This window comes from Punica granatum, chromosome 8, assembly GCF_007655135.1.
Source record: "Punica granatum isolate Tunisia-2019 chromosome 8, ASM765513v2, whole genome shotgun sequence".
NCBI lineage: Eukaryota > Viridiplantae > Streptophyta > Magnoliopsida > Myrtales > Lythraceae > Punica > Punica granatum.
Window position 1 is genome coordinate 25,937,002 of NC_045134.1, and position 244,388 is coordinate 26,181,389.

The 244,388-nt window shown below is 39.1% G+C and overlaps 35 protein-coding genes, 2 long non-coding RNA genes, 1 other non-coding gene and 2 pseudogenes across 59 annotated transcripts; 21 read left to right on the top strand and 19 right to left on the bottom strand.

Annotated features, from left to right (window-relative positions):
* Nucleotides 1-1,602: 1,602 nt before the first annotated feature.
* Nucleotides 1,603-4,979, top strand: LOC116188474 (squamosa promoter-binding-like protein 6). 3 transcript variants are annotated; one of them, XM_031517857.1, is made up of 5 exons: nucleotides 1,603-1,794; nucleotides 1,973-2,928; nucleotides 3,060-3,193; nucleotides 3,625-4,399; nucleotides 4,614-4,979. In XM_031517857.1, exons 2-4 carry the CDS (start codon nucleotides 2,243-2,245, stop codon nucleotides 4,386-4,388), a joined length of 1,584 nt encoding a protein of 527 aa, XP_031373717.1. In that variant the 5' UTR covers nucleotides 1,603-1,794; nucleotides 1,973-2,242; the 3' UTR covers nucleotides 4,389-4,399; nucleotides 4,614-4,979. The 3 variants fall into 3 exon arrangements, with proteins under 3 accessions (XP_031373717.1, XP_031373716.1, XP_031373718.1); XM_031517856.1 differs by having other exon boundaries at nucleotides 1,976-2,928; XM_031517858.1 differs by having other exon boundaries at nucleotides 2,054-2,928.
* A 1,942-nt stretch (nucleotides 4,980-6,921) lies between these two features.
* On the bottom strand, nucleotides 6,922-9,496 carry LOC116188924 (UDP-arabinopyranose mutase 1). Its single transcript, XM_031518376.1, has 4 exons — nucleotides 9,085-9,496; nucleotides 8,311-8,561; nucleotides 8,045-8,213; nucleotides 6,922-7,553 (listed from the first exon to the last, which is right to left on the bottom strand). Exons 1-4 carry the CDS (start codon nucleotides 9,412-9,414, stop codon nucleotides 7,218-7,220), a joined length of 1,086 nt encoding a protein of 361 aa, XP_031374236.1. The 5' UTR covers nucleotides 9,415-9,496; the 3' UTR covers nucleotides 6,922-7,217.
* A 5,751-nt stretch (nucleotides 9,497-15,247) lies between these two features.
* Nucleotides 15,248-22,479, top strand: LOC116187595 (annotated as a pseudogene).
* Nucleotides 22,480-25,889: 3,410 nt separating this feature from the next.
* LOC116188895 (COBRA-like protein 5) lies at nucleotides 25,890-26,598 on the top strand. The gene is made up of 2 exons (XM_031518352.1): nucleotides 25,890-26,151; nucleotides 26,324-26,598. The coding sequence occupies exons 1-2, from the start codon at nucleotides 25,890-25,892 to the stop codon at nucleotides 26,596-26,598; spliced, it is 537 nt and encodes a 178-aa protein (XP_031374212.1).
* Nucleotides 26,599-27,531: 933 nt separating this feature from the next.
* On the top strand, nucleotides 27,532-29,436 carry LOC116187593 (COBRA-like protein 4). The gene is made up of 6 exons (XM_031516399.1): nucleotides 27,532-27,659; nucleotides 27,764-27,843; nucleotides 27,961-28,417; nucleotides 28,529-28,676; nucleotides 28,781-29,058; nucleotides 29,150-29,436. The coding sequence occupies exons 1-6, from the start codon at nucleotides 27,554-27,556 to the stop codon at nucleotides 29,431-29,433; spliced, it is 1,353 nt and encodes a 450-aa protein (XP_031372259.1). The 5' UTR covers nucleotides 27,532-27,553; the 3' UTR covers nucleotides 29,434-29,436.
* Nucleotides 29,437-29,705: 269 nt separating this feature from the next.
* LOC116187594 (protein COBRA-like) lies at nucleotides 29,706-32,753 on the bottom strand. Its single transcript, XM_031516400.1, has 6 exons — nucleotides 32,529-32,753; nucleotides 32,000-32,079; nucleotides 31,084-31,540; nucleotides 30,720-30,879; nucleotides 30,360-30,631; nucleotides 29,706-30,222 (listed from the first exon to the last, which is right to left on the bottom strand). The coding sequence occupies exons 1-6, from the start codon at nucleotides 32,605-32,607 to the stop codon at nucleotides 29,930-29,932; spliced, it is 1,341 nt and encodes a 446-aa protein (XP_031372260.1). The 5' UTR covers nucleotides 32,608-32,753; the 3' UTR covers nucleotides 29,706-29,929.
* Nucleotides 32,754-35,087: 2,334 nt separating this feature from the next.
* LOC116187937 (cleavage stimulation factor subunit 50) lies at nucleotides 35,088-39,457 on the top strand. The gene is made up of 14 exons (XM_031516971.1): nucleotides 35,088-35,401; nucleotides 35,519-35,602; nucleotides 35,693-35,793; nucleotides 36,303-36,375; nucleotides 36,477-36,560; nucleotides 36,641-36,727; nucleotides 37,383-37,453; nucleotides 37,643-37,694; nucleotides 37,807-37,864; nucleotides 38,088-38,188; nucleotides 38,258-38,412; nucleotides 38,660-38,768; nucleotides 38,883-38,939; nucleotides 39,029-39,457. Exons 1-14 carry the CDS (start codon nucleotides 35,291-35,293, stop codon nucleotides 39,182-39,184), a joined length of 1,299 nt encoding a protein of 432 aa, XP_031372831.1. The 5' UTR covers nucleotides 35,088-35,290; the 3' UTR covers nucleotides 39,185-39,457.
* A 72-nt stretch (nucleotides 39,458-39,529) lies between these two features.
* On the bottom strand, nucleotides 39,530-41,330 carry LOC116187936 (pentatricopeptide repeat-containing protein PNM1, mitochondrial). Its single transcript, XM_031516970.1, has one exon. The coding sequence runs from the start codon at nucleotides 41,266-41,268 to the stop codon at nucleotides 39,712-39,714; it is 1,557 nt and encodes a 518-aa protein (XP_031372830.1). The 5' UTR covers nucleotides 41,269-41,330; the 3' UTR covers nucleotides 39,530-39,711.
* An 8,981-nt stretch (nucleotides 41,331-50,311) lies between these two features.
* On the bottom strand, nucleotides 50,312-53,235 carry LOC116187065 (cytochrome P450 78A5-like). The gene is made up of 2 exons (XM_031515651.1): nucleotides 52,146-53,235; nucleotides 50,312-51,278 (listed from the first exon to the last, which is right to left on the bottom strand). The coding sequence occupies exons 1-2, from the start codon at nucleotides 53,121-53,123 to the stop codon at nucleotides 50,673-50,675; spliced, it is 1,584 nt and encodes a 527-aa protein (XP_031371511.1). The 5' UTR covers nucleotides 53,124-53,235; the 3' UTR covers nucleotides 50,312-50,672.
* A 10,656-nt stretch (nucleotides 53,236-63,891) lies between these two features.
* LOC116187573 (ABC transporter B family member 25-like) lies at nucleotides 63,892-68,599 on the top strand. 2 transcript variants are annotated; one of them, XM_031516355.1, is made up of 17 exons: nucleotides 63,893-64,141; nucleotides 64,466-64,537; nucleotides 64,643-64,678; nucleotides 64,780-64,854; nucleotides 64,951-65,075; nucleotides 65,198-65,297; nucleotides 65,411-65,582; nucleotides 65,670-65,788; nucleotides 65,992-66,102; nucleotides 66,192-66,336; nucleotides 66,475-66,607; nucleotides 66,798-66,873; nucleotides 66,992-67,057; nucleotides 67,157-67,264; nucleotides 67,349-67,456; nucleotides 67,699-67,896; nucleotides 67,985-68,599. In XM_031516355.1, exons 1-17 carry the CDS (start codon nucleotides 64,097-64,099, stop codon nucleotides 68,186-68,188), a joined length of 1,893 nt encoding a protein of 630 aa, XP_031372215.1. In that variant the 5' UTR covers nucleotides 63,893-64,096; the 3' UTR covers nucleotides 68,189-68,599. The 2 variants fall into 2 exon arrangements, with proteins under 2 accessions (XP_031372216.1, XP_031372215.1); XM_031516356.1 differs by lacking the exon at nucleotides 67,349-67,456 and having other exon boundaries at nucleotides 63,892-64,141.
* A 566-nt stretch (nucleotides 68,600-69,165) lies between these two features.
* On the top strand, nucleotides 69,166-73,308 carry LOC116187572 (protein LONGIFOLIA 2-like). Its single transcript, XM_031516354.1, has 5 exons — nucleotides 69,166-70,090; nucleotides 70,461-70,504; nucleotides 70,585-72,012; nucleotides 72,218-72,365; nucleotides 72,456-73,308. Exons 1-5 carry the CDS (start codon nucleotides 69,955-69,957, stop codon nucleotides 73,178-73,180), a joined length of 2,481 nt encoding a protein of 826 aa, XP_031372214.1. The 5' UTR covers nucleotides 69,166-69,954; the 3' UTR covers nucleotides 73,181-73,308.
* Nucleotides 73,309-73,473: 165 nt separating this feature from the next.
* Nucleotides 73,474-73,545, top strand: TRNAT-CGU. The gene has a single exon. It is a non-coding gene; the product is annotated as a tRNA-Thr (tRNA).
* Nucleotides 73,546-75,588: 2,043 nt separating this feature from the next.
* On the bottom strand, nucleotides 75,589-77,610 carry LOC116187206 (transcription factor TCP17). Its single transcript, XM_031515836.1, has 2 exons — nucleotides 77,307-77,610; nucleotides 75,589-76,937 (listed from the first exon to the last, which is right to left on the bottom strand). The coding sequence occupies exon 2, from the start codon at nucleotides 76,889-76,891 to the stop codon at nucleotides 75,857-75,859; it is 1,035 nt and encodes a 344-aa protein (XP_031371696.1). The 5' UTR covers nucleotides 76,892-76,937; nucleotides 77,307-77,610; the 3' UTR covers nucleotides 75,589-75,856.
* A 4,352-nt stretch (nucleotides 77,611-81,962) lies between these two features.
* On the bottom strand, nucleotides 81,963-84,258 carry LOC116189516. Its single transcript, XM_031519202.1, has 2 exons — nucleotides 83,802-84,258; nucleotides 81,963-82,270 (listed from the first exon to the last, which is right to left on the bottom strand). The coding sequence occupies exon 1, from the start codon at nucleotides 84,183-84,185 to the stop codon at nucleotides 83,802-83,804; it is 384 nt and encodes a 127-aa protein (XP_031375062.1). The 5' UTR covers nucleotides 84,186-84,258; the 3' UTR covers nucleotides 81,963-82,270.
* A 5,094-nt stretch (nucleotides 84,259-89,352) lies between these two features.
* On the top strand, nucleotides 89,353-93,660 carry LOC116187663 (phosphomannomutase-like). 2 transcript variants are annotated; one of them, XM_031516537.1, is made up of 12 exons: nucleotides 89,353-89,526; nucleotides 91,030-91,116; nucleotides 91,284-91,328; nucleotides 91,463-91,529; nucleotides 91,616-91,692; nucleotides 92,006-92,041; nucleotides 92,186-92,241; nucleotides 92,325-92,424; nucleotides 92,553-92,648; nucleotides 92,757-92,846; nucleotides 93,021-93,072; nucleotides 93,352-93,660. In XM_031516537.1, exons 2-12 carry the CDS (start codon nucleotides 91,048-91,050, stop codon nucleotides 93,408-93,410), a joined length of 747 nt encoding a protein of 248 aa, XP_031372397.1. In that variant the 5' UTR covers nucleotides 89,353-89,526; nucleotides 91,030-91,047; the 3' UTR covers nucleotides 93,411-93,660. The 2 variants fall into 2 exon arrangements, with proteins under 2 accessions (XP_031372397.1, XP_031372398.1); XM_031516538.1 differs by having other exon boundaries at nucleotides 91,036-91,116.
* Nucleotides 93,661-95,038: 1,378 nt separating this feature from the next.
* LOC116187664 (phosphomannomutase-like) lies at nucleotides 95,039-97,842 on the bottom strand. 2 transcript variants are annotated; one of them, XM_031516540.1, is made up of 5 exons: nucleotides 96,740-97,842; nucleotides 96,534-96,620; nucleotides 96,321-96,365; nucleotides 96,008-96,043; nucleotides 95,039-95,857 (listed from the first exon to the last, which is right to left on the bottom strand). In XM_031516540.1, exons 2-5 carry the CDS (start codon nucleotides 96,600-96,602, stop codon nucleotides 95,738-95,740), a joined length of 270 nt encoding a protein of 89 aa, XP_031372400.1. In that variant the 5' UTR covers nucleotides 96,603-96,620; nucleotides 96,740-97,842; the 3' UTR covers nucleotides 95,039-95,737. The 2 variants fall into 2 exon arrangements, with proteins under 2 accessions (XP_031372400.1, XP_031372399.1); XM_031516539.1 differs by lacking the exon at nucleotides 96,740-97,842 and having other exon boundaries at nucleotides 96,534-96,725.
* Nucleotides 97,843-99,107: 1,265 nt separating this feature from the next.
* Nucleotides 99,108-103,790, top strand: LOC116187662 (nuclear transport factor 2). 5 transcript variants are annotated; one of them, XM_031516531.1, is made up of 9 exons: nucleotides 99,108-99,263; nucleotides 100,446-100,631; nucleotides 101,367-101,673; nucleotides 101,750-101,955; nucleotides 102,037-102,205; nucleotides 102,425-102,546; nucleotides 102,637-102,699; nucleotides 102,868-102,931; nucleotides 103,030-103,790. In XM_031516531.1, the coding sequence occupies exons 2-9, from the start codon at nucleotides 100,446-100,448 to the stop codon at nucleotides 103,281-103,283; spliced, it is 1,371 nt and encodes a 456-aa protein (XP_031372391.1). In that variant the 5' UTR covers nucleotides 99,108-99,263; the 3' UTR covers nucleotides 103,284-103,790. The 5 variants fall into 5 exon arrangements, with proteins under 5 accessions (XP_031372391.1, XP_031372395.1, XP_031372394.1 ...); XM_031516535.1 differs by having other exon boundaries at nucleotides 102,640-102,699; XM_031516534.1 differs by having other exon boundaries at nucleotides 101,370-101,673.
* A 695-nt stretch (nucleotides 103,791-104,485) lies between these two features.
* On the top strand, nucleotides 104,486-107,665 carry LOC116188017 (glycine-rich RNA-binding protein 3, mitochondrial-like). 2 transcript variants are annotated; one of them, XM_031517117.1, is made up of 5 exons: nucleotides 104,486-104,638; nucleotides 105,691-105,835; nucleotides 105,925-105,993; nucleotides 106,254-106,360; nucleotides 106,793-107,665. In XM_031517117.1, exons 2-5 carry the CDS (start codon nucleotides 105,700-105,702, stop codon nucleotides 107,294-107,296), a joined length of 816 nt encoding a protein of 271 aa, XP_031372977.1. In that variant the 5' UTR covers nucleotides 104,486-104,638; nucleotides 105,691-105,699; the 3' UTR covers nucleotides 107,297-107,665. The 2 variants fall into 2 exon arrangements, with proteins under 2 accessions (XP_031372977.1, XP_031372978.1); XM_031517118.1 differs by having other exon boundaries at nucleotides 104,546-104,638; nucleotides 105,673-105,835.
* A 171-nt stretch (nucleotides 107,666-107,836) lies between these two features.
* Nucleotides 107,837-111,562, bottom strand: LOC116188016 (phosphoserine phosphatase, chloroplastic). 2 transcript variants are annotated; one of them, XM_031517115.1, is made up of 9 exons: nucleotides 111,407-111,562; nucleotides 111,172-111,284; nucleotides 110,749-110,979; nucleotides 110,349-110,481; nucleotides 110,145-110,252; nucleotides 109,136-109,229; nucleotides 108,684-108,833; nucleotides 108,548-108,601; nucleotides 107,837-108,253 (listed from the first exon to the last, which is right to left on the bottom strand). In XM_031517115.1, the coding sequence occupies exons 3-9, from the start codon at nucleotides 110,969-110,971 to the stop codon at nucleotides 108,128-108,130; spliced, it is 888 nt and encodes a 295-aa protein (XP_031372975.1). In that variant the 5' UTR covers nucleotides 110,972-110,979; nucleotides 111,172-111,284; nucleotides 111,407-111,562; the 3' UTR covers nucleotides 107,837-108,127. The 2 variants fall into 2 exon arrangements, with proteins under 2 accessions (XP_031372975.1, XP_031372976.1); XM_031517116.1 differs by lacking the exon at nucleotides 111,172-111,284 and having other exon boundaries at nucleotides 111,407-111,538.
* A 336-nt stretch (nucleotides 111,563-111,898) lies between these two features.
* LOC116189115 (histone deacetylase 5) lies at nucleotides 111,899-116,742 on the bottom strand. Of its 2 annotated transcripts, none has more exons than XM_031518650.1 (14): nucleotides 116,398-116,742; nucleotides 115,771-115,972; nucleotides 115,535-115,681; nucleotides 115,304-115,416; nucleotides 114,991-115,202; nucleotides 114,805-114,869; nucleotides 114,504-114,674; nucleotides 114,314-114,397; nucleotides 113,716-113,845; nucleotides 113,522-113,634; nucleotides 113,101-113,294; nucleotides 112,884-113,010; nucleotides 112,438-112,502; nucleotides 111,899-112,331 (listed from the first exon to the last, which is right to left on the bottom strand). In XM_031518650.1, the coding sequence occupies exons 1-14, from the start codon at nucleotides 116,571-116,573 to the stop codon at nucleotides 112,166-112,168; spliced, it is 1,965 nt and encodes a 654-aa protein (XP_031374510.1). In that variant the 5' UTR covers nucleotides 116,574-116,742; the 3' UTR covers nucleotides 111,899-112,165. The 2 variants fall into 2 exon arrangements, with proteins under 2 accessions (XP_031374510.1, XP_031374509.1); XM_031518649.1 differs by having other exon boundaries at nucleotides 113,716-113,848.
* A 547-nt stretch (nucleotides 116,743-117,289) lies between these two features.
* On the bottom strand, nucleotides 117,290-119,820 carry LOC116188428 (PLASMODESMATA CALLOSE-BINDING PROTEIN 3-like). Its single transcript, XM_031517783.1, has 4 exons — nucleotides 119,648-119,820; nucleotides 119,323-119,565; nucleotides 118,748-118,781; nucleotides 117,290-117,775 (listed from the first exon to the last, which is right to left on the bottom strand). The coding sequence occupies exons 1-4, from the start codon at nucleotides 119,706-119,708 to the stop codon at nucleotides 117,556-117,558; spliced, it is 558 nt and encodes a 185-aa protein (XP_031373643.1). The 5' UTR covers nucleotides 119,709-119,820; the 3' UTR covers nucleotides 117,290-117,555.
* A 283-nt stretch (nucleotides 119,821-120,103) lies between these two features.
* LOC116188427 (protein CANDIDATE G-PROTEIN COUPLED RECEPTOR 2-like) lies at nucleotides 120,104-122,623 on the bottom strand. Its single transcript, XM_031517782.1, has 6 exons — nucleotides 122,095-122,623; nucleotides 121,325-121,516; nucleotides 120,862-121,021; nucleotides 120,680-120,782; nucleotides 120,486-120,567; nucleotides 120,104-120,371 (listed from the first exon to the last, which is right to left on the bottom strand). The coding sequence occupies exons 1-6, from the start codon at nucleotides 122,371-122,373 to the stop codon at nucleotides 120,294-120,296; spliced, it is 894 nt and encodes a 297-aa protein (XP_031373642.1). The 5' UTR covers nucleotides 122,374-122,623; the 3' UTR covers nucleotides 120,104-120,293.
* Nucleotides 122,624-123,276: 653 nt separating this feature from the next.
* On the bottom strand, nucleotides 123,277-127,483 carry LOC116188022 (chaperone protein ClpB1). Its single transcript, XM_031517123.1, has 7 exons — nucleotides 127,261-127,483; nucleotides 125,613-126,793; nucleotides 125,331-125,512; nucleotides 124,604-125,226; nucleotides 124,233-124,512; nucleotides 123,939-124,136; nucleotides 123,277-123,844 (listed from the first exon to the last, which is right to left on the bottom strand). Exons 2-7 carry the CDS (start codon nucleotides 126,760-126,762, stop codon nucleotides 123,548-123,550), a joined length of 2,730 nt encoding a protein of 909 aa, XP_031372983.1. The 5' UTR covers nucleotides 126,763-126,793; nucleotides 127,261-127,483; the 3' UTR covers nucleotides 123,277-123,547.
* Nucleotides 127,484-129,181: 1,698 nt separating this feature from the next.
* Nucleotides 129,182-135,048, bottom strand: LOC116188352 (protein LEO1 homolog). Its single transcript, XM_031517645.1, has 11 exons — nucleotides 134,796-135,048; nucleotides 134,028-134,398; nucleotides 133,513-133,648; nucleotides 133,212-133,394; nucleotides 132,827-133,003; nucleotides 131,578-131,709; nucleotides 131,024-131,203; nucleotides 130,814-130,945; nucleotides 130,455-130,559; nucleotides 130,119-130,367; nucleotides 129,182-129,581 (listed from the first exon to the last, which is right to left on the bottom strand). The coding sequence occupies exons 1-11, from the start codon at nucleotides 134,916-134,918 to the stop codon at nucleotides 129,447-129,449; spliced, it is 1,923 nt and encodes a 640-aa protein (XP_031373505.1). The 5' UTR covers nucleotides 134,919-135,048; the 3' UTR covers nucleotides 129,182-129,446.
* A 3,803-nt stretch (nucleotides 135,049-138,851) lies between these two features.
* On the top strand, nucleotides 138,852-141,378 carry LOC116189293. The gene is made up of 8 exons (XM_031518894.1): nucleotides 138,852-139,194; nucleotides 139,268-139,352; nucleotides 139,640-139,681; nucleotides 139,891-140,059; nucleotides 140,292-140,344; nucleotides 140,427-140,648; nucleotides 140,786-140,832; nucleotides 140,958-141,378. Exons 1-8 carry the CDS (start codon nucleotides 138,902-138,904, stop codon nucleotides 141,010-141,012), a joined length of 966 nt encoding a protein of 321 aa, XP_031374754.1. The 5' UTR covers nucleotides 138,852-138,901; the 3' UTR covers nucleotides 141,013-141,378.
* Nucleotides 141,379-141,595: 217 nt separating this feature from the next.
* LOC116189292 lies at nucleotides 141,596-150,670 on the bottom strand. 3 transcript variants are annotated; one of them, XM_031518892.1, is made up of 9 exons: nucleotides 150,504-150,670; nucleotides 148,037-148,421; nucleotides 146,882-147,798; nucleotides 145,359-146,788; nucleotides 143,356-145,083; nucleotides 143,110-143,158; nucleotides 142,782-143,029; nucleotides 142,550-142,657; nucleotides 141,596-142,358 (listed from the first exon to the last, which is right to left on the bottom strand). In XM_031518892.1, exons 2-9 carry the CDS (start codon nucleotides 148,227-148,229, stop codon nucleotides 142,127-142,129), a joined length of 4,905 nt encoding a protein of 1,634 aa, XP_031374752.1. In that variant the 5' UTR covers nucleotides 148,230-148,421; nucleotides 150,504-150,670; the 3' UTR covers nucleotides 141,596-142,126. The 3 variants fall into 3 exon arrangements, with proteins under 3 accessions (XP_031374752.1, XP_031374751.1, XP_031374753.1); XM_031518891.1 differs by having other exon boundaries at nucleotides 145,359-147,798; XM_031518893.1 differs by lacking the exon at nucleotides 148,037-148,421 and having other exon boundaries at nucleotides 145,359-147,798.
* A 14,105-nt stretch (nucleotides 150,671-164,775) lies between these two features.
* LOC116186988 (protein Asterix) lies at nucleotides 164,776-166,603 on the top strand. Its single transcript, XM_031515552.1, has 3 exons — nucleotides 164,776-164,994; nucleotides 165,112-165,212; nucleotides 166,305-166,603. Exons 1-3 carry the CDS (start codon nucleotides 164,851-164,853, stop codon nucleotides 166,366-166,368), a joined length of 309 nt encoding a protein of 102 aa, XP_031371412.1. The 5' UTR covers nucleotides 164,776-164,850; the 3' UTR covers nucleotides 166,369-166,603.
* Nucleotides 166,604-167,256: 653 nt separating this feature from the next.
* Nucleotides 167,257-167,963, bottom strand: LOC116189107. The gene is made up of 2 exons (XR_004152318.1): nucleotides 167,628-167,963; nucleotides 167,257-167,556 (listed from the first exon to the last, which is right to left on the bottom strand). It is a non-coding gene; the product is annotated as an uncharacterized LOC116189107 (long non-coding RNA).
* Nucleotides 167,964-168,152: 189 nt separating this feature from the next.
* Nucleotides 168,153-170,000, top strand: LOC116189106 (40S ribosomal protein S19-3). Its single transcript, XM_031518639.1, has 4 exons — nucleotides 168,153-168,335; nucleotides 169,120-169,210; nucleotides 169,298-169,481; nucleotides 169,657-170,000. Exons 1-4 carry the CDS (start codon nucleotides 168,252-168,254, stop codon nucleotides 169,727-169,729), a joined length of 432 nt encoding a protein of 143 aa, XP_031374499.1. The 5' UTR covers nucleotides 168,153-168,251; the 3' UTR covers nucleotides 169,730-170,000.
* Nucleotides 170,001-172,823: 2,823 nt separating this feature from the next.
* Nucleotides 172,824-176,443, top strand: LOC116187099 (UDP-glucose 6-dehydrogenase 3-like). 4 transcript variants are annotated; one of them, XM_031515697.1, is made up of 3 exons: nucleotides 174,054-174,252; nucleotides 174,344-174,410; nucleotides 174,663-176,443. In XM_031515697.1, the coding sequence occupies exon 3, from the start codon at nucleotides 174,687-174,689 to the stop codon at nucleotides 176,127-176,129; it is 1,443 nt and encodes a 480-aa protein (XP_031371557.1). In that variant the 5' UTR covers nucleotides 174,054-174,252; nucleotides 174,344-174,410; nucleotides 174,663-174,686; the 3' UTR covers nucleotides 176,130-176,443. The 4 variants fall into 4 exon arrangements, with proteins under 4 accessions (XP_031371556.1, XP_031371559.1, XP_031371557.1 ...); XM_031515696.1 differs by lacking the exons at nucleotides 174,054-174,252; nucleotides 174,344-174,410 and adding an exon at nucleotides 172,824-172,965; XM_031515699.1 differs by lacking the exons at nucleotides 174,054-174,252; nucleotides 174,344-174,410 and adding an exon at nucleotides 172,993-174,022.
* Nucleotides 176,444-176,928: 485 nt separating this feature from the next.
* Nucleotides 176,929-189,572, bottom strand: LOC116187098 (pre-mRNA-splicing factor ATP-dependent RNA helicase DEAH1). The gene is made up of 29 exons (XM_031515695.1): nucleotides 189,300-189,572; nucleotides 188,884-189,196; nucleotides 188,494-188,603; nucleotides 188,243-188,373; nucleotides 187,889-188,107; nucleotides 187,738-187,809; nucleotides 187,383-187,469; nucleotides 186,486-186,519; nucleotides 186,324-186,378; nucleotides 185,656-185,715; nucleotides 185,447-185,518; nucleotides 184,690-184,753; nucleotides 183,718-183,797; nucleotides 183,538-183,605; nucleotides 183,393-183,450; nucleotides 183,188-183,245; nucleotides 183,039-183,104; nucleotides 182,824-182,892; nucleotides 182,490-182,579; nucleotides 181,894-181,980; nucleotides 181,296-181,411; nucleotides 181,148-181,214; nucleotides 179,848-180,888; nucleotides 179,548-179,610; nucleotides 178,952-179,075; nucleotides 178,719-178,819; nucleotides 177,894-177,956; nucleotides 177,700-177,772; nucleotides 176,929-177,305 (listed from the first exon to the last, which is right to left on the bottom strand). Exons 3-29 carry the CDS (start codon nucleotides 188,591-188,593, stop codon nucleotides 177,271-177,273), a joined length of 3,153 nt encoding a protein of 1,050 aa, XP_031371555.1. The 5' UTR covers nucleotides 188,594-188,603; nucleotides 188,884-189,196; nucleotides 189,300-189,572; the 3' UTR covers nucleotides 176,929-177,270.
* Nucleotides 189,573-193,577: 4,005 nt separating this feature from the next.
* Nucleotides 193,578-198,111, top strand: LOC116187682 (plant intracellular Ras-group-related LRR protein 7). The gene is made up of 10 exons (XM_031516573.1): nucleotides 193,578-193,937; nucleotides 194,578-194,647; nucleotides 194,748-194,794; nucleotides 194,953-195,061; nucleotides 195,219-195,304; nucleotides 196,007-196,097; nucleotides 196,491-196,576; nucleotides 197,239-197,325; nucleotides 197,424-197,569; nucleotides 197,847-198,111. The coding sequence occupies exons 1-9, from the start codon at nucleotides 193,839-193,841 to the stop codon at nucleotides 197,532-197,534; spliced, it is 786 nt and encodes a 261-aa protein (XP_031372433.1). The 5' UTR covers nucleotides 193,578-193,838; the 3' UTR covers nucleotides 197,535-197,569; nucleotides 197,847-198,111.
* Nucleotides 198,112-198,385: 274 nt separating this feature from the next.
* Nucleotides 198,386-201,943, top strand: LOC116187681. Of its 2 annotated transcripts, none has more exons than XM_031516571.1 (3): nucleotides 198,386-199,136; nucleotides 199,760-199,911; nucleotides 200,112-201,943. In XM_031516571.1, exons 2-3 carry the CDS (start codon nucleotides 199,767-199,769, stop codon nucleotides 201,434-201,436), a joined length of 1,470 nt encoding a protein of 489 aa, XP_031372431.1. In that variant the 5' UTR covers nucleotides 198,386-199,136; nucleotides 199,760-199,766; the 3' UTR covers nucleotides 201,437-201,943. The 2 variants fall into 2 exon arrangements, with proteins under 2 accessions (XP_031372431.1, XP_031372432.1); XM_031516572.1 differs by having other exon boundaries at nucleotides 198,386-198,615.
* A 1,747-nt stretch (nucleotides 201,944-203,690) lies between these two features.
* On the bottom strand, nucleotides 203,691-206,115 carry LOC116189052. Its single transcript, XR_004152305.1, has 3 exons — nucleotides 206,005-206,115; nucleotides 205,720-205,884; nucleotides 203,691-205,632 (listed from the first exon to the last, which is right to left on the bottom strand). It is a non-coding gene; the product is annotated as an uncharacterized LOC116189052 (long non-coding RNA).
* Nucleotides 206,116-208,719: 2,604 nt separating this feature from the next.
* LOC116215941 (zinc finger protein ZAT4-like) lies at nucleotides 208,720-210,789 on the top strand. Its single transcript, XM_031551769.1, has 2 exons — nucleotides 208,720-208,879; nucleotides 209,059-210,789. Exon 2 carries the CDS (start codon nucleotides 209,068-209,070, stop codon nucleotides 210,586-210,588), a length of 1,521 nt encoding a protein of 506 aa, XP_031407629.1. The 5' UTR covers nucleotides 208,720-208,879; nucleotides 209,059-209,067; the 3' UTR covers nucleotides 210,589-210,789.
* A 2,581-nt stretch (nucleotides 210,790-213,370) lies between these two features.
* Nucleotides 213,371-215,656, top strand: LOC116188234 (SNAP25 homologous protein SNAP33-like). Of its 2 annotated transcripts, XM_031517450.1 has the most exons (7): nucleotides 213,371-213,516; nucleotides 213,640-213,699; nucleotides 214,050-214,591; nucleotides 214,729-214,822; nucleotides 214,964-215,091; nucleotides 215,204-215,301; nucleotides 215,408-215,656. In XM_031517450.1, the coding sequence occupies exons 3-7, from the start codon at nucleotides 214,103-214,105 to the stop codon at nucleotides 215,505-215,507; spliced, it is 909 nt and encodes a 302-aa protein (XP_031373310.1). In that variant the 5' UTR covers nucleotides 213,371-213,516; nucleotides 213,640-213,699; nucleotides 214,050-214,102; the 3' UTR covers nucleotides 215,508-215,656. The 2 variants fall into 2 exon arrangements, with proteins under 2 accessions (XP_031373310.1, XP_031373311.1); XM_031517451.1 differs by lacking the exons at nucleotides 213,371-213,516; nucleotides 213,640-213,699 and adding an exon at nucleotides 213,762-213,888.
* LOC116188233 (heparanase-like protein 1) lies at nucleotides 215,626-219,516 on the bottom strand. 3 transcript variants are annotated; one of them, XM_031517449.1, is made up of 11 exons: nucleotides 219,330-219,516; nucleotides 218,862-218,900; nucleotides 218,486-218,741; nucleotides 218,345-218,381; nucleotides 218,083-218,266; nucleotides 217,754-217,902; nucleotides 217,426-217,659; nucleotides 217,152-217,341; nucleotides 216,946-217,071; nucleotides 216,753-216,852; nucleotides 215,626-216,172 (listed from the first exon to the last, which is right to left on the bottom strand). In XM_031517449.1, exons 3-11 carry the CDS (start codon nucleotides 218,687-218,689, stop codon nucleotides 215,780-215,782), a joined length of 1,617 nt encoding a protein of 538 aa, XP_031373309.1. In that variant the 5' UTR covers nucleotides 218,690-218,741; nucleotides 218,862-218,900; nucleotides 219,330-219,516; the 3' UTR covers nucleotides 215,626-215,779. The 3 variants fall into 3 exon arrangements, with proteins under 3 accessions (XP_031373309.1, XP_031373307.1, XP_031373308.1); XM_031517447.1 differs by having other exon boundaries at nucleotides 218,862-218,944; XM_031517448.1 differs by lacking the exon at nucleotides 219,330-219,516 and adding an exon at nucleotides 219,084-219,294 and having other exon boundaries at nucleotides 218,862-218,944.
* Nucleotides 219,517-222,569: 3,053 nt separating this feature from the next.
* Nucleotides 222,570-225,744, top strand: LOC116187405 (transcription factor PIF7-like). Its single transcript, XM_031516071.1, has 6 exons — nucleotides 222,570-222,947; nucleotides 223,382-223,958; nucleotides 224,441-224,530; nucleotides 224,639-224,704; nucleotides 224,844-225,263; nucleotides 225,383-225,744. Exons 1-6 carry the CDS (start codon nucleotides 222,676-222,678, stop codon nucleotides 225,482-225,484), a joined length of 1,527 nt encoding a protein of 508 aa, XP_031371931.1. The 5' UTR covers nucleotides 222,570-222,675; the 3' UTR covers nucleotides 225,485-225,744.
* Nucleotides 225,745-226,384: 640 nt separating this feature from the next.
* Nucleotides 226,385-227,267, bottom strand: LOC116188920 (dCTP pyrophosphatase 1-like). Its single transcript, XM_031518370.1, has 2 exons — nucleotides 227,092-227,267; nucleotides 226,385-226,931 (listed from the first exon to the last, which is right to left on the bottom strand). The coding sequence occupies exons 1-2, from the start codon at nucleotides 227,227-227,229 to the stop codon at nucleotides 226,707-226,709; spliced, it is 363 nt and encodes a 120-aa protein (XP_031374230.1). The 5' UTR covers nucleotides 227,230-227,267; the 3' UTR covers nucleotides 226,385-226,706.
* Nucleotides 227,268-235,333: 8,066 nt separating this feature from the next.
* LOC116187283 lies at nucleotides 235,334-236,590 on the top strand (annotated as a pseudogene).
* Nucleotides 236,591-244,388: the final 7,798 nt, after the last annotated feature.

The window sequence follows — 244,388 nt, forward strand, 5'->3', positions numbered from 1 at the left end:
TGTCTAAACTTTCGATTTATATATTTTGCAGGGACAGAAGACATTATGGAAAAAATGATTGGTTGACCAGCAGCCCCAGTAATTTTCATTTATTAAAAAAAGACTATAATACCTATACGTGTATCGGTCAAGAATAATTATCACTCGAATTTTAATTTTTGAAGTGTTTTTAGCGGATTTTAAGTTCTTATGCTGCAGAGAAATTGACCCGTTTGATTTCCGAATTCGATTTTAAGATTTTAACTCTAATTTTAACTTTACTCACTACACAACAAAAGTCAACAATATAATTATTATTTTTTATTTTTCTTCAATTTTTTAACCATTTAATTTAATTTTTAATAATAAATTCTTTCAACTATTCATTATTTTTTTTATAATTCACAATACAATCATTACTTTTTTTCAACTATTCATTACTTTTTCTCACTTTTTCTCATAATTCAAAATTACAATCGGTACAAATTAATTAAAATCAAAATTTAACTCAATTCAATTCTAAAATCAAACACACTATACGTAACTGTAGTGTGATAATTGCACAATACCTCGTGATTTATATATAATATATAAAAATAAATATATTAACTTAAGTGGACTGTTACACCGACAAATTTCAATCGGACTAAAAATGAGTCTGAGGAAAACGTGAGAAGTGGGGCCCAATCTCCACGCCATTGATGAACTTGTCAAAAGATGGGTAAGCTCCTGCCAATTAAAACCAAACCGGCCCAACTGGCAAAACCCAGCGCGTGGGCCTCACCTGACAAAGGATTGAGACTTATGCCCCCAAAAATGAGGAGGGTGATCCTAATTATCAGATATACGTGACATATGGTTATTAGTTTCATGTCCAACGGATGAGAAGATGTGGTCTATGACACGAAGAGCAAATGAATTCAGCTTACGCATTCATGAACCGAAAATAACAGTGATTGATTCTGTACACGAAGAGATCGAAAGGCGTGGAAGGGGGAAGTTGAGGCTGAATGAATATTTGTGGGGCCTGTCTTCTTGATCCCAACATAATTGAGCCTCTCCTGACATACCTTTGTGCATTACCACCCACCCCATATACATTATACATCAAGTACGAAATCGATAGAAATTCATCAATTATTTAATGAGTTCAAAGGTCCATCGAAATTTGAACTTACGTTGTCAAGTACGATAAAGACACATGAATCCTTGATGGAAAGATGACACGTTGTTTCATCCATTTATTATCGAGATAATTTGAATGAAAAACTTTTGATTTCATTAAAAATTATGAAAAATAATATATGTCACGAGTTCTTATGCAGTTGGCAAATTGTGTTTCATGTGTTGATGCACTTGTCGCGCACACCACCTTGGCGACCACCACGCATAGGGCTTCAAGCTCATCGGGTACTGAAAACATGTAACTGGAATCTGCCCAACAGGCAAGTTGAGATTATCTGGTTAAGGACTTCTTGGGTTGATGTCTCATAAAAAAGAAAGTTCGAAATTGTACTTCAAAAAAAAAAGTTATGGTTAATAAAATAATAATAATAATAATAATAATATATCTTTCTTTTTAATTTCTGGAAATAACAAAACAGGGTGTGGAGATGGTGAGGAAAAGGAGTTAAACCTCCATCCATGAGTTTCTGTGTTTCTCTGCCCCTCCGTTTAGTCTCCCTCCCTCCCTCCCTCTACAAGTATAGCTTTCAAAGAACTGAACTCTTCTATGGAGTTTGGAGCCATTAATGTGCATGGTCCTCCTCCTCCTCAGCCCCATCATTCTTTTCCTCTACTAGCACCACTCCACTGGTAAAGCTCTCTCTCTCTCTCTCTCTCTCTCTCTCTCTCTCTCTAGGAAATGGGCAGAAAAGTCGGTCCTTTTGTGAAGCCAATAAGTGCCCTTTTCACTTGCTTATCTGCACTGCCCACTTTGGCCTCTATTTTGCCTTTCCTTAGTGGCCTTTACTTCAGTGATGTTCTTCTTTAGCAGATAGGGCACTTGAATGCTTCTTGATTGGTAATGGTGGGCTGAGGTTACTGATTCTGCTCTCTCCTGCTGCTACTTTAGTTGATTCGGGTTCCGAGTTTTCTCTTCCGGGAGCGGACAATTCGCCGGTTCTTTTCGGATAGAGAGGAAATTCGAGGACTTTGTGATTGCTCTGGTTTGCCCCTAAGAAGATGGGATAGTTCCATTTGAGTTGAGGAGGGTGCTTTTAAGAAATTTGATTCCCATATTGCGACTGTGTGTTAGTTTTCGATGGAATCTTCTTGGATTTATGTCTCAGAAGGGAAGGGATTCGGGTCGAACAGTGAATCCATATCGCCTCCGGATTCGCTTTCGAGGAGCAGGAACCCGTTCCCCAATGGGGAACTGGTAAAGACTCCTTCCTGTTTTGGGAATCACATTCTGATCTCCGGAGGTCAGCCGCCAGCTGACATGGGTCAACGTTGTTTCGGGCCAGAACTGGGGATTCAGCAGATGATCGCGAAACAGTTGCCCTCTGATTCGGGATCCGATGTTCTAACTGGTAGATTTGGCGGCGGGAGAGATATGACCCCGATCATGGCTTCCCTGAATGCCTTCTCTGAGGAAGACGACTCCACCTCGAAGTTCTCCAGTTCTGTGGTGGACTCCAACAGCCGAGACTCATCCCTCATTGATCTGAAACTGGAGAGATTCAACGATATTAGGGATCACCACAGCTCAAAGTTCTCACGAAGAGGACCGGTCCTTTCTTATCCCGAATCTTCGGCTCCTTCCAAGAGAGGTCGAGCAGGAGGGATAAGTTCTCAGACAGCTTATTGCCAAGTTTACGGGTGTAACAAGGACCTCAGCTCATCAAAGGACTACCACAAGCGGCATAAAGTCTGTGAGGCCCACTCGAAGACTGCTAAGGTGATCGTGAACGGCATCGAGCAGAGATTTTGCCAGCAATGCAGTAGGTTTGTATAGATTCCTTCTGTCGTCGACTTCGGATTCATGAATTGATTTGTATCCTTACAGTGATTGAATTTATTTTTAGCAGAAATAAATAAGGCCTCTGGTGGTTTTTATGATTGTATGCGTCTTGCAGATTTCATTTGCTTGCGGAGTTTGATGATGGAAAGAGAAGCTGCCGAAAACGTCTCGCAGGCCACAACGAACGTCGCCGGAAGCCTCAAGTTGGTGCTCATTCTGGTAGAAGCGGAAGATTGCTCCAACCTTTCGGTGAGCCCCTTATCTCTTTCTTTAGTTCTCTCATGTCCGCCGAATAATATTCCATAGGATAAAGTCATCTGTGGTCGAATTTTGTGCACGACACTGTTTGTTGACATTTTAAATTACTACTCTACAGTTATCAGAATACAACCCGAATCACAGCATCAGTCGTTGAAAATGAGAGTGCTTTTCTAATTCTTCTCGCTAGTATTTAATCTTTGGGTGCCAGATTCAGACCGTCGTGTTTTCTGCAGAAGCGTTTATTTTGTATATGTTTGCCTCCTATTATTCCGTTCAGCATTTCGAGATTTTGCTTATTAGTTCTCTTTAACTGGGAAATTTCTATTGCCCTTTGAATTCTACATCTCCAGTTTATTCATGCTTTTGATTCAAGTTATGTCTGTTTATCATGCTGACATGCTTTGAGTTCATATTTGCAGGCAATAGGTTCCAAGGGAATGCCTTTGCACCAACCTCCTTTATATGCCAGGACATTTTGCCCAATGGAACCAACTTGAATCCCGAGAAATATAGCACCCATGACTTATACGGGCGAATCAAACTCGAGGACAGAGCAGATTATGGTGGCCCTTTAACAGCCATTCCTCTCCCAAGCAGGCATCTACATTCTAAATCCCCCATTTCACCTTACACTAATTTGGAAAAACAGTTCCCTTTTGCCCACGAAACTGGAGTCAGCTCTTCCACATCAACGGGAATCTTCAGCGGGCAAATCTCTGCCTCGCGATCCTTCTTTCAAGACTCTACATTGGGGAGTGAGGACTTCTCGGCTTTCAACTCAGCATCAGCCCTTCAGGGATTCTCAGAATCGGGTTGTGCTCTCTCTCTTCTGTCATCCCCATCTCAAAATTCTTCTTCCTACAGCTTGAACCAGGTTTCGAATAAGATCATGAGTGAGGTACCGAATAAGCTGCGTACTTCCTCGGCGATAAGTTCTGGAGAAGGAAACCAAACAAGTCCGATTCTAATCTCGGGTTGTGCTGATACAGTTAATTTTGAGATTTCTGAAGGGATTCTTCGAGCACCGGAGGTTTTACACGAGAAAGGCAAACTTTCCTGTGATGATGGTCCTACAATTAGTCTGAGTCAGTTATCTTCTCAGCTCCATCGTGTAGAGCATCAGAGACGGTCCATGAAGGTGAAGCGGGAAGATGATCCTTTCTTTTGTACTAGGCTCACTTGAAGCTTTAAACGGTAATGTACAAAATCATATTGAGAATTTGTTTCCCGATATCTGTTTTCACCTTTTCAAGGTAAAACACGTAGATTGGACTTTAAGAACATTATCAAGTAGAACATGAAAACTTAATTTTGTACTTTCCATGCTTGAAAACTGAAACTCGAAGTATTGTTGATTGATAGAGCTTCCGGTCATAGACATTGAACTTCATCCTTCTTATATTTCCAGGGAAGCAAAGCATCCGATCACAGGGAACTGGAGAGATGTTTTCCGGTAGATTGGTGTGGAATAGAATAAACCGAAGTGACTGGACTTTTTCAACTGCCTGATTCTAAATTTTTTGTATTTAATCCTGTGAATTGAGTTAGGGGCTCTCTAACCTCTTTCAGAGCAGATTTAAAGGTCTGAACTTTGGATTCCTAACGGTTATTCAGTTGTATATCAGTTCTCAGTAGCTCCATAGATCTGCCCGATTTATGTCGGAAAATTCCGCACTATCAGGTTCAGGTCAGTTCTCGGGTACTAATTTCTCCTCTGCAACTCACATTACTGATAATCAACTGGGAAATGGCTATAATCCAAAGTTCTCTTTCACGAACGCACAGCAGATACATCTTATCTCGACCGGAGAGCAGAAACTATGAAATGATGATCTTTTCTGCCTTTTTAATTTCTGGCGCAAGTTTATGTGGTCTGAGCATCAACGTGGTAGTTGGTTTCCTGAATTTATTATACATAGGAGCACATGAAGTTTCTTCGAGTGGCATGACCTGAATCAAGAACATAGGATTAATGTCCTAATTTTCTGCAATAAATTATTTAGCTTCTAGTTTTCTGCTTACTCCACCTTAATGGTCCAAAGTGTGTAACATGGATCGTGTGATTCACTACTTAATCAAAAAAATCGTGGGATTCACGTGTAGTTCAAAGGAGCTCTATATATCTCCTGCTCTGCTCATATTTAGTCTCTGCGTAAAACTTATTGATAGATATCCATCCCGATGTTTAGGAATATTGCATTTTCAGAATTCCACTGCAAAAATTCCAGAACTCGGGGTAGTCTCCCTTCGTGCTCAGCCTCAAGCTTTTCCATTGCGGAATTAATTTATAAGAGCAAGCGATAGACAGAGAGCAGGCGACGGCATTCCGATTTATCACGTAATCCCGATTGCTGCTTGCGTTCCCGGTTATGGATCTTGGATCTTTTTTTTATGCCAAAGTTGGATACGGAGAAGTTGCCAGTGACTGTCAGAATTGTGTGGCGAGAGGAGACTGCACATGGGGCATCCACATGAAAACACTGCAAAGAGAAGATGGGAAGAATCGAATAAGCCAGGCAAGCATTTTCCTAGAATGTCTTGGAAAATGTCTGTTTGGATATATACTCGCATAGGAATGAATGGACGGAGGCCCGACTACATAAAACTTTATATATTATTATTCTTCGATTCTCTACCCCGTTTGATTTCCTAATTCGATTTTAAGTTTTTAACTCTAACTTTAACTCTACTCACTATATAACAAAAGTTAACAACACAATTATTACTATTTTATTTTTCTTGAATTTTTTAACCATTCAATTCAATTTTTAATAATAAATTCTCTCAACTATTCGTCACTTTTTCCATAATAATACAATCATTACTTTTTTTCAACTATTCATCACTTTTTTAATTTTTCTCATAATTTAACATCACAATCATTACAAACCAATTAAAATCAAAACTCAACTCTAAAATCAAACACACTAATCTATAAAAATTCATTCCCCATCCCCCCCCCCCCCCTTCTGAAACTTCACTCCCTTTTGCCTTCCTTTATTCAAAATCTGCGTCCGTCCTTCGACACATATATACACACACGCGCATATATATGCGCGCATGTGTAAAGAGAGAGGCATCTGTTTTCCAGAGATTCATATATGAACTTCAAAAGGAGTTCTTGATGCTTTTTTTTTAGCTGAATAAGGTCTATCATTAATTAGAATTAGCGTATGCAAAAATACATAGGTTCGGGTACCCTGAAAAATACATAAAGAGGCAAAATTTGAACTTAAGCCAAGATGGCCTAGGTCATGAGCTAGGATATTATCCGACCTTAGAATCCAACTATATATCCAATTCGAAAAGCGATTAAGAGTAGATCTAATATCCGACACAAAACTCCTAATCTCCCACGGTGAACAGTGTGAGTGCAAAATGGCATCTCCAGCAAATGGCATCTCCAGCATCAAGGAGTTCTTGATGCTGGAGAAGAAGATTGAATGCAAATATTGTCCCATAATGAGATATTATTCTTAAGAAAATAGACTCGTGATTACTTGTACGAGCTGTTGATTCAATAGCCGATGGGTTGGTTACTTGAGAGCCCCAAACGGGGCAATCCTCCATGCCGATTGCGAATAAATCTACAGAAACACGAGCTCTTTCGGAGTTCAAAATCAAGAAACATTGAATGTTGTGTGTCTGCGCATTTTACCTCCCAACAGTGGGACAGGATTTGGCCCTTCTGCAATCGAGATCGACCAGGGAACATCTTGTCAATCCTTTCTCAAATAAATAGATAGCTGAATCACAATCAATCCTATTTGAATCTAGTTCGGTACAAAATCACCAGCCTCTTTATTGGTCTAGCCTCACATAATTAGATAAACATATATCGGAAAAGAATCATAACAGTAATAATAAACTTTCAAACCTGCTGAGTAAATTACTCCGGCACTCGGTGGAGTAGCTAAAGGATCAGCGAAATCAATAGTAAAGATACAATAGCTTTAAGGCTCAAACACTGTTTCAAAGCAATGATAGCCGAATGATCTGGAAAATGAATTCCCTACTTTGCAGCTCCATTGTGCACAGTTGCTGAGGATGAAGGGTTGAGCTCGTCCCAAGCTTCAATCCAAGTGACCATGGCATCGGCAAGCTTGTTGAAGTAGTCATCCACCTTCCCGAGCTTAGCTTTGACTTGCTTCGAGATCTCGATGTAGCATTGCTGGACACTCGTGCAGTCCTTGGGAAGGGACACGGACTGGAAGAAAGGGATGAGCTCTTCTTGCCAGAAGATGCCCTTGTACTCCTTCCTGAGGTTCACAAACGGGTTGCTGGCCTTGCTGTGCCAGATGTAGGGGAGCCCAGTTTTCACCCCCAAACCTAAGTGGTCGCAGATAACCTAGGAAAAAATCCCACGGTGAAGACCAGCTACGATAAATATACCCACATTAAAGCATGAATTAGAAGATGCGGGGCATGAATTAGAAGGTGCGGGGCATGAAACTCTTGGGATTTGAACAGCCAGGGGATATAGGTGCCTTTTTACTATGCAACTTCTACAAAAATTAAACCATACAAAGAGAAATATGTGAGGCCCATATCAGATCCAATAAAACATGTACAGTTATATTTTTCAATGAGATTTTTGCTCGACTTGTCCTACAAATGATCCTTTTAGACCAGGTCAATCACAATAATTGAGCTTTACGACTCACTCGATCAAAAGTGTGATTGACATGATCAATCATTTTAGTGACAGGGTCAGGTCAATGGTGAGAACTTTTCCTTTTTGAAAATGTGGGGTCTTACTAACATTTTCTTGAAAATTATATTTTAACAGGGAAAAGATCCATAGGTATTTCTCATATTTTCAAAATCCTTGTATGTTACCTTGGTGCACCACCCAGCCCACATATCATCGTAGCGCCCTATGGGTTGACCATCACCCATGAGGCCAAAGTACATGGCGGGTCCAATCAACTCCCGGTTGAAAGCCAGATTCATCCCACACATGGGGAAGAGGGTTCCTTTCGGGATGGTTAACACAGCATCCACATACCTGGATTCATTGAGAGGGAGACATTCACAGGGTCAATTCGACAAAAGCCATTTTCACTGATATTCTCTTTGACAAAGAGATCAATATTATCTGGTACCTAGTATTTCTCTCAAGAGGCTTGACGAGCTGAGTGGGAGCATCGTAATCGGGAATGTTGAGCCAGAGGCCATGGGAAACAGCAGTTGGAGCACCCCCGCGGAGGCTGAAGGGGTACCCCCGAACAAAGTCAGTTCCCTCTCTGTATGGATCATAAAGGGTGTTGAAGAAGTATGGACTCGAAGGGCTCAGGAGGTTCTTGATGTGCTGCTGCAGAGCATTTATTTCCTTCCCGCTCGGGTCCTTAGCAACCTGTTCGCTTCAAGAAGTTAGATCTACTCTAAACTAGCCCTTTCAAAGTTTAACCTGAACTCATAGATGGGACCCCCAGATCGACACGGCATACAAGCTGGAAGGCAATCAAATTCCGGGATCAAATTGGTTCATATCAACATCAATGCAGTAATCTGTTATGCCTCGACATGCAAGAACAGGGTCAATGTTGGCGCATTACATAATTAAATGGCCAGAAATCATTTCCTAATCCTATATATCCAAATCAAAGCAGTATCTTTTACGAAAGAGACTGAAAATCGAAGCTAATAAGCAAGTCAAACCGAACAGAATTCAATCTCGTCGAGGATTTCCCGATGCACTTTCACCGATCAAATCAATGAGCAAAATTTCAACTTTAACTGAACAACTCACCGAACAAGCAGGAGATAACTCTATCAATTCATGATCAAATTTGAGTTATTCGACTGGATATGGAAACAAGACCGACATAGAACCGAGGATCGAGCCATCGGGGAATCCCATGGGAAATACTACTTACGAAGCAATCGTCGTCGATGGTGTAGATGTACTTCTTCTTGGAGACCATGTAGCCGAAGCAGCGGCAGGCGGAGTCCTTGAAGGAGATGCAGGAGGCCTTGGGGCCGAGGATGCGGTTGATGTCGTTGCGGTTGTAGAGCTCGTAGTCGAAACCCTCGGGGACATTGATGGTCTTGGTGGGGTCGCCGTCCTGGATGATGATGAGGTGGTAGGGCTGGAAGAAGGGCCGCCACTGCTCGAGAAAGTCAAGGTTCCTGATCGTTGGGATCACGATGTCCAGCTCGTCCTTCAGCACCGGCGTCGCCGGAACGGAGGAGCTCGGGTTCGCCATCGTCGTTGAGTTGAGAGCGGAGCGCCGATGAGATTTGAGAGACAGAAAGAGAGAGTAGAGGGAGAGAAGCTGTGAGGGGTTTGTCGGTCAAAGGTCAAGTATTTGAACGGGAGGGAGGCTGAAGGGAGCCAATACTTCTATGAACCGGGTGCATGAAGGCCCAAGTATTACATGGGTGTGCGCATTCATACACCCGGTGCATGCGGTCGCGAAAGGTGTGGAAGGAGGTCCAGCTAAGAGACCTGCCGTAATTGGGTCTTACTGTCGCCCACGTTTGAAGTATTCCCATTAAGATTTTCATTTAAATTATTTTTTTGGGTGATGTAATATTCTTTTATTAAATATAAGCAGATAGATATTTTTTTCCCTAAAAAGGGATGTATACATTTAATAATAGAAGAGCATATAATAATTAAAAATTACATAATTGATTGGCATATTCGATATCATTGATATTATGCTCTTCCAAATCCACATGATTCAAGTCTCCACGTCGTTCTTCGTCGATCTAGTGAAGGCATCAGTCAATTTTAGTTCAATCGATCTTTACAAATTTCTCTAGTGCATTAATGGTGAAGAAAGGGGCCATGCGCCGCACTCCTTGCTGGCTCGGGACGAAGGATGCACATCTCGTCGTAACAACATGACCAAATGAAGGCAAGGACATCCATAATAAGCCGAAAATTTGATTTCTCGTATGTAACGCGGGTGCAACCTATCAGAATTGATTTGCCTTTTTTTTTTAAAATAGAAATTGAGCGATTGCTTGGGAAAGATTTGGGTTCAATTAGAGATTTGGTCACGTGGATTAAAGCCTAACGTAACTCTCAATTTCCGACCAAAAATAAGAAAGAAGCGAAAGAGCAAGTCAACGCTAGAAATGGGAAAGAAAACAACCAATAAAGACAAAGTCCGGAGACGCGTGGCGGAACACCATTGGCTGTCTTGACAAAGAGAGAGTTTATTCTCCTCTTCCGTGGGAAATTGCGTCATTAGTACAAAATGTTTTGAAAAGTTGCAAGATTGGTATAAAAAGTTTTTCTCTGCACAAGAGGTATAAAAAGTTTGAAAAACATAGCAAAATAGTACATTTCATCAATTTTGACTTAATATCGTTAGTCTCTGTTTACGTGGCAGATGACATGGACAAATTTGAACTCGATGACGAGTGGTGGGAAAAATCACGACGTGACAGTGGAAGGGGTCTAGAGCTGTAACAATGCGATAGAAAATGTTTTGGATAGTGTAACTTGTTAATACAAAAAGTTTTGACAGTGTAACTTGTTAGTACAACGGTGTGCAACAAATTACTATTGTTACAGGGTTTTTACATAGAGTTTGAGGAAGAATTATTGTGCCAAACTAAAGCTGTGTGAATGTGCTTCAAATGGATTAAAATTGGATTTGAAAATGTGAGAGTTTGAGGGATAATTGGGCGATGAGGTTGCGACAATAATAATTAATAAGATTAAAATGAGCACACAAAGTTGAACAACAAATGGTTAACAACATTTATAAAATCCTTCTACACAGTTGTTATTGATTTCATTTGTTAGAAAGTCTTTCCCCGGCATCGGCCAGAAGAGATGGATTAGCCCCCTTCCAGCATTGACTTCTTAGTCGAGTCGTTTTCTTTTCTGCTTTGCGTGATTTGTCTATTGATGCCATTGTTCTTTTCCAAGATCCCTGACCAGCTGGTGCTGCTGTTTTGCTAGCTGCCGCACTTTCATCCGGAGTAGCGGCTGCTCATATGAGTCAGGAAGAATCCGATTTAATTGCCTTGACAAGGCTATTGTGGTCGAACACAAAGTTAGCTGGAAGTGCCTTTTCTGCTGGTTCCGAGGTGCCCGCTCGAGCTGGAAGAGGGTGAGGATCCATCTTGGGAAGGATCATGATACGTTCGCCTCTCCTAACGTGCCAAACAATGTCTATGAAATTGCCCTTAGATTGCTGAAGTCCTGAGGCTGATATAGAGGAGCACATTGAGTTCAGCGCTTACAATTTGGTGAAGTCACTGTACGAGCACGTGGCAAGTGAAAACTTTGGTTTCATGCTTTTGTCATATAAATAATTCTGCCTTGCTCTCATGTGTTGTGTGTTTTTCCCTTCTCATTATTATTGTTTTCCATATCTGCAGAAACAGGAAGTTGGAAGTCGCAGTCTCCAAGCTTAAGAGAGGAGGGGACGTCGAACAAGTCATTGGCGCTCTGCAGAAGCTGCTAAAGGTGGAATTGCCTCCGAAGCCTGATATGTTCAAATGCCCTGCTGGGAATCCGATTGTCGAGCCGGAGTGAAGCGACCTATCTGTGATTTCTTTTAAGTGTCTTGTTTACTGTCCAAATTTGGTTCACTGTTTTTTGATGCTCCTGAGCAGATTTAACTTGGTATGGTACTGGGATTCCTCAGTGACTTTCCTCAAGTGTCTTGAAATATTGAATGTTCCTATTTCTCTGTGGTTAAAAGAAACAAAGTGGAAAGCACCTGCTTTGCTTTTTGGATTCAATACATACTGTTTCTCCTTTCTCTCATGCATTTGAGCTTCCTTTTCCTAAGATGTCACATCTCTCTAATCATGGAAATTATGATGAAACAAGACAAAACTGCCTACATGCGTGAAGGGAGGCTAAAGGTAGAAATTATCCATGTTTTTGTCTTACATTGTATGAGTTGCTTGGTTCTTAAGTGACCAACAATTCTGATATATTTTACCTTCCTCAGCAAAGTCCCTTAGATTTGGTTCTTTCCAAAATGCAAATGTCTATGAAGGAGTAGTCTATTTGATTAAATGTCAAAAGACATCACTGAGGAAAAAAATGGATTTGCTCAAACAAAATGAAGAAGGGATTCGCTTATGTATTTTTGCCCCACCGCGTGAATGCTTTCATGATATTTTCTTCTGAATAATTAGAATATCGGTTCACTTCCTCGCCGAGGTAATGTCTGGGTGATGAAGCTGCGCAACTTTCAGACGCACAGGATTTGCTCTTTGATAGTTTTGCTAGCTGAATATGCTGACTGATTGAACTTGTCCAGCATGTATCTCTCTCTCTCTCTCTCTCTATATATATATATATATATCATCTATTTATCTTCTTTGGATGTACATTAATATGTATGTACGATGTTGTTGCTATTAGTTTTCTTCTTGAAGGATGCTACTTTGAGATGCTTGGCATGCCTGCTGCTGTCTTTCTGGACAAGATATGAGTCCCAGATAACACTTTCCAACATAAGTTTTGTTAATCGAGCTAGGAGGTTGTCTAGTAATTTGGCACTCTGTCCTCTAGTCCCTGGCTCTCCTTGGCTTTTCTGGTTGGTTTTCCCATTTGGCAAGAGCTCTCCCGGTGCTTTAGGACATAGATTCCTCGGCTTAGCAAGCTGCTTGTTCTCATGACACCGAATATCGATTGCAATTATTACTGTAAATATGGCTGTGTATGTTTTTGGAACGAATTTTGTTCTATTTTGTTGGTGCCGGCTGCTAAATATTCCCAGGAATTCTAGCCGTCGAGTCAATACATGACAAATTGTTCAGAACAGTGATGTTGTCACCGACTATGATTAACTAATAGTTCTAGTACAGTTGATATGGTAGGGGCCCAATCAAAATATGGTTTTTGGGGATGGAATTTGTGGCGTCAACCTATAGGATTTATTGTTTTTCTAATTTTTTTCCCTGGCAGAATGTGACAGATTACCTTTATGATTTACTAGAAGCAGGAGCAAAATAAGTCATGTCTAAACAGAAGTTTCTCCAATAATGGCTTGGTCGATGATTAGTAAGTTTTACAACTCTCTCATAACGTTTAGACAGATTAAAGAGCAAAATAAGTAGATAATTTCGCTGTAACCGGGATGGTTCTTTTTATTAATCCAGGGGCCTGGGATTCAAAATGGAGAAAAAACTGGTGCCCTTACTTCCTGATTACTTGATAGGTTCATTATGTCATCCTACCAATACCGTATGGGATTCTGAGCTAGAACACATCTTAATCGCTTTCCGGTCCCAATGATCACTTATTTTCCTTCTCAGATTTTATATGACGAGAAGGTCATTGATAATAAGGTTTGCCCATTTTGTAGTCCCGTGCTTCTCATGTGATGAGTTATCTGGATAACCAAGTGTTAATATTTCATGTGGATTAATTTGTTCATTGAGTGAAGATGTTGGCGCAGAGCATTGGCACAAGGAATAAACTTGCTCGTGCACTTGCCAGGCAGTGGTTTGGTGCACCCCAGATGATGGTATTGGGATATATCTATCGGTTCTCATTTCTGTAGTTTAAGAGATGTTAGATAATACCATGTTCTGGAATCATAAGTTTAGTGCAGTTTTCTCCAGCAGAGAAAGCATGTCAAGATTTTGCTGGAGTTGTGCGATGTGCTTATTTGTGTGACGTGGCAGAACGATTGTTGGATGGGCTTGCTGTTTCTCTGATGGATTCATATGTCAAGAAACATCTGGGAAATAATGAGGCACGGTACCGGAGCAGAATTAAAGTTTGTGTTCATTTGGATCAACATAAGCAGCATGTGCATCTTTAGCAGAATTAAAATAATTTGTTAAGGAGAACCTCTGTAGCGTTGAAGTTCAATCTGGTGCTTGTGAGTTAGTAAATTATATTATTTTTGTTCCGAATTTAAGGGCCACTTGGATGGTCTCTCTGTCCTGGTTAGCTTCCTAATGAGTTGCATAGACTACAAAGATCTTGTAAATTTCAGAGTACGATGTGCTATTGATTTCCTTTACATATTTCTCTTTTTCCAAACGTCCTTTTCTGATGAGCGCGACACCCATTATGCTTATTTTTTGTTCAGGTATACTGGGAATTTCATGGATTCATGTATGTGTAATAATGATTATTTGGTCTTTAGTTGTTCTTCTAGCCTCATTATTGACCTTACATATTGAAATTCTAGCTTTCTTGAATGGAATAATGAACCATCAAGACGTTTTAGTTTGACATCGGTTTGCCTATCACAGGCAAATTGTGCTGTCTGCAAAGCAGATGATAGTGATGCTACTGCCTTCTGAGTACAAAAGAGGTCATTCTTATTCCACTGCTCTCATTGTCTAGATATTATCTATACCTACATTAACAACAGAGCTGGGACTGCCTCGCCAAACCACCACCCCACTAAAAAGACACCCCCGGCCTCCCTATCTTGCTTTTGTTCTTTTGCATTGCCGATACATTTAATAGAAACAAAGTAAATTGGTAATTGCCGCATGAAATCTTTGTGACACCGTAATTTATGAATATTTCATTAAATTCATGGGAATCTTTCTATAGCAAAATGTAGATGCATATTCCATGTCTGCTTGCTCGCCCTATTTTGTGAAGCATCCAATTTTCTAGCCAAGACTGTTTTGATTACTGTGAGGGTATCGATCCATGTTTGTATGGTGGAGTATTTCCAATGCTGCTGTATTATAGATGCAAGTATTGACCTAGGAACTGTCAAAAAGAACTTGAGTTGCTATACATCCTGGTCGGGCTTACTCGTACTCATCCCACACATCTCCAATTTCTCTAAGCACAACTTTTGTAACTGCCAAAGTGTTACTAGAGGGGGAGTAAGAGAGTGACCTCATAGGAGCCCTACAGTATGGAAACAAGTTATCTTACTATTTTCCTAGGGTTATTTATTATCTTATTGGTAGCATGTTACGACCATGTTGCATAAATTGTACCATAAGTCACCCAAATAGAAAGAAAGTGAAATGCTCCTTTAGGTGGTGACTTTTATACTCAAGATATAATATATTCAATAAAATAGTCACTTGTTTGCGATATCAATGCAACCCTCTTATTTGGATGTGTGTATCGCCCCTCCAAATGGAGTGTCCTGAAAAATCATCTTGGCTTTTGTAACCATCTTGTTTGCAGGTCCCTGCATATGGAGGTTTTTCCATGACAGCTATGTTGCTGAAAATAGTAATTGAAGCAGACGAGCACATGACTACTACAGATAAGGAATTTTAAACAATGCCTGAGGCCTAAACTTCTGATTAAGACCTTGTTGATAATGCGCAGTTCCGCTGCTTGGCCAGAGAGGTCAGAAATCTTGAGCACCCATTCCTCAAGGAGTTCTTCCCTTGGTGGGTAGGATCTTGTGGGTGTCCAGTAGTTAGGTATGATTTCCGTGAAGAAAACATATTACTCAGTTCCTTCCTGCATCTTGAAACCTCTCCAAATTCTCTCTAGACTGTTTCATTCTATCCTTATGTTATTGGGCCTTTTTTCTTGAAGGATGGGTTTTCCTATAACAAGAGGAGGAACATGATATGGCTGTCATCAGGGGTTGCACAGCTAGACCAAAAGTAGATGCTCCATTAATGCTTATGTCGATTCTGAAACACAAAAAACTGGTATTGGACGGCCTGGGATAATGAGTATTAGAGTGAATGAGCTGGATGGTATGTATGACCATCCAGTTCTTCCAATGGCTGGGGAGATATGGCAGCTATTGGAAATATAGTGCCATTCAAAGCTTTGCCGCTAGAAGATTCCACAAGCCCAAAAAAGGTTTCAAAAGCTGATGGATCTGATGATAATGGAGATGTAGCACCTGATGCCGCCCCAGGTTCATCTTGAATCCATAAGATCTGTTGCTGATTTTAATCAACCCTCTTAAAAAAAAAATTTGCTTTGACCTTATGAATTCCATTTCTTTATGCAGTTCAGAATCTCCGTTGCTATGGTTTGGGGCTGATCCAGAGATGGGCTATCTAGCAGAAATTCATTCAAATCAACCTGTTCAGATGTGAGCAAGATACTATTGCCTTTTCAGACTTCCTTTATTTATTTTTAATTTTAATTTTAGGGTAATCTTTAGGTGATTGGTTTTTCTTTTACCAGCTATACTTAGACGTCATTTTTCTGTCATAAAGTAAAAAGAAAAACCCAAGAAATTGGCCTGAAGATGAGGTCCACACTGGTTGCCTTGTTTTTGCTTTATTTTTTGAAGTCACAAAAATGTCTTCCAATACATAACAGGGGCCTCATAGTTAGGGATTGTTCTGCTGTCCATCTTTTTTGTTTTATTCACAGTTTTTCTATAAGCCATGTTCTTAATTGTATGTTATCGGTGTGTTTTGTCAGATTAATCACTTGGAGAAAGATAAGGATGTTGTTGCCCAAGCACAGGCTAGTGCGGTGTTGGAACAGTTGCCACATATTTCATTTTCAGTCGGAAATGCTCTTAATAATTTCCTCCGTGACTCAATGATCAGCCATTTTGCTAATTTTGTCGTAATACTCTCTATTTGATGCGTTTTTTATAGGACTAGTTTTGTTCATGAAGGCCTTCTGGGGAAGTTCGAATTGAGGCAGCGTTTGCTTTAGCACGTACAGCATCTGAGGTAACGTTGATCTAGTTCTTATTATTTCTGTTTATATTGGCAAGTGCTCGGAGTGACAGGTGCAATATTTTTTGCTCAAATTATCCGTAGTTTAATTCTTCCTGGCTCAGTTATAGCAGAGTTTATTTCTTCCTCTGCAACTTGGTGTTGTCTGTTTTTAATGTCATTTAGTTGTTCCACATGTATGATCCTCAATGTCCATAGGCTACACATGGATTGACTGCTTTTGTTCTTCCCTCACATCTTGTGGCTTTCTCTAATAACTAGTTTTGTATGTATAGTATGAGAAATATTTTTTGCTGAATGATCATATAAGGAAATTAATGTGATGGATTCCCCCTAATAGTATTCGGATTCTGGCCCCTTGTTCTATGCTTTTGCTCTTTGTTCCAGCATATCTGTCGCTTTATTGCAAAATATTTAGAATTGTCAATCTCCCCTCAGAATTTTGCTCTGCAAAATGGTTTTGGTTTGTATTCTGAAATTAATTACTCGCCTTCTTACTTTATCTTGGACGACGGTAATGGTTATCTTGTCTTATGGTGATAGTATGGACGTCATGTCATGTTTTAGGAAAATGATTGGACTGGGCTGCTCCTTTTGATAAAATTTTACAAAGGTCGTAGGTTTGATGCCACCATTGGGCTTCCCAAGTGAGTTCTTCAACTTAAAACTGTTCTATTCTGATGCTTATTGACGAGGTCTTTTCAATGCCAGGCCAAATGACTTCCGTGATATTCCGGAGTACTTTGCTCTTGAGGTAATGCATAGAGGTAGGCTGTATAGTAAGTTATTGCGATGCAACTTTCTGTTGACATTCTTTTCAGTCCATTATAGCTGTTTGAACAGCTATGCCGAAAAAGTGAACGGAAGTTATATCTTTTCTAAAGCTAATTTCATAAAGTTTGTTTCATAGGATGGCAAGGGCTTTTATGCTGCATACTCTTCCCTTACACTAGTTAGATTGAATGACATACTTTACTATAAATAGCTTTAGGCTATTTCCCCGTGCTGTTGCCATGGTGAGAGCTGCCAATTGTAGTTCAGGTAGAATCCACTTCAGAAATCTGTAATTGGTTGCTTGTTCTCTTTTTCTTCTCCTCTTTTCCCCTTTTCACCCTTTCTCTTTAGTTCTCTTTTTGAGACTAACTAATGTCCATTATTTGATTCTCTTGTGATCCTCTTGATGCACAACAGTACAATGATAATAACAACAATATATACTCCGATGTGTTCTGGCTTGCGGCGCTGATTGAATCTATTGGCGAACTTGAATTTGGTCAACTGGTTTGTTCTTGAGTTACTTTATACTACATGATACACAAAAATAATTCGTTTTGATATTCCTAAGTATCTGAATTATCTGTCATTGGTTAAGTCGAACTCCCCTATAGGCACCTCGTTTTTATTGGTGCTTTCTTCTTGATCTCTCATCGCAGTGGCATATACTTCCATTTGAGTCTCGAGTAGACTTCCAGAATAGTGGTTTCTGAGTAGTAGGTCTGATACTCCGACAACTGCCATCCCATGAGCAGTGACGCCATGATGTTACTGTTACTTCACAAGAATTTTGTTGTTATAAAATCTGTGTCTATGCGTCTTTGTTCTCTAATACATGCAGAAATATTACTTCTTTTCAGAATTTTTTGACAACTGATGTTCCTTTGTTGTCATGGCAGAGTATCTTGCTCCTCTCATCTCTTCTCAAGCGCATTGCTCAGCTCCTGCAATTTGATAGGTGATTTAATGAGTATTAAGTTAATTTCTTGTACTCAAAATGGACAACCTGTGCAGGTTGATGCCAAGCTACAATGGGATTTAGACAATAAGTTGCATCAGGACATTGTCTCAGATGGCTCTGAAGGTCTCAGAATTCATACCCCTTGTAAATTTCTGTTGATCTGTCTTATATAATGTAGAATTCTCTTGGAAGTCCTTATGAATAATCTAATGTTGTTCTGTGAGCACGATCGCGCAGTTGACCTTATTAAACCTTTTAGAGACCTGAAGACAGTTTGGCAGATCCGAGTTGAAGCAAGCAGAGCTCTCCCAGATCTTGAGTTTTAGTACAGGGGCCTAGATGCTGCATTATCATTATTTATCGGGTATTTGGAGGAAGAGCCATCCTTTTGAGCTGACACGTAGCTCAGTAGGCTAACCATTTTAGTAGGCTTTGTTAAGCTATGGTTTGCATTAATTCTTCAGGCTTATATTCCTGTTCATGGTGGCAGATCAAGTCAAATTGGGAATGCATGCTATGAGATTATGTCAGATGAGAGGGTCGTCCGATTCTGATTATGATATCAACAGTTTGAATCTTGTTGCTCTGCTTCATCTGTTCGAGGGTCGTGTGACCTTTAACAATGTGTTTCTTCATCACTATCTGTTCTGCATCTTACAGATCTTCGCGGGAAAGTAGGTGCATGAAGTAGCTCCTTATGTAAGGTCTTTTCTCAAGTCTGAGTCAACACTCAGAACTTGAGAATTTATTTTGGCTATCAGTTCTCTTTTGTTGTTCATGATTGCAAATTGTTGGTATAGTTACTTCCAAGGGTTAAGTGCAAATGGATAGGACGAGTATAAGCTTTGTGGCTAGTCGAGTCATGGGTGCGGATCCTTTCTTGGAGCTCCCTCCAAAGGAAGAACCAAATCTCTCAGCCTTGGCCATCCCAGAAACTGCCTGGGAACCCGATACTGTTTCGAGCAGCCATGAGCAGCAAAGAGAAAGCCTCCTGTAAAGGTCAAAGTGAAATGATCAACTTCGTCCAGCAGAGTCGGCGCTGATAATCAGATGGTCAAGAAATCTCAGGGAGGAGGGATCAACGAGCCGGATCATGGGGCTAGCAGCTCAGTTTCAGTGGATGCACCACACAAGAAAATCACTCAACTGTGAGCATGAGCAACGATCAGGTTAACCTCGAAGAAGTGAACTCGTGTCATGACCATAGTTCCAGAGTGACTGTTAGAATAGTGAGTGCGAAAGTTGCTGGTGAGGGTGAAGACCTCAGGAAGGGACTTCAATGCACTGTGGATTCAAGTAAGGTTTCGCATTAATCACAGCTTCACGAGCCTTCATCACAAGATCTTGGACAGCAGTATGAACTTAGCCCCAGAAACAGTTAATTCCAATTTTCCAGCAATCTCAGCCGTTGCAAATCATGACAACCCCTCAGTTGCTGGAGCAGAGTCCCGCCATCACTGGAAGGAGAAGGATGAGAAGAAAAAGAAGAAAGACAAGGACGAAAAGCGGAAGCGGGATGATCCTGAACATTTGAAACATAAGCGTTTGAAGAAGGAGAAGAAATAGAAGGGAAAAGGAGATGGCGAAGCTGTTGAATGAGGAGAAAAAGGCGTCCGTGATGGAATTCCCGAGTAGAATTTCTGGGGAGGATAGAGCTAAGCAACGCATGGTTAAGTAACTGCTCAGAAGAAAACAAATGAAGTGGGCAATTCGAATGTAGTTCTCACGAAGGTTGATTCCTGCCCGGAGGGATCGGAACCTGCTAGTGCTGCTACAAAGATTCTGATTAAGATAAGGAACAGGCCACTGAGCAAATCCTGGCAATATTTTGAGACTTTGTGACATTTCGGGTTTTGCTCCATGCTTGAGTTACTACAGGCAGCTACGAGTTGAAAGTACTTCAAGTTAGTACATTGTGTTCCATCGTGTCTCCTAGTCTCCTGTCCTGTCAATAATTCTTCATAATGAGCCTGTGCTCAACACGGGAATCTTTTTCTCCCCCCATTTTCCCTTATTTAGGTGTGGAGTTTGCAGGCTTTGAGGTTATCGGAGCCCACTGAAACAGAATTTGGGGAAAGCTTATTTGTAGAGTGGCTGTTCCTGGTAGCTCTGTAAACGGGATTTGGGGAAAGCTTATTTGTAGAATGGCTGTTCCTGGTAGCTCATACATGAAGCCCAACAGGTGCATTCCAAATTTTCCAAGGCCATTGTATCCTCCCCTTATCTTGGAGATGCTAAGGTATGCTCGACACTTATCCCTGTGCAAACAGCAAATGTTAAATTTCTATTCATTTAGATAAGCGATGGATGGTTAGAAAATATCGAACAAAACGGAAGTAGCTCACAGTAACTATCCATGGCTTGATTGATTTTTGGTTTTGATGCAGGAAAAGCTTAGAATTGTCCTCCTCTTTGCAAGTATTGGGAAAAAGGATATGACATATCTTTTCCATTATCTTCTATCGACCCTTTAGATCAGATGGTTCTCGTAATCTCGAAGTTTCGCTTGCTATTAGACTGCAACATTTGAAACTCTTCGGATGTGTTTGCCCCCATTCAATTACTCCAAGACAATGGGCTCTATTTCAGCCCACGGAAGACTGTTAAGTAGACAGATTAATCACATCATCGCCTTCCAAAGTTTATTTGATAGAACATAGAACCATAGGTAATTTTCAGAATCAATATAAGCTTGCTTTTCTCCAAGATTTTCTTTGCAAATTGATTACTGTATGTGATTCCTCTTCTTCTAACTGCTCGAGTGATATAAGTCTTTCTGTAACTCCTAATATTGCAGCTCAAGCTATGCCATTAGACAGGTCTTCTACATGGGAAACTCATAGTAAAAACTTTCGAGATGATCTGTCCACTTGTCTTCCCTAGGATTGGGCATTGCAATGATGTCATCTTGAGGGAATGCCGTTAGAATCATGTTTTATCATATCTTGTGGTTCCACTTTGCTTTCTGTAGAATTCTTTCACTGAAGTTTACTCTGTTCTCCCATCCTCTTGTGAATAACTTCTCCATGCGAAATGGCTTTCATTGAGTGCTCTTGTTGGTATCTTAAACGAATACATGATAAATAATCTGCTCTCTCCATCTAACCAGCCTTAAGTCTCAGAGCCGCAGTCACAATGGACAGGCACGTGAGAGATTCATGGATATACTGCTGCTGGGAGAACCGATTCATTTCATGGTCTTGGAGGCTCAATGCTACACGGGCAAGATTCTTCTTCTTCAAGCAATGCTGCTGTAAGTTCAAGCAACCCAAGAGGCTTCCCAGAAACGGGAAGTAGCCAGTGGCTTCAGAACAGTCAAAACTTTTAATTTCTGGAGGCAGGTTAGATTCTTCAGCAAACTCTAGAAGAAGTGACGGTCGGCTCTAAGATGTTGGAGTCCCCTGGCGATAGTGACGTGCATGAGCAGCAGAATTCCAGTAAGAGGGAGAACTCAAGTGGTAGTTTTCCATCAAATGTATCTCGCCATGCCTCACTTGGTCTTTGTACGAGAAAATGCTTGTATGTATGGCAGTTATTTTCTCATAGTTTGCATGGTAGCAAGGAGAATTCATCTGGTCAGAGCTGTGCAAAAAACCTGCTGGAGTTCCAAAGTTTCAATACCATCCGATGGGTGATCTCGATGTCGGTGTGGATAGTTCACATGGAACTGAATGTGGTGCTTCTCCACAGGCTTCAATCCAGCAAGTTTTTAAAACAAGTTTTTCTCCAGTTGGTGGATCCGGCGGTAGCCTCTCTACGGAAAAAAAAGTGCTCAACCAAGGTAGCTACATATGGTTGATTATTTCACTGTTACTACGTTACACCATGATACCATGTGGGTTTTTCTTTTATATGCAACTATAATTCATTAACTTTTTTTGTCATTCTTGTATTTATATGTTGGGGATTAAAATTATGGAGTTCACTTTTTCCTCTGAGCTAACTACTCGCCATCTTTTTGTGTCTATCCTTTTAATTACCTTTTCCTTTCCCTTAATTTCTCCTGATCTCCATACCGTGCTTAAGTAAACATATAATCTTTTTTTATTATTATTTTACCAATTTTTGCAGTCAAAATATGCTTCACAAGCTGGATCAATCAAAGGAGCTAAAGCGGGAAGCTGCATCCCTCTTTAGCTCCTCTGATCGAAATGATGCTAATGAAGCCGAAACTTCCAATGGATCAGTCTGCTTGTTTGCTGTCTGATAATTTCAAACTCAGAGAGTTGTTGTTGTAAGCAGGTTATGTTTCTTTTTGGTTTTGATTTAGGGAGCTGGTGTAAGTAGTGTGTTATGTTCGGTCTTGAACCTCTGTAAGTTTTGATTTACAGCATTCACCCCAGAAAAAAACTTCCAACGGATCTGTTGGTCGATTCCTCCAGCGGAACCAGTCTCCCGTTTCTCCGGGTTTCGAACTTCAGCTGGCTCCTCCACTCCATCCCAACGATTACAAAATCAAAGATCGTGCTGTACTTTCTCAGAGCTCCTCATGGACTCCCGGTTCTTCTCGCATTTCGTCGAGATCAATACTGGAGTGGGTCATATGCCATTTGGTTCTACTCCCTCGAATCGGTCCTTGTCTTCTCGGAAGGAAAAATATGAAGGGGTAAACAAACAACTTTTTTTTTTTTTTCACCTGAGTAAACATCAAGCAATAATTTTACTTGGTCTTGTCAACGACCAAACATAAGCTTCAAAACACGTTAAAAAGAGATTAAAATATATGTATTGTCAGAATAATTCGTAATTTGTGATACATCGAGTAAAATCCTCCTTTTTTTTTCACCCTAAAAGAATCCTTTTGTTTTTACTTGAAATTGTTATGTAATTCTGGTAAGATCATAACATCATCTTGAGATCAGGAGATGCACTCATCATCGTACCGACCTCGCTAAGATTATGTTTTCCTTGAAAAATGACAGTCAGAGGCTTTTTGAAAGAGTGGACTTCTAGATTTAGTAGTTTTATGATGCGATCAAGAAATTGACGTTTCCGCTCCCAAAAAATTGCGTTGTCATGTATGAGTGGATGATGGAGAATTGCCAACGTACATTTTTGTCAGCTCTTTTTCTTTGGTTATACGGAAAATTCTTAGGTTCAGCGGTTGAATATTTGGTCACAGTTCTCCGTACGAAATATTTTCGTACTTGGATAATAATGTTTCGTATAAGGATAATAATATTTTGCATAAAAAAATTAGTCAATTGCATGTACGAATCAGTCGATTGATATTCTGTATGAAATATTTTCATACTTAGAGAATAACGTTTCGTACAAGGAGAATGACATTTCGTACATGGCACCTACTGAATATTTAGCTGCTGGATCCAAGAATTGCCAAGGTTATATATATAGAAGGCTGCGGCCTGGAATTACATTAAAAAGTCGAACTAAAGGACGGGTATGAAAATCCCAATGATATTGTCAAGGAGGAGCGAGCGGATGTCAATTGGAGCAAGGCAGTGAAACTGAGGGCCAAGGGGAGGTGCAGAGACCAATTAACAGGCCGTCTGTTCAGAGCAAGCGTTGCCCTCACGGAATGAGCGACGCACAAGGGAAGAGACCAATCTTAGTTGCGAAGGACACCTCCCGCCCCTGCCAGACTCGGGTTAATTACCATGTGAGTCCTCATCTGTGCTAACTCATAAACAACAGTAAAACAAGAATGAATTTGTATGTCCAGTATCACCCAATTTTCGAATGAAACTCCTCGACATTGGCACCCTCGTTCTACTATAATACGAAGCAAACCGACCCCTTTCACCATGACCCGAGCGGTTGTATAGGGTTTTGCCAAACAGCTGATCGGAATATTGATATGATGATGCCATTTGGTAGTTATATATCTGGTCCAGTCATTGCTGTCTATTACTCACCATGAAAGATATGTTTAATATTCCGGAGAATATTAAGCGTGAAGCGGTTTGGTATGTAATCAAAATCGTTTTTAATATGTATTTCGACTATTGGAGAAAGTCTTGCTGGCGAGGCGACCTCATGCTAAGCAAATTGATCATGTTCCACCCAGGGGCCAAAAGAATCTAGCGACAGAATCTTAATTAGACGAAGCGCAGTTAAATGGTAAACTTTACTCTATAAAGCATTCAGAAAACTTACTGATTCCATCACACTGCGATCGCAAACGTACTTGTCCTATCGATCATATCAAAACTCCAATGGACCTCGGTAACTGCAAACATGCAATGGCTTCGGGTATTTCTGTAGTTCTTTTCATGGCTGCAACAGCTCCTGCAGGTGAGAATGAGAGATTAAAGAATATTGCCGTTTCCTGCAAAATGAGATTTTGAGTCAAGGAAATACTATTCTCTGTGGTGCCGTTGTGATTCTGTTGGTTCCGTATGATTTGTTCAATCCGTATGGAAGCATCAACATCAATTGGGATGTCATGTCATGGACCCCGGATGGCTATGTGGTAAGAGCATACATTCCATGATCTTGTAGCCTTGTCCGGTTTTCTGTTTTCATTTCTAGAGTGTCACGAAAAAATACCGGGGCAAACCCAGTTGGAACTTCCTTCACAAAACATTTTCATAACAATGTTGCCTGAACGGACTTCGTGCTGGCAAATTAACATGAAGTTCATTCTGAATAACCTCCAAGCTTTCCGGCACATCCCAAGCCCCCGATGGACCCTGGGCTGGACATGGGCCAGCAACGAAGTGATCTGGTCCGCGCTGGGCGCCCAAGCAAAGGACCAAAGCGACTGCTCCAAGCTTGAAGGGAACATCCCCCACGGCTGCAACAGAACTCTGCAGATGGTTGATTTGCTTCCCGATGTCCCCAAAAATATGCAGTTCCCAGGCTGCCGTAAAGGCGGCGTGCTTCTGTCTTAGGGACAGGATCCTGGGGTGACGGCCTCAAGCTTCTAGATCAGCGTCAGACTTTCAGGAAGGTCGAATGTTACTGTCAAGCTTCCCAAGGGCTTTTATTTGCTCGGGCCCGGAAAGGGATACACTTGCAGCGAACCAGAGCTTGGGACATCCTCGGTCTTTTACTCGCCCGATGGGCGTCGGAAAACTCGAGCAATGAGTAAGTGAAGTTTAACTGCCAGGTCGGTCCAGTTTTCAAATCTTTGTGGTCTAACATTGTGTGTGTTATTGAAGTGACATGGGCCGTGACTTGCCTTTACTCGCAACTGCTTGCTTCAAAGAACCCGAGATGATGTCTTCCTTTTCATCTTTCTATAGCTCTATGATCACTCGGTTCCTGTCTTGTGCCTGTGGCTGCGAAAATGACAGTAGCTTCATCGGGCTAATTCATAATCCATTATAAAAGAAGTCCAAAAAGAAATCAATTTCTTGTTTTACCTGAATCCTGAGCTGGAAATTCAGGAGCTACGGTAAGATCATGAGCGTGGTGGCCTCGCAGCCTCCGATCAATGGCAATGGCCCGACATTGCAGTGCACGCAGCAGAGGTGCCCGATACAAGTCCACTGGCATTTCAAGGCTAACTATAAGGAGTACTGGAGAGTAAAGATTACTATCACTAACTTCAATTATGGGATGAACTATACTCACTGGACTCTCGTTGCTCAGCACTCGAATCTCGCTATCATCAGCCGAGTCTATAACTTTGAGTACGAGCCACTCAACACGTATGGTTCAATAAGTAAGATAATAGTCATAGCTTGAGACTTACAACCCTACCTCATTTTCTGTTCTGCTATTACCTTAATATTGTCGAATAGATTATCAAGTAAAACGAAAAGGGAAAAAATCGGGATAGTCGACTTGAATGGTCAGGCTTGATCTGAGTTCTGGGATTTTTTTGTATTTTGCAGCCGACACGGGCATGTTCTATGGGATAAAGTACCATAACATGATGTTAAATGAGGCAGTACCTGAGGGAATTGTGCAGCCGGAGATGATTCTTAGGAAGGATAAGAACACATTCACCTTAGCACAAGGCTGGCCATTTCCTCGGAAAATCTACTTCAATGGCGATGAATGCACAATGCCGTCCCCTGATGTCTATCCGTCCCTCCCAAACTCAGCTTCGGGAAAGAGATTGTTATCCCTGGGATTAGCTCTCTTCCTCCCAACTTTGTGGAATTAGCCCAGTGTTTCGAATCTATGTTAAATATCATACAGAAGTATGAACTAATTATTTTGTCCGTGGTATCGAGGCAAGGAAAAATTGTGTCAATATAGAGCAGCGAAAGTTATCGTAAACAATTGGAAACAACATTATAAGGTAAAATTCGTTCGAATACCCTGCAAGTGAAATGTCTACATATCGTAATAAAGTCTTGTTAACTATTGATTTACGTTCTATCCATTAGCTGTCTAATGATCAGATCAAGATTCGATTAGTTCTGTTGAAAGTTGAGATGATTATGTCAGACAAATAGGACTCGTCTCACCACATCGTTTAGCTCTTCAATCTGAGATCACTTGTAGCGCATACAGATAAGGAAAGCCCACTTTTCCCTAGCTATAGTGTTCCGTATCGGGAAAAAGAAAACCGAAAATCAGTGAACAAATAGCCCACTTGCTTTCCGAGAAGAGACATTCTCCTGAACAGCTGAACCAGTTCATAGCTGTTGTAAAAGGGTGGGTTTCGGCTCATACAACGTCACTCGACTATTGAAGTTAGGCACTTCGACCTACTGGGATGCCGTTTCCTTAAAAGTTCTGCTGCACAGAGTGATTATCCAAACCCAACTGGCCACCAGACCCAGAAGATTTAAACCCGACAAATTTATGCAATCCATAATTACGACGATTTTCATAAACAGTCGGATCCATTCAATCCTGGCCTTGCCCGGTTTGATTCTGATACTGTGCTGCAGATTCTCGATCTTTTTCTTGTTTTGAGATGCAGAAACCGAAAGAAAGGTACTGAGAAGTGCTGTGATTCTGTGAATGAGAGGTGAGAAGAAGACATCAGATGATTTACCTAAAAGTAAGTAGTTGAGACATCCCCATGCACTCATTTTCAATGGAAGCCTAACACATCCCCTTTTTAAGACATTTCGCTCATCTCTCGACTTAGCCAGTGATGTCCGGAAATGGAATCGAATCCCGACCACCCCGTTCTTAGAGTCCGCTTCCTGGAAATGAAACTCAAGTTCCTTCTCCTGGTTTTCATATTCTCCATCATGATCTCTCATGCAGGTAAACTGGTAAAGTGCTTCATCACTAGGCTCTGGCCTTTTTCTACAACACAGTTATCGAACTGATTCCGGCTTTCTTCTGTTACGTTTTTCGTAAAATTCTAGCTGCATTCGACCCACTGGATCCAAACGGGAATATAACGATCAGATGGGATATCATGTCCTGGACTTCTGACGGTTATGTGGTTTGTATTTCAGTATCGCCATTTTCTTCTTTCGCAACAATAAGAGTATCGCCATTTTCTTCTTTTGCAACAATAAATTAAAGGAACGTATATCTGATCAATAATCGGGAAAATCAGGCTACCATCACGATGAACAACTTTCAAATGTACCGGCAAATACCGAATCCCGGCTGGACTTTGGGGTGGAACTGGGCGAAGAAGGAAGTGATATGGAACATGGTGGGAGCTCAGACTACAGAACAAGGGGACTGTTCGAAGTTCAAAGCCAACGTGCCTCACTGCTGTAAGAGAAACCCGAAAGTCGTGGACCTGCTCCCCGGAGTTCCATACAACCTGCAGTACACAAACTGCTGCAAGGGCGGAGTCTTGGCCGCGTGGGCTCAGGATCCCACCACCTCCATCTCAGCCTTCCAGGTGATCGTCGGGCAAGCAGGCACCTCCAACAAGACCGTGAAGCTGCCAAAAAACTTTACCTTGATGGGCCCCGGGCCAGGATACACTTGTGGGCCCCCAAGGATCGTGCCCTCCTCAGCCTTCCTCTCGCCCGATCGCAGGCGCAGGACCCAAGCTCTCAGTATGTTGTTCTGTGTCCTTCCCATTTTTCTCTCACCCAACCATGGCCCTTCGAGGTCACTGGACCTTCAGATAAGCTGCAGAGTCCCTTAACACATATCTTTGGCTGCAGTGACGTGGAACGTTACATGCACTTACTCTCAGTTCATGGCCTCGAAGAACCCGAGCTGCTGCGTATCATTATCCTCCTTCTACAGCGATATCATCACTCCGTGCCCAACTTGTGCTTGTGGGTGCCAAACCCAAAAGGACTGCATCATGTAAGTCTACTAAACTGATAATTTCTCGAAATCCTCACCTGCTTGTACCTTTTCCATATGATACAATGCCGAAGACTATAATGAAGTTTCCCGGCCTCTTTCAGGAGCGACTCGAAGCTACTGCAGGAGGAGGGAATAAACACACCGAGGAAGGACAACCTCCCATTGCTTCAGTGCACCCACCACATGTGTCCCGTTCGGGTCCACTGGCACGTGAAGGTCAACTACAAGGAATACTGGCGAGTGAAGATCTCCATAACTAATTTCAACTATCGACTAAACTACAGCCAGTGGATACTCGTAGCCCAGCATCCTAACCTCAACAATGTGACAACTGTATTCAGCTTCAACTACAAGCCCCTCGTTCCGTACGACTCTATAAGTGAGTAAAACAAACATGACAATTGGAATTTTTAAAGTATTGACTCAGGAAAAAAAATCCTTCCTAAAAACATGCTCGACTTTTAATGCAGATGACACAGGGATGTTCTATGGGACGAAGTACTACAACGACCTGTTGATGGAGGCAGGCCCATTCGGGAACGTTCAGTCGGAGCTGCTACTTCAGAAGACAAAGGAGACATTCACGCTGAAGCAAGGATGGGCATTCCCTCGAAAAGTTTACTTCAATGGAGATGAGTGCATGCTTCCTCCGCCTGACTCTTACCCTTTTCTACCAAACTCGGCTCAACTCATTTTGGTGAAGTTCTCAACACTTGTAGCAATTTTGCTTCCCGTAATGCTGTCGATTCAATGATATTCTAAGGAAATGAAACTAAATGTTCGACTTCATTACGACATTGTAAATGCATGATTTGCTGAACAAAATTCAGTCAAATAAAGCACGTATAGATATCATTATTATTTCTTGAAATTCAATAGTACAACAAACCTAGTAACATCTCCTGCTGTGGAAAGTGGATAATCTACAAGCAATTCCCTCCCCCCCCCCCCCCCCCCCCTTCCTTCCCCCTTCGTAGCGCACATCAACAGACGTATAATTAAACCGACTGACAAGCCTGAACAAAATGGAGTAATAATTCTACAGCAAAATCTAACTGAACAAATAAATTAACTAAGACATTCGAAAGCAAACTCAATAAGCTGTAAATGCACCTGAAAATCTTGTACCTTCCGAATCCTGATGTAGCAGAGATCAACACGTCCGAACCAAAGCTGTGACATGAAATTAGCCCTTGGAGTGTTCCAGTAGATCGAGCATACCTTCGGATTTAGCCCGAGTAAAAATACCCTCATATGTGAAGAAATAGCAGCAGAATAGAAGCCAACATTGGTGTGAAGTGGATTAGTTTAGCGACATTAAGCTGAGGACTGGAGTTGGGCAGCCATGGGTAGGCATCAGGAGGTGGCATCACACAGTTGTCGCCGTTGAAGTAAATCCTTCGGGGGAAGGCCCATCCTTTCTCGAATGTGAAAGTTGACTTGTCCTTTTGGAACAGTAGCTCTGACTGCACATTCCCGAAGGGCCCTGCCTCTGAGAGAAAGTCATTGTAGAACTTGACTCCCCACAGCATAGCAGTATCATCTGTAAAAGTACCACAGAAATTAAAAATGTCAAGATATGGATAGATTTTATCGATAGCTTAAACTTCACAAACAGTTGCCAAGACGTGATAATAATTTAAAGGAATATATATTGAGAAGGTATGCCAGTGCACTTACTTAAGCCAGCATAAGGAGTGAGCGACTTGTAATTGAAGCTGAAAAGTTTTGTGAGATTATCGAAGTTTGGGTGCTGGACCACTAGATTCCACTGTGAGTAATTCATTCGGTAATTGAAGTTCGTGATCGTGATCTTCACTCGCCAGTACTCTTTGTAGTTGAGTTTGACATGCCAATGTACTCGAATGGGGCACATGTGGCTTGTGCATTGTACAAGAGGTTGATTACCAGGTGCCCCCGAGACAACCGACTGCAGGTGTGGTGTGTTTGGACTGTCAAAGGAAAATAGTTTTTAGAAAACATAAAACCAAGAGAAATAGATCATTTTTAAGTACCAAAGTTGAAAACTAGGAAACCCACTCGATGCAGCTTCCTGGGTCTGTTGCATTGTTCTTACACCCACAGGTGCAAGTCGGGCAATTCACGATAGTGTCATTGTAGAAAGAGGAGAGAGAGACGCAACAACTAGGAGTCTTCTGAGCCAAGAACTGTGAGTATGTGCACGTAACGTTCCAAGTCACTGCAAAAACATAGGCGGAAGTTATTAAATAGTAAAATATATTACGCCAACTTCCTCTGATATTCTTAGAACTTTCAGATCAGTTAGCAAGCGGTTCTATATCACAGAAGTATTGAAGAAACTGAGAGTAGTCTCCTCTGTTAAAAAATTATATCATGTACGAGTATAACACTGTCACCCGATGAGCTAGTGCAGGTAACTTACTCAAAGCTTGAGTCACTCTCCTCTTATCAGCAGAGACATACTTTGTGGGCTTCACGATCTTCGCAGGCCCGCAAGTGTATCCGGGTCCGGGTGCCTTGAGGGTGAAGTTCTTGGGTAGCCTCACGGTCTTGTTGCTCGTTCCTGCAGCTCCCACGCTGACCTGGAATGAACTCGCGGCATTTGCCGGGTCCTGGGCCCAGGAGCTGATGACCCCACCTTTGCAGCAGTTGGCAATCTGCTGATTGTAAGGGGTCCCAGGGAGTAAGTCCACGACAGTCGGGTCCTTCTTGCAGCAGTGCGGGGTGTTGCCTTTGTACCTCGAGCAGTCACCTTGCTCCGTGGTTTGGCCTCCCATCATAGTCCATATCACCTCCTTCTTCGCCCAGGTCCAGCCTAGGGTCCACCCAGGGGCTTGTATGTGTCGGTATTGCTGGAAGTTGAACATAGTCACAACAGCCTGCCCAGCCCAACGGGGGGGAAAACAATAAATCAACATAGGAAATTAATGAAGCAGAGCATTGCAAAATCGCACCGGCTGTCTCCCAGTTGTCTCATTTTTTTATCTAAGACGCAATATTTGCAAATATAATCTCGATTTTACTTTATAATCCATTTTCCCAGTCACATAAGGAAGACTAATTTAAGCAAAAAAAAAATATATATATATATATATAGAGGACTACAGAAACACTTGGAGCTGAATCTATACAGTGGGTAAGGACCAGAACCAAACTCTCTGCAGTTTATAATCGACTTTTCATAGTTCTTGACAATCTTCCACAGTAAACTTCAGCATTGAAAATGAAAGTTTAACTTTTTAATCAGCTTATTGTTAATAACAGAAATCGGCTTATTATTAAATACTAGAAATCCTAATCGCTCACTTATCACCCGAAAGGAGGTCAGATTTGCATACCACATAGCCATCGGGAGTCCAGCTTATCACATCCCACTTGATTGTGACATTCCCGTTGGGATCGAGCGCATCGTACGCTTCTGCAAGATCAACAACCAAACAAGAATAGCGATTCATTATCGAAAGCCAGAGCTTAGCAGCCACAGTTCCAAATCTAAGCATATACTAATAAAGCAATGCAGAAAAGATCAAGAATTTGCAGCAAAACAGACATCCATCGACCCAAATCTCGAATCTCAATGAATCTCGAGTGCAAACAAGAGAAGTACTTCCAAGGAGAGAAGTTATATGCAATCAAGGATAAATAGCAAAATTAGGCACCAATCACTTCGATGCTCGAAATTAAGTTGCTAGATGCAGAAGTCATGGTTTAGGGAGATGGTACGAAGTGAGGCAGCTACTTGAAGCTGCGACCTTGGAGGTCAATTCAGCTCAGCAGTGAGCAAACAGGTCAAGCCAACAAGCAGAACTTTTATGAAACATAAGCTTCAGAGCTCAGCAATGGTGAAAGAGCAAGTGGGTCACTTACCTATGGATGTGAAAGTGGAGCAGGAAAGCAAGAACAGGAGCAACAAGGTGAGGCCACTGAGCTTAGAGAGAGACTCCATGGTTCCCCTCGATGCAGACTTCGACCTCAATCCAGATCTGCACCAGCTGATGCCCAGAAAGAGGGAGAGGCAGAGGCCTAGAGAGAGAGAGAGAGAGAGAGAGAGGGACAATTGTTTCACATGGGCAACTGATGAGCTTTGTTAGTGAGAACAGACTGGGCATATAAAAGTAAGTTTCCGCTGTAAGTCACAGGCTCAAGGGGAAAAAGAAAGAGATGAAAGACAGAACAAACACTCATAATAAAGTATTAAGATTACAGTCTGTCTGCTATTTGTTTACTGCCTTGTACAAGCATACCCTTTACTCGAGTCTTCCATACATTACCTATCAAAAAAAAAAAAAGTCTTCCATGCACTCAAAAGGCACACAAAATTCCATCTCTTTGATTCACAGATCGATCAAGTTCATCTCTTTTCTCATTTCCTTGCTCCGATATTTCATCCCATGTCGGTGCGAATCGATCATGACAAGCTCGTGTCTCGCACGTCCGCTTCCCGCGTTCAAATTACTTCAAGCTAATTATCATCTCGAGAGCTCGAAAAGCTGTTAACTTTGCTTGTTTATTGATATAGTTTGCTAATCTTGGCCAAAGCACAATGCCAAGTGATGATTGCGACAAATGCTGCATAAAAGCAGCATCCAAAATCGGAAGTTTGGAGTTAAAAAACAGTGCAAGGGAGGATGAAAAAGTGGGGCCCACTTGGTGGCAAAGACTGTCGGTGGGGGTGTGAGATTTTCTTTGGAGAAGGGGAGCTGTGAGGCTGTGAGGCTGTGAGCTGGGAAACGACAGGGACGTGCGGGGGCTTCTCTTTCGAAGACTTTAGCTTTTTGTCCGTGTCTTGTTTGGGTCCCCTAACCACCGCTTATATAATATTAATTATGTCATTTGCCAAATAATTTGATGATTCTTTCTTGGGTGTCTTTGATTTCATAACCAATTGAAATTGGGATTATGTAATCCGGTCGGTGTACTGAATTGATGGTCGTTTAATTTCACGAATGGTACGTATACTTACTGTAGATTTTTCGTCAATTATAACCTGAAAGTGGGAAAAAATTATTCGGTCATAGTGTCCCTTCTCTTTTGATAACAATCATGCTCGAAGTATTATATGGTCTAGAGCTTATTCTATTTGGACAATTCCAATAAAATCAACAACAATCACATATAAAAAATGAAGATCTAACAACTACGAAACACCCAATTAATGATATTCTTATTCTCGAGTCAAACAATATAGCCATGCACATCACATGTATGGTATCAGAGCAGGTTAAGTTTTCGCACGCCCGTGTGAAGACTCGTACCATGTCAGGCCCTAGTGTGGAACTCGTGGTCGGTAAAATCCGAGTCCGAAAATGGAAGTCTGGCTCATAGTTGGTTTGACCCCCATCGCCCAAGTGTGGAAGAGGAAACACACCTTGAGATAGTTAAAGCCGGAGTCTGAAAAAGAAGAGAGCCCGACTCAAAGTAAGTGTTCACATAGCAAGTGCAGGTAAAGGGCGAGAAAGGCCACACAGTGCCACGTGAAGGCGGTTGTTGAAATAGGTTGTCTCGCGTGGAAAAATTAAAGAGAAATACACGGGGTTTATAAGAAATTGGGTACCACAACTAACTAATTTGAGCTTTTCGATTGGACATGGACCCACTCACTTATAGACTCAAGTGGAAATTCTAAAGTAAGTATTGAGTAATATTTTTTTTTAAAAAAGAACTCGAATTTTAGATGTACAGACATTTGTCAAGAAGAGTATGTTAATTGCTTGCACATAGTAGATCAAGATTATAATATCTCTAGATGAGTTCAATAAATATTTGAATCACACTGAATTAACCGTTTTCACAATAAGATTAGAAATTTGCGGTGAAATTCCTAAACCTATTGGAAGAGCAATCGAGTTAAGGATCCATAACAAGAGGAAGTTTAAATTTCAATATCACTATCCCAATATTGATATGATTGTTTGCTTTTATATTTTGGGCTACTCACAATTTCCTAATCTAATCCACCAGACGCATAATTGTGTGAGAGAAGACAGACAATGAAGTGCAATAGAGTAGTTTTCCTTTGCCTTTTGAAGGACACATTGATTGCGATGTTTAGCCTTCCTATGCGCGTCACCGATTCTCATGAACGGGTCAATGCGATCGATTAACGCTAAGAGAAAAGCCTTACTATAAGTAATGCCAATGTCTGTTGACCCGTAAATTTCGGGAAAACTTTTTCCGTTCACAAGGTCCGAGTTCCGAGTGTGAATAATTATCCGAGCATGATTAGAACCTTTATGCCACAGAATCAGTATGGAGCTGTCCAAGTAAATCCTGCAATTGCACAAATTCCCCCTTTCCTTTCCAAAACAGTAGGGGAAAAAAATGAAGTTGATTGTTTTTGCTAAAATGCCCATGATTTATTTATATTTATGCTCGTTCCCCAAAAAGGACAGTTTAATCAATTTGTATATAACGGAAAGAAATGGCGGCAGTTGTAGGAATGAACTTGAAACAGTATCCTTGAATTTGGGGTTTAGGGTTTTAGAATTGGGCCGGACATCTCTCGCGCAATCAATTCGGGAACTTGATCGGAAGGCTTCCCTCGTGAACTTCAGCTCAATTCCCAAATTTCAAAATCGGATTTTGGAATAGGGTTTCTCAGACATTGCTGTTTCGGATTGTTGGGGTCGATGAAAATGGAGAGCAGTGGAAGCTTGGAGCAGATACTGCAGGACGCCAAGCTCCATAGGCAGGTCAACTCCCTTATCGTCGCTCATCTCCGGGAGAATAATTTCACTCAGGCAAGCACGTAGCTCCTGTCGGGTCATTTACGGCCTCTGGTGAAATTTTGGATGGGTCTCTATAATGCTTGTGATCGTCAGAAAGGATCTCTTTTAACGTAAGCCTCTTCTGTACAGGCGGCAAGTGTAGTTGCTTCGGCGACAATGACGCCGTTGAATGTCGAGGACCCTGCAAATAGGCTCCTTGAGCTGGTCGCCAAGGTTGGTAGTTGTAGTCGGAGGTTTTTTCCATTTCTTTGTCCGAATTGCTGTCTGTGAAGGGAGGGAATTTCTGTTCTAAGGTGATTACAGGGTCTTGCAGCTGAAAAGGACGAAACTTTGAGAGGCTTCTCTGGGGCCTTCGATCTGGGAGGGCCCATTCCAGGTTCTCGCGGTGCTGGAGCTGATTTCAGGTCCCTGCTTTTGTCACTTAAATTGCATTCGTCGGTTCTTACATTTAGTTGTCGACCGCGGCTCTGTTGGTATAACTTGAAGATGTTGCTGTAATATTTTCCTTGACTCATTGTCATTTCACCTGTTCTTCGAGATAAGAAGGACCTCGAATTGTGAATTGTTCAGCTGTCCAGGACCTTAACAGTAGCAGTTGACCGTCACCAAATGCATTCTCTGTCATTTATCATCATAGCTAACCTAGTAACTGTATGATGTGGTCTGATATCTGTTAAAAGTGCTAAGCGGTAGTTTTTGAATCAACGGTAATTCAAACATTTTAACATGCAAGTTATGTGTGTCCATTTGAACCCAAATAAAATCAAAAGCTTACTGTTGTTCCCTTCTTATTCTGCATCAGTCCAGGCTCAGCCATAGAATGATAGGATATGATATGCCTAAGGTGGCAGATTTAAAATACTATCTGTTTGAAGAGAGAAGTTACACCAAATTTACCTTGTCATCATGCCAGTTCCATTCAAGACAGGAAAGGCTTGTCGAAGAGTTTCCCCAAGCATGAAACCCAGCATCTTTCAGAGCACAAGGTACTCACGACACTGTCTGGTGGGAAGATACTATTTGAAATGGCTTCTTTTCAATGGTTAGTTACAGGATGAATGATTGTTTAATTATTTTGATGTTCTAGAATGTTGCTAGATGTGCAAGGTTCAGCTCAGATGGACGGTTTTTTGCAACTGGAAGTTCAGATACCTCTATCAAGCTCTTTGAGGTGTGGGATCTTCATGTGCCATCACTACTTTGTCAAGTGCATTCCCCATTTATCTCACAGGGCTGCATTTTCTTTCCCAGGTGTCAAAAATAAAGCAAATGATGTTGCCTGATTCACGGGATGGTCCCACACGAACTGTTATACGGACATTTTATGATCATACTCAAGTAAATTAACTTTCCTCGTAGATTCATTTAAAGACAGTGGATTGTATATGTGTTAACATCAGTTTATGATGCTAGAATTTTCTGTCTCAGTAGAATCTCTTATGTGAGTTTATTTACTGGATTTTTCATGAATTTACTATCAATTTTGTGCTAGTTTTACACTTATTAATCAGAGTTCTAGATGGAAAAGTGTCATGACTCTGTCTTCTATTGATATCCTTGTGTGATCACTTTTCACCAGAATAAATTAAAATTAATTGCTCTGGAGACTGCGTGAAACAAGCAGAAAGAACTGCTTGAAGATAATGGACTGATATATGATGGATGGTTAAACCTTACAGAAATAGTCACCTATAGTCCTGAAGGGGGGGAGAGAGGGAGAGGGGGAGAGACAGAGAGAGAGAGAGAGAGATTTAATCAATTTCCTGGTAGACAATTATACTCTAAAACATTCTCAGAGAAATCTATCGTAAAGTAAATATTAAAAGCTTTATTAAACTTTCACATGTGCTCTGTAGTTGTTCATTATCATCACATGCAAAGACTTGTAGAACCCATTTAATTTATGTTATCTTTTTTCAACTTATATTTTGAAGACAACATGATATGGATCCTGCTAATCCTTACTTCGTTTTTCCCCTCAAAATGACTGAAGCCAATAAATGACTTGGATTTCCACCCTCAGAACAATGTTCTCATATCAGGGGCAAAGGATTGTACAATAAAGTAAGTATTTTCTTTAGTGTGAGTGTGCAGTCTTTCGATGAATTTCTTTAATAATGATTGCTGCATATTGCATCCGATGGCCATCAATTATCTTCTCTAGTCCTGCTAACCATTGCTTAGAATTACCTTCTTTGGGTACATGAATTATTGAAATCTGGTTTACTTGTGTGACGGGCTTCATTTTTTCAGGTTCTTTGATTTGTCCAAAGCTACAGCTAAGAAAGCTTTTAAGGTCATCCAGGTGTGTACTCTCTGATTTATGATCGCTGATACAAGAGTGGATGAATGGAAGAGTGCCCTGCAATTAGTATTATATGGCAACTTCAATTAATTGTTTATTTTTCATGAACCAGGATACTCACAACGTACGCTCTGTATCATTTCATCCTTCCGGGGATTTTGTTTTAGCCGGTAAAAATTTCTCTTAGCTTTGTACTTTGTGTATTCAGTTCAAAAATTTATAGTTGATGCCATTGAATTGAATGAGTTTATTTTGTGTGCAATATAATTTATCTCCTCTTTGAGAAAGATCTACATTTCTTGTATCCTAGACAGAGCAAAAAGTTTCACGTACTGTGCTAAGATTGCCTTCAGATGTTGCAATTAAGGAGTGGTTGATTAAAACAATTTGCAGGAACTGATCATCCAATTCCACATTTGTACGACGTCAATACCTTCCAGTGTTATCTATCTGCAAACATCCCGGAGTTTGGGGTTAATTCAGCTATTAATCAGGCATGACCACTCATTAACTTCTTTCTTTCTGAGTTCTGATGGTTTGCTGACACTATGCGGGCTGTGCAGGTGAGATATTCATCTACTGGTGGAATGTATGTTACAGCATCCAAGGACGGTGCTATTCGGTTATGGGATGGGGTATCGGCTAATTGTGTACGTACAATAACTGCAGCACACGAGGCAGCGGAAGTGACCAGTGCCGCCTTCACCAAGGATCATAGGTACTGCTCAACAAACTGGCCTTTATTTTGTGAAGATGTGTTTCTTCTCATATGCCCCACTGAGCCGTAGAATAGTCAAGTCTTGTTTTCATCAGAATCCTTTATTCAATGACAAACCAGTTCAAAATTCTAGAATTGCAAGAGCAATTGAATTGACCTGAATTAATTTGGGAATCCGGGGCTAGATTTGCTGGTGTTAGTATGCCTGTCTTGCTCTGCAACATTACTAGAGTGTCTTATTTTCTAGGTTTATCTTGTCTTGTGGGAAGGATTCCACTGTGAAGCTCTGGGAAGTTGGTTCCGGAAGATTAGCCAGACAATATGTTGGGGCTACGCACACGCAACTGCGGTGCCAAGTATGTCTTAACTCATTTCCTTTTTTTCTTATCCTCTCTTACGGTCTTACTATGTTTGTGCTCCTTGATTTCTATGACTTATCCAGTATAATTTGAGAAATATCCCCACTGCAGGCTATCTTCAATGACACGGAAGAATTTGTATTATCAATTAATGAACCGAACAATGAGGTGGTTTTTAGTTTCTGATACAATTTTCTGAAGTGTTATTCCTCTTTTCGCTGCTCGAGTGTAGTGTAATAAAATGCGGTTCATTTCAGATTGTGATTTGGGATGCTCTGACGGCTGAAAGAGTGGCAAGATGGCCGTCCAATCACAACGGGCCGCCTAGGTGGATTGAGCACTCACCGATAGAAGCAGCCTTTGTTTCCTGTGGGACCGATCGGTCAGTCCGATTTTGGAAAGAAACTGTTTGAGGGCGAGGCTTATCAGGTTCCTTAATATATACCTGTTCCTTAACTGGGATGCTTCTAGGGATGATCTTCAATCAAGTTCAGCTCGTTATTGGCATTGAAGAAGCAACATCTACCAAGGAGTCAATAGTCAAGTTTGAGGATATGATCAATTCGGCTTTTCTTTCTTCTTGTAGTAATGCCTGAGATTGTAGTTTTCGATGTTTTCCGTGAACATGCTAAGATTGTTCTTATTCCTTTGCAGTCATAATAAACTAAACGATGATCTTCTCTCTACTTTGAAGTAAATACAGCAAGATTGAATGTGCTCGCCGGAACCGATAATCATATTCTGTTCACAGATTGTAGTCGAGTTCCAATCGGATGCATTCTCTGCAAAGATATACAGACCTCGCACGAAACAACAGAACAATCATCTCAGAAACTGTTATTCATCAAAATTCAGATGAAAATGAAACCTTTCTAGTCTGAAAAGCAGTAGAACAACAATGTCTTGCCCTATCCTATTGAGGGAAATCAGTATGCATTCCTCATCCTCTCATTGTCTTCTTCGGTTTCTTCACGAAACTCAGTCGAATCTTCGCAAGGCGTCTCCTTTTCCTCGCAGTCTTTTCGGGCAGAGTCTCCCGCTTCTTCCCCTTCTTCTCAGCCTTTGGCTTCTTAATGTATCTCGGCTCTACCTTGTACATCTTGGGAGTCACGGGCACTCCTCTCCTAAGAGCTTCATTAAACAGTACATTGGCCTTATCTGCCCGATTATGCGAGCAGAGTTTGCCCATCAACAGATCGTAAGTCTTAACTCCTGGCTCACATCCATCAGCTTTCATCTTTTCAAACACGCTCACCGCATGATCTACCCTCTCGATCCCGCACAAGATCTTCAAGAACCCGTAATACTCCTTCCTGTCAATCGAGTACCCCGCAGACTTCATTCGATCAATCATCTCATCCCCTTCCCCGACTCTTGCCGCCTGATACAAGCTCCTGGTCAGTAAAAGATAAGTCTCCTCGTTCGGGTGACATCCCCACTCTCCCATCCTAGAGAACAACTTCATTGCATCCTCGGTTTTCCTAATCTTGCACAAGTTCCTAATCAACACATTGAAAGTCTCCACATTTCTCGGGACTCCGTAATAGTCCATATCCACGAGGATTTTCTCGGCCTCAGACTCCATCCGAAATGGGTCCTTCTTCCGGCAGAGCTTACAGACACAATCGAGGATCGCATTATAAGGCATCGGGCCGATCTCAAACCCTCCCCTATACATCTCCGCAGCCAATCTATTAGCCTCATCAAGCTTCCCATCAACACACCACCCTTTAATCAACAAGTCGCAAACATACTCGTCGGGAAAAAACTCATTCGCCAGATTCTTCACCATCTTCTCGGCATAATTCGCATACCCATTCTCGCACAGCTTCTCGACTACCAACTTCATCGACTCTTTATCACGTTTAAACCCGTAATCCCTCTCCATCCTCTCGAAAAACCCGACCGCCTGAACTGGCCGGCCTGCCCGGACAAGCCGGTCGATGGCACAATTTAGGGTCTTGAGGCCGGCAATGCCCTTGGCATTGGACAACAAGTCATGGGTCGCCTTGAAATCCTTGCGCCGGCCGAAGTAATCGACGAAGTACGACGCCGTTTCGTCGGTGTGGGCGAAGTTGGGGTTCTGGGCCAGCCAGTCGTAGAACCCTAGCACCGTCCGGCCAGCCTCCGGGGAGAGATTAAGCGCGGAGAGGACCAGGGGAGGGGTCGGAGTAAGGTGAGAGAAGTTGAGAGCAAGGCGCCGAGAGACTGACAGGGGGTCCGCGTCGGGGCTCTCGAGGAGCTCGGCTGAGAGGGCGTGAGCTACATCGTCCTCCGGCAGCTGCTCACCGGAGGTGGTTGCGGTGGATAAGAAGCTCCGAGGCAGATAGAGAGCTGGTAAAGGAAGGAATTTAGGGAAGTGGGTGGGGGAAAATGTGGGAAATGCAGGGTTCGACTGAAGAAGACGATGGGATTGAGCACTAGAAGAGTAGGCATAACAGTAGGAGAAATGGCGGAGCAGGAGCTTCTTCAGCTGCCCAGGTCTTGAAGCCGCCATCGTCGAAGAGCTTAGCCTCGGGGAGAAACGGTGTCTCCCAACTAAAGACTCTCCTCAGAGGAGGAGGAGAAGGGAGAAGAAAACCTAGTGGGCCTCATGGCTAGGCTTAGCCCATTTAAGAATTGGGTCAAGGCCCATTTGAACAATGGAGTCCACTTCATCGTGAGACCAGCTAATTGATAATTACTGCTCCGTCCCTGAACTATGACTTTTTAACAATTTGGTCCATTAACTATTACGTGGAATTTACATTTTGGTCCACCTTTTTGTGGTGAAATATATCTTTAGTTAAGTTGCAACAAAGAAAAAAAAAGAAAAAAAGAATCCCTGTTCATTTCCTATTAAGCTAATTAATTTATATGGATCACATACCATAACATATAGGATGAGATAATGCCGCATATGGTCACTTACCTTGTATAAATTGCGTCCCGTATAACCTTGAGCAAGCTCAAATTTATAGAATAGATTATTGCTATAATTATTTAAGATGTTTATTATATACTTGTTTAACTTTTTGATCAGTCAAGAAGTGAATAAAAGGAAATGAGAGAATTGATCAGAGTTAAAAAAATTTAAAAAAAAAATACTTAATTTCACTATAAAGTAAACATGACGCTCATAATATTTGGTGTCTTTTTTTTTTCAAATAAAAATAAATATGTTATCAATATTCATTTTTCCCAAGAAATGAACCGTGGTTGAAATTTTACGCACTTATGTATTTTGCCATTATTTTTTTGATATTTATAGAGTTCGTATGGCAAATTAATCCATCTATTCATAAGAGGTCGAAAATCTAGCACATTTGGCCCCAAAAATATTTGAATAATAAAAAAAAATTACCTGACAATTGGTAGATTTATCAGGGAGATGATTCACATGAGGACACTTCGGCTTACCAAAGAGAGAAGTCCAAGGAGATATCATTGCATCATGACGTAAAAGTAGAAAACAAAACGAGGAAAAAAAAAATATAGAGACCCTTTCAAACAAGATTCACATTGGGACTTAATTCTTATTTATGAGGTAAAAACCTAGAGAGACAATAGTCGCCCAAAAAAAGAGAGAGAGAGAGAATTGGTTCCGGCGCAGCGCATATTTCCTTTGCCTATAAGCGCACATTCGGGCAAAAGGAGTATGTTTCATGCCGAAACCAATTGTCTGATTCTCCAAAAGACAATTGTTGCATATAGCGTCGTCAAGTTGATGAGTTTCATGTTACGAATGTATGATTCGGGAATTCACTTGTCAAATCTAGAAAGTTGCCTTGTACATTTACTCTAATCTCAAATTGCATTTTGAGTTTCTGCTCCAACAATTATCTTTCTGCAAATTTTGTAATTCTATAAGCATTATTAAGAGTTAAATTTGGGAAGTCACGGTTTGGTTCGGTACGTCTTATGCGATTTCGCTAGCTTTTAATCCGATCCAGTAAGTTGAGTCTAAAGTATATGCGAATTGGCCCAGTCGATGCCCAAAAGAATGCCGGCCCAGTCAGAGCCCATGATCAAGTCTAAAGAACGGGCCGGATTTGGCCCAGTCAAAGCCCATAATCAAGTCTGGTCAACACACATACTCAGTGGGCGTATCCAAAACGGGGACCTGCAGGGTCTGTTTCCGCATATGAAAAAGATAAATACAACAATCTCAGAAACGTAAAATTCATGTATCCATAAAAATCTGAATTCTGAAATCCATGTTGTTGAGATTCGAATAATATTCTTTACGACAACGAATAGAGCCCGATATTTTGAGCATTTGTTTCGTCGGCCTTGGAAAGTTAATTTGCAATTGGGATTAAACAGAGCCGATGTTGGAGCAAGAACCGTGTTTCGCACAAGTACGGTTTCTGTCAATTGCTCTTGTCGATTTCGTTTTGCTTCTTTCACGCAACACCCTCCAACTTTCCCCGTCTCAAGTCTTTACTAGCAAGTGAAACCGCGAAGCATATCTGATTTCGAACATGTACTGGCTTTGGTAATGAGCAAACATGAGGTCAACTCGGATAGTAATTGAAGAGCGTTGAGAAAAGTAGATTGCAAACTCAATGGGTTTACATGTTTGGTAATTACTTGGTGTAATTCACGTATTTAGTAGACAAATTGAAGTTTTAATATATATATATATGTGTGTGTGTATCTAAATAGTTAATTGTGTTTGATGGAAGATTATAGGCGGTGTTGCATTGAAGGGGCACGAGCGGTTATGTGTGCCAATGATCATTTGACCAACGCATTGCATTGTTTACGGTTAATACTTGACCGGAAGTTAAATTAATTAATTAAAAAGTTTTTTCGTGAGATACGATTTAAACAAAAGACACGACTTTTCTTCCCGACAGTACCCATTAAAAACAAATAAATAAAGGCTCTGGTGCCCAAATTCAATTGATCAATTTATTGATAACAATTCCAGAATGTTGAGTGAAAAAATTAGAGTGTTCTATGAATTTGCTAATAGTAGAACACACAAAGATTTCGTTGTATTCTCAAAGAGATTTGCTAAAATCCTTTAGTAATTTTGTGTGATGGCAAATAACTCTTTTCAGAAAGCGTTAACACGTGCCTCAAATCAATTATTCAACATCGAAAATCGTGTTTGTCATCTTTTCGACTTCGAGTTCAAGATCAACATCTTCTTCTTCGACCGTATCCGAAATTCGTGTTTTCTAAATCCGTTCGGTCCGTCCTCGTCTCCGAACCATCCTGATCCGCCCCAAGTATAAATCCCCAATACAGAGTAATCTTAGGGGGCGTTTGGTTTCAGAGTTAAAATAACTTTGATTTTGATTTTGATTTTAATCGTGGAAAAAGACAAATGAGATAGTATTATAAATTTGATTTGGAAAACGTGTGTTTTTGTTGTGTAGTGGGTAGAGTTAAAATCAAAATCATAATTTTAAAATCTGATCATGAAACCAAACAGGCCCTTAATATCTCAGTATGAGCTGCGGGGAGTACTTCTCGTGAAAGCATTGATTCAACATACGCAGATGGTCTACTTGGAGATGGTGGAGAAAGACGGAAAATAAGAATCAGTCGGGATGTGAAAGATACGATATTTTCATGCAGGGACGTCCTGCCAAATAAAAAGTAAAAGATATAACTCTTGGCTCTCTGCGTGTTTCACAGTTCCATCATTAAAGGTAACAAAAAAGTTTGCGTCGAATGTCATCATCCAACTTGACATAATTGAGTTGTACGTAATGCATGCTTATCCCTTCTTCTCCTCCTTTTGTTTTCGACGAAGGAAAAACCCGGAAAAAAAAAAAAGAATTAACAAGTGAGTTTCTTATAGGCCAAAACATCAAGTTGGGGGAGGATTCCCCAGTCCAATTATATAAGCGTTAAACCTCACCAAGTTGATGGCTTTTGGCCGAGGAATAGCATCATGTATACATCAAATGTTTTATATCGTTTCCTATGATAACGAGCATGAAGAAGGAGACATTATTGTAGAATCGCAAAGAGAAAGGAACCATGCTTTTCCTTTTGGGCTCTCTACCTATCATGATGTACATGAGTACACCCCGACCTCTTTATTCCCCTCTCATTATTATTTACGATCGATATAATGAAGAGAACCCTCGATCAACAAAGGTGAAACTTTAAAATACCGGGGCCGTTTTGCCGATATATTATTTTATCCACGGTGATCGTTAATAAGGGGCTAGCCTCTCCTGATTGTTTAACAACTCGATCTCTCTATTGCTAATTTTCTCTGAACTACTTAATCAATCTTTTAGAATCGAAGAGAGTAGAGAATACGATGATCGATGGAAACATATGGAGAGAGAACAAAATCTTTAGATAACAACGTGCGGAGTGTAAAGAGAGAGAATGTTTTCTTTTGTTGTGTCATACATCATATGCATAGATATTCAGTCTTTTTTTTTTAACGTGTTTAATTATATAAATGCCACAGAATCAATTAAATGCGTATAATTTTGTATCGTACTTATGCTTCCTATCTCTGCCAGCGTTCCTTTAGCTTAGCTAGGTTTTTCCTTTGATTTTGCCCTAGCTAGGATTCAAAGCTTCATGAGGGAGCTGCACGCCCACTTTGTTCATTTTTAACTTAGATATGCAAATCATGGGCATGGCGGCCTATATGCTGATTATATAGATCGTATTATATATGCTCACTCTTGCAGCATAAGAAAGCATATGCATACAAATACAGACATCTATATGTATATAGATTCGGGGGCATCTGAATAATAGATGTATGTGTAATTGCTTTTCTGGACCATATTGAGGTCGCTTTCATAGAATCACACAGCTATACGGGCACCTGTTAAGAGAAATTAAGGCTTTAATTGATTGCGATATATACTTGATAGCGCCATACATATGCATAATTTTATCGAACCTTTACATTATTAAAATCTAAAAGCCAAAAACTTTGGATCCTCATCCTTGTACGACCCATGTCATTGTCACACAACAGATGTTAAATCCATTCGAAGATAATAATGTGAATGTAACGAATATAATCTAACTAAATTTCTCGACCGATGATTTTCTAGTGCACAAGGGCATAGTACTGCATACCCAATATATAACCTTGGGTGCAACTCTGAGCTCTAGTTTATTAATTATTTGATCAATTAAATGCGGGATTGCAAAATCAAGTTCTCACGGTAAGGTCAAATATCCTTTTGAGCTGAAAATTCATTTAATTATTTATACATAGGTACGATGTACCAGTGGTAAAATTAAAATATTTAAGGAACAATTAACGTAGTTTTTCAACTCACCTTTTCTTCCAAGTGTTTGACTGCTGATTATTTTTTTGCTAATTAATTTGACTGCCGATTATTATATATTCTTCATCGAAATTACATTCTACACCATTTATTTAAGTACTTTTCTTAATGAAATCAAGAGATGTACTCAATTTTTTAAGAAATATCATTTTATGATGAGGAATATACATATTATTAAAATTTCCATTGACTTGTACAGATCTTGACCCATCTGCAATTAAAAGCTCAAATTGATAAATGATGCTACCAAAGTCTCGTACAAATCCATGGATATTCATTCATTTGTCCAATGTAAGATTAACATCCTCAACACCCGCTTTCACGTGCAACGTGTGGTCTATTTTTGCATACACGTTGTCACGTGCCCTTACCCGCCCTCAATAACTGACATCGAGCCGGGCTCATCTTCCGTGCTCGGGCGATGGGAGACTAACACGAAGCGCTCTTTTGGCTGCTCTCGAGTATATTGGACTTGACGTGGTGTGGGTGCAATTGCCAAAGGCGCGTGGGAGAACTTGGGTGTTGACACTATATTAAATTTTCATTGGATTTATACGGACTTGGGTTCATTTCCACTTAAAAGCTCAAACTGATAAATGTTGGTATCCAAGTCTCATATAAACTCATGGAAATTTAATATAATATCAAAACAGGTTACGCTTCTACGTACCCATTTGGGCTCGCACTACGCCAACCCAATATCGAGAGCAGCCAAAAGAGCGCCCCGTGTTTGTTTCCTCTCGCCCGAATACTGAAGATGAGCCCGGTTTAAGGTCAGTTATTGAGGGCGGGTATTTAAGGACATATGATAACGTGTAGGTAGAAATAGACCACACGTTACACGTGAAGGCGGGCGTTGGAAATTATAATCCCACATAGAAAAAAAATGAAAAAATAACCATGAGTTTGTATGAAACTTGGATACCAACATTTATCAGTTTGAGCTTTTAAGTTGATATAAACCTAGATTCGTATAATTCTAATGGAAATTCAACACTTATAAATGCCACTGAGAGCTCTTCGTGAATTTCGATGCTAATAATTTTTGCAAATTCCGTGAGCTGATAATGTAATTTGTCAAATGCGCATGGTATCGGATCAAACAAATCTTTTCCTTACCAAAGATGTAATTCAGAAGACAACGTGGGGACAGTAGAATAAGTAATGTTTATTGCAGCAGATATGTGAATAGTTGGTCAAAACGACAAGGGCTAGCTAGCCAGTTGCACTGAGACGACACAAATTCCCTTTGCAACCCGCCCAGCATCCCCTAAGATCGCCTTTGAACATATTATCTCTCTATCTCTCGAGTTTTCTTACCTTTTATTTCGATTGATTTATTGGTTAATTGGTATGGCATTTGTCTTATCCTTTCTTTTTTTAATTTCCCGATTTGTTACTATTTACTTTTTCTTTTTTATTGTAGATCTAATTGCTTTTCAAGAATTCCCGATTCTAACTTGAGAATAAACGATAGAAAGAATTATATATTAATTTACCAGATCGGCATCGATACAATTTTGAAGAATATGATGAAGTTTGAGAACAGTCCATGGAGATCAGGAATTTTCAGATCATGGCCATGTCTAGTGATGTCGAGAATCGATCTCCCCCTAACTTAATTTGACCCTAAAATCAATTTTGATCTATTGATTGGTTCAAAAGTTCGCATTCCTTTCTTTTCTCGATTTTTAATTATTTAATCTTTTGCTGTAGATCTATGCTGGTTGAAATGAAGATCTATGCTTTTAATTTCAGGAATGATCGTTTTCACTATAGAAATAGAATAAGCAAAATATAGTGCAAACAAGAGTTACTTTTTTTTCTGAATAGTTACTTATTTTATTAATTTGACTCATTTGAGTATGAGCTACACAGAGAAAGATTTACTAAAATGTTGTAGATCTTTTTTTTTTAAGATGATTAAGTAATCAACATGAGTTAATTCAATTAGTTCGGCGCGCATTTCCTCTTAAATAAGGTTTTGAGTTCAAGTTTTATAAATAAAATAATTTCAAGATCTAAAAATTTTCATTAACTTGAACTGTTCCAACATACCTCGAAAAGTTTTTGCATGTGTTTGTTAAGAGAGTTACTTCACATATCAGGGAACGGAACGGACGTAAGTTAGAGGACAAGAGTATGGGTGGGGAGAAGTTATTAGAGTGTGTTTGGATTCGCAATAATTTTCAACTCAACTCAACTCCACTTATCTTCAATTCAATATCACAATCATTACTTTTTTTTTATTTTTAAAATATTTTTAATCATTCAATTCAATTTTTAATATTAAATTCTCTCAACTATTCATTACTTTTTCACAATTCAACAACACAATCATTACTTAATCATTATTTTCTCTCAATTATTTATTATTTTTTCACACTTTTTCTCATAATTCAACAATACAATCATTACAAACCAATTAAAATCAAAACTCAACTCAACTCAACTCTCAATCCAAACACACCCGTGATTTTACTTTATCACGTTAACGTGAGGAATCACTAATCAAAATGCATGAAATTAAAAAATCGGTGCTAATTATACGAATAATTACCATAATTATTTTTTCTTAAATAATTTTTATTGATTATTCCTCAGCACGTCATTTAAAGTAAGATCATTTAAATTTTTGCCGTAGGTGGGAATCCAAAGATAAAGCCTCCCAAAACAACTTGCATTGTGATATAGATCTGAGATGGGAATAGGTGTGTTCTAATAATAATATTTGGATATTCAAAAATTCCAAAATGCATCTTTTTCTTTTTATAGGGCGATCAAAAAGTAGAGAAGCTTTTTCACAAAGCGGATAAATATATTCTTATGGGTTGGATTTGCATCACTAAAAAAGAGGTACCCCGTATCATTGTTCTGGTCCTGGGTTCTTATTCCTTAATCATATAAAAGTGTATAAATTATATAATTGGTGGGTAATGGGTAATAATTTGAAATTTTGGAATAACTATTATATGATTAAAATAAAGCCCTTGATTAAGGAATTTCTTTATTTTCGTTCACATGATCAATGGCTACTCTATATGGGTTAAAAAGATTATTGACGAGCGCAAAGAATAATAAAAGAGGGAATAGGAAAAGAGAGTGATGTTTAATTTTTGCACAAACAAACATTCCTTTCATAAGTTGATTTTTATCGGATGAGATTGTCCTTCAGTTCGATCGGAAGGGCAGCGCAGCGCAACAAACTTCGAATCGATTCACTCGATAAAATCAAAATCTCCATTTGTGCGTTCTGTTTTCCGGTCGATGGATTGAAATTAAGAATCACCGTAATGTTACATAATTTCATATTTATAATGGCACTTATTTAGATAAATTTGTTTCAATCTAAAAAGGATTTAGAACAGTTAGTGTACATTTTCACCTGAAAATTAACGTATGTCACATCGATTTTCAATTTCAATCTAGAAGGAAGTGTAATATAGGAAGGAGAGTTGATGTAATGATGCAAGTCGACGACTCCGAGTTATGAGATATTGATTCGATCCAGATTTTAATTCTCGTTTATTTAGTTTTCGCTATACTTGTAGCCAGAAAGAAAGAAATGCAAATTGACAATTATCTTCACACAAAATCAAGACTTATAATTTGATAGTTGCCAACCAAAATTCCTATATTCCCGTAGTTTTTAGTCATTTTATCAAAATCATGAACTTTTTTTTAACTGAAAATGAAACTCAATTTCAAGCATAACATTTTTTTTACCAATTGCAGGCAGCAAACTGATTCAAAGTGACAATTATCTTCGCACAAAATCAAAAGACTTATAATTTGATAGTCGCCAACCAAAATTTTTATATTCCTGTAACTTTTAGAATGTATTTGATTTTAGAATAAAATTGAGTTGAATTTTAATTTTAATTAATTTGTAATGATTATATTATTGAATTAAGAAAAAAAATGTGAAAAAATAATGAATAATTGAGAGAAAATAATAATTAAGAAATAATTGTATTATTAAATTATAAAAATAATAATTAATAATTAATAAAATTTAATATTAAAAATTAAATTAAATAATTTAATTTTTTTTAAAAAATAATAATTTATTATTGAATTAAAAATAAGTGAAATTGAATAAAATTGAACATTCTTTAAAAACCAAACATACCCTAAGCCATTTTATCAAAACTCACGAACATTTTTTTTTTACTGAAAATGAAACTCAATTTCAAGCATAACATTTTTGTTTTACCAATTGAAGGTGGCAAACTGATTCAAAGCCATAATACATATAGACGGCAGAGACTGTGTACATATTGCTAGATATAGTTTCCATTCCATGCATGCAGATATACATATCTAACTATAGAAGTGGAACATACTAAGACAGACAGACAGACAAAAATAAAAACATAAACCCCAGAAAAAAAAAAACATTCCTTTCCTAAACCAGGACGACACAGACACCTTCCCCATCCTATTCTTTTTTTTTTCCTAAGAAAAACAAACAAAAAACATATGAAAATTACCAATATTACTTTTTTTTTTGGCCCATCCTTCGGCAGAAGGAGAGTTGGCTTATTTGACCTCCCCATATGGAATTAACAAAATCATGGAGCAGATCGTCCCCGTACGTAAGCCCACCATCATCAACAGCTTCATCATCGGGTTAGCCCTCCCTAGGAATGGCTTTACAGACCAGAGACCTCTTCATCTCCATGGAGAGCTTCAGTATCTCAGTCAAATCCACACCACACTCCTCACTCGGGACCCACTTGAAGTTCTGGAGCAACTGTGCAAGCCACAGCTCAACGGTAGCCAGCCCCATGGCCTTCCCAGGGCAAACCCTCCTGCCGGAACCGAACGGGGCCAGCCTCAGGTCAGAGCCCATGATGGGGACGTCCTCCTCGACGAACCGCTCCGGTTTGAACTCATCCGGGTCAGACCAGACGCTTCCGTCATGAGTTATGGCCCACATGTTCACCATTGCGGTGGTCCCTGCAGGGATGAAGTGCTGCCCTACAGAAGTGTCGTGGATAGCAAGCCTGGCCCATGATAAGAGGGGGCCGGGTGGGTGGATTCTTAGAGTCTCCTTGACGATTGCGCGGAGGTAGGGTAGGTTCGGGAGGTCCGAGTCAGACACGGACTGACCCGGTCCAACGACAGCATCGATTTCGTGTTGGGCTTTGGCTTGGATGTCCGGGTGAAGAGTCATTCTTGCAAGAATCCACTCCAGTAGGATGGCCACTGTATCAGTCCCCCTAAAGATCATTTCCTGATACCCGAAACAAAATTCGAATGAAGTTCAGATCATCATTAACAAGTCAATACAATGGGATCATCGGGTTACTATCACCAAGTCATGCATCTTCACATATTTATGGCAGGTAAGGCTTCAGGACATACATGTCCACCAAAAGAATAATCTAGCACCATAAAAGGCAATGGCACAAAGGGAAAGATTATTCAGATTCTTGATATCTTTGGACAAATGAAAAAAGGTGGAAAATTTATAATGCAACCCTAACAACTTCTTAGCATCTATCCATCTGTTGCACATATTGTCATTCTCATAGAAAATGACACGAATAAAGCGATTTAAAACACAGAAAAGGAACTCCATCAACAAAAGCATTGACAACGTAGGAATTGCGTCAAATCAGACATATATGACACTCCAAAATGCTATACTAGCCCACAAGTGCCACTCCACCATTCGGTACGGTTTCATGTAGCTATAATCAAGAAAGCGTCCAAGGTCCGATTTTCTCGCTAGTGTGACTTTCCATACCCGCATATTTCCTGGGCCTTACTTAGTACGTTTCTAAATGTAGCTAGTCCATCCCATGTCACAAACTTGGACTTCCATTAATCAGATTGCAAATCACGAAAAGGACACTCTTTTATTAATCAGTGCAGAATTCTAAGAGACCCCATCATTTCAAGAAAACAGGAATTCCACTGCCCCCAAGCAATTATAACTTACGCGCACGGTGACACATCAGGTCATATGTGGAAAACTGGAAACCGTTTTCTAATAAGACAACGGAGAACATATATTTCAAATGGCAACATTAACTAATGAGTCAAGTGTTCGGTTACGAGAAAACGAACCAGCACTAAAGGCAAATGGAGAACTTACCCACAATACAGCGACCAAGTCAGAGTCTGAGAGCCGGTTCTCCTTCTCCAGATCGAGCAGCACGTCGACGAAGTCCCCGGACCCATCGTCACCTCCATGGCCGCCGTCTGCTCCTCCGTTCGCGGCCCTCTTCGCTCTATGCTCCTCGATGACATTACCCACGAATGCATTGACCCTCTCGACCAGCTTCCTGCACCTCCTCCTCACTCCCTGCAGATCGAACCACCCGAGGATTGGGAAGTGGTCACTCCAGTTGAATACCCCGAGCAGGTCGTACCCTTCCCTCACTAAGGACTTGAGCTCCACCGATACAATATCGTTTCCGTGGAAGTCGTAGCACCTCCCGAAAACGCTCTTCATGACATTGTTCAGCGACCCGAAATGCAAGACGCGGCGAATCTCAACGGCGCCGTGAAGGGACATCGAGGATTCGATCTCGCTAACCATTTTCAGGCCTATCTCCTGACGGAAGGGTCCCGAGGCGGCTATCCTCCGGGGGCTGAAGAGATGGGTGGCCGAGATGCGCCGGAGGTTGCGCCAGTACTCCCCGTACGGAGCGAACCCCATGGCGCGGTGGAATAGCAGCTCGTAGGCGGACTCCTTCAAGGGGCGGTCGGCGAAGGCGGAGCTGCTGAGCATTTCCTTGGCTGTCTCGGGGTCGCTGGCTATGACGTAGCGGGTGAAACCGACCGAGAAGGCCATCAGCTTCTTCGCGTTGGACGCCGCAGCGAGGCGGGAGAGGACTCGATGCGTCAGGGGCCCGAGGAAGGCGGCCACGATACCCACGACAGGGAGGCCGGAGGGGCCGGGAATGTGGCGGCGTTGGGGCCTCGAGAGGGCCCAAGCGAGGCCCCCGGGTACATAGAATAGAGTGAAGACTGCAGCAGAGATGAGGGCGAAGGCAAAAAGCTGGAAGCTGAGGACGGGAGAGGACGTGGCCGGGATGATGAAGAGGGGGTGGAGCTCCAACGACGACATGGCGGCGGTTCACGGTGGAGGTGAAGAGGGACAAGACGGCTCAGTTGGTTGCAGAGTATGGAGAGTGGAGAGTGGTGAAGTTGTACGTTGTTTGTTGTGAGGGAGAAGAAGGGTGGGAGAACCGTTATATATAAGCACGGCATTGCTAAGGAAATATTGAGCGAGGAATATATAATCATTTGTTTGTGTAAATCTTTATCTCCTAATCAAAATGTTTGACTATATAACACCCTCTTTTTTATTTTACACGTACCATTAGATGAAAAAATCTTTTATATAACAGTAATACCATATGAAAAATACCGCGAATCAATACAGATTTGTGATTTTGACTCTTAGTATATAAAAAAAAAAGAAAAAAAACTATGATTGATAAAAAATAAATTTATTATTTGTAATAATAATATTTTTTATGTGTTTTCTGATATTTTTTATGTGATACTACAGTCATATAGAAAACTTTCATATGGAGTTTTACATGACTTGCATTCTCACTCAATATTTGATAGGGAGTGGGGGCCTTAAACGCTGCGTTTTGCACTTCCAGGCAGGTGGGTTGAAATGAGATCTAATGACAGATTTGCCCTTGTCCCTTCGGCTCTTCTTAAATTAATTAATTGATTAAATAATAATTAATTATTACTTAATTGTCCATGCGAGCATGGACCATATCGCGGCCAAAAAAAAGCATGGATATATCATCAACTCATATCCATATATATAGGCTGCAATTATTATTGGGGATGATTGGAATGGTCATGAGGAAATCATAAGTCCAATACATTTCTCTGTTAAAATAATCAATCCATGTATGGAAAATGAAAATGATACAGCGCTGCACAAAACCTTTAACTTTGAATCAAGAAGTTTTTTATTAGATAATTATCATCAGGGTTTTCGTGTCCTCTCTTTCATGTCTTAAAACTCATTTAGCCTCCCATAATCATTTATAATCGACAATCTAAAGACAGGCAATTGATGTCCACAACGTAACCTTCGTGGAAGTAGATGCATCTCGTTTTTGTGGATGGGTACGTAATCGTGGTTACTACACAAGGTGCAGACGTTACGGGCGAGCGAATGCTTATAAGACCTACAACTAAATCCGTTGCTTTCAGTGCAAGTATCTTGCATGCGAGTCCTGCAATTACAATTTACAATAGAAAATGGACATGATAGGTGAAGTATGAGTCTAATCATTTGTATATTCGTATGTAATTTTCTAATTACTGGTAGTAAATGAAGCAAAAAAGCAAAGAAACCCCAACTGATGAGTCATGAGATCACTTAGATGACATGAGGATCGTCATGACATGTGCATATAGTTTACGTACTCCGGTACTCGTCTGTCCAACAGGACAAAATATATATATTCCCTTGGATTGATCTCATGTGTTAAAAACGTAACTAATGCATGTTTTTTCTCGACAAACACGACCAAGAATCAGATCATGTTCACCTTTTGAAAAATAAAAGATTAATAAGTCGTCTTTTTTGGATTCTCCTCTGGCACGATGATAAAGCTACGATTATAAATTATATCGACGTCAAAGTGCCACAGAAGAGATAAAACATACGTTATATCACTAGTAAAGATAGTTTTATATATATCGATCACAAAAGAGAACTATAACGTTGTATCAAACACAGGGTTTATGCATGTGAAATCAGATCATTTTAACTAAGGTCATGTTTGATATACCGTAATAGAATGTAATGGAAAACAAATAAATAAAATGGATTTTACAATATGAAATATGATTTTATTAAGAGAAAATTAATCTTTTTTAGTTGAATTTGAAAATGTGATTGAATATAATTAAAAAGGATGAACCTATTTATAAAGATTTTAATTTATGCATATATTTAGATATATGAACTTCAAAAAAAAAACTGATTGAAATGATGAAATGATAATTACGTAAGTTTTTTGAAGGAGATATAATTTCATTAAGTTTGTCAAAAAATATCATAAATATAATGTTCTTTCAATTCATAGAGGAGACGGCATTAAAAGAATTGAAGGAAATGATGAAATATCAATTTCATTTTATTCCCATCGATTCTAGTGTACTAAACGTGACTTAGATGCATACATTTTTGTCTTGTTAATTATACTTGCTCGGAAAATGAAAATGCGGACACAATTGAAAGGTGACCAAGAGGTGAAAAGGGAAAATATTAGTTTGGGGTTGGATTATGATGGTGCATGGACTGACTGTGTAAATAATGCAATAATAATATGTCCACCGAAGAAAAAAAAACAATAATATTTGAAACTCGTCCTTCCGTTTTATTCTTCTCGGGTCCTGACATGGCCCGACCCGACTCAGTAACGCCGTCCAAGAAGTTGGAATGTAACGCCAACGGGGCTTCCGAGTTTCTTGGCGATCGTTACCCCACCAGACAGCCGTATCTTTTTCCATTTCCATTAACCAAAGGACTGTACGGCTCCGGCTTCTCTCTTCCTGTCTGAGCATCAGTCCACAAGGATTATGATGAGAGAGAGAGAGAGAACTATCTATTTGTGTCATTGAAGCATCGGGTTTACTTGTAGGAGCTGAAAAAAGATATTTTTCGAAAAACGTAATATAAGTACAGTAACGCACGTTCCTATTTAAAAATTAAAATCAACAGTTTTTCGATTCGATTTTTTATTAGATAGATTTTATCATGTCGTTGTCTACTGGATTTATGCATTTTGTGATAATAAAAAGTAAAAATACATTTATATTATCATATATACAAAAGACAGCGTTCTTTCATTTTACTTTTTCTTTTCCAAATTTGTCATACTTAATATTCTTCTGTTAATAAGAGTCATAAATTTATGATTAAAATGATAAATTCTCACAAAAACTATGTGCAGCTCTCTTCCACTCAATCTCACGTTTCGTAATTTTTCTCTCATCTATCTTCTGTTTACTCTCTCATTTGCTTTGGATGTTAATATAACGACTATGTACCCAAAAGAAGGAAAAAAAAAACCAAAGAGCAACTTATTTATTAATTTTTACATATTTAATGATAATTTATTCTTTTACTACATTTTAAGCAAAATTGTATACTTCAGGTAAAACAAGCGCCTTTTACATTTTTCAAATTGTCGATTTCATGTATGATCTAAATAATTTAATTATAGTAATATTTATATTAATGATTAATTTAAAAAACCCAACTTTATTAGTTTTCCAAAATATAGTAAAAGTGAAAGGTTTTAGAAATTGAAAAATATATCTTTTGAATTGTTTGTTTTGTACTCAGTTGTGTATTTTCCATTACGTTTTCTGTTTTCTCCATTAAATTTTCTGTTTTCCATCATTTCTCCATTAGTTTGCCATTAGCTTAAAAAAACAACAATAGAATAAAATAAATACATACTAAATCATGGAGGGAGAAGGGGAGAGACAGCGGGGCGCGTCACTGACGGCGCCGCAGCTACTTGGGCATAGGTGACCGGCGTCCCGAACAGCGCTTGCATTTTCTCCTCTCTCATTCTCTTACACTTTGTATGAATGAATTTTTAAATTCTCCGTATTACTCTAAATTAATGAAATTAAAAAATAGAAATTATGATGAATTATAATAGAATTCGTTATCCCTCATTAACCCTCTTCCTCTTAAAAATTTCAAAATCCAAATATGAATTATTAATACCCCTTCATAACACACCCTATCATAACCTTCCATAATCATCCGTCCAAACAAGGTGGTAAGTCAAATCCTCATGTTTTGGTGTGGTGGTGCATCTTTGGCAACCCCATCTCCGTCCATGACTTCCCTCTGCAATATAATTTTTCAGATTCTATTTTTGTTTTAGTTTTCTCGAATTTATGCTTCCTAAATTTACTTTTCATTTTTTCAAACTTAAAAATTGCTTTCTAACAAAACAATTAACGAAAGCAAGACTATTTTGAAAGTGCATGTTTTAATTTCTGATAAATTTAGCTCTTAATTATATGTAAGAAAAAGTGAAGTATTCGTTCTTTTAAAAAATTAATATTTTTTTAATGGTTTCGTCGATAGAGTGGGGGAACACCTCTAGTATATATCTATAAATTATTATAAAAGAAGAAGTGCCTTTTTGTGTAAACTTGAATTTCCCATAAAATCATTAGGGAAATATTTATAATTAATAATAACCGGTAATAAGCTGTGGCTGTATATATATATATATATATATATACACAGACAATTATAAAGGATTTTTTTGTGTGTAAATCTGAATTACTCATAAAATATTTATGGTTAATATCAATATTAATAATAACCATTATATTATAACTATAAAGATAAATGTGTATGAAAAATTACCCCTATTTTTTTCTCATATAATCACAGTTTTTCTTCCATCCCTAATTCTTTCTTGATTATCCTTTTTTGTTTTCTTTATAGTTTAAATTTTATACTTTTTTTTAAGAAAGCAAACGTAATGTGGTGACACGCACTTTTATCTGTCAATTAAGAGGTTGTAGTTCATATAGTAGTTATTAATCTTTATATTTCATTGTACAAGATCTATGAGCCTCCTTTTATACAGACAAAAAAATTATACTTTTTTTGCAATAATATATCTAATAATGAACTTTTATTAAAAAATTGTCAAGACATAAAATCTCTCCAACCTAAAATATTCGATTTTATCTAAAAGTAAATTTTATTTTATTTTAACAATATATGCTTATTTTATTTTTAATATATTTTTCAATTACACGTTTTTAATATATTTTAAAATTTTTCATTTATAACATGGATACGTTCGTAGAATATAAAATAATAAATAAAAATGTAAATGTCTTCTTTCAGTGTACACCTCGATATTAAAAAAAATTAATTAATATTAACTTAATTCAGTTAAGTCGAATAAAATTTTTTTGTCGGCTGGGATATTTTTCAGTTTTTGGATTGTAATAAATATATATGCATAGAAGATTTGGCGTGGTCTCGGCTGAGTCACTTTCGGAACTGCAAAAGCAAAAGAGAGAGCCGGCATACCCCGGAAGATGAGCGGCGCGTCAGAGCAGAGAGATCTTTTCTCCTTCCTCCCCCACCACACCCCACCCCCTCTTCCCCTATTCTCCTCTCTTCACTTCTCCCCCTCACTTTGACTGATGGACATAGACATTGAGACTGAATAAAATAAAATAAAGGAGAAACCGAAGAAAAATGCCTCTCTTTTTTTTTTTCGATATGAATATTGATATTTAAAAATTTAATAGGTCTCAATTAATTTAATAGAGCTAGATCGATTCACTAAACGATAAAATTCTCCCACCGTGTACTATATTTAGTGGTTGCATATAGCATTATTTTTACAATGTAACCATTTTTCGTAGATATTAATTTTCCAAAAGTTACCTATCAAAAGTAAAATCCCAAACTTTCTTTTATTTTTAGGGATAATAACGTCATATAACTTAACGTTTGAATAAATTCTTAGTTCTACCTCAAACTTGATTTTTTCTCTGAGATATCCCAACGTTGACGTGTTGGTTTCACATCTAGCCCGACGCTAACTTTCCGTCCAAAATTGACGGAATTGCACACGTAAGAACTAGTAATTCAAAAAGAACTAGTAAGACGCCTACCCAAAAAAAAAGAAGAAGAAGAAAAGAACTAGTAAGATTTCGTGCATTGCAATTTGATCGATGTTATTTTATGAGCAACGAGATAGGATTATCGAGAAATTTGTCGGAGAAGATCAGTAAAATTCGTGTATTATAATTTGATCGATGTTATTTCACGAGCAACCGAGATAGGATGATAGCGAAATTTGTCGGGAGGGGAAGACCCGGGGATGGTGTGGATGTGGACCGTATCAAATATATATCTATCAGGTGGGGGGCTGCTGCCTCGCTGGGGTAGCATTAGATTCGCCCAGAGGGGGGCGGGTTGGGGTGGGGGGACCCGCCTGAGAGTGTCGTTCGCAGGGTGTTGTGTGTTATCAGTGGGATTCTTCAGTGATTCTTCATCATCATCTCTCCATAGCTTAGCCACAGTCCCAGCCAGTCAGCACTGCACGTATATAGTAGGACTAGGACTAGTCCGTAGTTCCGTAGGTCGGGATCATAGGAGCGCTTAGACTACTAGGGTGTATAGCTGTTCCCATTTCTCCTGGCGGCTTCTTCGTTCTTGTGATGGGCCCTTCCGTCGCTTTCGTACTTGTCTCTGTGTAGTGTCTACCCAAATGTCACTCCAAAGATCCACCAAAGATTCATTTCCAAAATAAAACAGGCGTCTGCAAATATTTTACTGTAGCAAACATCCATAGTTTCAAACAGTTTTTTATTTCTTTTAAATAAAATTTTAAATTCGAATTTGATGAATGAAAAAGTTTATACTGCTTTTGGTTTATAAATGATTTTTTTTTTTCACCATTTGACTTTGTATGAATTATTTTTTTTGTTGTAAAAAAAGGATTATATAAATGGGGCCTATTATTTGACTTGATATGAGTTATTTTGCTTTATTGTTGATAGAATTAAGTAATAGTGTGATTTTAAAATCACACTAATAAAGCAAACAAAGCATGGATATCACGATAACAAATAAAAAAAAACCTTAGGTGTTGCTTGAAGTGCTTCTTCGATCATCATTTCGGGGGATTCTTCGATTCGATCAAAAATAACGTAGCGCAATAGCGCACACTTTCGCTTAATAATCGATATATTTTGGGTTCATTATATGGCAATCTTTGAAATTTTATTAATTATTATGATTTTTATTTCGTTGATTCGTACGTTTATGGATGGTTCATGACCCTGCTCGATGGATCAATGTAGCGTCCATGATCCAAATGGATGACAAGTGACTATGATTATTGGCCCTCATACCAATCGAAAACGATTAATATGTTCCCGATTTATCTTTATAAGTCGACATTTAAGGGATCACGAACCTTAAAGTGGTCAATGAGTTTCCAATATAAGGACCAACATAAATTTTCCCTCGTGAAAAAACTGTGAAATCATAAAAATATCTTGTTTCTGAACAAGAATATGATATTTTTTCAGTTACATTATTCTCATGAGAGTTCTTCATACACGAAGGACCGAGGACATTACATGTTTCTTAAAGCAGCACAAGCAGATTAAGTTAGCTTTCGCCGTTAGTGTTAACAAGAGGAAAGACCCACATATATGCGTGGGTTAGAGCTATTGAAATGACAAAATCGCTTACCACTATTAGGAGCATGAGATATACAATATAATATAATTGGAATGACTGATATGGAACTCTGCCTAATATGCAGTCTAACGTAAAAAATTTATATGCTTATTTAATAGCTAATGAAACATTAATTTTAAATTGGGGCATCAATTGTACATAAATACACAATCGTAAATCAATAGTATAAAAAAACTTATACGTATTCCACAATATTTCCCCGATCAAATAATTATTTGGAATAAATAAGAACATCAATAATCACTTTACATTCATCTAAATATAACACACTCAAAAAATAAAAATAAAAAAAATTATCAACAAAAAATGGAAAACTCCATTACCTTCAACTAACAAAATAATGATAACAAATTTGATCTCATCATCTTAAAATTATGCAGAATCTAGCTACTTCCAGGTCCTCTTTGTCTTAGGTAGAAAAGCCGAAGCAATCTGACAATAATATATCCCCAATTATGAAAATTCAAAGAGAACATTTCTTCAATCCCAATGGGTTTGGCCTAGTGGTTAAAGGTGCGCCTAACTTGCACCCGATCCCGGATTCGAATCCCTTTGGGGCCACCGGAGCGCTTTTGGTGTGATTACCCGCTCCGTGCGTCGCCGGGGGTTCACAGAGCCATGGGGATTAGTCGGGCGAAGCCTGGACACCCCAGGTTAGCAAAAAAAAACAAAGAGAATATTTCTTCATCATTAATAAAAGAGATACACATATTGGATTTTCAAGCATTCTTGAGTATGAGATTTTGGGACTTCCGATGGTTATAAAATTTTGGACTTTCATGTAAGTTAGGAGCTTTTAAAATTTCACTAGTTAGTAACATTTCGACTTTTGTAAGTTAACGGACTTTTCGGATTTTATCAATGATGTGGAACACCATAATGTTGTGCCATTTGTTGAAATTTCTTTGGTTGAGATTTGAAGACTCACTCAATTAGAACCTAGACTCATCCTACATTGCATCGTACGATGCTTCGCTCCAACTTTTATATATATATATATATAGATAAGAACTCAAACATAGAGCTTTGTGATTGTGGACTACTCACAGTTTTGACTATTGTAGTTGTGGGCCTGTGAGGCTGTTGGTGCTCAGGAACCATCTCCCGTTGAGGAGAAAAGAGAATGTTTTTCATGTTGAGTATGATGGATGGAAATTGTAATCTTGTATAGGGCAGAATCGAAGAATTCCATGGATTCTGGGAAATGGCCAACGATTGGGCCCTCGATGTGAGCCCAGTTGTACGAGACCCAAATTTAGCTGCTTGGATTGAAGTCATGATAATAATCTTGGACTATGCGTTCACGGTCCAACATGATATGGTCCAGCTAGGGCCCATATTCAAATTCGTCTCCCCCCCTTTTTTTTTTTTTGCTTTTCGTTTCTAAAATTGAGAAGTTCATGTAGGCTTTTATGTAATGTAGTGCATGCTGATGCATTAATCAGTTGATGATCTCATTTGCACGGTGGTGTTAGTCATTATGCTCGTATCATTCCATCTCCCATTCGAGTCTAAGGCCTTCTACTTTTATTGTCTAAATTTTATTTTTTAATATAGTTTTTATTGTAAAAATAATGTTAGTGTTTTCGAGGGAAAAAAAAGAAACAAAACGCGTAAAGCTCCTAGTATAATTAAAAAGAAAAGGAAGTGATGGACTTAGGATGAAATCGAAAAGCGTCTGAATCTGCGCACTGAAACTTGAAGTGGAAGTCGAGATTAGTCGAGATTCGAACTCAACTGAGCACTAATGTCGGACTTGGTACAATTTGAAGTGGCTGCAGCCAGCCAGATTGCTCCTTGTGACAGAGGAGATAAGATTGTATGGAGTGCCCACTCCAAAGGCAGCTTTACGGTTGCTAGCCCTTGGAAATTTTATCTGGGAAAAGGTTGCTTGGCCTAATGGTTCGGCATGGCACAATTAAGTTCCTTTGGGCTACTCCTCTATCTATCCCAAGACACTGTTTTATCACTGGCTTTGCCATTGCCATCAGGGGTAAGAAGATTGCCCACAAAGTGGAAGAAAGACATAAGTATTACTCGTGTTCTATGTGGAGGGGATGAGGAGCAAAGGGATCATCTTTTTCTTTCACTGTTCTTTTCCTGCAGGTATTTGGGCAAAAATCCTGCAGATGAATGGAGAAAACAGATTATGCAGAGATTGGAATAGTAAGCTTGAGTGGGCAACAAAAAAAAAAAAAAAGAATAAAGGAAAGTCTGTCAAGTGTGCCATAGCTAGACTCTGGTCATGGCATGCTTACATCTATAACATTCCGCGAGGTTAGGAACGAAAGCATTTTTTGTGGCATTGTCCCTTCGGAAGGAAAAATGTATTGGCTTCTCTTAAGCAAGCAGTGAAGTGCAGAATCATAGGAGTTGCTGAGCTGAAGATGTTTGCCTGCTTCTTGAACTCTCCCGTTCTCTCTCTGTATATGGCGGCCTGGGAGCTTGGCTTTAAGCTCACATATATTTGATCCTTTTTTTTTTTTTTGCTGGGTAGATATATTTGATCCTATATGCTCTGCTCGAATGACATCCGATATGGACATCGGTTTTTAGTGGCCTATCCCGATATGGACATCGGTTTTTAGTTAATAAAGAGCACGATTATGGAGAAAAAAAAAACTTGAATTTTCTCTAATTGAAAATTGGATGAGAGGATGAAAGCAGAAAACCAGTAAAAATAGAGGATAAAAAATAAAATAAAAAAATCTAAGGTACAAGACGAAAACTAATTAAAAAGAAAAAGGTGAAGGACCAAAATAAAATAATATATAAAAGTATAAGATGCAAAAGAAAAGAAAAAGATCAAAATAGAAAAGCAAGTAAAATTAATGGGTCCAATTAATGTATACTTTTCGTTTAAAAGAAAACTATTCACAACTAGTACGTAATATTGCTGAGATATATGATCTTTCAATACTTGTGCCGATGACACATTTAGTAAATTGCTTCATCGTGAACATCCCGTTTAGCAGCATGGAAAATTACGACGAGCACTTCTACTAGGATCTCAACCGTATCGAGTTGAGAGTATGTTAGCGAAAGTTGTCACTTATCTAATGAATGACCACAAAGCACTAAATAGCGAACTAGCGAATCCAGTACTTGTGGTGTTTATGGACCGTGGCCATATTACGACCACATATGACAAGGCCATTCGCAATGCCCTCGTGAACCGTCGACATACCGGGAGGATTTCCCATGGCTAGTGGCCTACATATTTTATGTGTGTTCCATGCAGTGATTGGGTCGGCTAAATATGTTTATCAAATGAATGATTAATATGATAAACATTTGATAAATTAATATAAAGTTATCAAGAGAGGGAAATAGGATAATAGTACACCTCTAACTTGGTGATCAAGATGTTTCAGTTTCGATACTCAGTGGGACTAATCGTGCTCCTTTATTAAATATTTAAGATTTATATTTTAATGTAGTATGGCATGAGTCACTATTGTAACCGGAAAAAAAAAATAAAAAATAAAGTTAATAAGAGAGTGGGGGGGGGGGCTAAGCTGATGTATGTGGTGACGTCCATACCTAAGGAAACAGACGAGAAGCGGCCTGAAAGATCACAGTCACGATGAAGATGACGAGGCATGCGTGTCTCCTCGCTCGGGGAGTCAATGTCAATCAAACCTTCATGACCAAGAACTCGGGAAACTCGTATATATGCACGACCTAGCAGCGACCTCTAAATACAGAAGCTTCTGCTCATCTATCAGTGGCTGAATATCTTGCCCATCCATTTGGAGCCGAACCCAGAAACGAGCACTTCCGGGATGCATGGTTTTGGGGGCGAGAGAGTCCCTCTGCTGCACCGAGGAGTAAGTGATTCTTTCAGAGCACCGATGAGATAGCACAAGTGGGTTTTGCCCAGGTTTCCGTTTTCTGCATTGTGTGGTGCTGTGTTGGTGGGATTTTTGCCTCTGGTTCTTGAGTGACGTTAAGGTTGTGTTTCATGGCAGTGTTTGTTCTTGGTAGCACTCCGATTGCCTATTGGAAGATTAGGAGATGAGTTTGATTTGCTGTTTTTGAGCTTTTTAATAGCAAAAGATTCATGGCCTGCTATGAGTGTTAGTCATGTTTGTTGAAAACGGCACGTTTGATCTGCTATTACAAGTCGAGTTGTTTTTCGGAATGCTTTATAGGGAGGGAGAAAGAGGGATGATACATTGGTTAATGGCCATGCCACGGACTTGGAACTCGGAGATGCGGTGCCAGTAAGAACATATCCATTCTTATTTCCTGTTATATAATCTTGAAGCCTTCGGCCATAATGATTTGATATTTTAATCCATTATTCTTTATTCATGTCGAAAATTTAGGCTGCAAATGTGGGATTTGGCCGAGTATTCTCACTGGTAATCAATACTCTTTTCCCCTTCCTTTTTGTTTCCCTGGGTTGCACTGGTATTCTGTTTTTACGGGCTAATGTATTTGCAAACTTTTACCTCTTTCACAGGCAAAGCCCGACGCGGGGAAATTGGTCATTGCTACAATCGCACTCTTGATTGCGTCCACATCGAGCATATTGATTGTAAGCACATAACTTAGTCTTTCTCATGAAGTATTCTCCCTTGTGTTATGATATAAAAAGTGGTTGCTGACAAAGAAGTTTGATGCTGCGAAATAGCCAAAGTTTGGTGGGAAGATTATTGACATTGTGTCGAGGGATATTAGCACACCAGCACAGAGAGCTGAAGCACTCCAAGCAGTCAACAGAACCATTCTTCAGATTTTTTTGATTGTTGTGGTTGGGTAAGTGTATATTCAGTAAATCTCAAAGTTTCTCCTTGTATTGGTTTACCTTTGGTCCTTCAGTGTTGAGATACCCTCTGAAGTTTGTGAACAAAGCAATCTTTTTATTGGCAACATTCCAGTTCTGTCTGCACCGCAGTTCGAGCATGGTTGTTTTCTTCTGCCAGTGAGAGAGTTGTTGCTCGGTTGAGAAAGAACTTATTCAGCCACCTTATCAATCAGGTATTATTTGCTCTTTACATGCTTTGTTAAAACGTCTTTTTTATACATTTGAAAGCGATTTTGGTACACTTTTCCTGCATCTCTAATTCTCACGTGTTGTATTTACTTTACAGGAAATAGCCTTCTTTGATGTCACAAGAACAGGGGAGCTGTTAAGCAGGCTATCTGAAGATACACAAATCATTAAGAATGCTGCAACTACGAATCTATCTGAGGCCCTGCGAAACCTATCAACCGCGTTTATTGGCCTAGGCTTTATGTTTGCTACGTCATGGAAATTGACACGTAATCTCTTGCTTGAGTACATCCATTTTATTAGGTGTAGTATACTCTGGACTTCCTAATTGTTGCATGTCTGCTTCATCATTCCAGTGTTAGCTCTCGTTGTTGTGCCTGCTATCTCAGTTGCGGTTCGTCAGTTTGGCCGCTTTCTCCGAGAACTCTCCCACAAGACCCAAGCAGCTGCTGCTGTTGCTGCTTCAATTGCTGAGGTATTATTCCAAATGTTATCAAAGGACTGGATAGACCAGCTAGACTGCAAACTGACCACTTGACCATGTTCATGATCCGGCTATTACTATAATCCCAAATCACATAAAATGGTCCATTTGCCCTGGAAATATGTCCGAACTGGGATGCTCTCTCTGTTAATCAGACAGTTGTTGATATTTTATATTGTCAATATTCAATTCAGGAAACATTTGGTGCAATTCGGACTGTAAGATCTTTCGCACAAGAAGGATACGAGATATCTCGCTACTCTGAGAAAGTCGAGGAGACACTTAAGCTCGGAATCAAACAGGCTGTGAGTCTTCCCTTTTCCCACTCATAACTAATTTCCTCACCTTCTTTCCAGTTCCGTCTCTCAAAGAGGCTTCCGCTGTCCCGCTGCAGAAAGTTGTTGGAATATTCTTTGGGGGTATAAATGCTGCATCTACTCTATCAGTGATTGCGGTAGTAATATACGGCGCAAATCTCACTATTATGGGCTCTATGACTCCCGGAGCTCTCACGTCCTTCATTCTCTACAGCCTTACAGGTCACTTATAGTCAGCATGACATTATAATGTTACTGTATCATCTAATTTTCTTCATATTCTGCATAATCTGGTTCTTTGACATTAGATATACCTGCTTAATGTTCATGAAATCTTGTCGCCTTATTTATGCATGGCAGTGGGATCTTCCGTGTCGGGACTCTCAGGCTTGTACACCGTAGCAATGAAAGCTGCAGGTGCTAGCAGACGGGTGTTTCAGCTTCTGGATCGAACTTCATCCATGCCTAAATCAGGCAATAAGTGCCCTCTAGGGTTAGTCCATAATTCCATCCCTATCTTTAACTGTTTTGTGTCTGTTATGTCATATTTGTGATAAAATCTGTCCAAAGCTGGACAATTACCTAAAAGAAACTCAATTTCATCTTCATTTCTTTGAACCGATACCCAACGTGGCCTTTAGATTTCACTCTTCTGTCTAATTCGTGTGGCTTGTATTCTGCAGTGATCAAGATGGAGAGGTGGAATTAGATGATGTTTGGTTTGCGTATCCTTCCCGTCCCAACCATATGGTCCTCAAGGTGAATCACGACTTCCTTGTCTTTCTAAATAAATACGTCGTTTGGTTTTCCAGAATGATTCTTTCTAAACACTCTATGTTCGTTTTAAAGAAATGAAGAATGTGTCTACATATTTCAGGGGATAACACTGAAGCTGCAGCCCGGGTCAAAGGTTGCTCTTGTTGGTCCCAGTGGCGGCGGGAAAGTAATTCCTCTCCCTTTGATGTTCGCTCCACTCTCGATACGTAAAGCTTCCCGGAGTTATTAATTAATAACTTTCTCACTTCATATATTTGCTGTGTAGACTACGATTGCGAACTTGATCGAACGGTTTTATGACCCAATCAAGGGAAAGATTCTGATCAACGGGGTACCTCTCGGAGACATATCGCATGAACATCTCCACAAGAAGGTAAAATTATATTCAATTAAGTATTTCCATCGCACAAATTTGTGTTTTTTACTGAAAATGATGACCGACCCGAATTAAATGCAGATCAGTATAGTGAGCCAAGAGCCCGTGCTTTTCAATTGTTCCATAGAAGAGAACATAGCCTATGGTTTCGACGGCAAAGTCAGCATTGAACATATAGAAAATGCAGCTGTAAGATGAGAAATCTTCCTTGTTAAATTATGTGCCGGCATGTTTCAGTTGAGCTCGTTCCTTTTCAACTCGATTTTAGCATGTCCGGAGTCCAATCGAATCATTCTTGATAAATGCAGACCATATAGAGCCTCCCCCCCCCCCCACCCAGCGTTTCGCGAGTGGGTTTCCTGCTTTTCCATTTTTTCTTTTTCTGAATATTCTTAAGAGGTCTGAATTGTGTTGTCGCCTTGACTTTGCAGAAAATGGCTAATGCCCACGAATTCATATCAAATTTCCCCGAGAAGTACCAAACTCATGTTGGGGAACGAGGAGTGAGACTCTCGGGAGGTCAGAAGCAGAGGGTAGCAATTGCCAGAGCCCTACTAATGAACCCGAAGATCCTCTTGTTAGATGAAGCCACAAGTGCTCTAGATGCTGAGAGTGAATACCTCGTGCAGGTGACCAAAACTTCGGAAATGTGCATTCTATTACTTTTTTTTTAAATTTCGACATCACTTGATTTGGGCTATGGTCATGAAATGACAGGATGCAATGGACTCTCTGATGAAAGGGAGGACGGTCTTAGTGATAGCCCACAGGCTTTCGACTGTGAAGAGTGCAGATGTCGTCGCCGTGGTCTCTGATGGGCAGATTGTTGAGAGTGGGTCTCACGAAGATCTTCTCCGTAGAGACGGCGTATACACAGCACTCGTCAGGAGGCAACTTCAAGGAGCCAAGACCGATGTGTAGGTCAGGATCACTGGTTTCAAAAGTGAGACCTGATATTGAACTGAGCAAGCTGTAACTTCACAAACTCAACAAACTGTCCGACTGATGCAGCCGAGTGAGGTTTGACTGATGCAGCCGAGTTAGGTTCATTATAACATGTCACTGCGAGTACAAGCTTTAATAGATTCAAAGTACGGGGTCGATAAGGAGTCGGCTCATCAAAAACATATATAAGATTGTTGCAATATGTTGGGTCCACTTGTGTAACTAACAACAGTGGACACTCCCTGTGGACAGGTATGGAAAGCTCAATGATTGTTTAGGTCAATAATTAATCAAGTGTGATAGTTAGGGTTTAATGAGCTTTATTCAATAATGGTCAGTGATTAATCAATTATAGACTCGGCATGTGTCCTATCAATTCTCGAAAAAGACTACTCATCGGATAAATTTTGTACGTCGTGGACAAGATGCACTAATCTGATGATAGAACATCCAACCAGAAAAGATTCCCGTCCTATGTGAGTCGATAGCTGCAATTGCATCATCCCAATTCAATTATTTTATCAGTCTACCGAACCAGTAGTTTTGAGTCCAATGAAATACGAACTAATAATATCGACTTCAATTGACACGGACAATGACCACCCCGCGATTTAATACGAAACCTACCAGCACTGACGACCATAAACGCTGTCGATGCCAGCTTCCTCCAAAGAATCCTCAAGAATTGAAGATCCTGCAGGAAATATGCCGTTATCGTTAATTAGTTATTGCAGTGAGCAATTAAAATGAACCTTTCACTGACGTCTTCAACGGCTACTGTCGACCAAACGGAAGCTCTTCCTGCTGCAAAAACACCCTGTTTCTTTTCCCCATCCTTTTACATAAAAAGAGAAGCCTTTCACTCATCAAAAATTGTCGTTTCTCTGGGATATTAATATATATCGATTTGCTTCTTTTTCGGTGAGCCTACGAGCTGTACTTAATATATCTATTAGAACTAATCATTACTCGAAATCTGCACTGCAGATAAATTTCATCGATACGAAGCGTAATTTGTCAGCTGCACGACATCTCGGCAACTGACAGTTGAGACATTGGAGTGCTTCCAAAATCCTTGCATTTGACCCCCTTTTATTGCTGACAATCTCTCTCTCTCTCTCTCTCTCACGGATGTTTGTTTGAGAAAGATGCTGTCTGGGACGTGTTGTCTGAAGTACGCGTGACCCAAAAGCCAAAGGGCACCTCTCTTCCTCCCCCTCTGTCTCTGGGCTACATTCCTTCTCTCCTAATTATCTCTGCATGTTGTTCTGCAGGAAATCCTTACGAACATCTCCTCTGTGTCTGTTCTATAGGTAGAAACTGACTTGGTTTTCGGGAGCAGAGCACAGGAATATTAATGTCATAATCCTATCCCATCCCAACCTCCTAGTTTCCCGTGATTTGTAGGTAAAGTTTGGGTTTTTTTGGGGAAACATCCGCAAATTCCATGAAGGGTACTTCTGTCTGGCAACGATTGAGCTTTTCCTGTTTGGAAATTGCCCATTTGGGATTTGCAAGATTGCTGTATTTTGAGCTACATTTTGCCTAAAAATGGGAATGAACGATGGAGGAGATGATTGCAGATTGGAGAGAGGAGAGCGGAAGAGAGCAGAAGATTGAATTAATTATGGAAACTGTGTGTTACTATTTTTGCATTTACTATGTTTAGTCAGTATCCAGATTCAAGAGAATCAGATATAAAATCTCTCCAGCTCACTTAGTTGGAAGAAGCTGGAGTGAAGATGTCTGCGAAACTGCTGCATTCCCTTGTGGACGATAACCCGCAAACGGGGTGCTCGGCTGGGATGTATCGCCAGCTCTTCGATCTCCAGCACTTGGTCACGGGAGGCCGGATTGCCCCGAAGAGGCTTCCTCCTGGTAACTTCGATTCTATTGTGCTAGCCACAACTTTCTGAATGCAAATGAGTACTTTTCACGGCACCAGAACCAGGAGTTAGATATGCGTGTATATCCCGATGGAGGGAGTGGAAGCTTTTACTTTCTTCGGAAAACGCTCTGCAGATGGTCTAATGGTTGCGATTTTATGTCTATGTTCATTAACAAGTGCTGGTTGGATGTTGTTGGTTCTTTTCTGATAATTCTCTTTGATGCTATTTTCACTGTATCCTCAACCAAAGTTGGGGCCTGATCATCAGTTGAATTGATTTCTCTATGTTCATCGTAACAATCTTTCCCTCCATTGCTAGATCGGTAAACTTCTCATAACTAATATTCTGTCTCTTCACAGTTTACTCCGACTTCACCGGCGGTAACCATCAACATACCCTCAACGTGCGCACCTAGATTCTACTCTTCTCTTGCTCACTTGCTCACTTGCTCACTCTCACCTAATCTTACTCCCAATGCTGCAGGGATCATATGCTCAGTGTGTGAACGACAAACGAAGACTTTTTATGGAACCATCAATAGCCTCTTGTCCATCAGCTCGCTCATCTTCCGCGTTCTCTCTTGAGTTGGCTCAAATGAATCAGGCCGAGGTGTCTTCACCAGACCGAATCATATTCCCTGAATCATCCTCAAGGAACCCCTTGAAAAGCCAATCAGGTGCTCATTTGCAGGACGTGCATGAAGATTCAACGAGAGACTCTTTGAGGTCTTCTTGGCAAGAACAACCTATCAATGGCCCTGCTGATCTGAAGGAATCACTGAGAGTACTTGCCAAACTCCGAGAAACGCCTCGGCACTTTGATGAAGACAGTGAAGATTGGAGGTCGTCTTACGGATCAGCATGTCTTGCTCCTTGGCTTTCCTTTGATGGAGAAGAGTCGGGTAGATTATCATTCGGATCGCGAGAGACCATCACGAAACCGAAAGATCTCCCTAGAATTTCTCTTGACAGCAGGGAATGTGCGGTTCTAGGTTCCAGCTCTTGCTTAAAACAAAGTCCAAATTCGAAAGATTTGCTGGAGAACATTCAGAAGTCGAAGGGCCAAGTCAAGGATGTAGAACAATCAAGCGGATCTCAGAAGAGGCATGCGAGTGTGGTGGCCAAGCTCATGGGCTTGGAAGCATTCCCTGATTCTGTTCGACCGATCGGAACTTCTGACTCCGCAAGGAGGCCGAAATCAGGAGGCCAGTCACCGAGTTGGAAAATTCAGGATTCAGCTACAAACAACATATCATGTTCGAGGCTTCCGATAGAACTGGTGCCTTTGAAACAGCAGAAGGGTGGAAATGGCGAATCTCCAAATTCATCGGGCTCTAAGCCCGTAGAAGTCCCAAATAGACAGTCAGAATCTCTTCATTCTGTTTACGGTGAGATCGAGAGAAGGTTGAAAGTTTTTGAATTTAAATGTACACAGTCGGAAAAGGATCTTGGGGCTGTTAAACAGATATTAGAAGCAATACGAAGGAAGGGGCTTTTGGAGACTCAGAGAGGAGAAGAATGCCCTACGGATTCTGAAAGTCGAGAGGGATACCAGGGGAAATACATGAGGCCTAAGCTGAATCTGGAGTTGGCAAAAAGTTGTGGGCCAAAGAATAGCCACATGTTTTCTAGTGCAGAGCAGGAATCCGATTATCCGAGGAACATTGAGTCGACTATTCTGATAATGAAACCAGCTAAACTTGTTGAAAGAGATGGTGCTGGTGTTAGAACTCTCAATTCAAGAGTCATGCAAAATGGTGGGATAGCAAAAGATCAGTCTCGTGTGGATAGTAGCAATGATTCTCCGGCAAGGCAATCCCACGAAGGAAAAAGCACATTGGGTGGAAAAGTTGGATCAAACTTGCCCAACAACTCTTCTAGTTTGGGCAGCGATACTATCAGAGAGTCAAAGGTACGAACCGGGATCAACTACCAGGGGCTATCTTTGAAGCCTTCCAAGCACCCAAACAAGGGCTCCGTGCAAACCATAGGCTTCTTCCATTTCTTCTCCTTATGAAAATAAATGCAAATTTTTTTAGCACATCTGTAAGACTCTTGATGATTTGTTCGAATATTCTAATTGAATTTTCTTTTTCTTTTTCTTTTTTATGCAAAAGGCTCGAAGGTTCAGTGAAGATGGATTGCTTTTGGAGGAAGCCATTCCAGTTTTGGCACACAAGTCTAGTCCTGTCTCAGTCCTTGATGTTTCTGAGTCCACGGATGATTCATCATCTCCTGTGAAAAAGACTCTAAATTCTCTTGGAGGTAAGCTACATTTTGTAAATGACAGCACCTGCTCCTGGCAAAGAATTACAATCTACGGAATCTGAGTCGGGTTGCTAATTTATGCTGCAGAACATTGCGACAGGGATAATGAAAACAAACACGAAGCCGACAGCCTTCTTGAGATTAGCCGCAAGAAACTGCAGAATGTCAGGGACTTAATTCAGAAGCTTGAAAGACTATGCTCGACTAATGATGAAGAGAGCACAGATTATGTTGCCCAGCTGTGCGAGTGCGAGAATCCAAATCCCGACCAGAAGTACATCTGCAAGATACTCGTATCCTCGGGCATCCTACTTCGAGACCTCGGCTCTGGACTCTCCACATTTCAACTCCACCCTTCAGGCAATCCATTTGACCCCAACTTGTTCCTCGTTCTGGAGAGGAGGAAAAACAAAAACAGTGGGGCCATGGAAGAGGATACATCCCGCCGGAGGATAATATTCGACTCCGTGAATGAGATCCTCGGGAGGAAAGTCACTGGTTCGGGAATTGTCTGGCACAAGCTGGTGGAAGAGACCTTGACTGCACAGAAGCTTCTCAAAGAGTTGTGTCACGAGATAGAACTGCTAGAGGCGAACACGAAGAAACCAAGGAATGACGATCCCGAAAGCAGGGGCGATGGCTGCTTGAGAAGCATCCTGTGGGAGGATGTGATGCGAGGCGAGGACAAGTGGACATGTTTCTGCAGGGAGACATATGATCTGGTCACGGACTTGGAGGACGTGATCTTCCAAGAGCTTATTGATGAGATCGGGATCACCAGGAAAGCCGGTCCAAGGACAAATTCGAGCTAGCAGGGATCGAAATAACATCTGTATATTCTTGTGCAGTTGTGTGCCATATGGGGTCGTGTTTCATAATACCGTCAATTCTGCTATTCGAACGATAATAATTTTATATCGAGAAGTTGGAATTTGAGCTATGGAATTGAAATATCATATCATATCATCGTTAACAGTTCCTAAAAGATAAAAAGGATCTACTCATTCCTTTAGTTGGACCTTACAGTTGCTAATGACATAATCACAATATCCAAATCAGTTACTGTCTTGTCTAAAACTTTTACATTGGACGATCTAACATCGAAGCCTCCGTAGCATAGTGGTAGTGCGTTCGCTTCGTAAGCGAAAGGTCGCGAGTTCGATCCTCGCCGGGGGCTTGCCATTCTCATTTTTTTCCCCTTTTATTTTCTTCCTCTTCTTTTTCCCTTTATATAGAAAAAAAAAATAAAAATGCTATAGACTATATGACATTATTTCAAACCTCCTTTGTTTTTTTCTTCTCTTTCCTTATCTTTGCAATAATCTCATTATCACCGTCGACACATTACCAAAACAAATTAATAAATAAAGTGAGTCAAAGAGAGAAAAGGGTAGGAATTTATATTTCTTACTTTCACATGGAAGACTTAAAAGCATATATTCATGGGATTATTGATCCACAAAGACCGAAGTATGAATTATTGTTAACGATGAACAAGAGTTAATTAACAGTTAATCCCAACTAATGAATTAAAACGTAGACGAAATATGTCATATGGTTAAAAATTTTATTGAACATTGCAAATGAATACGAAACTTACTAGCTAGCTATATATATGTCTCCGGCGCAATGACCATGTAGAGTAGCTGGTTTCTGTTGTACCGGTAGCAGTGTCTATGGATACATAGAAAAGTTACCGAAAGTATATATTCTACAAGCTATTAAACTAATCCTTCCAGCTGGAACGCCAGGCGGTTACTATAATTCTCGAGTTATCGAATTCAAAACCTACCTGGCTAGTTTACATCTTCTCTGGAAGCAGGAGATCCTATATATTAGTCCTCTCATGCATGAAGGCTGATCAGTCTGATCGATTAACGCGGGCTGTGTATGGATCGTAATCTCATATAAGAGCGCTTTTTCGTTGTACCACAGCTCCCCAGAAGGTTCGCCCGTCTTTGCGCATAACTAAAGAGATAAAAAGGAATATTGGTAGGCAAAAAGCAACTGGAGCAAGAGCACGCTTGGTATAGCTAAGCATGGTGCACGAACAGTAGGAATATCCATATATATGGTCTCCATGGCTTGCCTCATCGGTTATCATCACACATGCAAACAGATGTCCCTCTGTATATACGTATACACACACACACACACACACACATATATAAGTATCTACATTATATTATATTGATTTTTTTTCCCTCTTTTGGCCTTACTGCTTGCTGCAAATGCATGCATGCCCTTCTACTCTTTAGGACCACCAAAAAATTAATGGCAGCCTTTTCACTTTGATGCCCTCTTTTTTCTTCTCTTCTCTTCTCTTACTTTAACCCACCCCCCAACTTTCTTGGATCAAGTGAACACTTGCACTTTGGACGATGAAGTGTGTGTGTGCGCCTCAGTGCACAACTGATACATCCTCATCATCATTGTTAACAATTATTCATTCTCTCCTCAATATATCTTCTTCTTTCTGCTTTCTTCTTTCCGATTCTTTTCCTTTTCCTGTCTTATATATAGGTGTCTTCATTCCAGCTTATCTACTTATGGATATTTGACGATTCAATTCATAGACCGGTTTGGGACCATTGAATTATAGTAAAAGAGATATATATACGTTCATGGGCGCACTTTGTGAACTGGATCGGAGAACTATTCCCGTTTACTCATGTCAACTGAAGCAAATGAAGAGTTCTCTGACGACAAAGATGAGCTAGTAGAAGCCATTGGATTTGAACCAACATTGAACTACACACATATATAGATATATCATGTTTTATCTTATGGATGAACGAGCAAAACAAGAAAAATTATAATATATATATATATATATATATATATCTCCTTTCCTTGTAACTCTATTACCAAACTCAAGACATTAATGATATATAGAAATGAATTGCAACCGAATATTGATTATTTCTGCTTGCATATTTGCATAAGTTTTGCACATCATCAGTGGTTAAGCATGTACACGACGCATGCCGATTCATTGAGGACGCTCGGAGATTTTATACAAGGTGCCAAGACTAAAGCGCATGATATGTAATGATATTTTAACCAACACGATGTGTATATCATTTTGTGCTATGTGGAACTTAACTACCAAACGAGTATATACACACAAGATCATAAGGCTTATAGAGGGCATATATACAAAGGAAAATCGAATAAAGTTTCCCGCACTGATCAATATATATAAATTGTAAGAGAGTCATAACTTTAATTTCACTCATATATGTTTGGCAATAAACAGAAAACCTAGTAATTGTACTTGGCATACATATATCAATATCACTTACGATAAACTAATATCGCAGTCTGATTTGGTAATTAAAACTGTAAACCATATATCAAAGGACTGGTGTCTCAAGGCACGAATCACTTACCCAAGTAATACATCACTAACGCAATATGAATTGATACATTTGCTTCTAGCTAGAACTTGATACTTTGAAGCTTCAAGAGGCATCCAACCAAAGCTATCATATGCTTGGTGGGTTTTCGGTCTTATTTTCCTGGCAGAGAAACTTGACATACTCGCCCAAGATCGGTCTTGTTGATGATCCGAATAGATGAAGAGGCGGCATGGAACCTGAGCTGAACAATTGGAAGTTACTCTCAGCTACTAGAGGATTGGTCGGGGCATTATTATATGGAGGAAAAATAATCGGCGTCGATGTCGTGAAGTATGAAGGATTATGATGATGAATGTTCGAAGAGAGAGACAGCGAAGAAGCAATGTTACTGCTGCCATCACCGGTGAAGTGGTTTTGATGATCACTTTGCCGCATGAACCCGAGTTGGGTCCCTAGTTGATGAGATAAGGATATGGTGTGTGAAGAGAGACTGGGAAGTGGAAGGAAATTGAGCCGAGCTGGAATGTTTGGTTCGTCAAACTTAGCCTTCTCAAGATGAAATTCCCGACTCTCGACCTCCTTACCTTTTGCCCTCATTACATCGTTCACGTCCCAGTACTTTGATCTAGATGCCATGTCTTCACCTTCCAAGTTATCGTTGATGTTGATATTGTTTTTGCTGGAGAATAGCGGATTAATCAACCCGTGCTTCAACAATGTAGAAGTAGAACTACCAGCATCGAAGAAGGGAGCGAGAGATGACCGGGAGGCACCCAAAAGGTCGGGAGAGACTAAAGGGAATCCACCAAACCCGGGCGGCATCTGAAGAGGAGGGAGCTTGTCAATCTCGTGCTTGGTAGCATCAATCAACCAGTCTATTACCTTGCTGGGTTGACTGACTCCAAGCTTATCTTGCAGATCGTACAGCTGAACAGCTGTGGGTACCGAGAGTCTGATCCTACGATCCCTCAGGCCTCGTACGGTGCAAACCTTGCTGTGCCTGTCTTTGCCTCCGAGGGCACGTGAGACACGGACAATTCTTGGGTTCCTAAATGCTGACCACCGTCTTGAACTGGACGGCACCAGGGAGAGCCGATCCGGGTGTTGATCTCTCTCTTCCTTGGCCCAAAAATCACACTTTTCTCTTGAACTTGCATTCATACTCCTCTTATCGTCATTCCGAGCTAAACATCTTGCAAGAAATCAACTGATAACACAAAGGCAAGAATATTAATTGCTAGGGTTAGTAACTGAAGCAATGAGTGGCTCTATCTTCCTCTAAGTTGATCCCAGAAGTACAGAATTTCCATGGATGTGTCATTGTCCATTAATCATAACATAATAACACAAAACTGCAATTACTACTGAATTATTGTATCTCCTGAAAGTTGAAAGCTACAACATCGTAAGCTTAATCATCAATTGCTAGGTTTAATAGCTAAATCTTTCTCCGAGAAACGAAAAGAGAGGGTTTGGTGAAAACAACTTCGACAAATTCCTGGCGAATTCAAGATATCGATCAACATCACCAACTAAACAGTAGATACCATCTAAAGAGAGTTTAGTTCTCTCATACCTTCTTCTCTTGGCACCCAAAAGCACGAACACACGAACTTCAAACGGCCACCAGAAGCATGATCTCGGGCAGAATTATAAGTTCAGAAACTGGTAATCGATCTCTCTTGGTGGCTGAACAACTTAAGCCGTACAGTGTGTCAATCAGCAAATGCCTCGATCCAACAAAAGATAAGACTAAGAGCCTACCAAGTAGCTAGAACGCAAAAGGAATATCTATGTTTCTCCTCTTCTTTGGAGGGATTCAGTAATGCAAGAGGGCTGTTAATTTGGGGATGAAGATGATAGATAATGTGAAAGAAAGATGCTGGAATTTAAAAATACCCCCATGTTGCTTGGGTGTGATAGGGAAAGGAAAGGGAGGAAAAAAAAAAGAAAAAAGAAAAAAAAGGATACGGTAAGGGTTCGATCACGTGGGTTGTGACACGTCGGCCGAATTAAATCATACAGTAAATTTTCAAAAGTAGTACTGTCGGTCAGTATAATTACCCAAATAAAATCCCCCAAAATGCATATGAAAAGAAGTATGATCCATCCGTAAATAGTAAATTTTAAAAACTGTACTGACAATTAATATTGTTATAAAAATGTAACTTTAAAAAACTCAATATATTGGAAGTAGATAAACCCTTCTTTCCATGATCGTTGTCCGATAAAACCATTCATCATATGTAGTTGAGCAAATCTATAACCTAAAATACATGAGTATTATCTCTTAAGTTAAGTTGAACTGGCCGAGGACATGACATACGCCCTAGACAAGTCTCTATCAATCGCTTGACCATCACATCTTTGCATGACATATTTTGGACTCGTTATCTCCAAACCATATAGTTGAAGGACCAGTTGCCGATGAACTCCTCATTCTAGATCGCAAATTCTCTGTTCGTTGGAGCAATTTAGTTCTGCAAATGAGAGCTCCAATATTTCCCCAGCTTCATTGACTTCATTAGACTTAAATAAGAGCTTTTACAGATGGTTTCATATGTACTTGAAGCATTTATGTCTTTCAAGTACATGCCCTAGCTAGCTAGCTAGGCTGACTGAAGTGGAAACCCTAAAAATCTACAGAATGTACGTTGAAGAAGAAGAAGAAGTAAGAAGTTGTTCTGTTGGAACCAATTCATATATATATATATATATATATATATATATGTATGTATATTTATATTTATATGCATGTATAAGATCTGCTAGCCAGTAGCCAGGACATATATAGAACTGTAGCTCCAAATGTCATATGTAGCTAATTGAATCTTTTAGATGATTTAGGGCCATCGATATTTAGAAATGGAAATCTTGAAGGGAAAGAACAAAAAAGGGGGTTCTTTAAAGCAATCTGATCACTTGCAGAAGAGAAAAAGAGAGACAGGAGGACCATTGAGTATGTAATGCGGCAGTGAGATTTTTTTTTTTTTTTGGCATAGAGCTGAGTAACTGATCATTATCATAATTTTCTATTTATTGCTTTTATTTATTGGACTGGGATCGATCCTCGAAGAAGTATACCCAGCGTCCATCATATGTGACGACTCCAATGCCGATTTTTAAAGTCCTGTCGATACAGTTTGGCTTCATTAGTTGTGGGGTTGGGATATATTACATAGAGAGGAACGTTAATGTCAACGACCTCGTCCTACAACCCTTTTCATGGTCCGGGCCGAATGACCTTCTCGAAGGATAGTTTGTAGCTAGTTGTTATCTACATAGAAATTAACCGATTCAAGAAGCAGATGGATCCATTGGAGTGTCATTTACGAATGCAAGATCAGCTAGCATTCATGATAATCATGACATGGGAGAGATTCCAGTTCCCTTTGGGAAGCAATAATTTTGTTGGGTAGGGGGGGGGGGGGGGGGGGGGGGGGGCGCAGAGAGAGTGACGGAAAATGAAATGTTAGAGGGTGCAAAAATGTAAAGTTTGATGGTCGATTATGAAGGGAAGTATATCTACAGCAATTGAATTGATTGGCCAGTACATATATATATATATGCATGTATAAAGCTTCGCATAAATATAAATATAAATATTAACGTCGTAAAAGAGAACAGGCATTGACATGGGATGGAACAGGTGCAGGTTCCGAAGTTGTTTGCCGATCCAAGAAGCATCCAATGATTCTCTCTGTTATCTATGGATGGCTTTGTCTTTTGCCTCTTGAACTCCAAGTCTGTTACCATGCCCACAAAATGATCGACACGGTCCCCAACCACACCCAAGTATATATATATATATCTATATAAAGAGGAGGTGTAATGGATCCAGTCTGATGACCTCGGAATATCCGGATTGCTGAATGGAATTTTCTCAATTTTTTGGTTTTTCTTTTTCAAACAAGTTTTAAATTTTTTAAAATATATAGATGTAGATTCGTGAACCGATCATTATTTTCTCAATTATTTTAGCTTTTTTTGTAAAAGATTTTTTCGATTTTATTTTGAAATATATAAATATAAATTTGTGAAATCCATCATTATTCTCGATTTTTTAGCTTTTCTTAAACGAATTTTTCAATTTTTATTTTTTTAAAAGCTTTAAAAACATATAAATATATATTTGTGAGATTGTCGTTATTTTCTTGATGTTTTAAAAACACATAGATATAAATCTAGACTTATGGGAACATTCATTACTTTCTCGATCTTTAATTTTATAAATTACAAATATTTTTTGAAAAGATCTCGATAAAAAAAATCACATAAGATTATATTTACTTCTCAAAAAACAAATCAAATTATATATTCTTTTTATAGATATGGATATGATGTGCTATACGTGTATGTGGATTCTTTAATTTTTCGTACCCACATGACCTTATTTTGATACGTCTACCATTAGACATGAAAAGTGAGTTCTTTAACTTTTTACTTTTGTAACATGTAAACTTCTATAAAATTTTTGGATTAATTTTCCAATTTATGTATGTAGTTAACTTAAGACATGATGTATTACCACGATGTAACGTGGCTGAAATTTTTTATGCATAATCTCCTTTCAAATTGGCAGACATTAGTTTTTTAAAAAAAAAATCACCGCTTTTATTTGTAATGTACTATTTTTTTGTTATCTTATTCGTAAAATAATAATAATATTATTAATCTTATATATAATAGTAATATAGTATATAGTTATTGATTTTAAATTATCATTTTAACAACGTATAGCAATATTTAATTTTATATAATAAAAAATAAAAAAATAAAAGAATCACGTTCTATTCGGGCTCCGTCACTAGTAATATATATATATATAACAAGAAATCACATAAAGTGTAAAAAAGAAAAAAAGAACCTATAATGAAATTAAATGAAAAATGAAAAGACGAAATATAGCATAAGCCGATACATTGTGCTGTCAGTGAATGGATTTAATCTATACGATAATAATTACTATAGGGATAGGGATTTGAAAGCCATTCGGAATAATTTGAGGCCACTGATCAGAGAGAGAGTAAGCCAACGTCCGAGCGAGAAATAATCCCAGCTAATTGATTGCGGATGCGGCACAGTCTCATCGATAAAAATAAAAATGAACAGATTAAGGCTGTTTCTGTCAATCTTGATCCGGACAATGAATGCACGCTGCACTGCAGCTTGAATAATGCAAAATTACATAGCCAACAATTTATTTTACCAGAAGATCCGCACAAAATTGTTAGAAATTGACTCCGAATTACTGTGAAATGATACCTTTTACCGGATACGTGCTGCTCGGTGATATTACTAAGTTCTTAGATAATCTTACTGCGCCGCACAGCATGAAATATCTGTTAAGACAAAACTTCAGCTCGTTGCAGGATGTTATCGGGAGCATTTTACCGTGTGATAATGGAGAATGAGCAGAAGGGATTTGGTGAGGCGATTCCGTTTCGGGTTCCGGGTTTCGGGTTTAGGCTGTTAGGGGCTGGGACCCCTCGATTTAGTGTTATCGGAAGGGGAAAAAAAGAGGAAGAGAATCACTATCTGTTTTTTTCACCTACTTAACAGAGCCACAGTGCAGAGAGGCAGCGCCTTTTAAATCTGTCCTCTGGCTCCTCCTCTCTTCTTCCTTCAACCCCACAAAGGATAATAGAGCTGTCATTGGAACTTCCCTATCAAAAGCAGGCCCCAAAGACTGATAACACAATTAAATGTCGCCTCAGAGAGAGTGAAAGAAGAAGCAAAAGACGAACTTTGAAGTTCCCTTTTGAGTCAGAGCAACTCACGGTTTGCTTCGGCAAACTACTACAGCCATGGTGTCCCTCTCAGTCCCAGACAGTCACTCTGTTCAGTAATATGAAGACTCAGAAATTAAACAATCACAGGGTGACTCGCAGTTCTCTTCTGGTAATGGCAGCAAACTTCAAGTCTTCGTTTTGGGTTCCTCACCCTGCCTCGTTAACCGTATCTATAGTCACATGCAAAACCGGGTTTGTGAAGAACAGTTTCGTTTTGAATATGCCATGGCCCACAAGTTCAACACTAGAATGGTTGGAGCAGTGATTAACCTGATACTACCGTGATATGAGAGACTTGGACCTCTCTCATTTACATTGGACCAGTGCTTCTCGTGATATTTACAGAAACTGCATAAGGCCATCGGGTAAGAAAAGGCAGTAAGGAGAGATGTACAGCAACCTAAATTCTCGCTGGTTCCATCAGAGGTAATAGTAGGAAATGTTAAAAGTGAAATGCCCTTTTTGTTTCCATAAATAGGTTTAGGGGAGAAAAAACTTGTTAAGGGGTCTGAAGAACTCCGGAGGTTTCAGTCACCAAACTGCAAAATGCATTTGGAATTTGTACAAACAAGATACAGAAGGAAGTAAAAGAAGCAGCAGTACATCAGAAGTGCCATCAGCTACCATTATTGACAGTGAACAGAACTCAATTGCCCGGAAGAATTGCGGATCTTAAATTGGGAAGCAACATAAAACAGGACTGGAGGAGGATTCTTGGATCAAGCTACGTTGGCACGGCTCGCCAAACCTGTTAAGGAGCAAAACTTTCAATAAAATTTCTGAACTTGAACGAATTCACTCAAGTAAATAGTACTTAATACTCAGAGAGTGCTTCCCCACTTGAGGGGGCTGCTTCAATGTAAAAGGACTAGGCAAGCGACAGAAAAGTTAACTAACTTTGCAGAAATTGCAGAGCTTGACAAGACCTCAGGGTCAATAATCTCAAGCATAAAGTAGATTACATTGCATACTAACTTAGTACTCCGGTAGCTGAGAAATGCTCTAGGGACTAATTTCATTAGCCAACTAAGAACCAACCAGCTAGTGTAGATTCTTAGCTATAATTCCGACAATACTGTACCGACCAAAATTCATGTATTACTAACATACAAAGTCCACAAAAGGTAAACGCAGACAACTGATAAGATGCCTCGAAACTTCTTAAGCCATCAGCTACAGCAACCACCGGAGAGGTGTGTTTTTGACGCTTTGTTTTGTTGGACGGATTTGGACAGGGAGTGTTACTCTACGTGTAGAGAATTCCTTTTCAAGTGGTATGGAGATAGAGGGAAATGGAAGTAATGCAGCTGTGCATGGTTCAAGCCAACTATTCAATCCTCGAACTTTGAATGGAGAGGGTAAACTTGCTCTGACCCATATAGATAAAGAGACCATTTTGCAACTATGCACTATAATGACGTAAATCCAAACAAATTATAAGGGGAAGGTAGCATTCAGGCAACATATTATTTGATGCAGCCAAAGAGGGACAATATACTGCAATTTCATATGCAATTACACTTTCAGCTATCTCAGAATTTAGATTTGCTGTCACCCGAACCACAGACGATGTTAAAAAGGAACAGCTACGTGATGTCTCTGAACCAGACACAGCGTACTATTGTTCCCTTAAGGTGAGGCAGAGAAGCTTTGGGGGGTAGGGAGGGGAAAGACAGTATATCCTTCTAATGTCTATGAGATCAAACATGTGGCGTTCGAATAAAGAGTCTGGTGCCTGGCCAAAGGCAATAAATCTACAATATGGTTCTAATATGTTACTCGCATTTATCACTCGATACGAAGAAGGGCTTGGTACATTATTGCGGCAATACTCTTTCAGCCATGAAAATGGAACCCAAAAGCAATGATTTTTACTGCTAAGCAGGTGAGCTAATGCTCCAACAAGAAGAAGGATTAAGTACCTTACTTTAAATAGAAGGCAAAATGGCAGAAATTTGGGAAATTTAGGCTCGATGAATGAACAGTCAAGCCCAGACAATTGACATCTAACTCGAATAGGTCTATGCATTTATTGATGACCGAAAAATTACACCTCTGCTATGCCCAAGTTTGCAGACTTAATCTGATCAAATCGCAGCATTTCAATTGACAAACCGATTCCTGAAGGTTCGATAAAGATCATCACGGCTAAACCACATAAGGTAATTGACTTCTACTTCCGGTTTCCGATCAGAATGCTAACAGTCACATGGCAAATAGACGAGCAGATAAGCATCCAATTTTCAGCTCAAGAGAGAGGGGAAGATGGCGAATGGGACCTATTTCTGGTAGCCGCCGCCAATGGCATTGTCGTCCTCCTCGACCTTGTCGGTCAAGTAAACCCTAGGGAACTCATCGACGGAGAAGCAGGTCTTCTCCTTCATCATCTTCTCGACGTCGGCCTTCTTCAGCACGGTCCTGCTGATCGGCGGGCGGTTGCGGCGCTGGTCGCGGGTGAAGTACTTGATATCGTACACGGTCTCGGGGTTGGATGTCGGCACGATGGCCTTGAGCGGGAACGTAGCGGGGCTGGGGATCCGGTACTCCGTCGCCTTGGGCACTGATGGCAGGTACTCCGGCGAGGTCTGGGGGCCGGTGAACTCCCATGGCTTCTTCAGGTAGCGCTTCAGGAATTGCGACAACGAGGAACCGGATTTCGCCATTGCCGATGGGCAAAGAGAGAAGGAGGGCGGGGAGGCAAGCTTCAGAGTTTGCTGGAGATGGTGACGAGGAACTACGGAAGGAGACTGTCGTTTTGGAACCAACCTTCTGTTCTGGGCCGAAAGGCCGTTTGGCGGGGGAAACGGGGTTGGGCTGATGGGCCAACATGTCCATCTCCTTGACTGGGCCTACAGAAGCGTCAGTCTCGGCCCAATTATCTTCCTCTTGAGATCAAGAGGTTTGACGTCCGATTCTTATAAGGGGGCTTTCCATATCTATTTACTAGTCTTAGAACCTGTACATTACACGAGATAATATATCAATCTGAAAAGAAATTATAATTAAAAATCAAAAGAAAAATTCCTTTGAGAATTAAAAGTGAAAAAATAATAAAATAAACAATCCTATCATTTAGCGGTTTACAAATTTATTTTTTTAGAGCTTGCGTATATGTGTAGTTTTTCGAGAGATGAAACTCGCATCACTAATTTTGAGAAAGAATATGATAAAAAAAGAGAAAAAATTATAGAAAAATCAAAAAATCAAAACATAAATTTAATCAACTCACTTACATATGGGGATAACATACGTTTCGAGAGCTCACGTCTAGTTGTAGACGTATTGTTTGAAAACTGAATAAATGTGTATGATAATTTTTATTTATAATTATCATATCGAATTTAGATAAAATATAATCAGATTTGTTTTCCTTTTTTGGTGAACAAATCTAATTTATTTTTTGAACAAAAATACAACTCATATAACTATAAAATATTATCTAATCTATATTTTAAAAATAGATATCTATAAAGCATATAATTTATATATACTTTTTCTTACTATATATGCTGAAGGTTATCCACGCAACCATATATTGATATTTTTATATTGTGTATAAATATATATACTAATATATACATACTTTCATGTTAATATTGATGTGATGAAACATTAATTTTTATTTTCAAAAATTCAAGATTATTAGATAATATCTATACATATAATAAAATCTTCTCATTTATTTCAAATACATATTGTTATATAAATTATAAAATTAAAGAAATCAAGAAATCAGATTTTATGATGAGATATCTTTAAAAATATTATCTTATTAAAAAAATCTAAAATATAAATAATGAATAAAAACCTAAAAATTCCTTTTAGAAAATATATACTAATATATACATATTTTGATGTTAATATTGATGCTATAGATTTTTAAAATTAATAATATCTATACATATAATAAAATCTACTCATCTTTTACAAATACATTATGTTATATAGATAATAAAAATTAATCAAGAAATTGAATTTTATGATTATCAATCAAGTTACTGTGCAACCCACCTATTTCAGTTGATGAAACGACAAGAAAGTTACAAGTGTCTCGACCAGAAAAGCAATATGATTTCACATATGCTATGTTATGCCATGATACGTGTCATCTAAGAAATGACTATTTAAGATTTTCTCGATGTGTGAAGCAGTTGGCAATGTTTTTCCTCAAATAATGGCGTCATTTATGAAATATAAATTGAAATGTTTGTTCGAAATTAAACATGAACCAAAATTTGTATATAATAAATTGTTAAAAAAGTTCTTTTTAAATGTTGATTTTCTTTTCTTTGTTCATATCTATTTATATTATATAAAAACTGAAGCACGAAACATGAAAGCTCCATTTACTAACTCTCGACTCGTAGTTGATGGTAGGGGGAATTGTGGGAGCTCCAACTGCTAACCCTTAGCTCGTGATTAAGTGTCTTCTTGATTACTCATATAGTTAATTTCTTCAAAAAGGAATTCGTATATTTGAATATTTCAATTTTAATACAATCAAAAAAAGTAATTTTATATTAAAAATTCCAATAAATATTAAAAGTTTTATACAAAAATCTATTTGTAATATATAAAAGCTGAAGCACGAAGCATGAGAGCTTCATTCAGTAGTCATCAACTCATGGTTGAGCGTAGTGCAAATTGTGAGAGCTCCAATCGCGAACCTTGGACTTGCGGTTATGTGTGTTCTCAATTACTCAGATAATTATTCAAAAAGGAATTCATATATTTGAATATTTAAATTTTAATAAAATCAAAACAATTAATTTTATATTAAAACAGTCCAATATATATTAAAATTTATATATAAAAAATTCAAATAAATATCAAAAGTTTTTAATATAATTCAATCTCGAGAAATTAAATAATTATCCACATATATATATATCAAATAATTACATTTAATTAATTTCTCTAATCACCCGCGCAACACGCGGGGCTGCACCTACTACCTAGTTCCATCTTGTTTCAAATAAAAATATATTTATTTAACTATCTATATATAATATATAATGTTAGGATGAAGAGCCCAGAATAAACGCCGTTCCTTTATTTGGTTGAATGGCATCACCTCGATTTCGTGAAATGACCAAATTCTCAGCTCAATATTAGTCGATTCTCTATTGGCCACATGACATTAATGGTAGCATAAACTTCTATTAATCTCTATCATTCTCAATGGGTAAAAACATTTTTTTTTTTGGAAGTGACACGTGATCTTTAGTTCATCTCCATCTCATGGATCAATACGAAATGATAAATATTGTATTTCATTAGTTCAAAATGGAGAAGAAGGGGATGGATTGCCGCAGCCTCATGTCCAAGAAAATGTTGAGAATTACAAAATTTCACATGGAAAAGATGAAAGAATATACATGGGTTTATATGAGATTTGAGTACCACCACTTATCAGCTTGAGATTTTAAGTGAAAATGGACTCAAACTTGTATAAACCCAATGAAAATTTAATATGGTATCAAAGCGAATTACGCTTCTACGTATCCACGTGGGCTCACATTATGTCGACCCAATATCGAGAGTAGTCAAAGAGAGCGCCTCATGTTAGTTCCCCTCGTCCGAGCACGGAAGATGAGCCCGACTCTAGGTCAGTTGTTGAGGGCGGATGTTTAAAGGCACGTGACAACATATAGATAAAAATAGACCACGCGTTGCATGTCCACTTATCAGCTTGAGCTTTTATGTAAAAATAGATTCAAATCTGTATAAACCCAATGAAAATTTAATAGAAAGAACCTGGGATTTCATTCCTCTCTCATTCTCTCCACCTCTCTCTAACTGTTTGACCTTAATCCCGTCGACCTTCAAGAATGAAAAGCTCCATCAACCTAATCTTGCCCGTACAGTTCCGTCAGCTTCCTTTCACTCCCAGTCGTCGACTCACCTTTTCTTTTTTTTATTTTTTTACCCAAGTTAATGATCTACTCACCCTCTCCTACTTCCTCTTTCGGTGTTTTCCAGCATGAATACATTTCCGGACAGAGAAAAAGAAGCAGAACACGGTGATTCCGATGCTAATCTACGTAGTCATTGTGCGGGGCTTCGTCACGTCCTGGATCGCCGTGACTTGGTCCGTCAATAATTTCAAAGGATCGGTTCTTCGTGACCACGTGAGTTGCTTGCTTGAACATTATTACTTTTTTAGTTCTTATTTGATGATTGGGAGTCGATGAAATAGCTGCAGGTAGGCTGATTGCAGTGTTACGTCAATACGTTGAGATCTAAATTAACTTAGTAGGTTTGATTACTGGCCCAAAAATCAATCAGCATCGAGGAATCGATCATGGAGTGGAATGGACTATTTTTATGGGAGTATGTAAGAAATTCCTTCCAAGTTATGTTGAGGAGAGTGAGAAGGTCCAGCGAAATGTCGTTGTAGGAATTCCATTTGAGACATTGCTTGTGTGCATTAATAAAAGATCATTGCGCTACTATTTTTCTTTTTTGTTGGATTCAGTGTGTTACTATGTTCTACTGTAACCCCATGATTTACTTTCTTAAATAGTTCATAAGGAAATTAATGTCGTGTACATATATTTCTTTGGTTACTTTTATATTCTTATCATCGATATTGAGAGATCCTCAAATCTTTTGATCGTCCTTATACAATAATTTATTAGTTGTTCCATGTAATTTGATTATTTGGGGATGGCTTAGCCTTTTGGGACGGCTATGAGTTATTGGTTCTCTCATGGGGGTGATGGTAATACTGATGATGATTTTGTTTATAAGTGATTTGGGTTGCTCGGACGGTTTTTTCCTGATCAAAAGGAGCAAATATTCAGTGAGTATGCTCAACCATTTGACTGTATAAAACTCATTTATAATGTTACAAAGTAAAAAATTATCATTACGATTGATTCACATATTTTCACTTATAACTATTGAGATAGATTGTTATTCATTCAAATGAATTCCATCGATATTTTGCCGATGGAAAGGGATCTTAAAAGATATCTCTTTTCTAAACTTGGTTTTTCTTTTTTTCTTTTTTTGTTCTTTGCTGAATTTTTATAATTGGTTCAGCACGCATGTCTGGTGTCTGGTGTGGTCAATAAGCGAGTTTCTTTTATCCCTCTTTTGCATATTCTCCGATTTTCCTTCAATGTAAGTGCTTAATCTTTTCCATCTCACAACTAGCAAGCCGATTATGACCTTGATTTTGTATAAAAAATTTCCTTGAATTTTGCAGGATGACAGCCATTATTTAGCAGGGGGAACCTATACGAATCTAAAGCGTGCGGAACGTGCCCGAGCGACTGTTAATATAATTCCTACTAAATGGATTTCCAAAATGGAAAACATATTGCAAGAGAAAGGACACGACGGCAACCCCTGATCATGAAGACCTTAGGATCGATGATTTATCTGCAAGGTAACGCCTTCCTCTCTTATTTAACTTCACTTGCGTCATTTACTTAAATTATACTCTACTTTACTCAATTTATCTTCAATTCAACAACACAATTATTACTTTTTTTTCTTTTTCTTTAATTTTTTAACCATTTAATTCAATCTTTACTATTAAATTCTTTCGACTATTCATTACTTTTTTCACAATTTAACAATACAATCATTATTTTCTCTCAACTATTCATTACATTTTTACACTTTTTCTCATAATTCAATAATACAATCATTATAAACTAATTAAAATTAAAACTGAACTACTGAACTCTAAAATCAAATCCAATGTAAGTGCATGGGCAGATGAGGACCGAGAGCGGCTGTACAAGCTTTTATCACTATTGAAGGATAAAAATTTATTTAGCATAATGGTAGTAATAACAATAATAACTCTATTTGAAAAAAGAAAAAAAAAATAGAGGCTTCCTTCGGTGCAGATGGCTCAGTCCTTCGTTCCTTTCAGCCACCACACCGCACTCTCTCTGTCTCTCTCTCTCTCTCTCTGTGCCTCCAAAAGCTGAGGAGGAAGTACAGACCTATCCCTCTCTACGACCTCAGATCACCGGCCGGCGACAGGTACCATTTCGTCTCCTCCGATCTCCTCTTCCCCCTTCTGATCTCCGCCATTTCCCGGCGAGCAGCGGTGGCAGAGATCTCTGATTAGCACAGAGATTCGGTGATCGAGTTCAGCATCCCCATCCCTGAGCTTCTGCTAGCTCGCGGTGTGATCTGGGGGGTCTTGATATTGGGTTTTGTGTTCGTTTAGCTTGGTCTCAAGTTCAGAACTTCTCTTCTGAGCTGCATGTGGCTCTGCTGTTTCGGCAAATATTGCTTTTGTCCGAAGCTCCGTTGCCTCCATGCTCTAGCTCAGCTCACCGAAGCACGTTTCTTTGCCATGGGTCAGTTGCATTGCTGTTGATTTAGGATTTAGGAGCTGCTCTGTAGTCGGACGGCATTCGTTTTTTTTATCTTCGCTCGAGCTGCAATGATGCTTCTTGGGTCTGTAATGTTGTTGTTTAAGACTGTCAGTTACCTCTAGTAGCTTACCTCTCAATCGTTTGATGTATTTTCAAACTTAAAGTTCATAAATTTCCACTTAAATCTTGATGGTAGTGATGGAATGTGTTCTGCGACAGTGTTATTCCGATTAACTGATAATGCATGACTGCTCCATGAAAAATTGCAGCTTTTCTTTTTCTTGCATTAACTGGCCAGCGACTGTCACTTATTATCAGGTTTAACTTGGCTTTTAGCGGCTTCTTGCTTACCCCCTTCCTTCCCATACTCTAAATTATATATATACATTTTTTTTTTTGGGTGTGAGGATAAATAAGCTAGCTCTGCTATTTATGTCAGCTTTCTATTATATACATGGGAGTTGCCATTATCAAAGCTCCAATGAGTAGTCTCTGCATCTTCAGTGAGTTCTAGGAACTAGGAATCTCATTCCATCCTATTCATTGTCCAGTCCCATTGATCCGTATCCAAAATTTGCCTTTCCTTTTGAAGTAAGTCACTCATTTCTTCTGTGAAAGCTCGATAGTCCTATACTGCTGCGTGGAATTGGATGATATGACCTGATACTGTCCTGTTTGAGTTCCTCCGTTGATTTTGCTGCTGAAACTGAAAATGGGTCTACCAGCTTACGCAATTTTAACGGCCGAAATTGGGAATTTTGCCTTTGATTTGAATTGTTTGTGTTAACTCCGGACTTTGAATTTATGCTCAATGTAACTTGAGTTCTTATTGGGCTTAGCTCTCGATTATCTTATAATCATATTAATCTATAGTATATAAGTAAGATTTGATTTTGAAATCCATGTGGGGAGCCTGGAGGATGACTAGCTTACTACTTGATTTTGTCATTAAAACTTTCTTGGGAAGATTAACTCTCTCTTTGATAGGCTAGCCAGCTTTATTTTGTTTGTATATGGTGTATATTTTCTTTCGAAAACTTCGGATTGTAACCCATTCTAAAGTTTACTGCAGTTTGGATAAATTTAAACTATATTCTTAAGAACGTTATGTTGGACCTTAGATGTTGGAACATCTGAATCTTTGCTATTTCTTCATGCCCAGCAACAGAAGTACACAACAATGGCTCCGAGAAAGCCTGGTTTGGTCGCTCTGTTTGATGTTGATGGAACTCTCACTGCTCCTCGAAAGGTATTGAATATCTCCTCTCATTTACCTAACTGCAGGGTTTGCATTTCCAATCTTTCTTTTGCAGCCTCAAAAGATGAGCTTGCTGACTTTTGTCATAACATTATAGTGTTGTGTTGCACAGTGGGTCTTCCAATTGGTTTTTGATTTAGTGCTATTTTGGTCTCTAGGTGGCTACTCCTCTGATGTTAGAGTTGATGAAGGAACTCCGAAAGGTGGGTTCTTACTGATCTAACGAGTAACTTACTTTGTTTGACCATTTTCTCTTCCAGTCGTGTTCTCCCACCTTCAACCCCCAGGAAAGAAGATTTTGGGTTTCTGCTGTAAAAACTGCATAGTCTGGTTATAGGTTGTTACAGTCGGAGTTGTGGGAGGATCAGACCTTTCTAAGATATCCGAGCAACTTGGGAGGACAGGTTAGCTTCTGTTGCTTTCATCTCTATTTGTATGGAAGTGCACTTAAGGCTACTAGTTATCTTAAATGCTCTGTGGACTTGTGCAGTTACTGATGACTATGACTATGTATTTTCTGAGAATGGCCTTGTGGCACATAAAGATGGCAAGCTGATTGGCATGCAGGTAAATAGCTTTCGGCCCAATAATGGTAAAGATGACGCATCCATTTTATTTTCTTTCAGCAACGTCTGGCCAAACAGCTCGCTAAATTGCCGTGAATATTTTTTTGTAGGCATCCTCTTGGTAGTCACTTTTGATTGATGATTCTGTTTCTTATAAGTTAATTAATGAAATTTTATCTCACCACTAAGAAAAGAAGGCTTGCTGAATGCTGTTTTGAATGTTTTAACAGGGGTAGAGTTTTCAATGGCCTTGTATGTGTTGGGAGTGTTTCTCCAGCCCGCCTGATTAAATTTTATGTTTTTGTAAATTCCAGAGCTTGAAGTTGTTTCTCGGAGAGGAAAAACTGAAGGTAAGGGCTGTCATATTCTTGCTAGTCTTGTTTTACCGGGAATAACTCATGTGGTGAAGCCAATTGCTTCCAATAGGATCATCCTAGTTTATGCTTAGCTCTTAGCACAATTTTTTTTCTAATGGAATGTTCTTAAATTTTCAGGAATTTATTAATTTTACGCTTCACTACATTGCTGATCTGGACATTCCGATAAAAAGGTTGGCAGCACCCACGCCTTTGAATTAGTTGTTCGGTCGATTTTTATGTTTCCATGGCCTTTAACTCTGAAAATATTCCTTAGGGGAACATTCATAGAGTTCAGAAACGGGATGTTGAATGTATCTCCAATTGGGCGAAACTGCAGCCAGGTTGAAAGAGATGAATTCGAAAAATATGACAAGGTACAATCTTTGATACTATTTGTATACTTCTGCCAAACCGGTCCCATTTGAAAACCAAATTGGCATATCGAGTACAGCTCAAGATCTATCATCATGAACTTATGAGGTTGTTTTTTGCAATTTCTCAGGTTCACAATATACGCCCCAAAATGGTATCAGTCCTACGTGAGAAATTTGCGCATCTTAACTTGACATTCTCGATAGGAGGCCAGATAAGTTTTGATGTAAGTGATGTCTCTTCACCTAGACAAACTGTTTCTTCACTAAGCGAGCAACAAGGCAAATGATTGTTACCTGGCTGGTCTGTGAATGATGTCTACAATCTACATCAGGTATTTCCTCAAGGTTGGGATAAGACATATTGCTTGAGGTACCTTGATGAGTTCCCAGAAATCCACTTCTTTGGTGATAAAACTTACAAGGTCTGCTTCCCATTAATGCTCTGGGTCGATATTTTTTTTGATGTCTGTCACCTTCTTTTCGAGTATAGTCCGATGTCCTTCCCTATAGAAAGTTATGAAAGCTTTTCGAGTATAGTCCGATGTCCTTTCATACTCGTGCATCTAACAGAGACCTCCATTCTCTGGTTTGGACAGGGTGGAAACGACTATGAGATTTTCGAATCTGAGAGGACTACAGGTCATACAGGTAATATCTCTAACCTTACTCAAACCTTTTTTATATTGGCACTTTCTTGTACTCCATGCCAGTCATTCTCCACAAATTCTGGCCAAAGAGACGAGGAACTTCCTTTAATAAGGCAACAGGCCAAAAAGATCGTGGATGGATTCATGATACTGAGTAGCATAGACTTTTATGATTTTGACAAAAATGGATACTTACTGTATGAATCAATGGCTTAAAGTCTTGGTAGATGAATCGTCCTTATTTGTCACCATCATAAGTGGTTACTTTCTATTGTCGCAGTGACTAGTCCAGAAGATACAGTCGAGATGTGCAAGGCTCTCTTCATGTCTGGAGCTTAAAATGGACTACCGGATTAGCTTTTGTTTTCTGCCTGCATTCATTTGTAATTTATCCATTCGAGAATGATCGCTCTAAGTAATTTGTACCATTGTGTCAGTGGAATCTCAGTTCCTTGCCTCAGAAAAAACCTTGTGGTTCACTTGACAGTTACTGAGATGGTTTGCTTTACATTCCAAAATCTTACATATATAACCTTTTTGTAAGGTTTCCAAGCATAAACGCATATTCACAAGGTTTATATCGTGATAATACGTCAAGGTCTGTATCGTAATAACATGTCTCCTGAGGTTTGCAGCCAAAATGCATCGGTTTTCGGACTTCCAAGGGGAAATACCAACAGATATAGATATGTTTGTTCAGACAAGGGAAATTCAGTGCAAGCGTGTGTGAAGCCCGCGCTGTGAGTGAGACTGAGAAGAACTGATCTATTTACATCTGTTTGCCATAATTGCCATCTCATTGCATTGCATAAGGAGTTTAAAAGGGGTCATCTGTCTCCTTTTTAGCTCAAGTTCCATCCTTTTTGACGTAAGACGAGAGGGGCAAAATCTACCATAATTAACGAACAGCAATGCATCTTCCAGGAGCGTTAGTAATGCTAAATGGAAAATGACACAAATCTTTTCCTCATTAGCAGCAGGAAAGAATCCATACATGTGTATTATTCTTCTTCTTACAGCATCTCTTTATGAAGAACTAACCCGTTGGTGTGGGTATATCTGGGGGAAGAGAATGTTTGTCAGTTGTATCGGCTTCAGAAATCTTCCATCTTACAAAAGAATGGCCTTTACGGCAGAAAAGGTAAGGGCAGGGAAAGCTCTTCTGTTAGATGGCAGCATCGATGAGTCGAGCCAAACCTCAATTCTATACTAGTTCCCAATTTTCAACATCGGTGGAGGGTAGATGCAGGCGCCGCCTCCTTTCTAGATTGATCGGCAGCTCTCTTCTTCTTTATTTCAGGGTAAAATCTGCTGCACATATGGATGCAACCCGATGATCCGATGGGAAAGTTCAGCAAAGGCGGGGCATCCAACGACCAGCATATCCACACCGTGTTCGTGACCGGAATGAGGTAATTCGCTACAATGCAAACTTTAGGACAACTGGTTTCTTGAAGTCAGGGCCCACAGTTACGAAGTGTCCAAGCTCATAATAACAGGCAAAAAAAGGAAAGAGGGATAATCCCATCAAGTTATAAATTATTTTTTTTGATCTTTCCGCGATGAGGTCCGGTAAAAAAAGGATAGTATATTTTAGGCAAGTAGGATCATCCAATAATAATGGTTTCAATTTTTTCAAATGAACGATTCGAAGACCTATTGATTCTAACAACTGATTGCAGAGTTGATCATTCGAACCTTTCGGAATCCCGTTGTTCGAGGAACTCTGCTTGTAAGTACCGAATTTCAACTGCTATTTTATGGAGGCCATTGTGCTTGGGAATTTATTACTCGATTAACGTTCCGGACCAAACTGATTCTTGAGGCAACTGATTGTGCAGATGCATAGAGAAAAGTGGAAATCAAGGGCTAGAGGCTACGGAGTACTTAAGATCATTTGTCTGCAGAAGCATAAGAGCTGCATGTACGAGAATGCATGACGAGTGACTGCCATTATTAAGGGCTACCATCAGACTGCAGATATGAAATTGTAAAAGGTTTTGTCTAATTTCTGAAAAACTGGGGGAGAGAAATTCATGAAAAGCAAAAAAGTATGTGCAAATATTCAGTGATCTGTCCTCGAATGAACAACTATTCAGATTTTTTTGTCAAGGGAACATCTGTACGCATCATATTGCATAAGGAATATGCCTAACATCAGCATGAAAATGCTCAAAAAAGCAATCCTTGTTATCCGATCTGCAAAAACTACCTCAGCCATATAAAGAAGCAAGTAATGCCTATGAGTTTCTTTTCAACGGAAAAGACTCGATATAAAGATGTCGTTTCAATATTTTCTAATCAAATCCGGCGATTGGATTGACAAAAGTTGTATAAGATTTATGATCGTGGCTATCCTAATAATGCCCAATACATAGTGCGGTTCGAATAGATAGAGCTGACGTTCAACTACCAGGTATTGTAAGCTTCACGCTTAGACAGCATTCTCATATATGATCTGCATCGTTCTTGGAAAATGAACTTGTAAAGCTAAATTTACCATATCTGCGAATAAAAAGAAATCTCCAGCACCTTTTAAAAAGGTTCCTCGTCATATTTTTCAAATTCATCTCTTTCTTCCTGGCTGCAGTCTCGCCTAATTGGGGATACATTCAACATCCCGTTTCTGAACTCTATGAATGTTCTCCTGAGGAATATTTTCAGAGTTAAAAGGCCATGGAAACATAAAAATCGACCGAACAACTAATTCGAAGGCGTGGGTGCTGCCAACCCTTTATCGGAATGTCCAAATTGGCAATGTAGCGAAGCGTAAGATTAATAAACCACTGAAAATTAAGAACTTCCCGTTAGAAAACAAATTGTGCTAAGAGCTAAGCATGAACAAGGATGATCCTATAGGAAGCTATTGGCTTCACCACCCTTGGCATGAGTTATTCCTGGTAAAACAAGACTGGCAAGAAGATGACTGCTCTTACCTTCAGTTTTTCCTCTCCCAGAAACAACTTCAAGCTCTGGAATTTACGAAAACAGAAAAAGTAATCAGTTGCGCCAGAGAAACACCCCCAACACATACAAGGCCATCGAAAACTTCTTTGACCTTCCGGCACTGGGCAGGCATCAGCCCCTATACATGGTCTTACGGCTTTGCGGAGGCCTGTGTTTTTGATAAACAGTCGGCCGGGCCTTCCCTTACTTTATAATTTATAATTAATTTCATTTTTCTTTATTAAGCGAATTTGAAGTGGAGGAATTTCAAGGATATTTAGAGTTAGATCAGCAAGAACCCACCTTTCGGAGTTCCTTCATGAACTCTAACATCAGAGGAGTAGCCACCTAGAGACCAAGATAACACTAAATCAAAAACCAATTGGAAGGCCTGCTTCAAGTGCAGCACAACACTGTGATGACATGACAAAGGTAAGCAAGCTGGTCCTTTGATGCCGCAAAAGAAAGATTGGACATGCGAGCACTTAAAAGTAAATGAGAGAAGATACTTCATACCTTTCGAGGAGCAGTGAAAGTTCCATCAACATCAAACATAGCGATCGAATCGGGCTTTCTCGGAGCCATTGCTGTGTACTCCTGTTGCTGTCAATGAAGAAATAGCAAAGATTATGATGTTTCAACATCTAAGGTTCAAAATAATATTCTTAAGAATGTTGTTTAAATTAATCCAAACTGCAGTAAACTTTAGAATAGGTTACAACCTGAAATTTAAAAAAGAAGAAGAAGCATATATTAACAAAGATATGAACGTAAAGCTGGCTAGCCTATCAAAGAGAGAGTTAGGGTGTGTTTGGCTGTGGAGCTCTTTTGGTTTTGGCCCCTTCCACTGCAAAAAAAAAAAAGAAGCTTTTTGGGAAAAATTGAAAATGACATTGAAATTTCTTTCATTTTGCTAGACATTTCCAGAAAAATATGATTTTTTTTAAAGCTGAGAAATGGAAAAAGTCAGCTAATAAATCATCTTGCCACCAAACAAGACCTTAATCTTCCCATGAAAGTCTTAATTACAAAATCAAGTAGCAAGCTAGTCATCCTTCAGGCTCCACACATGGAATTCAAAATCAAATCTTACTTATATGTTATATATTAATATGATTATAAAATAATTAAGGGCTAAGCCCAATAAGAACTCAAGTTACATTGAGCATAAATTCAAAGTCCGGAATCAACGCAAACAATTCAAATCAAAGGCAAAATTTCCAATTTCGGCTCCATTTTCAGTTTCAGCAGCAAAATCAGCAGAGTGACTCAAACGGGACGGAGTCGGGCATATCATCCAATTCCACGCAGCAGCATAAGACTATCGAGCTTGGACAGAAGAAATGAGCGAGTTATTTCAAAAGGAAAGGCAAATTTTGGATTCGGATCAATGGGACACGACAATGGATAGAGGACCTTCGACAATGGCAGCTCCCCTGTATATAATAGACAACTAGTATAAATAGTTGAGCTCACTTATTCATCTCCCACACCAAAAAAAAAAAAAGAAAAAAGAAGAGTTCCAAGGATAATAGCTGATCATTAGTAGCGAGTTTGGCTGTCGGATTGAGTGCCTGAACCGACGCGGTTGTCATAATCTATTCGGAATTCTATCTTCGTTGTCGCAATGTTCTTATCTCGTTACAGCATATCTGCGTATGTATGGTTTGACAGGAAGCATAAGGCCAGAATACGAATGGCGAGCTGAGCCGTGTACAAGCTGCTAGGCGCTTCAACCTGATACCAATTCGTTTCAGTCCAATTCATGCCGAATCTTCCTTCGAAGAAACGCAAACGGAATGAGATGGATGAGCAGCGAGATAGCATTCCCTCGTACAAAATCCAGGAATGACTTTGTCACCTTATGGACAAAGATCTTTTTTTTAAAAAAATTCTTGATTTTTTTATTAATTTGCTATCTTTTCCCTAAATAGGAAAAAAGATAACAATGGTCTTAAAAGCATGACATTTTTTGAACTAGAGCTCTATAAGTTTAAGTTTGCAAAAAACAGTCCTAAAACGTTTTGAAAAGTGGCGAATTTGGTCTATTTCGTAACCGACCGTTGATGGACATTGACGTGGACATAACATTGCCAAAATGGTTATAACTGGCTTCCAATCTGACACGCGCGGACCAACTATCACACGACACGTCAGATAATTCTTAAAGATTTATAACATAACATAATAAATGTAGAAAAATATTTAAATAGAATAAAATTAACTAAAATCAAATTAAAATTTTAAAAATGTATAAAATTTTAAAAATAAAAATATTTCAAAATAAATAAAATTTTAAAATATTTTTTAAAAAAATCAGAAAAAGAAAAAATAATTTGGAATTTTATAAAATAAGAAAAAAAATTAAAAAACAAATACAAAAAAACTAAAAATGGAAAAATAATTTGGCATTTTTTTTTTAAAAGGGAGACCTAGCCCTGACCTATCGGGGATGGGTTGTTACAAGGGGAAAGTCCGGATGGGAGAGCCCTTCCGGTCTCCTCTCTCTCCTAACGAGGTCGACAGGGGCTCTAGTGCCTTCGGCAACCTTGCTAGGAGGAAGAGGTGGCTGAAAGGGCTCTCTCGACTCGGACCTCCCCCACCCCCCGTTTCTCTGTTTTCCCGACCCCTTGTTTCTCTATTTGAACAGAGAAACATGGGTGTAGGGAGGTTCGATTTGGGGGCTGGGTTCCCCATTTCGGCCTCCCATCTCTCCCGATGAGGTTGCCACTGTTGTCGGGAGGGGGATGGTAGAAAGGGGGAGCCCAGACCCCGATCTAGATCCCCATTTCTGTTTTCATCTTTTAATTTTAATTTTATTTGTTTGTTTTTAATATTCTATTTGTTAAATATCGCCAAGTAATAATTTTAATGGCATAATGTCTATGCCAGCGTTCGTTAATGATCAGTTACAGAATGAATCAAATCTATCGCTTTTTTAAACGTTTTATGACTGCTTTTTTATAAATTTAAACTTATAGGATTAGTTCAAAAAATAGCAAATTTTTAGGATCATTGCTATCTTTTTTTTTTAATAAAAATTTAGTTAATAATTCTATTAAAAGAGAGAAAAAAAAGGTTTCCTTAAGTGTAAAAAAAGTTAAATTGCTCAGTCCTCCGTTCCCTTTAGACACCACACCACACCATCTGCTGTTCGACTCTCTCTCTCTCTCTGTTCCTCCAAAAGCGAAGGAGAAAGTACAGATCTATCCCTCTCTCCGACCTCAGATCACCGACCGGCGACAGGTACCATTTCGTCTCCTCCGATCTCCTCTCCCCCCCTTATCCGCCTGCCTCTTCAGCATCCCCCCGATCTCCGCCATTTAACGGGGAGCGGCGGCAGAGATCTCTGATTAATGCAGAGATTCCGTGATCGAGCTCAGCATCCCCGTCCCCAAACTTCTGCCAGCTCGCTCGAGCTTGCGGTGTGATCTGGGGTTAGGTCTTGTTGATCTAGGGTTTTGTCTTCGTTTAGCTTGGTGTCAAGTCCAGCACTTCTCTTCTGAGCTGCCTGTGGTTGTGCTGTTTCGGCAAATACTGCTTTTGTCCGAAGCTCCGTTGACTCCATGCTCGAGCGTAGCTCACCGAAGCGCGTTTCTTTGTCATGGATTTGTCTTTTTCGGTCTGTCAGTTGCGTTGCTGTTGATTTAGGATTTAGGAGCTGCTCTATAGTCGGAAGGCATTCGTTTTTTTATCTTCATTTGAGCTGCAATGATGCTTCTTGGGTCTGTAATGTTGCTGTTTAAGATTTTCGGTTACCTCTAGTAGCTTACCTCTCAACCGTTTGATGTATTTTCAAACTTAAAGTTCAAAAATTTCCACTTAAATCCTGGTGGTCGTGATGGAATGTGTTCTGCGACACTGTTACTGTTATTCCAATTAACTGATAATGCATGACTGCTGCATGAAAAATCGCAGCTTTGCTTTTTCTTGCATTAATTGGCTTTATTACCATCTGGACATGTCTCGTGTTGCCAGCAACTGTCACTTATTATGAGGTTTAACTTGGCTTTTAGCTGCTTGTTGCTTACCCGCTTCCTTCCCATACTCTTTTTTTTCCCGGTAGCAATGAAATGTGTTTCTGCTGTAGTATATTCGCGTGTATAATATTGATTCAACTGTTATGCATGACACTGACAATGTGACTGACACGGTAAGTATGTTGTTTGACTAGCTTTTGTTTGTGCCGTTATTACTAATTCTTAAGTATGCTGTCTCAATGACTTCCTGAGGTTGATTTCTCATCGGAGCAATTAGGTTGAGTAAAATGAGAAACTACGACCCTTTTATTTGAATTTTAAATTTTCGTGAGCTTGAAGTTGCTGGCCCCTTATTTGCTATCAAGAAATGGTGGCACTCTTATTTCACAATGATTGTTACATTTAGAATGCTGCTTATTGACATGTTACTTTGTCGTGTCTACTCTAGATGGCAATGCAGGAGGCAGGTACGACTTCTGCTCCTACTGCTCGAGTTGTTGGCAATGCCTTTGTGGAGCAGTATTACCACATACTTCACCAGTCCCCAGGACTGGTGCACAGATTTTACCAAGATTCAAGTTTGCTAAGTCGACCAGATGCTGGTGGTGAAATGACTACCGTGACTACAACGCAAGTAAGTTTATCAGTGCTGCCAGGACCTCTTTATATTACCAAGACTTGCTACATTGGGTTCAAGTTTTATTCTCCTTTAAAATGTTTTATGAGCTTGATAATTTGATTAAATCGAGCTGGTTCTGCATGTATCAAGTATCTCTATTGACAGCCTTCATGGATATTAGCTTGTGAATTGGTTGTTGTTGTGTTGGTGTGAAGTCATAGTAACTAACGCCCATTACTATTCTGGAATCCTCAAGACTGAAAGTATTCGGCGCATTAACTCTTGCTGACCTTTTGATATTCCGAATTACCAATACTACTCTGTGGCTACTTAGGGTAGAGAATGACGCTGCACGAACTATTTGAATTTCATCCAAGTTACTTTTTCTCATTCTCCGTATTCTAATATGGTTGTGGACCGTTAGCACAATTACGATTAAACTTGCTTTGGTGAATGTAGAAAAAGCGGGGGAAAAGATATTCAGAGGAAACTCAAGTATGTCAATTGTCAAGCATCATACTTTTACTCCAAGTGGCCACATAGTAGTGGTACACTAGACTTGGAGAAATATGGAATATCTGTAAACAAATAGCCGATTTTCCATGACTAGATCTTTTTAGTACATGCTCCAATCACTTTGGGTCTGATTATTTTTCCAGTGAGCATTTACACTAAACACTGATTTCAGATTTCTGCTGGATTACACTTCAGAAAAATTGACTGATAGAATGCATTCTCAATGCGGTGAAGCAGGCAATTAATGAAAAGATACTATCCTTGAACTACGAAGATTTCACAGCAGAGATAAAAACTGCTGATGCTCAGGAGTCTCATGGGAGAGGAGTGATTGTTCTGGTAACTGGTTGCTTAACTGGGAAGGATGGTGTGAGAAGGAATTTCACTCAGACGTTCTTTCTAGCTCCTCAAGAAAAAGGATACTTCGTTCTGAATGATGTTTTTAGGTATCTTGGGGAGAATGAATCAGAACCCATCAACCCCATCCCATCTAATGGTATCAGTGACAGTATACCGGCACCTGCCTCGACTCCTGAACCAGGTAGGCAGCTGTCATGTTCTGTGTATTGTCTTCTACATGCCTCCCGTTCAATGTTGTATCTCTCTTTCATGTTCAGAGCCCCCGACTGCACCTGATCAACCAGCAGTGGAACCAGCAACATCCTTTGAGGAGGAAGATCTTAGTAATGGTCCTGAAATTTGTGATCTTACTGGAAATGAAGAATCTGTTGTTGAAGACGAGGCTGTAGAACCCCAAACCCTTTCTCTTGACACAGCACCTGCAAATGAGGAGGATGCTCCTAAAAAGTCTTACGCATCGATAGTGAGTTACTGCTTATAGTTCTTATGTTGTGCCTTGCGAGTGGTGATGCTTTTTTGCTTATTTAACTTGTGAAGTATACAGTTGAAGGTAATGCAAGGAAATGTTGTGCCTCATAAAGTTCATGCACCATCTAGCACAGCGAAGGCTTCTCCCACAAAGGATACCCCACAATTACTTGCAAAGCCTCCTGCTCCTGCGCCATCAGGCCCTAGCATTGATGTTGTTCCAGAGAGCAGCACTGCTCCAGAAGGTACTTAGATGACTTGATTTTAAGCTCTGAAAATTTAGGCATTTTAAAGGTTTTTTTTGCTCACATAAACGCTTGTCTTACAACCCAAAGCAACTAAGTAGATAACAGGTCAAGCTTATCCTTCGAGATGGGAGAGATAAGATCTGATTTGCTTAATGGCTATGCTATATTTTTCTCTTTAGATCTTCTTCTCTGAGTTGCAGCTCGTAATATCTGCAGGTGAAGGTCATTCCATATATGTAAAGAACTTGCCTTATGATGCAACTTTTGAACTACTTGAAGAAGTGTTCAAGAAATTTGGACCCATCAAGGCCGAAGGCATTCAAGTTAGGAGCACCAAGGTCTTGTTCGTGGTCAATTGGGCTAATCCTTCTCAATAGTGCATTTTCAGTCGATTATTTACAGTCATTCTTTCTTTTGGTGTTGAACAGCAGGGGTCGTGTTTTGGTTTTGTTGAGTTTGAAAATCAGGGTTCCATGCAGAGTGCACTAGAGGTATATCCCAACCCGAAAGCAAATTCTTTTCTTCTTGTTATTACAGTTGTGCTCTTTGCAGTTTATGTTTTGCCATATGAGTTCCCTGATAGTACTTTCACTTCTGGCTCACATTTGTTTATGTATTACGGTCTCTTTGCTAATTGTTGGCCTAATGCAAAATCTTAGGCATCGCCGATACTGATTGGGGATCGTCTAGCATTGGTCGAAGAGAAGAGAGCCAACAACCGAGGTGATGAAATTTTGTGATTGTCCATATTACTCTTTAAGTAAATAATTACCCATTTCGAAGGATAGAAGCTCAAGTTTGACAAGTTCTTCGTTGCACAGTTATGAGCAGTGGAAGAGGGAGGTTTTCTTCTGGAAGAGGTGGGTTCAGGAATGAGAACTTCAGGGGCCGTGGAGGTTTTGGTGGAGGTCGGGGCTATGGGAGAAGTGAATTCAGAAGTCACGGCGAATTTTCGGCTCGTCCTAGGGCCCCTATGGGACGAGGCGGAGAAGGTTATCAACGAGGAGCCTATCAGAATGGGAGCGGAAGAGGCGGACGTGGTGGAGGCGGGAACCGTGGGCCCATTCCCGCCTAAACGGATAAACTATAGCAGAAGATTAGTAGCAGGCAAGCAATTTTGATAGTGTAGAGGTTTTCTCCGCATAAACGCATCTCTTCGCGGGGTATAAGCATGCCTTATTTCGGTCACCAGTTCTTTTTGTCATAAAGCATGCTTAACGTGAAAAAGATAAAAAAAAAATGCGATACCTGTTCCATTTATTTAGTCTCTTCACCCCTTTCTGTTATAGGGAATGCGGGTAGCACGAACAGGCACCATCTTTGGTTTCCTCTGCCCCATTCTGTTAACTTATCAGTCTTTTATTTTAGATTGGAGAGGGTGGTTCATTTTCTCATAATGTTTCCGGTAACACGGTGAATGTACTGCTTCATTTTTTATTTTTTTTTTCCCGATGACATTGTCGTGAAGAGGTGTAGTACTTTAGTTTCCGTGGTTGATGATTTGATTGTGTATGTGCCCTGACTAATTGAGAATTGTGACTTATTGGTTTTATTATGGGAAATCGGCATTTCTGGCTCCTGACAGGTTCCGTCATTCTCTTGCATTGAGTCATATGTTAGCACAAGCCTTGGCAGGATCTTACGGAGAAAATAGCATTGTTCTACCATGGAACCGGACGATGCAGTATCAGATCGTGTATAAAGATTGGACGATCATGTCGAACTGTCCGTTCCCCTTCTCGACCAAATGCTCGAGCATAAATGGAACTCAAGAAATAATCCAGGAGATTTTTACTATCCACATAGATCTAACCTGGGAAATTTGTACTATCCAGTTAGATCTATTGTTCGATGAACCCTGTGGTCATCGCCATAAAAATTCGATCATGCAGTCAAAGAGCATCGATCTATAAGGAGTATATAAAAGGGCTTAACATGAGAGCGAGGAGAATCTCGTCACATGTTCAAAAAATCTTGTGGTTAAGTCTGAACCTACACACATGAAAAAGATTAGTCGCGCCAATAAGCCGAGATATCTCATTGTTTAATTTCGCTAATGAATAAACTGAGATATGTCGTGGCTTAATCGGTAAAAATAAATAAATAAATAATTCAGTAGGGACTGAGTCCGAGATTAGGTCGGACTTCGAAGGGTAAGACTGTCAATTGATCCCGAGGAGGAGGCGGAGGGCGAGATATTTCCGGTGTCTCTCCCATGGGGCCCACATATCGATCCAGCGGCTCTAAGAGTACAGTCAATCAATCCAACGGCCGAAACTCGGTCCTATATAAGCGCTCTGCCCTAGCTGGTTAATTTTCCTCAATAAATATAAAAACCTCGACTCTCATTTTGATCTCGCCTTAAACCCCTTCCTCCTCTGTGCGCATCGGGAACGAAAGTCTCTCCGCTAGGGTTTAAGCTCAGAGAAGGTAGCCTCCTTCACTCTCTCTCTCTCTCTCGCTGCCATGGCGATTTCGGTTCGAGATCGTCAGCTCTTTCGCTGTTCCCGTTGATTTCTTGTCCTCAGTTCTTGCTTCTCTGATTCCTGCTGCGTGTGCTTGAGCTCTGACGAATTTAGAGTGCTTGCTAGCTGATGAGTTGTTTTCTCGCGTTTATCGATGCGATGTCATTCGTGACGAAGCGATTCATCTGATTCGCTTTCGTTCAGCTATGAAATGGATACTGAATCCCTGGCTTGTTGAGTTTTTCTGAATTTTTGAGAGTGGATGATGAACCTCCGAGATAGGCAGAGGTTATTAGGTAGTCTCCTTGATTAAGATTGCCTGCTCTTTCGTTCTTCCCGTGTATTTCTTCCTTCTCATTTCATGCTTCACTGTGACTCTGCTGTGTTTTGACCTCTAATGCGTTTTGTGCTTTATAACTGAATCTTTTTCTCATGCTGATTGATGCAAATTGTGCTGAAGCGATCATGGTGCTATGCTTAGTAACTGAAACTCAGAGATAGATCGAGGTTATGATGTCAAGCTTTAGCTCTAGGAGCTGCTCGCATGCAATATTCGTTTGATCGGAGCTTGAGGTGTGGTTGAAGGAATTAAAACGTTTATAGATCTTTTGAGCATGTAATGTATAATACCTTTCATCTTGAGGTTTAGTCACACGTTTAAAGAATCTAGAAAGTGAAGCTACCTACTCCTGTGGAAAGAAACTTGGAGAAATGGGAATTGAGGTTAATGAAGGAACCCATGAATAATGACTAATACTGCTAGGAGAGTGCAAATGGAGATGGCAGATTAATTGTTGCCACCAAATTAGTCCACAGTATGTGATTTTGTTTTCTCTTTGGTCTTCTTTTAAATTGTTAGTCCTAATTTGATTGAACATAGTCTCTCATAAATGGGGGTGTTTGTTCTTCCTGTTACTTTTATCTTTTGAACTGATACGTATATGGAGATTGCCATCTCATGATATATTTGCAGTATAGAAAATTGACTGAAGCATATAGTTGCTCTGCTGTTTGTAGGTGGTGAAGATGGCTTTCTTCAGTAAAGTTGGTAATATACTTAAGCAGACTGCGAGCAGGCAGAGTACTGTGGAAATTTCTGCATCCAAACCATTCATCTTTCAAGTGATAAGATGCATGTCATCTTCCAAACTTTTTGTTGGAGGTACATCCCACATCTCATATCAACTTGCAGTTCTGACACCTCTTTTGACATTTAAACCCAATGCTGATTTTCTCATTTTTGTACTGTAGGGCTCTCTTATGGCACAGATCAGCAGGGCTTGACAGAAGCTTTTTCCAAATATGGTGAAGTTGTTGAAGGTAAGAAGGGAAGGAAGCAAGTTGAGCACATTTTTTGAGCTTTCTGTCCTTCTGTTGTGATTTTGTATCTAAATAATTAGATAATATAATTAGTGTTTTATGCTTGTTCTTGGGTTGTTAAATTGGGGGTAACTCTTCTACTTTTTTTTTTTGTATTTATTATTATTATTATTATTGATAAGTGATTATTTTTTGTATTATTATTTTCTAATGTGTTGTTGAATTTTCAATATAACGCTGGTTTATGTTGCTTGGTACAGCAAGAGTTATCAGTGACCGTGAAACTGGTAGATCCAGGGGATTTGGGTTTATCACCTACACCTCCAGTGAGGAAGCCTCGAGTGCGATTCAAGCTTTGGATGGCCAGGTAATGCCGAGTTGGTCTGGGAGAACAACCCATATGACTCTTCATTTAGTAGGATAATATCTTTAAAAGTATTTTTCCCCTCTACAATACTAGACCAAGATTGCATGCTTTGATAGGAAAACATGTCTACAGAAGTGTAATTTGTCACCTTATTTTGGTTTATTCAAGAGAGCGGAAATTGCTGCGTGATGGTTCCTGCCTTTTAAGTTTCTTGTTGTGCTAATTCACAGGGCTGAGATGTTCTGTCTAGGACTTGCATATTCTTGTTGCATTACAATCCTGGGAACATAGTTTTGATCTGCTGCTCCTCTGTTACTAGCATTTGCCTAGTTGATGTAAACAATGTGCTAATATTTCCCAACTTGAGATCTATTCAGAAGTTTCACATTACAGAATAGTTTTAAGCTGATGAAGCTTCCTTTTTCCCATCAGGACCTTCATGGTCGACGGATAAGGGTGAACTATGCCACTGATAGGCAACCAAGGTTTGGTGGACAAGGTTTTGGCTATGGTGGCAATTATGGCCCTCCTGGGGGAGGTTATGATGGTGGTAACATGGGTTATGGTGGAGGTGGCTTTGGTGCTGGTGGAGGAGGTTACAACAGCCCTGCTGGAGGAGACAGTTATGGCAGTGGTGGGAGTTCTGGCGGGAACTACGGTGGAAGCAGCAATTATGGAGCCGGAGCTTTTGAAAGCGGGAGTGGTGGAGCCTATGGTAGTGGTGTTGGGAACTTTGGCGTCTCCGGTGGAGGTGGTGGCAGTGACAGCTTTCCGGGTGTTGGAGATGGTGCAAATGATGGGTTTGGGGTTGGTAGTGGTGCTGGAGCAGGCAACGACTTGGGAGAGGCTGCTCCTGGAGGATTTTCACAGGACAATTCTGTGGAAGGGAATTTCCGGGATGATGATGAGGATGGTGACTTTGCCAAAAGGGCCTAAATAATAAAACCCCAAATCCAGGTTGCCTGTATATGGTAACCTCTTGATGATCGATGGCTTTCCAGATACCATAGCGTGGTCGGGGCAATGTCCTCCTCTTCTGTCTCTCTCGAACTCTCCTTGAACTCTCGTGAACTCTCTTATTCGTGCAGGATTTTTTGTTCTGATCATGATGCTCTTTCTTAGATTTATTTTGGGTCTCATAGAGAATGAAGCAGCTCATCATAATGTGTGACTACCGGTGCGAAGTGCTTATGATTTTATCTCTGCGAAGCGTTTATGACTTCATCTTCCCCTTTTTCTCTCTGCTTTTCGTTCTTCCGCGGTCGTCTGTAAAGACATTCTAGAATATTTATTAGTTGCTTCAAATTGAGCGGGAGCAAGCAAGCATTGTTCTCGGGCCTTTTTTCTGGATTGGTTTTTCAATAAAATCAGTTAGATTAGTTTAAGGACTAATTAATATAAATATTCGTCGGAGAACTGGTGTCGCAAGGAGAGAACTGCAACAGCCTCGTATTCAGATTATGGGCCGAATAGATATTGGCACCAGATATCCATTAAAAGGCACGGCCGCAGAGTTCAATAGCTTCCAAAATTGTGAAGCATAATTATATGCGAGTCAAACTAAAACAAGTAAACATGAAAAGGCAATTACATGCACACGAGACGAGTTTTGCTCTTATTGTAAATTCTAAATAATAATTAATCCAGGAAAAATAAAAGCTTAGCCCACAAAGGGAGGGAAAGGGAACCTTAAGAGCAGGAGAAACAATGGGAGCTTGAGCTAATGGGGCCAAATGAGGAGAAACGAGGGGGGAAAAAATAGAGACGTCATTCTAAGGAATTTATCAAATCTTTAAAATTAAAAACCAGCCAATCGGCTTTCGCTGCAACACCATCTCGGAGTTGGACACCGGCATAGCAAATGAACAGGTCTGCACCTCCTGGGCGACGAGCCTACAAAGGAAAAACATTCTTTCAAATTAGTTGTTTTCTTCATCAAAAAGAACGGCCCAATTAAGCAAATAAGCATCTTGCTAATTTTTTGGCAGTCAGAGTAGTGGGTTCGAAGGAATTGGTCACAAGACATTAGATAAAAGCCAGTAATCCATCCCCAAAATGCAGATAGCGAAATGCATGATGACGGGACCACAACAAACTAAAATTACCACAAGATGTTTAGTGTTCACCTAAAAGGAGATTTTTAGCTCACAAAGAGAAGAAATAGAAGCTTTGAATCGCTTTGCTCACCTCCAGATCGGTTGCACCATCCCCAATCATGACCAGTTTCTCGTATCCTCGCGCCTGTCAATACATGAGTTTCAAACTTCCAAGACAGCACTTAATTGCATTGTACAAAGCATCAGACGAACTGAAGAAAAAAGACCTTTCTTATTTGCTCTACTGCAGCAGCTTTACCACCACTCCGAGAAGTTGGTTCATTGGTGTCGAATCCAAGAAACTCCCCAGAATTTCCAAATAACAGCTGATTGGCAAATATGTTTTGACGCGGAATCCCCAGGATTGATGCGACAGGCTACAAAGAGAAGTTCCATAATTTCATGATAAACTAGATTTTCTATAATAAAATGTTTGCTTCAGAACCATAGATATATGTACACGCCACTTCTACATCCTAACATTCCCTATAGTTTTTCTATCCTTATATTCTATGATATCCATGACATAAACTCCAAGTTAATTGGGAGTGTGCATATTACTTTTTGTTATCTTCTTTCTTTATACTGTAATTCCACTTAAATGTGTCGCCAAACATGTGTGTGTGTGTGTGTGAGAGAGAGAGAGAGAGAGAGAGAGAGGATCATCAGTGGTCCATACATTGATCATTTGGCGAAATCCTCCAGAGATCAGATACACGTCAGTTTTATTCACTTTCAACTTTGTGATCAACTCATCAATCCCAGGAGAAATCCTACAAATAAACAAAGCCAAGCATTGAGATGTAGCACAGGCTAGTAGAGAACAATCATTTAATGGGAGCCAATATAAAAGAATTAAGAAATACATGAAATCTTCCAAGTCCTAATACCAGTACATCTAGTAAATAGTAACATAAGAATCTTCAATGGTTCATTAAACAGGACTCGATGATGATATATGATGACGGTAACTACAAAGATATTTGCAATCAAAACCTTTTCAAAAAATTTTCTCATTTTCCAAAATTTCAAGATGTCACAGATGAATTACATGTCAGGTTGAACATTTCGTTCCTTTCTATGTGAATCACTGTTGGTGTATTAAAAGAAGTCATCATGCAAGTTTGGTGCACATGTCGGTGTAAAACTGCCCTTTTAATATATTATGGATCAAGAAATTGCGTCCCTCATGTTCAAACTAAAGCTACATGTTGCACAATATTCCTTAATTGGACCCAGTGAAACATATGCAAACGTCACCACACAAATACTAAAAGCTAGAGTAGTTGGCAATGCTGATCGATTGATTAACACAAAGACAAGCTCCTAATGAAACAATACTAATATTTCATGGTTCAGTTGTGGTCCTGATAGTAATGTAAACCTCGGCATGGTTAAGAACGATGACCAATCAACAATGTTATGCTAAACAACAGAATTACAGAAAAAGGTTACGAATACTCAACACACTAATTGTTGAATCAGGCAGATTACAAGAACTAAAAACGTTGGGCACGAACCGATGTTTTATTTCAATTTTGACATAAATTAATTCGTTTTCGTTTAACATACACAGTTAACAAAGCAGACTAACTATGAAAGCCTCTTAAGAGCCCCAGTAGATGTGAAACAAAATGAACCGGAGCAAAAATATCAAATGCTCTTTCACATCAACTTAGTCTGCATACCTCGGTGGCCTCTTCTCGAGAAAATCTTGAACCTGGAATGAGGAGGGACAGAACAATGATAACCTTGCAGCCAGGGCTTCCTCGAAAGGGACAGAACCGCCCATTGCTCTAGCATATTAGACAAACAGTCAAATATAGATACTCATGATGCAAGGAAAGTGTGAATTGCCAGAGACAACGGGGTGTGATATTATAATGAACTACCTAACTGTCCATTCCGCAACAGCCTTTCCGGCCCCACAAAACTCCGCGAGTTCATCAATGCCCTCATCGACACAGACAGTGCTATCGACGTCGAAGCATACGGCATCGGCATTTTTCCATACATCAAGTGCCTCTACAAATTTAACAAAGCAACAATCAAGCGATGTAATAAAATGCCATAAATTTAATAAACATATGCAAGATTTCATAAGTTTTCTTTGCTAATGAATCCGAATTCATCATGAAAGCAGCTGTGTGTAACAGACTAGTTTTGATGAAAACCGGGAAATTACAAACTCTACATAAGTATAAAGAATGTTTAAAAGAAGTTATGGCCATTGCACTACCAAAAAGAAATATAACTTGATTCTCTTTCCTGGTGTTATGGACGATACAGTACCTTTGGATGGCACTGTGTTATCAAAGCGACCCGATGTTTCAGTCTGCATGGGCTGTACCGAGACAGATACTGAATTGAATGGCTTCGAGCTGCTAATCATCCCGACCCGATTTCTTTGCGAGTTATTTGTCAATTTCAATGTATATGCAGGAAGAGAAGGGGGACGATGCTGCTTCCAGTGAGTTCGGATAGGTCTGATCCGTAAACTAATCAAGGCTTCCATCTGACCACCTGAATCCAACAGAAATAACCCAAAAAAAGGAGGAAAAAAAAAAAGATAAAATCACGATGCAGTTTCTAACATCCTTGGAAATTGCTCCCCAATCAGCAGATACACAATCAAGAGCACTGATTCAAAATGCACGGGGAGGGAAACCGAAATCAGTTTTCCTCCAGGTTCGGAGAACGCACACCGAGACTAACCTCGACGAAGCTCAGAGCGCGAAGATACGGTGGTTGGCAGAGGAGCGAAGCTCGTACAGGACTCTGTGCGTCCTCTCAGATATGTAAACTCATCAATGCTTCCACCGGACTACCTGAATCCAACAAAATTAACAGAATTGCTCCGAGAGCAGCCCATCGAGAATCAAAATCATCGCGCATGAAATCAGACGTCGAACTCGCCTCCCGATTCGGAAAATGCAAAACCAGAACTGACCTCGACGAAGCTCAGAGCGCGAAGATTCGAAGCCGGTACGGACTCTCTGTGCGCCCTCTCAGATCTCTGAGTCGCTCATTTGGTGAATCAGAGCCAAGTGCGGTGGTTGGTGGGAAGACAAAAGTAAGGGAAGTTGCGGGAAAGAGAAAATATCTGTGGTTTTTATACTTTTCCTTTGCGCCCCTAACTTTACCGTTTCATCCATTTTCATCCCTCAAGTTCTCCATAGAGCCATCTACCCACAGCATTCTGCATTTAGTTAGTTTGCACCCTAGACTTTACATCATGCTCGCTTTGTTCCCGCTTTATTTTATATATATATATATATATGTATATGTATTGACAGAAATCTCTACCAATACAGTTGAGGCTTATAATTAGTACGTGAATGATTTGCGGGCTTTGCCTTTGGGACAGTTCGACCAAAAGATTCTAACTTCAAGTTCGATGCAGTTATTTTGACGAGATAGATTTCTCGTTATGCCACTCATGGAAACATAATAGGTATAGACTCGACTTAATTCCTGACCCATTAAACGGGTCCTTGTATTTACATGACACCCCGTGAAAGTCATCAACATGTTCCCAAAGGGTCATAGGTCAATAAGACAAATAATATATGTACATCTCTCATTTGGTCCCATAGCCATAAATCATAGAAATTTCACTATATATGGATCACCCAGAAAGCGAAGCGCCAATATGCTCACCCTCCCTTAAGAGACTTTTCGCATGTTTATAAGCAGCAGCAATGAATGATCATAACGATTTCGAAGCAGCTTCATCTATGTAAGCCTTGGCTTCCTCTTCCGAGAAGAGCCCGCCTTCAACCAAGCCCCTCACCAACGTGTTGGTGTATTCTCTGCTCGGTGCGCGTAATGGGAACTTCCCGCTCTTGAAGCCTTCAACATCTGAGAGCGTGCAGCTAAAAACAACGTAGGCAAGAGGAAATTAAGGAATGAGTTTAGTAGCATTAACTCGAGGGAGTAATCCATACTTCAACTAACAAAAGCATGGAGGCTCAAACTTACGTCATAGTCAGCACGGGAATACCGTGCACCTTCCCCAAGTAAAGGACATTCCGGTAACAACCGCTCTGCAAGTTAGTTAATCAGCTTACACCATCAGAGAGAAGATCAGATTGAATGATACTATTCCCCTCGTAGTTAGTAACAGAACTCTTTCATGGGCCATATAATCAGATAAGGTAGTAACCGGACACAATCAAGTCACGCAAATCATTAACTTCATAATTCTTGCATTGCGTTCCCTTTCCATCCACTCGTACCAAAAGGGCAATTGGGAAAGCTTTTTATGCGACGTGTTTTGCCAGTTTTCATTCTCGGAAGTTTCCAAAGATCACCTTCTCTCAAGCTGGAAGCTTTTTCCGCATTGTCTTGTTACATAATTGCAAATTTTATCAACATATATTCTATCTTTGTCTTTCTCAAATCAAGTGAATATGAGAAGCACTTACCTTGACAGCTTCCAAAGTGATGGATCCTTTCTCTTGGACAGAGCTCAAACCCGTTAGATCTAACAAAGGGAAATCCATGGAGCCAGTGATATTTTCCTGGTGCAAAACATCATTGAACTGCTCAAACCTGGCCAAAGGCAAAATGATGACATCAAGGAAAATTATAGACGAGAAAATTTAATATCCAGAGAAAATAAGGCACAAGCAAAAGACACACGTAATTCTATATAGGCACAAGTAGGTTTCATCCTGATGATTGGATTTGGGATGAATGAAAGCAACCCCTCCCGGGCCCCACATTTTTGTGGATTCGCGACCAAAGAACAGTTGATGAGCATAGGTCTTCCACAGGATTTCTTTCGGAGGGCTTTTGTCCATTGAACCTGAGCATTCCTTTTGCATGCCTTCCATCTGAACAGAATGCATTAACCTCCATTACTAAACAACTCATGCACTACTAAGAAAGTTGACTGCAATCCTAAAATAATTAAGATAAATGCAATAGCTTCTGCTATATATTTTACTTTCGTCTTGAAAGCTATGGAACATCGAGCTTAAATGGCAAAGTTGTCAAGTCAGCAGATCCTCAAATTTAGGAGAGTATTGATTAATCCTAAGGGGACTATCGTACTACGCACCTGTCCACCTTCAATGTAACAGAGAAATCTTGGTTTCCACATATTTGATCCGAAGGAGGCATACCAGATATCAACTTTTGAAAAATCCGATCTCCATGAGGAAGAAGTTTGCACTGCATTTGATATGGAGACGTTATTAAAGAAAAAGGAAGAGAACAGAAATCTGTTAACATGCTAGTGATTTTCTTGTTTACCATTATCGCTGTCATTAACTTTCAGGGCTGAGAGGGGTTGTATAATATCCTGGAGAACTTCCGGAAATCGGTCCAATAAAATTTGTGCAACCTCTTCATCCTCACCCTCCGAATCAGAAGAAATAACAATCTGCTAAAAGCCAGAAAAAGGCAAAACTATTTTTAGACGGGGAATAAATATGAGGTATAAAACTAGTATAAAATTATTAGAAAATATAAAAAAGTGGTTGAAAGAGCCAAATCTAACGTTTATAATTAGAAATTTTATGTAAATTAATTGGACAAGGTTTCTGTTATCAATCACAATTACACAGCAAAACCACAATTATCATGCAATCAGGTAGCCTAAATTATCATGAAATAACATTGAGCTACTTTACATGCACCTACCATTCTTTAAGGATTAACACCATCTTAACAAATAATGAGCCAGGAACCCAATAATTCAAGTCCAAAGTGAAAATAAGGAGCATATTTTATAATGAATGTATGAACAAAATCTTCTACAACGAAAAAACAGCATAGGTCAGCTAAGCAACAAATGCAAGAACTGTAGAACATGACTACTGCTTCGCAGTACCCAAAAAAAAAAACTCACTGGCAGAGGAGTTATCTGACTCATTAATTTTGTTGGCAATTCCTCTGAGAGCGTTGGCCAAAAAGATTTTAACTTGCGGCGAACCTGAGACAGAGTTTGTGTTTCTTCTATTAGTAAAATGTACATATTTCACTTTCTAATGAGACCAAAATGGGACATCAAAAAAGTCAGAAACAAATCCTTTTCTTACCGCTTGTATAACTCGCCATGTAGACTCAAATGGATAGGCTTCTGTGGAACCTGGAGTTACTTTGTCATCAAGCAGAACTTCCATGCATGCAAGGGCTGAATTTGCAATTGATGCGAGATTGTATCCCCCTTCCAACGCTAGCACAACCTTCCCCTTGGCAAAATCCATCAGCTGAAATAAAAAGGAGGTGAAAAAAGCATTTGTAGCAATTTAGTATGTCAGTACTGTATATAAATAGTATTGGTTAAAAAAAAAAAAACTATTGCAGATATACACGTAGGCTAGAAACAAAGAATAGAACCTTTTTCAACATCACAGAGTATCCATAAGGGGTAACTCGACAGCCCCCTAGTGGATCACCCATAGCTGCTCAAGAATTAATAAATCAAGCTAGTAAAGACCATACCCAAGAAAAACGAAAAAGCACTACAAAACTGAAATTGAAAATACAGTAATTCATGTAAGAATTGCAAATAACTCCACAAACCTGCATCAAATCCAGCAGAAACCATAATCATATCAGGATTGAACTCCCTAGCAACGGGCATCAACATATGGTCCCAAACAGCAAGATAGTCGGCATCACCACACCGACCATTCTCCCAAGGGACATTTATATTGTATCCAGCACCAGGGCCTTCTCCAATCATGGTATAATCACCCTCATCATTGGCAGGGTAGAAACTCCCAAATTCATGCCTAAGATAATGAAAATGGAACCGTAAGAAATTCTAGTAAAAAAATTCGTTATACAATTAACTCTTAATTTAAAAATTCAGAATCAACACACAATTGAGTACCTATGGACCGAGAAGAACAGAACACGAGGGTCTTTCCAGAACATCTTCTGAGTGCCATTACCATGGTGAATGTCCCAATCGACAATTAAAATTTTCTTGACACCAAGTTCAGACTAATACATAGAAAACAAGGAATATGACATAAGGAGATGGCATACTAATAGGAGAAATGTGGCCAAATTTAAACCTGCATATGAGATAATTACAAAAATAAACCGTCACTACACCCACTCTTTCATTTAGAATGTAATTTGTTGCTATAGCCACATTGTTGTAGAGACAAAAGCCCATTGCTTCATCTCGTTCGGCATGATGCCCTGGAGGCCTAACAATGGCAAAAGCAGAACTCAATTCTCCTTTGGCAACTCGTTCAGCAACCTGTTTAGAGATATCTCTCGTTCGATGTCAAACAATCATCAGTATAAACGCAAATTGAAAATCCCATCTGATTGGTGAAGGATACTCACGTCTATGACGGAACCAGCAGCAAGATAAGCGGCTTCCGATGAGCCTTCATTCAGGTATATTGAATTCAACCTCGCAGCGATCCTTTTCCTTCGTGAGTCGTACTGTTTGGAACTCACGTTCCTGATCAAATTAACGTGATCTTTGCCATGAACCGGGAGGATATATTTATCTTCTGCTTCTTTGGCACTGAAAACCACACACCTAAAAAGCGAAAGAAATTGAGAGCATTAGATATGGAAAATAGATGTCAGCCAGCACATTCGTGACTAAATTAAAAATAACTAGCCTCGACACGAAGAATAGGGTCTGTACTAATCAAAGTGAAATTCCGAAGATCGAACCTGACTATGAGATATGTAAATGAAGCTACTGCACTAAAAATTTAACCATCGACGCAGGTTCCATTTCTAAAAACTAAAATTAAATAAAACTAGCGATGAACTTTACAAATCCTGTAGGAGATCGCTGGAGCTTATTTAGAAGCTTTACCATCACAGTATCATTCAATCTCATTCAAGAACGCGATTATCCAATTTAATTCAAGGACGAATTTGTCAGTTACGGAAGCTGCTGTTCATATCCAATTTAACTGAGGCTGAAGTACACCGATATATTACCCGTCTTACCTTTGAGCAATTCCGGCAGAGTGGAGCTTGTTCCATATGACTCTGATGCGGTTGGGGTTCTCGGGGTGAGGTTCTTCGTCAGGCGTGCGGTGCTTGCACATCCTCTCATCGTATACCAACCCGACTCTCTTCCCAATTTTGCTGTTCCCGCGGCCGCTCGCAACTTCCGTCGCCATCGCTCAGCTCGCCCACACTCTCTCTCTCTCTCTCTCGTTGACCTTGACTCTTCGCTCGGTGAGGGAAGAGAGAGTGACGCAGACGAATGCAGGGATCGAACAGGAAAACTTCGGAGCAGAGATCAAATTGCCGGGAGGTGGGAAGATGGAAGATGAACAGTTCCGATATTTATGTATGTATACATGAACGTATATATATAAGCAGATTAGCCAATGAGAATTCGACACGTACATTGGCAATTGGATATTTTCCTTTCGAAAGGCTGCTTATGGCGACATTTTTCGCCTTTCGCTCTATTTCGAATTGAAAACTGAGAGCCCGCCAATAGAGAAAAGCGGGTGAGATGGTGAGGCCCAATGGGCCGAATCATATAATTTGGGCTGGCCCATATTTTTCAACGCTTGGGCCCATGTAAGTGTGGAGGAGAGCATCGTTCTTCTCGGTCGCGAATATGTCGAAACGGCACTACCTACTCCTTGGACTAAGCCGACCACGATGTCCGTTGTCGAGGATACTGCGAATCCGCAGAAAAAGGCCCTACATGGCATACTTGCCGACTACATCTGACCGAACTTAATTAAACCGATTATATGTTACTGGAGCAATGTGTAGCAAGAGCACTTTTCTATTAACGTGATTATACTTTCATCCCGGGGAAAATCTATCGTATTTGATGCAGTGACGTTGGAATTATGCAGCTAGTTCCGAACTCTGGCTAGCATGACAAGCTTGTCGCAGGCCAAGCATATCTTACTATTCATAGTATAGAAACGTACAGCACGAGTCATTGTCATGACACGGGTGGATAAACATACATGTACGAGGGGGAGCAAAATTACTGGCAAACAAGAGCATCAGGACTGGTCTTCTGAACCAAATCATTCTGGAATGGTATTTGCATTGTTCAGAGTGAATAGGTGCAGATTGATTCAGTCGGAGATGGATCTGATATAATAAGGTTTGACAACGCTTTTAGCAGATTTAGCCCCGCAACAACAGCGAGAGGGATAGGATAGAGGACCAGATATATCCTGCTGGCCTGAACCCACCGTGATTGGGATAAGCGTTGATGTCGGGAGATGCAATGGTGTAAGGACCTGCAGTGGTGTTGGTGGGGGGCATGGTGGTCGATGGTGGAGAGGTGGTGGCCGGAGGGGTTTTTGCCGCCGGAGTCGGGGTTCCAGAAGTTGTTCCTGCAGAGCTAAAACCACCAAAGGAAAAAAAAAAAAAAAAAAGAGCAGATGAGAGGCAAATAAGAGAGTTTCAAAGATGCCATGGCATGATATCACACGAGAGTTTCAATCTATGCTTGCTACAGTAAAGGCCCTCCCAGCTTAAGTTGACATATATCGAACTTCCTCCCATTCTGAATTCCGATCTGTCACCCGAGCAAAATATGCATGAAACTGATGAGTGATGACTAACCAGAGACTTCCCAAGGGCCCAACTTTGTTAAGAGCAGGTTCATATCTCAAAACCATGAGTTGTTTAAGTCTTTTTATGTCACTGAAACATGACTACCCTACCAAGGACCTCTTTAACCCAAATGTAAAACACTTTATCGTCGCTTTATACGACTTATACAGCATCCAGAGATTGTCGTTTTGGGACCCACAGGCTCATGATTAGCCTTAGCCACAATGTGTTATGGATGTAGACAAGTGGGAATCCGAGAGGTTTATGGATTGCTATAAAGCTCGACAAAGGGACTATAGGGATCGGTGAAAGGCTCGCACGAGTTAAAAGACAGGCCAAGAAAAGAGAGTAAGGGGTGGACAGTGAAAGGGCATTAAGCCTCAATAATTGCAGCATCTTTTCTTGAAGTTCAAAGAAGAAAACAGAAGGTCCTTTGATTAGAGTCAGGTCAGTAATAATAGACAGATGATTCAAGAGACCACTGTCATCGTTATCCTGTTTGGAGAATCGGATTAAAAAGGAAGAAAAAAGAGAGACAGATCACTCGCATACTTCCAAAACGGGAACTTTCTCAGCAAAAGGGTAATGGCAACATACGGTGGTAAGTCTATTGCTGATGCAGTAAGCAAATACTGTGCGAATTCTGCGTACAAATGAGAGGTCTTGCAATTTCCAACCGACAAATACGGTGATATGTTTCAATACCAAGCAAAGGTTTACTGTACCGACAAGTGAATATGAACAATCGGTGACGTACCTGGCACTAGAAGGGAATTTGCAGCCAGAGAAGCCTGCAGATGTCCGAGAAAAGAGAAATCCGTGAATATTCTTTGCAATCTACTTGTGAAAGACACATGCATACTAGCCCGGACTTTGAGCTGGATGACTCGATCTGCTATTCGAATTAATGGATAGCTTCCATAACAGTGGGTCTAGTGGAAGGCCCAGATTTAATTCAACTCAGTGGAACGGCTCTCAAATCATTTTGCTTAATGAAAAATTACACCAAATGGATTGATCTATTAATCTAGACCATCAACAACTTCGTGATCCAGTGAAAGCTCCCCTCGGCAGCCACTGGCCTCTCCATTGGTCAAGTTACTGATTGATACTTGGGAGGTCGGCTAAAATAATGTACTAGTTATCGCACTTTCAAATCACGGTGAGGGGTCCGTGACGGGACCCGTGATTCTATGTGGCTGTCTTCCCTACTAGCCAAGATTTAATAGCGGATATCTAATGAACCAGGATCAGTCTAATATGGACCTCCACAACCTCTGTTGTTGAACAGAAAATGACCCGACTCCAAGCAAAGGTGGCAGTTCTGCTTACTTGGGTCAGAAGAGGTGCACTTGGCAGTGCCGGTGAAGTCGCAGGTGCCCTGAGCCTGGCGCTTGCGCTGGAAGTAGCTGTTGACGGCGTAGGAGCAGTGGGACCTCACTGTGTTGGGCTGGAAGCAGGGTCCCTTCTGGTGGATAGGGACACAGTCAGCTCCAGCCCCGCACGCATAGTCTAGAGTCTTTTGCAGCATTGAATCCGGCAATCCCTCCCTGCATGAACACCAAGTTCCAGCACCTACACACACACACATTTCATGCAAAATATGTATAGCAGTAATGTATTATTCGAAACACTACATATATATCTCAGTGCTTACTGGAATGATGGGCTGTGGAGGCTAAGGAGAAGATGAGCACTAAAACTTCAATGAAAGACATTTCAGTGAAGAACAGTGAAGAGAGAGGAAGGGAGAAAAACTAAAATGGGAGAATGAGTGATCATGACAGGTTCTTGCGGTGTGCCTTTGATGGAGATATCACTGTGGGCTTACTTGATGCGATGTGGGGTCTGTTGTCCCACGCATTACGAAAAATTTCCCGAGTGCATCTTTAATATAAGATGAACAGAGTCAATCACAACCAAAATTTTATGCGAAACTATGCATGTAACACGTTTACGGCAGGATCTGACCATATGAATCCCATCTGCAAACTCCCTCGTTTTCAATGGTCCGACTCTTTCAGGCATTATTGCTTTAAACTCTTTGTTGAACTTGAACCACGTAGTTCAACAGCTTCTTTCAGTTCAAACGGTGAGACTAGAAACACAGAGATGCAACAGCTTGCAATTTGATTCAATTATACGGTCCAAAAGAATGTCCCAACATGAGCAATGAAACCGAGGCATTTTATACTCTTCTCTAACATTTGTATGTTACAGTTGAATTTACAATTATTACATCTCAAGCTGACGACGTTGGGCATTTTGAAAGTATGTACAGTGAACAACAGCTTAAAGTCGAACTAATCCCAGTCTGCATCGAAGAACCCAGCATCTCTCATCTCGGAATAGTATTCATTATCGCGAAGAAAATCTTCCTCCTGCAACCATAAAAAAAGACCCAGACTCTTGGTCACGTCGAGGAAGAAATAAGCATCAGTGTCATCACATTCAATGCAATATCGACAGTCTTAGCGAAAGAGAATGATGATCACCTTGAAGAAATCTGCGAGAAAAGTCACATAAAGAAATGGAAGGTAGAGAGAGTGATAGCAGATGATTATGATATTGTACAACCTGCACGGAAGCATGAAGAGAGTAACAAATCAAGCACTTGTACAAGTGATGCTCCAAACATTTACCATCGTTGTATTTGTTCTAGAAAAATAAAAAGGATATTTGACATTACAAGACGCCAAAACTTGCTCCAAACCCAGCAAATAAACAAGCCAGAAGTGCCACCAAATTGACGATAAACATCACAGTAATATACTTGTAGAATGCCGGTCTAGCTGCAGAAAAAGGGAAGAATTCACATTAGTTTAGTTCATGCAGAATTAGCGACAGACACAAAGTCTGAGATGAACTCACGAGGCAATTCTTCTCTCCATTTTGAGAACCGCACAAACAGTATGAAGGCATAGACTGCAGTCAACACTACTTTGTGGATGCTCCACAAGGACCACTTCACACGATGAGTGGTTCCGACATCAGTGAACAACGGTGTCCCAAACCCGAAGACATATATAGCCTGAAAAGAATCAGATAAAGAAAGGCCTAGATGATTACACCCGGGAATAGAAACACACATATTCATAATAGTAGCACCAAGCTTTGTACTCAGAACTGCTTGCATCTAATGTGTAATATTATCCATATATCTGAACTACAACCCAGAGGACAAGTTGGCTTTTATGACTAAAAACATTTCTTCTTTTCACTAGCCACCAATTACCAAAATGAATGACCTCATGCATCGGTCCCTATCACCATACTTCCACAAATAGTTAAAAACAAAACCATAGCAGAGCCTCTTGGATAAAATGTGAATGACCTTAAGAAGCACATCAGTGCCAACGATCATCCCTGTGACAAGAAAAGTTCGGGATAAAGCTTCTAATCCATTGATGTAATTCCCTTGCAGTATAAAGGCTACCAAGCTTATCTCCAAATATAAAAGTCCAGATGTAGTGAACAACGACAGGAGATTCCAAGCGGTCTCCCTACTAGGGGAACACTGCATTGCCTGTTAAGTCAAGAGCAAAATCTCATGTTAAGCACGAGTCAAGTACTTTTCAGTACCCTTCAAACACTGAACAAAATAGTCAAGGCACAAGCAAAAGACTTGCTGTAAACTTATCACTTCTACCGTAAAAACCAATAATGAAGGCTCGGAAATGAAACCTAAACTGTTTCTTCAGCATCCTATAGGGCCTTGTAGGCCCAAAGACAGATATAGAATGGTATAAAGTCCCCGTGTTATATTGAGCACTGTTCAGTTAATCAGTTCCATTCGATTCAAACCACTATTTATAACAGAAGAAACAATGATCTTCACCCTGCTCTTCCAAGTCCATTTCCAGTTCTTTTATAAACAACCCACATTAGACAAAATCGACTCTTGAGCAGTCCCACGACAGAAACTGCTATCTTTCTTCTTCCTTTCATCTCCCAGGATGAAATAGGCAGCCAAATTCTGACAGAACCAAATCTACCGCGTAACGTATAACTAAAAACCCAGAGCATGATCGATTATTATCGAAAAGGGGGCACATTTACACATGAAAACCGGGAGAGGATCATTAAGAGAGGGGGGTTTCGAACCTGGAACAAGCACCAGGCGAGGTTGAGCAGACTGACAACCCAGAGAATGGCGTAATACGAGATCATCACGTAAGACCTCCCATTGCAAAGCTTCTTGAGGTTCTTCCTCGCGTGGAAGGCCAAGAACAGGACGAACAGAACAGAGGGCACCACCAGGAACGCGTCGTAGAAGAACCCGTGGCAGACGGAGGACGAACCGGAGTCCTGGACCTCGGGAAGTGAAGGGGCAGGCAGCGGAACGGAAGAGGTGGCGTTGTCGGGAAGAATCGACGGCGGCATGTTCTTCAGCAAAACCCTAATTGATTCCGACGAAAGAGCTACCGACCGGGCATCATCGGATCATCAACCAATCTCCGAAATGGAAGAACACAAACGGGAGTTGGTCTCTGAGAATCGACACAGATTTTGGGAGGGAGGGGAGCAGTGGAGTTGGGGTCTTTGCCTTTGCTTGATTACCACTGAGAGAATGAAGAGATATCGTACCTTTCCTTGTGAATCTGTCCATGCGGATTTAGCTCCCAATCCATGGAGTTGCAGAAAACCGACCCGCGCAATACGACGCCGCATTGGCGCGTCCCATACGGGCCTTTAAAATATATATATAAATAGATTGTAATAAGAAATGAAAAAAAAAATAATTATGTTATTAAATTATGATAAAAAGGTAAAAAAAATTAATGAATAATTAAGAGTATTTAATACTAAAATTTTAAATTTTAAAATTTAAAAATAAATAAAAGTAATAGTTATTTTGTTGAATTAAAAATAAATAGAATTAAAGTATAATAATGTTTAGAAAATTACTCATTTATCCAATAAAGCCTAAATTTCTCAACGGTTGACAAATTTCGCGAGAACATTGCTTTTTTATTTTTCACTATTATTATTATTTGTTCTTTTTTTTAATAATATCGAAAGTGCTCAGCCTTGGTCGGATTAATCCTAAAATCTATATGTTCAGAATCGACCGTCCAGTTCGAAGTCTCCACTTTTGGGCATGTATTAGTCAAAAGCAGAGTTGTACTGACTGAGCACTGCTAAGTGCTATGCAAACTCAATTCATACGCGACTCAATTATCTGTGTTCGGTTACTGTGAACAGATCAACAGATCTTGTTCATGGTAAAATTCTCGTCTTGAGCATCATGATATAAAACGAAATTATCCAGCCTCTGGTACAGTATTCGAAAACCGGGCTTCTGATGTGGAGTCTTAGGAAGAATTTTCAATCCGAACTCATAACTCGGTCGAGTTACGTATTATGTATGGACGGGGCATAACACATTTAGCAGGGTACGTGACATCTTAACAAGACGAACCGAAAGAACAACTTCACAAGCAAAATACAACTTCAAGCAAGATTAACACAGGAACACTATACGCCACCATCAGCCCTCCTCACATGGCCTTCTCATCTTTCTTACTGTAGGGCACCGACCCCGACCCCTGCAGATTTAGTCGCACATCTCTTCGTCTTCGTCTACCTCCTCGATCTTCATCTTCTTCACGGCCTGGGCTGCATCACTCCTCGGCCCGTTTGGGAGCTCGATCAGTATGTCAGACTTCTGTCCCGTGGCTGCATTCACCAGCCCGCCATTCTTCTCGATGCGGTACACCAAGTCGTTTCCGCTGGTCGCCGCGTCTATATACACAGTCGAGTTCTCGTCGATTTCCTCCCTAATGAGCAGCCTCGATAGCTCAGTCACCACCTTCTTCTCGAGCCACCTCCTGATTGGCCTCGCCCCATACACCTGGAAAAAGCAAAAACAATTCCACTTTTAACACTCCAAACATCCGTGCGAGGCTACAGACGCTAGAGCAGTTACTGGAAGGAGGGGTACTTACCGGATCATAGCTCTCCGCCAAGACACAGTCCAAGGCAGCATCAGTAACTGCCAGAGCAACACCTCTCTCAGCAAGACGACTTGCCACGTCCTTCATTTGAAACCGAGCCACTTTCCTCAGTTGATCATGCGATAGAGGATCGAACACAACTATCTCATCGAGCCGATTTAGCAACTCGGGTCTAAAGTGCCTCCTCACCTATCAGAGGCAAACACCAGTCAGTAAGTTTGTGACCTTAGAATGCTAGAAACAATGGTGAAGGATTAATGACACTTTGTTTCGATTTATATTTACCTCTTGCATGACCCGATCCCGAGCGACCTGCATCGAGCACTTGCCCATAAGACCTGATAAGAGGTGCTCAGCCCCAAGGTTTGAAGTCATGATGATAACTGTGTTCCTAAAGTCCACTGTTCGACCCTGGCCATCAGTTAATCTTCCGTCATCGAGAACTTGTAGCAAAGTGTTGAAGACCGAAAGGTGAGCCTTCTCAACTTCATCGAATAGGATGACGCTGTAAGGTCTCCTCCTCACAGCTTCAGTCAGCTGTCCACCCTCCTCGTGTCCAACATAGCTGCCAGTAAGCCAAAGTTTCCGTGAGACTCTGTTCATTATTACATAACTAAAGAACATATCATCGTCAAATCTTGCAAAGATTGACTTACCCAGGTGGTGCACCAATTAAACGAGCGACTGAATGTTGCTCCATATATTCTGACATATCAATCCTAACCAGCAAATTCTCGTCGTCAAACAGCTGCTCGGCTAGAGCTTTTGCAAGCTCAGTTTTGCCCACACCAGTTGGGCCCAAGAACATGAATGAACCAGTGGGCTGCTGTGGCCGCCCCAGCCCTGCTCTCGACCTCAGTACAGCCTCCGCCACGGCACTCACTGCTTGATCTTGCCCTACAACCCGTTGATGCAGCCTCTCAGCAAGGCCAATCAGCTTCTCCTTCTCGTTCTGCCCGAGCCTTGTCACAGGAATTCCTGTCCATCGACTCACGACTTCTGCTATGTGCTCAGGTCCAACAGTCTCAGTCAGCATTATGTTCTGATCAGTGCTTCCTTCGAGCTGAGCTATGGCAGATTCCACTTCTTGAATCGCACCATACCGCAAGTCTGCAGCTCTAGCAAGATCATATCTTCTTTCAGCCTCTTGCAGGGCGAACAACAGCTCCTCCCTCTTCTGCTTTAGCCGCCTGATCTCATCAATTCTTTCCTTCTCCTTCTTGTACTTCATCATGAGGGGTTGGAGCTTATCCCTCAAGTCATCCAACTCTTTCCGGACCTGAAACAACCATAAGATGTCAAATCAACTTCACCCTCATACACAGATTGGCCACATTCTCACGGTAATTACACGTCATACCACTTCAAGTAATCATCACATACCTCAACTAGCCGTGCCTTGCTGGCTTTGTCCTTCTCCTTTTCAAGGGCATGAAGTTCAATCTCCAGCTGCATTCTCTTCCTCTCTAGATTATCGATCTCTTCAGGCTGACTATCAAGTTGGACTCTAACATTAGCGCACGCCTCATCAACTAAGTCGATCGCCTTATCAGGAAGATGCCGACCTGGATGCACCCAAATGGATATGTATTAGTATATCTAGATTAACCTGAAACATTGACAATTTGTGGTAGCACGGAAGGAAATGTCCCATTCAGAACATACCAGTTATGTATCTGCTTGACAACTGCGCAGCAACCACAAGAGCCCGATCTTGAATCCTCACTCCATGGTGCCCTTCATATTTCTCCTTCAAGCCACGGAGGATGCTGATTGTATCGGCAACGCTAGGTTCTGCCACATACACTTGCTGGAACCTCCTCTCAAATGCTGCATCCTTCTCAACATACTTTCTGTATTCCTCAAGGGTCGTGGCTCCAATACACCGAAGTTGTCCTCTTGCAAGCATCGGCTTGAACAGGTTCGCAGCATCCATGGACCCTTCTGTCCGCCCGGCCCCAAGAACGAGATGAATTTCATCGATAAACAGTATCACTTTTCCTTCAGCTTCTTCAACTTCTTTCAGTACCGCCTTCAACCTCTCTTCAAACTCTCCTCGATACTTTGCTCCAGCAACCAGAGCACCCATGTCTAATGCAATCAGCCTTACATCAGCAAGGTTGCTTGGCACATCCCCGTTGACAATTCTTTGAGCTAGACCTTCCACAACAGCAGTCTTTCCCACACCAGGCTCTCCAATGAGCACTGGATTGTTCTTCGTCCTCCGAGAGAGGATTCTAACAACCCTCCTAATCTCCTCATCTCGACCGATCACAGGATCTAGTTTTCCCGCTTGCTCCACGAGATCCCGACCGTAAGTCTTTAAAGCCTGGAAGTTCGTGTCACCGGAAGCACTCTCCACTTTCTTGCCATCCTTGCCACGCAGCTTCTCGAGCTCAGACTTCACTCTGGATGCCCCCACTCCAGCTTCCTTCAAAAGATCGCCGATTTGGGAATCCTCCAGCAGGCCTATTATCAACTGATCGACGGCCAAGTGGGTGTCTCCACGCGCCTTCTGGGCGGCTTGAGCTCGCCTTATTGCTTTAATTAAGCTGGTGCTCGCTGGGACTTCGTCCGGAGGCGGACTCTGCGAAGGGAGCTTCTTCAATGCTTTGTTAAACACTCTCTCTACTGATTTCGCAGTCTCTTCTCCCCCCACACTGCTGATTGCTTGGTTGAAGATGCCACTGGGATCGGAGATCAGAGCAACGGCAAGGTGAAGAGGGGTGAACTGCGCATGGCCTGCAGCCATAGCCAGCTCATGAGCCCCGGCAAGGGCCTCATTGGTCTTGTGGGTGAACTTGTCGGGATTCATACTGAATTTCTGTATCTGTAATTTCTACTACCTGCAAGGAGAACAAATCGTATCACTTCGCTGATCTAAAAGGCTATTCCATGCTCACAGAACATTAAAAAATGTCACACTAAAACAGGTTGTCCGAATCGAAGAAGATTCTCGAGTAATCACGAATGGCGGGCAGTACGACTGTACAACCATTTAAGAAACCTTCACACAGTATAGTCAAAATCTACGAATCCACGAAAAAACAGAGGAGCTGGAAAAGATCAGCTCAGAGTTCCTCCCTGGCGACAAATCGAATCCAAAAACAACAGAGAAGAAATCAAAAGCTGCTCCCTCCCACCGCATAGGATGGTAATATATAAATGTAAGATTCGAATAACCGGTAATTCCATTGCTGGGAATCCATCTCGAGGTAAGGCAATGCTAGTAATCGCATTACCGGAAATCCTCAAACGCCGCCTAACTCGATGGAATGCAGGAAGAAACGGAAAACAAGGGACGAGATCACACCTCTCTGGTGGAGCGCTTGAGCTCGGTGAAGAACCCCCCGAACGGATGAAGCTTCAAACGCGAAGATGAACGAAACAAACCGCAGTGCGTCGCGCGCGAACTCGGGATTGATCGATTTGCAGAGAAAGGTTAGATTTTTCTGTCAGTGATGAAGTGATGGGGCTGGGAGAGGGGAGGCTGAGGTTTATATGCCGAAGGAAGAGAGCTCTCTGGAAATGGAGGGAATGTAGTGCTAGAAACTACTAGATTCCTCCCTGCCTCCCCATTTTCTCTTTCCTCTTCTTAATTAATTATTATTAAATCAGTCTTTTTAAAATTTCCAAAATAAATAAATAAATATATAATAATTATTAAATAATTAATTTATGAATTATTTTATAAATTATTAATTCTAGGGAGTTGGAGACTGGATTAAAGGGGAACAAAAAAAAAAAAGACAAAACATTTGGAGTTCGGTGGAGGAAGGACCTGGATTGACCGCGAATGTCCACGTCACTCGCCGCCGCTGAGGGAAAAAATTATCTTTCATTCACTCCAGACTCCAGAGAATTGTCTTTTTAATTTAGTAAGAGAAAATAATTCTTAAACAAATATAAGAATAATAACTATAATTAATATAGAGTAGATTGTCCCAATACTAATATATTGAAATCCAAAAAACATAATATATATTAATCATCAATAAAAGTACTATCAATTGAAGAGTTATGATGGAAAAAAAAGGAATTTATACTAATTGAAGAGTCATATAACTTAAATAATTATAATTAGTTTATCTCTAATATTGGCTCATAAAATCCAATACTAAATGGGTCCTTAAACAGCATTAATAGAGAAATTATTCAAAATCTTAGCATATCTTATGTCATTATAGCTCATTATAGCTTACCTTGTACATATCACGTATTTTAGTCATGTATAGATAGTTTTCATATATAGAACATTGTACACGACTATATATTGTACTGAAAGTCATATCACCTAATCAAGTGAGGATTCAGCCAACTCTTCTTTTCTAATCTTTATGTATAAATGAATTTAGATGAAAAAATTTTAATCTATTCAACTTTTTTTTTTAATGTAAACATATGATTACTCGTCAAAATAAAACGACAAATTATGTATAAGCATAAGCTTGCTTAGAATTAGAAGACAATAATAGAATTTGAAGGGAGAGAAAAACCAATAGAAAGAGATCGGATAAGAGGAAACAAAATACGATATTCATAGTTATGTATATCACAATTAATAGGATTTTATACTTTGAGTTAAGAAAATATAATAAGAAACACCGTATACGAACTATTTCATTCTCATCCTATTGTGAATATTTCGATTTTTCTTGTAATTTAATAATTTCAAGATAAGATATACACACAAAATTATTTCCTTAATAATTAAACATAAAAAAAAATTTCCTATCAAACGGCATCTATATATATCGTATATAATATATATATATATATATATATTTCGTTGGATATAATTTATATATTCTAGATTAAATAAGAAAATATTATGAATATAATTTTTCGGTGGATAAATATTTCTTGATAAAAGAATATTAAAATTTTCTTACTATATAAGAGAGCTGCAATTTTATATTAAATTATTACATAGATATATATATCTATTAATGTGAAGATTTATACAGAAATACATAAAAACGATACAAATTTGATTCTAATAAATATAGAATATAAAGCTCCCTTGAATTGCAGTTAAACTTTCAGCTACTGTCTATTTTTACCGAATGGTAGCATCGATAATGAAAGATTACACACGCACATATATACACGTTATTAAAAGGAAGGACGTAGTTCTGTGTAATATTTTAAGGTTATATTGAAGAAAAAGTTAACAGTTTCATATATATGAAACCTTTTTATTTAAGCTTAGAAAGAGCAAGCGCAGCGAACCCTTTTGACAACTTCTATTTCTTACCAATCACGAAACTTTTCATTTCTGAAAATAAAAATCGAAGCTTCCATGTTCATAGATACATAATAATATATTGAAGAGGCCTTTCGTAAGTATTCATCATCCTTCTAAAAAATTCCATTCCATTCCATTCCCCCCCTCTTGTTTTCTTCTAATTTATGCCAAGAATGGAGGCATGGCAATAAGCAGCCAATCCTTCCTTTTTCCATGGAAAGAAACATTTAGCCCATTACTGATGAACTGATCTACTCCTCGTCGGAGTCATACATCATGGCCATTCGACGATGGGCCGTCGGAGCCTTTCTTGGGGGCGATTCCTCATCCGACTCGATCCCCTTGCGCTTGTGGCCACTGTACTCTCTACCTCTTTGCTTCGGCTCCTGCCCAAGTTCCACAGGTGATTATGTGATGTGATACCATGATAATTAGTCAATATAATCGGTCATTCTTATTTGATTAATGAGAAAAGGAGGTCCAAGCGAGCATAGCCACTGAGGCCCGACTAGACAGTTACTCAAAATCAGGATAAATTTCTTCAAGCTCCACTGGAGCTCCCCCATTTTAGCAAAGCTCAGAGATACTTGGCTCGAGAGGCTCACAAGGCTGATTAAGGGGAGCCATACTTCGAGCTTCAGTCGTACCATCATTTGACATCATCAGATGAAAATCAAGCAGAGTTTGAAATCGAGCCTGGTCTTGTCGGTTATAACTTCAAGCTAGAAAGTTGCAAGACATGTCAAGTCAAACTTGAGTCTCGCATTGATTTCTCAGCTTGGCTGAGCTAGAATCGGCTCAACTGGACCCCACTAGATTTTGGATAAGGTGTAAATGCTGTGTGCTAACAGCAATCTTCTTCAAAAGGTTAATCAAGAGCCGATGAATTTTCTTAGAATAGAACGAAATCTCAAGTGACATACCTCATCCTCTTCTGACGCAACATGACCATCTGCCTCCTCTTCATCATCGTGTTCTTCTGCTTCTTCCTCTTCATCTTCTTCATACTCATGTTCTAGCTCCTCAACCCTTCTGCGTATGGGAGACCTCTCCTCTTCCTCGCCATAACTCTCGTATTCAGACTCTTCTCGTTCGCTTTCCGAAAATTCCACTGGACGCCTAGAAGATTTAGCAGGAGGTGCAGAAGACTTGCGAGGAATTTCCCTTTGCGCCTGCACATGTGGAAAGAGTATCATGTTACCGAACACCTACTATGTATCCACTAGTAAATGAAAATTTGCATGCAGAGACAAAAATACCTTCTTAGCATTCATGATGCGTTTCTCTGCCCGAGCTTCCATTTCCAGATCTTCGTCAAAGCGGCGTCGAGGTCGGCGAGAATCGTAATAATCTGTTTCCTCTTCCTGACAAAAGAAAACGTTTGAACCTAAGCAAGATGCCTTGGAATATAGACTGACAAATATTTTTGACATATGTTTAAAGGGAACTGTGATAATTTAGAGCTTGTATATACTAGGAAACAAATAAGTATAGGCACATTTTTCCTTTAGTTATGGAGCTTTTATAGACTGATCAAGGTGTGATGTCATACATCCTTCATACCGATGTACAGCATGTCAATGTGAAAGGTCAAGAAATGGAGTCGCTAAGCCCATACCTCTTCAAGAGCATCCTCCAAGAAGCCGGGCGAAAGCTGGCGCCTCCGTTCTACAGCAGGAGTGTACTTTCTATTTACCTTTTCCCTCTTCCGATTAAGAAGCACATTTGCTCTAATTGTCTGATTAGCAGCCTGTAGAACAAAAGGACCATAAGACTTTACCACTCAACTTTTGGTCACAAGTTATCATTTGCACTCAAAAGTAAATACCTTTTCTCTCTCTTCCTTCTCCTTCTCCGGGTCAATGTCTGTAATGCAGTTTTTGACCTTATAAACCTTTTTGTGACGTGAATCAACAAGAGCTGTCAACAAACGATGTGAGTTTGACGTCAATGATGATGGCATAAACCTCATCTTCCTTAGAATTCTTCCTTGGGATTGAAGGATACCCTGCAGGCATGGCAGCATATAGAAGTTCTAAATTAATTTGAGGCTAAACTTCCATGGGGGGCAAAAAAAAATTAATGGTGGCAATACTCCACAAAATTTTCATCACCCAAAAGTAGAAGGTATGTTTTATAATATTGGCCGCTATACTATGGATCAAGCAACAAGAGAAGCAGAGCAGAATTGAGTAATATGGGACTGTTTGAGAATCACTCATACTGCCACTGCATAATATACATGGGAGAAGCAACACCGAAAAGGAATAGCTCCTCCACCTTAAAGGTCAATTTTTATATAAGACTATCAGCCTTGATTTCAGCGAGGAGTTAAGAATATCTTCCGCATTTTCCATCACAAAAAAATTGTTGAACTTATACCTTTCCATGCCTAAGAAAGAGGTGTGCCTGGTCATGCTGAGCATCTTGCACTGATATATCAAGAACTTCATTCCCGATTAACAACTGTAAGCTGCCATCTGACCATCTCACAAAACGTGCATTGCTTTCACGCTGCCAAGAAAATAACAGGCACATTGCAATATACATCAAAGTGAAGTTCCATGGTTCTGTATGAATTACAACTTATATAAGCTACAGTTACCAGTGTTAGCATTTAGACTAGAAAAAGATAATGGAAATTTCTCGTCAGAAATAAAAAATTTGAAAGGAACAGATTTCTGCAGGTAATATTCACCGATAATAATTCACAACAGGAAAACCCTCAATTATGTCTCACGTATTGCCTAATCAAAGATCCGTCTTTCTACAGTAACCAATATCATCACTCCCATCATTTTTATGCTAGATGCTTCCTTAGAAAGGCATCATTGACTCTCTGTGCTAGCAATTCATGGAGCTGAAGGGCCATCCTCCAACCGGGCTAACTACATGCTACATTTCCATCTCAATAGCAGAGTCAAAGATCAGAGTGGGTCCATCCAGATGTGATATCGAGACAGTCAATGCAGTGAATGAGAAATCGATTTACAGCTAACTCCAGATTCAAAACTCTCAAGTTCATATCCAGGGTAGATTCTCGCTATTCCTAAGCATGGAGAAGAGTTGGCCGTAAAAAGGCATGGAGAAGAGAGTTCAATTTAAGCACATCAGCTAAAGCTTCAAGTGGCATACACCACTCCAAGTAAATCTTAACCAGTAAATGGCTGTTTGCAGACTAAGGACAAAATCTGTCACGCTAATCATTCTCATATTGGATTACAAGCTGTCTGTCCATCTCTCCACTGACTGCCATCAATTATTGCATCTAATCTTTCACTAAAGTATGTCTTATGCTTTTATTTATTTATTTATTTTTATCACAATTTAACGGACAAAATTAAAAATGTGCAGCAGACTAGGCAAATTAAAGATTTCTCCCCAGTTCCTGAAGCTAAGCAGATGTAAAGATATCTTTCGATTGGATTTGTTGGGCTGCCATGTAATAAACTTGAAGCATAACATCTTCATAAAAGTATCTATAGTGTATTGTAGAATTTGCAGAAAGATCTACCACCATGCATCTAATTTGGAGCACGCCATGCAACCTAAATTGTCTCTGGTCGATGGCATTTACATATGAAAGTAACAAACTTTTATGCGGTGGGGAAATACTGAAAGTAATACTTACAGTTGTAGTGCCATTTGGATTTCTGACACTTCTCCACCTCACTATATTATTTTCCAAGCGAATACGTTTTTTAGATCCGGATTCATCTGTGACAAATGTATCCTCTTCTACATATGTCTTCGGATCAAATGGTTTTGGATCCACACCCATAATATTTGATACTTTGATCATATACATCTGCAAGAAGAAGAGTTGGACATTAGCTTATGAAGGATGAAACCATGCTTGCAGTTAGACAAACACATATGCCTCAAGCAAGCTAGCTCTGATTTTTATCACATCAAATAGATTCTTCAGGCATGCGATGAAGAAGTGACGCAGAACAGAAAACATATACGCATATCATCAGTGAATAGTTTAGCCAGCAGATACAAAGAAAACATACTTTTTCTGAACGAGCTGGTGGTGGGCGCAATGGAACTTCTAGCACCAATGGAGGACCCACGGGCTTCTCTTTTTGTTTAATATCAATACGCTCCTCTTCTGACTCATACATAGCATCCTCATCAGCTATCACATCTTCAGGAAGGTCCTTCCCGTAGCCCTCATCCTCTTCCATTGGAGATCTCTAAAATATGGAAAATACTTTACAATTAATTAGATGACATAATTTGAAAAGATAGAGCGTGCTATAAAAACCAGCAAAACGTAGAGATTGATGAGAAATGAATGTGTGCAACACTCACATTTGATTCCGGCTCAATATCATTTGGGACAATATATTCTGCAGCGTCTTCTTCATCGGAATCACCAAAAACATCACGAATCTCAGGAGCTGAGTTTGCAAGCTGATTGTCATCCTTTCCCTCGTCAGGTGACTTACTGTTAAATCCATTTCGAAAAGGTAAGTCAATGGACACTCTTATACAATACACATGCAAGAAACCAATGCGATATCCAATCATTAGTCCAAGGATCCCATGCTGGCCTATCCCAAAAGCAGAAGTATCAGATTGTTCATGAGAAATACAAATGTCATGACCCAAAACCATTTGTACCGGGTAAATTAAATAAAAGGGGCTAATGAGTACAGTGACAAAACTCTGTCCACAAGTGATAGTTGAAGCACATGATTCAATATATGTACACTCAGCCCCAAATCATGTGGCTACATATCCTATTTGGACCACAAGAAGGTTTCTTAATAGGATCATGGCAATTTACAAATTAAGAGATATAAGGGATGGAAGAGAGGAGTTACCTAGGGCTTCTGGTCTGATCAACTTCTTCATCTTCATCATCATGGTAGCGCTGATCCTCTGATCTCTCCGAGCCGCTTTCAATCACACCCCTTCCCATACTTGTTGCTACCTTAGGATCATAATCTCCCCTTTCATCACTGTCTGTATCCCTCCTCTCACTTTCCTCTCTCGGGTCGCCGATATCTACTTCCTGGGAGCTTTGATCCCGTTCACCTTCGCTCTCCACAGGATCAGGCTCAACCCCACGAAAGTCCACATCGGTCTCCACTTCAGCCTCTCCTTGTCCTTCAATGTCAACATCAACTTCGCCTTCGCCTTCAACTTCATCTTCACCCTCGCCTTCAGGCTCGAACCCACCTTCCGCTTCATCCTGCGGCGTTCCCATCAGGGAGGAAAGAAAAAGAATAATCAATAATGTAACCAACTTACAGAGCATATTCCAGCTTGGTTTTCGACAAACAAGTCATGTAAATACACATATGGTACGGGTTGATAAATCGTAGTGGTTCCGGGCAAACACGATCGTGAATCTCCCAGTGCGCAACTCTATCCGACCACATAGAACATGAACTAAACGCCACGTGATAAATCCAGAAACCCTAGAGAGAAATCATGATATCAACAAAACGACCCTCGAGCAGCAACAAAACGGAGCTCCGACTGCAATCCCTAAGGTCCACAACTCTCCGATTCTATCAATCGATGATCCCTGATCACACTGAGGAAAGAGCAAACATGGAAGGGATGAAAGAGGATGGGGTGATTACCGAGAGGTACTGCGTGGGCTGAGGATTGGATTCGTGCTCGGAATCAACTTCTTCTTCCTCCTCCTCGGATTGATCACCGAAGAGATTCTGCATCATCTGGTGCCTCTTCTCTTCACCTCCCATCTCTCTCTGTCGATCGATTGCTCGCTGCCTCGCCTCTGCGTCTGAGCTGATGAGTGAAACGAAGACTCCTGTGAATGGACGCTGTTGAGCTCGCGGCAGGAACAAAACGGGCCTGCGGCTCCCTTCTACTATCAGATTTTTATTTTATTTATTGGGTTTTTACCCATATATCCATTATTTTACCTCTTTTTTTTCAAATATACCGTATACTTTTAAAATTATTAAAATTATCTATGATTTACGTTTTATTTTAAATATATCGCGGCGTTATATTTTCCATCGATATCTAACGCCCATGCTGACATGACACTTTTGAAAATCAATGGCGCCTAGGTGAAATGTTAATGGGGCCATACTTGCCATTTTGAATATTTTCTCGAGATAGATTTGAAAAAAAAAATCATGGGATACCATTGAAGTTAGTTGAAAAATATGAATTAAGTTTAGGATTGGTCAAAAACATAAAAGCATGACAACGTAGGCGCTGTTAATTTTCAAACGTGCCATGTCAGATGTTGACGGAAAATATAATGTTGGAATAAATTTGGAACAAAATGTATACCATAAGATATTTTTAATAATTTTAAAAGCATATAATATATTTGAAAAAAAGTGAAACCATGGGATATATAGGTAAAAATTCCTTATTTATTTTGGGTAAAACACACTCCCCGAGCTTTTGCGCAATAATACTTCAACTCATTCTTAACCAAAATAGATAATCCGTCATATTGACATTGTTGACTTAATAAGATAAATTTATTTTAACCATTTGACATTTATTTTCTTTTCATTTTCATCCTATCTTTGTTCTTTTAAATTATTTTGATCTTCAACACTACACGGTTTATTTAATTTGGTTATATTATTAGAATTTTCGATAAACTTATTAATGTGTATTGTTTTTAAAGAATATTTTGAAATAAAAAAAAGAGAAGAGAATAAGTCGTTAACAAACATCAGAACTCTCAACGATTTAAAGTAAGGGTGTTCATTCGTCATAAATATAAAGCAAGGGTGACTGACGACCAAACATCTACTCTTTGAGATCGATATTCAAAATTACTATATTTGACACTGAGAGATCATACCCATACTGAATAATCATATTTTGCAGTAAATGCCATCAATACTCCCATAAAGTTACGGATGACTATTTTCATGGTTTATAATAAGGGTGTCCGGTTCTGGGCAAGGTTGTCAGAATTGCGATTCTACCTAGAATTGGTCGAGGGTCGTGAAATTGTAAATCGTAGAATTGAATCGCGAATAGTAAGATTCTACATGTAATGAAAAAACAACACATATATATACCAAATCCCATATCAGAAATAGTAGAAGTAAACATCAAATGATAAATCTTGTTGTTTCTTACTTCGTTCATTGAAATCAAATGGTATTAAGTTTTCACGAGAGAGCGCTCCTACTATAACAACCTCCAATGAAAATTGATATAGTACCGTGGTCATGCCTGTAGGCTATTCTTCCCTAACTTCTTATTGGTTCATCCCTTCTTGAATCATCTTTCTTTGCACCTAAAAAAGTCGAAAAAAATTCCAGCCTAAATCATCTCAAACTAGACGGCAATCAAGAATTGGCCGGAACACAATTCGAAGCAGTTCCATAAACTTTCCCGATCCCTATCATCTACGGGTGACAAGTTTCAAACTTTCATAAAATAAGAGAACCAATGAGCAATATTGTTGCACAATGAGAGAGATGAATAGAGAGAAAGGGGGGCATACGACATTGAGTTAAAATCAGAATCGTAGGAATCGGTGATTCTGCAATTGGAATCGCGATTCAGCCACGATTCTACCTTCCCGATTCATGCCATGGAATCGGAATCGCTAGCCATCCCTTGAATCGCGAGTACTCCACCATAGGTAATCGAAGACCATAATGATTATTGATGATCTCGAACAGACTAATTATGAGTATTATTTTTCTTCTTTTTATATATATTTTCTCATTTTCAAACTTTTTCCATCCACAAAAAATTTGCATCTCAAGAGATTTATGGATGATTTAAACAATATGACTGAACTTGGACTAACTATATCACGTTGAAAAAATATTAAAAAATAATATGAATTAGGACAAAATTGAAAAATAAGCTAAAAATTAAGGACCAAAAGAATATTTTTTAATAAGGTCAATATAGACAATGGGGTGGATTATCAATTTTACTATTAAAAACGGAGCGGAGTGTCTATTTTGATCAAGATTGGGTTGGAGTGTCATTGAGATTAATCTCAAGGGAGTGGAGCGTATTTTATCATATTTATTTATTTATTTATATTATTTTTAATTAATTTCCATTTTTTGGGTAAACAATGTATAAAATTTCAGCACAAGTGTTTCTTTGGCTCCAAAGGTCCAAAATCCAAGAAGATTGACGGATTTCAGGCAAATATCTTGCTGCAATGTCATCTACAAGTGTATTACCAAGATTATAGCTGATAGGCTCAAGGTATTTCTCCCTGATTTTCTCTCTCCTGTACAGTGTTCTTTTGTTAAAAGGTAGAGACATTGATGATAACATTCAGCTTGCTCATGAATTGGTCAAAGATTATAAAAGAAAAGGGAATAAGCCTAAATGTGCTATTAAGGCTAATATCACGAAGGCCTTTGATTCACTAAATTGGAGCTTTTATACTTATTGTCTCGTGTACAGAAGCTTATCTTTTTGTAGTTGTCATGGAGTGCTCTCTCTCAACACAACTCAATTCTTTTAATGCAGCAGCTAAAAGTGGAAGAGCAGCCTATCATCCTCTGTGCTCTAAGGTTAATCTAACACACTTGGGTTTTGCTGATGACTTCTTGATATTTACTAAAGGAGAGCTCAGCTCTGTTCAAGCTGTTCTTCATGTCTGGTTTGAAGTTAAACCCAAACAAGACAGAAATGTATTGGCTATTGGTTAGTGGTGCAGGCTTATTGTGGGTAGCTTGGATTAAGGCCTATATTATAAAAGATCGGAACTTCTGGGATCTCAGGATACAATATCACTCTTCTTATGCTTGGAGAAAGCTGTTAGAACTTTGAGATAAGGCTTATCCAATTGCTAAAAGTCATCATTGGTAATGGAGAAAACATCTGGTTCTGATTTGATAACTGGCACCCTCTCAGCCCATCCAAAAGGTATTTTTACTGTGGCCAGTGCTTGGGATTTGTCCGGGTAAAGGGTGAAGAGAAGAAGTGGCATAGATTTCTTTGGTCCTCTCCAATGATTCCCAGGCACGGTTTTATTTCTTGGCTAGCCATAAAAAAAAAAAGAAAAAAGAAAAAAGAAGATTGCCATAATAATGTAGGATAGTTTTGTAATCTTTGTTATTGTAAAGACCATTGGAGAATTTTTTTTTTCTTCATATTTACTTCTTTTATCCTTATCTCGGATTATGCTATTTGAAGAGCCGTGTCTCAAAACCAATCATCAAATCCTCTTATCGATGTCGGCATTGAGATCTAAAATCACTGCTAACTTTGTTATATACTCCACCTAAAAGCTCTATATATGGGGCATGACCTTGAATAATCTATTCTATTTTAAAAAACAATTAATAGTATTACATTTTTTATATTTATGCAAATTTAAGTCACTTGAACATGGACAAGTAGGTAAAAAGAATCTAGAGAAAATTGTATTCCCATATTACCAAATAACTAAAAGCACAAGAAAACAAATCAATGTTTTCTTTTGGTAGGAAAAAATATCAATGTTGAAATATGCTTGAAATTGATCCCAAACGTTGGAAAATGCAAAAACCTTTGTTTTTTTTTCTCTCTCTTTTAATTTCTATTTGAAACCTTTTTGGGCCGAGCTGCCCATTTTGCATGCGAGCCCGGTCCATAATGAAACGGACCAACCCGGCCCATCTAGGTGTTTTTCAAATAAACCCGGTCCACTAGCACGTCCGAAGTCGCCGCGTCGGGCTTGTCATCATAAACGCCGGCCTCCGTCCGCTCCGACACCGGCGATTCAATGGCGGAGGTGACGGAAGCCTCAGCCTCAGAGAGGAAAACCGACGAAGAAGCAGCTTCTCCTCCTCCTTCTTCTGTTTCTTATCCGAATCCTTCTGGAGCTGAGAGTCCGAGCTCGAGCTCGAGCTCCACTCCACTGCCGCCGTCGGTGGCGAGGCTGTGGAGGCCGTCGGCTCAGCGCAACCTGAGAAACCAGTGGTCGAAATTGGCCTCATGCAGGCAGCAATGGACGTTGTCTTCTTCCAGCGGGAGGTCTCAGGCCACTTCTCTAGTCAATGCATCTCTCTCTCAACGGTATATGCCAATTCTTCTTCTCTTTCAACTCCTCCATGTTGGTTCAACGTTCTCCTAATTTGACTGCGAGCAGGTACATGCCGTCAATGGAGCTGGGTGTTCTGGAGGACATGCCGGACATTCGGAAGAAGGCTTGTCAAAAGCTGTTCAAGCAGCAGGTAGGTTCTAAGTTCTTCACTGAAAATGCAAATGAGGTGTATCAGCAACTGCCTTAATTTCTGAAGCTTGATGAATCCGTAGACGACTTCGACTTCCACGAGCAAATGGCTCGGTTTCGGTTTGAACTAGAGGCATCATCATGGTTGTTTTCGGTGCTTTCAGCAGAAGTCAATGCTGCAAGCAAGCATTGTCTTAAATTATTGCTGCAAACTATTTCCATGTCTCTGAGAATCTATCTATTCTTTCTCGCCTTAATTCTCGGTTGCGTTACTTCTTGATGTTTCAGGAACTTCATGGGAGTAAACTCGTATCGTCTTATCGGGATATGGTATGCAACACTTTTTTAGTTTCTCATGGAATTACAGCTTTTTCAGTTTTCAGTCTTGATTCCCCTTCCGTTTGTTTGGTACGGTTCGAATCATATATTTAGGAGGGTGAACGTTGTGAAAAAAGTAAAACTTCTTGAGAAATGGGTGAAATTTGCTAATGATTTGGTTAGATTCATTTACTGCCTTGTTTTCTTATATCCCTTTGTAGGTGGCTGCGGTGGTTAATATGATTACTGCGATGAGATCGATGAGATGTTATCTTAAGGGCGGAACCAGTAGTCCGCTTGTTAAGTTTTCTACTATTTCCGAAGAAAAGAGTGATACTGGAGACGGCGGTGGAATACCAGTCTTCACGTTTTGGTCAATTCCTTACTTTGGTAAATTCAGCTGTTTTGGTAGTGCTAATGAAGGTTCTCTGTGATGGACTTGTTCTTGCATTGATATTTGGATCGTAGCGTATGACTTGTGAAATATCTTTTTACTTCCATGGACTTCCAAAGAATCTGTTTTGCTAAAGTTGTCGCCTCTGTAACATCTGCTTAAGAACCTGCATTGCTTTGGAAATTACTGAAACGTCTGTTTGGTTGTTGTAATACTGAATGATCCCAGAGAAGCTGGCGGAAGAGCTTGTGGAGATGTTCAAATCGGAACTATGTTTGAAGGTAAGCTCCTCCATTTTCGTGCTGCATTCAATTCATAATTTGAATATAATTTTAATCTCCTTCATCTCTCGTAATTTTGAAGAGACTGATTGTATTGGAGTTACTTTCTACGGGATGTGAAGCACCTCAACTTGACCATCTGAACTGGTCCAACGCGCTATATTCAGGAGAATTCAATGATTTGGCTCTGTGCGGTCTTTATTCTGCAGAAACCCACGATCCACTGCCTCCAAGGTTGAAGGGTGGCAAATGTGATATGCCTCCGGTAAAACGTAGCTCCCAGGCTAGTCAGGAGACTGTTCAGGTAATGAGTATTGGTTTCCGCTACACAGAGTAGATGAGATGTCTAATCATGGAATTGCACTTTCACAGCGTAAGATTCCGTTAAATATGGTATTTCATCTTATTGATGGACGATTGTATTTGTCCGGTGAATTGTAGGTTTATTTAACGGCTTGGCTTGCCGAAGTGAATATAGATACACACAGGTGAGATGTGTGAATATAGGAAAATATTGATTCAGATCAGCCAATTGATGGGTTTCTTTAGGTACGGAGGACTTCGTGTTTTATTTCTGAAGATCTCATGGTACTCATCGCATAATTATTTACAGGGTCCATGAGATATTCGCCATTGTGGGGGAGGAAATTCATTTCAACTTTTCTTAGAAGAGTTCATCACTTCTCATACAGTTGGTAAACAGTGTGGTCGAAATGTTTCCAGTCGAAGAACAAGCGTCTCTCAACAGCACTTGCCCATCAAAGTTTTCAGTGAATAGAGCATCGAAGGCGTTAACTGATGGAGGATTGAGCCAGCACTTGCCCGTCCAATCTTTTGGCCATTGCAGGCAGATGAGACTGCCGTGAACCCATCGAAAGGTCCACTTGTGTTATTATTATTATTATTACTATTCTTTTTTACTTTTTTATTTATCTTAATACCGTATAGCAATTAATATGGCTTTCTTTTCCTACTTATTTTGGCCACTACATTTATGAACGCTTGATATAATACTATTTTGCTTTAATTTGCTCCCTTTACTATATAAACAATATCTTATAGCAATTGTTCAACATGGCTCCGGTGAATTTAGTTAAACCGCTTGGGATATGTCCAAATGAAAGGTGTTAATCGATCTCGGATAACTGTTCCACCGAAATGAAAATTGAGAACAGAAGCATTCTGAACCATCAACATGCCAGTCCATGACGGATCCATGGACAAGTTGACGGAGGCAAAAGGGAAGGAGAGTAAGAGAACAAAAGCAGCATCTGAGTCTATATAATTACCTGAAGTGCAAAATAACATCATTGGTGGACAATAAGATTATGAAACCATTCTTTCCAATTCCCTTTGGCTATGGCAGGATTCCCGAATCGAAATGCCAAAAGAAAAGAATAATTTTTTGACAAAAATCAGAATACATTACCCGAAACTCGGAGCTGTGCAAACCTGAATCATGCCTTCTGCCCTATCCCATTTGATGAGGAAAAGAACTGATGCTGGGGGGCCATTCCCCTTCCCTACCTTAATGAATGAAAAATATACAGAGACCAACTTCGTACTTCTCGAGTGTGTGATCCATAGCCTAAAAACTAAGAATAAGATTACCCATCAACCTCTGAGCATATTCACCCGAATCCCTTTTGTTGAGGTTCAGTTGTATCTTGAGGCTTCACATTGGTTAAAAGTGCCCACGAATGTTGTCGGAAGAATGGAAGGGGATGAAGAGACATTTTGACCGAACAAAGAAAAGGCAGGGAAGAATTTATTCAGTGATGGTCAAAGAGAGAGGCATTGTACTCTGTCAGGGGGATTCCTCGGCATTGGAAGCGCAATCACATATCTCTGGGGCACGGGTCTCGAAGCATAAGCCATCGGATCAGAAGATGGGGCCCCACTCCCATCAGACTGGCTCCGCCCATGGAACTTGGCAAATCGATTGATGATGGAGAACCTCTCAATGTCCTGCAACTCCACTCTCAAGTCGACCATTGAAGATCTCTGATCCAGTCTGCATCAGAAAAAGGAGAAAAATATGTCGGCACACGATCATAAATGAGAACTACCTAAAAAGCTTAGTAAACTTATAAGAAACATAGAACTGCTAAGAAAAACCTTAACTCAAGATATAATACATATAAGTCAGAGATACGGCTCTGACACTCTTGTATTCCGACATGATTACAAGGAAATAGTAGCTACCTCAACAATTCGTTCTCAAACTTCTTTGTTCTGCCAAGAAGGTCTTCCATGGCTTTTGCAATGTCTTCATTATCACTTTTCTTCGAAACTTTCGGCTTCTCTTGCAAGCTAAGATATTATATATAAAGAAGGAAAAAGATTAGTAAGCAAACGATAACCTGGCTGAATCAGAAGTATTCAATAATTCTCATCATGCCCATCAAAAAATAAACCACTTAAAAGCAACACTCACACTTTCTCGGAGCTGTTAGGCATGGAAGGATCATGGCTGGAGTAATGGATTGCTTGGCATGCATCCCCCAAAGCTAACTTGCTAACACAATAAGTCACGTTCTCATAGTGCGACCTGGCGTCTCCAGCAAGAAAAGGTGCTGGGGGAGGCCGAAGCAGTTGCTGCATCAATTGTGTAGTCAAGATAAGCCTCTTTCTAGGTCGTAATGATGGCAGTCCATCTTCATTTGTTTCAGTCTCATCCTCCATCTGTCACCCGAAACAAATGAATAACTAAAAGATCAACAAGATTAATATAAGATGATTTGGATGGCAGGCTGAAGGCTAACCTTCTGAACCAGTCGATTAGCAGCTCGAGCCCATTCAATTTCCGTAGTACTGCAAACAGTAAAGACTTACATGTTAACAATATATCGTTAATCCAGCAGTGACTGATAGGATTGAGAAAATTAACAAGGTGAAGGCGATCACACTCAACAAGAGAGAGAGAGAGAGAGAGAGAGAGAGAGAGAGAGAGAGTGAGAAATCAAATTTTCAGAGAACTCAGGAAAATTAGAAAGGAAGTGCCACGCCACCTGGCACTGTGAAGTCTAGCACTGGTCATCACTTCCTTATGCCATGCCTGAACTTCAGGTGCAGGAATTTTGCGCTTCTTCTGTTTCCTGAGCAGACTCTGATCAGTAACTTCTGGAGGTACTGATTGTTGGGAAGAAATGTTCTCGGTTCTTGCTGACGTTGGTAACCACCTATAGCCAGTTGTAACAGGAGGACTGGCATCAGAGTCAGCTTGAAACTGGTTTGCTGGTTCATGAACCCGTAAGCTATCAGCAGGCTTCTGAACGAGCTGGGCCTGTTCCATATGCTTTATAGCAGCCATCCTCTGAGCATCAAGAACTTGTAAGACCTGACCATTCCTCAATGTTCCAGGCTGACCAACCCATGTTGGAGCCTGAGAGTGCTCACGTCTAAGAAAAGCCTCATAATTGCTAGAGGAATGTGATATACCGCTATTTCTTATTGCATCCAGGTGCAGAGAAGCTGGACTAGCATCCCAATTATCACCTTGTTTCCCCGAAAGGTTAAATGTTTTTGTCTCTCCCCCTGGAAGAGAGGGATGTAGTGTTGACGCATCACCAGCCGCAGCACTGTGAACATGGGATAGTTGGTTCCCTCCCAAAGGAGCTGTCTGAGAATCGATACCACTCTCAGGACCCATGAATCTTTTCGAATTCCGATCACTAGGATCCACCTCCGCATTCTTCATAGCCTGCATTTGATGTAGCAGGGAGTAGTTCTGATGTGGAATACTATTCTGAACAGTGTGGGTAAGAGACGCATCAGAAACATGATTTACTGAAGAAACTTTCCCCTGCAATGTACTTTGGGCCGCTTCGGCAGTCCGTGATGATTCTGGTGGCTTGAAACTTACACTGGCACTGAGTTCCGCCACACCACCTACTCCCTTCTGCACATCATTGTCATTTGCTGGAACTGGAGGCTTCAATAAACCAGAAACAGTACTTCCAGGAAGGGTGGTTGATAGACCTCCTGAAAAGACACTCTGTTGAGGAACACTGGGAACAAGAGAAGGTCGGGACATAGACGCAGCCTCCGACTCCAGGGAGTGCTGTGGTAGATGCCCAGTATGAGCCCGGATTCCAGTTTGGGCTCCTTCTGCAATAGAAGCATTGCTACCTCTGGAAGTATTGACAGAATTCTCAGGAACTGAAGGGAGAGCAGATTGACTCGGTAAAATTCCCTCAGAGGAGTTCTCAATCACTTTTGAATGGGAAGCTAGCCTATGCAGTGCTGGATTGATCGACTGACCAGGCAAAGCTCTTCCAGCATCGCGCTGATTTTGAAGGTGACTTCTTGAGAAAGGAAATCCAGAAATAAAACCCATGGATGATTTATCATTGATCTGTTCTGATGCACCAGAAATATGATTTGTGTTTTCCCCTTCATATGTTTCCTTCCAAGAAGACAAGGACCGATTTGAGGGAGTAGAAGCCAATGGCATATGACCCACTTCTGATCTACCAGACGAAATGCGAGAACTTGGAGTCTGTGAAGAGCTCTGAGAAATAAAAGCACGATCTGGATTTTGTAACCGTTGGGATGGAGGGCCCAGTTGAAGTCCGAAACCCTGAGAAACAGGAGACTGGTTCCGCTGAAGTTGACCAACAGATCCATCAGAAGTTTCGGCTTCATGAGCATCATTTCGATCAGAGGAGCTAAAGTGAGATGCAGCTTCACGTTCCTTTGATTGATCCAGCTTGTGAAGAAGCTCAAGCATATTTTGACTACAAAAATTGGTAGAAATTAGAAAAGATATACGTTTACTCAAGCGCGGTATGGTGCTCACGAGAAAGGGAAAGGAAAAGGTAATTAGAAGTATATACACAAAAAGATGCCGAGTAGTGAATAATTCCGAGGAAAAAGTGAACTCCATAATTTTTATCCCCAATATCTAAATAGCAAAGTGACAAAAATTAATGTAAATAGTTGTATGAAAGAAAAACCCAAATGATATCACGGTGTAAATAGTAATGGTGAATAATCAACTATATATAGCTACCTTGGTTGAGCACTTCTGTTCGTAGAGTGGCTACCACCAGATCCACCAACTGGAGAAAACTTATTAAAGACTTGCTGGATCGAAACCTGTGGAGAAGCACCACCCTTAGCTCCACGGGAACTATCCACATCAACATCAAGATCACCCATCGGATGGTATTGAAACTTTGGAAATCCAGCAGGTCTTTGCACAGCTCGACCAGATGAATTTTCCTTGCTACCATGCAAACTATGAGAATAACTGCCATCTGTACAGGCATTTTCTTGTACAAGACCAGGTGAGGCATGGCGAGATACATTTGATGGGAAACTACCACTTGAGTTCTCCCTCTTATTGGAATTCTGCCGCTCATGCACGTCACCGTTGCCTGGGGACTCCAACATCTTAGAGCCCTTATCCGAGTGGTGACCTTTTCCTCTAGAGTTTGCTGAAGAATCAACTTGCCTCCATAAATTAAAACTTTGATTGTTCTGAAGCCACTGGGTACTTTCCTGAAAGCCTCTTGAGTTGCTTGAATTTACTGCAGCATTACTTGAAGAATCTTGCCTGTGTAGCATTGTGCCTCCAAGACCATGAAATGAGTCGGTTCTTCCAGCAGTAGATCCATGAATCTCATGTGCCTGTCTATTGTGACTGCCGCTCTGAGAAGGTTGTAGTCCCATGTCGCTACTATGGGTCTTCAGAGTAGCACCCTCACTAGGCACCCTAGAGTCAATCCTATTCCAGCCATTAGCTCTGTCATCCAACTGGGCACGTGCATCAAAAGAAGACATGCTCTGTTGATGGGTCCATGTACCTGAACTATACTGCCTTTTGTCGGCGTTTGAAGAATTATCAACCTTTCCTCCAACCCGAATGCCGTCAGTAGAAGACTTCGATAGCATACTCGGCTCCAAGCGTTTATTTCCTTCCGAAAAATCCTGCATATATCTAGGAGAAGAATCAGATCGAAAATTCTCGCTCCTCTCATGTGAAGCTTTATGCTCCAATTGATGGCTTGGAGCACCCACAAAGCCAGAGTTGGCCCTCATGTTGCTTTCATCCCAAATTGCTTGTCGTTCCTGTTTGCCACCACTATTAAAGGTTGAAGGCTGCTGGTGACCGGTTGGAGGTTCAGTAGATCGAAAACTCAGACCACTCCACTCTTCCTGTTGCCCTGTTTCCACACTAGAAGTTTCTGCTAGTGCAGACTGCATAAGAGCACTCCAACTCCCACTTTGCAGGGAAGGAATCCCTCCAAATGAACCACTACCTTCTGACATATTTAAACCTCCAAGGCCTACATTCATTTCTCCACCAAAAGCCTCCCACAAATTGTCATCTGAACCAAATAAAATCTTTTCCTCAGCAGGATCTAGAGTGGCCACATTCTGCGATTTCTCTTGTGCTGTGGCAGACAAACCAGTCAACTCTCGTTTCCCTGGAAATTCCTGCACAGATACATTTCTTTGTGAGGAAAGCACTTGCCGCAAATTACTTGACTCAAATCCACCCGTAGAATTATAAGCAGCAGCAGAACCAACCTGCCTTGAAACCAAAGGTCCATCCTTGGTGTCATGATCCGATGGTGCAGCATGTTGATTCCTTGAGAAGGCATTTCCAAAGGAAGATATCTGCTCCCCTGCAGGGTTCTCACTCTGAATCTGGGATGTTTGACTCAGATTGTCCCTGGAGACAGGGACAGGGACCCCATAAAGAGACTGATCACACTGTTGATGAACCAAACCCATTGTGCGCAATGCTTGGTTTTGTTCTGAGGAAAGCTCAAATCCACTTGACGATCCCTGCATAACTGCAGAAGAACTGAGCTGCTGCCTGTTGGGATTATTTGCAAAGAGTTCAGGCCACGATTTATTAGATGAATCATGCACAGGAATGCCATTAAGGAGTGCCGGTGAATGGTTAGCAGCTGACTGATTTGCCAGGGTTGAAAGTAAATTAATGGGGGCGTTTTGCTGCCAAATTCCTTGTTGCTGAAGCTGCTGTCTTTGAGTATCTTGCAGTTGCCTAAGTATCATTTGCTGCTGCAGGAGCTGCATGTCACCAATCCCAGACTGCTGCCTCTGCAATGATTGCAGCAGAGCAGGATGCTGACCACCCATTTGCTCCTGACCTCCAAAAGCATTAACACTTACAGGAGGTTGAACATTTGGAAACCTTCCAAAGTCTTTCTTTTGAAAATCAGGCCCATTTCCGTGGTGGGACTCAAGAATAGATAAACCCTTAGATGTTACATTATTCTGATAAGAATCAACATCCATGCCCAAGAAGTTTGCTTCATATTGCCTTGCAGCCGCATGCCCTTGCATAAAGCCATTCAATGCCGTCTGCTGGTTCTGAAACTGACTTCCAGCAACCTCAGACCTTAAATTTGGTTGTGCAGAGTTCAAGCCATTGACTGCTTGGTAAGATGGAATTCCATGTCCACTTTCAATATTTGCTGCAGAGAAGAAAGAGTAGTGAGGTCAGTAGGGAAGATAAGTAGAGAAACTCAGCAATCCAAGTAAGGGCACATGTTAATAAGGTCCTTCTGAGGAGAAAATCAAGTGAAAGAAGCATAAGCAGATCCAATTTTTATTGATTTCTTTTCTTTTCTTTTCTTTTCTTTTTTTCCAAGTCATGGAGCAACCACATTTTAATATTAGAATAATATATTTTTTTTAAAAAGGAAGTACTACCTGATTGGGGCACACTGTAATTCTTTAAGTTGGAAATTAAAGGAAACCCATTCTGAGTCTGGCTTCCAACCCAAATATTGTTACTTAACCCTGGCCAGTTCTTGTCAACAGCCTTAAAGTGATGCTGACCCTGGGATAAGTTCTCCTGGTCAAAGGAATTGTGAACCCTGTCTCCAACTCCGTTGCCAGGCATAGAGGATCCAATAGATTTTCACCAAAAAGATTGCAATTGATGAAGAACTACCTAGAACAGATCAGACTGAAATCTGATCCCTCCACATTATCATAGTTTCACTACAACCCTACAGTCATTCAAGGACACCAATTCCTTTCTCTTAATGGAGTATAATACCAATAACCATGTCCCAAGCATAGAAACCTCATCCTGCAATGAAGCAGCCCAGCATATGAATACATGTAACGGACAAACAACAGCATGTATATCGAGAGGAGAATAAATAGGATTCCATTGCATCATATATAAGCAAAACCACAACCAGTTTTTAGCGAATTCGTACTCTGATGAAATCAAAAGGGGGGGGGGACCATATTTTCCACGTTTTTAATATTTTTGAGCAAGAATCTGTAGCATCCAAACTATTCACTTTTCCTTTCCTTGGTGAAAAGTACTCCACTTAAAGAAATGATGTAATAACTATTGAGGTGACATCAACAAAACAAAACCACCAAGCTATTGAGGCCAGAACTTGAACAGACTGTGGTGTCATTGAAGGGGTATCAACAATCTGAAAGAACCCAAATTTTCCAAACCAACATGCCCAGTCTGCAGTGCAACAATCTCCTTTCATCTTTTCCCCTAAACCAATAATTACCACTTGACTCCCTTACCTGTGGTTTCACTGCTTTACCTTTTAGAATTATTGGCTACTATCTCTTTCTTTTCTTTTCCTAGTTCCTCCTCGGCCTCCTCTTAACTTCATGATCTTCTTCTGTCCGTATCTACGAAAATCTGGAAACACTTGTTCTTCATATTTAAAGGCTCATCACATCATTCAGTACCATAATCTTACTCCGCACACCATTAGAGGAGAATGAAGCAGCACATCTTTTCATGTTAAGACATATCTATAAGTAAGGTAATTTTCAATGAAGCTCCGGCTTCAAGAATAGTAATATAGACAGTGAATATGGATTTTCCAATTTTTCTGCAGTTCTCCTACTTCATTGCCCTTGACCTCCTCCCATTAGAAGCATTTAACAATAAAATGCTCAAGAATGATCACTGGAGGAACCAAATCACCAAAAAATTCCTCGTGAACTTCAATCATGCACTAATAGCTCTCACTCGTTCGTCCTTAGCTCTCACCCCAGCCATCCTTCCAGCATGCTCGTCACTGACTAGAGGCTTCTTTACTACAAGACCCTCTCCCGTGGAAGCAACAAAGATAATACCTTGGCAAATTCTAGAACATAATTCCTCAGAGAGTCATTACCGTGAAATGCAGTCACATAGTGGCCCACCCCCTAGCGAGAAATTTTCCCCCACAGCCAGCCAGTTGCTTGAGGGTAACATTGCAGTAATAATTACTATACGTAATTTAAACCACATTTTTTTATCCCTCCCTTTTTGATGAAGTATAACATAACCTCTTCCCCTAAATCTCGGTCTAATCTATTTCCAAGTTGTTGGCTACTTTCTTCTAGACATTATACTCCAAACACTCATCATCAAACACAAGTACTTGCAAAAGTCTCATTGTCAGGAAGATTTTCAGAGAGTCCGTATCTAAAAGAAGGAGCGTCAAATACTGATAACTAAAATGCAACTAAGCATACACTCTAAATTGGAGGCGACGCTCAAGAATCACGCTTTGAAAGCTAGAAGCTGCATTGTTATAACATGTGCTCCTCTAACTGAACACAAATATTTTTTACTGATTCAGAGGCTTCACAACCACCTAACATGACAAAGAAAAGAACATGAACCTTTCACAGTACTCTGGTATTACCTATTAGCTAACATGAACCTGAACACCATCTCAAAACCCCATCAGAACTGCCTAGTTATGCCTCTGCACGAACAAGCAGGCATCTAAGTTGAAGGCTGTTCCAATCAGATAGGCAAAGAGCGAAGCACTAATTGAAAAGCTTATTCCTTCACACACACATTTGTTCAATAGGCAGGCAAGGTAGAGTTCCACTGAAATAAGCCGATCAGAGGCATACTGTGGCAGTTTTCAGTGACAAACGAAAACGAAAACACCTCAGGAAAGAAAGACTGAAACATTCTCAAAAACCTCGCATTCACAGCACCAAACGCACGAGATCGGGAACGCCTTGGCACAATTACACCGCAGGAGTCTCGGTGAGACAAGCAAAACGACGTTTTTAGCTGAAACTAACCCTCGGCAACCCTAAAACCTCGAGCGGGTAGCACGAACGGACAGATAAAGAGGGAGCCGAGTGAAAAAATTAGGGTTGGAGAAATGGAGGAAGGCGGACTCACAGTGGCGAAGGGAGGCCTCCATTGCAGCTCGGGATCGATCCTTCGATGCGGCGGAGATGTGAATTCTCAGTGGTTTGAATCGAAGCGAGCGGAGAAGAGCGGCAGGTGAGAGAGCTCAAAGCTCAGACAGGCAGAGAGAGAGAGAGAGAGAGAGATAAAGTGATCGACTCAGTGCGAAATTTTCAACGAACTCACCATTGAGGAACAAAAACTCAGGTTCGGATCCGAAGCGGAGCTCCGGAGTACGTACCGGGTTGGTTCGGGTCCGAAGCTCGAGGGGGAGGATATGCGTCGCTCGGAGAAAGGTAGGCGTATTTGTTGGACCTTCAATCAGAGGCTGACACGTGGGAGGACGGTCAATGGAGGGGATGGCAGGGGCAATTGTGTAATTTAAACAAGGTTGGGTCTCGCGGGTTGAAAAAAAAAATTTTGGGCTTTTGAGAAAAGCCCCCGCCATGAAAAGAAAAGCGGGCCTTTATGATGAAAGGAGTAAATATACGGGCTACGAAATAATTGATTTGAATTAAGGGGCTCCCGAAATTGGTGCTTCTATTTTTTTTTTATTTTACTCCTATAAAGATTCTACCCCGTTGAAATTTTGATAGCAAAGTGTGGCATCGCCCCCTTGTACTTTTGTACTTTTGCATTTTAGGTCCTTGTACCTTGTTCCGTAGATTTTTTTACCCCTCAATCCTTTCTAGTTGTAAAAGGCAACACCTTCTATCGCATGCACCGGCGTTGAAATAGAGCAATTACACACCTTGCCCACTTGAACTTTCGGGGTGAAGTTGCAATATAATGAAAGAATATTACATATGAAGAGTGAGTGGTGGTGGGCTGACTTTGGAGAATGAAGGGACCATGGTCGGTGACTCAGTGATTTACTAGTTTCTGATGTCCCGTTTGGATTCAGAGTTACTTGATTTTAACTTTAACTTTAACTTTAACTCAATACACTACACAACAAAAATATACATTTCTCAATTCAAAAATTTTAACTTTAACTTTAACTCAACACACTACACAATAAAAATACACGTTTTCCAAGTTAAATTTATAATTACATCTCATTTGTCCTTTTTCACAATCAAAATTAAAATCAAAATCAAAGTAATTTTAACTCTGAATCCAAACTGCCCCTGAAGTTTGAGGGCCTGTTTGGATTGTGGATAAAATTTTAAAATCACAATTCAAACTTAACTTTACCCATTACAAAACAAAATAATTCATATAAAGTCAAAGAGTGGGCCCCATTTATACCACTTTTTTTTTTTCACAACAAAATAACATAACTCATACAAAGTCAAAGGGTGGATTACATTTATTCCACTCAAAATCAAAATCAAAATCTGATTTTAAAATCATACTATGAAACCAAACGCAACCTGAGTGTCATGTGAAGGTGGTCACCACCTATTGGACAACAATATATAGAATGCTCTCTATAGAGCCACTATCTTTGCATTATGCAACCTGCGATTAAGAAAGAATCGATAATCATCGTAGAATCCCCCTTTAGAATGCACACATAAGGATCTATGCCTATTAACAAGAAAAGAATCATAAAAATCTTCACTCACAACAACCTCATCAAAGTATATGATGGTCACATCACCTGTTTGCTTCGCCTTATGCCGGCTTTACTCGTAGAGAGCACTCTCAACTTGCTCATCATGGTTGGATCTCCTTCTATGGGAGTTGATAAATATTATTTCATACCACTAGAATTCACATTAGAAAACATAAAGATTGACCTTTTTCCCGATCTTAATCAGCACGCTCCTCCATTAATCAATCAAAATATCGAAATATAAGGCCAAACTAATAAAACGCACAAGGCCTAATCAAATGGCATGCGGGCCATACAGTCTGAAAATCCAAACAAACATATGAGCAACAAAGCATACTAAGTTATTCATCAATCAAGAGATAGCATATCAAGAGAACACTCCCCAATCCATCGGCAACCTCTTTTAGGCTTCTGTAGTAACTCTCTGCTCAATTCTTTTAACTCCCATCATTCTCCCTCGAACAGAACTATGAACGGCATGAAGAATCCTTTCCGTTGAAGGGTTTTTCATTTAGAAGGCTACTAAGTTAGGTTCCCTCCAAACAAAATATATAAAAGCATGACATACTAATTTGGTGAGAACGATGTCCACAAATTTCCCTCTGAATGTGTCAGTAGCTCATTCAAGCTCACAATGTCAATCACCAATGCTTCTACTTATGCCACACTTCTGTAAGATAGTCACCCATAAACTAGCACGAATGAATGAGCATAAAAGATGTGATCCCTTATCTCCACTTCATCTCCATAAAATTTGCAAAGACGGTAGTAGGATTTCACCTCATTACTTGATTCACAGTGTCGAGCCTATTATTGATCGCAAGCCAACTGATTAAACAATGTCTGAGTATACATGGATTAGACCAAAAAAGTTCATACCAATGGACTTTTCTTCCTTTAGTTCTCAGCTCATTCCATGTACTAGTGAGAGAGAAACTGTCATTCTTCCTAACCTTCCCATAAACTGAATCTTATTTTCCAGGAACCAGAATTGTTTCGTGGAGGAGGCTCTGAATATTCCTTTCTTTTTTCATCCCTACATTCCCTATAAAGCCAACTGGGGGCACGTTTGGTTCACAGGATTAGAATAGACAGGGAATAGAATAGACTGGGATTAGAATAGACAAGGCATAGAATAGACTTGGATTAGAATAGACAGGGAATAGAATGAAAATTCTGATGAAATTTTTGTGTTTGGTTGGAGGGAATAGACAGGGAATAAAATTATAATTCTGATGTTTGGTTGGGTTGAATAAGGAATAGAAAGAACAGGAATAGGATAAAAAGACAGAAATGCCCTTCACATAAATATAATGAATTTTATAATATAAATAGATAACTTTAATGACAATTTCTATAATTAATAAAAAATAAACATTTTAAATAATTTAAAAGTAATTAATTTAATAAAATTAATTATTTTAATTAAATTACTGAAAAATTGTGATTATTAATAAAAGTAATTATTTTAATACTTCAATAAGCATAATTATCTAAAGTATCAATAAAAAAAATTTCTTAATAAAAAGGTGTTCTCTTACAATTAAAAATCACTGTACATTATAATTTAATTACTAATTAAATAAGTAACAAAGAATAGCCATTTAATAAAAATATTTCACATATTAAATAAAATTACAAAATTATTTGTTAAAATATTATAAAAAAACCTGTAACGAAACTAAAACTTCTACTTTATACCATAATGATGAGGACTGTTACGCTCAAAGCAAAATGTGATAAGAACAAAGATGAGGAATGTTATATTTTGCTTGACAATTAACGGATATAGTACCACATTCACCCCGCCTTCGAAAGGACATACGCAGTACGTATTGAACAATATGAGGAAAACATAGACAGAAACATTTTAGTACATCCAAACACAATATAGCTACACATCAACCTCCCATGAGATTTGCAGCCGAAATCACTAGGTTCAAACAACAATCAAGGATTGATAACTCCAGCACTTACAAGAAAACAATAATAAAAGCCGCTAATCCCCAAGCCTTTAGTCCCGAGGCTAGTTCCACTCGGTGCTTGGACATTCTAATAGTCTAACGTTCTTAAGCTACAATTTCAAATTTACAAGGGGAATTATTACCCGGCACATTGACTACTTGTTGCTGTACAAACGAATCCTCAAGAAGGAACAAAATTCACACTCTCTGTCAACTTCAGAGTTGCCTTGCCATCCTCCTCTCACAGCCCTTCTAAGTTCCGATAGAGTTTGCCACTATTTGATGCCTAATTCTGCTCTGCTCAGTTCCTCTTCATTCTCCTGCAGAAGGAAACAAGAAAAGGGAATGTAACAACATGGAGCTTGAAAGAACACTTCATTTTCTAAACAATAATGAATCTGTTAATTTGAATTGCATGCCATAAAAAGTGCAAGTCTATGCCAATTCCATTCAACATCTCAACCAAAAGAGAGATCAACTGATTCAACTAAAAGAAAAATCAATTACATTCACCATCTCTCGGTTCAACCATTTGTCAGAGGAAGCCAAAATTCCTATCCGCGAGCTAACAGTTCAACCATATTCAACCAATTTCATTTTCCATCAACTAATACAGAAATCATTTCCACAAAATTGCCTCAATCATCCAACAGATAACCAATAATCAAACCTAAAAAATCGCTCTGTAATCCTGCGAACCAAAGAACTAAGAGCACAAAAAACATAATAAAAAAAGGGCAAGATTAAGAGCACAAATTGGATAAAGAAGGGAACACTTGATGAATAGCAAAAGCCTACTGAGACCAAGCTAAACTAAAGGCATGAAGTATAGAAGAAATCGAATTTTCAAAGTCCTTCGGTTCTTCACACTACACTGTCCAAACAATGGGGAAATGGATGACTCTCCACATCTTCTTGTGGCTATGCCTAGCATAGATGGAATTCCAGCTTTTAGGGATACATACGCCAACATCCTTTGAAACATAATTCAAATGGATAGACATGACTTAAGTCTGACATGATGTATTTCTCAAAGAAAATAAACTCCGACATCATTTCAAGTATCCAAATTCAAACTCAACAAAAGTTCGTTTGAACTAATCCCAAACACCCACAGGATAAAAGAAACTGTATTTTGGACAAAGCAATAAACATGGCTACCGTAAATGAGAGATTGCTATAAGATATTTACTTGGATTCGCAAGACAACTTGTTACTATAAGCAAGTGCAATCTGAAAAGTATCTTAATTTGTCACATATAAACTTTATCTTATTTCTTCTTGAATTAAGCCTACTGTGATCAACAGATATTTTGGTTTTATAAAAATCAATAATCACGATACAGGAAGAGACTCACAAATCTCAAAAATCAAAATGGAAGGAACTAGCTGAGGTCGACAAAATACCTACGATGAAGCTGAGGATGAAGCTGCCAACTTGGAGAGGGATGCTCGGAGGTCCTGTCTGCAGGTCAGGAGTCAGGAGCTGGACGGGGACGGAAACGGCTTGGCTTGCCGAGGCTTCTCCTGCAAAAATAAACATGAAAATCATTCAAATGGGTGGAATTAAACAAGGAGAAATCAACACTGAAAAAGCAAGTGAAGAAATCCCCGGAGATTTGAACCCTACCTTCTTTGGATCAAGGGAGGTCTGCGAGCTTCCGTCTCTCCTCCGACTTTCCTACGGCAGTGGAGTGGCGGAGATCAACACCGCAACCTTTTTCCTCTACGAGGCGAACGAATCGACAGCAAAACGCAAGGAATCGATGAGAAATTGCTTGGCTTGGCGCTCTGCTAGGGTTTCGAATGTTCTTCCGAAAGGGAAATGTCGACCTCTGAAGCATTTTTATGGGATGACATGTGATTGTAATTAGTGAAAGAAGACGAGGGTATTTTTGTTCTTTCATGTCCATTTCCGGATCCGAAAATCCTAATTCGGACCGTGCTAGGGGGCATCCCTAATCCGCATCTAAACCGGATAATTTAGCTCGGTCGGAATACTTATTCCGCAATCCGGTGAGCTAAACGCCAGACAACCTATTACGTACGGAATACCTAATCCCTTCCTTACCTAATCCTGCGAACCAAACATGCCCTAGTAGTATTCAGAGCACTAACAGCAGTGGCATTGTGTGGTATACCATACAGTAGGCCCTCACCAAATAAGGGGCTATTCTCAGTCCAATTATCATACCATAAAAAATAGAATTGTCGTCACCCACTTTATATTGAATAAAGGGATAGATTATCGGCCTTGTCTCAAGGAGTTTCCTCCAAGCATAAGAGCAGTAATTTGGACACAACAAACTCCAAAAACTCTTTTCCCTTAATGCTATAAGCCTCCAACCATGCAATCTACATGGAGCCAGCCTTATTGAAAATCAACCAAATCAACTTCATATTAAAAGAAAGATTCCAAGTATAGAAATCCTTATACTGCATTTGGTTTCAAAGTATGATTTTAAAATCAAATTTTGAAAAAGAGTGGTATAAATTGTTATGTATGGGGCATACCCTTTGACTTTGTATAAGTTATTTTGTTTTGTTGTGGAAAAAAAAGTGGTATAAATGAGACCCACCATTTAACTTTGTATAAATTATTTTGTTTTGTTGTGAGTAGAATTAAGTTAAAGTGTAATTTTAAAATCACACTTTGAAACCAAACAAGCCATTAATCTCTAGTCCTCCTTCATTTTTTGGAAGACATATGATATCACATTTCATCTTACCACCTCTGACAGCACCATCTCGACTTTTCCAAAGAAAAGTGTTACACTTTTTCTCCACTATCTTTAACACTTTTTAAGGCAAAATAATTGTAGCACACCAAAAGTTCACTAAAGAGTGAATGATAGGCTTAATGAGTTGGAGTCTGCCTACATAAGATAATATCCTCATTGCCCAACCATTAATACGACTAGTGATTTTGTCAATGAGAGGTTTACAATCCCTATCAGTGAGCCTACCTGCAATGAGAGGCACTCCCAAGTATCTCACAGGCGAGGAACCCCACTTAAAACCACTCAAATCAAGAATCTCATTCACAGTACGTGCTTCCATCCCAGCACAATATATTTCAGACTTAGCTAGGCTCAATATTAAGCCATACATCTATAAAATTCATCAAAAATAGCAAGGGCAGTCTCGAGGAATCAAGTTCACCTTCCTTGAATACCATTAAGTCATCAGCAAATCCAAGATGAATAAGTTGAAGTCTTTTATAATAAGGGTAGTAGGCAATAAGACCATTAACAACAACTCTATTGAGAAGCTTAGAGAGAACTTCAATAGCCATGACAAACAAATGGTCACCTTGTCTGAGCCGTTTTTTCCCCTGAAAATACCCTTCCAAACCACCATTCACAAGGACAGAGTAACAAGCTCTTGCGACGCACTCGAACACCCAGTCAATAAACACAGTAGGCATACCAATGGCTTGAAAGATATTCTTCAAAAAATCCCAATCAGTAGACTCAAAAGCCTTCATAATATCTGCCTTAATAGTACATCGAGGACTTACTCCCTTTCTGTTATATCCTTTCACTAGTTCATGGGCCAAGAGTATGTTATCACCAATATTTCTGCCACTCACAAAAGTAAAGCAGGATACTCTTTAATTGATTGGCTAGAACCTTAATAATGCACTTGTAAATTACATTACAACATGAGATGGACACGTACTTAGTCATCCTTGAAGGATTTAGAACTTTTTGGACAAGAGTCATAGAAGTATTGTTTACCTCTTTTAAGGGTTTTTCACTGGCAAAGAAATCTTTTTATAGTTGAAGTGAAGTCCATTCATACAATAGCCCATGAAACTTTGAAAAAAATGAGAGCTATACCCATTAAGGCCTAGAGCTCTATCCCCTTCAATGCACCAAAGGGCATATTTAATCTCTATATCAGTAACTGGTTGAGAGAGTAAGACAGAATGCTCCTCAGAAATAGTGAAATTCAGAATGTTTTGTAGAACCGAAGGATGAGCACTTGTAACAAGAGGATCTCATGAGCTCAACAACCTTTGATAGAATCCCACTGCTTCATTAGAAATCATCTCAGCATCATCAAATATGGTGCTATCTTTAGTGTGGACGAGTTTAAGAGTATATTTAGATCTTCTCACTTTAAAAATTTTATGAAAATAACTAGTATTCTGATCTTTTAAAGAAAAACACCACACCCTTGCCTTCTGCTTGTAAAAGCTCCCTTCGGTACTTCTCAATTATAAGTGTGGCTTAACTCTTGTTCAGCAACCAAAAGATAAGAAGAATGATTCCTGTTTAGAATCATTGACTGAACCTCTTTTAGCGTACACTCAGCTTCTTTGACTCTCTTTGAAATATCTTCAAAATTCTCCTTATTGAAATCTTGTGTGTTTGGATTTGAAACTTTGTCCAACTCAACTCAATTTATTTCATAAAAGGACAAAATATGATTGAAATAAGTGAATATGGTGGGGCCCATACCCCATGACAATTCCATCCAAGGAATTCTTCCACATGAGTTGACCTCGAAAGGTCACGGCATACACAGCAAGCGGTTGCCTTTGAGGATTTTTTTTTGCTTTATCTTCCTTTGACTTTTTCCGGGTGAACGTGCCGCAACAATCGGGTAATTGTACGCATGAAAAAAAAACGCAACAAGGATGAATCGTAACAATAATTATTACTAATTTCAAATACAAACACCTCAGTGTATGTCATCGGCCTCATCACTCCGCACGCCATAACCGATTAGCGATACGGTCGCGTACAACGTTCATTTCTGCGCTACTCATGTCCACATCAACTCTAATTCCGTGTTGTTGTGGTGGATTGCGAAATTCATCGTAATCCGTCCACGCATCGCCGTACTCCATAAATAATCTATCATGATAATTATTACGGCGTATAAAATTATGCAAAACAAAACAAGCAAGGACAAAGTTGTCCTTGAGTATACGGTTTGAAGTTCGTCATGGCAGTCAGTATTGCGAATCTCTTTTTCAAAATACCAAAGCAACGCTCGATAATATTACGCACTGACGCATGACGCTGGTTGAATAGCTCTTTTTGAGATGTTAGCGGATAATGATTAGGGAAATCGCTCCGGTGATACCGTTCTCCCTTGTATGGAGTCAAATATCCCGGTATATTTGAAAACTCTACATCAACAACATAATATTGTCCTGCAAAAGAACAAAATGAAAATTAAAGATAACGAATTTCGGCAAGCAATTTCATTGAAAATTATAAAGGTAAAAGCAAATACTCACGACCACGCGGTGCTGGAAAGCGATCAACTGACGCAGCGTCAACAAATATTCTTGAATCGTGTGCTGAACCCTCCCAACCCGTCATCACGTATGTGAACATCATGTCGTGTGTACAAGCAACCAATACATTTTGTGATATATCGGCATTACGATCGCGATAAGGTACTATGTTCGCATGTGGCATGCATGCATCGACATGAGTTCCATCGATAGCTCCAATACAATGCTGCATGAAAATACGCATAATTATATCTAACTCACATATTATACCGAATACAGTTCTATACAATATGAAATTAGTAGATAACATACCCTAAAGAAGCGCCACCTTTCATCATTTTCAATTTCCGACTGGATAATAGCGTTCCGCGGTGTTATAAAAATAACAGTTAATTCTTGCATTCCGCGTGCAATTTGTTTGATAACTCGTGAAACCGTTTCCTTCGAATGCTGAAACTTTTCAGCAACCATTGAAAATCGCATACTATGTGAAATAACCAACATGAACATGCCGACTTGCTCTTCCACGGTAATACCTTTTCTAGTATCTGTGATGTCACAGTGCAATCGCAATGTGTCGCATAGATTTCTAAACACGTGTGGTTCCATTCTGAAGCTTTCGAAGCACCGGACGTCACTCCCTAATAGTTCAACAATATACTGTCGTCCTTGAAGTGCAAAATTTCTACACGGCAAGTTCTGTGGAACGGGATCTTCCATTTGATCATATTGCATCATCAAGGAGTAGAACATACGTTGCATACGTTTATTCTCATTGTCTCCAGGGTTATTGTTATTGTTTGAAGACATGCCATAACGAGACATATTGTTCGCCAAATGATCGCCTATAACTGTGGAAATGAATTCATGAATAAATCGTTAACAGTGAAACAACTCAATTATAATCATAACACAATAACATGCAACACACACATAAAATAAAAACGCATCAGCATAACCAAACACACATAACAAACATCAGCAGTATGAGTTCAGTCAGAAAAATTTAAAAAACGTTGTTTTTCGATGCGTTGAAAAAAAAGAAGGAAGATTTGATCACGCTTGCTTCAATGATGCTCCAGTTGAAATATCCATTCCATTCGTGACTCCTCCTTGAACCACATGAAAAGCCTTCGGGAGCCCGGATCAAGGAGTGCTTTGCCCGCTTTTACAAACAAGGATTAAGGGATTTCTCGATTCTAATTTAGCCAACTCATTGAGGGCTTTCTCGATGCTATTCTTCTCAGGTTTCTCGGGTCTCGATACGGACTTGCTTTTCTTTACCGACGGTGGGGTGTCCTGTTGGTTCTTCGTGAAACTCCCCCTGAATATGTCCATGCACTCCTGCATTTGTGAGCTCTTACTTTGCGATCTTTTCGGTACTCGACGTCGAGACTCGGTTAAAATGGGCTCTGCAACATGGATGGGGTTGTCACTCTCGTCGGATCCTTCTTCCAGATCGACATGGTGTTTCTGCTTTCCCTTCCCCCTAGATAAGAATTCCGCATTTAATCGCCGTTCTTCCTCTAAAGTTGGTGGTGGATCGGTCGAGGATATGCGAAGAACACCGGTGGCCACGGAAGAACTAAACAGTTGCTTCTGCATATCGTAGTGCTTGCATCCTTTACTCCGAAAAGTCTTGTACGCCCTATTCTTCTGTACCAAGAACAACGACATGATCGAAGGAGATCAGTGACATATGCTGGAAACAACAGTAGAAGCCGAACAAACAAAGAAACAAGCGTGTACCTTTATAAACATATCCCAAACATCTGAGTCGGCGGTGATGGTGTTTGTGTCTGCATCCCATCTGACGCCTGTATGCTTTACTATTTTAGAAAATTGGGTGAAATTTGTCTTCATTCTTTGATACTTGTCCTTTACCTTTTGCAAGAACAGATGCTTTTCGGGAAAAAGGTTTATCATTTCATCTGTGATCTCTTTCCAAATGCTAGTCTTCCATGTTGTAGTGTGTGTTCTTCTCATCTTCTCAAGCAGTACGTTTAGGAAAGCTAAGTCCATTTCATCACTCCGTTCGATGATATTTTCCCCTTTTTGAGCCATGCTGCATGCAGTTGCTGTAGCAAAACCTCAACAAATAACATGCAAAACAAAATGAATAACAGCCAAACAACAGTTCGCATCAGAAAGACAATGCAGAAACAGAGCACTTATACTGACTGCCATCTCGCATAAATCCATGAGCCTATTTCATTATTTAAAAAGAAAGGGCAGCTTTGAGGGTATCAGTCAATATACGAACTTCTATGGTGTTTCTCGCAACAAATTGATCACAAACGCCTCACGATTTAAGCAAGTATTATAACTCCGTATAACAAAAGCAATCAAAGTCCTCAGACTGACGCTTGCAAACTGAAATTTCACTGACTTGCAGATCGTTCTCTCATACAATTTCTCAGCAGAGCAGATGCTTTTCGAACCAGCAAAAACACATCAACATGTCTGAGCCTCATAGCAAGTTATCAAACGTTTAGTTTACCTAATATTACTTGTAGAGAACACACGGTATAGTATAACATGCAATTTCAAATATACATTATCATTCGTACATGTCTTCTGCCATATCTGAAGCATGTTTTGATTGAAATTTCCCATAAGAACAGACACGTATCAGTATAAGTGAAGACATAAACCACAATCATAGTCACGAGTTGAAGCTTTCAAAAATCGCAGAAACCGACTGGCCTAACAAAATTAGCAGCAATCAGTCATCAAGTGCATCACAGCAATGAGAAAACAAACAACAATCGAGAAATTTTCAGATTATTGCAGCTCAGCCCACGAACAAGCAGTCAACGAAGAAGAACGAAATAGTAGAAGCACTCGGAGACAGATGCGAGCGAACATACCTGAACTGAGGAATGCTTCGGTTGGGATTCGCGTCTGCCGCTGCTTAAATCGACAAATTCAGCCAAGAACAGAGCACGTCGAGGGGCCCCTACCAATCGGCTTGATGCGCGATAGCTCAGACAAGCGTGATGATGCACAGAAGAAAATCGAATAATTCCTGACAAGATTCGATCTGATCACTGTGAAGACGATCCTCTGCTCGTCACGGACGAACAGTGTCTGCATTTGACGCCATTGATGGAGTAGAAGTGAGAAATCGATGAAATTGAAGGTATGGAGGTGAGTAATCGATGAAATTGAAGGAACCCACTTACCAATCGGCTTCTTCCGCGCTCGATTTCAGATTATTGCAGCCAATTTCATTGCTGCTCTGCAACCCTAAGGACGCTGGGAACAGGATCTTCACGGCGCTGGTCGTTCTTCGGTCCAACGGTAATTTCTCAGTAGAAAATTGGGAAATGCCACATTGACCCACCGATAGAAGAAATTGGGTCCCACAGCAAACTGCATTCAAGCCAAATTTTGTCGTGTAACCATATGGATGGAGTTGAGTTGGAAAATGTTTCCAATCCAAACAAGCTCTTAGCCTCTTCTTCAATTGCTTAATGCTCTTATAGAGAAGAAAATAAGAGTTCCACGAATCTCTCCGATCTAACCATTTTTAACACCTCTTCGTACCTTGGATGGGAGATCCAAAAGTTGAAGAATTTAAAAGTGGTATTCGTGATAACCTTTGAAACGCAGTAGTGACACTTGGGCAGTGGTCTGAAATCATATGGTGTAGAAATTCAACTACAGAACTTGAGTAAGCAGAGTACTAATGCTCATTCACAAGTATCTTATATAATTTCCTATCAATAAACCTCTTGATCTTTTATTCGACCGTGTATAGTAATTACCAACCCAAGGATGGTCTTGCACTTCAACCTCATGCAAAATTCTCAAAATTCATCCATACCATGAAGATCACTCATATCAACATTACTAGCTTCTTTCTCAGTCTTAACAATGTTAAAATCCCAAGAAATAATCCATGGAAATTCCTTAGATTCTTAAGAGATTTCCATAGCGTTGCTCTGTCAGTCACAAAGTTTGCAGCATAAACCACATAAATCTAAAAAAGCAAAGGAGGAATCAATCATGACTGCACAGTGAATATACTACTTAGAGCTTTACGCAACAGAAAATTTCACAATGCTATCATAAAGAATCCACACTCTTCCAAGAGGATGATGTAAATAATTGTGGATAATAGACCAATTTTGGAAAGAACCATTCAAAATCATTTGCATTTTATTCTCCCGCACACGAGTTTCCAAAATGCAAAGAATATTGATCTTATTAGCAGATGCCGATTTGCAAAATTCTCGGTGCTTTAGAGGGTTATTGAACCCTCTGACATATCAAGGAAGTACTTTTGTTATTGGGAACGGGTAGGCAAGGGAGACATACCTTTAGCCGAAGGATCAGTTACATCTTTCCCACCCTTTTTATTCTTGTTATGGTTCTGAGTGATATTGCTCAACATCTCATTCCAGTTCAATGCTGCCCTCCTAGGTTTCTTAGGTGACAATTGAAGCAATTTGGATTGCGGAGGAATAGGAATCTTCTTCTCTGTCTTAGAATTGAGGATAGCAAAATAATTATGAGATTCAATCACTGGCATTGCCACTCTTGTAGAACTTAAGCCAACCCCACTCTTCTTGCTGCTACCTTCCTTCTCAGGGACAAGAATAACTTCAGAGTATTTCACCTTACGAGGACTCTTTGAGACAATGATACTACAAGATTCCTTCACTACCTTCGTACTATCTTCCTCTATATTACTTTCCACCATTACATCCTTTGGAGCCTTTAGGACCTTATGAACAATTGATTTCTCCATTGAATCATCTTTTTCTGACCCACTGTTTCACAGTTTTTACTTTCATATTTTTCACCTACAAATCTTAATTAGTGTTACAAATTAGTCTTTACGCATGAACCAACGAGGGAGTCGCATGTCATCAACCAATTTATTTAATATAAAGATTGACCTTACCCTTCGAATGTTTCGCATTCCTTCCTCACTCCAATATATCCATATAAAATAATTTGGATTCTTTTCACGGGAGCTTCACGTTCGTACGATGAGGAGCTTCCGTATACACTTCCCAAGCAATTTCTCAATTCGTGGTTGGTAGCCCCTTCATGTCCCCTTGTTAATATACATATCAGACTTTATAATTATTGATTTAACATTTTCTCAAGTCCTCCTCCAATAAATTTACATTCCTTTAATATTCGTCTACTCGGTCAATGGAATGAAGTTACTACAAGCCATCAATTCATTATATTTCTAAATTATACTACACAAAGAGTTCATTCACATATAGAAATATGAACGTCTGCGCCTCTAGTACCATTTTAACCAAGAACGGTATGCTCTACAACCAGAAAGTATAATGAGTGTAGGGTCTAATTTCAAAACTTGTGAATATATATGGGACTGTTTGTAAAAATTAAACAAATTTCTTTTTTTCCAATTTTCTTTGCTTTGAGAATGCAAAAGGGAGCAAAATCCTAAATATATAAGTAAATATATTTTCTGTGGAAAAATATATAAATGATTTTAAAAATAATATTATACGGCAGGATCACTGATCTGTACAAGGAGCCCCGCTGCAGAGGAGAGAGCATCTAGGAGAGATGTCGCACAACAACGCCAACGATCCACGTCAGCCGTCGGCGGCGAGGCCGTTCAAGGCACCGGTGGTGTCGCCGCAGGATCTGCCAGTCGACTACTCCGGCTTCATCGCCGTCGTCTTCGGTGTCGCAGGCGTCATGTTCCGGGTAAATTTTGAGATTTTCCAGCCACAGTTTAATCGACGATTGAAGCGATTTCTCATTGCGGATTGGTGAATGATCTATGACTTAGCGTTCTGATTGAATCTTCGCGATGTTTGTCAGTACAAGCTTTGCTCGTGGCTTGCGATTATATTCTCTGTCCAGTCCCTCGCGAACATGAGGAACATGGAGAATGATCTCAAGCAGATCTCCATGGGTATGATGTAAGTTCTCACCTCATATTACTTTCATGACATCAATTTCCTTCCTTTGGTTCCATAGTTGAAGGAGGAGGTCGTATCTAAGCTTTTGCTGAAGCTGAATTTGATTCAACGCTGTTTGTAGAAACCTGAAACGGGAATTGTTCCTTATACAATTAATGGATTGGATAAGCATATGCGATTAGGTGATAAACTGCATAGACTTTCGGTCTTGTTGAATAAACCGAGCATCTTTTCCGGAGGTTCATCTTTGCAATGTGAGATTGAACCATGTGCACTCACCGAATCTAAAAATACTCCTTTAGTTCTGAGTGTTTGCGGATCGTGTGGAGTCCGTAAAGTAGCCAATATACTTTATAAATAATAAAATTGTAGACTTGATCGGTTTAGCATCTACTATGAAATGAGATAAATTTGCCGATGCAGTATCACAATGAGGTGTGGCAGCTAAGAGACTTGTGAGTTCTTTTACATCAGGTTAAAAGTTTTATACTTGAGTATCTGTTTAATGGGATGTCCCCTTTCGCGAGAGGATGAAGAGGATGTTGTCACATCTCTTAACTCGAGCGTATTTTCAGAGTTGAGCTTATCTTTGGGTTAAATTTCTCTGATGTTGATGGCACTATGTGGCATTGACACAACCACTGCTTCGACAAAAGTCCGAGTATTGTGATGTGAGTTTGTTGATCGTTTCAGTAGAATAATCCCTAAGATTAGATTTGCTTGGCATTTGATCTCCTGTACCCTGTATTATCCTTGAAGAATGCCAAGCATGATACTCTCGGGATCCTTTATTTTCTATGCACAGTCTTATATATTCAAAACAATTTTGCTAATAGAAGAACCTGAGTCTTCCCTGTCAAAGTTGGGCTTGCGCCTACTTGTGAAGCATGCGGACTTAGTTGAATATTGTTTGCTTGTGAACTGTTCCTTTTGCTTGATTTGGTGATTTTGCAATATGGATCAAGACAGAGGCAATGGTTTTCAGCAACCATATTTGCAAAAGCATGCCTGTATGCTCTGAATGATCTGATATTAATCAGATTTCTGGTTTCCGGTTAATATTATTCATCCATGGCTATTTTGATTTTGCAGGTTTGCTATCATGGGATTGGTAACGACCTACTTCGGCCCGCCCCGACCAGCGTCACGAAAATGAGATTCTTAGAGTTGCAGATGTGGCATCTACAGCTGCATGAGGGTTCCATTTAAATTTGTTATCTTGTTTGTAACTTATTCGGGAACTTGTTCCGTTGAAAATTTTTTAACGGATCATAGATACGTTTGATTTCTTAAACAAAATCGCCAGTTTGGTAGGTCGGAGTTCGAACTAAAGGAATTTTAGCGGTATCGTAGCTCTTATGTTATTTGATATCATTCCATTTTCATTGTCATACGAAACCAGACCACCAACTATCCGTTCATTGCTTAAAAATTGAGAGGACGAGCCTAATTTCTTTAACAGAAGCAATAAGCATATGTCAGACTTGTATTTAGGCTTAATTTGGGAGTGCCATTGCTAATGCAGAAGTGTTATAGGAGGATTGCTGAAAATTAATTGCTCATTCTCATTAACTGTTTGGCAAAACATTTTCAAAATTGCTGAAACTCAAAATATCATATTATAAATGACAACTTTGTATAATAAAAAATTGTGATATGTTATTTAATTTGTACAAGAGTTTATTACCATTAATATAATGAATATAATAGATGGAGACACATTAAATTGTATGTACAACTCTAAATTCAATATCATTAGTTTAATTTATAATTTTTGGATTGCAACATAATTTAGACAACGAGTGACGTAGAAATTAAATGCATTAGTATAAATTATGAAAATCTTATGAGGATAAAAATGGAAATATAGGAAAATTTGAGTAAACGTTGTTTCCCTCATTTGCACCAAAGGTGCCTTTGGATGATTATGCGGTGGAAAAGCAATTAATCCACCGCAATCACAATGCCAAACGAAGCCTTAAGCATCTGCCATGAGAACTAATTACCACACGAGGTAAGTTGAAATTTCATTTTAGAAGTCAGGTTTCGATCAAACAGTATATATATTTATTTATTTTTTGGTTGAAAAGGATAAGTCTATTAAATTAACTAGCCAATGTCGGTTCCCATATGGGTGTTAATACAGATAGAACGAGTGCTAGCAGCACCGATAAGATCAGCAAACAATAGTTCAAGAACCCCACTTGGAGGTTCATCAAAGAGTACAAACTCCTGAGCAGTATCTACTCCATCCCTAGACAAGCGAGCCATAAAATCAGCCACCGAGTTAGGTTCGCGGTAGATATGCTTCATCCGAATCCTCGCAAAGTGCCCCGTCAAGAACCTGCAATCCGAAATTAAAGGCATCAGTGCAAGATTCTCGTTTGTGTGGCCAAGGGTTAGATCATACACTACCTTGGCATCTGGCTCTATCTCGAGAGCTGGGATGCCCGTTTCACGTGCTAAGACCAATCCATCCCTCAGTGCCCAACGCTCAGCTAGCGAGTTTTTGGAGATGCCCAGAAATCGAGAAAATCCTCGAACCCAAACACCTTAGCAATTCCGAAGGACACCACCTGGCCCCGCCCTTCCCGGCGAACCTTGAGCTGATAGAAGTTCCAAGTGCCATCATTGTTAAGGATATCCTTAACTTTGAGATTAATATCTGATCTAGATAGAGGGCCATGTAACATAGATCTGAGGGGAGTATAACCAACCCAACAATCCTTCCACGAGTTGATTTTTGAACCATCACCCGCAGACCACTTGGAGCCAAGCATACAGATCTGGTTACCAGTTTGTATAGCTGTCCGGTCCAACGAGTTAAAGAGGCTCATCAGCCCATCCAAGTTTGCATGGAGCCCGGCCCAGGGTCAAAAATGTAAATTTCAGACATCAACTCGTGAGAAGCACGTGACTTGAAAGTCTAAAACCCTAATCCCGTCGACGTTTCGTCTCTCTCACCCCATTACGTCTCCTCGCAGCTGCAGCGCCGCCCACAGCAGAGAAACAGCAGCTCGGGGGAGGAGCGAGAGAGAGATGGCGACGGCGAGGACGGTGAAGGACGTTTCCCCTCACGAGTTCGTCAAGGCTTACGCCGCCCACCTGAAGCGCTCCGGCAAGGTCTCCGTCTCTCTCTCTCTCTAATATTTCTTCGTAGTTTGCTGTTTCGGTGTTCCGCTTATTGGATCATGTGCAGTTTTCCTCCGAGATAGCTATATTTTGAGCTTATGTTGCTGGTTCAAGCGATCTATTGAATGCTCGAATTGCGTTAGGTTTTGGATTTGATAGTGAATCGTAGCTTTGGTCGTCTACTGCTGATGAAAGGGATGAATGATCGGACATTGTCCGAAATTGTTGATTATTGGCACTTGGCAGCTCATGAGTTAGATTCCTCCATGGTTGTTGCACAGTTTTGTACTTTTGACTGTAGTGTTTTTGTAATGTCGGGTAGCTTGATATAATTTTGTGAAGGTGCTCTCTTTGTGCTTACAATCAATTCTGCCTGTCCTGTGAAAAGCCACTAGCTTTGAGTTCAATAATGACCACATGATTACACGGTGGAATCTCTAAAGAAATGATGATTAACTATCATTTTTGCATTTTTCCTCTACTGGGTGATAAGTGAACTTTGCTGTTTGTCGGGCCAAATGTTGCTCTAAGTTTAGCGGAAAAGGTTTGATTGGATGTGTTTGTGAACTTGAACTAGTACATATAAAGAGCTAATCTGTCAAGTACAATAATAAACTAAAATGTCTCGGTTGAATTGTTTCTATTGGTCACCTCGTGTCTTCTTGCAGCAGGTGACACCATTTTTCATTGCATTTCGCAATTCTGTTGAATACGGATGCTCTGTTTATGTAAAGCGTATGTTCACTCTATGATTTTGGTTTTCAATGAAAATTAGATAGAGCTTCCTCAGTGGACTGATATCGTGAAGACGGCTACATTCAAGGAACTTGCTCCATATGACCCTGATTGGTACTATATTAGAGCTGGTACTAATCTCTCTATCCATCTTGTCTGAGCAGATGAAACACTCCGATTATTTTTGTTTCTTAGGACTGATTTCATTTGTACTGCAGCTTCTATGGCAAGGAAGATCTACCTCAGGGGAGGCCTCGGTGTTGGTGCCTTCCGTAGGATCTATGGTGGGAGCAAGAGGAATGGAAGCCGCCCACCCCACTTCTGCAAGAGCAGTGGGTCCGTAGCTCGCCACATTCTTCAGCAGTTGCAGAACATGAACATTATTGACATCGACCCTAGGGGGTAAGTTCTCTTTCCACATTTCTTTCAAGCTGCGTAGTTTGAAACTCAATTTTCAATTGTAATGGACAGCTTCATATATGAAAGGTTTATGGGGTGATTCAACAGAGATAATTACTGCAGTGTCTGCTGATGTTCTTGTATTACTTAAACTCTTGTTATTTGTTCATTAAAACAGTGGAAGGAAAATAACGTCGAGCGGCCAGCGCGATCTTGACCAAGTTGCCGGAAGGATTGCTGTCGCCCATTAAAAGATGCAACTTGGGCATTCTCCTGGTGGATGCAGAATACTAGTGAATTTTGGGTCTCGATGTTCTTGGTTCAAACAGGAATGGTTATATGTTGCACAATCTTCCGATTTTTCCTTTTGCTGAGCTTGTTACTTTGAGAAAGATATTTTATGGATTGGTGTTTCATTTGTAGTAGTATCCACTTAATCGTATGATTGACTCTGGAACTCGGCTTTCGATGATAAGCTTATCTCAGTTGAGAAATATGAAAAGTTTGTGAGATTATCCGCAAGGGGAATGTCTGTTCGGAGAGTGTTGGATTAAGCAATTAATTGAGTAAGACCCTCTCAGAAGCCATTCCATTATGAAGGAGACAAGGGTGGTTGGAGGAAAGCTTACTTTATGTTGATGCTCTACAAGCCAATAGTAGCTTTTACGACTCTAGCTTGTCTCGATTATTTTCTGAGATTTGTGGGAGTTTGTGGTAAGAGGCTCGGGTTGGTTGGTTGTCCAGGCGTCGGGGTTTCAAATGCCTCTTTGTTCCTCTATAGTTTCTTGCAGTGCATCGGGAATTCGTGTCAATTATTCATCGGGGTTTGGAGTAGAATGTGCGCTCGACCAAGAGGTCTTGATAGGCCTTCTGAAACCTTTGTAAGTAGTGCCTTGGTGGTGTAAAAAGCTGTTGACTCGGATCTGTGATTGTCTGCTAATCCAAATGGCCCAGTGTGATTAAAGGAAAGGGCATTGACTTGCCACGGCGATTGTTGTATGGATAGAAGAATTTTGAAAGAAGAGAATCAAAGCCGCCTAACACAACATAAGGCCATGTACCTTAGGAACTGAGAGGATCCTAAAGACAAAGGAGGGAATTGTTTAGACATGAATGGCTCTGCATCTTCCCCGTAACACCGAGAAGGAATATGTCCAGACGAACGTGTTGATTCGACGATGGTGATCTGAGATGTTCTGGAAGGTGAAGATTGGATTGGGAGAAAGTTGCTCCGTAATTGGGGGTTTGGTAAAGCTTCAAAATGACTCTTTTTCCATGCTGCAGAATTGAGCAATAGCCACGTACAAAAAATTCAATCATGTCAGGTAGGAATAATAATATAATGTTGGTATGGTATGACATTTTTCTTACTGAATGTAGTTGGAAGTGGGCTTGTTGCTTTGTCACCCTCAGGCCCCCAACTCACCATCTGATTGAAGAAATCTCTCCATCACTTTGACTTCCAACTTCTCTTCTTCTTTTCAAAAGGGCCTGCCGAATGTTTTCCTCTTGTCGAATTCCCTTTGGCCCAAAAATATCAGAGAGAGAGAGAGAGAGCGAGGAGGGGGGAGAACAAAAGCTGTAGTTGTTTTTTTTTTTTTGGGTTATTTTCACATTCTGCAGTCAATCATCAACGGATAACAGACCAGAAACGCAAGCCTGCCCGTGATTTCGGGCACGACTTCCAATGCCTTACGTGGAAACTAATATTTTGGAGTAAATATTGAGTGAATATTACTGATCGACTTGAATGTATAACACTCAATGCATGAAAGTGAAAAATTAACCCCACAATAAACTTATAGATTTTCACTTACAAGCATTTCGATTGGTTCTTACTCATTTAATATTTTCACAATATTTCGGACTGTGCGATAGGCGTAGCCGCTAGCCATGCTAAGAAGGGGAAGAAAGATAACACCTTGAATCCGTCCGAGTCATTCGGAATGTTGTCAGGTCCCGACTAAACCACATAGATTCCGGTTGAGCTAGATTTAACTAAGTCGCCCTTATGGTGGGCTTCAACATCTGTGCGGGAGGCTGTCGGCACCGTCGGGGTGACAAAATGCCCTCAAATAATTTTTTGCTGAATAATGCCCTCAAATCTCTGGCGCGACTAAAGAGTTGCCATGGGATCAAATTTTTGGAGGAAGAGCTTCCAGAAGAATTTAGCGTTGTCTATGTCTCATGACTTTTGTCAACCGCCTAATAATCCGCAAATGCACTATCGAATGCGACTTTTTCTTCACCGGAATGCCTAATTTTATAGAATCGTGCACTTTGATAACTCGTCGTAAAAATGCTTAATTTGGCGGATTCGCTCATCATTGTTAAAGCTTAGTTCGCGAATGGCTCGTTAATGATCTCACGGCCACCGGACTGGACGCACTAATGTGGATTAAGTTTAGGGAGCGAAACCGTAACCAACGAAAAACTTTGGCAAAATATTAGGATGGATTCAAAAACTTTGAAGGTCTATATTACAAGAAATTGAAAAGTTTTTGGTCTTTCCCAAGGTGGCCCCAAGGACGCAACCTTGTAATCAGTGGACTTGACATCAACTTTTTTCACATCAAAGACTTTGGAACAATTGATGATGCGATCCGATCCCCATGGCGGGCTCCTAAATGAAGACTTTCGAAAAGTAATGGACTTCTCCTCGGGTTCTAATTAGGCTTGTTCGATATATTCTAACGATAATCTCATGTCGGATGACGACCGTAATGTGAAACCCGAACAATTTCACATCCGCGCTGCAACGTTATAACTTTTGCTCGATCGACACATTGGAAGGAAGACAAAACAAATATCATTGTATATCAACAGTCAATGAGTTGCCACGACATATGAGGAACAAAGAGTTCCCATTAAAGTTGTCGGCAATATTAAAAAAAAAAATAAATAGATACGGTATGATATTTGATAGTGCAATAATTTCTATAAGAGATGGAGACAGATTGTTCAATGATCTCTGCATAATAAAATGTGAAAATTACTTTTTTCTACATGTAGTATCTAAAAATTCAATAAAATATAATAAATTTAATCGGGAGATCGAGTATTAAAAGTTATTCTTCCTCCCAATAAGTGTGTTTATTGGAATTCGAATTTGTATTTTTCTCTTTACAGTATGGGATATTTATCACTCAATCAACATTTTTGTTCGTGTGGGAATGCATTTTGGCAAATGCAAAAGAAGGAATGAGAGTACAGCTGGCAATGCCATGACAGCTGTCACCTTCTCAATGGACTGTCACTTGAGCTGGGACACAAGGGTCGTAATTATATACTTACCATGCATGATCATCTCAGGAAAAAAAAAATTTAAATTGAAATATATTTGTAAATAAATGAACATCATCGGACAGTTTCTTCATCTTTCCCTCTGTTCTGTCTCTGTCTGTTGCTTCTGCGAATTGCTTGTGAGGCAGTACACTTTCACTTCACGCAGTTGATAGAAGAGGAGCAAGAGCATTGCACCAGATAGGTATGAGTATCATCACGTTAACCTCACCTCACTCCCTTTGCTTTTGATCCCTTGAAACCTTGCAATTTGCAATTTTCATGATTTTACGTTTCGAGACGGAACTGAAAGTTGATGATTTCCGGTGCAATTTGTCTTATCTTAGTATTGTAAAAGTTTACTTTTTTTTTTTTTGGCTGTTAAAACTAATCATGGGGTGTGATCTCGGTGGGGGTGGCTTTGAACTCACTCACTCGGTCACTCCGCACCGACAAGCACGTTGTTTCTGCACCTTAATTAAAGCTTCCGAAACTTTACTATTTTGCTGCCGAGGTTGTTTTTAGCAGTTAATTCATTATCATAGCTGTTGTCGCATTGGAAAGCTCATTCCTTTTCATGGAAAATCGCTTGGCTTGGCTTATTTACGCAACTGGGTTTCGACAGAGAAGGCAGAATTTTTTATTTCTCTGGGGATATTATGGAAAGTACATCAATGAAATATTGCCCCCTTTTAGTCTAAAAACCAGGATGCATGTCGTGAATCTTGTGATTGATTTTTGGGATCTTGAGCTTACCGTTCCTGCAAAATTTATTCTGCATGCATGACGAAGTTTCATTGCTCAGGGCCTATTTTACAGTCGCTAGCTATCATATTAACCAATCGGCATCAGATAATGAGAAATTTTGATTTATTTGAGACTCATAATAAATCGAGGAAAAAAATCCTCTTTGAAATATAAAATACAGATTTTTTCCGAGGAAAGTGTTTTTATGAGAAAAAACAAAGGGTCGTTGATTTGGACTTTCTTTCCAGCTACTTATGAGAAAAATCGTTGATGTGGGGACAAAAAAAGATAAATTATTGTAATTAATTGATATTATGGTAAATACTCGCGTGTGATTAATACTAATTCATAGGTTCGGCGCGATCTAATTGCTGAAAATCCGCCTCCTTTTTAATATATATATATATATATATATATATTAATTACTATGGTACAAAGGGCATTCGGTTTTTTCAGTTCCCCCTGTTCGAAGGAAAAACAAGCGGCTAAAACCTTCCCTTGTTTGTCACTAAAAGGTATACATTTATCACGAAACGTGTTGAACGTTCAGGTTCGGAGCCCCCTTCTGGTGATCTGATCTGACTTTGCTTTATCCTGTGAAAGATCACTACTGTAACGTAGATCTTAGGGTTGGCAGGGTTTTAATGCTTGGAGTATTTAAGTTCCCGCTTTAGGCACTCTTTCTAGCATTTTAATTCCATCTGAAAGGGCTCTGAGTTCCCCCTCTATATATATTCTCCCTAAGGTAGTAGTAGTATAGCGAATTCGATAATATTATCATTTTCGTGTTTATCTGATCAACTCTCTAAGTTCTGACTTTCCGGGGTTTGTTGCAGTGAGATTGATTCGGTTTGCTTTCGGTTAAGCTTTTCCTCTTCCATTGTCTCGAAATCAATCAGAGAGGTTGCTGCTTGTTCTGCTGTTGGTTCGAGTGTTTTTTTGCGTAAATTGTAGAATATGTAGCATGTAATAATTTCTTCGGGATTTGGAATCTCCTACAATCTTTCTCGATCAATATATGCATCTACGAATAGGTGGAAGAGTAGATTTTCTGTATACGTCCATGCTTAAGAATTGAAGCTCACTTGTTCGAGAACTTGTCTGTTAATGGAAAGTAAAACACCAATGGCTTCCTCTTCTTTTCCTATCTTCCAGGCCGTTTGACTTGTCGATCACACGATGGTGAAGATCTGCTGCATCGGAGCCGGCTATGTTGGGGGCCCCACCATGGCGGTCATTGCCCTCAAGTGCCCCTCGGTTGAGGTGGTTGTTGTGGACATCTCGGTCCCTCGGATCAATGCTTGGAATAGCGACCATCTCCCCATCTACGAGCCTGGGCTGGACGAGGTTGTGCAGCAGTGCCGGGGAAGAAACCTCTTCTTCAGCACCAATGTTGAGAAACATGTCTCAGAGGCTGACATAATCTTTGTGTCGGTGAACACCCCAACTAAGACCCGTGGCCTTGGGGCAGGGAAAGCTGCAGACTTGACCTACTGGGAGAGCGCTGCACGTATGATCGCTGATGTTGCAAAGTCAGACAAGATCGTGGTGGAGAAATCGACTGTCCCTGTTAAGACTGCTGAGGCGATAGAGAAGATCCTGACCCACAACAGCAAGGGGATCAACTACCAGATCCTTTCAAACCCTGAATTTCTCGCCGAGGGGACTGCAATTCAGGACCTCCTGAATCCTGACCGGGTTCTCATCGGAGGGCGAGAAACTCCGGATGGGCAGAAGGCAATTAAGGCATTGAAGGATGTCTATGCCCAGTGGGTCCCAGAGGAAAGGATCATCACGACCAATCTCTGGTCCGCCGAGCTGTCGAAGCTCGCAGCTAACGCGTTTCTGGCGCAGAGGATCTCATCTGTGAATGCCATGTCGGCACTCTGCGAGGCTACCGGGGCTGATGTGTCTGAGGTCTCATATGCTATTGGGAAGGACTCGAGGATCGGGCCCAAGTTCCTGAACGCAAGTGTCGGTTTCGGTGGTTCATGCTTCCAAAAGGACATCCTTAACCTCGTCTACATTTGTGAGTGCAATGGCCTCAGTGAGGTTGCCTGTTACTGGAAACAGGTCATCAAGGTGAACGATTACCAGAAGAGCCGGTTTGTCAACCGGGTCGTCTCGTCCATGTTCAATACCGTCTCGGGGAAGAAGATCGCGATCTTCGGGTTTGCCTTCAAGAAGGACACTGGGGACACGAGGGAGACCCCAGCAATCGACGTCTGCAAGGGCCTTTTGGGGGACAAGGCGAGCTTGAGTATTTACGACCCGCAGGTCACAGAGGACCAGATCCAGCGGGACCTCTCGATGGGCAAGTTTGACTGGGACCACCCGATCCACCTCCAGCCCGTGAGCCCGACCTCGATCAAGCAAGTGAGCGTGGTGTGGGACCCGTACCAGGCGGCGAGGGACGCGCACGGGCTTTGCATCCTGACTGAGTGGGACGAGTTCAAGAGGCTCGATTATGAGAAGATCTATGAGAGCATGCGGAAGCCGGCTTTCGTGTTTGACGGGAGGAACGTTGTCGATGCGGAGAAGCTGAGGGAGCTGGGTTTTATCGTGTACTCGATCGGGAAGCCGCTGGATCCGTGGCTGAAGGACATGCCTGCCTTGGCGTGAGGGCAATAATAATAGGGGAGGGAAAGGTTTAAAGCTTTCAAGTGCGTCTTTGCTTTTTCTAACTTTATGTTCTGATTTTCTCATTCTTTAATATCTTTAGATATCAATATGCTGAGAAAGATCGAGAGTCAGAGGCGTTATATTTATATAGTCGAAAAGCCATATCATTATTATTATTATTATCATTATTAAATCATCATATCATCATCATTATTTGTTAGTGTTATTAGTACTAGGTTTATAGTTACTATCATATTACATGTACTGTTTCTGGCTTTTATCTACAGAATAAGAACTTCATGTGAGTTCTTCTATGGTGGTTTATATCTTATAAACGATATTTTCTTTTTTCTAAGAATATACAACAAGATGACTAGTTCAATCGTAATAAGGTTTTTTTCGTTTCTGGTATGCGATACATTTTACGTCCTCGGGGTCTCAAAACAATAGAACTTGCGCCAGCCCGACCACTTTCTAGTGTAGCCGGTCTCGAAGCTAGTCGAATTACTACATTATATCCATGAACAAGCCAAATTGATTTGAGTCCCAGCATAATCCCACAAGTCCATTTAGGAAGAGTTTTGGTTCAGTCCTAGATTTATTATTTATTTATTGAAAAATCTCACATGACACACAACCATCCCGTCCGTTCATCCGTGAGACCCACTCAAGGCCCATGCGTTATGGACGATCATGATCCCGGTGTCATGTCACGTTAGACTTTCCGTTTATTTATAGGACAAAAACACGAACCACAACATAACAAAGGGGACAAGACAGGGAGGCCACCTGCAGAAGCTTCTGCATAAATCTCATGAATCAGAGCATCTCCTTGTAATACTTGGAATACCACTCGTTAGGGTACATCTCCTCGCTTTGTACGTGAATAAGAAGCAGCGTCGTATATCAAATTTCTCGAAGAACAGAACCACCTTCAAAATTTCAATGGAGAACATCCATTAGAAACCTACACAAACATATTTACAGTTAACAGCTCCAGAGCCGACTAAACCATCTCGTCCTTTCCCTAACGTTTCTCTGGAGATATGTACAGAGCAAACATGACGCCTCCGCTGACAATGCTCGGGTACAGTTTCTCCGCTGACTGCTATGCTGCTTGTGAATATATCATGCTTTGTCCTTAAGGGGGCAGTTTGGGCATTTTCTTGGATGTTGCTGCCACAGAGAGGAAAATTCATTAGTATCATTACTACCGCATTTCGATAACGCGAGAAAAGTTGTTTACTGTAAATGCAGACATTATTGTATTCCACGGGCAATAAGCAGAAGCAAATTTTATCACAGCAACATCTTTTGCTTTGAAAATTCGTAAACTATCCACAGATTGATTTGTCAAACATATATTATGCTTGCAATATGCTTATTCAGCAAATATGCAGGAAAATTTTCACAAGAATCTAGATAAACAGCAAATGGACGATGTGAATGTAAAAGACGATCCTCGTATCCTACATCTAACTTCAAAGATCATTTATTTTGTTTGTACCTACTTCAAATGTTAATTTGAGGAGCACTAGCTTATGTAAACAAGGAGGGAGGGAGATCTTACGATCTTCAACGTCTTTTAGCTGGTAGTAATGAGGGGCAATCTCGACCAACCACTCTGGCTTCAATTCAGTCACCTGAAAATTAACCTTGCCGATTTAGCTAACAAGCACAGACCCACAAAAAAAAAAATAAAAGGAAAAGCTCAACATCAGGAGATGAGAAAACAAGTTGAAAGGAGTTTTTTAAGAGGATTACCTGTCTCATGTACTCCTTAGTGGTCAAAACCAATTCATGATATACAACCCATCTTGGAAGTGCCTACAAGACGAAGAAGTACTTGCCAAATAAGTCAACACCACAATTGCCGAAAGTCCTCGAGTTTCTATATTAAACAAAGCAACATAATTTTTCCTAACAAAAACCAGACAGCGTTCAGCTTTACCCGCTAACATATTGGTACAAACCCTAATTATAAAACAATATATCAATGTAACCTAGCAGCCAAGTCAGATACCTATTACCATAAGGAGGAAGAGAAATTGGAAAGAAGTAGAGATGGAAAGAAATGAGAATTCTGGACAGAGACCTGAAAAGGCAAGATTGAAATTTATTTGGGGGGGAAAAATGAAAAGAAGGTGAAGGGAGAGACTGATATTTATGAGTTAAATTCCCTCGAACAGCTATGGCTCTAAAACATGGAAGGGGGTGTCAAGTCTTGTTTTCTTATAATCCTATTTTGAGCCATTTAGAGGGTTTCTCTTAGATATCCTAGCTTGTCTTTGATAAGATAATAAATTCTCTGTTCTTTTTTTTTTTTGGTGAATAGTTTTATATATATATATATATATATATTTTACATACACAGACCAGTGCCCAGAATCATGCAACATTCAAAAGACCCTAGCAACCAAGCACCAATACGGCAGGGTGTTGAGTTATAGCTTGATGGATCAATATTCCAATTATACGTTTTGCTAAGCCCTCCTAATAATCCTTCTAATTACAATATTGGCAGGCGTTGTAACTGCATCAACATCCAAAGGCATAGGCCATAGAAGCAAAACAGAGAGGGAAGCATACCTGTGCCAGCCCTGAACTTGGGTGAATATGCACAGTTTGTGAATGTTTGACAGTCTTGTAGGATCCATTTTTCTGGAGTCGTGCAGAATGAGGGAAAAAACCTGGTAGTAAAAGGCGAAATTGTTAAAAAGAAAGAAAATTAGTGTTAACCGACCCAATTGCTATATACATAAACAAGGGAAAAATTAGATATCAAGTCAAATATCGAACGGAACAGACAAAGATACTCTTACCAGATATAATCGACTTCTTAATGGCATCTAAATCATTGAGATTGGAGGTCATCTCAATTTCAACCCTTTCCAAGAGGCCCTCCAACTGGTCACGGATGTCCCTAGCACGTTTCATGCTCCTGACCTGTCAAAAAATCAAGTGCAAAGTGATATAAGAATCACCGGCCACAAACTCTAATAAGACAGTGAGGTGAACAAATATCTACTGGTTCTAGTATGAAAGTGTACTCTTCCATTTGCTAACCAGTTATAGACAATAGTCTATCTAATATAAATTGTCAACTGCTTATAGCATTCTGTTTCTACTCATATCGTTAAAGAAAACCTATTACGATTAAAACATAGCATTGCGATCTAACTATAGAAACAAGAGATAAAGGAAAAGTTAGTCAGTGAAAAAACAAAATGAAGAGATAAAGGGAAAACAATCTCAAAAGACCGCAAAGAATATATGTATATATATTTTTTGAATAGCTAAACATAACTGTGATTAATCAACTTAGCATAGCAATTTAATAGCATAATAACAGAGTCATCCCGTTGTTTTACATCGAAAAGTAAACGGGAGACCTATATTATGTACGGAACTATATTACCTGTATGTAATTCTCATAGCACCATTGCGTGGAGTAATTTGTCTCTTTCCAAGAATTGTATACCTGAATTGACATCAGTGAACCAATAAAATGAATAACAAATCACATAACGGTTGAATGGAAAAAAAAAAAAACCATCAATGACCCAAACATAGTCCAACTACGAGTCAAGGTATCCATTGAATTCAATTGTTACATAAAATATATGACAGAAAGTATCAGATGAATAAAATGGTTAAACCAATCAACTGGCAGCCACTCTGCCAAATCAAGTCTAAGAGATGGATTCCATGAACATACCTTAAGCAGGGCAATGTGGTCCCCCACGTTCCCAAGATGAAAATTTAACCGAGCATTATCAGCATGGACTTGTTTGTCCTTTGGTCGGTAAAAGATGGAATTCCCAACTGAAAGCATTGCTGCAATAGAAATGACCTCATCCGAGCACTTGTACTTGTCAGAAGCCACAATCATCTTCGAAAGCATAGGATCGAGGGGAAATTCAGCCATCCGCCTCCCACTTTTTGTTAACTCCCCAAGTTTATTCAGAGCACCGAGTGCATAAAGCATCTCTAAGGCTTTCAATAAAGCTTCTGAAGGGGGAGGATCCATAAAATCAAAATTTAACAGGTCATGGATACCAAGGCTCTTTAGCGTCAAGACAACATTTGCAAGGTTGGTTCTTTGAATCTCAGGAGTCGTGTTATCTTCCAATTCGGTCTGATAAGAATACATCGTGTACAAGCGGAAGCAAATTCCAGGACCCGTTCTTCCAGCACGACCAGCTCTTTGATTTGCAGAGGCTTTGGAAATAGGAGTGACTAGCAATGACTCCATTCCAGTTCTTGGGTTGTACGCTTTCATCTTGGAAAACCCTGGATCAATCACATATTTTATTCCATCAATGGTTAGAGATGCCTCCGCGATATTTGTAGCTAGGACCACCTTTCGTGCCCCTTCTGGTGTTGGTTCAAAGATCTTGGCTTGCAGCTCCGTAGGCAAATTGGCATATATAGGACATATGATGAGTTCAGCAATCTTGGTCCCTAAGCCCCTTGTCCGTTGCTTCATTATCTCTTCTGCAGCTTCGATTTCTTCCTGACCAGTTAGAAAAACCAGAATATCTCCAGGAGGATACTGAGCATGGATTTGAAGGGCAGTGACAACAGCTGCATCTAAGTAATCAGCTTCAGGTGCTTTAGTGTACTGAATATCGACAGGATAACGTCTTCCTGGAAATTTGAAAATTGGAGCCATGTCGAAAAAATCGCTGAACTTTTCTGCATCGAGGGTTGCACTTGAAATGAGAAGCTTCAGATCAGGCCTAAAGCGGGAAATGTCCTATCATTCAGAAGAGTCAAAGTCAGTAAGTACTTTGAGGTATACAATGTTAAACTCTGCCTAACACAAACAAGGTATTGTTACCAGAACAAAACTCTAAGAGATGCTGATATGCACATAATTGAGCAGGATAATTTGTGGTCAATACAAGGGCGGGAGGTCCAGATTGATCCAAGGAGCAGAGAATCCTATCTACTCCCAATTTTTGATGTATTTTGTGCATGACTTGGAAAAAAAAATTATTTGGCGGACTACTTACCTTAACCAAGCCAAACAAAATATCAGTCGAAAGTGTTCTTTCATGAGCTTCATCGACCATCACGACACTGAAAATATGACCATATGTAAGTGGCAACAATAACATTAATCAAGATAACAAATTTCAACAGGGAGAATGAGATGCTCACCTGTAGCTAGCTAGATCTGGCTCCCCCAAGAATTCACGCAGCAACATTCCATCTGTCATGTATTTCAAAATCGTCTTCTCAGAAGTGCAATCTTCAAAACGGATGGAATAACCAACCTGTCAATCACAGTTGAAACATTATATTTCCTTCAGCTAAGAAGAAAGCCGAATGGATCACTAAATGCAAGACGATATGTGTCGGTGTTGTATTACACATAATCATTGTAAAGCGAACAGTTCTATGATGAAACTAAAAAAAAAAATTCCATACACTCCCTTGCATACCCAGACACCACGATATCCTAACAGCTGTGGCTACCTAAGTCCTCAATGTATCAGTTTTTAGCTGGTAATTAAACTAATTATTCAGCAATTTATTCAATACATCCAAATGCTCATGGCAACATGTTGCAAGCTCCCAGATGTAACTGCCCGAGAATTGGGGAGGCAAACTAGAAAGCACTCAAGAGTATTAAATGAAGAAGGATGCTAGATTGACTATGCCCATAGTACTCCAAGCACTTCAACGAGAAAGTAAGAAAATATTGACAAATTATAAAGAAGATAGTCAATAGCAAATTACAAAGAAAACAGTATACCTCGTGCCCAAGCTTGACACCCATTTCTTGTGAAACTCGAGCTGCCACACTCATCGCAGCAACTCTACGTGGTTGGGTGCATGCAATCTGTAAAGAGCAAAACAAGACAAAAAGTCATCAGTACTTTAGAAAAACTACTCCTGGAAAGTAACATAATGAACAGGCGAATGCTTCAATAACTCCAACATGATCAAACCAATATATCTCAGAGACTTGAAGAACCAAAGACTAGGCATTGCTCATTCTCTTTCCTTTTCCTAAGCAAACACAAGATACTATTACTTGCCATTCTCCCACATAAATATGATTATTTAATGTACGGACATATGGCTTGCCTTCTATTTTCTTGAGCCCCAGGAACTAGGTTCAATGCAGTGGCTAGATACCAATTTGAAAAGTTGACCAATTTTCTATGTCCATTTTTCTCCCTGATCATTAAATAGTGAATATATATCATGCTGCTACACAGGTTGAGCTCCATACAAGGAATACCAGCATATTCATAAGAGTGCTCAATTTAAAACAATACAATGAGATCTCTAAAGAAAGTAACAAACACGCAATAGGAGATCCTACAAAACAAAATAATAGCACACCTTTCCCTTTTTAGTGTAGCCAGCCTCATGGAGGTATTGAGGAATCTGAGTAGTCTTCCCAGATCCGGTCTCCCCAACGATGATAAGAACCTACAGAAACCAATTATAATAAACATGAGAAGAAAGAACACATGCTCAAGCACAAGGGCTATAACCACTCACATGGCTGCGTTAAGTTGGAGTATATAAGATATTAGCCCCAACCCCCAAAAAATAATAATAATAATAATAATAATAATAATAAATTAGTGCATAGGAGAGGACATGCATGTCTTAAAGCAGAAAATTGGATGCATCAGAACCGAATATAAAATAAAAGGCCAAAGACAAGTACCTGATGAGTTTCAATTGCTTGAAGTAACTCCTCTCTATAAGGATAAATGGGCAACTTTTTGCGGTCCTCCTGAGAAAGTTAAGGTGCAGTGAAGATATTAAATCGTAAGCTTTTTGAAATGATCTGGAGCTGAAAATTCTTCTTACTGCTGTAAGTCAAAATTTCACATAATCTAACATGATAAATTCAAGAGAAACTAATAATCAAATGCGAACCTGAAGCTTTTCTAATGCAGATTGAACCTTGGATTCATCAGGGGATTCAGGAAGTTGCCCTTCATACTGTATCAGTACCAAAGAATATCAGATGCAAATCACAGTCAAAAACCTGAAATTAAACAATTAACAAAAGACAGTAGACATACATTCTCACCAGCCAGCACATTTGCCTTTATAAACTCTATCTGGTCCTCAAAAACGTACCTGTACCACAAAAAACCATAACCACAAGAAATTAACTCCTCCTACATGAAAAGATAAAATCGCACCCACATCTTTATCATAAATAGAGTCATGAAAAAGGGGAGGACAAGGAACATATTATGGAGATTAGAGGCCAGCTGAACATACTCATATTCATCAGAAGCTAGCTTTTTATCCTTGGAACCAAACTTCAAAGTAGCCTTTTCTGCAAAATGGCGGGCACTGTTACCATGCCCAAAAAAAAAAAAAGGAATATGTATGATAGGAAAATACTAAATAAACCAGTAATTACCAGTCTGGTATTCTTCCCAGGCTTCTTGTTCAGCAAATGGATTCATCTTCTCTGCAGCATCTGTGTCTCTGCATTGCTCAAAAAAATAGTGACAGCTAAATAAACTGCAGCAACTATGAGACACTAGGGCAAACAAAATATTGTATTTAACCATTCTAATAATTCTACAAGTACACCAACCTGTAACGCTGCATAGCCACAGCAAATCTCTTTTCCTGATCAACACGTCCTTCTTGATCATAAGCATCAGGGATCCGATACTGCAATTCAAGGAAAGAACAAACAGGAATTCACAATTAGTTGACCATGACATGAACTGAATACAGCAAACTAAAAAAGAATGGTTTCTATTATTCCCATAGTGCCTCTACTTTTTGTCTCATTCTTCCTTTTTCTTATTAAAAATTCAGCAAGATTGAGAATCATAGAATAAATATTTCCTCACTACTTCAATGACACCATTCGCAAAAAGAAATGAGGATCACTGTACAATAGAAAGATTGATAGGTTAACATATTCAAGTAATCATCAAAGTTCAGCAGATGGTCCACATACATGGAACAGTGATTGTTTAATAGGTCTCAGTAATTTGAAGAATTATTATCTGCTTCTGTTATTTTTTCATGCACAAAATGTTTCAAAATATCAACATGCATGGGCATGATAGTCAGCATTATTTCAGGTAGAATGACGTGAAAGGATTCTTTTATTTTAATGAATGTTAACATACTCAAGTAATCATCAAAGTTCAGCAGATGGTCCACATACATGGAACAGTGATTGTTTAATAGGTCTCAGTAATTTGAAGAATTATTATCTGCTTCTGTTATTTTTTCATGCACAAAATGTTTCAAAATATCAACATGCATGGGCATGATAGTCAGCATTATTTCAGGTAGAATGACGTGAAAGGATTCTTTTCTTTTAATGAATATAACAATTATCTAATTTACCACGAGCAATAATTTCGTTTAATAATTCCAATCAAGAGATAAAGTACACACAGACCATTCAGTTATACTATCTAAAAAAATGAAACTGGCAGAATAATAATGGATCAAGAACATATATTAAACAGTAATTCTAGACATTGGGGAAAGGGACATTTGCAGCCAAAAGAATAAAATAAAATAAAGGAGATATATAAAGTACCTCATCCCTGCTGTCAAGATCTTCTTGGTACTTCGTTGCGAGCTCAACTATCTCTTTCTTGCGTCTACAAGGGAAAAAAAGAAAAAAAAGATAGAGAGAATAGGCCATTGTCAATAGCAATTCACTGACTCAGCAATGACCGACAGTTATTTGAGTAGTCTCTCTTTGTACCACAAAAGAAACAGACATACTGTACCATGAATATTAATTTCCATCTAGTGGCTCTTACAAGGGAAAAAAAGAAAAAAAAAAGATAGAGAGAATAGGCCATTGTCAATAGCAATTCACTGACTCAGCAATGACCGGCAGTTATTTGAGTAGTCTCTCTTTGTACCACAAAAGAAACAGACATACTGTACCATGAATATTAATTTCCATCTAGTGGCTCTATCGGCCCAAAATATGCTACCGTTCAATAAAACTGATGCAGCAAAGTTAACTAGGCTAAATACATTGGACTGGGCATCTCATATGCTGCTAATTTATCAGAATAAAGAATGACAATATATAGGGAGGAGACTTGCTTCTTGCAAACTTGATTTACCTCATCTCTGACAAAAAGCAAGATCAAAGAATGACATATGACAGATCAATTCATTTCATTGAAGGTCTAAAAGATTAACTTATGATATAGCCTACCATCAACCAATTCTGTTATAGATTACTTGTTTTATAAGAGAATAAAATCTCATATAGTATGCAAACAAAGGTAAATATGCAAGATAACACCACTTCCCATCATCATGTAATCAGTTACCTGAAGAGACGCTCTTCCTCCGCTGTAAGCTTTACACCTGCAAATAAATACTGCTCATCCTCTAAATCATCCCTGCAATAAAATTAACATGGAAATACTTCAGCGACGATAAATAACCAGCAGCATATAGGGAATGTAGGTACAAAATGCAACAGTACTGAGAATTGAAAAGGTTGCACGACATCTTAGCAAGTCTCACTATCCCATACCTGATCTCCTCCAGCTTCTTCTGCTCTCGCTTTTTGAGATATTCCCACCTTGAAACTTTTCTAGAAGTACAGAAAAAGAGAATGCCATCAGTATAAGTACACCACAGCGAGAATAAAAAGCCGAACCACCAGCAAAATGTCATATCCTGAAAGTTCCTTAACAAAACCACCCAAAGAAAAAAAATAATAGTAATAAACCAGTTCCAAACTTTTGCATAAAAATGCATATACTTTCAGACTTTGAGAGCGTGTTAATTGTTACATTTATGAGGTGCAGAATGTTTAAAAAAAAAAACTTTCAGGTGCTTATGTGACCAAATCATCCACAAAGCTTGACTAGACATTAGAATTCGAAATATTTTACATAAAAATGGAATCGAAATAGCTATTATTCCTCCAATATATGCTAATATTACTTAACACCATGAAATTAAAAAACGACAACCCTAGAAGCGATTATGCTAGTCATACTTTGATAGCCAGCAACTCAAGTTAACCACCAGTTCCTCCATCAAAATAAACTCTTGATAGAGAGAGTAGACTACAGAATTCATATTAAAAATTTTACCAAAAAAAAATGAGTACCTACAACTGCATTCCCGCAATCTTGTCAATTGAAAAGAAGGAAACAAACACAAAGCATAGTCAATCTCAGCATAAGAACAAACCTTAAAGCTTCAGTGCCATCAGATTCCAAAGCATTTGATCGTCGAAGTGCCTCCTCTGTAAAAAGGAAAAATGCATCAAACTACATCCTCGACTATAGATTACAGAAGTGCATAAACAGGCACACATGTGCACTATTTTATAGTTGGTCTCAACTTACATACCTTCTTCTTTACGTGTCAATTTTGGCTCTGCAAGCTGTTGGAAGTTTAAAAAGTAAAACATAAAAAAGAATCAGAAACAGATGAGAGTAACATGATGAAAACCATAAATACTATTATGCATGAACGTAAAGGTAGATATACCATAGGTATAAACATTTCGGGAAAAACTGCGCTCGCAAGGACCAGAGGCTATGTATGAAATGCGTATACCCAACATTCAACATATAAACACATGGACTTTATGCTTAATTTACATATGCAACATGGACAAGAACCTACAATATTAGCTAGACACAACTCCCTCCCATTTTGTTCCTTCCCCTCTAACACGTACTACCAGGCCTTTATCCCCGTCACTTAAATAAATCTATACTATTACAAAAAGAGTGAATAAAGAAGCTTGTCTGACTTTTAAATTTCAAAATACCCATGATAAAATAATTTCACAAATTAACAGCCAGTAGATGAGTTGACAGTTGAGGTTAAATTAGTATTTTACATATTTCTACAACTACCACTTCACCACTCCTCCCACTATTCTCTCTTCTCTTTTGTTCCTCCCAGCTGTTCCCTCTCCTCCCGTTCTCTCTAATATTCAGTCAACTTCCCATCTTTTCATATATTATTTATCAATTCGTGATTCTCAATTAATATATCACTTTTAATTTTCATAATGAGTAACCCTACATGCATTTGAAAATTTTCAATACATATAATATTATTGGAAAAGAAGTACTAATATAATAATGCAAAAAGATTAAAAATACCGTGCAGAGCACTGGTATAAAATCTAGTTGCTACCAAAACGAGCGAACTGAATAGATTTTTAATGCAAAACCCAATTCCATAAAATCCCATGTAAATGGGGAAAACAATGGCATGAAATAATGGACATACCTTCCGAGTCCCTGCTGCATCTCGTTCTCGAATATTTTGCTCCAACTGCTCCCTTTCTCTTTGATCACGTTCTCTTTCCTCCTCTGACTGCAGAACAAAGGACATATTGTGTATGACAATCTTTAGAAAGGAAACCGAGGATAACTTATCATTACTAATGTCTAAAGCAGAGACAGGACAGCCACCCCAAAATTTAGACAAGATAAAGTTTAGACACTTCATAAGATATATGCAACCTTTCGAAAAAAAAAAAAAACCACAGCAGGCAGCACTAAAATCAGTTCTGATCCTCTGAAAACCATTCTGCACAGATTTCATAATATTCACTTGCAACAACAGTTAAAAGAAAAGATACCTCAGAGCCACCTTCTTGGTCATGAGATGTTCGTCTCTTGACCCTTCTTCCTTCATCAAACTGCACGGGTGGCTGAATCATAGCATGAGATCAGTAACCTGAGAATTCAATAATAGATAAACAGACTTTAAGAATGATGTTCTTCAGATACCTCATCCTCCTCATCATCATCGTGAATTTCAGTCTTTTTCCTTAAACGTTTCTTATGAGTATCTGCCTTCTTAGTATCAGAAACAGAAGCGCCAGAAGACCTCTTCTCAACACTGGCATTATTCCCATAGTCTTCATCGTCGTCATCGGCATCTAACAGTGCGTAAGTACTCTGCTTCCTTGCGAACATTGCAGCTTCCCTCTCTTGTTTCTGATAAAGCTGATTAGACGAATGAAAACTCAAATTAAGTATCCAATCTGCATATATTACAAACAAAACTAATTGATAGATAGCCAATAGCATGCTGAAGCAGATGACTGAAAAACTTAGACTTAAGTGATGATAGGAACTCACATTCATAGAAGCTGCTTTACGTGGCACTCTCGAAAAAACTTCTTCGGCAAAAGCCCGTGTTTCACTCGAAGATGACAATCCGAAGTCTACCAGCTTCCCAAGAACATCAGCAGGCGAAGATGCCTGCTTGGCTGAAAAATACAAGACCACAGCCTCAAAGTCACATGGGAACTAATACCAATTGCAGCTGAACCACAAAAAAAAAGGGAGGGGGAGAGAGAGAGGGGAGGGAGAAGGAACACTGCACTTACCTAGTCCGATAACATACTGGACAACGGTGGTCTGCGAATACCCGAGAAGGGTCATCAGCTGGTCCGAAACCCAAGTTTTGAGATTGCTTTCGCTTCCCATCGTATTTCAGCTGCAAAATAGTCATAGCAGATGAATAACCCAACTCCAACGCAGTCATGAGCTTAGACACTACGCGTCCAGTAGTGTCTAAGCAAGAACCAATCCCAACGAAAAGGTTTTTTTTCCTCCCACTGAGAAAGAATTTATTCTTCAATTCGAGTTCATTTCAAAATACTTCAATTGGTACGCGCAAGAAATAGGCCAATTCGGCAGCTTTTTGCTCAATTTCTCGCGGAGTCAAATTTTCAACACTACGCGTCAAGGGAAATTGTTCTTGATGGTTACGTTACCTTGTTGAGCGCCCGATAATCAATGCACAAGGCTCCCGCTTTTTCTGGAATAAAACAGGGGCTCCCCAAGCTTTCCCCAGCAAGATAGGGCTCCTCTCTACGCTGAAACTCGAGTAAGCCGATTACCTTCTGTGGGAAAGAGAGAGTGCCGTACGCCACCAAGTTGAATTCTTGAATCTCAGGAGAAGCTGGTTCGCCGGCAACGGTAGCTCGTGGGTCTGTGTTAAACTATGGAGGCGTTCCTTTGCACGAGTAAGAAACCGATGTATTTCCACGGGTCGCCCTCGTTCCGTATATGAGTTCTTTCGAATTTCTGGTATCAGCAAGAGCAGAGAGATCAGAAGCAACGGCATTACCACCGCATCGGTCTTTGCTATTGGAGCTGGTAGCGCAATTGAAGAAGAAGATGCTCTTACGTCTGAGCCGGAAAGACAGAACTTTCCTGTGCCTGCGTTCGGGGTTTTGTCCCTGGAAGAAGAAGATGATGATGAAGCTGGCGAGGCGACTGGGGTCCCAGCTCAATCAACAGAGCTCAAGGTAGCTATGGGGGAGAAGAGGAGCCGGTGGTGGAGAATGGGTCGAAGCTCTAAGGAGAGAACGCTTTGCCGCCGCCGGGATTCAATGGAGGCCGTCGGTGTCGCTGCTCTCCGACTCCGACCGGGCAAGCCAATAACAACATGCTCTGTTGAAGATCCGAGGAAACACCTTTCTTTTCCGTTTTCGGGTGCTGAATAGGGAACTGGACCGACTTACTACATGGGCCCAGGTTCAAGCCCAACAACTAAGCCCAAGTTTTATTCCATTTTTAATGGGAGCCCAGCCGTAACCCCGGGCTTTGATAAATCCATGCCCAGCACAACTAATTAGGTTCAACACCCGCGCATTGTTGCGGGTCCAAATAGTCCATTTAATCAGATGACGCTCATTCCTAATGGGCATAATGAGAATAATATATGAATAATTAAAAATGAGAATTTTAACTCGTTTCTTGACCATTTGATAAAAATCTAGTAATATACGAATTGTTATTTTAAGCACTTATTGATGGAATAGATTAGCTAGGATAATCGTCAAACAACTTAAATTAATCCATATTTATTATAAAGTAGTGTTACTATAATCTTACGAGGGTTATTCTAGTCACAAATATATTATTCGTAGTCAATAAGTATATTATTTATATGCTCATGTCGTTACTTCTCGAATTATAATACTATACTATAATTGTTTTTGTTAACCACCTATATTGTTATATATGGTGCGTTTGGTTTCGGAGTTAAAGTAATTTTGATTTTGATTGTGAAAAATGAAAAATGATTATGTAGTATGTTGAGTTAAAGTTAAAGTTAAAATTTTTGACTTGGAAAATATTAATTTTCATTGTATAGTATGTTGAGTTAAAGTTAAAGTAAAATTTTTTGTGATTTTAACTGCGAAACCAAATTGAGCGATAAAGTCCCAAATTAACCCCTAGAACTAAATTTTAGTTTGACACAATTAGTTTAAAGAAATTAACCCATTCTATTATATTATTTGTTGCTATAAAAAAAGATAGAAGAAAGAATTGATTAATTCGCTTATAATCCATGATATCACAATAAAAAAATTATAACCGACCAATGACACCCATTTCTTCCTTTCAATTTTCACTATTCGTATATAAAAAAAAAGTTGTTGAGTATGATTTTGTACAAAAATAAAGCAATTGAGTACGAGAATGATATCAACTCCACTTTAACAAGATCTGCCACGTTTTGGTTATACATATATATATATATATATGTTAATCTACATATATATTAATTCAAACTATATCCACGATATCGTCCCGTGTAAGCATTTTTCCTAAACCCTTAGTTCATGGTGAAGTGTCTTTTCACGATATTGCATTAAAGCATATACACGAACCTCGAGTACACCCCGAGTCAAATTACATAAATTGTCATAATAATATTTTAAAATTATCGCGTACCTTTTCATTCATTTATTTTTGATGAATTATTTCTTTAAAACAATTTTTTTAAAAAATTACTAAAAAAAGCACACAAAACTACCACCGCAACACGTGGGCTAAAGGGCTAGTTTTGAAATTCTTTTAAAGGACGTGAAAAGAAATTAAACGAAGGAGATAAAAATAGAAAAAAGATAAAAACTTTATAGGAAAACTATTTAAAATGAGGAAGAAATGGAGGAGAATTGGGGAGAAAAGGGGGGGACACGTGGCCTCTTCTCATGCAATGGACCTCGAAAAAGAGGGGCTCGAGCTCGGCTCTAATTCGATCGAGCTTGGAGAGGCAAGCTCGAGCTTGGTTCATGAGCATTTAGAGCAACTCCAGCTCGGCTCGTCAATTTTTTCAAACTCGAGTAGCTCGGCCTCGATAAGCTCAATAGGCTCGAGCTCGACTTAGAAGAGAAAATATTTTTTTTCAATTAAAGAAAAAATAATAATAGTAATAATAATAATAATAATAATATAGTAGGTTTGGGTTTATCGTGTGGATTTAAATTTATCATGCGGGCTGAGCCTAGATAATTTTATATGATAAATGGGATTAGACTCAATAAGACTCGCGAGCTGCTCGAGTTGAGCACACTCAGGCTCAAAACTTGGCCCGTGAGACTATTCGGTTTGGCTTGACTCGAATTCGATAAGATTGAGCCGAGCTCGGACAATTTGCGAGCTGTATCGTCTCGCTTACACCCCTGGCGGAGTCAATAAGCCATCGCCGTCGCAGCTCTCCGACTGCAACCGGGCAAGCCAATAACGACATGCTCTGTCAACGATCACAGAAAAGGGGTAAATTGGACCCATGTTTTTACCCCCCCTCCCTCTAAAAAAAAAGGGGTAAATTGGACCGACTTACTACATGGGCCCAGGCGCCAGCCCAACAATTAAAGCCCAAAATTTATACCATTGTTAATGGGGGTCCAGCAGTACCCTGGCTCCATTCCTAATACAACCAGTTGGACGTCGGTATTGGAATCCGATGAAGTTGCGTAGAGAAAGTTACCTGTTACGAGGGCAACCAGTGGTTTGGTAACTGACAAGTTCATGGTTGAATTGTGAGTTGATCTGTATCCATATAATTCATGTACTACTCGAGTCTATTTATTCTGGCAATTCAACCTTTTATCGAACCGATTGAAACACATGGTGTTGATCGGACTAGAAAGCGGAAGTATGCTTGTTTATCACTTTGCTTTCTTACATTGTACAGTTAACGTTAGTGCAAATTTTAATATTGTCAAATAATGGCGATGAGCAACGAATAGTTTAGATTGCGGACAATAGTATTTGTTGATTCCATAACATAAACAAAATTCCCTTAAATTTCGAGCATCAATCAGAATATTATAGTGATCGGTTACTATCAATTAATCTGACAGATCAATAATTCTCAACGTCACTCATTGACTTTATAAATATTAGATTGTGTTTGGTATTTGAATAAAGTTGAGTTTTTGTTTTAATTGGTTTGTAATGATTGTCTTATTGAATTATAAGAAAAAATTATAAAAATGTAATAAATAGTTGAGAGAATTTAGTATTAAAAATTGAATTGAATTGTTAAAAAAAAATTTAAAAGGGAAAGTAATAATCGTATTGTTGAATTGAAGATAAACGGAATTGCGTTGAGCTGAGTTTAAAAAAAAATTCTAAAGCCAAACATGATCTTAATTAACACGTGCTGAGTAAGAGGACGAAGTACTCAAACCATACCATGCCAAATACCTTCTACGGACACATGAAGAATCACTCAATAAATAGTTGACGACTTACCCCCTATTATTACCATGAAGATGCGAAAACCTTCTCTCGATACTTTTACTTTGTGATAGTTCTGATAGATAAATAATAAAATCCGAGAATAATCATAACTAAAAGGGAAATTTAAATAAATTATTTAAACTGAATATCTCTATATTTTTAATGATCACTTTCTATTCTTCATCCATAAAAACATCGTTAATTATTTGTCATTTCAGAGGGATGGACTATCGCTTATTGCCACCAGCCACCTAGGGATGGTAGCGATGTGAATATAGTGTGAATTTCAGGAGAACCTTTACCGCGATGCAATTTAAAACTATACATATATCCGCACCGTATCTGTCACAATTTTGAAAATTGAAAAATCGGGATTATTACTGCACCACGAAATGAAATTAAACGAAAATATAGAAAAACATAACAATTGAAAGAACAAATTTTAAAAAACTACAAGTAAAAATTATTCTTTAACTTAGTAGTCTTCTATCTCTATAGTTTTTATTATCTAGATGAGGAAATCAGTTGGGATGGGGATTGTGCTTGGACAATGGGTTTGAATGTTACTATATTAGCACAATCTATATATATATATAGAAAAACATAAAGTTTGCAGTGTGTTTTTTATCGGCCGTTTTACATTTTTGAAATTAAAAATCATATCCGTGCCATAACTAATTAATGTGATTCGCAAAAAATGGAGCGGCTATCCGCGGATACGGTTTGCCATCCTTACAGCCACCCACACTGTCCGTGGTTGCCGCCGGCGGCCGCTTCATCTCGTATCAAATATTTTAACTATTACTATATTAAATCGGAAATTTTGCTTATAATTAAAAAATAAATTATGCCCGCGGGAAAAGAAAAAGGAGGAAGAAAAATAAAAAGAATAAAAATAAAAATAAAAGGGGGAATAAAAGGGCGACAGGCTAAATCCACGGCGGGCAAACGCGCTTTTCGGTCCAAAGTCTCTGCAACTGAAAATTGAATATCCGACGCCGGAGCTCCAACCTTCTTCGTCAATTCGGCCTCTTCTTCCTCCGTCCTCTCCTCGTCGGAGCTAGCCGGCAGCGGCGATTGTTATGCTCTCTCGTTCCGGGAGACACTGAGTGAAAGGGGAGAGAGCTAGTCAAGTTCGCGGTCGCCGCTCGGGAGGAGGATTTCGTGAATTCCGAGGCCGGAATCAATGGGCTGCTGCGTCAGCAAGAGCGCCGATTCCAAGGCCAGCAGGATCGCGCGGTGGCGATCGACTGGCATTGTTGCTCTCCGCGACTCCAAACTGAAGGCAAATGATCACTCTCGTTTACCTCTCCCTTTTCACTCCTCTATGTATACATATTTGGAAGGTTCGATGGTCTGACGACGTGATTCACCTTGGGAGTTGTCAATTCTCCGAGTCTTGGTATTGAATTTCGTTGAGTGGTGGTTGAAGCTCTAGTCAGCAGTCGAATTTGGGTCGTCTATTCTCTCTTTCCGAATGAGCTTTGTGGATGAAATGGGCCGCGTCTGCCTAGTGATGAGTAGTTTCTCGGAGTGATTGGTGATCGCGATCACAACAAAATAGCTATGACTGTGAGCAGCATGCCGTGTTTCAACTTAGCTGTCCCCAGAAGAAAGAATGATAGACTCTGTGCTAGTTCAAATGAGTTAATGGATATTAGATAATCAGTTCTTGCTTGTTTTGGATCCTTGAAATCTGTGCTTTCGGTCGGGGTGAACGTGCTGATGGAAATGGTCTCTGTGCTTTTAGAATTTAGATCATCTCACGATTTTATGATGAGTATAATGATTCTGAAATTGGTCATTTGTTGTAAACTTACTTGGAATGGAGATGAATCATAGCCCGAGGGGAAAGAGATTGCATCGTCGTTCTTGTATAATTTCGATTGTTGCTTATGTAATTCCTCCACGTTCTCTCCCAACAGACATTCCCGGATGAAGTCCTGGACCTGGAGAGATCTGTACGCACTCTTGATTTAACACACAACAAGCTTGGTAATTCCCCATCTCTGTAATTATTGAATGTGGTATTATGTTCCGTAGGGTTCATATCCTAGGCCTCAAAGCTTACCCGCGGACTTAACTATTTCTGCAGTTGAAATTCCTTTTCAGATTGGCAAACTTATAAACATGCAACGTTTGGTAAGATCCCGCTCTCTGTTTATGTGTACTTCTTCTTCTTGTTCTTCTTTTTCTTTTAATATTTTAATTTTTTAAATGCATCATTAGTCAACTCTTTCTGGACATGACCAAGACAGTCTTCCTGATTCAAGGTGGTTTAACTTTTTCATTGCATTCAGGTCTTAGCTGATAACCTCATCGAGCGTTTGCCAGTTAATCTGGGGAAGCTTCAGTCCCTGAAAGTCATGATACTTGATGGCAATCGAGTAACTTCCTTGCCAGATGAGTGTAAGTTTCTCTCTGTATTATTGATAGACATCATGTCTTGTAATTCACATGGTATTCCCCTTGGGACTCCTTGGCTCCATATGTAAATACTGCAGGACCAGATTTTTATGTATCATTTTCTGTACTTCTTAATTATACCTATAATTCATTTATGTAGTGGGCCAGCTTGTCAGACTTGAGCGGTTATCCATCTCTGGGAATATGTTAACTAGCTTGCCTGAGACAATTGGGAGCTTACGTAATGTAAGTAATTGTGCACTTGCATATTTTAGAAACTGGTTGTTTCTGATGTAGGACAGAACTGACTAACCTGAAAGATCTAGGAGACTACTATTTTTGCAGAAATGAACATGAGAATTCAGCAATTGTATCTTGTCCTTTCATTTTGTGGCGTTGGCAAGAGAGCCAATGAATTTGAGTTTCAACGTTGTTCCGTGAAATCCTGTTAAGTGATTTATAATTAATAATCTTCCATGTAATTTAGACTGAATTTCATGTTGGTGTATGGACTTTGAACTTTTTTTGCTGAATTATGGACTTTGAATTTGAGTGAGTACAAAAGTGTCTGTTTTTGTCAAACTAGCATTAGACTGGAGTTTTGGAGATTCTTTTACAGGCGAACTACACCGTCACCCAACAACTTTAGTTGTGAAAAAGAGGCCGTGGCATTTCCTCTGAGGCAGCTCAATTTTCTTATGAAGACAATTCGTCCGTTGCCGTAAATCTTGTCATATCTCCTGATACACTAAATACCTATTTGGCAAGATTTTCCCTAGGAAGATATTGAATTGTTCTTATACTGGCCTGTAGAACTCTAGCTTTACTCGTTCTAGTTACCAGTCACTTATACTCTATTTATCAGCTTTGCTTTTCTTCCATTGCCATATTCTTTTGCAGAATTAAATGTATGTCATAAACTGTATATTGGATTGTTTTATGCTGCAGTTGTTACTCCTAAATGTTTCAAGTAACAAACTGAAGTCTCTGCCAGAATCAATTGGGAGCTGCTTCTCTTTGGAAGAGCTGCAAGCAGATGGTATTTTCTACATTTTGCTGTTGCTTCTCTTTGGAAGAGCTCCTTCTCCCATTCATTGTATTTTTCGGACTGATAATCAGCATAGAAATTGCCAGCTTTGCTTTTCTCAGCTTGGTTCTGTGCTTGTTTTTCTTTAATGGGCTTTGCACATTCATTGGCATCTTTAGTGAAACTTTATACATGTTGCTTAAGAAATGCTGAATCTGTCTTTTACTTTAACAATTAATATGATGCAATTTTTCTAGATTTATTATGATTCCTCAGTGTGGGATCATTATGATCTTATCAGTCAGAAAATTGAGGTCCTCCAGTCAATTTTTTCCCTTTAGTAACATTGCCATGCTCTGCATCACTGTATTAACTCGCTGCTCTATTCCTTCGGATTAATTGTAGATAATTCAATCGAGGAAATTCCTTCATCACTTTGCAATCTGATCAACCTAAAGTCCCTCTGCTTAAACGATAACAATGTGAAGCAGGTATGTATTTTATTCCCAGATATCTTCAATCCCCAACTGAAGCATAGCTTTGTCTACCTTCTACACTATTATCTTATTTGTCCAAAGCTTATAGATTGTTGACTTAGCTCTTTATGGTGATTGGTGTGCAATGTGGACGGTGTTGGTTGCTCATTTGACAAAGCGATAATCAGGCACTGCAATCCTTATCTTTTGGACATGTGGAAATGGATTGTGCATTTCTCAAATGTTTTGATGTAATAAAGGCTTTATGTTGAATCCACTGGGGATCTTTTGGTCATCTGAAAGGATGGATGCTGCTTGGGTCATCTTTGTGTGAATAGAAGCTAATCTTCTAAGCTTTTAAGCATATTTAAGCCCAGTGCCTTGTCACTCGATTTCACCAAGCACCAAAAAAGGCAATAAACTTTTCTGCTCATTGAAACCTAACAATCTTCTAAATTTATTTGACTTTGAGTTGGCCGACATTGATTTTGTTGAGCAAGAGGCCTGATTGCCTGTAATGATAAGTTTTGGTTTTTAATCCGAATATTTGGTCTGCCATGCGATCTAGTAAGTGTAGTGGGGTACAACCTTCTGCGAATATTGAAGTCTTTCCATGCCATATGTTTGTTGAAGTCTCATGCTGTGATGATTTCATTACTGTTGTCTCTTTTTAACAGATACCTTCTACGTTGTTGAAAGACTGCAAAGCTCTTCAAAATATTTCCTTGCATAACAATCCCATATCGATGGAGCAATTTCAGCAGGCAAGTTCTATTGATGTATCTTCTACGCTGTAACCAGACTATGACAAGCCCCCACATACAAATTTCCGTAACTCAATGTTTTGGATGTCTTTCCTCAGATGGAAGGATTCCAAGAATTTGAAGAGAGGAGAAAAAAGAAGTTTGACAAACAGATTGATTCGAATGTGATGATCAGTTCAAGAGGCTTGGACGAAGGCGTCGACTTATGACAGCATAGACTGTATAAGACACACACATAAATCGAGTAAGATCTTGTGCATCTGGTTACTTCTTTTTCCTTTTATTTGGGTTATATGTCATGATCTTGTTAATATGGATGATATTTTGTGCTTTAGTTGATTTTGGCACGCTCATGATTGTACTGAACCTTCTTTCCGAAATCAATTTCTTTCTCTAGGCGTTTTCAGTTGTGTAGTTAAGTCGCTGATGAATTTTCCCATGTCGAGTTTGCTGCTTCGCTGCCCCCATGCTTCACCTTTTCTATTTATGACATCTCATTGGGTTTGTTATTATCCTGACAGAAAAATTCTGGCGATTGAACTGCAAGCAGGACATTTTCCGATCCCTGAAAAACTCCAGACTCCAGTCAACTAGATTAGTATTCATGGTGATTCCGACACTCCCGATCGAATAATTTGTACTTTTGGCGTGAATTTGAATTGTTTGTATATATCGGCGTGACGGTTATATTGCCACTATTGCTGGCCTGTACATGAAATAGCATTTTTCTTGTAAAATCTATTCGAAGGCATGACAATAATATCACATATATCCTTCGCGCCTTTATTTTTGGCTTAAAATCTTCTATTTAATTTAAAATAAAATAAAAAAAGAAAAAGGAGCCGCGAAATAAATTTTTTTTCCTCTTTAAATTCCAGTTGTTTTAGAAAGAAAAATCCGCGGGCGGGCGCTGATTTTCCAGCCAATAAAAAGCATGCTATTGGTGGACCCGGTAGAGGAAAAGTCAAAGAAATGTGTCCGGTATCTGGTCGACACGTGTAAGTCGCCAAGGAGGGCTACCTGTATATAAGCGCCAAAGAAAGTACAAAGGAACGCTTGAGGAATTCATATCGTCAACACAATACATACCTGTCAAAAGCTGGGAGTGGCATACGCGGTAATAACGCCCAAATACGTGCCCTTTTTGGCATCTCCCCCCTCGTTTAATTACCAAAAGGGCAAACCCTAGCCTCCATGCCCTTTTTTGTCAATAAAAATAATTCCCCTCCGCCACCAAATCCTTCGCCGTTCGAATTCATCTCCGTTCCTTCTCCCAATCGTGCAATCGAGGTTGGATCTCGTCGCATCTCGTTCTCCTCTATCGATCTATACCTCTTTTAGGATCATCCGTGAGGCGTATCCGTTTCTAGGGTTTCCGCTTCAGATCTGAGGTTTCCAGCTCGGATCTGTGAAATTCCGGCTGTACGTCGTCAGATCTGTTTGTCTCTGGGCTTGTCCCTTTCCGATTGGCCCGGTTTCGGCCTCTTCGGTCTGCGATTTTCTTGTCGAGGTTCCTGTCTTTCTTGTTCCGATATAATCGTGTCAGATCTGTAGATCCGTTGAGTTTCTGGCTGTGTCCGATGACAATCGTTGTTGTCGGTTCTTGATTCGGCTTAATTTTTGAGATTTGACCGAGAACTACCAGATCTAGGGTTAGGGTTCCGCCGGAAATTGGGGCTTCTGAATTTTTTTTGGGGCTTTCTTCCTCCTCTTCAAGAAATCGGCCTTCCGATCTCGATCCTCCCTTAATTCGAAGGATTCCGTCTGGATTGAGCCATCTGCCGTATCAATCGAAGAAAACTTTTCTTGAGGTACAACAAAATTGCCTCTTTACTTTTTCCAGAAAATAGCATCTAATTGATTCTGATTTTTTTCCTTCGATTTTTTTTTTGGAATTTTGAGTAAATTCAATTATATGTAAAAATAAAATAAAATAAAATAAATCAAGAAAACTAATTTTAATTTAAAATTTTATTATCTTGCAATTAATTCGCTATTCTTGGTTGTGTGATGATATTATCATTCCGTTCCATGAAATGATAGAAGGACATTGCCTGGTGCCTGCCCCACACACCCACCCAAAAAAGGAAAAAAAAAAAAAGCTGAAAACTTTAGTGAAAGGTCAAGGATACATTTTTACCAAATTGCCATTGCAGTAGGTGGCCTCATTTCTTATATCTGTACTGGTAGAAGGGACTAATAAATGAACTCGTCTATCTACCAATTGAGCTGATACCTTATTATTCATAAGAAAAATGGATGAGGTAAATATATATAAAAGTCACGAACAATTTTTGGTTCAACTACTTGGGTCACAGTGTAGTATACTTTGTAGTTATTTCTATATGAATCTGCAAGCAAAATCGGGGTTCTTTATGCTGTTAATGAATTCATTGATCGGGTTTCTTTAATTTATCTTATTGCTGCTCTGCAGCTCGAAGATGGTGCAGAAGCGGCCTTTCGATGATGAGGAGCAGTATGAAATCTCTTCTAAGCTCCCTAAGCAACTAAAACACAATGACCAGCTTCCTCTGTTCTCTGAAATCAACCCTTCTGAAGATGGGCGCCATGCAGTCGATGCTACAGGTTAGCACACCGGTGCCATGACTTTGCATAGTTCAGCTCAAAATAAATGTTTAGTTTAGTACTGTCCTGTTAGGTAATTGGTCCAGTATGGAAAATAATTTGTATATTCAAAATATGGAATTGGATGAGCACTCAAAAAGTTGTGGGCCAGACTTTTTGTCTTTTCATTGCCCTGATTTTTGAAATTGTGGCTCGCGAAGGTGAGGGCGGATTCAAGGATAGAGAAGAAGTTCACGAGAAGTTTGCTGGTGATCACTCAGTGAACCCGCCAGTGGAGTATGAGGAGGATACTGATTACAGCGAAGAGGATGTCCAATTGCATGAACCATTCCATGTATCGTTCTTCCCGGAATATTTCTACCCTGAGCGTGGAGTTAGGACGTTGACTCGGCATGAGGATATCTACTCTCTGCATTTGCAACATCCTCCTCTGAAGCCAGTTCCCATTGGATTGAATTACCAAGCAGATATTCCTGCTTGGAACCCAAATGGAGCGAAGGAGAGTTCCTCTGATTTTTGCTCATCATCTGAAGTACTTTTAGTCTATGAAAACAAGGACTTTTCTGGGGATTCTGTGATTCCAATGCCTGATACTGAATCGTCCCAAGATGAAGTTGGGGCTGGTAGAAGCGAATGCAGGTGCCATGATAAGGGTTCCATAAGATGTGTTAGGCAGCATATTGTGGAAGCCAGAGATAAACTTAAGAGATCCCTTGGGACAGAAACGTTCGAGGATTTAGGGTTCCTTGATATGGGGGAGCAAGTAGCGGGGAAATGGACTGAAGAGGAAGAGCAATTATTTCATGAAGTTGTCTTCGCTAACCAGCCCTCTATTGGCGGGAACTTCTGGAACATTTTGTCCTCAGCATTCCCTTCGAGAACTAAGAGGGAGATTGTAAGTTATTACTTTAATGTATTTATGCTCCGAAGGCGTGCTGAGCAGAACAGATTTGACCCGTTGAATGCCGACAGTGATAATGATGAGTGGAGAGCAAGTGACGAGGATGATGATGACTCTGTTGTTGAATCTCCTGATCACCACGTTGGTGTGAATAATAGCTTGGAAGATGATGTGAATGAGTATGATGAGGATGCTGCAGATGAGACTTATGATAATGAAAATCTTGCTTTTGAAACTGTCAAGAAGGGCTATGAGGATGAGAAAGATCATATTACCTCCAAGCTTGATGACAGAACTTGGGACGACAGAGGAGATCGGGATCACCAAGAGGCACAGGATGATTCTTGTACGTCCTTCGACAATGGGGCTGCTTCTGCTTCTTCAGGGGCCCAGCTGAAGGATGAGAATCAGGATCGGTGGCCCAGCAGCTACAACGGGTTGAACAATGGCAGCAGCGGGCACGACTATGGGCTCGAGCCCTGTGATGCTAAGCTGTGGGATGTTGGATATGTGTCTTGTCCTAAAAGGGATGTTGATTTCTTGCCCACTTGCAGCATGATCGAAGAGGTTTTCGGTGACGGATCTTGGAACTGCAAAATGGATGGGAAAGGTCCTTCCTTTTAACTACCTTTTGACCCGCAAATTGGGAAGCATGATTTCTCTCTCCCGTCTTTGCCCTTTGTAAGTTCTTTACTTCTGTTAAATGTAGGGGTAGCTGAAAAATTTTCCATTATGTGATTGATCGCCTGTGGTGGGAATTCTGCCTTCCTTGTAAGATAGTATTTTAGGAGGCGATCAGGGTTTTGGGTTATGAAGGGCCGTAGCTGATAGTTGTACAATATCTGTAGCTGTTTTGATTTTTCTCATCTGCTGTCCTCCCGATTGCTCTGGTTGGATCGACCCGACTCCTGACTTTCGTGAAGACATTTCGCCTTCGGGGAGGATACACTTTGGGTGTTTGGGTTCAGAGACAATGACGATAGACAGTTCGATGGTGTAACTGCCCGAGTAGGTTTTCCTTCCGTGTGGGAGAAGAGCAACTGTATAAGGCTTCTCAGATTTCTCTCATATGCACTCTGTAATAAGAAATTGACTTGTACATTCTTCCATATGCTGCTTCTTCTGGTCTCATTGGGTTGATGTTCGTTATCATTTTTTCAACCAGCGAGCAACCACTGCCTGAGCTGGATCGGTCTATTCTTTATATAGGCTTTGCCCAACTCGAGCTTGGCATTCTATTTCGGTCAGGTTGTTAGGCCTGTGATTCGGTCTAATCCGATTAACACCAAATTGTAAGTAACCATGATTAGCGAGCCAAGCGAATGTTTGAGCTGTGAAGATGATGTTATCTTGATCGGAGGTTTGAACTCGAGGTTAATAGTTTAGCTCAGGCTTGTGATTTACGGCCTAGCTTATCCAATTAAGCCCTTTGGCTCTACTTCAGCTGACCAGTGGCTTCAACAACTACTTGCTGCGTGTAGTCGGGGACATACCGCCTAAGTCGATGCGAAGGCTGTAACATGACGAATAATATCATCCGACGTGACAGTAGAGTTTCTCTAATATCTGATAGCTTCATATGGTTTTGGGACAAGGTTTGGGCCAGGTATATGTCTGTGGGCCAATGGTTGGACCAAAAGACCCAATATCTTTTTTGGTTCCATCAAATTTGATCCAATCAATCATCAATTAATTATACGCAGATCGAGAGCTCTCCTCCCAAATTTTATCGGATTTGTGCCACATTAATTTTTATCGTTAGGAGCCGTGATGTCGTGAAATATTAAGAATGCGTTGGGTTGCCTCGAGTTTAATTACCACGGGCGGCTGCTTAATTAAGCACGAAGCGTGCCTAAATGGAGGTGAGCTATAGCAATAGGTCGCCTCTAATTTAATTAAAGGCAAAAGGAGGAGGCACCTTACATGCTTTAGTTGACTACAGAAGAGGCCACTTCCCTTGGAAGGCATGTGCAAGTCAATTTGGACATCAAGTGTATTAACCCACCTCACTTAGACTTCAAGTGTAATTTTTGTGGGCTAATTAATATTTCATAAATACGTGTTTATATATGTATATGTATGTGGAGTCTTGTAATTTATTGTTATTATTGATATTATTTCAATTATTTTTGCCATCATTTGGTGCATTATATTGTTATTACGCCACAGAACTATAGATGGTAGATGAAGTAGTTGACCTTTCACTAGTATGGGGATTAAGGGTATAAATTTGATAATCCATGAACTAAAAAAGCCTCACAATTCAGAAGTTAAAAAGAAAAAAAAAATCGCCAAATTGCTCGTTAGTTGGGCAACTCTTCCCCAACCCTCCTACCCACTAGAACATTTTTCCTATCAAAAAAATCATTTTGACAGACAGTAAGATATGATAAACAGTAAAATATGATACAGTGGGTAAATTAAATTAATTCTAGACAAATTTTACATGCAGTTCAAAAGTATATATGTACTTAAAAAAGGAAATTAGAAAATTTACATCCATGCAGCTTCCCTTACAACTTTCTTCGAGAAATAAGGAAAGAAAAAGAAAAGCAATTTCATTTTTTTTTCTTTTCACAATTAAATCTATATATACCGGATGAGCTATATGTAAAGAATATCTCATGTGATTATCCAATATTAATTTTGATGATTAATCAGTGAGAAGGCATCTGTATGGCACTTATCTCACCACCCATTTTCATAAACAACAAAGAAGCCCTAAAAGGGGACAACAATTCATGGACAGATCCAATACAGCTCGACAGGGTACTAATCTGCCGGCAAAAGGCACACACAGAACAAGATGATGGATGCACTTTTTTTTTTTGGGCTAAGTATATATATGATTCATTCAAATTTGATTAAGTTACAGGAAAGTTCGGGTAACCATCAAAGGTACAAAAGGAATCGAAATTCGACATGGAGCCAACGTGGGCCAAGTTGTGTGCTAAGAGGTTACCCTTACGAGAAATCCAAATGCATCGCCAATTCGAAAATAAACGAAAATAAGTTAAAATATCACTAATAATTGTTCGAATTTCCCAAGGTGCTTGCTGGGGTTTGAAGATTGCTTCGACAAGGATAAAGGCATCACTTTCAATCCACGCCTTGTACCAGCCTCTGTCAAGAGCTATTGAGAGGGCGAGAAGGACAACTTGACCTTCAGCAAGACAGCTTGACCTTCAGCTTGGAGAGGAGAGGTTGTGGCAGCTTTGGAGAACCAAGAGAAGATAACTCATTATCAAGGCTAATGGCAACTCTTGAGATGCAGGATGTCAAATTACTCCATGCGGCACGGCATCGGTGTTCAGTTTCGCCCATCACAGTTCGAGAGGCTTTGGGGGATGTTGTCATCGGAGCGTATCATCTGTGCTTGGAGAAGCCCGAGGTGCGGAGTGGTCTTTGAAGGCCTTGAGGATATGTTGATGAAGTGCATAGGATGTTTTTGAAAACAATTTCATTCGAATAGGCCATTATGAATCCATCGGTATTCAAATGACCATCCATATACTATAACTAGTTTTCTGGAGATTATCGAATCGAATCGGCCCTAATGTATCCATCGGTATTCAAGAACTACGTACGTACATACAGTATTTCAACTTAGTTTTATTAGCTAACAGAGAGTATAGTTCTGTTTTAATTAATACAAGGCCGGAGTTTATTAGGGACGGCACCCTCTTTGCTGGACAAAGGTGTTGACAGTGTACTTTAGGCTAAGCATAAGCTAACATTTGCATGCCTTCTTCCCATTTATTTAATTTTTAAAACTATAATATGTAATAAATAATATATCAAGATTTTTTTTTGATAGTAATAATATATCAAGATTAAGAAAAGGAAAAGCACACTACTTAGTATTTAAGGTAAATTACACCGGTGGTCCAAAAAGTTTTAATAATATATCAAGTTGGCTCAAAAAGGATTTTTTGCTAATTGATGATACAAAATGTTTCAAAAGTATAACATGATAGTACAAACCGTCATCTCGCCATTGACATGAGTGGATCTTTACATTAATTAAAGAAATATTTTGTATCATTATGTTATATCTGTAAAATATTTTGGACCATTAAATAACAACTTCAAAAGAGTTTGAACCATTATGTAACGTTCCATCAACTCCTAAAAACATATCAAAGCCACATGTCGGTCACGTTAGTTTCGCTTGACGGCGTCAATGGTGAAATAACGGTTTATATTATCATGTTACAACTTTGAAACATTTTGTACTATCAAGTAGCAAAAAAAACTTTTTGGACCAATCTGATATATTATTAGAACTTTTTGGACTATCAGTGTAATTTACCATAATATTTATTAAGGTGAAACTACCTAAACAATTATAAACTATGCACATTTTCTACGTTTTATTATGAACTATTTTTTTTGTAGAAAAATGCACAAACTACCAATCCGTTATATATTTTAACATTCCGTTATATTCTCCGTCAATTCTAACCGGTTGTGCTAACGTGATATTTGACGGTGACACATGGCGCACGATTTTTGACTAAGTAGGCCCTACGGAAATTTGTTATTAAAAAATCATTATAAAATATTTTAAAAACAAAAAAGAAAATGAAGCCAAAAAGGAAAAGGGGGAGGAGGATAATGGAGGGGCTGGCACCGCCGTTCTACCTCCAGTCACTGTAGCACTTTATCCACCTCCGACGATCCTCCATTTCCGGCAAGCCCCAAGCCTTTTTCCTGACTGCAACAGTAAGCAATCCTTGTAGAACGACCACCTCAAAGAACCCTTCATCCTCATCTTCTTTGTCTGCCTTCTTCATTGGTAGCCACCATCTCCTTGCCAACTGCCAAGATCATACCTCAATTAAAACCCATAAACATGAGCAGAAGCTTTAGAGAGAGAGACAGTCGGAAAGATAAGAGATCGACACCCTCGAAAGCATCATTGTTGGGCTAGTCTTCCTTGGTGATTTGATGTCCATCAGTTTCCTGTCCCTTTTTCCTTCAAGAAAATTTTCATAGCAGCTCCATGGATTTCTCCGACAATGGCTCGCTCTCCGATCTTGCCAACATAGACGATGGCTCTGACTCCGAGTCTAAACCCATAAACAAAATCAAAAACCCAGTCATAATCACATTAACATTGCCATGACATGAACATGATGATAAGTATAATTGATTTCATGTGATGGGTACAACTGGATGCATTGAAGGACCTCTTGCAATGGAGAATGGCGCTTTGTATCCCGTCCGGTTGCTATAGCAGAGAGTCATCCCTCCTCCATGACGACGGCCGTTGTTCGAGGCCGATGCCACTTCTAACGGCGCAGAGCGGCTCTTACCGTTTTCCTTTTCCAATTCTTTTTTTATTAAATTTTTATAATGATTTTTTAATTATTAAATTTTCCTTGGAGTCCACCTAGCCAATAACCATGTGCCACATGTCACCGTTAAGTGCCATGTTAGCACAAACGGTTAGAATTGACGAAGAATGTAAGAAATCCTAAAATGTATAACGGATTGATAGTTTGTGCATTTCTCTATAAAAAAATATAATTCGTGATAAAACATAAAAAAGTGCATAGTTTATGATTTTTTAGGTAGTTTTCCTTTTATTAAATAATACAGAACCATCACTAGACAGCTCGCACACTATACAGAGTGTATTACGAGAATAGTGTGTTCGAAAGACAAACAACTCCAACTCGTTTCGAGCTGAAGCCCTAGTTGATCAAGATTTGTCGACATGACTCACAACTCACTTTCTAATATCTTGTTCGAATTGTAGGTTATGGAGAGTTATGAAGAGCGTGGATTATGGAGGGTTGTTATACTTGCGATCCAAACACGCTATAAAAGGTGTAGCATTGATACTTGAGGCTCTGGATCTTTCAAACCGATTTGAGCTATTGTTTGTGGCCTTATATCGGTTTCAGATTTGTTGATTTCGTTTACTGAATTCGCAATCGACAGCTAAAACGGGAATATAATTGATCGTATCGAAAAAGATAGCTTATTGTCTTGAATAATAACATAATAAGATCAAAGATTCTTTTATAAAAAGAGAGCTCTTGCCAGCTTCAGCCTTTTATCTGACATTGGTCATGGCTCTCGCCATCTCTTGCCATGCTCTTGTCGATGCCTTTAGACAAAGACACTATGATTGAGCTTCTTAATCCCGATCCAGGATAGGGCTCCAACCTCTCTACTCGATTGCTGTCAGTCATTCCCTATGGTCCCAAATGAGTTTCTTAATCTCGTTCTCTATGGCGGAGACAGTGTTCGAAGGAATTCTAGAGGTCGCAGCGGCCCTCCCCCTTTTCCTCTTCATTTTTGACGATGCGTAGAGGTGATCCCTCAGATGGAGAAGTCTCCCGCTCCATTGGGTCGAGTGTTCTCCTTCTCCCAGTAGATCGGCGATGAAGAGAAAATCTAACCATTGATTCTGGGTCACTGGCGATTTTTGTCGGAGGAGAAACCATCATCCTTAACCTGGCGGCCCGATCCAAAATGCATGGACTCACATGAGCAACTCAAACAACCGACTCGATAGAACCGGGCAACTTGATACGGTAGATCCGTCCCAACTGAACAGGCTCGGCCTATCTTGCCCAACACCACAGATTTGACTCGACAACTCGCCCTTCAACCGCTTAACTATTAACCTGCTGCAACGTCCTCTGATTATCCGACTCTCCCTTTCCCCTTTGGATGGCGGCTTCTACTCCGCGAACACCCGTCCACGCAATGGAATCCCTACCCTCTACTACAAGGATTGCACAACTAGACTAACTGATCGTACCAACCGCTTACGACTCCAACCTTTTGTGGCTCTGTCCTTTTATGTTGATTCATTGTAGGTTTCGGTTCACTCATGACATTCAATGGTTTGACCGATCAAAGAAGCTAGATACTATGATTTGATGGTCTGGCTGATATTTGATTAGTTAGGCTGTCGCTGATTTGAATCAATCATAGGAGCGTAGCTAATTTAATTTGAATGTTTAGAGATTGAACCCTTTAGAATTTGGTGGATTGTAGTAGTTTAGAGGTGTGATCTATGAAGGGAACCTGCGTCGGATACCGGTCCAAGACTCTTCTTGACTCTGCTTCTCTAGAAACAGTCTCCATAAGAATTGCGCTATACTCTCCTTTTTGATTTTCATTGGGGTCCTTATAGAGTGTAGTTTCAAGAGGTTGAGAATGTAGTACAAGATGAGGAACGATCTCTACAATTGTACCTAGTCTTATTTGATGTGTTCGACACATGTTAATTTTCTTCATTCGATGTTTTCAGCACTTGTTAATTTTCTTTTGCAGTGGTTTAGGCAGACTTGTTATATTTTTCTGTCTCTGTAATATGTCCTCTTAGACATTTTTCCATTGTATCCGTTTCATTAGTCTTCGAACAAAAATATAATAATAATAGGTGCAGAATGTGACATAGTGACATCGCATAGAATAAGAAGTTTTGAGTTCGATCGGCGTGAGTCGGACTATTTTCGAACAAAAAAAAAAGTCATTTGGAAATGGAGTAACGGCCGGAGACTGGAACCTTTCACTTGGAAGAGTGTGAGTACAGCGAGGGGGAGGGAGTGTGTGGGGGACCCTTTAACCTTTTTTTGCTGAGCAAGACAAAGGAAGGAATAGTTACGGACGGTTAGCTCAAAGGGCCCCACTCCCATGGTTTGATCCACCTGGTTGGACCAATCACGGCCGTCGGATCCGATGATGTCCACATGTGCAGAGATCATTTTTTTTTTTTACAAAGGATGGTCAAATTTAATGCAATAAAAGAGAAATTTTAAATAATTAATAAATGGATACTGATAATTTCACCGGTTATCGAATTTGTAACTTTTAGATCAACATACAAGGCTAGATCGTGCGTCACTGTACCAACGTGCCGAGATGAACTTTAATCTTTGCTTCCATGCATGGATTTCTCCTCCCTCCTTCCCCTGCTGATTGCAGTTAAGTGTTAGCGAGAGAAAGTGACCCAACTCACACACAGACTCTCCTCTCTCTCTCTCTCTCTCTCTACTTCTTGATCTTGCTTGCTCGTCTCCATCCCCACCATTGCTGGCAAAGGTAACGCTCTCACTCAATTTCCTGATCGATTGAGGGTCTGATGATTCATTCTCGATCGATTCTCTCTTCTCGGTCTTGAGATCAATGGTTACTTCCCCTGTTTTCCATCCTCAGGGCTCTGCTTCACCGGTTGTTTCTCTATTTTCTGATCGTGCTTGATTTGTTTGTTCGATCTGTAGTTCGGGAACATGAAGGAGAGGCGGGACGATGAGTCGGAGGAGGTCAAGCACGAGTGCAAGCTCTGCAGCAAGAGCTTCCCTTGCGGCAGATCCCTGGGAGGCCACATGAAGTCCCACCTGAAGGATTCAGCAGCTGCTGGATACGGTTATGGGCTCAGAAAGAACCCGAAGAAGATGGGGTGGAGGGCATCAGAGTTCACCGGAGGAGATGACCCCAGTTCGGTCCCGCCGTGTTGCAGAGAATGTGGCAGAAAGTTCGGTTCTTGGAAAGGCCTGTTCGGTCACATGATGAAGCGCCACCTGGTGAATAACAGTGATCGCTTGAAGGAGGATGAAGAGGAGGAGGAGGGATTCGATTGTCTGAATTCGCAGTTCTGGGGTAGGGATAGCTCGAACACGGTTACGGACAGCCAGTCATCTGACAACCAGGCTGGTTTTCCCAACCGAAAGAAGAGATCGCAGCAGAGGAAAAGGCACAACACGACCAAAGTCCTGAACTCATCGTCTTCATCCGATCATGTGGCGGACATCGAGCAAGAACTGGAGGAGGTTGCTGTGTGCTTAATGATGCTCTCCAGGGATTTCTTCAATGGCAGTAGCGGTACCGGTATTATAGATTCGTCCATGGTCGATTCCTCCGATAACAATTCTGTTTCCGTCTTCCTTAAAGACCCAACTCGTAACGAGAATAAAGATTGTCATTCACCTCCCAAGGGGTCGAACGCAAGAACAGAACTTTCTGTTTCCTGGAATTTCAAAAACCAGTCCAAGGTGAACCAAGAAGATATCATCAGCCAGTCCGGAATTGAGAATCCAGAGTCAGGGAAAAACTTGGATGGCATGGATAAAAACCAAGTGAAGCCCTGTAAGGTTCGTTCGAGTACGAGCAAGAGGAAGTTCTCTGACGTCTCCGATGATTCCCGACCCAGGAAGAGCTCGTCAAAGAGGTTGCTGGCACCAGATGGCAGTGAAGAGGGAGGCAATGGGGATCTAGACAAGGGGATAAACAGCCGATTCGAGTGCAATACTTGCAACAAGATTTTCCAGTCCTACCAAGCTCTTGGGGGTCACAGGGCTAGCCATAGAAAGGCGAAGGCTGGGTCTGGTTCCAAAGACAACAGCATCGAGACCGAACAGTCTCCTCCCGGAGAAGTAATTACAGCCGAGGGGACTGAGATAGAGACCGCTAATCCATCATCAAAGAGGAAAAGGAAGAAGGAGGCTAAGGGAGATGAACATGAATGCCCAGTCTGCCTTAGGGTGTTCCCTTCAGGGCAAGCCCTAGGGGGCCACAAGAGGTCTCATATGCCCGAGGCTAAGAACAGCCAGACCCGACTCCCTGCAATCCCGAAACCAGCAGCCCATAAAGTCCGGGACTTTCTCGATCTCAACCTCCCCGCTCCACTCGAAGAAGAAGAAGAAGGAGGAGGAGGAGGAGGAGGGACGAATAGTAGCATCGTCAGCTTCAAGCCATGGTGGGGAGGAAGAAGCCACAAGCAAGAGCCTGCGATTGGCCTCATAGCTAATTGAACTATACTCATTCGTTCTCAAGAGAATGTATAGCACAAACAGGCATACACAAGTCAAATTTCACACAGATTGAGATCCATTCAATTCTCATCTTTTTTGCACTTTTTTTTTTGTTATACTGTTTTCTTTTCGATCAACAACCTTTCCGCAAGTTCTTCAAGCTCATTGAATTCGGTAAATGCGAGCATTTGTTGTTGCTAATGGTCTGTATCGAACCACCATCTCGTTTCATTTGAATTGATAGGGAAGAACTTTGAGACTCTGATGATCTATATGCTTACCAATTGAAAATTTGTTTACCATTTAAGACTGCTTCATGCCACTTCAAGCACCATTTGTTTAATCTATTTGCAGAGAATACGCATTAATGGGGTTGCCTTTGGGATACTTATTTTATCTTGGGACCTAAGTGAAATGAGTAAGGTGTTGAAAAATTGGATTTAGTTGGGTGTGTCAAAGTGCAACAAAGTCAGATAAGGAGTTTAGTGCAGCGATGTATACTCATTCGATTCGGAATTAAGAAGTCTCGAGTTTATTTTTCTTTGTAGAGGCTTTCTGTACCATGCCTCTACGTGTGATTATGCCATGGTGTGTTCCGGTAGTTCAGTTGCCTAACATTATACATTGACAGCCCATCTCCCTCTGTAGATTGATTACATCGATCTACTTTAAGTACAAGACCATCCATCGGTTTATCTACAAGATCAAGGATTTGGGTAAAAACCTAATCTAGAATATATTGGAGTTAATTTCACGAAAATGTCGGGTATCATAGGGTCTATTGGCTGCGAGTAATCACCAGGTCTGGCACAGATCGATCAACTGAAGCATAAGGATACTGAACCTTAATCCAAAAAAAAAAAAATCCAAAAGTCAAGAGAAAAAGAAGGATTAACCTATGATCCAATTGAGGGATTGGGACCACTTTGTGTATTTTTAGGGTACTTGACATAGAAATTAAGATGCAAAAGAGGCATTGATCTTCTCTTTCAGATTTTTTTTTTCTCTTGTGTGATCACGAGATATTCTCAATCTATTATCTTGAATTGTTCAAGCATATGTCGATTTAACATTGATTACATGGTTGTTTTGATGAATTTTGAATCCTGTACCGTATCTCAAATTTACACCCACATGAAATTTGGCATCTATACTGCACCATATGATTTCCTCTCTCTAATTAATTATTTGAGAAGTGAACTTTTGAGATCAGAATTGCAATTTGGGTTCAACTGGATACGGTCAATCGCTCTTAGCTATCTAAACAAATGGATCCCCGGCGCAATATGCGTTAAAAAGAGATTTCTCGCCCAAATTAGAAGTTCTTGTTCAACCTCTTCTTCATTTCTTCCAACACGAAGCGACCCCGTCAAAAAATGACGAATGGTCTATTTTTCCCCCTCGACTCCGTGTTACAAGATGATTATGTGCATCAAGACTTATAACACCGCCGTGTTTCAATCGTGGGGCCGAGCTATGGCTGGTGATATGTCAAAGTTGTGAGGGAAGTACTTATGATGATTAGTTGCTTACCAAAGTTTAATTAGTCGAGGTTTAATCAAATATATGTTGGATTTGTGATCCTTGGTTTCATCAAAAAACCGTTGGAAATTGCAAAGAGGAGAAAAACTTAATAAGCATTCCGTGTTGTCATGTCATCTCTTGTCCTCCTAGATTAGATAGAGATTAAATAACACCCCAAAAGAAAATGACAAGAAAATAAAAAATTAGCAAACAATTCTTTAAACTTACAAACATTTCATTTTTACCCATCCTTCGATCATTCAGGCAGATCTGGTATAAAGATTTTAACATATTAATCTTGGGGTTTAATGCAAGTAAATATGACGCACATAGATTTCGCAAGTAGTCCACGAGGTCATGGTTTCAGACCACCCTTGCATATACGTCTTTGCACAAAGGCTTATTTAGATTCACATGCTTATCGGATATTCATGAACCCAGGGATTGAACTCTTCATTACTGAAAAAATACCTATTTCTTTCCATTATTTATTTTATTTTTAGGATCACTTTTAATATTATTCAAAGTATTAGAAATTTAGAAATATATATATATATATATATATTTATTTATATGTACTGGACGCAAACCCGTATGGAACAAGACTCCGATTCATGCTCTAAGTTTTTCGTACATCTGAAATTCTAAAATTGATTACAATGATTAAAACTTAGTAGAAATAACAGTGAATAATTTAGTAGTTATTTGTTACATAAATAATTATAACTTTCATCTTATGACCTGTATTAATTAAAGTTAGTTTACTATGGCCATTTTTGGGAGATGAATCATGAAACTATACTAATTGCTTTCTTTTTCTAATTTGTATGAAATAAATAATGCAATGCCAACACACAAGGGATATAGTCTTTTCGCTATTTTACACATATACATACATACATACATATATATATATATAACTAGTGTTGTTATTCCAAATTTTATATACATTTTTCCATCATTTATTGATATTTATTTTTTAGGAAAAGAATAATGCTTCGATGGGCTTCGATTGAACGAGGCATCGACCTGGGCTTATATCGGCCCATTTCCATCAAATTGGGCTGGTGCCATCCCAAGATCCGGCCCATCCAGTTTAGACCGGGTTCGATATCAACCGGTCAACCAACGATAACGGTCCGCGGGGGGCCCGGAAGGAAGGAGATCGAGACAGTCAAAGTGGAGTTGGTGGGGGCGGGGGTCAACTTCGCGTACGGTTGACCTCTTCAAACCCCCACCATATGAATGACCAAATCCAAACAAACAGAAAGGAAGGATTTTTCTGTTTTCTCCATAGATGGCTGAGAGAGAGAGAGAGAGCGAGAGAGAGATAGAGAGAGAGAGTGAAATGCTGAGGAAGACCGAAAACCCAAATGGTGGGATGCTGAAGATTTCTTCCTTCTAGTGGGTTTGAATTTGATTTCTTTATCCATCCGAAGCTTCCTTCCTTGACATTTTCTTCGATTTGTCGCCCCCACCCCACTTCCCTTCTTCCTCATGCGTTAACTCTCTCTCTCTCTCCCCCAGTTGAGTCTTCATTAACAATCGCGGGTTTCGGTTTCTTGCAAGTTGCCCTCCCATTTTCGGGTAATCCCACGTTTCCTACTTCTGCTTATCTTTGTTGGTTTGAGTAGAATTCTGCTTAAATGTTCAATCTTTCGTTTTTGGGTTTCCATCTGTTGTGGTTTTTTGGATTCTGGAGTCAGTTGAATGCGACCCTTGATTGCTTTTCTCGCTTCCAAGATTCTGATTTTTGGGAGCGGAGACTGAGAAGAAGTAAATGTTTTGTTGGGTTAATAGTAATCTTCGGCCTTAAGTTTAATCAAGCTTGTTTCTGTTTCTTTAATGGAAGTTTTGTGAACATTCGCGTCTTGGGTCCCTCTCTTTCCATTTCTGTGCATATTCTCATTGGGGGTGTTGCTTTATTTGGCACTCAGGTTCTGCGATTTATAGCTCTGCGATCGGTCTGTTTGGTTAGATTTCGCCGAAAATGTTCAGGTCCAAGAAATCTCCGCTGAAGTTTGCGAAGCATAGCTCTGTGGTTCCTGCGCATTCCACCGCATCTAGCACGAACCCTTTTGATTCTGATGACAAGTACGGTGATAAAAAGCAGACGGTTAATCCCTCTAGAAGGACTTTGGCAGAGCCCATGAGAGAGTTTAGTGACAATCCTTTTGATGACTACGAGGTGAAAGAGACCTCTTCTCTGTACACAAAACCACCGAACTCTGCCGCAAGAAATGGGTACAAGAACGACTTCCGTGATTCGGGGGGACTGGAGAACCAGTCGGTGCAAGAACTGGAGAACTATGCAGTCTACAAGGCTGAAGAGACCACGAAGAGCGTCAACAACTGCCTGAAGATAGCAGAAGGAATGAGAGAAGACGCCACTAAGACCTTGGTCATGTTGCATCAGCAGGGCGAGCAGATCACTCGGGCTCATGGGGTTGCTGCTGATATCGATCATGACCTCAGCCGGGTCAGTCTTCTTTTTAAAAGCCTCCACTACAAATCGGACATAAAGCAGTTGGTTTTGCATTTTGTTGCCTAGTTGCCTTTTGTTGAACAATGTAATGGGATTGAGATTCATCGTATTAATGTTCCTCTGTCATACAGGGTGAGAAGCTACTGGGAAGTCTTGGGGGCATATTCTCAAAGACTTGGAAGCCAAAGAAGACCCGTGCCATAACAGGCCCCATGGTCATGAGAGGTTTGTCTATTCTCTAAGTTTGGTGAATTGACGTAGTTTTCATTTTCACCTTTATAAACTCCCTCTGCTGGTTATTTCTTTCTTTTCGGTGCGGCATCTGCTGGTTATTTCTTGCGTATGAATGATTGCTTTATACTGCAGATGATGTCCAGAGGAAGGGAAACCACTTGGAGCAGCGGGAGAAGTTAGGTTTGACTTCGGCTTCCAGAAGTCAACCAAGTTCAAGAGCAGCGCCTTCTGAACCAGCCTCATCACTGCAGAAAGTTGAGGTTCGTCTATCGCTTATAGATTGTTACATTGTATGCAAAATCCTCTCAGGAGGTATTCCTAACCCGAATAGCTGAAGTTTGATGAAACTTTGCTTGGATTTGTTGAACTTAGGTTGAGAAAGCAAAGCAAGACGACACATTATTGGATTTAAGCAATATCTTAGGAGAGCTAAAGAATATGGCTCTCGACATGGGTTCTGAAATTGACAGGTTAACTTTCATTCATGCATTTATTTGTCAGTGTAACAAATAAGCCGAAGAAAAGCTGGCCGAAACATTTTGCTGAGATGTTATTAATGATGTTGTAATCGTGCAGGCACAATGGAGCTCTGGAACCTTTCCATCATGATGTCGATGAGCTCAACTACCGGGTCAAACAAGCAAACCAGCGGGGCCGACGCCTGCTTGGGAAATAGGCTGCAGTCCGTCTTAATTTTCTTGTTATTCATTTGCTTGTGGCTCGATGTTTGTTTCCCTTTTCATAGACTTGCTGTATCGGGCTTCCGCGAGACTACAAAATGGTTTGGTAATCTGTTGATATCAAATTTTATTCAACTTGCATGTATAGAGCATCTTGTAGGGATATTTACTAATTACAATGGCACGGAGCAATACATCTATCTTCAGTTGAATATCTAAAAGAACAGGAACAACCAAAATATAAATTGAAAGACAAAATGATGACCCATCAAACACAGGATGGAGCATCAAAATTAGGAAGAACGACGAAAGCAATGGACAGAGGAGCAATGGAGATGGGAGAATTCACACCAACAAGTGATGGCTCCAAAGTCGGAATCTTCCCGTCTTCGGTGAGATCCAAAGGAGTCCCGTTCAAAAGCATTGTTTGGCTCTGCAGAAAACCATCTCTCGGAGTCAAATGGTACTCTTCTCTCTTCAGTGATGCCTCTGATGCTCCTATCCCGATGAAAGAGACCATCTTTTTCAGGCCTCTAAGAATAATGCTCTCTCTGTTATCCATCGACTCCTTGATTCTCAATCTTAAGTTCATCCTGTTCCGGACGCTGATCTTATAGTTGGTCTCATTGCTGAAGTTGATCAGAAGCAGAGTTACACCTTCCTGGGATTAAGTCAATATTAAAGTGAGAAAGCATCTGACATTTTATATTTGAGTAAAGAAGAAAACACATGAAGGTATATCATCTTGCAGTTTGCCGATGTTCAATCAAATCCTCTTTTTTAACCACTGAATGCATCCTTATAGTCCCATAATTAATAATTTCCAAACTCTTTCTTCCGATTCAAGAACGAGAAAAGGAACTAATGCCTCATTCTGTCCCATATTTAACCATCGAATGCATCCTTATAGTCCATATTTTAACCATTGAATGCATCCTTATACATCCACTTTTTTTAACTATTGAGGCATTACTTCTCTCTCTCGTTCTTGAATCGATTGGAATGGAATGTCAAATCTATTTCTTCGTCTTTTTGCCAATAAATCAGAATTCTCATGGAGAATAGCAGGATATGTGAGAAAACAAGGTCTCCCACAATGTTTTATGATCTGATATGCCATGTTTACTCTAAATCAGCATGTTTTCCTTTTCCTTCATTTTTTCAAGACGAGAAAGAAATGGAAAACTGAAAACTTGTTTGAAGTTCTACTTGTCAATTCAACTCAATTAATGTGGACTTACTCTTCCTCTTGAGCAATGGGCATAACTCCGCAAAGGGGATGGAGAGTCAATGTCTATAGAGAGAACGCCTTTGCCCATAAGCCGATTCCATAGAAGTGCACTGTTGAGTATTATCCAACCTCATGAGCAGCAGAAACATGGTTTTTAGCAATGAAACTCATAAGACATAACGAAGCTTCGAACACACACTTACCTGTAATAATCTGGGTTAGGGATGAAAGTGGTGGTGTTAAGCAGACCATAGTTCCCGCCGATCAGACTCTGCCGGCAATAAACCTTAGTGCTGTATTTTGCTGCCATTCCAAGCTGATCCAAGTACCTAATTCCACATTTTCCAGAAGAACATATTACATAAGAAAGAAAACGAATAATATAAGGACGGGGTTCAGAAATTATTACCAAAAGCTGTTCACAAAGGTATTGGAAACCCCCAGTCCGCCGCTGTTATAAGCTCCGCCCGACTCACCAACCCATGGAGATGCCCACGGGCCATTCTTCCGGATGGTCTCTTTGAGTTTGCTGAATGTGTCTGATATCCGGTTCAAGTAGTTAGGGTCCAATATCTTGCTAATGAGATTCGGATCAGAACCTGAAAACAGAAATCATGGATATTGGAAATCAATGAAATATTTACAAAATATAAATATTGGTCTCTCGGCTTTTCTTTCGGTACCTGGACCGAGATTGTATATATGATGTGTCATGAAATCAATCACGCCTGATCCCGAAACCTGCAGAAGCCTTGCATACCAATCTTGATCAAAGAACCCTCCCGGTGCTATGACTGAAGGCTTCGGATCATGATTCTTGTATATCTGATCAATGATACCTTTAAGGGCAATCAAGTCTTTCCCATACTGTTCTGCCCCAACACTCGCTCCGATTCCACTCCCACTGAGCTCATTGCCTTGAATATGCAGAGGCAGCAGATGAATAATAACTCATCGAAAGAAAAGCTGCTTGATACTATTTATCTTTTGTGCGCGGGTGCAGAGATATACCAAATTCCCAGGAATCTACAGGGTATCCTTTCGCAACTGTGTATTTCATAAACTCATAAGCGTTGGTGGAGTCCCAATCTCCTCCCCAAACACCCTTTCTGAGTTGGCGCCTTCCATAGAGTGCATTTAAGCCGAAAGTCACGCGGGCCCTGAATCAATTTCCAGACATTGCAGTAATAAGCAAAAGTTCCAGAGGAACCATCTTTCAAACCAAAGCTGACCCAGTGCTGGAAATTCGGCCATAATCTTGAATGAAATGAAGACACATCGTGATCTAACTTCTTGTAGTTCATTGGCAACTGGTCCTTCAAGAGTGTCATAGTACTTACCCGGTTTTGCTGAACAGATGATTTAGTTCATCCCACCGGCTCATGCGTAAGCAGCTCCTAGAGAAGCCAAAAAGGCCACTTCTGTCCTTCCGGAACGGGTGGCATGGAAACCTGAGCTTTCCAATATCGTACTCTACTTGGTCTTGAAGAGAACCCCCAATCCTGATCCTTAAATTCTTGAAAGCTAGACAAGAAGAAATGGTTACCATACCATTTGAGCTGTGGAATAATGCGATTCACTCTTGGGATTATTGTGGCAAACCTTGGATCACGTGTGCAAGAAAAGGATGGGACAGATTCTGAAAAAATTAAAAGACATTGATTAAATATTTTATATAGATAGAACCAAGCAGATCCTCGAAAAGTTGGATCCCATCTTAGAATAGCTTTCACAAAATCTCACCAAGTTTAAGACAGATGTGTATCCCCACGGGCATATATTGTAGTTGCACTTGTCGTGAGGCCACCAATCGAGAGTTGCACAGATGAAATCCTCATCCGTTTCGGCAATCGTTTTGGTGCCATCAACTATAAGCGTAACTCGATGACACAAAACTGCAGGAAGAGAAGCTAAGAGGACGAACAACGAGAGGCGAGAAAATTCCATTTGAGGATCGGTTCGAGCTCAACTCAACTCTATCTCGGGCTAGTCAGATGAACTGCACATAATTAAGCTTTTTTATGCTATCAATAACTGAGTCCATATATAGAGGTCCACATAGAGTGAACCAAATCAATCCACTGAACTAAGCTGAGAAAGATTAAGATCAGAGTGAGACCTCTTTCAGAAAGCCAAGCCGAGAATTGCATAAATGGCTCTGCAAAAAAACCATGGCCACCAAAGGAACCAGAGGAACATATTCTGAGAGGATCAAGGATGCCGGACCAAAAAAAGAAAAAAGAAAAAAAATCAAGAAATTAACCCAAAAAAAGGACAAAATGAATAAATGGCTTCCCAAAGATGAAACTACACCAAAAGAAAGGATTATCAATGACTCAACTCTCCAAAATAAAAATTAATCCAACATGAATTGATGCAGATCAAATAGCTAAAGAACATTTGACCCCAGAGACTGTCTACAGGGCAAAGTTGCTGTCTTTCTGAGAGGTGGCTTCCTCGTAGTCGTAAAACACACACAGTCCCATGAGACAAGTCCGCTCTGATCGTTTAGATAAAAACCAAATCTTTGCAGCGACCCAGCTCAAATTCAAGAAGGCAAAGCCACTATAGCTAGTGATATACTGACCTCAGATGAAGAACGAGGTGAAATTGACCGCGCTGGGCTGTCGGTGGACAAGCTCAGCTATGGCGAATGACAGAGTACGATAATTTTGGCGAAACAAACCAAACTATGGCGTTCACCTATGATCCTTCCCTGATCAAACTAGAAAACAATCCCTTTGTGAAATGGTCGTTGTCAAGATTTGTTGGGTTGCCATTCAACCAAAAAAAAAAAAAAAAAAGAAGAAGATTTGTTGGGTTGCCTCCAGAAACAGCAAAAGGTTACTTTTGCAGTAAACCAAGCATAAATTTTGTCGTTGTTTGCTTTTTTTTTTTGGGAAATGTTTTTTAGGATTGTTTGGTGACGAAAATGGTGAAAAATCATTATGGGCTAATGATTGGATTAATACTAGGAATAGGATAAGTATGCTACTTTTGATTTCAGAGTTAAAAATAATTTTGATTGTGAAAAAAGACAAAAGTTATAATTAAAATTTAAAGTTATTTTAAAATTAAAGTTAAAATTTTTTACTTAAAAAATGTGTATTTTTGTTGTGTAATGGGTTAAGTTAAAGTTAAAATTAAAATTTTTATGATTTTAATTGCGAAACCAAACAGAGCAGTATTGTTCTGTGATTTTGAGGCATTTTCATTCTGAAGCTCACTACGAACGAAATCAAGCCGGAAACTTGGACGCCAATTACATCGAATCGAGCAAAGACGGGTACCGAAGTCCTATAAACATGTAATAATTCATGAGCTAAGTCGCTAAGGATACCTAATATAATAATCAATGAGCTAAGTCGACACCATTTTCATTGCCCTCCCTCCACGGCTGTTACTATATAATTGTTGTCATAACTTGCGGTGGCATCGGTGAAGCTCTATCATGGTCCAATAACTGATATCGACGAACATGTGAGCGTTCCACCCGGGCTTTAATTTGTCACATCCACGAAGCTTCGGCCTTTCTCAAGTAGCACTAGTAGAAGGACAAGCAGCACGAAAAAGGTCGAAATATTTGATTACGAATTGCCCCCAAAACTAATTAGACTTAGTTGAGGAGGGCCCGCCCTGGACTGCGTTGAGTATGGGCCTTCACCATGATGGGCCCAACTGTCTTTGTGGGCCAATTACAAAGCATAGAGCAATCAAGCCCGGGGGCTTCGGTCCAGTCCAAGATCATGGGACTTGTGAATTGTCAAGATCATGAGGCGTCGAGTATAGAATTAATCTAATCCGATAGCGCCTATTATGGGAATGTCCAGTGCCAAAGTCACTGAATGAATAAGTCACTAATCCCTGAATAACGAGCTCCATATCCTCTCCCATTGCCGGTGGTTTCCCCGGTCCATTTGGATAGGCCCCGACTCTAATCGGTAAGCAAAGCTGGGCGGGGACTATGGCCCATTAACATGCTCAGGATATCCATCTCTTGCAATCAGTTCAATCTAGAAGGAGTGTATTGCTTGGTCGTTTCTTTTCCTTTCCGACGACAACTTTGGTTTCGATGAAGCCTAGTTCATCCATAAAATGTAAGGCGAACAAGCCGTAAAAACTAAAAGTAGTATGAATTTATGAAGTCGGGATACTCTAAGAAAGATTGGATTTATATATACTTTCGCACCGTATAGATGGAGGAAATAGAAGGAGCAATATCGAGCGAAGGGGTTGGGGATTTTTAATTGTTATAATACCAATCAAAGACAAAGAAAAATATCTAATCTGATCTAATTAATTAATAGGAGAAAATGACTGTGCTGACACGTAGTGGCCAGAGAGAGGACCACTCTCCTGTTGTGAGGAAGCCCCTACACCTACGTCTACTTCAGTCAAGTTTCTGGCTTAGGATTTTATGCGATTATATTTTCATTATACATAATATATATATATATATAATAAAAAAGAATATTGAGTTTCGTCTGGACTATTTATATACATTTCAAATGAACCTCCTGCAAATTTACGTGAAAAGTATATCGGTTGTAATAGGTCGGTGTGGTGATCCGATCGGGATTATTATATTATTACTACTGTTATATTTTTTTTTTCCTTTTATTATTACTACTATAATTGAGATGAAGATCAACATGTCTACATAGATACACGCCTCTAAAGGGTCACAGAAAGGCTATTTTCCAAGTATGTATATATATATATATATAGAAATAGTTTTTTCCTGAAATATCTGATGGCAGAGGAATATTTGCTTTGGGAATGAAACGTTCCTCCCTGCTTATATATTGGAAGGACAGATGTGACGTGTGAACGAGTGGTATGATCTATATCTTTCGTATTATACTATACATACGTATGTACATATACATGCATATATGATATATCCTTTCTGAACGTATATAGCTAATTTCTTCTTCGGGAATTACAGTCTCAATTCAATCCAAACAGATTCATCATCACGACAAAAAGTTTCTGAACATATATATATATTGTTACACGCATGCTAGATCAATCATTTTAACTATTTTCATTGTGTTAGGTAACGTAAGTCCACATATACATACATATATATATATATATATATACACACACGTACATGTACATGCGTACGTACAATATCATTATCTGTAGAAAAGAAAATGAAAAGATATATGATCATTAATGTGCCCTATATATTGGTGGCGTGAATTCCCTTCTCGATCAAAATGAGGCCCATACACAAACTTGCATTGGTCCCTCGTGCTTATATACCACAAATCCGAACAACTGTCTCAAAACTCAATAGCACGCCGTCTCTCTTAACTTTTTTATTAGTTATAACTACTTTCATACATGATAGCTCATACATATTACCAATGGTTGTCATAAGAAGTCCTGTGTTTGTGTTGAGAGCATGATTTGTTCATACACAATAAAGCAGAGTCAGGGATTAAACCCGGGGTAAGTGCGCAGGCAGTCTCGAGTGTTTTAATTTGTACAATTCCGCATGTATAAGTACATGAGAGATTTCTCTGCATAAACAAGAATATATGCAAGCGATCTTCAGATCTGTCAGCTTCTACGATAGAGAAAGACTAATCGGGTAATCGGTGCAAACGATGAATTAATAATTAGAGGGAGGAAGAGTCATGAATAGGGCCCGGTGAGCCCCAAGCATATCCTGTCCACTCGATCCGAAGAGGGCATTGGCTTATAGCAACCACAGGAATTTGTGTTCGGTGTGAGACATCCCAATCAAGCACATTAATAGAAGGGGGACCTCAATTGGATAAGGAAACAACAAAGAGCACAAAAGATCAGAAATATATACATATTTCCATGTGTGTATAGAGCTAGCTCTCAATTTCTTTGTATCGGTCGAATATATATATATATGATGATTTGTTGAAACACGAAGAGTGATAGAGAGGGGGATGAATATGAGTGAATACGAGTGTCTAGTACCGGAACTAGAATGGAATCTGACGGGGCACCAGCGACAGCAAGAACAAGTTGGGGCAGGCGAAGAAGATCGGAATCGGAATCTGAATCTGAATCAGAATCAGAATCAGAATCGGATTCAGCAGAAGGGTCATGCCAATAATTGTAACAACATATCCTCTCACTCTCACGTGCAACAACACTGCAGCATCAGCAGCTTCCATCAGAATCATCATCATCATCATTCTTCTGTTCCCATACCCACGTACGTATAACATATGTGTTTCTGATCAACTCATCACTACACATATGTACATACTACAAATCGTTCTTCTTCATCTTTTCGATCTCTTAAAAATGCATACAATATCCCGGGTATGCAAGAATGTAGCGATTTCGCACTGATAAGGTCCTAGTTGCCTTCATTAATTAGCTAGAACCAATGTGGATTGGTTCAAGCGGTTCGACGCTTGTTTCACTTCAGTAAGGTCTTTAGTTTGAGTCCTTATAAATGCATAAAATCCACTTTATGAGAGTTTTACCCCTTAGTGAGTCAACCCGGCTCGACTGGATTAACTGGAGTCCAATTAGGCTTTCAGATACTAAGATTTGAGTCGAAAAAAAATAAAAAAAGCTGGAATGAATGAATATACAAGTGTGTGTTTCTTGATTGATTATAATTGGATTTTATAATTTCAGATCTATGAACAATATCCAGCAAATTGAAGAGCTGGCATGGGAAAACGGGCAGTTAACCATGCACGGTCACAGTGGATCCGTCCTTCCCACGGCCATGCCAAAGGCCGTATGGAGCAACAATGACACGCTTGAGTCCATCGTTCGTCAAGCTTCTAATCACAACCAATACCATGTCAGTAATGTTGCTACCAACGATGTGAATCCTACATGTGTAAACAAGGGGTCTTGCTCAGTCGACAAAAAACCGGATAAACTAGTGAAAACCAACTCTGGTCGTACTAGGTCAGAGAACATTACTGCTCCTGTGCTGAAGAAACGGGTGCGATCGGAATCGGAGCAGTGCAGGACAACCAGTAATAACTTGTTTAGCACAAGTTCTGGTTATAGGAATAATGACCAAGAAGAAAGGAAGGTTAAGATTACGGATCACCGGAGCATGTGTGCAAGTGCAAGCGCCACATTCGGCAGGGAAGATCGCGACACTACTATGATGACTTGGCCATCCTTCGATTCTTCCCGAAGCTTCAAAACCAACCAGACAACAGATGACGATTCTGCTGCTTCCCCTGGTGGATCTGTGAGTGAACGTATATATTTGTATAGCTCAGTGTCTTCAAAATTCTCCAAAACCGACTTCTACAGTTTAATTGGCCACATTATATGCCCACCTATCACGACCTTGTATTATCATCAGGAGCTAGCACTTATATTGATTCCAGAAAATAATATCGGGTATGGCCTACGAGCGGTTTACATAATCATAGCAGTTGACAGAAGACATTCAATACATTTGCATAGGACCACGAGATTGGAAGATATGTAATTCTAATGTACCTTACCATGTTTGTAAAAGGTTTTAAGCCGACATAGATATACCGTGCCCGCACGATTTAACTCTAGATCAATAAATATTTGATTAATGCGTTATATATATGAGTACATGTGTATAGATTGCAAGGCATGATTTGTTAACTGTAAACATCTACATATAGAGCAAATTATATGTTATCTATAACAAGCTTTATGCAACAAGTACATTATGGTTTATGGGAAAATCAGGAAGAAGATCAAGAGACCAAAACTGAGACCGGTCGATCCCTCTCGAGCAGGCAAACTAGAGCAGCTGCTATTCACAATCAGTCGGAGCGGGTAGTACACTTTATATTTCATATGATCCCAATATGCCAGTTCACAAATGTAATATTTACTGATATCAATGTTGATACTATTTGATATATGATTTTCTCGTGTGTATAGAGACGTAGAGATAGAATAAACCAGAAGATGAAAACTCTCCAGAGGTTGGTCCCTAATTCGCGTAAGGTATGATGCAATGGAAGAAAGTTATTTTCCTTTTCGGTTAGGATACTTTCTCTTTTTAATTTTTAATTTTTTTTCAAATTTGACTCGATTTGAGGACATGACTGAGAACATCCCGTGTTTTTACCCATAAAAAATGCAGACAGATAAAGCGTCAATGCTGGACGAGGTCATCGAGTACTTAAAACAGTTGCAAGCGCAGGTTCAGATGATGAGCGCCACGAGGAACATCAACAGCTTGCCCCAAATGATGATGATGCCCATTGGGGTGACCCCTCAGCAGCAGCTGCAGATGTCTCTCTTCTCTCGGATCTCTGGTGGGGTCGGGCTTGGACTCGGTATGGGAATGGCCGGAATTGGAGCTGGTATGGGAGTGCTCGACATGAGTTCAATGGCACGAGGTCCAGCTCAGCCTCCAGGTCTATCTCCACTCCTCCACCCTACTTCGGCACAGTTCGTGGTGCCAACCACCCACCCAATGACATCGGCTCAAGCCCCTGCTGCTACCGGAAACAGTGGTTCGCTTCATTTTCCGGATCCTTATTGTGCCTTGATTGCACAAGTACGTGTCCATTATATATCTTACCCTTTTATTTATTGGGTACACTGACCCGTATATGTTATGTATATACATATATAGTATGCTCGCTAATGTTCGATATCTGTTTATAAAAATATCAGAATATGAACGACATAGAGCTCTACAGAAAGATGGCAGCACTATACAGACAACAGGCAGCTACTAATCCATCGTCCAAGACAAATGAGGGAAAGAGGGAATGACCTATGCATACGTACGACCAATCTACAGCAGCTCAACTTATTACGTTCATCCTGCAATAGAAATCATCATGTCTAGGGTTTTGAAGGACTTCGTGGTTTTTATTTTTATTTTTTATGGTCGATCAGATGTTGTTTCATACAAACTTTCGGTGGTGTAGCGATACGACTAGTTGTCCCACTCAGTTTCGTGTTATACACATGCATGTATTTTCTTGTAATTATTAAGTTCTAGCTAGTCTTGCGTGTTGTTTGAAATTAAACAAATGAGTCTCAGCAGCAAACTACTTCTCCCTCCCTCTGAATCAGCTTGTGCATACCTTGATTAATCGAACATATGGTCAGCCAAGTCGAATAGCAAATCGTTTATACTTGACCTGGGAGATTCACATGGATAAATATCCTAACGATTGGATATGAGAGGATTTGAATTTGGTTACGTTGGCCTCTTTGAATAATTGTCCACAATCATAGGCCAAACCCCTTGGTATATCGAAAATGCATCACGTCAAGGTTATGCCACAATAGATGTTGCTGCCCATATGGTAAAGTGAAAATAATACTTTTAAGTTTTTTCTTCCATCCTATGGGTGCATTCCCACTTAATCCATCTACATGCTTTTGATCAAGTGACTGAATATACATACACTAATCCCTCGGTCCAAAAAAATGCACTTTGATCCAATCTAATCGGCTTAGAGCTCAAGTGATATTGTTGGGGATTTTCAGACCCCGCCTTTGCATTGTAAGACTTATTTTGGATTTCTGTTTCGATGTCCTTCATTAAAAAAAGAAAAAGAAAAAAGAAAAGGATAATATTGATTCCTAACTCCTTTATTTCCTCAAATTGGCAGTTTTCCAATTTTCAAACGAGGTTATCAATTGATATAACTCACAAACCAATGACGAAATTCTGTGAAACTGAAATAGATATAACACACAGAGACTCATACATCGATAACACGGTCTGTTCCCGTCTCAAAATCTAGTTACAAGTACGGATGACTGCTGAGCTAGCTAATAATAAGAAGGATGGCGAGAAAAAGAAATAAGAAAAAGCAATATATATCTAATGTCGATCGGAATACGTTTTTGGTCATTAAGGACACTAGCAATTAGCCCTAATCGATCTTTTCGTTCCATAATCAGAAGATGATGATGGTGACAGTCATCAATGTTATATTTTTTATTCTTGTTATTACGTACGTATATATTATATTTTTAATTAAGATCGAGCAACCGGGTATTTCCTAGCGTTCTTGGTGATCTTGGTGAGAGCGGCTTGGCCGAGATCGAGGCCGCAGACATCAGCCAGACGGACGAGATAGAGAAGAACATCGGAGAGCTCTTCCTCCAAGTGCTCCTTATCGGCTGTGCTCCAGTTGGGCAACCCCTTGGCCACTTCCCCTTTCCACTGGAATATCTCCGACAGCTCTCCCACTTCTCCCACCTGCCCGAAAACAATTGATTCGGGATGAGCTCTATGTACATATCCACGTTACTTCGAAACATATGTGTACATCTACATCTCCAGTACGTGCCTAATTGCGAACAAATTAATGAAAACATCGAAGAAGAGAGCCATGACAGAGTTATGTGTATAGACTTACTAAGGCTAGGAGGAGATTTCTTGGGCTGTGATATTGAGTCCATCCTCTGACCTCTGCAAACTCAGAAAGCCTATCTCTGATCTCCAAGAGGGACACATCCCAATTGGGTGTTTTTGATTCCTCACAAGAGCTCTCCATCGTCTCTCTCTCTCAGCTCAATGTTCCTTCCACACCCCCTCATGTACAATCCATATTTAAAGACAAGCCATAGCCTAATTAATTAATTAAGCACGTACGGCGGGTTTCGCACGATTCAGTTACTGTAACAATATCAGTGACATAATATCGATCCAAAATACATGTTCACAATGGACATGGACAAATAACATACAGAATCAAACCGAAAATCTCTTGATGACAATGTAGTGATGATTATGTCGCTGCGACGTACATTTTTACATCCGATTGAGAATGGTTTTAGTGGGAGAAGCACTCGAGTGCTAGTTCAATACAAGAAAGCACGTGGAGGTCTGATAAAAAGGAATAAAATGTGCTCCTATTGCCTGACTTGATATCACTAAGCTAACAGCCTAACACCATCACATGCATATGTAGTCTTTATTCTTAAAATAGACATAAAATGCTGGCCTAGAAAAACCCTACCATTGGCTATGAGGTCTCCCCTACGAACTTTTGCTCTTTATGGAATCCTTCATTTGTTGTTGGGTTTGGATCCTTTCGCAATCTCACACGACAAAATCAAAATGTAATTGGATCATGGTTTCACCCACAATTATACTTTATTTATTAATGGAAGATCACTACATAACTTTTATATATTCCCCTGCATACCAATCAGCACCTTTCAATGATGAACTTATTGCAGCCTAAGTTACCTACGCTCCCCATTTCGATCGAAATAATCACATACGCACGGACAGTCGACCATCAAGTTCCGCATTCTCCAGAATCCAGACATGCCGACATCCATGGCACCAAGCCAACGGCTTCGGATAATCGTTAATTACTCCGAAATTACTGCGAAATCCATTAGGCTTGACATTTTTTTTTTGTGTACACCATCTGATATCCGAAAGTCCAATAGATCTCTACTAATTTAGGATTCAGTGAATCAATCTATTAAGAGGTAAAACTCTCATAGGATTAAGTTTCTCCACTCACAAGATGTGTACAATGAATAAAACACATTTTATTGTTGGAGACATTGATGAAGGGATTGATGTACGTGCATACGGAAATAAACTTAATGGGTAATTACATGAATAAAATCAAATGAAGAAACGTATATATACGTTACTGCTGAGGATTGCTACTTCAAGGCGGACAATTTCGTGACAATTCAAGTGGCCACCATGCTTTGATTTGGCCTATGTCGTTGTAGGAGAGGCACAAGCATATATATATATATGTGTGTGTGTGTGTGTACATAGCTAGCATGCATGTTTTTTTTTGTGCTATGTGTGTGTGCGCGTGTGTAAATCAAGAGGATAATTGTCAACTTGTAATTGAAAGCAACAAGACGCACATATACGGCTGCTTAAGAAAATTTAAACTCCGCATGAATGACACATATTTCATGTGCTTATGTTTGTCATGTCGGCTTTTGCTTCATCATCAACTGTACCAGATATAGCTCTTATGCTATCCTTGACAAGTGATGAAAATATATAGACAGCCAATCAGTCGAGCATCTTAAGCCGAGGGCACGAGTTGAATCGACATATAAACCGTATCATCGATGCAAATTAAGGGACATCAAGTTAATTTTTGGCTAGTAGCCAATTGTAAATACGGTTTAGAGATTCGCCTTGATTTTGATTGGATCTTTGCAGCATATATATATATATATATATATATATGTATGGGCCAGTTTGTCTTTAGGGGTCCACTACTAGTCTACTACTGTACTAGGCAGCGTCGTTTGTGATCAATTCCCGAACAACTCACGATTTCCTCTCTCTCTCTCTCTCCCTCTCTCTCTTTTTTCTTTTTAATCTTTTAACTCGAATCCTCTTCTTTAATTCATTCAGCAGAAGAATTCTAATCTTTATTTTACTTCCATAAAAAAATCTTTATTTTACTTAAAAAAAGTAAATCACATAGAAAATCACGTGATTTATTTATTTTTTCAAATCAAATCAGTTCATATATTATTTCAAATTTAAGTGAGATTTGGAGCCAAAATTGGAGTATTATATGTGAAGACTTAACCTAATTAATGTTAATTTCTGCATCATCTGTTTTGCACATGGACTATCCAAAAATCTTATTCCCTTCTTCTATTTGCAATTCAATGTGTGTTGGTTGTTAGATAATCAGCCAAATTCGTTTTGATCAGAGACAAAGACGTGTTTATTAGGTCAGCTAGAGAACGCAGATAAGTTTGCCCATCAAAGGTTAGGATAAATTCGACCTAAATCAAAATACAAATCATGTGTTTTCTGCATCTCTTTTTAGTTATGGTTAATTAATTTTATGTGGCTTAAATTAGTACGTCTTACCAATTTTCTTCTATCAAGAGATATAAATGTCTTGTTAATTAGGTTTGCTTTTTGGATCGAATTCCTTTGCAAGACATCATCCCGGCCCTCCCCTATTGAGCTCTATTATACTGCTCAGCTTAATCATGTACAAGTAGATCACGAGCTCTCTCCGGTTGAGCTCGAGTTGGCCCTAATACTTTAATTTGTGATCTCATCTGCCCTTCTCTGGCGTTCATTAAACTCACGCTTTTGTCCCGATCAAAACGGCTTTATCCTATCACGCCCAGATCATCATGCTGAGGTACGAATAGAAGATGGGAAAATGGATTTGATAACTGAGGCGCAAAAGAGATGGAAAATAATCAATGCTAAGTAGGGTCACTCAATAATACTATTTGACTAGTTTTTTATCCAATACGTTTCATGTATTCTTCTACCATATCTTATTGTAATTATTTACGTTTTGAAACACAAGATTTCATATTAAAAATAATAAAAAATTTCAATTATTAATTATAATTTCAAATATTTGTCTTAACATTTTTTTTGTTAAAAACTAGAATAAGTTAATTATTTTTTCCCATATAGCAAGTTAATTATTATATTAATATTGTGATACTATTTATTTCAAATGATATGTATCATCATATTTTTGTTAATTATCATTATAGATTGACAATTAATAATTAGAATAAAACTTCATTTTGTAAATAATATTTATGGGATCCTTATTTTTAATATGTTATTTATGAGTTTAAGCTCAAAGCATAATATAATTTTCATTTATAAGACCATAACCTTTTGAAAATTATATTTTTATTTATAAGCTTAAAACATTTATATATATTTTGTAACAATTATTCCAAATTTTGGATTATATATTGGTTTCTTAACACAATAAAAGATTTTTAAAAATTAATTTCAAATTTTCTCTAATAATTAAATAATAAAATTATACTAATTTTACATGGTTCAATATATATTTTGCATCAAATAGTCCTAGTTAAGATGCATGATATTATAAATTTATTTAATAGTAAATATATTATAGAGTTTTGTTATAAATGATGACATTCTTATGATAAGTTCATATATATTTACTTCATTATCCATTTTTTAAATATGAAAATTTGTGACATCCTTGTTTAATTTTTATATTATCATAAGTTCATGAATAATAATAACAATTTTAATCTTATAATAAAAATTAGTTTAATATACAATTAAATAAATAAAATTCACATGATTAAATCAACTCTCCCAAACTTTTTAAACTTTTGTTCACTAATGAGAGATCATTTATTAATATAGGAGTCATTTTTAGTTATATGACCATAAGTTCGTAGAGTTTGTGATTTGTTATTATTTTTTGGAAAATTTTTATATGAAAAACTAATTATATTTTTAGGATTCTATCTTTGCATTATATGCAGTTTCATCTTTTCATATATCTATTTCATTTATATAATAATTATATGTATTTTTAAAAAATAATTTGCTTTTTGAGAATCATAAAAATATCAAAAAATAGTTTAAAATTTCACGTAATAATTTTTGAATAGTAGCTTTAGATGAAATTAGACTAACTAAGTTATTCAGTATTTTTTTTAATTTCCCTTATAAATTTGGTCTATATATTTTTAATCTCAATTTTATATATTTCAATTTCTTTCATATGCCAGTAGTTTATAATTTACTCATATATATGATCAATTAATTGTTTTTCAATATAAGTTATATAATAATATCCAATATTTCATTGTTATATAATTATAAATTGATAATTAACCCTAATAACTATGACCCTATTTATTGCAAAGTGGAGTCAATTTTAATATATACTAGTTTTTTTTTGTCCAGAGCATGCTTTATATGGGTTCATATTCATATATCGCTATATCATTTTTATTGTAACTATTTATATTTTTAAACATGAATTATTTTATACAAAATAATAATAATTTTCAAATTTTAATTTTCATATAAACAATAATTTTCAATAATTTTTAATAAAACTTATTATAATAATAATAATTTCTATTCAATTAATATATATCACATTTTTAAATTAACCGTTATTATAAATTTAACACATATATTAATTTTTGTAAATAGAATATAAGTTTTTATTTTTAAAACATTATTTATAACATCCTTATCTTTATATTTATTTTTATTTTTTATCCGTTAATAGCATTATGTTATAAATTCGTTCTTTTATAGGATCATGATAATTTTAGAAATTTTATATATCATCAATTTTTTTTGGTAGTGTTTATATCATTTGATGTTTTATATATATGTTCATTTTTAACACATATATACTTTCTTATAACAATTATTTTGATTTTGAAACATATATTTGCTATTTGACACAAAATATGTCGAAACTTAATTTGAAGTTTCATTCTATAATCAATTAAGAAAATTATACTAATTTGCAATGGTTCTAGAAATATTTTTCAACTTTGGTCTCAATGCATTATATATTTATTATACATATTATTATAGATATTCACATAAAACTAGTTATGTATTTTTTAATTACAAAATTTGATGAAAATATTTATTTTTTGATTTCTTACATTACCATAATTTCATATATTACATTAATTTCATCCTTTTAATAATAGAAATTAGGTTAATATCTAATTCCATAATTAATTATTAGTATACTTAATTGTCACTTAATTTTTGAATTAGGCCTTTTCTAATAAGCCGAAAAAATATTGAGTTTTCATAATTGGGCTTGATTTGATTAAATCAATTCTCTTAATTTTTTAGTATATTATTTAAAATAATTTTTCTTTTAATGAGAGAGCATTTATTACAATAGAATACAATTTTACATATGTACTAGTATTTAATCCTGTGCATTGCATGGGTTTGTGTTTATATATTTATATTTGTACGTATAATAATTATTACAGTTTAAGTCTTTCAGATATTAGTTTACTTATTAGTAATATTTATTGAAAATAAAAGTTCCTAACAATCAATTTTCAACATTAATTTTTTATAGAGTTGTATGAATGCTTTTGAATAGTTCAATTATAATTTTATAATCAACGTTCTCATTATATCTTGTAAATTTATTTAATTTCTTTCACAATCTTAGTTTGTATTATATGTATAATTATTATTTATATTATTTTTCAAATTTATGAAATCTTCCTTCTGATAATGACTGTTGTTATACAATATAATATCATCTTTTTCAATTTGTATAATCTTCTTTCGTGGGTGAGGATTGTGGTTGTTCTACATAATAAGACATTATATATATATATATATATATTTTTCATATATGTATATTAACTATATTTTTTCTGCATACTTTTTATATATTTCTAATAATTTTAGAATTTATTAAATGGTACATTTCTATGATTCATGACCCTTACTTTTAACACGTTAAATTTTATTTTTTAATATGTCCGTAGATGTATATGTTTAGTTCTTGTGATATAATTTACATATGCTCATTAATTGTCATAAGAATATAAAAAATTTTATATCAATTTCTATAAGATAGACTCAATTTTTATAATGCCATGTTAAGTTAATTGTTTATATACACTCATTACTCATGCATAATTAAAAAATTACAACTAAAATTTTCTCTTATTTAATTGTATATAGCAAGAGATTTACGTGCATTTATTAAATATTTTCAATTATTATTCTTTGTTTTTAATTTTACTTTCCATATTCTTTTAATTTTCTTTTAATTTTTTATAGTGAGTGGGAGATTTGATATATTAATTGCATTTATTAAAATATTATTATTATTATTATTATTATTATTATTATTATTATTATTATTATCTTTTTTCACATATTTTTAATATTTTCTTTTAAGCATTTATTATTCACCTAATCTCATTTATTGTGCACCCAAGTAAATTTTAATTATATATGAGTAAATTGCACAAGTGGTCCAAAATGTTTTACAAATGTTTCATTATGGTGCAAAAAGTTTTTTTCGATACATGATGGTACAAAATGTTTCAAAGTTGTTTCATGATGGTACAAACCGTCAACTCGAGCTTGACGCCGTCAAGCCGACGCTGACGTGGCCACTACGTGTCACCTCCTTGCTAACATGGTCGAAAAATTTTAAAATTTTAAAAATAATTTTAAACTTTTAATTTAAAATTTAAATTTAAAATTTAAAGTAATTTTAATATTAAATATTAATTTTTTATAAATTTTTTTTTAAAAATAAAAAATTTTAAAATAATTTTTTATTTTTCTAAATTTTTACTATTTTTTTGTTTTTTTGTATTTTTTATTATTTTTTACATTTTTCAAAAAAATTAAAAAATTTTATATTTTTATAAAATAATTTTCAAAATTTTTAAAATTTTAAAATATTTTTGAAAATTTTTTGAAATTTTTTACTCTTTTTTTGTATTTTTTTAATTATTTTTTGTATTTTTTTGGACTTTTTAAAATGTTATTTTCTCTTAAATGACGTGGCGCACTATGATTGGTTCCACGTAACAAAAGTGACACATAGGAAGCGCCACGTCAGCAAAATGTTAACGGCGTCATGGCCAATTGATGGTTTGTACCATCATGAAACAACTTTGAAATATTTTATACCCTCATATAGCGAAAAAAACTTTTTGGACCATAATGAAATATTTGTAAAATATTTTGGACCATCAGTGCAATTTACCCATTATATATAGATATGGATTTTACATTTAGTAAATTTTTTACTTCAAATCTTACTTACTTATAAAAAAAATTAACGAATCTATATATAATATATAATTGTTGGAGCATTCATAATTCTTTGTCATTTGTACAAAATCTGCAAATGGAGGCATCTCATTCGACGATTCTTAGAATGCGACATTTAATACATTTCTATAACTTATTATTATTACTATTTCGTAAGTCAATTATCAATCAAATGGGATAATTACTGGGAAAATAATAATAATAATAATAATAATAATAATAATAATAATAATTATTATTATTATTATTATGATAAAATGGATAATTTCTTGGATTAACGTTATTATTATTATTAAATAATAATTACTACAACTTTTTCTTCTTCTTCTTCAACAATCCACTATCAAATGGGATAATACTATTTTGTTGGCCCGTTATCAATCAAATGAGATAATTGCTGGGGAAATATTATTGTTATTATTGTTGTTGTTGTTATTATTATTATTATAATGATTATAAAATGAATAATTCTTTAGGTTATTTTGTAAGCCCATTATCAATCAAATGGGAAAATTTTCATATATAATAAACTTGCACAGCGCGGGTCCATTGGCTAGTTTGTTTGATTTTGAAAGAAAATGAAACAACTAAACTAAAAAAGTATATTCTGATATTAACTTTCTAGATTCAATCATTTAATTTTCTTGAAAGTGATATTTCAACAAATTATGGCCAAGAATGATGCTTTTTGGTGACATCTAAACTAAAATGGAGTGATTAATTGAGGCACTCACTCGAAAGCAAGAGAGGGAGAAAGAGTAAGTCCTAAGAATTTTTTTACATAATATTGGATGTGGTATGAATGAACCAATAAGATTTGCTATGATCGGTAATGTACATGATAGTTAGTTGTGACAACACGTTGTGGGCTATACGATTAAAAAAAAATCTCATTGGGAAGGTACAACCTCATGATAAATGTACCAAAATGTCGAAAAAATGTTGAATTTTTTTTTTTTAAAAAAGGAAATTTAGGACCACAATACGCACTATAGATTGGAACAAGCAAAGGTTTTGTCTATTTTTGTGGCACGTGTTGTTGGGAGAAAAAAAGAGATTTTCTGAGTTGGTTTTCATTTTTGATTTTCGTCTGTTTTTATTCCCTCTTTTGGCCTTCCAATTAATATTCCCCATCTTCATATTATCTTCTTCAGTGAGAGAGCCAGAGAGATTTGCAGTTGCAGAGAGAAATGGAGAAGGCTTTGACAAAAGTTGGGAGCTTTTGGATGTCCCAAAGGCCAAGCAAGAGATCTCCCACATCACTGATGACTTATCCGTACGGCTCTTCCCCTCCTAACTTCTAATTAAGCTCGATTAGCTGGGCAAATGTTCTTAAGTTCGTGCATTGTGCTGATCATTTTGCTGAACAAGCAATCCCGAGATTCCGTTGATTCATCGGTCCTCTTCTTAAATCTTTTGAACCTTATGTGGTGTGATAATGTTGATCTCATCATGGTGACAATGCAAGCATGCCATTCCGATGTTAATGTTATATGCTGATGCTTCTCTATTAGTTATAGCACATACAGAGATTGAAAACAATGACGAAAACCGAGAATTTCAACTGCAATTTTCTGAAAATGGATGCCCCACAACAGCATTCTTTGGAGTTCAAGTTCATATCTATGCGGCCAACTTCATATTCTAATTCTGCTTTTGGAAATATGCATTTGTAGTGTTTGTCGAGCACGGTGGAGGAGAAGGCCAAGTGGTTAATCAACAAGCTAAAAGGTACTGATCTGTCTATGTGCGCACATATATGATCGAACAATCTCTCTTGTTCATTTGAGTTGTTTGCGTGCTTTAACGCGTTATGATTAATGTCCATCTCATCAGGGAAGCCGTCGCAGGCCTTGACAGATCTCCTCCGAGATCACCACCTACCTCCAGGCCTCTTCCCCCAGAGCATAACATGCTATGAGTTCGAAGGGACAAAGGGCAAGCCCATCGTATACTTGCCTTCTTCTTGCGAAGTCCGCTTCGAGAATTCATCAGTCGTGAGGTACGCGAATCGGGTCAAAGCGATCTTGTCGAGAGGAAAACTTACAGCGATCGAAGGAATGAAGACAAAAGTGCTAGTGTGGGTCAAAGTGACCGGGATTAATATGCATCGAATGGTTCTCTCATCGCTAGGGCGAGAAATTGTATATTTAAGTTTGTTTGCTGTGTCCTGTAGATTATTCTCCTAGCAACCGCGTTTTTTGTGGAAAATTATATGCTCCTTGACGAAGACTTCATTCGATAAAGCAACCCATGTTAATTAATTAATCAACCATATTAATTATCCCCTCTTTCTGGCCATTTCATTATTTAGCGGCTTTTTTAAACTCTGCCCTTACACAAATTTTATTAGTTATTAAAGTTAAAACTAAAGAATCTACTCTTCCATCTCTTTGAAATCTCGGGTTTATTCAGTCCATCTCATGAATGTGGCTAGGCCAATATAAATTATTTGCTTGACCGACCGTGAAGGAATTACACTGGACTACAACCTCAGAAAACATGCCCTTACACTAGAAAGAAAAAGATAAAGAAAATGTCTCCTATTCAATTATTGCTTTCTTCCAACTTAATTTTACTAGGCCGATACAGCAACTAACAACATGTGCGGTACATGAAGTTTCCTAAACCATTTATTCCAACCGTCTAAACCATTTCGATCGAAGCATTTCCCGTCAAATCAAGGACTCCTGAAAGTGGTCCATCATCAATTGGTTGAGTATTGGTCAGCCGAAGGGGAAGGAGTTCTCGTCCCAGCGTACATAGTAAAGCAACATCAAATATTACAACATTTATGAAGAACCACGCATGGAGGGAAACGCACATCCATAGGATCATCTCGAACCCGAGCATCCCGAACATCATTTCCGCACGTAGGAAGGTCGAGTGAGAGCTCAATCTCATGGACACTATTAGATGAGTGATAGTGTATAAGACTTCAATTGCATAGTAGATCCACTTAATTGTACCAGAGACTTCAAATGGAGCATGACTCATGAAGGAGAGCCAGATATGTGTTGCTAGTAACATGAACAAATTGGCGACCACTAGTACCTTGCGAAGGTTTCTCACAAATTGCCGCCGAAGCTCACCGCGGCTGCAAGCAACCAGCCAACAAGACATTAGCAAATGATTTGTAAGATCAACCTCTTCTATAAGGAGAATGTATGGACTACAACATAAAACTGCATGGACCAATGGAGCAGGGCAAGATCTGATTGAAGGTCAGCATGTGAAAGCAGAAGACTGGACTGGAGCACAAAAGGACAAGTTATTCCCCCAGGCCCGCCTGTCCATAGAAAAGGCCCGCGGGCTTGAATTACCCAATTATCAAATATTTCAGTGGCTCTTTAATCTGGAAGTGTTAATTCTCGTTTTACAGGTAAACTACTTAAAAAAAAAAAAAAGGAACGTGCGGCATCCTTTTTTTTTTTGGTTGGGAATGATGTATTAGCAACAATGCAGCAAATAATTTTCCTCCTCTACTAGTGTAATCGAGATAGAAATCAATTAAATTAACCAACAAGCAATAAATAAATAAAAACAAAGAATTTTATGAGAAAAATTTCGATGTGGGGAAAAATAATGGGACCGACTTTGAATCAACGATTATGATGAAAATTACACAATGTTTTTAATCAACGGTAAATCCTTGAATCACCAAACTCGAGAGGCACGCCATCTTGAATCATCCAAATACCGAAATTCGTCACTCACAATGGATGAATTACAAAATCAACTGAAATAATATCTACAGAGCTCGAATAGAAATTCTAACGCTCAGAACTTAGCCCCACGTGTGGTGAGTCGCTGCCAAAGTTTCGTCCGGACCGGAGTTCGTTTGATGTCCTGATCGAGGGTTGATCTAGCTCTGGTCGCACAGGATAAATTGCTCTGTTCTCTGTATTCTTCCGCTTCTATTGTTCTGATTTGAATCCCTCTATTCCGCCGCTCTTTGCTTAGCTATTTTACCGAAATTAACCCTCACAAAGATTGATCATTGGGCCTATTAAATCCGATAAAAGATCAACACAATTTGAGATCAATTTCTTCCAAATTGGAGGGATATTCAACATTTTTTTCTATTTCTTTTCTTTTTTCCAATTTTTGAAATATATATATATATAAAAAAAAGGAAAAAAAGGGAAAAATAGAGATATATTGATCATTCTGAGACTATATCCAATCCTAGTTTGTTCCAAACACAAGATTAAGGTTAAAATTATTCTTAGGGTCAAAATCACATCCTTTCAATTTCCTCTTATTTCCTATTCTATCCTAACGTCAAAAAATGTGGCCCAAGTGATTATTGCAAAAAGATATGACATATATGTAGCCGGGATTGGGATAGACAATAAACAATAAACAATAAACAACACAGATATGGGACACATACCTGATAATAATGAGACAAATATTGCGCAGAACTTTTGAATTCGAATTTGCACTTAGTGGCAAAAAAAAAACAAGAATTAACCTATTATGACACGGACATTCACCTATTATGACAAGGACATCAAGGACTTTGACTTTGGGCCTACGTCCAGTGAAATTAACCCGTTCATTAGTTAAAGCCTTGGTCTGATTGTCCAACTCGGTCCTTATGAGCTACGTAATGGGAACGCAATGGAATCATGAGAAATGAATATTTTATTCTTTCAGTCTATTTCCTCATTTGACGTCACTTAAGAAAAGCGAAAAAAAAGCACTCTCTCGTAATTGCATTTTTTTATTTTTCTTTTTAAGCCATAATAACGTTTTTTTCTTAATCTATATATAATATATAAAGATAGGCTCATGAATCTAATATAAAAAAATAGAAATCATAATCTATATATAATGTATAAAGTCCGCGGAAATCACGAGAGGTTGTCACCTATGCACATTTAATGTCATAAATATTCAATATTATAATTAAAAAAACCAATTATTAAAAAATTATGAATTTTGAAATAATTTATAATCATATACTATACTATCTTAAATTTAATTTAGTACATTAAATTTACAAAAAATTAAGTTTAAACTTAAAATACAGAAAAAAAAATATTTAATATTATATTTAAAAAGAAACTAATTATTCAAAAATTGTGATTTCGAAATAATTTAATGTTATATACTTTACTATCTTATATCTAAAAAAATCAAATTTTAACTTAGTATATTAGACTAAAATAATTAGAAGGTTAAGTTAAAATCTAAAATAAAATAAAATACTCACTGTTGTAACTGAAAAGAAACTAATTATTTGAAAATTGTGAATTTTGAAATAGTCTGAAGTCATATACTTTACTATTTTGAGGCACATAAAAGATATATCACATTTTAATTTAGCATATTAGAATAAAATTATTAATAAATTTAATTTAAAATTCAAACTAAGAAAAAATATTCAATATTGTAATTAATAAGAAAGTAATTATTCAAAAACTGTGATTTCTAAATAATTTAACATAATATATTTTACTCTTACTTATGTAAAAATATTTCAAATTTGAACTTAGAATTTTAGAGTATAATGATTTATATAAGTCAAAACTCAAAATAAACATGAATATTTCATATTATAATTAAAAAGAAATTAACTATTCATAATCATGAGTTTGAAATAATATAAAATTATATACTTCAGTATTATCTTATGGTAAAAATATATCAAATTTAATATTAGTATATTAGGCTGAAATAATTATAAATTCAAGATAAAATCAAAATAAACATAAATTTTTATATAGTAATTAGAAAGAAACTAATAATTCAAAATTGTGAATTTTGAAATTATTTAAAGTTATATACTTTACTATCCTGTATACAAGTATATTTAATTTTAACTTATTATATTAAAGTGAAATAATTTACAAATTTAAATTAAAACTCAAAATGAAGTTTTCACAACTAATTATTTACTCGAAAATGTAAATTTTTTTAGTTTTCTCATAAAAACTAAATACATTTTGAAATTACATTGTCTCTTTATTAAAAAGTAAATAATTTTAATTAAAATTATTTAAGTTCAAAATTTTAAATTTTATGATCGAATTATTATTATTTTGAAGATGTGAGATTTAGGAATGAATGTGACTTTTAGAATTTTGAGTTTAAAAATTTAAAGGTTTTTTTAGAAACTGCAATTCTAATTATTTACCTTAGTTTAATTAAAATAAAATTATTAATTAGATTATATTAATTTATTTAGAAAACATATAAATTTAGATATTTAAGCGTTTAATGAAGTTAGTTCACTACGTTATATTTCATAAATTTGTTACATTAATATTTGAAAGTTATTAGGAAATAAATCATAAACTTACTAAAATTTAATCAAATTAAATGATAAACTAAAATATATCATAAATAAATTTTCCGCGCAAAGTGCAGGTGGCTTGGCTAGATAAAGGCGCACGATTAGTCTCACATTGAGTATCAAACTTAAAATCTTATTATTACTAGACGAAAACATATGTCACGGCGCCAAATCCTTTTCATACAATTTTTTAATAAATTCGATGAAATGTGCATAAAAGACAAGTAATGTCCAACCTCTGATTTCTAATGCTTTTGGTCATATATCTCCATTAATTTCATATGCTTAAGAATATATGTAGTATAATATTTTGGTAAAATAAGTACACGATATTATAATAATATATTTTTTATATTGTCATGTTTGACAAGAAAAAAACCATAAGATTTTTCTCAATACGATTACATTTCATTTCATAAAAAAAACATTTCGTTTCGTTCCATTTCATTTCAATTCATTCTATTCTCCAAGTAAATTGGAACTATGGAGTTTATTGTGGACTATATGACCCACTCTTATCCAAAAGAAAGGGACACAAACTCAAACACAAACACATGCTCTACTTATCCAGCGAAAAAAAAAAATGCTCTTCGCGAAGAATATTAATAACAATCGCTCAACGCAGATAGTCTACTATATGAAGGTGTAAATTCACAAGCCATGTGAGAACCCTTCAAGTCCTAACAGATTGGAGATGTTCATTTGCATAGGAAACATATGTCGCGCTTCATGAGCCACGTGTGAGAATTCGATCATGCTTTTCCATCAAATATCTTCACATATAACTATCGGAGTGCGATTCAAATAATAATATTGAGGATCAGTGGCAAAGATTTATGTAATTTATACATTCCATTGAGTTGACCCTATTATTTCTGCTTGTTTGACACTATAAGTATAATGCCTTTCACAAAAGGAATATTGACCGTCTCTGTTTCCAAAATCATCCTTTCACTGAGGTAAAATTTGTTCAAATAAAATGCTCAGCTAATTCGACTGACTTCTTCTTCCAAGCAATTTACTCAAAATTCAAGTGATTCAGTTAACGTCTAAAGATGACTGAAACGTAAAGAAATACACGAGCCATGGGAAATCAACAATAATTTAAGGGAGGAACTTCAATCATTTTGTCCCCTAAATTCAACACTGTTATGACTATGCGATTTTATTCACTACTATATATTTAGTCGATATAGCAACTAACAACTTGTGTAAAAGCATGAAATTTACAGACCCATTTCCATCGTCTAAACCATTTCGATCGAAGCATTTCCAGCCAAATCACAAAGGGACTTCTTAAAGTTGTCCATCATCAATCAGTTGAGTATTGTTCGGCAGCTCTAAGGGCAGGAGTTCTCGTCCCATAGTAAAGCAACATCAAATATAACTACGTTTATGAAGAACCATACATGGAGGGAGACGCACGTCCACAGAATCATCTCGAACCCGAGTATCCTGAACATCATTTCCGCATGTAGGAAGGTCGAGTGAGAGCTCAATTTTATGGACATTATTAGATGAGTGATAGTGTATAAGACTTCAATTGCATAGTAGATTCACTTAATTATATCAAAGACTTCAAATTAAGCGTTAGTACCTTGCGGAGGTTTCTCACGAATTGCCGCCGAAGCTCACCGCCGTTGCAAGCAACCCGCCAACAAGACATTAGCAAATGATTTGTAAGATCAACCTCTTTTTATAAGGAGAATGCATGGATAGCATGTGATGTGAAAAAACATAAAACTGAACTTGCACACGTGGGGGACTGGGCCCAAAGGACAAGTTATTCCCCCAGGCCCGCCTGTCCATAGAAAAGGCCCACTGGCTTGAACTACTTGGAGATCAAATATTTTGGTGCCTTCATAATCTGGAAGTGTTAATTCTTGTTTTACGGTTATATAATAATATATATGTTTATGTGCCGAACAAAGGGAAAGGAAAAGCTAAATATAGAGACATGGAAATCTCATTGGCAAAAAAGGAACCCGAAATCATTTGGTTTTAAACGATAATGCCGTCATTTTATTTTACCACGCGTCTTCTCGTCCTAAATTTGGAAATTGGTACAATGCCTAAGTCTTACGCGAATACATAAAGTACAGACTCATTTTCTGACAAAGGAAGGGGTGTAATTGGGACGGTGATTATTCGATAAGGCTTTTGAACTTTTGTCTAAGCCCCTAACAAACTATTGGCTATGAGTACATGTAGAACTACTCACCTCGTCGGTCACTTGAAGCGACCGCTATAGAATTTATGTAAATTATATGGCACAACTAAATGGTCTAGGAAAATCAGATGTCACCATGATGAGTAAGAATGTAATACTACAAGTCAAGAAATTAGATTTGTATTTCTTAAATTTTCAGAATTTCTGGAGTGCTGTTATGCATATTCATTTCCTTAACATTCAAATACTTTACCTGAAAGTTCAAAAAAAAAAAAAAGAACGAAAAGGCATCTTCAATCGAAAATAGGATGAGATTCAATAGATTTTAAGAATTCTTCAAAACTCCTATCTAAAATACAATTCTATGAAGGAGAGCTCAGGACTCACGGGCTTAAATCATTGAGGGGGCATAATTTTCTTCCGAGTATGTAAAATTCTTTTTATGCAAGACTCCCGAGCTTGTCCTGTATCTTTGGTAATTTAGCAAATTAAGCTATTTGGAATTGGATGATATAATATGAGGAAGAGAAGGGTTATATATATACACATACATATATATATATATATATATATATATATATTGATTCTTCTGCAAAAGAACATGCCAATGGGTGCTCTCATGCATCTGCCTGCTGATGCTCCGTCTCAGGTCTCTCCCTCCCAGTGCTCTCAGCATTTGTGTTTCCCAGGTCTTCCTCGAAAGGGGCTCTGGGTGCAGCTTATGGATTCAGTTCAAGTACGAACGTTTATCTGACTTCTGCTACAACTGCGGACGGTTGGTGCTCTCCAAATATAACTGCCCATTCCACATTGTGAGTTCTTTGGACAAGAAGCAATACAAGTATGGATTAGAAATTAGGTTAATATCTAATTAAATAATTAATTATTAGTATACTCAATTGTCACTTAATTTTTGAATTGAGCCTTTTCTAATAAGCCGAGAAGATATTGGGTTTTCATAATTGGATTTGATTTGATTAAATCAATTCTCTTAATTTTTTAATATATTATTTAAAATAATTTTTCGATTAATGAGAGAGCATTTATTACAATAGAATATAATTTTACTTATATACTAGTATTCAATCCCGTGCGTTGCATGAGTTTGTGTTCATATATTTATATTTGTACGAATAATAATTATCACAGTTTAAGATATTAGTTTACTTATTAGTAATATTTTTTGAAAATAAAAGTTCATAACAATCAATTTTCAACATGAATTTTCAATAGAGTTATATGAATGTTTTCGAATAGTTCAATTATAATTTTATAATCAACGTTCATATTATGTCTTGTAAATTTATTTAATTTCTTTCACAATTTTAGTTTGTGTTATATGTATACTTATTCTTTATATTATTTTTTAAAATTTATGGAATCTTCCTTCTGATAATAACTGTTGTTATACAATATAATATCATTTTTTTCAATTTATATAATCTTCATTCGTGGGTAAGGATTGTTATTGTTCTACATAATAAGACATTATATATATATATATATTTATATATATATATATGTATATTAACTATATTTTTTATGCGTACTTTTTATATATTTCTTATAATTTTAGAATTTATTAAAGGGTACATTTCTATCATTCATGACTCTTATCTTTAACACG

Bases quoted from the DNA above. Each gene is read 5' to 3' on its own strand.
- LOC116189115 (XM_031518649.1), bottom strand. From the start codon at position 116,573: ATGGCGACGGAAGTTGCGAGCGGCCGCGGGAACAGCAAAATTGGGAAG. The intron at 114,398-114,503 runs GTAAGAAAAGGA...ACTCTGTCTCAG, and splicing joins CATGGCGAGTTATACAAGCG to GTTCGCCGCAAGTTAAAATC. The intron at 113,011-113,100 runs GTGTGTCTTTTG...GCCTTTGGCCAG, and splicing joins TTGTGCCTATATAGAATTAC to GTTTGAGCAGTTCAATGATG.
- LOC116187662 (XM_031516531.1), top strand. From the start codon at position 100,446: ATGGCAATGCAGGAGGCAGGTACGACTTCTGCTCCTACTGCTCGAGTT. The intron at 101,674-101,749 runs GTAGGCAGCTGT...TTTCATGTTCAG, and splicing joins TGCCTCGACTCCTGAACCAG to AGCCCCCGACTGCACCTGAT. The intron at 102,932-103,029 runs GTGATGAAATTT...TTCGTTGCACAG, and splicing joins GAAGAGAGCCAACAACCGAG to TTATGAGCAGTGGAAGAGGG.
- LOC116189516 (XM_031519202.1), bottom strand. From the start codon at position 84,185: ATGGCGAAATCCGGTTCCTCGTTGTCGCAATTCCTGAAGCGCTACCTG.
- LOC116188895 (XM_031518352.1), top strand. From the start codon at position 25,890: ATGAGCGTGGTGGCCTCGCAGCCTCCGATCAATGGCAATGGCCCGACA. The intron at 26,152-26,323 runs GTAAGATAATAG...TGTATTTTGCAG, and splicing joins CAACACGTATGGTTCAATAA to CCGACACGGGCATGTTCTAT.
- LOC116188428 (XM_031517783.1), bottom strand. From the start codon at position 119,708: ATGTCTTTCATTGAAGTTTTAGTGCTCATCTTCTCCTTAGCCTCCACA. The intron at 119,566-119,647 runs GTAAGCACTGAG...GTGTGTGTGTAG, and splicing joins CTCCACAGCCCATCATTCCA to GTGCTGGAACTTGGTGTTCA. The intron at 118,782-119,322 runs GTAAGCAGAACT...GGACATCTGCAG, and splicing joins GTGCACCTCTTCTGACCCAA to GCTTCTCTGGCTGCAAATTC.
- LOC116187663 (XM_031516537.1), top strand. From the start codon at position 91,048: ATGGCTCCGAGAAAGCCTGGTTTGGTCGCTCTGTTTGATGTTGATGGA. The intron at 91,117-91,283 runs GTATTGAATATC...TTTGGTCTCTAG, and splicing joins CTCTCACTGCTCCTCGAAAG to GTGGCTACTCCTCTGATGTT. The intron at 91,693-92,005 runs GTAAATAGCTTT...TGTAAATTCCAG, and splicing joins GCAAGCTGATTGGCATGCAG to AGCTTGAAGTTGTTTCTCGG.
- LOC116188924 (XM_031518376.1), bottom strand. From the start codon at position 9,414: ATGGCGAACCCGAGCTCCTCCGTTCCGGCGACGCCGGTGCTGAAGGAC. The intron at 8,562-9,084 runs GTAAGTAGTATT...TGAAGCGAACAG, and splicing joins CCATCGACGACGATTGCTTC to GTTGCTAAGGACCCGAGCGG. The intron at 8,214-8,310 runs GTACCAGATAAT...CAATGAATCCAG, and splicing joins CCTCTTGAGAGAAATACTAG to GTATGTGGATGCTGTGTTAA.
- LOC116187099 (XM_031515696.1), top strand. From the start codon at position 174,687: ATGGTGAAGATCTGCTGCATCGGAGCCGGCTATGTTGGGGGCCCCACC.
- LOC116188920 (XM_031518370.1), bottom strand. From the start codon at position 227,229: ATGGAGAGCTCTTGTGAGGAATCAAAAACACCCAATTGGGATGTGTCC. The intron at 226,932-227,091 runs GTAAGTCTATAC...GTTTTCGGGCAG, and splicing joins GAAATCTCCTCCTAGCCTTA to GTGGGAGAAGTGGGAGAGCT.
- LOC116187573 (XM_031516355.1), top strand. From the start codon at position 64,097: ATGCATGGTTTTGGGGGCGAGAGAGTCCCTCTGCTGCACCGAGGA. The intron at 64,855-64,950 runs GTAAGCACATAA...GCTGCGAAATAG, and splicing joins CCACATCGAGCATATTGATT to CCAAAGTTTGGTGGGAAGAT. The intron at 66,874-66,991 runs GTGAATCACGAC...TACATATTTCAG, and splicing joins CCAACCATATGGTCCTCAAG to GGGATAACACTGAAGCTGCA.
- LOC116189106 (XM_031518639.1), top strand. From the start codon at position 168,252: ATGGCGACGGCGAGGACGGTGAAGGACGTTTCCCCTCACGAGTTCGTC. The intron at 168,336-169,119 runs GTCTCCGTCTCT...AATGAAAATTAG, and splicing joins ACCTGAAGCGCTCCGGCAAG to ATAGAGCTTCCTCAGTGGAC. The intron at 169,482-169,656 runs GTAAGTTCTCTT...TCATTAAAACAG, and splicing joins ATTGACATCGACCCTAGGGG to TGGAAGGAAAATAACGTCGA.
- LOC116187593 (XM_031516399.1), top strand. From the start codon at position 27,554: ATGGAATCGAATCCCGACCACCCCGTTCTTAGAGTCCGCTTCCTGGAA. The intron at 28,677-28,780 runs GTAAGTCTACTA...GGCCTCTTTCAG, and splicing joins ACCCAAAAGGACTGCATCAT to GAGCGACTCGAAGCTACTGC. The intron at 29,059-29,149 runs GTGAGTAAAACA...CTTTTAATGCAG, and splicing joins CGTTCCGTACGACTCTATAA to ATGACACAGGGATGTTCTAT.
- LOC116187681 (XM_031516571.1), top strand. From the start codon at position 199,767: ATGGTGCAGAAGCGGCCTTTCGATGATGAGGAGCAGTATGAAATCTCT. The intron at 199,912-200,111 runs GTTAGCACACCG...TGGCTCGCGAAG, and splicing joins CCATGCAGTCGATGCTACAG to GTGAGGGCGGATTCAAGGAT.
- LOC116188474 (XM_031517857.1), top strand. From the start codon at position 2,243: ATGGAATCTTCTTGGATTTATGTCTCAGAAGGGAAGGGATTCGGGTCG. The intron at 2,929-3,059 runs GTTTGTATAGAT...TGCGTCTTGCAG, and splicing joins TTTTGCCAGCAATGCAGTAG to ATTTCATTTGCTTGCGGAGT. The intron at 3,194-3,624 runs GTGAGCCCCTTA...TCATATTTGCAG, and splicing joins AAGATTGCTCCAACCTTTCG to GCAATAGGTTCCAAGGGAAT.
- LOC116187936 (XM_031516970.1), bottom strand. From the start codon at position 41,268: ATGGCGGCTTCAAGACCTGGGCAGCTGAAGAAGCTCCTGCTCCGCCAT.
- LOC116188234 (XM_031517450.1), top strand. From the start codon at position 214,103: ATGTTCAGGTCCAAGAAATCTCCGCTGAAGTTTGCGAAGCATAGCTCT. The intron at 214,592-214,728 runs GTCAGTCTTCTT...TCTGTCATACAG, and splicing joins TCGATCATGACCTCAGCCGG to GGTGAGAAGCTACTGGGAAG. The intron at 215,092-215,203 runs GTTCGTCTATCG...TGTTGAACTTAG, and splicing joins CATCACTGCAGAAAGTTGAG to GTTGAGAAAGCAAAGCAAGA.
- LOC116188352 (XM_031517645.1), bottom strand. From the start codon at position 134,918: ATGGGAGGTGAAGAGAAGAGGCACCAGATGATGCAGAATCTCTTCGGT. The intron at 131,710-132,826 runs GTAAGTATTACT...TTTTCTTGGCAG, and splicing joins ATCCAAATGGCACTACAACT to CGTGAAAGCAATGCACGTTT. The intron at 129,582-130,118 runs GTATGTCACTTG...GAACTTGGGCAG, and splicing joins TTGCGTCAGAAGAGGATGAG to GAGCCGAAGCAAAGAGGTAG.
- LOC116188427 (XM_031517782.1), bottom strand. From the start codon at position 122,373: ATGCCGCCGTCGATTCTTCCCGACAACGCCACCTCTTCCGTTCCGCTG. The intron at 121,517-122,094 runs GTTCGAAACCCC...TTGACTTAACAG, and splicing joins TCGCCTGGTGCTTGTTCCAG to GCAATGCAGTGTTCCCCTAG. The intron at 120,568-120,679 runs GTAATGTCAAAT...GCTTCCGTGCAG, and splicing joins GGAGCAAGTTTTGGCGTCTT to GTTGTACAATATCATAATCA.
- LOC116187206 (XM_031515836.1), bottom strand. From the start codon at position 76,891: ATGAATGCAAGTTCAAGAGAAAAGTGTGATTTTTGGGCCAAGGAAGAG.
- LOC116187594 (XM_031516400.1), bottom strand. From the start codon at position 32,607: ATGGAGTCTCTCTCTAAGCTCAGTGGCCTCACCTTGTTGCTCCTGTTC. The intron at 31,541-31,999 runs GTATGCAAATCT...TGGGCTGGGCAG, and splicing joins GGACTCCCGATGGCTATGTG to GCTGTTGTGACTATGTTCAA. The intron at 30,880-31,083 runs GTAAGTTACCTG...ATGTTTTTGCAG, and splicing joins GAGAGTGACTCAAGCTTTGA to TGACTTGGAACGTTACGTGC.
- LOC116187937 (XM_031516971.1), top strand. From the start codon at position 35,291: ATGAAAATGGAGAGCAGTGGAAGCTTGGAGCAGATACTGCAGGACGCC. The intron at 36,561-36,640 runs GTGTGGGATCTT...TTTCTTTCCCAG, and splicing joins CCTCTATCAAGCTCTTTGAG to GTGTCAAAAATAAAGCAAAT. The intron at 37,454-37,642 runs GTAAGTATTTTC...TCATTTTTTCAG, and splicing joins GCAAAGGATTGTACAATAAA to GTTCTTTGATTTGTCCAAAG.
- LOC116187065 (XM_031515651.1), bottom strand. From the start codon at position 53,123: ATGTCGTCGTTGGAGCTCCACCCCCTCTTCATCATCCCGGCCACGTCC. The intron at 51,279-52,145 runs GTAAGTTCTCCA...TTCGGGTATCAG, and splicing joins ACTTGGTCGCTGTATTGTGG to GAAATGATCTTTAGGGGGAC.
- LOC116187572 (XM_031516354.1), top strand. From the start codon at position 69,955: ATGTCTGCGAAACTGCTGCATTCCCTTGTGGACGATAACCCGCAAACG. The intron at 70,091-70,460 runs GTAACTTCGATT...GTCTCTTCACAG, and splicing joins CCCGAAGAGGCTTCCTCCTG to TTTACTCCGACTTCACCGGC. The intron at 72,366-72,455 runs GTAAGCTACATT...TTTATGCTGCAG, and splicing joins GACTCTAAATTCTCTTGGAG to AACATTGCGACAGGGATAAT.
- LOC116188233 (XM_031517449.1), bottom strand. From the start codon at position 218,689: ATGGAATTTTCTCGCCTCTCGTTGTTCGTCCTCTTAGCTTCTCTTCCT. The intron at 217,342-217,425 runs GTACCGAAAGAA...TTCTGTTTTCAG, and splicing joins TATATACAATCTCGGTCCAG to GTTCTGATCCGAATCTCATT. The intron at 217,072-217,151 runs GTAATAATTTCT...ATGTGGAATTAG, and splicing joins ACCTTTGTGAACAGCTTTTG to GTACTTGGATCAGCTTGGAA.
- LOC116187664 (XM_031516540.1), bottom strand. From the start codon at position 96,602: ATGGCTCCGAGAAAGCCCGATTCGATCGCTATGTTTGATGTTGATGGA. The intron at 96,044-96,320 runs GTGGGTTCTTGC...CGTAAATTCCAG, and splicing joins TCATGAAGGAACTCCGAAAG to AGCTTGAAGTTGTTTCTGGG. The intron at 95,858-96,007 runs GTAAGAGCAGTC...CTTAATTTTCAG, and splicing joins TGGGAGAGGAAAAACTGAAG to TGGTTTATTAATCTTACGCT.
- LOC116188016 (XM_031517115.1), bottom strand. From the start codon at position 110,971: ATGGAAGCCTTGATTAGTTTACGGATCAGACCTATCCGAACTCACTGG. The intron at 108,834-109,135 runs GTATGGACCACT...TTCTCTTTGTAG, and splicing joins GATTTCGCCAAATGATCAAT to CCTGTCGCATCAATCCTGGG. The intron at 108,602-108,683 runs GTCTTTTTTCTT...ATGTATTGACAG, and splicing joins CAGTAGAGCAAATAAGAAAG to GCGCGAGGATACGAGAAACT.
- LOC116189292 (XM_031518891.1), bottom strand. From the start codon at position 148,229: ATGCCTGGCAACGGAGTTGGAGACAGGGTTCACAATTCCTTTGACCAG. The intron at 143,159-143,355 runs GTGGCGTGGCAC...TACTGTTTGCAG, and splicing joins GCTAGACTTCACAGTGCCAG to TACTACGGAAATTGAATGGG. The intron at 142,359-142,549 runs GTAGCTACTATT...TTTCTGATGCAG, and splicing joins TTTGAGAACGAATTGTTGAG to ACTGGATCAGAGATCTTCAA.
- LOC116187682 (XM_031516573.1), top strand. From the start codon at position 193,839: ATGGGCTGCTGCGTCAGCAAGAGCGCCGATTCCAAGGCCAGCAGGATC. The intron at 193,938-194,577 runs GCAAATGATCAC...CTCTCCCAACAG, and splicing joins TCCGCGACTCCAAACTGAAG to ACATTCCCGGATGAAGTCCT. The intron at 194,648-194,747 runs GTAATTCCCCAT...CTATTTCTGCAG, and splicing joins TTTAACACACAACAAGCTTG to TTGAAATTCCTTTTCAGATT.
- LOC116188022 (XM_031517123.1), bottom strand. From the start codon at position 126,762: ATGAATCCCGACAAGTTCACCCACAAGACCAATGAGGCCCTTGCCGGG. The intron at 125,227-125,330 runs GTATGTGATGAT...TGGTTGTTTCAG, and splicing joins GCAAGGCACGGCTAGTTGAG to GTCCGGAAAGAGTTGGATGA. The intron at 123,845-123,938 runs GTAAGTACCCCT...TGCTTTTTCCAG, and splicing joins TGGCGGAGAGCTATGATCCG to GTGTATGGGGCGAGGCCAAT.
- LOC116215941 (XM_031551769.1), top strand. From the start codon at position 209,068: ATGAAGGAGAGGCGGGACGATGAGTCGGAGGAGGTCAAGCACGAGTGC.
- LOC116189293 (XM_031518894.1), top strand. From the start codon at position 138,902: ATGGCGGAGGTGACGGAAGCCTCAGCCTCAGAGAGGAAAACCGACGAA. The intron at 139,195-139,267 runs GTATATGCCAAT...GACTGCGAGCAG, and splicing joins AATGCATCTCTCTCTCAACG to GTACATGCCGTCAATGGAGC. The intron at 139,682-139,890 runs GTATGCAACACT...ATCCCTTTGTAG, and splicing joins TATCGTCTTATCGGGATATG to GTGGCTGCGGTGGTTAATAT.
- LOC116187405 (XM_031516071.1), top strand. From the start codon at position 222,676: ATGAATATGAGTGAATACGAGTGTCTAGTACCGGAACTAGAATGGAAT. The intron at 222,948-223,381 runs GTACGTATAACA...TTATAATTTCAG, and splicing joins TCTTCTGTTCCCATACCCAC to ATCTATGAACAATATCCAGC. The intron at 224,705-224,843 runs GTATGATGCAAT...TAAAAAATGCAG, and splicing joins TGGTCCCTAATTCGCGTAAG to ACAGATAAAGCGTCAATGCT.
- LOC116187098 (XM_031515695.1), bottom strand. From the start codon at position 188,593: ATGGGAAGCGAAAGCAATCTCAAAACTTGGGTTTCGGACCAGCTGATG. The intron at 186,520-187,382 runs GTATGTCCATTA...AACTTCCAACAG, and splicing joins ATGCAGCAGGGACTCGGAAG to CTTGCAGAGCCAAAATTGAC. The intron at 177,957-178,718 runs GTATGCTTCCCT...TTCGTCTTGTAG, and splicing joins CAAGTTCAGGGCTGGCACAG to GCACTTCCAAGATGGGTTGT.
- LOC116188017 (XM_031517117.1), top strand. From the start codon at position 105,700: ATGGCTTTCTTCAGTAAAGTTGGTAATATACTTAAGCAGACTGCGAGC. The intron at 105,994-106,253 runs GTAAGAAGGGAA...TGCTTGGTACAG, and splicing joins ATATGGTGAAGTTGTTGAAG to CAAGAGTTATCAGTGACCGT. The intron at 106,361-106,792 runs GTAATGCCGAGT...TTTTCCCATCAG, and splicing joins TTCAAGCTTTGGATGGCCAG to GACCTTCATGGTCGACGGAT.
- LOC116186988 (XM_031515552.1), top strand. From the start codon at position 164,851: ATGTCGCACAACAACGCCAACGATCCACGTCAGCCGTCGGCGGCGAGG. The intron at 164,995-165,111 runs GTAAATTTTGAG...GATGTTTGTCAG, and splicing joins TCGCAGGCGTCATGTTCCGG to TACAAGCTTTGCTCGTGGCT. The intron at 165,213-166,304 runs GTAAGTTCTCAC...TTGATTTTGCAG, and splicing joins CAGATCTCCATGGGTATGAT to GTTTGCTATCATGGGATTGG.